This window comes from Apodemus sylvaticus, chromosome 3, assembly GCF_947179515.1.
Source record: "Apodemus sylvaticus chromosome 3, mApoSyl1.1, whole genome shotgun sequence".
Lineage (NCBI taxonomy): Eukaryota > Metazoa > Chordata > Mammalia > Rodentia > Muridae > Apodemus > Apodemus sylvaticus.
The window spans coordinates 66,527,514-66,815,871 of NC_067474.1; the positions used below are offsets into that span (position 1 = coordinate 66,527,514).

The 288,358-nt window shown below is 42.7% G+C and overlaps 4 protein-coding genes, 1 long non-coding RNA gene and 2 other non-coding genes across 8 annotated transcripts; 4 read left to right on the forward strand and 3 right to left on the reverse strand.

Moving 5' to 3' along the window:
* Window positions 1–20,693: 20,693 nt before the first annotated feature.
* Window positions 20,694–21,632, forward strand: LOC127679909 (olfactory receptor 13D1). The gene has a single exon (XM_052175492.1). The coding sequence runs from the start codon at window positions 20,694–20,696 to the stop codon at window positions 21,630–21,632; it is 939 nt and encodes a 312-aa protein (XP_052031452.1).
* A 9,824-nt stretch (window positions 21,633–31,456) lies between these two features.
* On the reverse strand, window positions 31,457–31,582 carry LOC127682002 (U6atac minor spliceosomal RNA). Its single transcript, XR_007977310.1, has one exon. It is a non-coding gene; the product is annotated as a U6atac minor spliceosomal RNA (small nuclear RNA).
* An 11,412-nt stretch (window positions 31,583–42,994) lies between these two features.
* Window positions 42,995–52,030, forward strand: LOC127679910 (protein NipSnap homolog 3A-like). Its single transcript, XM_052175493.1, has 6 exons — window positions 42,995–43,054; window positions 47,331–47,541; window positions 49,161–49,319; window positions 50,292–50,441; window positions 51,739–51,825; window positions 51,914–52,030. Exons 1-6 carry the CDS (start codon window positions 42,995–42,997, stop codon window positions 51,988–51,990), a joined length of 744 nt encoding a protein of 247 aa, XP_052031453.1. The 3' UTR covers window positions 51,991–52,030.
* An 835-nt stretch (window positions 52,031–52,865) lies between these two features.
* Window positions 52,866–71,079, reverse strand: LOC127680800 (uncharacterized). The gene is made up of 3 exons (XR_007977015.1): window positions 70,891–71,079; window positions 65,963–66,025; window positions 52,866–53,518 (listed from the first exon to the last, which is right to left on the reverse strand). It is a non-coding gene; the product is annotated as an uncharacterized LOC127680800 (long non-coding RNA).
* Window positions 62,320–72,333, forward strand: LOC127680799 (protein NipSnap homolog 3B). Its single transcript, XM_052176494.1, has 5 exons — window positions 62,320–62,452; window positions 65,741–65,951; window positions 67,772–67,930; window positions 69,989–70,138; window positions 71,443–72,333. The coding sequence occupies exons 1-5, from the start codon at window positions 62,393–62,395 to the stop codon at window positions 71,604–71,606; spliced, it is 744 nt and encodes a 247-aa protein (XP_052032454.1). The 5' UTR covers window positions 62,320–62,392; the 3' UTR covers window positions 71,607–72,333.
* Window positions 72,334–80,033: 7,700 nt separating this feature from the next.
* Window positions 80,034–203,180, reverse strand: Abca1 (ATP binding cassette subfamily A member 1). Of its 2 annotated transcripts, none has more exons than XM_052176495.1 (50): window positions 202,952–203,180; window positions 185,919–186,082; window positions 175,061–175,154; window positions 171,075–171,216; window positions 169,910–170,028; window positions 151,795–151,916; window positions 149,640–149,816; window positions 138,392–138,484; window positions 135,216–135,456; window positions 132,885–133,024; window positions 132,436–132,552; window positions 128,439–128,636; window positions 127,549–127,754; window positions 126,848–127,024; window positions 126,396–126,618; window positions 124,569–124,790; window positions 123,401–123,605; window positions 122,231–122,344; window positions 120,717–120,888; window positions 119,651–119,782; window positions 118,196–118,338; window positions 117,868–118,005; window positions 117,142–117,362; window positions 115,689–115,767; window positions 114,720–114,922; window positions 112,981–113,029; window positions 112,682–112,795; window positions 111,568–111,716; window positions 109,906–110,030; window positions 108,751–108,849; window positions 105,313–105,502; window positions 104,416–104,510; window positions 103,084–103,116; window positions 101,993–102,098; window positions 100,885–100,959; window positions 100,469–100,638; window positions 98,775–98,952; window positions 95,738–95,853; window positions 95,493–95,637; window positions 93,863–93,986; window positions 92,263–92,392; window positions 91,898–92,018; window positions 90,965–91,027; window positions 89,808–89,914; window positions 87,578–87,719; window positions 87,122–87,256; window positions 85,972–86,075; window positions 85,374–85,466; window positions 84,480–84,723; window positions 80,034–83,291 (listed from the first exon to the last, which is right to left on the reverse strand). In XM_052176495.1, exons 2-50 carry the CDS (start codon window positions 185,982–185,984, stop codon window positions 83,151–83,153), a joined length of 6,792 nt encoding a protein of 2,263 aa, XP_052032455.1. In that variant the 5' UTR covers window positions 185,985–186,082; window positions 202,952–203,180; the 3' UTR covers window positions 80,034–83,150. The 2 variants fall into 2 exon arrangements, with proteins under 2 accessions (XP_052032455.1, XP_052032456.1); XM_052176496.1 differs by lacking the exon at window positions 115,689–115,767 and adding an exon at window positions 115,795–115,867.
* Window positions 203,181–281,667: 78,487 nt separating this feature from the next.
* Window positions 281,668–281,806, forward strand: LOC127681917 (small nucleolar RNA SNORA48). The gene has a single exon (XR_007977257.1). It is a non-coding gene; the product is annotated as a small nucleolar RNA SNORA48 (small nucleolar RNA).
* The last annotated feature ends 6,552 nt before the right edge of the window (window positions 281,807–288,358 follow it).

The following is a 288,358-nucleotide window of genomic DNA, read 5'->3' on the forward strand; positions in this document are numbered from 1 at the left end:
CCAAGGAAGTCAACTATATCCAAGAAAACACCAGACAAACTCCACACCAGCAAAAACAAGAGAAGCACACACACACACACTAATGCTACCAACATCAAAATAACAGGAATTAGCAATCACTGGTTATTAATATCTCTCAACATCAATGGACTCATTCCCCAATAAAACAAGAAAAGCTAACAAAATGGATTTAAAAACAGGATCTATCATTTTGCTGCATACAAGAAACACACCTTAGCAATAAATATAGATATTACCTCAGAGTAAAGGACTGAATAAAAAGTTTTCCAAGCAAACAGAACTAAAAAGCAAATGAGTTAGCCATTCTAATATCTAATAAAATAGAATTTTAACAAAAATTAATCAAATCGACAGGGAAGGGCAATTCATACTCATCAAAGGAAAATATCTACCAAGATGATATCTCAATTCTGAACATCTATGCCCCAAACACAAGGGCACCCACATTTGAAAAAGAAACATTGCTGAAGCTCAACTTACATATCAGACACCACACATTAATAGTATGAGACTTCAACACCCCAGTCTCACCAGTTGACAGATCATCCAGACCAAAAAAAAAAAAAAAAAAAAAAAAACTGAACAGAGAAATAAGGAAACTAACAGGCATGAAGCAAATGGACCTAACAGACATCTATTGAATATTTTGCCAAAACACACACACACACACACACACAAAAAAAAAAAATACCTTTTTTTCAGCTGAACTTCAGTAACAACAGAAACACCAAAGAGTTTACACACTCATGTAAACTGAACAACTCACTACTCAATGATCTCTGGGTCAAGGAAGAAAGAAAGAAAGAAATTAAAGAAATTCAATGAAAATGAAGGCAAAATATAACGAAATTTATGCGACACAATCAAACCAGTGCTAAGAGGAAAGTCCCTAGCAACAAGTGCCTCCATAAAGAAATTAAAATGTTCTCATACAAACCATTTTAAAGCACACCTGAAAACTGTGGGGAGGAAGCAAGTACAGTGAAGAAGAGGAGAAGGCAGGAAACAATAAAAATAAGGGTAGAAGTCAACCAGTTAGAAACAAAGAAAAACAATACAAAGAATCAAGAAACTAAGAGCTGGTTCTTTGAGAAAAATCAACAAAATAGATAAAACCTAAGCCAAACTAACAAAAATTCAGAGTGACAGTATCCAAATGAACAAAATTAGAAATGAAAAGGAAGACATAACAACAGCCTGTACTCCAAAAACCTGGAAAATCTTAATGAAATGGATGATTTTATAGACAGATACCACTTTAAAAAGTTAAATCAAGATTAGGAGAACCATTTAAACAACCTTATAAACACTAATGAAATAGAAACAGTCATCAAAAGTCTCCCAATCAAAAAAAGCCCACAGCCAGATGTTTTAGTGTAGAATTCTACTATGTTTCAAAGAAGAGCTACTACCAATACTGCTCAAACTATCCTATAAAATAGAAACAGATGAAACACTGCTGAACTCATTCTATGAAGCCGCAGTCACCTTCAAACCTAAACCACACAAAGACTCAACAAAAAAAGAGAATTTCAGACTGATTTTTCTTATAAACATTGACGCCAAAATACTCACAAACCAAACCCAGGAAAACATAAAAACACACCATGATCAAGTCGGTTTCATGCCAGGAATGCAGGGATGGTTCAATATACAAAAATCCATCTACATAATGCACCAAATAAACAAATTAAAAGAAAAAACACATGATCATCTTATTAGATGCTGAAAAAGCCTCTGACAAAATACAGCACCCCTTCATGTTAAAATCATTAGCAAGATGAGACATACAAGGCACATAGCTGAACATAATCAAAGCAATATACAGCAAGCCAATAGCCAACACCAAACTAAATGGAGAGAAATTCAAAGCAATTCCACTAAAACCAGGGACAAGACAAGGATGAGTACCCTCTCCCTATCTATTCAGTATACTGCCTGAAGTTATATCCTGCCTGAAGTTAGATCAATAAGAAAACGAATGGAAATCAAGGGGCTACAAATTGGAAAAGAAGAAGTCAAAGTATCCCTATTTACAGATGATATGATAGTATACATAAGTGACCCCCCGAAAAACTACCAGAAGACTCCTACAGCTGATAAACACCTTCAGTAAGGTGACTAAATACAAAATTAACTCAAAGAAATAAGTAGCCCTCCTCTATACAAATGATAACAGGCCAAGAAAGAAATTAGGAAAACACTACCCTTTACAATAATCACAAATAACAAAAAATATCTTGGTGTAACTCTAACCAAGCAAGTGAAAGACCTATATGAACAGAATTTCAAGTTGCTGAGGAAAGAAAGGAACACATCAAAAGATGGAAAGATTGTCCATGCTCATGATCTATAGGACTGACATATTGAAAATAGCCATCTTACCAAAAGCAATTTACAGGTCCATTGAAATTCCCATCAAAATTCCAACACAATTCTTTACAGACCTTCACATAGTAATTCTCACTTTCACATGGAAAAACAAAAAACCTAGGTCAGCCAAATCAATCCTGAACAATAAAAGAACTCCTGGAGGTATCACAATCCCTGACCTAAAGCTATACTACAGAGCAATAGTAATAAAAACTAGATGGTATTAATATTGGAACAGACAGGCTAATTAATGGATTTGAATCAAAGACCCATAAATAAACCCACACGCCTATAGACAGTTGATTTCTAGGAAAACCATACAATGGAAAAAAGAAAGCATTTTCAACAGATGGTGCTAGTCTAACTGGATGTCCACAAGTACAAACTGCAAATAGATCCATATCTATCGACCTGCACAAAACTCAAGTCCAAGTGGCTCAAAGACCTCAACATAAAACCAGTACACTAAATCTAATAGAACAGAAAGTGGAGAATACCTGTGAACTCCTTAGTACAGGAGACAACTTCCTGAACAGAATGTCAATGGCTCAGACTTTAAGATCAACAATTGATAAATGGGACCTCATGAAACTGAAAACATCTGTAAGGCAAAGGACACAATCAACAGGACAAAATGGCAGCCTACAGAGTGGGAAAGGATCTTCGCCAATCCTACATCTGACAGAAAGCTAACATCCAAAATTTTAAAGAACTCAAGAAGTTAGACACTAGCAACCCAAATAACCCAATTTAAACATGGGATGTAGAGCTAAACAGAGAATTTCCAATACAGGAATCTCAAATGTTCCAAGAAGCATTTAAAGAACTGTTCAAAGTCCTTAGTCATCAGAAAAAAAAAAATGTGAATCAAAGCAACTCTGTGACTCCATCTTACATTGATCAGAATGGCTAAGATCAAAAATAGCACATTAGTGAGGTCCTGGAGCAAGAAGAAGACTCCTTCATTGCTGGTTGGTGTGTGCAAACATGTATAACAACTTTGGAAATCAATCTGGGGGTTTCTCAGATAACAGAATAGTTCTACCTTAAGACTCAGCTATACTACTCCTCAGCATATACCCAAAAGATGCTCCACCATCCCACAAAGACACTTGTTCAAATACGTTCTTAGCAGCTTTATTCATAATATCCAGAAACTGAAAACAACCTAAATGTCCCTCAGTTGAAGAAAGGATAAAGAAAGTGTGGCATATCTACACAATGGAGTACTACTCAGCTATCAAAAACATAGACACCATGAATTTTGTAGGCAAATAGATGGAACTTGAGAATATCATCTTTAGTGACGTAACCCAGGGCCAAAAGGACATGTATGGTATATACTCACTTATAGTATATACTATAAAATACAGGATATCCATATTATGAACCACAAACCCAAAAAAAGCTAAATAAGATGGAAGGCTCAAGCAAGGATGCTTGAATCTCACTTAGAAGGGGGAAGAAAATAGTCATAGGAGGCAGATGGAGGGAGGGAACTTGTTGGAAGAGAGGATAGTGAAGAAAATTGGTGACTCAAGATCAAGTGTGGGGAGGGACAGGAGAGATGGCCAGATAGCCATGAGGATAAATGGAAATCAACTGACAGGAGTGGTGATATAAGGGCATCTCAAGCACAAGACAGTGGGATTGGGGAGACTCCTTATCATCAATGGAGGTGGCCATAGTTGTGATTCACAGCACTGGGGATATGGCCTTACATGATTGCTGCATCCTGCTTCCTCTAAAGCATGGCAGGAAAAGCCTCTTCTCCTCCTTTATATCTTCCTTTTCCTCCTGGAACCAGGAAGGAAATAGTCCCACCTATACTTTCTGTCCAGCGATTGGCTCCCAGCCTTCTTTATTGACAAATCAATAACCAATTGAGCGATGGGATTTTAACATTAGGACCTCCCTCTAAACACACACACACACACACACAGAGAGAGAGAGAGAGAGAGAGAGAGAGAGAGAGAGAGAGAGAGAGAGAGAGAGAGAGAGAGAGAGAGATTAGCAAGAATCAAATTAATAAATATTAACAGCAGAGGCAAATTTTGTGGCACTCTATATTTCACAAAGACAATATATTGTGAAGACAATAATGTCCTCACAAAAAAAGTAAACCTTATTTAAAATAAGTGTTCAACAAAATTGAAATTTCATGTAATCCTATACCAGTGTACAATTATGAATACCAGCTCGTGATAATAGGATATCTCAGAGGGTACAGATATCCAGGTAGTGCTCAAATGCCATCACATGTAGAAGAAACATATATGGCTCCTAGTGATGAAGACAAGCATTCACATTCCCCATCTAAAGAAGAAAGAGGGTTTCTTTAGCGCTAGAATCTTCTAAGAAACTGGGAAATAAAGAATCAGTGCAGTAGATTCCTATGACTGGGTTATTGGGGTAGAGGGGTCCATGGGAGTGTGTGATACAAGTCCTAGATATTGAGGGAAGTCCTAGACATTGACTTTTTGCCCACCAGATACAAGCATAGAATCAAGACACAGTAAATGGCCTCAAGCTCTGGGCGTCCAGAAAACCCAGCAGGACATATTCTATGACAGATGACTTTTCCTATGTGATGGCTTACATTGTCAACTTAAAGGGATCCAGAAACACATCTCTGGGCATGTCTATGAATGGTTTCTAGGTTGATTAAACTTAAGAGATAAGACACACCCTAAATGTAGGCAGTGTCATTCAATGAACTAGTGTCTTGGGCTGAAGAAAAACAATATAGTGAGCTAAACATGAGTATTTGTCTTCCTGCTTCCAGACTGCACAGTGTGAGGAACTACATCACTCCCTTGTCACCGTGTCCCACCACCACCACTACCACCATGATGGACTGAACCTTCACACTATGAGCCAATCAAGCTCATTGTTTTTGTTAGGTATTTTGTTACAGCAAGGAAGAAAGTAGCTAAAGCACTGTGTGAGCATTTTCTTTCTGTAACAGGAATTCATCAGTGGTTGTCATGCAAGTGTGTGGCAGTGTCTGTAAAGATCAGTTGCATTCTTAACTGGCTTCCTTTATGGATAAAAAAGATCTATAATTGGATTCATAAATACCGAGAATATGTTCCAGTCCTCTAAGTTAAGATTAGCTAGATTTTCTGATCTCATGAAGGCTACTTTACCTGTAAAATATATGCCCTTGTTGGAGAGCTGATTAAGAATAGATGCTACTGGGTTAGAATTATGTCTCTCATTTGCATTATGAATCTGAAATTATTTTAACACAATGTTGCTACAATATTTCAAGCAAACAATACAGAACAAGCATGAAGTATGAAAAATAATATCAGCTAATAGGTATTTAATCATTCCAAGCATCATATGTATCATAGCCTAATTTTTCTCCTAAACTAATATGCTCTTCTTGACAAATATCACCATTCTTTGGTTGCTAAAACAGAAAGGAGTATACATAAATCCTACAAGAGTGGGAACTTAACCATGGTTTCAAAAGACTTTTATAAAGGATGAATAGCACAGTCACACAGGGTAATGATGTGAAATGGGAGTAAGGAGCACAGATAGAGGTTTTTGAGAATAGAAATATAGGCAGGAAGATTCAAGAGCTAAGGATGAGTGCTTCTCACATCTTGTAAATCCATGTCTTAGTCCCCTTTCTAATGACACTGAAATTTTGAGCTTAATGGGATGTTTTTAATTCACGGTCTCTTTTCATCAATAAATTAATGTCACTAGAAAATAATAAAGGATGAATAGAAAAGATAGATATTTTTAAAGAAAAATATGTTTACTTCCCATATGGGGAGAAATGAATGCAAATGCAATATCATAAGAATAGCAACTACACCACTAGTAGCATTTATAAAGGGAAAAAAAGAGTATTTTGGGTAAAAAAATGTTTTCATCTTTTTCAGTACAATTCAGCAACTATCTCTGGACCACTCTACTGCCCTGCCTGAATGAGAGAAACTATTGCCCAAGTAACTAAGTACAAGAAAGCCACAAACAAAGTTGTGAATCACAAAGTGTCAGCAACTGGACATTTTCATGCATAAAAAAAAGCACATAGAATCTTCCTTTGCACGGACACCAGCTGGCTTCCTTTGCCCTGAGGTTGCTGGTCATTCTCAATGAATACTCTGAAATATCCATGAGAAGGCAAGATAAGTCACTCAGATTTCTTAAATGTAGCAGCAAGTTACAACAATCATTTATTGCAAATGATTTGCACTGAATGCAGGATGTTTTAGTTTTAAAATGCTAGAAGCAGAGATCCTACTTTCTTAAGATATTGGTTATTTCACAGATTTCATCTCCACAATTTCATTAAGATAAGTAAAAGAAATATTCTTCTCAGTTCTCATAAAAATCAAGTAGTTGTCATTGCTGCCAGAAAACAAACAATTATCAGTGACAAAATAAATATGACTTTCAGTTATTGTGAAGGCTGAGATGTTTTTTTTTAACTCCATCAATTTCTTGTAAGGATATCTTTTAAAAGACCAGCCATTAGATTACCAAATAAATGAACTTAAAGTGTCTGTAGTACTTTGAGATTGATGTAATCTCCTAAATAATTTTAAGTTTACAATGTAAACTGATCACAATTTAGAAAATTTTAATAATTGTGGGATGAATGCACCAGAAGCAATTGAAACAAAATTCCTAAAACCATTTAGGTACACAACTCACAAAATTTAGAGCACATTTCCTCTAAATTTGCACTCTAGAAAGAGCAAATGTCAACAATAGAGGCATGGAAATAAACACTATTTCTGATGGAGACCTATAGTGGATTTCTATGACTCTGTTCAAAATGATACTTTTTCCTTAATGTATTAACTAAAAATCACATTTACTTTGATGTCTAATTGTAGGGTGCCAGAGCCCACAGCATCATTTCAGTCTCTTGGCCCCTTCAGTCAATAAAACCCTTTGCACAAATACTCAGCTCTGCTCATGAATGCCTGTGTTCTGCCTCATCTAAAATGTCCTTCAGTTTTTGTTGGGTGTTTCCTAAAAGATATGAAATAAATGTTTGTCTCCAAATCGGAATGACCCAAACACTGACACATACACATTCTCTCTGATGGTGACATATGTTTAACAGGGGCTTTTTTATATATAATAAGCCATATGTTTATTATTTAAATCGTAAATATATTTCTTACTCAGTTTGTTACAAATTATACATGTATCTCATATGCATTTTTGTAACTTCAAATAACTATAGGCGGTCTTGTTTTAACTATCAACAAGGTAATTTCTTTTTTTAATTTATTTATTTTTATTGAATATCATCTTCATTTACATTGCCAATGGTAAAACCTTTCCCAATATCCCCCTCCCCTAAACCTCCAAACCCCTCCCCTTCCTCCTGCCTCTTGCCTCCACAGTATATGCCTCTCCACCCAACACACTCCCTCCTCCCCCCACTTCCTGTTTCCCTTTGTTCAGGCCTCTGTTGAGCCTTTACCTGACCAAGGACCATTCCTCCCACAGATGCCCAACAAGGCCTTCCTCTGCCACATTTTTCGCTGGAACCATGTATGCCCCTTGGTTGATGGTTCAGTCCCTGGGAGTCTTGGGGTGTCTGGTGGCTGAAATTATTGTTCTTCCCATGGGGCTGTAAACCCCTTCAGCTCCTCAGAACCATCCTCCAGCTCCTCCATTGGGGACCCCATGTCCAGTCCAATAGTTGGTTGCTAGCATCTGCCTCTGTATTTGTAATGCTCTGGCAGGGCTCCTCTGGAGACAACCATGGTAGGCTCCTTTTGGTTTATACTTCTTGTCATCCATAGTAGTGTCAGGGTTTGGTGACTGTTTATAGGATGAATCCCCAAGTAGGGCAGTCTCTGGGTGGCCTTTATTTCAGTCTCTGCTCCACACATTGTCTCCCTTATTGCTCCTGTGAGTATTTTGTTCCTTCAGGGGCTTCACATAGACATTAATGGTTCTACTCACTGGACCTCACCAAGGATGCTGCCAGGGCAACCTAAATGCCTCAGGTAAGTCTAAGCAGAAATCCGGACTTAGAGTGCCACCTACTGTCATGAGGTCAGTGACTGCACAACATACGACAGCCAAAAACTACAAGCACACTCCATCTTCCGATTCTTGGGGCTTCTGCTGATCTCAGCAAACACTGACTGTGTGAGGAATGGCTCTATTTTGCTGAAGCCTTACATGTAGAGCACATAAACGGCAGCTTGCTGACAATGGGACTCCTCTGGCCGGGCTCCAGAGGACAGCAGTCACACAAACACTAGCACATCAGAAGTGTCAGATAAGACAACCGCTTTCCTGCCTGGGTAAAGCAGACTTTGCTTTAAGACAGAAAAGCCAATTCTGACTTGAAGTAATTGTTTCAGCATGCGTTGAGACAATCTGTTGAAGTGAATATAAACTCTTAAAAGAATTCTTTTTTTTTGAGATTGTAATATAATTACATCATTTTGCCCCATTTTCAATTCTTTAACATACATGTGATATAGCATCCTTCCAGCTTGCAGACAAGCGCATCAGTAATGACAAGATTAAAAACAAGGAAATACAACTTGGGAGCAGAGCTCATTTTTGTCAGTGCTCAATAATTTTAAGTATCTTTGAGCAAGAGATGCAGAGTAAGAAAGCAATGTATAAATGGAAGGTGGTATTATTTTCTTCAGCAAATCTAACTTGAAAAGCAAGTCTCACTCAGTGAAACAGTATTTGGCAAAACCAGAACGGGGAACTGGGAAGGGGTGGGAGGGAGGACAGGGGAAGAGAAGGGGGCTTACGGGACTTTCGGGGAGTGGGGGGGGGGGGCTAGAAAAGGGGAAATCATTTGAAATGTAAATAAATTATATCGAATAAAAAAAATAAAAAAAAATAAAAAATAATAAAAAAAATAAAAAAAAAAAAAAGAAAAGAAAAGCAAGTCTCAGCTCAACTGTTAACTTGCAATCATGTGATTGCAGATACGGTCTGTTATATTGAGAGGCCAAATCTTTTTTTTTTCTTTTTTTTTTATTCGATATAATTTATTTACATTTCAAATGATTTCCCCTTTTCTAGCCCCCCCACTCCCCGAAAGTCCCGTAAGCCCCCTTCTCTCCCCCTGTCCTCCCACCCACCCCTTCCCACTTCCCCGTTCTGGTTTTGCCGAATACTGTTTCACTGAGTCTTTCCAGAACCAGGGTCCACTCCTCCTTTCTTCTTGTACCTCATTTGATGTGTGGATTATGTTTTGGGTATTCCAGTTTTCTAGGTTAATATCCACTTATTAGTGAGTGCATACCATGATTCACCTTTTGAGTCTGGGTTACCTCACTTAGTATGATGTTCTCTAGCTCCATCCATTTGCCTAAGAATATCATGAATTCATTGTTTCTAATGGCTGAATAGTACTCCATTGTGTAGATATACCACATTTTTTGCATCCACTCTTCTGTTGAGGGATGCCTGGGTTCTTTCCAGCATCTGGCAATTATAAATAGGGCTGCTATGAACATAGTAGAGCATGTATCCTTATTACATGGTGGGGAGTCTTCTGGGTATATGCCCAGGAGTGGTATAGCAGGATCTTCTGGAAGTGAGGTGCCCAGTTTTCAGAGGAACCGCCAGACTGCTTTCCAGAGTGGTTGTACCAATTTGAGAGGCCAAATCTTTTAAGTTCAGACTTCATTTTAGAGAACCCGACATAAGTTTAAATTCAGGTAAATTAACAGGCTGATAACCTAGTATTGGCTTTCAAATTGCCACACACACACCCCCCCAACAAAACATGAGCCTAGCTCTAGCCCCTAGGCTAATCCTCCCAACAAGACCAGCATTTCCAGGTTACACCCTGAACAAGACCAGCATCTCCAGGTAATTCACCCAATAAACCTGCACCCCTACATTACAAGCCCACCCCCTGCTTAATGACCACCAATGCAGAAAGGAGCAGAAATTAATTTTATGATATGACTCCCAGCACCAGCCAATTATGTTAAAGGCTACAGTATCTTTCCAATTAGATGCTTGCAAACTTACCCCCTGCTTGCTGCTTACTATAAAGCCTTGTCCTGATAGATATTTGGGGCTCCCCAACCGCCAAAATTATCCTGCATGAAGGTGGTGCATTGGAGGGGCCCAAGCTAGCTTGAATAGAAAAAAGACCCTGCTGTGAGTTGCATCAGATTGGCTCCTGTTTGTTTTAGGGGAGAATCACTAACATTTCCCTGGCACTACAATATCATGATGCAAATGTTCACTCAACAAAAGCAAGCTGATGTAATCACTCTAGAAACTATATTTCAAGATAAATGAAATATAAAAAAAGAAAGATTTTTATAAGCAATTCTGTAAAAGAAAGACATGCTAAGCAAAATGGAACAAATATAGAAATAAGATAATTCTGATAATTTATTTCAGCCAAATTTACAAGTAATGGGAATTATCTAGAAATGTGAAATAAATAAACTTAATTGAGTACATATGGTATGTGTCTTAGTTACTTCCCTATTGCTGTGATAAGACATGGTAACCAAGACAACTCATAGAAGAAAGAATTTGTTGGGGGCTTATGGTTTCAGAGGCTTAGAGTCCATAACCATCATGGCCAAAAGCATCATGCAGGCATGGCACAGGAGCAGTAGCTGAGAGCTTACATCTTGATCCATGAGCACAGGGTTGGGGGAGGGAACCTAGTGCTTCAGAAACCTCAAAGCATATCCCCAATGACGTACCTCCCTTCTAAATCTTCCCAAACAGTTCCACAAACTGAGGACTGAGTAATGAAACAAATGAGCTGGGGGGGGAGGGGCCTTTCTCCTTCAGGCTATTACAGTATGCTTTAGAGAAACTAGTTACCTTAACGTCCGATTTGCTAAACCATAGCCCTAACCATTAATTTTATGATATGACTCCCAGCACCATCCAATTATGTTAAAGGCTACAGTATCTTTCCAATTAGATGCTTGCAAACTTCATCCCAAGTTTAATTAGTCCTACCCAGATTTCTTAACAGTTCTTGACACTTCCATACACTGGGAGGAATTTGGGGCCTAGGACGTTGGTTAGCACTACTCACAATGACAAAGCCAAACAGTACTTCTTCAGAAACTCCAAATGAGGAAAAGAAAACATTCACTCTCTAGTACACTTGGGCTGCTATAACAAAACACCTAAGATGCTGAGGAGTGTAGAAAAAGCAGAAATTACTTTGTCCAGATTCTAGAGGCTGGAAAAACCAACCTGAAGGTCTCAGCAGATTCAACATCTAATAAAGGCCCACTTCCTCACTACCGCCTCACATGGAAGAAAAGATGAGGGCTCTTCCTGGGCTTTCTCTTATAAAGACACCAATTCCATTCAGAAGGACTCCATCCTCATGATCCAAACACTTCCTAAAACCCCTGCCTCTTCTTTTCAATAACGGGGGGTGGGGGGGGAATATTGTGCAATGATAGATCTCTTCCCACACATCCAGGTAAATGTCTAACTTTGCCTTTAAAAATATTGCTACAGATTCAAAAATCATTAAAGCTGTAGAAGCTTCATGCCTTGAATTTATCACAATAAAAAAAAAGACCTACTCTTTCAACCATCACTCTCTAGTTAAGATTGCAAAGCATGAATTTGGAGGAGACCTGTATGTCTAGCCATCACATAAATATCACCTCCATCTATAATATTACAACCTGCTTGAAAATGACCAGAAGAAATGATTAGGATGACTTTGGCTCATGAGCAAACACAAGCCTTCAGTGTCTCAAGCCCTAATCTACCATCTCATCTTCTCTCTCTGGTTTCATTAACTGAGGCAACAATTTCTGCAGGAACTGTGCCTGTTTCTTCCATAGACCCCAAGATTTATTTTAGCCCCCTGTCAGGTCTTACATCGTACTGTAAAAATAGCAGATCAATGCCTAAGGATTAAGCGTCTGAGACCAATTTTGCCAGTGTCAACTGTCTGTGCAGTAGAGCTTGCCCTGGCTTCTCCGTTTTTTGTCACTCTGCCTCAGGCTGAGCTCTCACACATCAATCCATGGTTTCCCCTTGAGAGAGGTACACACGCTGCTCAAATTTCCTAACTCCTAGGTCCTGCTCCCTCTCTTAAATAAATGTCATTCAAATACCATTTTTTTATCCTTCTACGAGAAAACTGGTGTTCCTGTCCACTTCAATCCTTCTAAAGACAAGCTAACAATGTAGTTAAATACAAGACTCTTAACCTGCTTCAAGCCTCTTCTATTCCCTAAAACTATTTACTATATTTAAACACAGCTCTCTTTACTCCTAATTATTAGTTTTCTGATAAGCCTAGGAAAATTATTTCATCACCTTGAAATCAGATATGGACTTATTATACTTTCATTGGATGGAGATAGAAGCTCATTTGTCTGCTCAGGCTAAAACTTATCAACATGGTCTCTATTGTTACATACTACAGCTGCACCATCATGGTGTCTGTCCATTCTGTTGTCTTATCTCCCACGGTCTCATCAACACTCACTTTCCTGCCTGGAGCCTGTTTCTCTAATAAGCAGGTTTTGTATGGATTAAAGAGACAACAAGCAAATGTGAAATCCATAATGTAATGATTAGAACAGACATGGGAAACTGGTATCAGGCCAGTAAGGTAGCTCCACTGGTAAAGGTGGTTACCACTAAGCCTAATGACATGAGTTCTATCCCTATAAACACAAAAGTTTGGGGGATAGAACTGTTACAAGCTCTTCTCTGACCTCTACAGGTGTTCCGTGGCATGTGCATGGGCACAAATTCCCACAAAATAAATCAATAACAATAAGAAACCTGGGAGCACATAATTAAGATCTAAGTGAGATATTTTTGAAGTTATGAAATGGAAAGAGCAGAGGTGCAATAAAAAAATCAACAACAAAAAGACAGAAATTACAAATCAGTATCTTAATGCTAGGAAGAGACACAAAGTTCAGGGTTTGGGTCTTCCATCCCCCACACCTTCTTCTCTCTGCCCTATATCTTTGGGAAAGAAAGAGAGACTGAGAATTAGATTGATCATCAATAGCCAATCATTTAATCAAGTACTTTTACACAATAAATCCTCCATAAAATCCCAAGGGACAGGCTTCAGAGAACGTCTAAGTGGGAAACATATAGTACATGGCATACACACAAAAGTTCATGGACGTTCCCAAGGTGCCCTCCCTCACACATCCCTCTGTACATCTCTTCTGTCTCGCATATCTGGACTGCACCCTTTTTGTGAATAATTAAGAATAAAAATAGCTACCTTTCAGGACCTGTAAGGCATGGATTCCAAAACGCCAAGCTGAAACCAAAATCTGTTTGGATCAATTATATAAATTTTATAGAAATTGCATAAAACCTGTGCGCATCCTCACATATGATAAAATTACTTCTAAGTTACTTGTATACTTAACACAGTGTAGATGCTATAAATGTTGTCACACTGCATTGTTTATGGAACAGAGACAAGACAAAAGTCAGTACACACTCAGGTCCTATGCAATTTTTTAAATTTAGACTTATTTATTTTATGTATATAAGTATTTTACCTGCATATATGTAGATACACCCTATGCATACCTGGTGTTCATAGGACACAGAAGGCATTGTCTTTCCAGAAGCTGGAATTATGTGTGGTTGTGAGCCACCCTGTGGGTTCTGGGAGACAAACATAGGACCTCTGCAAAAACAATGGGTACTTTTAGCCACTTGACCACCTCTCCTGTCCAGGACCTATTTGGAAATAAAATGTCCCCACAGTCTCCTGTGTTGACATCCTAGTATCTAGCTGATAGGGTTATTGAGATGTGCTTGGCTAATAAGAGTACTAACCTCATCAATATATTGGTGAGTTCTTAGTTGAATAGGCTATAAGAGAAAAAAAGCCTAATTTGAAGGAAATATGTCACCCTCGAGTACCTCTGAAAAGTCTCTGAAGTCTCTCTTTCCCTTTCTCTCTCTCTCTCTGTCTCTGTCTCTTTCTGTATCTCTCTCTGCCTGACTCTGTCTCTCCCTCTGTCTCTCTGTCTCTCTCTCTCTCTCTCTCTCTCTCTCTCTCTCTCTCTCTCTCTCTCTCTCTCTCTCTGTTTCAGCTACTATAAAGTGAGTATCTGTGTTCTGTTATTTGCTTCACACCATGATGCTCAGCCTTACCTCAGGCCAGAAGTAACTGAGCCCAGAGTATGGACTGAAAACCTTCAAAACAATGAGCCCTGATACATCGTCCCTCTTTTAAATTGATTTTTATCTTTATTTTGTCATAGCAATGAGAAGGCATTTACTATATGAAATATACATGAAAAATCTACCAAAATATCAGCATCTTTATCTGAAGTTATAGAACACTTTTATATCCACCATTGTCCTTTCCTGGATGTTGCAATATTTGACAATAAAATATATCATATCTATAATGAGGAGAAAACATTGAAAGAATAAAAATACTATTCAATGAGTTAAATAAATTAGGTCTTGGAGACATTGTCCTTAATATTGTAAAAATTGTTATCTGTGGGAAGATTTAAATGTTCAACTTTAAATTACATGTGGGATTATAGGATCTCTTAGAAGAAAACAAAGTTGTTTTTAAATTGGCTGCTAGAGACACTGTGAGGTCCCCTGGAAATACTTAGTGCCCAGAGGTTAAATAGTGGAGAGATGGCAGGTTGACATATTTGCCCTGACCATACACACACACACACACACACTTACACACACACACACCACCACCACCACCACCACCACCACACCACCACCACCACACCTAGCTGCCATCCAGTCTCTGGGTTAGTCATGTTAGGTACTACCTAATCATAGCTCAGAGAGATTGCTCTAGTTCAAGCTACATGACTCGGAACAGCCACTGTATGCATTTCTATGGAGTCTTCCTTGATTGAAGGTTGTAGTACCAATCAACTATGTAATCTATTAGATGTGGATGACCTGCGAACAGTACATTGATAGTAAAATGAGGTAGATTAGAACAGAGGTATAAACATTTATTTTCAGAAGTAAAGGTTATATAAGAAATCAGAATCCAGAATAATTTATTTTATTGAAAATTTTGTTAATTAAATAGAAAATTATTTCCTTAAGGAAATTCATTGCTCCATGTGAATATAATTTTAAGTTGGCTGCTGCTTACTTTAGAACATGAAAGGATGGTAGCCTAGGAATTGAGCATATTATATACTGTTCACTCTCTCTGGCCAAGATCTTTTGGCTGTTATGACAACCCAATGGTTTAGGCACTGTTATTCTATCTATGTCATGCTTGGGTTAAGTGCTGTGAAGGTTTGGACAGCTGACAGCACCTCTGAATAAAGTCTCTGTTAAATATACTGTTAAAAAGTACTGTTAAAAATAACAGTACTCTGTTAAAAATGCTTTATCAACAGGAGATAAGGATGCTATCTCCTGTTAGTAAGATTAGTAAGGATCCACAGAAGGCTGCTATAGCTGTACCCTAGCAGTAATTGGTGGAATTGTTTGTTCTAATCAATCCTACAAGTAGGCCTTTGCACAGAGGAAGAGTCCAAAAGGTAAGAGAATCAAGCTCCCTTGGTATTATCAGCAATGAAAGCATGTACTCTGTATCCACTTGTTGAGAGTAGTGAGAACAGTGAAAGAAAGAAAGAAAGAAAGAAAGAAAGAAAGAAAGAAAGAAAGAAAGAAAGAAAGAAAGAAAGAAAGGAAGGAAGGAAGGAAGGAAGGAAGGAAGGAAGGAAGGAAGGAAGGAAGAAAGAAAGAAAGAAAGAAAGAAAGAAAGAAAGAAAGAAAGAAAGAAAGAAAGAAAGAAAGAAAGAAAGAAAGAAAGAAAGAAAGAAAAAGAAAGAAAGAATTCTTCCTTCCCTGTGTTTTTAGTATTAGCTCCTTGTAGACCTCCTGGGAACTCATCTGTTTAGACAAATATCTTTCATGTCAAGAACAAAGACACTTTCAACAGCTAGAAAAAGGAATATACAGCTAGGATAAAGGAAGATACAAAACATCCTTGTTAGTGCTGAGTATGTTCTCCTGAAGAAACCTTCCAGGGTGAATTAGTGCTAAACTGCTCAAATGATTCCTTGGGCTGCAGTCAGATCTACGTGAACAACATCCTTTACAAATCGTGTGCTCCTCTTTCCTGTTGGTTAAAAGGGAGAGAGGCATGGGGGAGACATGTAAATGCTTCATGACCCACATTTTGTTTCTTCCTTTGCTGATGCACAATAATAAGTAACAATCTCTGATCAATAGACATACATCAATACAGACACTGTGAAGGAGCAGGAGCCAAAGTGTTACCTACCACAGAAGGAAGAGCAGGAAGAGCAAAGGTAACACTCCCTGGGTGTTTCCCCCTCCTTCCTAATCACAAGGCTCTTTTTCTCCCCTGTGTGTGACACTGCTGAATGGTTACAGTGCCACTTGCTGTACTGCTAAACATAAACACATTCTAAATGCTGAGTTACAGAATTATGTTACCATGATTGAAGCTGTATAGATCTGTCTGTTGATCTAGTATCTGTATGAGTTTTGTGAGATAAAATCAGAACATCAAAAGACATTGAACTCATCCATAGTATAGCCTTTCTCCAGTTTCCTGACCATTTACTGTTTTGTTTCCTATTTGAATTTTAGAAAAAAGCCACATCAATATTCTGGGTTCTCCTCTGAGGAAAATTTGAAAATGGCCTTTCTGATGCTTATAATAATAAAATAAGGTTGATTAAAATTTATTTGGAAAATAAGATTAGATTATTAATAACTTGAGTCCTATTTTATAGATAAAAATCTCAACTTTTCCAGGCATGTATATAAAAACCATCATCATTTATAGTTTCAGGAAATTTTATTTTTCCTGAATTATTGCAAGCATTATCATCCATTGTCTTTAATCCTTCTTTAAGACTACAATTTTCCTAGGTTATGTATGTGACACTGTGTCTTTTTCCTTGTCACACCATGACCTTCACATGAAAGGTCTCTGTTATCCTGAAGGAAAAATTATAGCAATGACTAAAACTTAATTTAAATTAAAATAATAGTAGCATATACTTATTTATTTTTGTTTATTATATTATTAGATGCTTGGGGAAAATAAATTTGTAATGAATTTTCAGGACACACCTCTAGCATCTCATCAATGGGAATTGTGATGATCAATAGTTTGACAAAACTCATCTTTAGCATCTTAATAACTTTCTTCCTAGGTCTAAATTACCAAAAGTTTACATCAAGAAATGATTTTGTGGACCATCAAATACTCCTTGATATCTAGTGAGATAGCTGATAGAAATCAGTTGGATTTTTTTTACCTGTTTGTTCACATATTATACTAAATTTTCAGGCATTAATTTGGAATTCTGTGAATTAATAAAATTAAATGACATCATTTTTAACATATGGTTTGATGTCCCCTATATTCTTTGTATGTGTATCTACAAATTGAATTTATTAGAATTTTATTGTCTGCTCTGATAGATTTAGGTAAAAGTCTATTTCAGTTTAACACATTATAATATTTTTCATATGAATGTATAGTATTAGCATATAAATTACTTTTTTAAAAAGCATAAATACCTACCATAAGCATGCTGAACCCTGTGTCTGTCTTAAAGCAAAATACGAACAAAAAAATACTAACAATAGAACCTGCTGTGAATCCCAGTGTGTGCGGCATAGTTTGTGATTTCAGACTTTCTAATTTCAAGAGAGGTAGGAATAAGCCTGATTGTTTATGGGCTAAGGACCACCTTGAAGTTGCATAATGTAGTACATACATTGTCTTTCCTTACATTTTATTTCTATCGATGCTTTTGAAGAAACTTATAAAAATCACCAGAGAGAAGAACTTCTTGGGTTCCATCACAGTACAATGAAATTGCAGAAATCGGAAGAGGGCGTTGAGGAATCAAGACAGGCTTTGTGTGTGTGTGTGTATGTGTGTGTGTGTGTGTGTGTGTGTGTGTGTGTGTGTGTGTGCTGGATGGGGTTTATTTTGTTTTGTGTGTTTGCTGATTTCCATTTCTCTGCTTCATCCTCTATCTGAAAACAATAGCCTACCTTGACTGGATCCATTTTTAAACAGAGAGAAGATGCCGCAGTCCCTCCACCCCTCTGTCAACAACAGCCCCACTGCCATTCTACACCCGTACTGTTTGCACACTTTCTTTAAATTGTAAGTACTCATTCTTTAATCTTCCCTTCATTTTCCTTTTCTCTGAAATGAAAATTTTAGCCTTCCCTTTTTCCGCTGTGGTAGTCGGTCCTTGTAGCCAGTGCGGCTAGATAGCAAAGTAAAATCTAAGGAGAAGAGAGCATGTCCTAATGTGCTAAGATGCGGTTGCCATCATTTCTGCTTTAACCTTTGCCAGAATCACGGCCTGGGTGATATTCTCTATGAAAAAAAAAAAAGAACTGACTTGGAAAGGAAATGCAAAGAAAACGTTTTTCCTGTTCCGTTCCACATAAGAAGGTGAGAGTGCCCTGACCTGCAACTAGCCAAGCAGTAAACCAGTAATCCAGTCTCAAAGTTCTTTGGATACAGAAGGATGTGATCAGAAGAAAAAATTTCATTCTGGCACAACCTTGGAAACAGAAACTGTGACTGGGATGACAAGCTACAGGGTACAATCCTTTATATAATTAGTTTATCATCATGTTACTAAAAAGTAAATATGGAGGAAACAAAACAAGGTTGGGTCTCTAATGTTATAGGGCTACAATTTTAAATAGACAAAGTGAAGCAGGAAGATACGCCATGTGGAAATGGAAGAAAAAGTACTAGACAACTTAAGACTTTAAAGTGTGTATTGATTGGCAGAGTGAAGACCAAGGCTAGAGGACTCCAGGTGCGTGGTTAGTAGAGGTGAGTCAGATGGGGAGGATCCTCACATCATTGTTCTTGATGATACTAATCCCAGTACCTGTGAAATGGTTACAGGAGGAGGCTGTCATCTAGGCTTCAGAGTTCCTCTATATCACACTTACGACTAAACGTGAAACAAGTGATGCTTGCTATCAAGTTTAACACAGCAAGAAGGAATTTCCTCCTAATAGTCTTTTCTGGCTGAGAAGTCTTGGAGGAGTCTCTGAGATATGATCCGGTCTACTGGTTTCCTTAGCCAGACTTAATGAGCTAAAGCATTCAATCAGCTTGCAACAGTATAATTAGGTTACCAAAAAGAAGTGCTCAAAAATTAACCATCACTTTTATCACATACAAAAGCTTCATAGCACAAACAAAACTAATGTGGAATATCTCAAAAAGTGATATGTGGAATATCACATAAAGCACCAAATACAAAAATTGAAATTAAAATATATATTAGCAATTTTTTATGAAGCTAAACTTATCTGATAAAACAAAATATAAGTCTAAGAGGCATGTGAAAAGAAAAAATAGAGAATTTAGGGCAACTAGGAAGTTTTAAAAAGAAGAAATGTGGTGGTTGCAGTTAAATGACAGTGGATCCCAAGCTGATGAAAACAGCATATGGGAATGACCAAGTATCCCCAGTGCTCAGAAGTTCCTGAGAACCAAGTCCATGGTTCCCAAGTTCCTACTGTTTAGATGCTCCACACAAAAAAAAATGTTCTGGTTATAACTTTGATCCCCTTACTCTAAAATAAGAAAAATTTTGAGACAGGGTCTTCTTAGGTAAACCTGACTGCTCTGGAAATTGCTGTGTAGTCCAGGATGGCCTCAAACTCACAGATATTCATATGCCTCTGCAGTGTGCCTTGGCCTTGGCCAACCAAGTGCTGAGATTAAATGTATACACCACCACATCCAGGCCATCTAAAAATTTTTAATTAAATCATTTTCCATTTCAGTACATTGGACTTAAAATTATAATTTATTGAATATGAACATAAACTTAAAATTGTTATGTTTTATTATGTAATTTATTCTACTATATATTCATCTATTAGTGACATATTGGGAATATCTACTATATCATGTTGTAGATTCCATCTGTTTTAATTCACAAAATATTATTGTTCTCTAGCTGACACCAATCAAGTAACAAAAAAAAAATACCTATATGAATGACCACGCTTGAAAGAAGGTGGACCTGAAATTATATTCAACGAGAAACCTGCCACTTCCCACCACAGTTCCAGGTCTCTGCTGCCATTTAATCCTGAGCAATATTACCTGTCTCTGCATCTCCTTCATAATTAGTGAAAATATAATAGTCCTGCCATTGCTGACATTTGGAACTTTGTCAAAAACGAAAGAAGATAATATATGTGAAAGTTATCCTATGAATCTCTATCAAGAACCTAATTTTCCTTGAGTCACGACCTTGTGTGAATTCTGCAGGTGAGCTGAGTAGGTGAAGATGGGAAATTACTCTGCAGTGACAGAATTCTTTCTCGTGGGACTTTCCCAGTATCCAGAACTCCAGCTTTTCCTGTTTGTGCTCTGCCTCATCATGTACTTGATAATTCTCCTGGGGAACAGTCTGCTCATTATCATTAGTATCCTGGATTCTAGACTCCATACCCCCATGTACTTTTTTCTTGGGAATCTCTCTTTTTTGGACATCTGTTACACATCCTCATCCATTCCTCAAATGCTCATCATGTTTATGTCAGAGAGAAAATCCATCTCCTTCCTTGGTTGTGCTCTACAGATGGTTATCTCCCTTGGCTTGGGCTCTACGGAGTGTGTCCTCCTGGCTGTGATGGCCTATGATAGGTATGCAGCCATTTGCAATCCACTGAGGTACCCTATAATCATGAACAAGGTATTATATGTGCACATGGCTGTGTGGTCCTGGGTCATAGGCTGTCTGAACTCTCTAGTGCAAACAGTCTTGACAATGGTGTTACCTTTCTGTGGCAATAATGTCATTGATCACCTCACCTGTGAGATCCTGGCTCTTCTTAAACTTGTATGCTCAGATATCACCATGAATGTGCTTGTCATGACAGTGGCCAGTATTGTTTTGTTGATACTTCCTCTGCTGTTAATTTTTGTGTCTTATATTTTTATCCTTTCTTCCATCCTGAGAATTAATTCTGCTGAAGGAAGAAAGAAAGCCTTTTCCACCTGTTCAGCCCACCTAACTGTGGTCATCTTATTCTATGGTTCAGCCCTTTTTATGTATATGAAGCCCAAGTCAAAGCACACCAAAGCATCTGATGAAATCATCGGACTGTCTTATGGAGTCGTGACTCCAATGTTGAATCCCATCATCTACAGCTTGAGGAATAAGGAGGTAAAAGAAGCTGTGAAAAAAATTTTGAGCAAACATTTGTATCTGCGGAAAATCTGAAAGGCCTTGCTTGGAGCCTGTGAAACTCAGCCTTGGGATCAGAGGACATGCTGTGTTTTCAAAGTCAGCTTGAGAGACCAAGGATGACGCTACCATTCTCTTCCAGACACATCCTGCAAATCTTCTGAGTAGTGTAGTGTCTGCAGACTCCGAGGTCCTTTGCAGTTCCTCTCAGCAGTCCCTAGAGGTTTTTCATCAAGTCAGTCTTTCTCGTTCCTTCTGTCTCCCTTCTATTCGATTTCTTTTTTCCAGTGTTTGTCTTCATCTTCTCTCTGCCATTTCTTTCTTGTTCTTTCACACTTCATCTACTTTTTTTCTTCCTAATCTATTTTTCATTCATTTTTTTAAGTCAACACCCCTTATATTATGGCCTAGAATCCCCTCTAAGAGTAAGTGTCCTTTCTATTTACAACTTAATAGCCCTTGCTTTGAGTCCTTATGGTGCTGGGAAAGGCTCACCTCACCTCCTAGAAATGGCAGTAAGCAGTGAGCATACACTTAGCTGATTAAGTGACATTCTCTAACCTGGTCAGCCAGGTCAAGTGAGCCACATTCAGTCCCAAATGCTGCTGCAGTTTGAGAAAAGCCTCAGACTTTATAAGCTTGGTGAAGACGCATGATCAGAGGGCCAGTCTTTGACAGAATCCAGAAAAGGTCCAGATGAAGGCAAGTGGGGACTTCAGGGAGCTCTAAGATAGGGTGCCTGCGGCTGCTACTTTTACTCAGTGATCCAGCTGTTATTACTTAATAAACCTCCTTCATACAATGCTCCCCCAATTTTTAGTTGGATTCTTGCTGTTCACAATCATATATCCCTAGCAGAATATCCCCTTGGCAACTCCTTATTCCTATTTTTCCCCATTCTTATTTTTTAGGAAAAGGTTAAAAGACTTAAATGAGTCCCAAGTATCCAGTATCCATGTTTTTAGCACGTGTGTTTATCCATTCTGTGTACACGTATATGTATGTACATGCATGCCGCAGTGCAAGTGCAGAGGTCAGGTGAAAACTTGTACAAGTCAGTTCTCTCTATCCACATGTGACTTTTAGGGATCAAATGCAGGTCCTCAGGCTTGGTAGAAAGAATATTTACCTGCTACCCATCTCACCGTCCCTCCTTTCTTTTAATGACTAAAGTATAATCATCTCATCTCCATTCGCCATGCACACAAATTGCCTACTCACCTCCCAATATTTGCTGAGGGGTGTCTATATTTTCCTGAAATCTAGCTTTCATTTTGCCTCCATCACCAGATTCTGCACCAGCATGCATTTTAAAATATCGAAATCCAGGCCACAAATACCTTGAGTAGTGTGCTGTGTTTGATAATTGCTTCTAACTGTACACTTACAATTTGTGCTCAATACAAATACAAATAAAACAACCCATGGTCTGCCTTTGTTATGAGTACTGGAATTGCCATCACAGCACTGATAAAGCTAGCATTGACATGGCTCCTTCTTACCAAAGAAAGAACCTTGATTGGAATCAACCAAAAGCTCTTTTAACTTGAGTTTCTTTAAAAACTGCCACACCACAGCAATACTTATATAAACACCACTGCATTTTAGCGTACAGCTGCTCGAAAACATCTTTTCCAACATTTCTTATTGCCCAATCATCCCACCATTTCCAACCTCTCCTCTGCTCCTTTTCTTAACCAGGATAATCTTTTTCATACAAAAATCAGCTTTCCTGCTGAGGCATGGAATTTAGAGAAAGATGGAATTTTAAAAAGTTGAGAGATTTGGGCCTGTGATGGGAGAAGAGCTGTTAAAACTCTCAAGTTCAGCACTTTTTGTCTCCTAAGAGATAGGGAGATGGTTCAGCGGGTAAGAGAGCTTGCTGCATACACATAAGGGCCTGAGTTCAGATGCCAGCACCAATTTCAAAGGACAGACAGAGCTTCCTGGAAGCCTTTAACCCCAGTGCTATGGAAACAGTGACAAGAGGTTTGCTGGAGTTTGCAAGCTTCCAGCCTAGTTCTAAGTTCCATGAGACACACCATCTCCAGTGAGTAAGATGGAAAGACATAGAGCAGGAGACCTGATGCTGCCCTACGGCCTCCACGTGTGCACAGGAGAATGCATTCACACACATGCGCACATGCACCACATAGGCTCATGCCCACACACACACACACACATGCACAAGGAATTCTTGTCCTCCAATAATATTTGTCAAAGCAAATCTTAACTTTAAGGTCACCCTACACTATCTGTCACAAAATAAACAAAAGCCAAAAAAAATTAGTATCCACTGAGGGGGAAATCACCTGGGAGCTGAGCCTCTGCGCGTGCTTGTAGAGGAATTTCGTGAATGGGAGACTACCTTTCCCTGGGCTGCAAGTGAACTGAGACTAGGCATTCAACTTTCTGAATGTAGACAGATGCCTTAAGGTGCAGTTGCCGTGACTTCCACATCATGAGCTATGAGCCAAAATAAACCCTCTTTTAAAAAAAAATAGTGTGTGCTGAATGAGTAAATGAACCAATGTGTGGTTGACTGTCTTGTACTGGAAAAAAAATAAGGTTTGTGCCATTGCTTGTGCAATCCTTACAGTTGTCATTCTATCTAATACTCTCTCCCTCTCTCTCTCTCTCTCTCTCTCTCTCTCTCTCTCTCTCTCTAGCCTGTCTCTCAAACTGAGCATGCTTTTCAACATGTCTTCTCTGATGTCAAGCATGGTTACCATTCTACCTTGATTCTCTGCACTTAAGTGCCTACAGCAATGTAGGTAGGCTGAAGTGCTAACTGTGTAAAGATCTCTTTAACTACACACACAGCTCTTGGTTTATTGAATGTGCATTAGGGGAAGAGCTGTGAGTTATCTGGCTTTGTAATCCCACAGATATTAGCAGAGTGGACTTATGTCAGATGTTTCATTGAATTATTTTGTTTTTTTATGGTCTATTTGTCTTTTTAAGAAATAATTTTTTGCACTTATTTATTTGGTGTATGTGTTCGTGTGCATGCGTATGTGTATATGTGTGTGCATGCATGTGTAAGCTGAGCCTGGAGAGAGAGAGAGAGAGAGAGAGAGAGAGATAGAGAGAGAGAGAGAGAGAGAGAGAGAGAGAGAGAGAGAGAGAGAGTATTAGATAGAATGACAACTGTAAGGATTGCACAAGCAATGGCAAGATGTGGTGTGTGTGTGTGTGTGTGTGTATGTGTGTGTGTGTGTGTGTGTGTGTGTCATGAATGTATTTATCAAAAGACAGTTTTCAGGCATCAGTTCTCTCCTTCCCAGGTATGGAACTTGAGTCATCAGTGTTGGTGGCCAGCGTCCTTGCTCACTAAGCCAACTTATTGACCCCTATTTTTCTTTAAAGAGAATTTATTTTTTAGAGATATGTGTATAGTGTCATTTAATGCATGTAACTACTGAAGCAATATCTTGTATTAAAATTATATTCCCTTGATTGTATATATGGTTTTCTTTATTCTGTACATTGGAAGATTAATCTGATGGGCAGAGTTTACCTGGCCCAGCCACACCAAGATGTAATTGCTGAACTAGTTTATTGAACCTGTAATTTGACAATGGCCAACATAAAAGATTAATATGTAGGACAGGGACTTCTGTATGAGCTACCAACCCTGAGGCTTACTCTAATGGCTTCTCAAATACATGTCCAAAAGAGAGCCTTTCATTACCTGTCTTCAAAGAACTTTCTTTTGACATTCTCCCATCTCAGGAAGTGAAGCATCTGCGTCGAACCCACCAGCAAATTTTGTCTATTCTACATCCAAAACCCGCCTATGTGAGAGTACTTCCTTTCCTGATCTCCGATTCCAAACCACATCGTGTCTCCCAGACCATGTAACAGCTTCCCACATAAAAGCCTGGATCCTACCTATGTCCTCTTACAGCCCATACTCTGAACACAGCCAATGTTCTATTCAAAGAGTACATGCTGAAGCTAAAAAACACACAGAATTAAGGGACTGTATTTTTAAAATCAGAACTATGCACCTTTGTTGGGGCAGTCACTGCAGGTATTATGAGACAGGACACGAGAAAATCTTTCTGAAGTTAATGTGCTATATTCTGATAAGGATACAAATAGCACCGGCATGCATTTGTCAAAACTAAATATGACGCTAAAGTTTGTTATTTTACAGCATGTAAATTTCTCTTTTATTAAAAATTCATGCAATATATTCTGACAACAGTTTCCCCTCAGTATAGGCTCCCAGATCCTCCCACCTTCCCTACCTATCCAACTCCACACCTTCTTTAACTCTCTTAGAAAACAAATAGGCAAAAGAGAAAAAAACACCAAAAAAAAGTCACAAAGAAAGACACAGACAGACAGATACACACACAGAGAGAGAGAGAGAGAGAGAGCACACAAATCAGAAACTATAGCATACAAGTAAAGATATAGTAAGATTCAAAAATATTCAAACAAATTAATACTAGACAAAAATAAACTAAAAGAGTTGAGAGTTTGTTTTGTATTAGCCAACTGCTGCTGGGCATAGGTCTATTCTTATGTGTTGCTTGTGAAGAAAAACAAAACTTAAATTTTCTTTTGTTTCAGTGGTTGTCACCTGGAGATGCCGTCCTGATTTGGTTTGAGATGGGAGCTCATGTTCACACCCTGTAAATTTCTAATTGAAAGAAAAGCTATAAATGTTTAAGTAATGAATCACATGATGAGAAAACATTTATGATATCTAGAGCTTCCTTTAAATACATCCAAAACATGACTTGCACTTAAAGAAGAAAGAGAACAGAAGACTCATTGCTCTAAATAAATCTAGTAAAACTGTGAAAGGCAGAAGTTGAACAGCAGGTGCATGGTGTTCAGCATTAGCGTTGCTCTGTTCTCCTCTATGTTTGAAAGTTTTAGAATATACATGGTTTAAAAGGATAAATATACAAAATTGATAAGGCCAATGGTTCTTGGATAAATTTATCTGTGATTAAGTCAGAGGCAGAAATCGAATCCTAAGTGTTACCATTATATATCCTCTTTTTCTATTACTGAAAATAGATTTTCTCATATGATAAATTTTAATTACAGTTTCCCCTCCCCCTCTTCCTCCTCACTTCCTCTTCCATCCAGATCCACACCCTTTCTCGCTCTCCTTATAAAACAAAAGGAAAGCAAATTAGAATTGGACAAATTAACCAAAAGAGAAACAGAGCCCTCCCCCCCCCCAAAAAAATGTGAAAGACATGCATACAGAGGCCAAGCCACACTCGCTCACACTCACAGGAATTCAATAAAAAACACAAAACCAGGAGCCATAATATATACATGTAAGACCTGTAAAATCAAATAAATAAATAAATAAATAAATAAATAAATACATAAATAAATACATAAATAAATACATAAATAAATACATTCCTGACAAAGCACTTCCAAAGATACTGTTGAGTTTGTTTAGTGTTGGCCATCTACTGCTGGGCATGAGCCTACCTTTAGAGTAGTTTGTTTCCCCAGGGAGACCCTCTTGTTTCTGGGTTAGGGATGGGGGATTGTGCCCACTTCTCCTTTCAGTGCTAGGATCTGGTGCAGATCCCAGCGGGTAATGTGTGTGCTGCCAGACTGTGACTTCATACTGCTGCTGTGTTAGCAAGGCCTTGAATCCTTGGTGTCCTCCAACCCCTCTAGCTCTTACACTCTGTCTCTCTTCCACAGAGTTCCCTGAACGCTGAGCAAAGGGATTTGATGGAGAAAACCACTTTAAAGCTAAGTGTTCAAGGGCTCTTACTCTCTGAATATTGTCTGGCTGTGAGTCTCAGTTTGTTTCCATCCATAGGAGAGGGAAATAAAATACTTACAGATGCAAAGGAAAGGGGTTGGAATGGGATGATCAAACAGGGAGAAGGCAGAAAGAAGGAGCTAGGGAGGGAATGGCAGCTGAAACTAAGAACCATTTGAGAAGTTGCATGGAAACCTTACAGTTGAAGCCTCCAAAATATATACATATATGGACACAATCCACACTAAATCACCAAACAACAGGAGAGACAGAGCCCTAGCTGTACATCTCCTGTCATCAAAATGCAGCTGCTGGTACCGGGAATGAGTTATATTTAATCAAGTTCTTGGCCGAAGGTGCCCATGGAACGTCCTAAACATCAATGGTAAAGTTCCATTTATGAAACCAACACATACAAAACTTACTGAACACACAACACTTGAGCTGATGCCTATATAGAGCCTTCACTCCTACTGACTAGTGTTCATGGTTCTGCCCACTACCAAAGGAGAAAGGTAAACACCAACCCAGCTACAGACCTTCAGTCTACAATAGTGACCTGCCTATAAGATATGCTTGGTGAGGTACTGGCACAAGGTTTATGGGAGTAAATATTGTTTTCAATATTCTTTCAAATAGTGTTGGTTACTTCTTATGGGCTACCGATAACAGATTTGAGTTAAGGTCTACTTCATGAGATAGAACCCATACCCAGCGTTGTTTGGCTAGCCAAAACCTGAGTCTAGATAGACCCAGGGACCAAGGGGAAATCCAAAAACCAAATACTTGCTAGAGAAACCTAGCAATAACTCCTAATGATACTATGCTCTACTCATAAACCAGTGTCTTGACCATCTATCATCTGAGAAGCTTCCTCCTGGAGCAGATTACAAATATTCTTAAACTTAGGAAGAAATTCAACTATCTTTCAACAGCCAAAACTTTTTAATTAGGCTATTTACATCCCTTACAAGAGAAAAATCTTAAAATAAATTCAATAGTCCCTGTGAAAACTTTATTAAAAAGTCTCTCGGCTTAGGGGGGAAAAGTTCCATTATTTTTAAAAGCAAAACTTCTTAATAGGTACTTACAACTCTTGCAAGTGAGAAATAAAAAATAAAGTTTAATGGTCCCTGTGAAACTTAATTTACTATGCGCAGCTTTGACAGGGTTTCAGTTGTTATTCCCAGGGGATGAGTACAGGGGAAAAGAAAGCAAAGAAATATATTAGATTTATCAGAATCAAGTTGGCATGATGCTTTGTTTTCAATATTCTTTCAAATAGTGTTGGTTACTTCTTATGGGCTACTATTTTCCCAGGCATGTCACACTGTGTGAATTTTAGCAACGGAAAGATGGTTTTTCTTACCGTTTTTACTCAACAGCTAATAGAATTAAAGCCAGGAAGTTCTTCAATGTACCTATATATCTACCTGACAATTGCCTATTTATTGTATTACACTGCCATTCTTAAAACCATGAAGTATCATAATCACGCACAATTTTCCCAGGGCTTTGCTGATACTGAAACAATAAAAACTAAGTTAAAATTTAATTCAAGCAGAGTTGGTTCTTCCCTGTGTTTTCTCATACCAGATTCAGGACAGAATAAATGTCAGTTACTGTTGGTTTAAGACAATGTAACTGAATAGCAGTTGTGTTACAGGAGTGAATCAGGTGGTTATAACTGCTCATCTGCAAGCCTCATACCATTATACTTATAAAGTTATAAAATTTCAGTTAATATAATGAAATTAATATTAGCCATGCCCTACTCAGTTTAAATTTTATGTTTCTGAACAAAAGTTTTGAAATTCAAGTCATTTTGAAAAAATGCATGTCAGAGACAATAACATCTGAAAGAAATTACTTTAAGTCAGCCAAGTAGATAAAAAGTGTCTTTATATTAAAAAAAATTTGTACTCAAATAAAAGAAAATGTTGGTAAGACTCATAGGAAAATGCCATCTTTGGAGCCTCTTGGAGGGCTAAACCTGTTCAAGATTTTGTCCATTTTTAATTGCTTATGAACTTTTGTTATAGCTGCCTTATGAAGTATTACACTTTGTACCTACATGTAATCATATTTCATTACCTCCCTTTTTATATAGTTCCTTGAGATCATCATGTAGTGATACTCAGTGCTTATTTCTCAGTATACATAATGGACCATAAGATTCCTTTATCTCATAAATTTTGATAGCAATTATCATTAAGTTCATGAATATTTATAATTTCCCCATCATGATATTTGTAACCCAAAAATTATTTAGAAATATATGTATAAGAATCCATGTTTAAACTACATTTTAGGATTTTTTTTTAAATATGGACTTGAAGATTGTGGCATTCTGGCTCTAGAAAGTGATCTAAATTATTTTGAATCGTTGACATTAAAAGATTCGCTTCCTGAGGAGGCAGGAAGACTGTAAGAGTCGACAGAGATAAAGGACACCAGGGGAACAAAGCCCTCTGAATCAGCAAAAGCAAGCCAGATGTGAGCTCGGAGAGCCTGAAGCCCACGCACCGGGCCTACATGTCTGCAGCAGGTCCTTTGTGTATACATTAGCGCAGTTAGCTTAGGATTGTTACGGGGCTCCTGGCCGTGAGAACAAGTGGAGTCTCTGACTCCTGTGTCTCTTCCTGTTGGGTTACCAGGTCCCAACTTGATATGATAGATTTGCTTCCTTTTATTATATGTTATTTTGTCATATTTGGGTGTTACCACTTAGAAGTTTGTTTTTTTTCTAATGAGAGACAGAAAGGGAGTGGATCTGGAGGGAAGAGGAGGGTGGGAAAAACTGGAAGTCGAGGGAGGGAAATCATAACCAGGATATATTGTATGAGAAAAGAATCTATTTTCAATTACAAAAAAAAAAAGAATGGCATCCCTAATAAAGCATATTGTGACTCAAAAAAAAATGTGAAGGCTTGCTTTCTTTCCTAGAAAACAGTCAGGTATTATAAATACCTGAGACAGAAAAGCAGAAGTGTCCTGGGAAATGTGTCAGTCCACAGGCTAAAGTGAAACAGTATTGAACCAAAGATGACACTACAAATCAGCCAGAGGAAGATATAAATGAATGCTCCAAACACGGGAAAGGAAAGATATACATTAAATAAGGCAAGGAGGACATAAAGCATAAAAGACTAGGAATTTTACTTAAAAACTTTTATGAGGAAAAACATTCGGCTGAGACAGTTCAAAATACGACACAGACGTAGTTATCACTTATACATAATTATATAACGTGGATTAGAATCCAGGTTGCCTCTGCCTTTATTTCTGTGCTAGAGATTGAGCCCCCTTCACTGAATGGATACCGTGACCAGGACAACATGACCTGGAGGCAATGATTCCACTAAGAGTGATGTGAGAAGCTGCCTGTAACTTTCCTCTCCAAAGCATAATGTATAGACTAAATGTATAGGAATATTGCAGATGACAGGGGAAAGAATTAGCCACAATACAGGCATGCAGGCACAGGTTACAGAAAATGATGGAATGAACCAGCCTGCTCTAAATTATCTCCTGTGTCCTCTTTGGTGAGTTGATTTCTTTCAAACTCTTTGTATACTGTTTTTTGTTTTAATTAGTTACACTTAAACATCAGCATTACAAAGAAAATCAATATGAGTAAGAATAAAGTAACAAAAAATAAGAACAAAAGAACAACAACAAAAAACAAAACAAAACAGTGTACATGACATTAAGTACCAAATAGGCAAAGTGGAATGTGGTGATGCCCTACCTGTGACAAAGTATTAGCAACATTCCCGAAAGTAAAAGAGAGCAGGGGGAGTTACAGCTGAGGAATATGAGTTAGGTGCTGTTGGAACTTTTCCTAATATAAGGCAGGAATTGTTAAGCCTTTTTTAATTAGAAGGGAAGCTGCGGTGGATATGAGGATTAACCTGTCACATGAGGGTAATATAGAGAAGGCGCTAGCAACATGGGTTGGCAGATAAGCCTCTTCCAAAATGCAGATGCAGAGACAACTGATTCCAACAGAATAGGATATGAGATAGGAATGGTACTGCCATAGTCCCCAACGTTAGAGAAATCAGGAAATACACACACACACACACACACACACACACACACACACACACACCAGATGCCTCAAAGCACAAGGCACTTCCTTAACCACACACATGGTTGTTAAGCACAAGAGTTTCATCCATCTTTGCCAAGGGGAGTGCTATCCTTCTCTCCGTTCATACAACATAGGAATGACATTTTTCAAACAATGAGTTGTCTTTATAGATAAATAAAATAATTTGGAAATTGAAGCCTACTTCTCTCAAGGCGCGCTCCTCTCCAATCTTTTAATGTTGACACCAATTTACTTGCAGTGAGGCTGATTGTGAAAACATACACAAGATGGGAATAAATGATAAGATTAAATCCAGCACTCCCACAATGATGAAATAGTAAAATAGCAGGTGTTTTTAAAACACAGATAGCCAGAGACTTGAATCCTTACAGCAAGAGCTGTTTAGGGTACCAGCTACACAGTGGAATTTGCAAGTGCGCCTTGCATTGTCTATTATTTAATAATAAATTGCATAGTTAAATGGCCTTTATAGGCAACATTTATACACCTAATATAAATAAAGAATTTCCTACAATTGTGTGATTATAAAGTCATTATATTGTTTGGAACAAACCACTGATTTTAATGCAGAAGTCATTTTAATATCAATGTTATTCTTTTGAATCCTAGGTGTTTTAACTGACTTTCAGTTATACTGTTGAAACTACACGTCATGTTAGCATATGAAAATCATAATACTTATAATTAATATACAAAGAAAGTTCGTTTGCCGCCAGGTAGTACATATTCATCTGATATGTTTCACGTGCATACTAACTGACCCTGTAGTTATTACTACAGGTCTGTATGATTTTAGTCTAGTCTTCATTTTACTATGTTAGGATTGTCAGGGCTACAGAACAAACACAAGTGGTGCCCATCTAAGAATACTAGCAGCTCTTTGTAATTGTCACAGTGTACAAAAAATACTCATTACGTATTTAAATAAAGAGCCAATTCTTCATTAAGAGGTGGTAGAGTCTGTCAGATGAACACCTTTCCCCCCTTTTATTGGAAATGTTTTTCCCCTTACAAATATGCATCCAATTGCAATTGTCCCTCCCTCCACCCCTCCCAGCTCTTTCCCACCTCCACTGCCACCTGGATCTACCTCCTGTGTCTCTCATTAGAAAACAAACAGGTTTCTATGGAATAGTTATTAAATAAAATAAAATGTAGTAAGACAAGAACTAACACATCAGAATTAGACAAAACAAACAGAGAGAAGAGAGCCCAAGAGAAGGCACAAGAAAGAGACCCACTCATTCGCACACTCAGGAATAGCAGAAAACACTAACCTGGAAGACATGTGCACAAAGGACCTATGGGGTTAAAAAAAAGAGAGAAGAAAAAAATATATATATAATGAAAAAGAATACGATGATTGTTTAAAAAGGAAGAGTCCTGACACTACATTGAGACGAGGAACCTCACAAAGATTGCATTGAGGTCATTCTCTTTGGCCTTCTACTGCTGGGCAGGCAGTCTATCCTTAAGAGTAGTTTGTTACCCCTTTAAGACTCCCATGGAAGAAACTAAATTTCGCTTTGTAAGAGCTTATCAATTGATTGCCGATTCTGGGCTAGGGATGGGGAAATGTGTCCACTTCGCCTTTCAGTTCTAGGGCCCTGATGGATGCAGGCCCTGTGCATGCTGCCTCAGTCTCTGTGAGTAAATACATTCCTGTCAGTTTAGAAGACCTTGCTTTCTTGGTGTCCTCCATCCCGCTGGCTCTTACACTATTTCTGCCTCCTATTCCACAGAGATTCCCTGATCTCTGAGGGAAAAAAAAGGAATTGATGGCGCCCCTTTAGGGCTGAGTGTTCTAAGATCTCTCACCCTCTGCGTGACATGTGGTTTCAGGTCTCTGTATTTGTTCCCACCTCCTTTAGGTTTAGGGAATTTTCTTCTATGATTTTGTTGAAAATATTCTCTGTGTCTTTCACCTGGGTTTCTTCTCCTGCCTCTACTCCTTTTATTTTACATTTGTGCTTTTCATAGTGTCCAAGATCTTGTAGGGAATTGGGGCCGGGATTTTTTAAGATTTAACATTTTAACTAAGCTATCTATGTCTTCTATTGTCTTCAGTGCCTGGGACTCTCTTTTCCTTCTCTGGTATTCTGTTTATAAGGCTTGCCTCTGAAGTTCCTGTTTAAGTTCTAAATTTTTTATTTCCAGATTTCCATCAGTTTAGGAATAGTTTTATTGACTCAGTTTCTCCTTTCCAGTCTTTAACTGCTTTATTTATTTCCTTCCATTGTTCATGCTTCACTGATTTCTTTAAGGATTTTTTTTTCATTTTTCCTTTAAAAACCTCATCTTATGCCTCAGCTATGTTGCAATATTCTGGGCCTTCTGTGTTATGGTTGCTGGACTCCAGTGGAGACAGTGTCCTGGCTGTAATTGTGTTTCTATGCTTGCATCTAGGCATCTGGGTTTGGGAAGACTGTCTAAGTCTTGTCTTTAGTGGATGGGTGTTCTGTTCCTGGGTCTCTGTTGAGCTCTCTGGTTCTGAGGATACTGTGGTGGTATCCTGATAGCTGCGGCCACTGGGGGTGTTCCAGGTAAAATGTGTTTCTGGGTATTGAGAGCTGACACTTAGGAATGGGGATGGGAAGGGAATGAAAAGGGGATGCTGGGGCTAGAGAGATGGCTCAGAGGTTGAGAATACTGGCTGTTCTTCCAGTGGTCCTGAGTTCAATCCCAACAACTCATAAAGAGAGACACATTTCCCTATACTTAGCCCAAAAGCACTATCCAATTGATAACCACTTGCATAACCACATCCCTGAGTTTAATTTGTATAATCACATGATAACCATCTGTAATGTGATCTAATGGCATGTAGGTGTACATGCAGATAGAACACTCATATATATAAAATAAATCTTTAAAAAATCAATACCAAGGGGTAAGTATCCTAGGCAGAATTACAAAACATCTGACAAGGAGGAGGACAATACGGCCCTCTTGTTTGAACACAGCCTGCAATTTCTCCTGTTAATAATCCAATATTCAACACAATACTGACAATAAACAAAATACAACAAATTGTTTTAAAAAGTGCTTTAAAAGCAGGTGGTGAGATTCAAGCAAAATTAAAATAAGTTAAAAATAAGCTAGGAGGAATCTGGACTCCTGGAGCACTGAATAGGAAATGTACACTTGATATTAATGACAAAAAACGTCAGGACACAGTGAGAATATAACGCTAAGAGGTGTGTCAACTAATAACATGAAACAAAAAAATCTATGTTAAATAATAAAAAAAAAATCCAGAAATATTTTTGATGTAATTCCAGAGAAGTAACTTAACAGGTACCAAACCCATCTTCCCACATAAAGTCTAAGGACAGTGAGCTCCTTTAGGATATCTACAAATGATGTTATATTAACCAATTTTTTATTAATACAATCATTACTTAAGTTATTGCTATAGTTAAATATTGAATTGCTCATGATTTTTCTACATGCGCTAATAAAAATAGCAGCAAATAGGCTAGTATAGAAATGCCAAGAAGCATTAATAAACTCAGGAAATATGCAGTGGTTTTATTTTAATCCCCCTCAGAGCATTTTAAATTCTTTATCCATCCCTAAAGCAATGTTCAACATAATGCACTCAGTCTCTTAACAAATATTCAGTGACATAATTAAGGCTCTTTATAATAAAGTGACATTAAACTTTTCATTTTTAATTCTTACTTTTGATATTTTAATTGTTAATATTGTTGATAATAGTAATAATAACGCAGTCCATAGATATTATAATTCACTTTTTCTCTACTACACAATTCATCACCAAACACACAAGCACAAAACAAATCCAAGACAAAAGTACCCTGAAAGCTAAATCATTCTAAATATCTAGAGTTTATAGTAAACAATCTCAAAATCATACCTCTCTGTCTCTTCTGTCTCTCTCTATATTGTATCTCTCTCTCTCTCTCTCTCTCTCTCTCTCTCTCTCTCTCTCTCTCTCTCTCTCACACACACACACACACACACACACACACACACACACACACCACAAAAGTTTGTTTATATCACCATCTAGTGGCTACAGAAAAGAGCACACCGATACGCAAGAATGCTTGCCTAGGAAAGTAGCTGCAGAATACGTTTGTCCGGAGGTATAGATCCAGAAGACAGACATCTGACCTACAATTGTCCTCCCACGCAGCCGAGGTAGCATCGGGTCAGCTTCACCTGCTTCCTTCTGCACAATCTCATGAGTTTGACAAAATCAAGCAAGAATAACATTAAACTGATTTTTAGCCTGTCTCAATTTCTAACCCCCTGTAACTGGTACCTATTTATTATAAAAGTATTTACATCAGACCGAAAAAAATAGTAAAGAGTAAGAAAATCCCCTTATGCTGCTATGAGGAGTATAAATTTGTAAAGCATTTTGGTACAATTTAGTAAAGATGAGTATGCATATAACTTATGAGCCAACAACTCCATTCCTGGGTAAGAACTCTTTTTATTTTTTTTTTTCTGAGACAAGGTTTCTCTGTATAGCCCTGGCTGTCCTGGAACTCACTCTGTAGACCAGGCTGGCCTCAAACTCAGAAATCTGCCTGTCTCTGCCTCCTAAGCGCTGGGATTAAAGGCGTGTGCCACCACTGCCCGGCTTGGGTAAGAATTCTTGAGAATTCAAAAGAATATACTGATGGTAATCAAAGAGCCGGTGAGGTGGATGGGTAAAGGGTTTATCTTAATTGTAACCGGTCACTAACTAAAATTAAGCATTTCCTTTAGTCACAATGGGAGGCAGTACACAGCATAAGGACTTGTGGCATTCTAGACGATAAATTCACAAATACTATGTTCTAATTACATTTGTTACAGACACAGTAAAACTCTGCATATCCTCCTCAGCACTACGCAAAATGCTTTTACATGCACCATTAAATTTTGTTATTCTGTGCCTGCGTCTACTTTTTTTTGAAGCATTGCTTTTATATTTCCATCACTTAAGTTCAATTCTTTCCCTGTGTTCAATTCTTTATCATTTGTTTTCTTTGCAACTCTGTTTCAGTGATACGTTTAGAAACAAGGATTCTTACATACTAAGAACAATTAGAAATGCCTTGGAGAAAGACTCTGGTGGAGCAATTACCAATTAGCTGGCAGGAATCATCTCGGCTCTGCCCAGACAGAATCATGGGTAGGCAAGACAAAAGGAGCCGGTCTTTGGCCGCTTTCATTTCTCCCTCTGGCAGCGGTCAATGGCAGCAGCTGGCAGGAACAACGGCAAGTAGTAGCCTCCATGTGCCAGTCTTCACAGAAGCTTCCAGAATCAGGACCCTGGGCCCTGCAAGAGCTCCAGCCTGAATAGGCCTAGAAAATGCACGTCCTACCCAGCTGGCTGTGACTACACTGCAGCTTCTAATCAGACCTAGTGTGCTAACTCATCAGCTCCTAATGGCACCCCGTGTTACGGTTTTTATGCAGGCCGAGGTGCCGGGGACCTTCTTGGCATCACAAGTACTGAGGTGGGACACAGAGTTGAATGAAGGCCAAAGACTGATGATCTACGTGGCCTTGTAACTCTCTTACAGTTCTGGGGGCCAGAAACTGATGGTCTCTAGTCTGTGCTAACAAAGGCTAGTTTCTCTCCTCTGTAACTCTCTTACTATTTTGTGCTAATTAACGCTAGTTTCTTTTCTGTTGCTTAAGGACCTCTCCCTGACCAGGCGAGAGACTTGCATTTATTACCTCTTTTTGAACCAGGAGAAAAAGAAAATCTTTTACATAGGCAATATATACAGACACATATACATTCATAGACATGCACATTCTGACCACCTGTCTCATCAGCTCCATAAGTGTTCACACATGCATTCATACATACATACATGCATACATATATACATACATACATACATACACATATACCTACACACACGTATATATACATGCATATAGACATATATATATATATATACATATATATATATATATATATATATATATACACATATGTATATACATTTGGATGGATGGAGCAGAACTGCCCCCTCCCACTGCCTTATGTCTTCTCTCTGGCCTTTTTATACCTTCTTAGACAAAAGTTCTTCAGAAAAATTACCTCATAGATAAAATATTACATAAAAGGGGAATCACAGGAGGATGTTGATAGTAAGTTTAAAGCAGTGTTTCATTATAAGTTCAAATCAACAGTTTCCCAGGGCCTTGCTTTATCACAGGGCACTCCTGTGGCCTCATCCTAGGGCCTGACCTAGAATGAATGCTTTTCCATGATCACCAATTTGTCCCAAGCCTATTTCTCTTTCTGGTATAATTTATGAAAGTTCATTGTATTCCTAATTACGCAGCCTTTACTTACTATTTTCTGAGGAGTTAGTGGACACATTCTTGATTCTAACTTTATTATATCTTTCTGGCAAAACAGCTAAAACCATCTCTTAAAACTTTCTTTCTGGAACTGTTTGAATCAAATCAAGAATTCTATAAAAACATCAATTCATCTGAACAGCATTAACTCATGAAAGATCTTTATGACGAACTGCAGGAAAAGAGTCATTAGACTGTAATGGTGAGGAAAGGTCTATCAGTACTAAACAATCCTGGAATGCAATCGCTGAAGGCCCTGCAATCTATATTTTACCCATTGCAGCCATGAAGAGCAGTGAGCCATCTCTAGGAAACATGCTCACTTGCCTTTACCCTTTCCTAGATGGCTCCTGAAACCTAAGTATCAAGGCTCCTTATTCCTGGTCACCTGCCAGTGACACAGCTCTTAGCCTGAGATCTAAGACCCTCAACCCTAAAATCTCCATGGCTCTCTGGAACTCTTCTGGTTCTAGGGCTATGGCTTCCATTTTCTGGCTCCTTTCATCCTTCATCTGTCCCTGCCTTGACATCCCTCTACTTGGCCACATCTCAAGACACTCAGTTGCTTCTTTGGCCATTAGTTTCCTGGCTATGACATATATCTTGCCTGCTAACCTCTTAGCTTTCGCTGTCTTTGGCCGTCACTGCCACTCTGATGGCTCCTCCGCATCTTTCTTAGTGTGGACCAGTGCAACCCACAAATCTGAAAGCAAACAAGAAGAGGCCTCATGAGAGAAGTCTCTGTTGGTTCTGATCATGCATCACCAAGGGAAGCCACACCATGAAAGAGTGGCTCTCAACTGATTAGCTAAACCTGAGCAGCATGTTTCTACAGCCAGAGATGAGTTTTCTAGACATCATAGCCATAAATTTAGGGCCAATCACAGCCTTACCTTGGCACAGGGACAGCAGCATCACTGCTGAACTACCTTGGGAAGGTGCTTCCCCTCTGACCCAGATAGAAATGGGAACAGGGCCATCTAGAGTTCATCTACACTTGTGAGAGCAAGGAAGCCAGGCTAAAAACTGTTTTAAAAAGTCCAGGTTGAGGCTATACTTTCAGAAACCAAAGCAACCAGCTGTGTGTGGTTTTCTCAAGGTGAAGGCAAAGTGATAAAGATGGCTGGTGCTGGTGTTAGGGTAGTCTGGTTGTCTGTTGACAGTCTTTTTGTCCAAAGTAGCTAGAGTGCTTTAAGGGAGAGCCCAATTTTCTAACAGTAATAATTATAACTTTAACAGATGTGAAAGGGGTGGCTTCCCCTTATCTGTGCCAGAACAAAAGGACATTTACAAAGAAACTCAAGAGCTTTGTCCATAATCATTGAACTGACAATAATAATGTATATCTGTACATTACCGCACATGTGATAGGATGGTATACAACACAGATGTATTCCGGCACCTGCAAGAGTTTTGAAAGCCTAAATAAAGTCTAAGTAAGAGTCACATGACAACAATAAAAAGACCTACTTAGCTTAAAGAACAATCTAGATTGGAAAAATGAGCACAATATGATGGTGAGAGTTACATACAGCATTAGCTTTTAAAGAAAATCAAAGTAATGATAAAATAAAATTTTGGAGCATGTGAGGTCAGAAGAATGTGATAGGAAGGAGCAGATGTGGAGTACACAGGTGACGTCAGTATCCTAGTTCTTAACTCTGGTGATAAAAACGTAGCTACTCAAAGATGGCAGCAAGAGGGCAGCCACTCAAAACAAATGGCTCAGAGAGAAAAGATGCTGAATTCATAACCCAAAAATAGGATAAAAATTCAAAAAGCTGGATAGGAAAAATGGAAAAGACATATTCCAGGAAAGGGAGATAAAAGGGAACTTTTGAAACAAATACTGTAGTATTTAAAATTGAAAATGTTCATGAGTGTGCTAAACAAACAAACAAAAACAAAAAAGACCAACCCAGCTATAAATATAGACTTTTTAATTGCTTTGAGAATGCCATACACAAATGACATCATTCCCACCTCTGTCCCTCGCTCTTCTAACTCCTCCCCTCTCCCTCTCCCTCTCAAATTCATGACCTTTCTTTCTGTGATTACCGCTCCATACATATATGGGCACAGACACACAAAACCTACTTAGTCTGTTTGCTAGTTGCTCGAATGTATGTGAGTTTGGGGCTCACGTACAGTAATGAGAAGTGGTTGACTGACTCTTCCTCTATCTAGCAGCCACTGATTGCTAGTTAGCACATCATACACTGCGGGACATTTCAAGAATTCCCCGTCCACACTGATGTGCTAACTGGTGTTATTGTGTAGGTCTTGTCTTACATTGTGGCTATTTCATGGATACAGCAAGAAGAGGAAAAAGAGAGAGGATCAGGAGAGTCCCAGTGCTGAGCAGCAGAAGCTCTTGAGACAGGGAAGGGAAGCAAGCAGTCTAAGACACAAAATGGAGGCTTTGGAAGTTAGGGTCTCCAGGCCCAAGGGATGAAACTGAGCAGTTAGAGGATTTGCCTACCATGGTTAGCCTCCAAGATGGCAGTTGGACTAACGAATACTGTATTGAGGGACCTATAGGGTAAGGAAGAAGAGGTAAAGGCCTATCCATAAGGAATGTCAATTGTGAGATTTCAGATAACACAGAAGAGAAAAGTGTAAAAGGTTCTGGGGGAAAAAACAAAACAAAACACAAAAAAATAAGCTCCACACAGAGCTAAGCAGATCACATGGGCCTGTCTTTCTGTGCTTGTCAATACAACAGTTTGTCTCAGAAACAAATTAGGCCTTAACACAGAATTTTTAGTCTACCCAAACTAAATTAAGGGAAATGATAAAAGATATTTATAAAAGATATATGTCTTAAAAGTTTAAATTCTATATTCCCTTACCTTAAAGTAGAAGTCTGAAAAAAAAAAAAAAAAACAAAAGCAGACAAACTAGATCTTGGAAAGTGTGTTCAGTGAATTGAGATTTCCCTGGATGACAGTGAAGGAAGATTCCAGATCTGTCTGCACCTGGGAGAGTGCTTAGTCCACACTAGAGGAAAAGAACTGAGGTATAGATCTAGAGAGCATAGCCCTTAAAAATGAGACTGCAGAAGAACCAGTCTTACTGGCTTTAAACCTCTGGACTCTGGTCAGCAATAATGCAGGTAGCCATTCCTCTACTAAGATTAAGGCAAGTGGTGGATGAAACTAGTAGATGATTTCTCACATAGAGGAAGCCCCTGTGAAACGGCAGAGCAGGACTAGTGTGATGTGCCATGGACCCAGACACCCAGCCAGTTCCTTCATCCCACCACATTCAGTCTCTGCCTTCTAACCCAACTAGGTGCTCAAGCCACAGCAGCCTCCAGCTGTCATTCAGACATGGTGAAGAAATAAAAGAAAGAAGCTCGCTTCTCTTCCTCCTTCAGATCTCTTACATTGCTCTACTGACATTTCCCAGGGGTGAAGACTCTCCGTGACCACAGCAAGCTAAACTTTCTAGTATGGATGCTTTTATAAGGCCAAAGGAATTGATACACACACACACACACACACACATACACACACACACAGACTCACACAGCTTTGTTATCTTTCTCCAGCACTTTTAATTCTTTGTGTTCTACTGTATTGTTCACTTTCATATTGTTGACTAATTCCCTCAGAAAGAGAACATCCTAGATCCAGGACCCAGTGAAAAAGTTACCAACATTCACATATTCTCAAGTCCCTTCTATAGTGTTTGCATATAACCTACACTCTACTTCCTGTATCTTTAAATTATCTCTAGGTAGCTTATGTCATGTAAACACTTGTAATATTCCATTGTCTCGGTAATGCAAAAGGAAACATTTGAAAATACCCAGGACAGATTCTTTTCCCCCACCATTTTCTTTTCTCTGGTTAATTCCATAGATGCTGACCTCAGCTACATGAAATTGACTGTATTTTTCTCTTTGTTCATTTTTTTCCTGCAAAGTTTCCCTGTAAGTTCCAACAGGGATAAAAACCTTTTTCCACTTCTATAGTTTCTGGAAAAGTGCCCACAGCATAAAGGAAATGCAATAATCATTAATTGAATAAGCAAATGAACTGTTAACTCAAGGCTGAAAAAACAGTCTAAGTGACAGATTTTAATCAAATAGATTACATAAATAATGCTTCATTTACATTGCTGGTTTAGGGAATAACATCTTCAGGAAAAAAAAGGCTAAATTCTTTCAGAATTACTAATTTTTTAAAACCTCCCTCATCTAATTCAAACCCCTTCCACAAGGAATCCCAATAAAAGCATATCTGATAACCCTATAATTCTTCCCAGTCTCCAACAATATAAGGAATGTCACTTCAATGTACGCAGTATTAGCAAGAATTTCATAAATTATAATGTAGTTTAATGCTGTAATTATTTTAAACTCTAAAGATAGATGTCTGAAGGCAAGTGCTATGAAGTGAGCTAAAGTCTCATCTTTCTAGTAAATGGACATTATTTGTAAATAGAAAACTACAAGACACCATAGTATACCTAACAGGGACATAACCATGGAGGAGGGGGTAAGACAGCTTTAACATGTTAGATGAAGTTCTTCTGGGCACCACCAATCCAACAAGGAGGACAAAAGAGGTCAGCCAGTTAAGTAGCATAAAGGAATTTTCTTTTGATCCTTCTGTGTATGGTTGTAAACATCTCATTTCAGGCCTGTGATTCCCATTGTTCTTAGCATCAGGAAAATTAACCTATCTTTATACGGAGCCTCCCAAGCTATGCTGGGCATCAACAGGGATGCAGAGTAGTCTGTGATGAAGGCTCCTGGGCAGTATCACAAGATCCCTCCCTCAAGATTTTAAAGCATCCACATATATCCACGCCTTAACCAACATTTTGAAGTGTTTGTGCCCTGAGCGAGGTGGTGGGCGGGGTGGGGGGTTGGGGGAGGCATAAAGTGGTACCCCAGAGTGTGGAACTGCACCAAGCTCAGGGTTCTGCTCATTGCAACATCACCTCTGACGTCAGGGCCAGAACCTTACAGAACAAAAGTCAAGCAAGGGATCACAGCTAACACCACAGACAGTACAGGTTGGTCCTCTGCTATCTGGAGAAGGGCGGAGTCGCTCCGCGGATTCCCTCCCGGTCCAACGCGGACCAAACCGAGTAGGAGCAGGCAGCAGAAAATAGGGACAGCACGTGTCCCAGCACCCAACTGTCTTCCTGCGTGCTCTAGGCTGTGTCATGCTTGCACTCCGACGCAGTCTGAGGAGGATTCTGGCCCCGCGGGCTCTGGTGCATCAGGTAGGGACTATTGGGTCACAAGCAGGAAAGTGGGCGGAGCTGTGCGGAGTGTAAAGTAGTATGCAGGCTGTCAGTACTTGTTGAGGCTGTCAGGTCTAGGATGTCTCAGGTACCAGCAGGTTATGGCATGGGAGGACCTTAGGATCTTAGCCAATTAGGGCGGGGCTGGAGCTTCTGGAAACTGGACTAAGCTGCGATGAGACCTTCACCAAAGAAAGCCCACCATTCAGCCCTAGCTGTTGAGCCCTGGCTTATTCAGGGAATAAACTCAGTATTTTGATCCAGACTTCTACTTACTCTAGTGGAGGAAGAAGAATGAGGTTATCCATGTATATCCTAAAAAGGAGACTAAAGGCTACTCATCCAGGGTGGTCAATGCAACATCACCAATTGTTTCCTTACAATATTTTGGTGGCTTTGTTTGGTTTTTGATTTTTAAGTCAACATCCTCTTTAATGAGTCAGTGCTGGCAAGATCAAGTCTTAAATCAGACATAATGAAGTGTATGGCTTTTCCCCAGTGTAATTCTGACTCTACAAGAGAAATCTGGAAAAAAGCGGTTTTATCCAGTCACACACTTCCTCCTCTCTGTATGTTTCCTCCTGTGTATCATGTCCAGGAAATAACAAAAGCTTGTGGCCTTGGCAATTATTGCATTCTCCAAATGCACTCTTTCCTGGCTCACTTCCTGATGTTTTATTCATTTTTAAACTATAGATAATAAGCACTTGTTCTAATAATCTCATTAGTAGATTTTGCTTTAAAGCACACACAAAAAGATGTCCATCAAATGCAGATATGGCTGGAGATTTTTATAGGGAGCTTGCTGGTTTGAGCAGTGTGGGAATTTGGATAAGTATGGCCCTCATAGTCTCACATGTCTGAATGCTTGGCCCATAGGGAGTGGCCTTCTTGGAGCAGGTGTGGCCTTGTTGAAAGAAGTATGTCACTGTGGAGATGGGCTTTGAAGTCTTACATATACTCAAGCTATGCCAAGGGTGGCACATGGTTTGCCTTTGTTGCCTGTGGATCAAAACATAGAACCCTCAGCTCCTTCCTTAGCAGGTCTGTCTGGACGCTGCCATGTTTCCTGTCATAATGACATGAACTAAACGTCTGAAACTGTAAGCCAGCCCCAGTTAAATGTTTTCTGTATAAAGTTTCCATGGTTATGGTGTCTCTTCACAACAATAAAACCCTACCAGTTGGTACCAGAAGTGGGATACTTTCTCTGTTCTTGGGATATTTTGGCGAAGAATTTGGTTACATTTTGCCCTTGTCCAAAAAGATTGCCTAAAGCTAAAGTGAAGAGTTTGGAATTAATTGCCTTAATAAAGGAAAAGTTAAAATAGCCTAGAATAGACTATTGTGTGGTTATTAATGTTCACTCTGATAAAGAGCATGCTGAACAGGGAAAAATACAAAATATATGATCTAGGGGAAAGGGAGCACCAGGAAGTGAAATAGAGCTAAATCCTATCTTCAAGGGGATAAACAGCTTCAAGATTATTAAGTGAATAAAAAGAGTGGAGACCTCAAAGCGAGATCCCACACAGCTAAGTTTCCATCTTGTGAGAAGGAATTAAAAAAAAAAAAAAAACAGTTTAGGTCCAGGCATGGTGGTACATGACCTTAATATCAGGACTCAGGAGACAAAGGCACACAGATCTTTGAGTTCAAGGTCAGTCTACTGAGCAAGTTCCAGGAAATCCAAGCTTAGTCAGTGAAGAAAACCACAGAACCCAGAAAGCTGGTAAAGATGCAATTGAACAAGCGGACCATGCCCCAGCCCTAGCAAGCTGCAGATTTGGCAGCTTTGGCAATGTGGTTCTGGTTTCTGAGTCAAGAATAAAAGAACGAGGTTATGGAATCTCCCTCTGCAACTGATGAAAGCTTCTGAGGCCAAGTGTATGGCAGGGATTTCCCTGCACGGAGGCCAAAAAAGGCCATTGTTTGAAGCTGTAAAGATGGAGCCCAAGATGCTATAGATGCTTGATCCATGGGATAACACTGAGGAAAATGGCTAACAGGAAGTGGAATCAACTCAACAGAAAAAAGTGTGTTACAGTCAACAAAGCTGAAAGGAGTTGGAGATCTGAAGACTGCTTTAACATCAGTCATGGAGATACAGAGTTTGGAGTTTACCCAACTGGTTTTCAGTCTTGCTTTGGTCCAATATTTCCTCAATGTGCTTCCCTGACTATGTTTTAGAGTAGTAATGTACACATTGTGTCATATAGGGAAATGTAGTTTACATTATGCTATGTCTACAAGCCTATGGAAGCCAGGGAGTAGAATGTGGTGGTTTGAATAGGTATGGCCCTCATAGACTCATGTATTTGAATGCTTGCCTCATAGGGAATAGCCTTTCTGGAGTAGGTGTGTCCTTGTTGGAGGACATGTGTCACCATTGGGGTGAGCTTTGAGATATTTTATATGCCCAAGCTACCCCCATTGATGCTCACAGTCTCCTTATGCTGCTTGTGGATCAAGATGTAGAACTCTCGGCTCCTTTCCCAGCATCACGTCTGCCTGAACACTGCCATGCTGCCCACCATGATGACAGTAGACTAAACCTCTGAATCTGTAAGCCAGACCCAGTTAAATGTTTTCTTTATAAGAGTTTCTATAATCATGGTGTCTCTCTACAGTAATAAAATCCTAACTAAGACAAGCAGTAAGACTATAGTTTAGAGTAGAAATCAATGTAATGAACTAAAGGGAGAAAAGTATATTAAGCTTTTAATAAAATAGTGTTTTATAAGCAAAAACCTATCAAGAGGAAAAAGATTTATTCTTCTACTCAGACTAAGTTCTATATTTTTACATTCATTTGATCTGCTTTAGCAGATTTTTCTGATATTATTAACTTCATGAAATGGGTACATAATAACCCAACTTGAAAATAAAATGGGTTTTTAGTTTTTATGGTATGATGTTACACAGTGTATGTACACATATGTGTGTGCATATGTATGGACACATACTCAAGGTAATTTCCAACAAATTATTTCCTAGGGAAAAGTGTTCTCAGAACAAAAAGTAGAAACTTAAATAGTAATTTTTTAAAAGATACTTGAGATGCATTTCTACCACATTGAAATAACTGAATGCATTAAAGCCCATCTTCACTCTATGTTTATCATAACGAACTGATAGTGATTCAGTGAATTCTGGCAATGATTTTTTTTAGCATCCATTCTCTATTTCAGTAGTTCTCAACCTGTGGGTCATGACCCCTTTGGGTCACATATCAGATATCCTCCATATCAGATATTTTTACATTACTATTCATAAAAGTAGCAACATTGCCATTAAGAAGTAGCAACAAAATAATTTTATGGTCCAGGTCACCACAACATGAGGAACTATACTAAAGGGTCATAGTGTTAGTGAGGTTGAGAACTACTGGACTGTTAACAAATCTGTGATGCAGTTGGAAGAATAGCATCCTAGTGCATTACCTACACTCCAGTTCTATTGTTGCCGAATGTAGGAACAATTATTTGACCTGAACAGCAACCTCTCTTTTTTAAGAAAAGTTTTCTTTAAGCTGGGCATGGCAACATATGCCTTTAATCCCAGCAATCAGGAGGCAGAGGCAGGCAGATCTCTGTGAGTTTGAGGCCAGTCTTTCTAGAGAGTTCCAGGACAGACAGGACTGTTACATAGAGAAATTCTATCTCAAAAAAAAAGCAGTTTTTCTTTTGTTAAACATGTTCATTGTATATGCCCAAAGATCTTCAGTCTACAAAGTTCTTTCAGATATGAAGCTCTATTCACATACACTATGGATTAAAAGAATATAAGGAAAAAGAATTTATGGGAATCTTGCCAGGTTACAGTGATGGCACATGCCTTTAATCCCAGCACTTGGAAGGCAGAAGCAAGTGGATTTCTATGAGTTCTCTGCCAGCTTAGACAACAGAGTGAGTTCCAGGACAACCAGGGCTACACAAAGAGACCTGATTTGAAAAAAAACAAAACAAAACAAAACAAAGCAACACCACCAACAACAAATCCTAATTGATTCTCTAGCACAGGAGAATTTCTAAGATAGAACTGCCTTAGTTTGGGGTAACTTTCCATGAAAAGGTGACTTAAGGAGAACTCACATGTTTAATGGTAGATATCTTTGAATCCACTAAAAACACATCTATGGAGAGTTGAAATGAAAAATGGAAACAGGGATTCTGAATCAGCCCCAGATTTGGTTGGAAAGATGTCCACGTTCAGTCATCCTTCAAATACTGAGATTTGGTTTATCTTTCCTCAGGTACACTCATCTTCTACTACTGGCCACAGACAACAAGAAGGAACATTCTATGAGTTTTGTACTTATTACCTTAAGCCCTCAAAAGTGGAAGAGTTTCTGCACAATTTTAAGAAAAATGTTCATCTTCGGACAGCTCACTCTGAATTAGTCGGATATTGGAGTGTAGGATTTGGAGGCAGAATAAACACAGTATTCCACATTTGGAAGTATGGTATGAGTTTCCCAATTCAAGTGTTCAAATAGATATTTACTCTCATAGATGCTACATGAGTCTTAGATGGATATACATTAGTATATATACAGATGAAGGAGAATTCTTTTTAAAGCGAAAAGAACCAAAAAGTAAAATCAGGACGATTCTTCTTGGTCCATCTTTTATAACCCTTTTCCAAAAATCTAACATTATAGCTGGGAAATTATGAGTTTATCAAATCATTAAATTTTAGACTACTATTCTCAAAAACTTAGTGAGTTATTGGAACACTCATTTAATGCAAGACTTAAAACAGTTCACAAAAGCCCATTTTGGTTAAGATCTCAGAATAAGAGAAATATCTGATGCTGGACCTGGTTATCAGCATATTAGTGGAAACAGTGCACACATTCAAGATTTTGAGTAAATGGAGGTTGAGAGAGGATGGCAGTCAACTTTGACCTCCCCTCAGCTCTGATTATTTTTAGCCCATTTCTACATCACAGGGGGGTTACAGAATTCTCTGCCATGCTACTTTAAGAATTAAAAGAATTTTACTTTAACATTACCAGGTGCCCTTCTCCTACTGAAGCTACACTGCCTTGAAAAAGGAAAACAAGTTACAAAATCAGTCAAGAATGTTAGTTAACTTTAAAAATCTGCTGTTAGTAGTCTACATTGGGATTTGAGCATGTTCAGCAAACCTTTAATAATTAATTTCATTTAATGTTTGGTCATCCATGTTCAATTAATGTTCACACAATTCTTTAATGAGAAAAGATTCATTCTGTGGATGACATGGGTATACTTTGGGTTTGGTTGGATTTTGTTTTGTTTTGTTTTTCTGTTTTGAAAGACAGAAAACACCAATAATGCAGTTTACACTTCACTTGTAGTTCGTGTTAAACCAGAACCCAGTGGGAAAAGTCATTAAGTCTCCTTTGCTTCACTTTAGGCTGTAAGGCAGGTGTTATTTCATATCCCTCAAACTATATAAATACTTTACCTTAGTCTCATGAGGTCTTTATAATAAATATAGTACTAGACTCACACATTGGTAAACATGTCTGCCTGTTTCAGTGACTTAGAAAACAGAGAAATGAATGCTACGGAAAAATGATGGTTGACCATAGTAAGGAATCAGCACTAGTTTTTTGGAAGATATTTTCTTTAAAGTAAATAATACCAAGTGCATTCAAGTTTCTCTTAGGTTAACATGCATTCAAGATGTATCTTGACTACCTACCATTACTACCAAAGTAGAATTTGTCTTTCAGTTGACACAGTTAAATAATGAGTCTAGTTCATATGGAAGTGTTAAACACTGTTATAAGCTGCAAACCTGAAAGTTGCCATTATATTATTTACCACATCACAAACTGAGAGACTTAGCTCCTGTCCACAGCTTCCTTCAAAGAACCAGTGAAAGCCATTCAGTGTGCAATTGTAGTTTCCCTTTCTTTCACCCTGAAAATGAGGAGCAGCTTGACATCTCCTCTGATGGCTGTCCCCAGATCCACAACATGGTGTGCTTGCATGCTCCAGATTAATGATCTGGGAGTGACCCAAAGAAGACTAGATGATATTAAATCAATTCTTTAAAAAAAAAAAAAACTCTCCATGTTTTTCTATGTCAGATAATTATGCTCACCGTGCTGCAGTTTACAAAGCCTTGGCCAAGGATAAGGAATGGCAGGAACGATTTCTCATTCCAAATTTGCCTTTCATTGATAAACAAGAGAGTGAAATTACCTACTTGGTACCGTGGTGCAAAATAGGAACGCCTCCGAAGGAAGGTGAGTCTGTCTTAGGCACTATGAGTTTTCATGACTTAAATAGTACATATTTTAAATTCTAATGTGCTTTGGGACTGAGGAAGAATCCCTTTTCCCTGTGGACATAAGAACTGTTGAGATAAAACAAAGTACACCTCTTTGTTTTATCCTTTTTCTTTTTTTCCCTGAAATAGGGTTCTGGCTGTCCTGGAAACTTGCTCTGAAGACCAGGTTAGCCTTGAACTCACAGAGATCCTCCTGCCTCCAAGTGCTGGGATTAAATGTGTGGGCGATCACCCCCAGCTTTCTTTATCCTTAAAAAGTGAGGATGAATGAAGAATTCTTCCCACTTGGGGGTTTTTGGAGTTGTAAACCTTATCTATGTTATAGAAAATGTCACATGGTCAGTAAAGGTTGAAAACTCCACAGAGAGAGCCAGGGACTATATATGGGGCAGTAATCTATATCATATTTGATAGTCTGTCATCATTTCAAAACAATATTAATATTTAAATATAAACTCATTATATAGAGATATAATAAACACATTGAACATATCTACAGATTACAATTCATTTTAGATTTTAAATCACTGTATATGTTTTTCCTACAAAACTGATCATTTGGAGGAATTGATTAAGTGGGATTGCCAAACTTGTTGGCATGGGTGCTGGGAACTGAATGCTGGTCCTCTCCTAGAGCAGAATGTGCTCATAACTGCAGAAGCATCTTTCCAGCTCCCACTGGATCCTCACTTTCTGTCATCTGTGTAATTAGCAGCATAAATAAGTCAAAACATGGACAAGGGATTTCTAATCATAAAATTAATGGTAAATAATGCAAATGTAATTACTGCATCTGTGTACATATGTGTACATGCATATTCCTTCACATATAACCATGCAGAGGAAGCTTCTCCTCAAACCAAGTGAATAGAAGTATGAATAGAAATTCCTTGGCTATATCTTTAAAATTGTTTTTTCCAAAATCTAGGCGTCTATGAACTGGCTACTTTTCTGATGAGACCCGGTGGCCCAGCTCTATGGGGTGATGCATTTGAAAGGGCAGTGAGTGCCCATGCTAATCAAGGCTACGTTAAACTAATTGGTGTGTTCCATGCAGAGTTTGGATTGCTCAACAGAGGTACCGCTGTATATTTCTTTTTAAATTTCCATGTATGTTGGTTACTTACTCATCTTCTAAGATATGTTGGTTACAGTTTATATGTTATCGACAAGACCTTGTATGTTTTAATTTTTAAGAATTGAGAAGTTGGGCTGGAGAGATGGCTCAGCAGTTAAGAGCACTGACTGCTCTTCTGAAGGTCCTGGGTTCAATTCCCAGCAACCACATGGTGGCTCACAACCATCTGTAATGAGATCTGATGTCGTCTTCTGAAGTGTCTGAAGACAGATACAATGTACTCACATATAATAAATAAATAAATCTAAAAAAAACATAAAAAAGAATTGAGAAGTTGTCTCTTTATAATTTAACACTCAGTAAAACTATTTTTGAAATGTTAAACTCTATTTTCTCTGACACACAAAATGAACAAATTTTAGCAATACAAGAGCCTCAAGAAATAGTTTATTCCTTTTATAATATTTTTATTCCTCTAAATACATTCTTTTCAATACTAGGGATTGAGCCTAGGACCTTCTGTATGGTAGGCAAGTGCTCTACTACTGAGCTATATTCCCACCCTAATTATGTTTCTATTTCTGTGATGAAACACCAGACCCAAAAGCAACTTGAGGATGTGAGGGTTTATTTCAGCTTATACTTCCAGTTAATAGTCCACCATGAAGGAAACTCAGGGCAGAAACTCAAGGCAGGAACCTGAAGGCAGAAACTGAAGCAGAAGCTACGGGAAAATGTTGGTTACTGGCTTGTTCCCTGTGGCTTCCTGAATCTGCTTTCTTACCCTACACAGGTTGATCTTTAAGCCAAGAGGGACATCATCCACAGTGGCCTGGTCTTGTCCACACCAGTCTTTAATCAAGAAAAGTGCTCCACAGGCTTGATTGTGGGTCAGCCTGATGGGGCACATTTCCTCAGCTGAGGCTCTCTCTTCTCAGATGTCTCAAACTATGTGTCAAGTTAACAACAATAACAACAACAACAACAACAACAAAACCTAACAAAACTAATTCATTTATGGACTTGACAAGTAACCACACCATGATAACAAACTTTCCTTTCTTGTCTGTCCCTGTCTTAGTCAGGGTTTGTATTCCTGAACATAATAACAATGTGGAATTGAGAGGTAAATAACCCCTTTCCTCCCCAACTTGCTCCTTGGTCATGACATTTGTGCAGGAATAGAAACCCTAACTAAGATGGTATCATTCTTTTAATTTGAAATCATTGGACTTTTTAAATCTGAATTTCTCTGTATTTATGTGCAAATGAAGCCGCTTTTGATTTACGTCTGCAGTGCATGTTCTGTGGTGGACTGAGGATGCGGACATTCGAGCGGCCGGGAGACACCGGGCGCATGAAGACCCCAAAGTCGTGTCTGCTGGTGAGCTGTTTCACGAGGCAAGAATTATTTTTAGAACCAGTTTTGATACATCTGATAACTTTATGTGTTTTGTGAAATGTCTTTCCAGTTCGGGAAAGTGTCAACTACCTAGATACTCAGCAGAATATGTTCCTGATTCCTTGGCCATTTTCACCACTGAGATAGTTTTCTACCGACTGTTTTAGTAGCAAATGTGAGATGTGTCCGTGGCCAGTGCTTCAATTTCTCTAGAGAATTATTTCAACTTTGATTTGAAGGAAGTGGTAAGTTCACTTACTATGCATTTTAAAGCCATTGAAGGCCCTTTTATTAAGCCCATCTCTACATTGCAAGTAGAGTGTGTTTCCCCATACATTAAAAGTAATTAATTTAAAATTAGTTATTTTGTTCCAATGAAAACTTTGAAGACTCTGGTTTGTAAGCTGGAATGCCTTAATGTTTTTACTACTGTCTACTTCAGTCAGGCCCTTTGTAACAAAGATACTTAGTCACTAGATCAAGGTCCTTGTTCTTCATTTGTTTCAGAATACTTCCATAAGACAACCCTTTGTTCAAAGAGATCACATTTCCAAGTTTGTGACCGTATTTTTAAATTATGAATAAATATATGAACTGTTTTAATCTTGTCTTTTTGCCTGAGATTTTTTTTTTGCTTCAGTAGTATCTTTCACAATACCAAATGGGATTCATGAAAATATTTAACTTCTTTCATATGAAAAACTGTATAATAATCTGTGTTGTCTGTATGAATCATCAGTCACTCACTTAGAAAATAATAATTCAGAATACTAAAAGTTGTAACTTCTCAGGTTTATATGCTGAAATGGTATTAATTAACTAATATTTATCTCAAATTTTTACAAAGACCCTTGCATGTAAGTAATAAGGTTATTTCAGACATGGAAACATTTGTCCTAATAAAAATATTGCCAATATATTCTGATGCTTTTTACTAGTTTTTATATTTTCATCACCTTTAGAATTGATGTAATGCATAGAAAGGAATAATTTGTCATCCTTCTTGTGAATATGCCTACATTAAGGAAATACCATGTGACTTGTTATGGGTTAGACCTAGAATGGTGCCCCTCCCCCACCTCATCAGTTGAAGCCTTCATGCACAAGTGGTAGTTTTCCCGAGTGGTGCTGGAAAGTTTAGGAGGTAGGGCCTCGATGGAGAGAATACATCTCTGGTCTTGTGCCCTTGAAAGGCATACTGGAATCTTGGACCCCTTCCTCCATCTCTGTTTCTTGGCTGACACAAAATGAGAGACTTTCTTCCACCATAATGTACTACCTCAGGACAGGCCAAAAAGCAACTGACCTGAGCAACCATAGCCCTAGAAACATAAAGCAAAGTGAGTCTTTCTTCCTCTAAGCTTCTTTTGCCTGGGCATCTTGTCACAGCCAGGCCTTCCCCGTTCCCTCAGGAGTGCAGGCTCACTTCATCACACCAACAAGCATGCGCTCATCCTTCCCCACTTGGAAAGAATCAACAGGAGTCTCACTTTTAGACACAGCATCGCACCTCCTGGGCAGGGAGGACAGGCAGTGTCCTGGTTTTGCTTCTGTTGTACTGGCAAGTATGTGAGGGGATCTCTAGACTTCAATTCCCAACCAGGAGAGGTCCATGGTGTTCTGGAGAGCTAAGGCTGTGGTACATTCATCCTCACCAATCATGCAGGTCACGTGTCTGCAAAAGAAGGACACAGTAGAGTCACCTAGGAGAACCTGGACTGTCGTGACACATCAGGATCATTTGGAAAAGATGACAACAGTCTCATTTGTTCGTCTTTTTTTAGGGGAGGCCTTCAGTTTGTTTTTTGTTTGTTTGCTTTTTTTGAAAAGGGATCTTAGGCAGGCTAGATTAGTCTAGAACTCACTGTGTAGCTAATGATTTCTTCAAGCTCCTATCCTCCTGCTGCTACCTCTGTGCTGGCTAGTTTTATGTCAACTTGACACAATCTATAGTCACCTGAGAGGAGGGAATGTCACTTGAAAAACTGCCTCCATAAAATCTGACTGTAGGTAATTCTGTAGGGCATTTTCTCCATTAGTGACTGAAGGAAAAGGGCCTAGTCCATTGTGGGTAACACCACAATGGACTTGTGGTCTGGGCTGGGGGTCCTGGATTCTATAAGAAAGCAGGCTAAGCAAGCCATGGGGAGCAAGACAGCAGCCCTCCATTGTCTGTACCTCAATTCCCACCTCTAGGTTTCTGCCCTGTTTGAGTTCCTGTCCTGACTTCCTTTGCTGATGGTCTATGATATGTAAGTGTGAACCAAATAAATGCTTCCTACCTCAAGATGGTCATAGTGATTCATCACAGTGATAGTAAACCTAACTAGGACAGCTTGCTAAATGTTGGGATTACAAGCCTGTACCACCATATTTGACTCTCATTTGGTTGTCTGATTCCATAATAGCCTTTAAGCTAATGCATCATTTTATAGATGAAAATATTTTTTTAAAAAATCCCCTAAAGAATGATCTCTCTTCAATCTAATCACAACCAGCATCTAACACACAAAAGATATTCATTGAACTATAAACCAGGCACTACATATGTGAAAGTCCATGGTTAATGAGACAATATATGTGCTTTCATGTAGTCAATATTCCTGAAGAATTAATTATATAAGATACACAGTTAAAGAGCATAATGTTGGCTAAAAAGAGCAAAATAGGAAAACAGTGAGTGGGGCAACAGGGTCTAGTTAGATAGAGGTAATCTCTCTGTGATGATTCTTTATCCAAAGCTAAACAATGAGAAAGGTCAAGCCAGGAAGACTTAAGAGACAAAGAGCACTGCAGGGAAAAGTGCCAGAAGGTGTGCAAACTAAAGTTCTCAGAAGAAATGAGTTTACATGCCCAGCAGCAAGGCAGTAGGCAGGAAAGTAGCGAGCTAAGAGAAAGACAGAAGTGAAGAAAGAAAAGCAGGAGCCAGCGCACATAGAACTGGTAAGTAGTTTGGATTTTCTGTTCAGCATGGTGAAAATTTCTGTGTTGAGTAGCAAAAACATACATAGCTTTATTATCTAAAGATTTACTATTTAAGTGTGTGTATGTGGGGGAGTGTTCATTTATGTGTGTACATGCACATGACTGCAAATATCATTGGAGGCCAGAAGAGGGCCTGGGCACCAGGACTCTGGGATATGAAGGTCCAGATGATCGCAAGCTACCTGGTGTGGCACTGAGAACTGAGCTCAGGTCCTCTTTAAGAACAGCATGTGCTCTTAATCACAGAGCTACTTCTCTAGCCCCAAAATCTTAGTATTCTAAAGAAACAAGCATCTATAATGATTTCCCCCCTGAGGACATTAGGTCCTCTGAATGTTTGCTTCTTCGGATTCTCACTAGGTTACTCTATTAGCTTTTTCAAAATGGCGTGACTCAAAAAGCAAACAATGCTGTGGTAGGGACACTAATCCAGGAAGTTCAAAGAGTACAAAATAACCCCATGTCAATATTACTCAGAATGGTGGGTCCTGACATTCTTTGCCTTGTGGACTAAGAAAGATCACACTAGGCCTAAGTCCAGCTTAGCATAGAAGAAAGATGAGATAAAAAGACCTGGGCCAGGGGCCCCACCTGAATCCTAGTTCTAACTTTACTACAAGTGTATCCATGTGACATCCTTACTCTTTAGCCTTGGTTCTCTTATGTGTAATCTAAGGAAACACCTTCCCAGCAACGACTACAAGCAGAGGCAACAGTAACCATTGTCTCCCATGATCAAATTAGAAAACACAATTATCTAAATCCTGTTTGAAACTTCTCAAACTTTCTACTTACCTTCTCTCAAAATAGTGATGTGTACTTACTTTACAAGTAAAACCAACGCTTTCTATATGTTGATGACCAATGTCTCCCCTAAACACTTGGATATTTAATTGATACCCTTAGTTCCTTTATTCTATAATATCAGTGTAGAAACTTATCAAATGAATATAGTCGCATAGCTATAATGCTTTTGTTAATTGTGGACTACATCGAACACAGGAATCCCATAGAATAAATGGTCTAATGACATAGTAATTTTAGTTTGTAAATATTCTATGATCGTTCAAGTATAAAAATCTCAACATTTCTTAGAATGTCCATCATTAAATGACAGATGATTGTAGGGAAATAAGGTAGTAAAAATTATCTCATTTTATTACCACTATCACCTTAAGTAACAGTATCATTTGGTTGGTAAAAAAACAACAATCAAGATGAAATAACTTGTAATTTATAAGGTCATATAACTACTAAGTTTCAAAACCAGAATTGAAATCTAAGAATGCATACTCTAAAAACACAATTCTTCCCATGACTCATAATTTCTACAAGAAAGACTCTCTGTAGACTGTATCTTTCTGAAATGTATAGGGCAAAATAATATTCTCCCTTCTAAACTCAAGTGAGTTAACAAACAAAAATTGACTTGTGGGTAGTAATATAATAAATCTATTCTGTTGGCCAATTGCTTTCTAATCTTTAACTTAGAGTTAAACTTCAACTTAGAAAAAAAAAATCAGCTTTCCAATAAGTTCCTGTGTCAAGTATATCTGGTATAAGATCATTCATATTGTGAAAGTTTAAAAAGAAACCACAACTCAGCATCAGTTCCCATTATAAACATTTGTATATTTTTCTTATAATAACCCTGTATCATAGAGAGCATAAAACAGTACATCACACACACAATTTCTGTGTGAGTTTCTAGCCCTTCATTCAACATAATCCTCTGCCCTCTGAGTCACTAAATATGGGGATTATACAAGAAGCTAACATTGAAGGTCATTATCTTATTTCTGTTGCCACTGTTTCTCAGTCCAGCATCTATAGTAAATCTTCAAATCAATAAGAAAAACAATAACTGAAAATTGAACAAATGGAATAAACCAGGGCCTTTAAAAATGACATATGATCATGTATATGTATACGTATATGTATTGAAAATAGTACATAGAAAAGAAATAAAGTTTTGAAAAACTCACTGGAAGAGTGGTCAGAAATGAGTCACCAGCGCTCACTTAGAGCTGGCCGGCCCCAGCAATGGCCAAGACCCACAGAGGAGATAAATTATTGAAGGGAGGAGTAAGTCAGACATGGTGAATTTTGAAAATGGGGAATTTTGCAGCCTGACTGACTGATAATCTGAGTGTTTATTTAAACAGAATTCAGTAGGCATGGATAGATTCATGCTCTTCCAAATCATAGATCATATCATTTTTGTCTCTGGACACATGTCTTAACTTCCTCTTGATCATAAGTTTAGTGATCATTGTGCAACAGTGAGGAGGGAGCTATCTTTTATAATCATTTGCCCTCATCAACCCCATAACCCATTATTTAAGAATCTTGTAGTTTCAAGGGCACTAGACAGAAAGAAAATATCCAAGCCTGCCTGCACAAATTGTCATGTCCGGAGCAGCATATTATTAACTCTTAGCGGTCAGAGTGCCAATTGTCATTAAGCCCAAGAAAAAATCTTCAGTCCAAAGTTACTGCTGTTATTATTCTATTTCTGCCATAATACAATACTTATATTTTTGTATCTTTGTAGAATTTATTTATAAGTCCAATTTTGGGATTCTCTTGTTCCTTGGTCATACACCACCACAGTGTCTCTGCATGAGTTAACTTTCCTGATCATTTTACCATACCATTCTTTGTCCATCAGTATGAGCTGCTATGTAGGGTAGAGATAGCTCCAGACAATCTAACGTTGTTGCTAAATCTTTTCCTCAAGGGGCATACCAGTTTTATATGTTCTGTAATCTCCTGTGCATATAGAAGAAAGAGGCTTTTAACCTGATCTGCTGACAACTCCTCTAGTCCACCAAATCTTATTTACCTTTTTAAGTTTACCTTGTTCTAATTATCTTGTTCCTGAGTAAGTACACGGGCAGATGTTCCAAGAGCATCTTGGAGCCAGAGCCTCATAAGGAGATCTCTGGCATCTTTATTTGGGTCACAACCTCCAGGGGACAAGGAAGACCTTCAAGTAGGGCCAGATAAGGATATCTCCCTAAAAGCAGGAAGGGAATTTTGTGGGAAAGCTTAGAAGAAGTATTCCTGAGAGAGAATATAAATGATTCATAGGAAATCTTCCATCAATCCAGTATCCCCAAGTTGTACAAATATCAAAAGCCTCCCAAAGCATGCAGCATGTGAAGATTAAGACCAAAAATGAAAGACAGCACAACAGCGGTTGCATCATGTGGTTCAGCTTTGGGGGATCTTTGGCAAGTAGCTGTGCTGGATTTATGTCATTCCCTGTTCCAATTAGATATGACAGTGCCACTAACTTGCTTAATATCTCTGGAGAATATTTTTTGAATGTCTTGGTGGCTTGACATGCGAAGAAGTCGGTCTGGACTCTGATGGCTATGCCCAGTGGCACTATAGAGCTACACTGCAAACTATAACTGGGAATGTTTTCCAACACCAATTGTAATCTTAAAAGTTCTGATTTCCCATAAACTGTGTCTACCTTCATAGAAGACATAGCAATGTTTGAACTCAGAATGTATGGAGAAATCCTAGGCAGCGTCCTGAAGCTTCTGAGAAATGGAAAAGATGTGATAGCCCTTACCTTAATGCTCTATTCTTCAATATAATACTGAAAATAAACTATAATGAGCTCATTCTGGATACTATAAAAGCAATTAATGAAAGCCATGTAATTCTAAAATAGACTGAAAAAAAGACAAGCTATTACATTTAATAATGATAATAGAAAATTACAAAGGGTCCAGAACCTTTCTCCAAAAGTCCACATGTGGGAAACAGAGTGAAAGAGTAAAGAGGAACCTCTAGGAAATTACTATATTGGTGGCCTTTAGGTCTTAAAATGTCACTGACACTAAAATTCACTTTTAATCCAAATCCCAAAGAAACTCAAAGGGCTATTTTAAACATATATAAAAATACATAGTAAGTATACATGTTAGTATATTTTTGGTAATAAAATATTTCAATAAAAATGAAAAACTTGGTCAGGCAGTGGTGGCGCATGACATTAATCCCAGTACTAGGGAGGCAGAGACAGGTGAACTTCTAAATTCGAGGCCAGCATGGTCTACAGAGTGAGTTCCAGGACAGCCAGGCTACACAGAGAAACCCTGTTTCAAAAGAGAGAGAGAGAGAGAGAGAGAGAGAGAGAGAGAGAGAGAGAGAGAGAGAGAGAGAGAGAGAGAGAGAGAAATGAAAACTTATCCTTCCATTAAATATTTAAGATATTCATACCTCTTTCCTACCACTGATACTAAAAACAAAACAGATAAAGAAATATGAACAACTGCTGGCAGGTCAAGAAGAGAGCCTTAGTCTTTTTCCTTCCACAGTGTTTTATTTAATGTTCAACACACAAAAGATACTTTGGTGATATAAGCAGGACACTATTAATGAAAACTGATTTTTATCTTTACTACAAGATCCTCAAAGGAGTTCATAAACTCGCTAAAAGGTCATTGAATGAAAATTGAGTTTACCTGTATTACAAGCTCCTTTTAAATACAATAAAGCAACTCAAACATTGTGATAGTAATTGAGCTTTACTGAAATTAAGCATCACATACACACATGCACAAATTGACTCCACTCAAAATACTTGTAGTTTAACTTATAAGAACTCAAAAACATAAAAATTAGGAACTGGAAATACAACTCAATTGACAGCACAATTGCCTGGCATTCATTTAAATGGTGGATCCAATCCCCAATTGTGTGCGTAGGGGCAGAGGGGAGGGGGAGGTATTTGGAGCTAATGCCCAGAGAAACAAAACGTTAATCTATGTCACCATCTAGTGGCCTTAGAATATAGTTCTGAAAGGAGAAACTTCTCCAAGGAGTATGGATCCAGAAGGTAAGCATCCGGAGTCCTGCACGTCCTGGCGGATTCCTAGCTGGGCTAGGGGAACAGCCACCTTGCAGGGACCAATATCAGCACAAGACATCCCAAGACCAAGTGCTCAGCACAAAGATTTACTTGCCATAGAGGGCAAAGGGCCAGGGAATAAGAGACAGAGGCAGAAAATAGAGATGAAGGAGTAGGGAGAAAGGAACAAGGGAGTGGGGAAGGGATATTTATCCCAGGGACCAAGGATTGTCTCTGGATAGAGAGGACACAGACATGGCACATAGGAAAATGGCAGTTTATAAAGGAACAGGGGGACACCCTCCCCCCCATGTCTGGATGGGATGCTTAATTTTGATTGGACATGTTAATGGTGAGCCAAAGGGTGCTTTTGATTGCTGGACTTCAATACTTTGAGAGCTGGACCTTAGTAGTCAGCCGCAGGAGGAAGTGGCCAAAATAAGGCGCTAGCTTTAGGAATGAAATCTAATGGCTTTTCAGAGGCAAGAGGGGATGTGTGAGAAGGGCAAGGCCTGCCACAGCCATGTTTGCATGTCCGGCTGGCCAGAGTCCCTTCACACTGCTTCTGTCCACACAGTTGCACAAGTCTGACCTTTGAACCAAATCAAACAGGAATGCCACCAAGGTCATTGTTCTGTTTGCCAGCATCCTAAGTCAACTATCCTGCAACTGGCACCTACTTGTTTTTTGAGGTGTACAAATGTATTTTCACAAAAGTCAGACTAAATGAAAAATAACACGGTCAGAAAAGCGGTACACAAGGGTATATGAAAGTATAAATTTATAACCTATTTTGATAGTATTTAGTCAAGATTAATTGTGACTTAGAAGTCAGCAATTGAATGGATATGTGCTCTAGAGAATGATTTGCACATAATGGTCAGCAGTCAGTCAGTAGGTGTGGTCTCTTTGAAATGAAAATGAGGACAGGACCACTCCTGGTAAGGTCTAGGAGAAAGATTTTATTTTAGGCAGGAGGGAGAAAACAGCCAGAGACATCTGGAAGGGTCTAGATAGGACATGGCCGGCAGAATAGACAAGAGGAGAAGGGAGAAGGGAGAGGGGAGAAGAGAGAGGGGAAGAAATGGGGGGGGGGAGGCAAGGGGACAAAGAGAGAAGCCAAGAGGAGAACCAAGCAAGATAGCATCTAGTCAAGATAGCTGAGGTTCTATAGGAAAGGGAGAAGGGGAGAAGGGAGATGGGGATGGGGGGAGGGGGAAGGGGAAAGTGAAAGAGGGAGAGGGGAGGGGGAAGGGGGAAAGGAAAGGGGGAGGGGGAAAGGGAGGAAGGCGGGAGAGGAGAAGGGGAAGGGAAAGAGAAAGGAGAGGGGAGAAGGCAGAGGGGAAGGAGAGGGAGGGGAAAGGGGAGGGAAGCAAAGTGAAGCCAAAGGAAGCTCAGGGCTGGGAGGTGGGACTGTGGGACAGAAGTGCTAAGGAGCTTTGCCAGTGTCTGCTTTAAAATGTTAATAGATACCTGGTTTGCCATTTGCCCCAGGTTTCTCTGAGACCTTACAGAGGCATGAAGAGCAGGGGTGTGTGAATACTCCAAAATAGTCTATTGCCTGCACCCTAAGCTTCTGGTAACTTGGCTGGGTAAAAGCTGTTATCTCACCTTCATTGTTCATAAAAGAACGGAACAAAGCACAATATTATCAGAACTTGTGGTGTTTTAGTCAATAAAAGGCATAGATTCTACTTACAGTTTAAGTTCTACTTAAAGTCATTACAAATACTACAAATGCACATCACTTTCATGCACACCACTTTTGGAATGTCTTATGTAGGCCTAAAATTGCCATTTAATACCTATATAAAGAAGCACGCCTGATTTTCATAACGTTTATGTTTTGATGATATTTGTTGAATGTAATTTGTTTTTAGAGCTGTATGTATCTGCTAAGCATAAAATCGTTAGGAGTTTAAAGGCTAACAGGATTTCCAGGTTTATGACGCTAAAACGGTTTTAATCCCTGATGACTAGTAAATAATATAGCTAAGTGTACATTAGTTAAAGTGGCCAAGAAGCTATTTTCAGGGAAATGATTGTGATTATTTAGCTATTTAACGTTTGTGAACAATAGACCCAATGAAAGCAGTGTATTTAAAGGTGGTTTCTAAATCCTAATCTTCCAAGCGAATATAGTTGGAAAATTATGAAACCTAGAATATGCTTAACAAAGAACACAGACACGCACTAGGAAAATATAAACTGGAATTGAAGTTTGTCTGAGGGTCAAAAATCGGAGGCTGTCATAGGTCAGCTTTCGCATCACACAAAATTATTTAAGTCTCCATGTGTGACTTTCAGGCCTTCGAGCCCACTCTTCTGGACTCCACGAAAATTAACCCATCTTTGTTCAGAGACTCCCAGGCCATGCTGGGGATGGGGTTTGGGGTTGCATTGGGGACGCAGAATACTCTACCACAGTTTGCAGATGCTTGCTACAAGTTCACCCCACCCTGAGAAGAGAACCGGGCTCGGTGTCCAGCTGTTCACAACCACTACAATGGCCTAGCAAACAAACAGCGGACAGCAGAGACCTCAAGAGCCTGGCGCTTGCGAGAGAGGGCGGAGCCACGCCGCCGAGCCACGCCCAGTCCAGCACAGCCCCAACAGAAGCGGGCGCGCGCACCAGGAAGCGGGAGAGCGCGTGTGCCTGCGCCCGCAGTCGTCTTCCTGAGTCCGGGTCATAACATGCTCGCGCTCCGAAGCGGCCTGAGGACCGCGCTGGCCCCGCGGGCTCTGGCTCCTCAGGTAGGGGCCGCGAGGGCGTGCGAGAGTCGAGCGCAGGGAGGTGGACGTTGTGCTTAGGTTGTGCAGTAACGGGGTTCAGGGAGGTGGGTGCGGTCTGTGGGAGAAGCGAGCTTAGTTTAGGGAGGTGGGCGGGGTGTGTGGCGGGCACGAGCGGCCAGGGGAGGTGGGCGGGGTGTGTGGTGCGCGTGATGACGTCGCTGCGAGGTGGGCGGGTCTGTAGTGCGGGGGAATGTGCCGTATTCGGGAGAACTGGGCGGAGCCTTGCTGTGAGGGGGAGGCACAGGGAGGTGGGCGGAGTCTGTGGGGAGGCGTGTTTGTGGGGCCAGAACCCTCTTGGCTGCGAGGTGGGTGGGGTCTGGGGCGCGTGTACATCCATTTGCTGGGTCTCAAACCCCTGGTCGGTCTAGCCAATGCCCGGTTCAATCGAGACCCAGTATTTCGTGAGTCCAGGACACCCCACACTTGAATAGGTATCTGCTTGTCCAGGTTGCCTCCCTGGACAATGGACAGAGGTCTTTCCCTAGCACGGGGTGTCCCTGAAACCCTTAGCATTGCGTTCTTGCACATATCACCATCGAGACTGCCACTCAGGGTTTACAGTTCCTGGCTGGTTCAAATGCAGGCGTTTTGTGGAGTTCAGGGTCGCCCTGGGAGCATCCTGCCCTGCAACTCAAAGGCCAGGGATCTTAAGCCGACCATGGCCCTGGAGCCTGCTGAAACTGATTGTGCCTGAAATGGGACTTTCGTAAGAAGGAGGAAGCCTACCAACCTCAGCTGTTAACCCTGGGCCATTTGTGACTTGAACCCAGAAGTTCTTGACCTCCTTTGTTTAGGAGACAGATTTTGTGGTAAACATTAAAAAAAAAAAAAAAGGACATACTCTCCATATGGCCTCTGTCCTCGCTGTCTTCCTAGTATGGTTGGCAAAAAGTTCTAATTTGGAGATAGGGACAAGCAGATTTCTACCCTGGCACAGTTTGGCCGAGCCCTGAAACAGAAAACTACCTCACCCCTTAACACACACCTTTCAATACAGATTTCTTTAATGTATATTTTCGGTGTGAAAGATTATAGTAAAAGTATCTTTGATCAGTAATTTCTATTCTACAAATAGAAATTCCTCAAATCACTCTAAAGAATGTTATAAGTTTGCCATGTTTCATTTTTTTGTGATCTGGTATGCTTTTACAAGTTTAGATTTATTGTTATGTCTTTGTGCACCGTATAATTACCTGGTGCTTGAGGAGGTCAGAAAAAGACAATGGCTTCTTGGACTAGAGTAACAACCCATTGAGAGGCACCAAATGGGTGCTGAAGTGGGACCTGGGTTCTCTGCAAGAGCAACGGGTGCTGTTAACCACTGAGCCAACCCTGCAGCTTTTATTATATATTTTAAACTACAAGTCTGAGGCAGTTATTTAGAGTGTGATTACAAACAAGAAAAGCATTCCTGCCATCCTCAGGAGCACCTGCCGTGTTTTTTATAACAGGCTTAGTTATTTGGAAAAATAGACACATAACTCATAATAATCATGAGTGAAATGAGATACTTGGATACACAGAAAATTTTTATCTATTATTATGTTTTATAGCTAAAAATAGAGTTAAGGCCTGTTGCTTTCATTAATCCCAAGGATGAGCAGGATCAGCACTAATTTCATCATAGCTCGACTTACCAAAGTGGTTTTCAATGTTTTTCTCACTTAACCACTTTGAGAAAGTAGATGCATGCTAGAGAGAGTGAGAGAGAGACCATACAGAGGGTAATTAATGGCAAGGTGCTTTCTAGCAGTTATCAAATCACAACATGAAGATTTTCATACTACGCATATTGCTGGTAAAGGATACTTCCATCAGCCTGATATACTTGGGCGCATTAAATGCCCTACTTCATATCGCATCTTTCATTTGAAACTGAAGAGGTCCCTGCAGGTGTCCAGGCACAGCAAAGAGATGTGAATAAGAACTTGGTTCATATTGACATCGTCAACCTGGATCAGACTTTGGGGATTCTAAGTCTTACTGCCAGGCAGTTCATTGTAAGCATAGTTAACACAGTATAATTTGGGAAAAAGTTTTCAGAAGCAGCCATTCCTGTTCTAGGTTTCCAGACAACGATCACCAATTCCAGGTTTGACTTCATAGAAACTCCTTTGCAAAGGACCTTGAGGGTAGGTTCTGTAGTTTAGGGCCTAGAATCTAGTGTGGTGTCTGACCAATAGCACAGAGGTCAGCAGGTGATAAAGTACCTGTGACCTGAGGGTAGGTTCTATAGTCTAGGGGCCTAGAATCTAGTGTGTCTGACCAATAGCATAGAGGTCAGCAGGTGATAGAGTTCATGTGACTTGAGGGTAGGTTCTATAGTCTAGGGGCCTAGAATCTAGTGTGGTGTCTGACCAATAGCATCAAGGTCAGCCGGTGATAAAGTACCTGTGACATCTAGATTTGGGTGAGCTGTAGCAAAAGGTGGGTGAGGTCTGCCACCACTGATAGCAAAAAGGTCACCAGATCTTCAGTAATATCCATTTCTAGCCTTCTGGGCAGGAAAACATAATCCCTCCATTGAGGAGAGGCCCCTGTGTGGCTAACATTCCTGGTCCCCTAATGCTCTGTGGGTATACCACCTGTGAACCCCACCATGAGACTAATGTTTCGGAGCACTTCTGTCTCCCTGAATTCTCCCTTTTCAGCGTTTATACAGCCATCCACTATATTCAGAGCAATTTTAATGGTTCATGGCATCCTTTAAAAAAAAAAACAGTAATTTACTTCACTGAGTACTTAAAAAAAAAGTTTAGATCTAAATAATACTCATTTCTTTTAGGAACCCAAAAAGTCTTCTGCTAATAAAGATTTTCATTGTGTCTGTCAAAAAGATACCCATTACAGAATGTGCAATCTTCTTTTAAATGGGTCGTACTATTGAATACTGGTTCTGACTACATAAGAGAAAACTCCAGTACATAAGAGAGAACTCCAAAGTTATAAGGCTCCCCGGGAAACATGATTACAACCTTGGCGATTGCATATCAGCAACTTTTCGTGAAAATGTACTTAAAAATGGCCTCCAGCCAGGAAAAGTAACTACTCAGCACACTTGGGAGCAGTTACCTTTATTGGTACCTCTACATAAACATGTCTGTCTATAAAGAGTTGACAGGAGAAATAGAAATATGACTATGAATCTACTTTGTGTCTTCTGTTTCCAGTTTCAAATACAAGATTGTAACAGCATGATAAATCTTTTCTAAAATATTTCAATGTCCCGTTTTTTTTTCCCACCCTCAGGTATGTTCGCCTTTTGCTACGGGCCCCAGGCAAAGCGATGGGACATTATATGAATTCCGCACCTATTTTCTCAAGCCCTCAAAGACAAATGAGTTCCTGGAAAATTTTAAGAAAAGTGTTCACCTTCGGACAGCTCACTCTGAAATGATTGGATACTGGACTGTAGAATTTGGAGGCAGAACGAACAGAGTATTCCATATTTGGAAGTATGGTATGACTTACCCAGCCTCTGCTTCATGCAAATGTTGTCAAGTAGTCTGTGAAGCTTGGTTCTTCAGTCTGTTACTGTACATACAGAAGACATTTTGAAAACAATATAGTTACTTAGTGACTACTTTGTATCAACCACTTGCCTAGACTCTCAGGTTAATATGTACAGGAATGTATTATCTCCTGAATCTCTAATAGGATGAACTAACTTTAATTTTCAGTTTTGGAATGGTTTGTTGGAAAAAATATCTTTTGTAAAGTCCAATTCTGTGCTTGCAAAAGTCCAAGTTTGTTCAGAGTACAAAATGAAAGTATCCTATTAATAGAGCTAGGGCTGGGTATCAACATTTTAGTTATTCTTTTAATTATTTTCATATTTAAAGCCTTTGAGAGGATCATCGACTACCAGCTTTAAGTTTCTCAACTCTAAGATGTAATGATTTTGTAATCACTTTTGTTTAAGTTCTTCACAGTTTCAAAGAATTCACTGTTCTTGTTCTATAATAGAGATGAAGGCAGAGGAATTGAGAATGTTCTCATGCCACAGAACAAGTGTGAAGAATCTGTGAACTTTCTTAACTGCCCTGTCTGGTCTTCCGAGCCTATGTCAGAGCCTGAGGGTTCCCAAGGAACCTTTATTCATTTCATTTTGGACTTCTCCATCAGTGTCCAAATTAATGCTCAAAAAATGCTTTACTCTGAAAATTATTCATTCTCTACCTATCATGACACAGTTTGGAATTTTTCCATGTTATACTAGATCAAGTCTCATTAAAATTAATAAAGGCTTCAGATACTATACCAGCTAAAACATGACCCTTTAAGAGTACTAACAAAGTGTGAGAATCAATGCCATTTTGTTCACCCTAAGGAGAGCAGGGCTTGGAGAGTGCATTTTCCTTTTACTTATGTTGAAATTTTCTCAAAGTATATCTTGACCACATACCATCATTACCAAAGTATTTCTTTCTCAACTGAAAATCCTGTCAGGTGGATGCTTCAGTCGAATAAGAAAATTCCACATATATTCAGTTCAAAGTGCTGAAGTCTGTTTTAAACCCTCTTCATGGGCTCCTTTAATCCTTACCGCAAACCTGGTAGTTGATGTTAATCTTATTTCCCCATATCACAGACTGAGAAACATACAGTAATTTAATTCCTGTACACCACTGAGTGGTAGAACCTGTGAAACCTGTTCAGTGAATGTCTTAGTCAGTGTTTGTTTTCCTGCACAAAACATCATGACCAAGAAGCAAGTTGGGGAGAAAGGGTTTATTTAGCTTATACTTCCACATTGCTGTTCATCACCTAAGGAAGTCAGAACAGGAACTCACACAGGGCAGGAACTTGGAGGCAGGAGCTGAGGCAGAGGCCATGGAGGGGTGCTACTTACTGGCTTGCTTCCCCTGGCTTGCTTAGCCTGCTTTCTTACAGAATCCAGTTATGACCAGCCCAGGAATGGCACCACCCACAATGGCCTTTCCACCATTGATCATTAATTGAGAAAATGCCCCACAGCTGGATCTCATGGAAGCATTTCCTCAAGGGAGGCTTTTTTCTCTGTGATAACTCCAACTTGTGTCAAGTTGACACACAAAACCAACCAGTACAGTGGGATTACAATAGTTTACTTTTCTTTTACCCTGAAGACTGTGATTTGATGTAGAGAGCAAATCTTTGCATATAGGTGTTTCCAAAGCCATAAGACAGTGTCTTGTGTACTATTGATAAAATGTTTGCTCATTTGGGTGAAATCCAAGGAGGGGTAGACCATTTTAAATAAAACAGTATAAACTTGTCTCCATTTTTTTTCTACCATAGATAATTTTGCTCATCGAACTGCAGTCCGCAAAGCCTTGGCCGAGGATAAGGAATGGCAGGAACGATTCCTCATTCCAAATTTACCTTTCATTGATAAACAAGAAGTTGAGATTACCTACTTGGTACCATGGTGCAAAATAGGAACACCTCCTAAGGAAGGTAAGTTTGTCTTAGGTAAGTTGTCATGACTGAAATTGTTCAGATGTTAAGTGATTTAGAAAAAGAAAGTGCCCCTGGAAATCAAAAACCAATGAATTAGTTGTTTTTTATAGGAATAATGCTGTGAGTATTGAAATTAAAACTGATCTTAGTTTATTCTTGAATAAATTCAAGGCTCAAGAGAAATGGCAAAACTTTCCTTAGGGCTCATGTATGAATATTTATGAATGATTGATCCTGCATTCCCATAACAACTGCAGCTTCCTCCTCCTGTGTGTTTACAGCCTGAGACTGCTCACCTAGGAGACTTCCTACTAGGCTAGCTAACCCTGCCCCCTGTGCTGCATCTAAAAAAAAAAAAAAAAAAACAAGGGGAGGCTTCAGGTGGTGGTGGTAGCAGCAATGTTATAAAACCTCACCTGACCCAGCATCATTGTCTGTGTGTCTGTATATCTGTCTGTTCTTCCTTCCCTTGCCCCCCTAGCCTGGGTTTTGGGAGCCAAGCCACAAGGTGTGCAGCATTGATCTACTTAGGTCCACCCTGTGCTTTCAGCAAGGTGCAAACATAGTTGCCATCTCTTGCAGTGTCAAGTCTTGGTTAGTCTGCTTTGGTTTGGTTTGGTTTGGTTTGGTTTGGTTTGGTTTGGTTTTTTCACCTTCCACAGTTATTTACTTATGTAGTATATGTGTATGTCAGATCGTGCACACAGGAAGTTCAGAGCACAACTTGGGGGAGTTGGTTCCTTCCTTATATTGTATGTGTTCCAAGGACTGTACTGTCAGGCTTGGCAACAAGCATTTTCACACACTGAGCCCTCTCACTGGACATAAATGTTACTTTCCTCTAAATTTTTCATAATTCTTTTTTGGCCTTGTTCTTTTTCTTCTTCTATCAGATTACTTATTCTCCAGTTTCTTATTTCTGCTTTATATTTCTGACTAGAGGTTAAAAAACAAAAACAATAACAACAAAAAACCTTCTCAAACAATACTTGGATATTCAAGAACAATGAAATCCCATGCTGAAGTCCTTTTCCTAAAAGTCAGAGTTGACTTCAGGCCAACTTTTCTCTTGCTATTCTTGTTAGCAAAAGACTCTCAGAGGGAGAAATTACACAAAGAATGGATCTTCCCTCTCAAAGTTGAAAAGAAGAGGGAAAAGTAGATCAGAAGATGCATATTTCCTTCCTTATAGACTTATATAACTTAAAATCCAATTTTGTGATAAAGTATCAGTAACTGGTACATTGATAAAATTCCCAGATTAAAACTAATATAATTGTTTTTATATAGCTTTTATTTCCCCTTAGTTATTAAGATTAACCTTAAACATAGATAAGAACTTCTCAGCATAAAAACGAGGAAAAATAATGCAAAGAACTAACAAATACATCTACATAAAACTGTATCTGCAGATGACCTTTTTTCAGTAATTTATTTACTTACTCACTTTACCTTCTGACCTCGGCCTCCTTCCTCCTTCATCCCACCCTCCCACCTCCCTTCTTCCATTTTTCCTCCCCTCTCTGAGGAGAAGGGGAGCTCCCCTACACCCTGGTACCAACCCGCCCTGGCTCATCAAGTCACATCAGAACCAAGTGCATCCTCTCCACTCAAGCCAGACAAGGCAGCCCAGCTAGGGGAAAGGGATTCAGAAGCAGGCAACAGAGTCTGTGGCACAGATAGCCCCTGCCCCAGTTGTTGGGGTCCCACTTCCACAAGACTCCCTGAGGTCTTCCTAATGTTTGGCTGTGGGTCTCTGCATCTGTTTCTATCAGCTGTTGCATGAAGCCTCTCAGGAGACAGTTATGTTGGCTTCCTGTCTGCAACCATAGCAGAATATCATGAATAGTGTCAGCTGCAGGCTCTTTCTCATAGCGGGGCCAGTCATTGGCTGACCATTCCCTCAAGTGTGTGTGTGTGTGTGTGTGTGTGTGTGTGTGTGTGTGTGTGTGTGTATGCAGTTACTTCCCTCTCCTAGAGTAAAATAAAGAAAATTGCCTGAATAGTGTCTGTTGAGTAATTTCTTAATTATTTGATTAATTCTATCAATTCTAGGAGTCTATGAACTGGCTACCTTTCAGATGAAGCCTGGCGGCCCAGCTCTGTGGGGTAATGCATTCAAAAGGGCAGTCAATGCCCATGTTGAGCTTGGCTACTCTACCCTAGTTGGTGTTTTCCACACAGAATATGGAGCCCTCAACAGAGGTACAGCTGTCTGTTTCTGTGAGATGGAGATTGCCTATGTTTCTTGGTTTTGTTTTGTTTTTTTAACGTTGATTTTAATTTTGAGAGTTTTTCCCTAATTGTGAAGTATGAAAACACTGATTTGAATCTTATTCTTTATTGATTGCTAATACTCTTTGGAACTATTTTACAGGTTAGCAGTTGTTTAGAAACTGGAAGAGTCTTTAAAAAAATATTAATTATTTTTATCATTTTTCTAAAAGTCTCATGATATATTTCAAAATAATAATATTGGAGTAAAGATATTTCTAAATGAAAATATAAATATATATTTTTATAAATGCAAACATTATGGACAAACACAAACAAAAAAGTTACCTATTTCTGATTATTGAAGTTAACAGTGTTTTATGAATGGCAAAGGAATGCAAAGACCAAAGAAGTGTCCCATATAAAAAGGCTTCCCAGGACCCCAGTACGGATCCTCAGACTGCCCAGGCATGATGGCCTGTCTTTGATCCCTAGCATCCATATCAAAGCTGTCTGCAGTCTCGGCCCTGGGAAGATGAAAGTAGGAGGCTTGCCAGCTAGTCTAGCCTATTGTGAAGTTCCAAGTTCAGTGAGAGACCCTGTATCAAAACAGGAAGAGAGCAGTTGAGGAGGACACCCTACACTGACCTCTAGTTTCACATATGAATGTGCAGCCACAGCATACAGAGCTACATGTACACACTCGGTCAGGGATAGACAGACAGCAGAGGGAGAGTACTTACCCAGCATTCATTCCCATTCTTTCAAAAGACCCCAGACTCCATCCCGGTGCCACACACATTTTTTAAATTACCTGCTACAAGATTATATCTAGAATAGAGTACACATATGCACATGTACTGAAAAGACCCCCGAATCCTGGGAAATCTTCACTCAAGTGTTGGGATAGGACGACGCCCCAAAAATTCACTAGAGACCGTTCTTGATGCAAATACATGAGGTTTAATTCTTCAGTGCACTAGGCCACTCCCATGTCCCGTGTCCAAATGCAAAACAGATGCAGCAGCTGCCACTGGGGTTTTTTAAAGAAACAGACCATAAAGAAAAAAGGGAGGGGATACTTAGGCTGTGTTCTATGTCGTAAGGAATGGGGACATCAGCGGCAATTCATGCCTCAGTGGAAGGTTACAGGTTATCTTGGGCAAACATGGTTACTTTGAGCGAGGATGGGTCCTTGAAGCAAGGGGAGTGCTCATCCTTGCAGCTGGAGGGAGTGCGGAGGGAGTGCCAGTCTTTGAAGAAAATCACAGCTGACTCATGATTCTCCTCTGCAGTCCATGTTCTGTGGTGGACCGAGAGTGCAGACAGCCGAGCAGCAGGGAGACACTGGTCTCATGAGGACCCTAGAGTGGTGGCTGCTGTTCGGGAAAGTGTCAGTTACCTAGAGTCCCAGCAGAATATGTTCCTGGTTCCAACATCGTTTTCACCATTGAAGTAGCTTCCTGCCTATCATCCAGCATCCATCACAGAGGGAGAGGTGTCTACAGGTGTACTTCATCATCCAGCATCCATCACAGAGGGAGAGGTGTCTACTTCATCTCTTCCAGAGCGCCGCCGTCTGTTGTCTGAAGGAAGTACTGAGCTACTTCCTCTGCCCTCTGCGTTTTTAAGGCTGTGTGTGTCGTTTACTGTTCAGGAAATATTTCTGTTCATTTTCATATCCACAGGATGTCAGAAAGCATGGGCCCTGGTACTTCATTGTTTCACAATATCTTGTATTCTGTGATTTTTATGACTTGAGTCTTATATTCAAAAAATGACTTTGAATTTTTTCCCTCAAAATATTTGTAAAGTAAATAAGTACAATATCTGCCTTTTTATCGTGTTCATTTTTCCTGAAATTTAAAACTATTTTTTACCAGTAATCCTTTCTTTGATATCAAATGGGATTGATAAAAATGTTAAATCTAATATTTGTCTTTATGCTTTAGGAAAGTATAATACCATGTCATCTGTACTATTACAGTTTCACATTCATTATTAAGTCAAAATTGGAAAATAATATATTCTTGAGAATTGATGTATAACATGGTTTTAGTGTATTTGTTTTTAATTGCTTTTTACTACTTTTAACTTTACCTTGAATTACTCATAAACTTATTTCAATGAAATCTTTATAATTATAGAAATTTCTTTCCCAATAAAAGCCTTCACATCCATTCTGATTTTTTTTCAAGTGTGTCTTGTATATTTATATCCTCTCTGGAGCTTTTCTTATATTGCATAGAATAATGACATCATATCAGTGTGGCGGCTTCATAGCTATAAGCACACAGTGGGACAGCATGCGCGCTGGCTCTGAAGGCAAACCTCTATACTGCTGCAGTCTCGTCTCTTCTGCTGTCATGCTTGGGAAGGCAAGATGTGTGGCTTCTCCAGGCAGCCTTCAGAACCAATGCTGTAACATTTATATGACATAGCTGGGCCTTGGTATGTGCTTCACATACACATGAGCTGAGAATTTAAAGATAAAATAGCTGCAGGGCTGTGGTGGTGCATGCCTTTAATCCCAGTACTTGGGAGGCAGAGGCAGGCAGATTTCTGAGTTTGAGGCCAGCCTGGTTTACAGAGTGAGTTCCAGGACAGCCAGAGCTACACAGAGAAACCCTGTCTCAGAAAAAAAAAATAAATAAATAAATAAATAAAATCAAGCCAGTCTCAGATTTTCTATGCACATAAAATCACGTATAAAATGAAAGTAAAAACAAAACTTGTCTATGGTAACAGGAAACTGATGGGAGCAGAGACGATAAAATGGGGAGAGAAGTTTGATAGAGAACATAACTCAATGTACAGTGTGTACTTGTGTGAAAATTTCCTTAGATAATACAATACCATATGCAATGAGTGTATACAATGGATTTTTAATATTTAAAAGTCCAAATGCACATAATTAATTTTTTAAATTTAATTAAAAATTTAATGTTCATTTATAAAACGTTTTTTCCAGCATAATGTTTTTGTGATTATTTGGGAATTTCACACAGTGCATCCTGGTCACACTTCCCATTCCTCCCAGGGTCACCCTCCCACTCGTGTGCCCTCCCCAAAGAAAGGAAGAAAAGGAAAACAGAGACATGGAACCCAATTTGTGTTGTCCACTTACTCATGAGAGCATGGTCAAACTAATAGTGGCCAGCCCTGTAAAGAGACCAGAGGCCTCCCTCCACCTCTGCTCTGTGAACTGGGAAGAGCTACACTTCTTCATCCCTATCACAAACTCCAAGGACTGTCTATACTATTTCTTTTCTTTTGAGGGGAAGAGGTAGTGACAGATCATGGGCACCAACATCACGGGCACTAACACAAATCGTGACCATCAGCACGGCCCTGGCAGCAGCGTGGACCATGGACCATGGCCACAGACACCAACATGTTCTCGGTCTCCAGCAGCAGCGCAGACCATGGAGGTCTTTCAAAGAGGCCCAATCCAGAAGATGAACCATTCTGCATCTCAGACATCCTGTCATTACCCAGAGCCAAGGCAGTCATGCTCCTAGGCAGCGCATTCACTCTGTCGGCCCTACTCAGCAATGGCGCGTCCCAGGTCCGCCACACTTGTTACCACAGCCAGTGTCTCCAGCTCCGCTCTCTCCATATCATGCCAACAGTTCAGTCACCCTTCCCACCTCTCCAGGGCATATTTAATCACTGCAGTGTGGCACAATATTTTTTTTTTTTACCCAACCGGCTTTACATGCAAATACTTATTGCAACAAGTCATTAGTCTCCTTCAAGGTTTCAGTTTCTGAAGCACCATAAATTCTGGACTACAGCTGAGACTCCTCTTAGATATCCTGTTGTTATCCAGAGTCTGGGTGACCCTGGCAACTGGGGCAGAGATGAGAGATTCCGGGCCAATGCATGACACTCTGCCCTTGCTGCTGCCTGGTCCACCCGCTCACAGGCTCACCTGCCACACCAACTCCAGTAGATTCTGTGTGACAAGTTCCACAGACTGAGGTGTTAGACTCCAAAGGGAGGAAGTCTCCTGGGACCGGTTGTGGAACTCTCTAGCTAGAGGATAATTCTGAGCCATAGTTCTCAGGGCAGTTCGATTGCTTTCAATTTCCCCTCTTCCTTTTTCACAAGATGATCCTAATAACCCTAGGCACAGTAAGATGGATAAGAATCCATTCTTTGAAGTACAGTCACTTGTCCATAAACTTTTCTAAGAACTGCAATGCTTTGTCTCAGTCATTTACATAATTACAACCTCCCAACAACATGTAAATTTATATGGCTATGCATGTGTAGATGAGGGTGACTCTGACCCTGTGGTATGGAAAGCATTGATTAAGTACAGTTTTAAATTGAATTTCAAGAAGTTTTTACAAGGTGAAAGCTAGAAGTTAGATAAGGATTACTCACAGAAACTCATTAGGATCTAGGGGGTGTGACCAAAAGTTCTTAAGGACCTTTGAACTCTCTTTGAAGGTTTGCTGCTAACTACAAGTGACTCTGTATTCTAATCAGGAAGATTGATATTATCTGTGATTAATCCTCTAAATCTATTACATGGGAAGCATTATACCTGATTGATTTTGCATTTCCTTGTGCCAAATAGTTATGTTAATTGTTCTTTGAGCCTGCTTCACTGGATACATCTTTTGAAATGGTAATACCGACTCCTCTTGTATAAAAGTCCTTGCTTGAGAGCGGCTAAATACATTCAGATTCAAACCGCCTCTGTGTTTGTTTCTGTTAGTCATCCGGAACCCATGCTGTCCTGAGTACCAAAACCCTGCTTCTCTCTTGGTCACCTGTATGGCTGGCAGCACTGCCTCTCCATATCCCCTCCCCATATGAGGACAAGCAGTGCAGACTACAGCACTTGCAGCTCAGCCATGGCATGTTCTTTGTGACCTCGTGCCTGCCCAGATGCTATACTCCACTGGGCAGGGCTCTGCTCTGCCTTCTAACTTCATGAGACCGCATTTTAAAAGCATCTTCCCATATGACCTGCCTTTTTCAAAGTTGTCCTGGCGATACTGCGGGCCCTTCAAACTCCTCTTCTGTCACTGTGTCTCATCAAAGCTTCCCTGAGTCTCAAGCTACAAGGTCCCTCAGGTGCCAGTGGCCGCTGCCTAACTCAGCTCATTATAAAATATTACCAAAAGCATTTTGCTTTGTTAATTTTTTGAGCATCAATCTTCTTTGACCATTACTGTAGCAAAGTAAACGTTAAGTTGACATTTTGATCTTTTTGATGGATATACTAGGCATTATCCTACCTGTTCTCCTTAATGTAAATCACATACTTATTGACTTAGTTTAGATCATATATACCTTATTTGTATTTAGCTCCAACTGCATTTTCATCTTCTACTGAACTTAACAGAGATGTGCCTTGCACTAGGTTTGAAGAAGAATGTAACTTATATGCACAAGTTCACATAGTAGCATTGATTGTTTTGCAACTTGATTTTCTTCTGTTCCTGTAGACTGTCCTCAGGACTTGCTCCTCCTCTTCATTCTCTGTTGTTGATCTTTCTTCTTCACTGGAAACAAGTAAATGAAAGTAATGAGAAGCGAATGTAGATTGACGCTCCCTGGCACTGCCTGCGGGCAGGTCCCCATGCCATACTTTTTCTCCTACTCTGCATCTGGGGAAGACCAGCTTACCCACTCCTACTGAAGGAAATGGCTACAGAAAGTTGTGTCTCCTGAAGCTAGTTTTTCTAGCTCTCAGTTCTTCTCAGCATACAAATATGCTTATTTCATCTTTAAAAGCAAAATCATCCTGCCCTGTCGTAAAAGAACTGGCATATGGTAAGTCATCAGCAAGCACTTACTAATTGTATTAGCATATGAAGTATGCTATATCTTAGATAGAGTTTGCATATGACCCCCCTCTCCAAAAGATTCATGTGCTGAAGTTTGACTCTTACAGTGATGATGGAACCTTTGAGATGTGGGGCCCAATGGGAAAGTAGTTAGTTAGATCATTGGGAATACCAGTTTTAGAAAGGGTTAATGTAATATTCTTGGGTCCCATGTTGGTTCTCTTGAAGTTGAGTTATATTGGTTACTTTGTTCATTGCAACGTCCAGATACCTGACAGAAACAAGCAAGGAAGGGTTTATTTTAGTTCATGGTTTTAAGATGTATAGTCCATCATGGTAGGGAAAACATGACAATTCATGGAGGTGGGAATATACAGCTAGAGTTCCTCATATCTGGGTAGATTATGAAACAGACAGAAAGTGGACCCTCGTTATCATCCTCAAAGGCTTAATGTTGCCCAAACAGTACCACCAGCTAGGGACCATGTATTAAAACATGTGAGTGTGTAGGGAACAATTTACTACATTCAAATGTTAATAGTAAGTTGTTTATAATCCCTGGATATCTTTTGTATTTCTCTTTTTCTGTGTGATCTCTCCATCTTGCACATGCTACCACCATGATGCCATCTTCCATGAGACTTAGATGACACTACCTGCTCTTGGATTTTCAACCTCCAAAGTCGTACAGTTGTGAGCTAAATCAATCTCTCTCCTTTTTCCTTTTCCTTTCCCTTTCCCTCTACCTCTCTCTCCCTCCCCCCTCTCTCTCCACACTATTTTGACAACAGAAAATAGATGAATACAAGAGGTTTTGCATTAAAAGCAATAGCACATCATTTCTCCATACTTCTTCTTGTCCTCTATCATCAGTGAATTATTGAAGGTTCCCCACCGCCTTCTTTGGAAAGTATCTGCAAGACACAGTGAATGACACAGGAGACATTGAGTGCAAGCAAGAACTACAAAAGATACTATCGCCTATTGGCTCTGAGATGCCTTTCTAGATTGTAAAAACCACAGCAATTGTATTTCTAGGAAGAGAAACAGATACACAACCAGTCAAGTCTAATTCCTCCTCCACTAAATAACTTCCAAAGGATAGGAAAATTGTTGCTTGCAGACACACATCCTGGGCTTCATTCCCAGCATCAACTCCTACTGAGCAAAGCCTAGGCATCTAATTACTGTGGAAACTAAAGTTGTAGCACTTTCAGCCATGAAAGGAGTATTAGCCAGCAACATGTCCAAAGAAGCCAAAGACTCACTACAGAGACTTTCTTCATAAATTCCATTACTTGGAAAGATCTTTCTCAACTCATCTTCATAAAAAGAAGCAAGCTGTTCCAGGAGAACGGGTTTGATTTCTTTAGTTTCAACTAATTGGCAAGAGACCCTGAGGTAAGGGAAGAAGTGAGAGCAAGTGTGGTAAGGGAGTTTGGTGGGAAGAAGGCTCCAGGCAGTATACATGGCTAAAGGATTAAAAACAGTCAGAAAGGAAAAGAGGAATCCCGACTGTAGTCTAGAGGCAAGGGGAATCCAGAGGAAAGCTTTGCAATCGGCTCTATTTGTCTGTTTCCCTTCAGAGAACAGTGGCCTGTAGAAGCCTGGTGATCCACTATTCCTCCTCCTCACCTCTCCTTCGTCCTCCTCAGTCCCCTGACTGTAAGAGCTTCTGGGAACCACCATCTTATGAAGTGCAATGGTCATTCACATGGTTACCTCACTCACTGTGGCAGTTTTCAGACAAGTAGAGTTCTGCCTCCCAGACAGCATCCTTCACATTCTAGGGTATGACACACCCCGCGTATGTTTGTTCCTCTTCTCCTTCCTGCTGGTGGCCATTCCCTCCCAGTTTCCTTTGGTAACTTCTAAATCTCAGGCTCAATCTTTCATTCTCTTCAAGCAAGTAAGTTCATCCAGTCCCCTGACTTAAAAAACAAAAACAAAACTTGAGTTTGTGCATGTGTGTATTTGTGTGTGTGTGTGTGTGTGTGTGAGAGAGAGAGAGAGAGAGAGAGAGAGAGAGTGTTTGTGTGTGTGTGTGTGTGTGTGTGTGTGTGTGTTGTACCCTGCTAATGTGGCCATTTTGACTTCCTATCGTTGCCCGTTACCAATGATACCAACTGAATGAATACCAACTGAATGAATACCAACTGCATGATTCAACATAAGCATCTATCTGGTTCACAAACTAGAAGCCATTTTTGTTGGGTCCCCCCCCCCCCCACACACACCTATGGCCTGTGAGTAAGTGCTACTGGCCCTGAATTAGATACTGTCATCCTTCCTCCCTGCCTATTCACTGTCCTCTCACCCTCTTCTGCTGTCCCTTCTTGCCATCAAAGTCCACACTCTCTGAAACAGGGATTAGATCATGCCACTCCTGTAACTCTGTGGAAACCTCGTTTCCTCATTATCCTAAAAATAAAAGACAAATATTCAATGAGGCAGCAAGATCCTGATTCTATCCCCTACTCCCCCATCCCCAGAGACATCTGGTTCTTCTTCCTCCATGGAAGCCTAGATTTTTCCCAATTGTGTTTTTCATACTACATGTTTAAGATGTGTTCTCGAAGCCCACCTTTCACTGCTGCCCCTGCTCATTTTGTTCAGATATGAGCTTAAATGTCTTTCCTCAGATGGGCTGTTTCTGACTCCTCCCCACTGCTAACTCATCACCCACCCATGTTTTCCGTTCTTCAAAGCACTTGCTATGCAAGAACTCTTTGTCCACTGTCATTTGCCCTTCACCAATGCATCATTAAAGATAAATTTGATTTCCCTTAGCATTGTATCCCCAGAATCAGTATGGATGGCCAGCATATAAAGCTCAGTAAATATTTGCCAAATTAATAAATACCAATGCTTAGCGGATTTACCAAGGACAAGTTTTAACTGATACCTAACATCAAAGGGAGAACCATTTGTAGGTTAATTAGCTTTGTATCTTGGAGCAAATTTCTCTGAGGTATCATTCATTCAACATGTAAAATATCTTGACTCGACTCCCTGCATAGGGTAGGTTACCAGTATCTGGCAAGTTGAAAATGGTTGCTAATTCTCTCCCGTGTTTTTTGAAACTTAATACATGTGATTGCACTATCCATATGGCCCAGAGCGGGTCTCTAATCTGGAACTTTAGAGAGGGCTTTGATCAATATTTTGGTCAAGATTTGTAGGTAGCTCCTATTTTCATCTAAGTGAACTAACCTTTCATGATGCATCTTTTTTATAACTCTCTCAATTATGAATTTTCACAGGCATGTATTTATTATTTCATTAAAGTCTTACAGAATCCTAGAAGATAAGGTTGTGTAGCAGATACTGAGCAGACTTCTAGGCCTACTCAAAAACCAAGAACCTGAATACAAAGTTCTGACCTGTGTCTTGGATAAGGACCACTTACTGCACTGCATGCTGGCCCAGCATTTCTGAAGTGGTCACTATAGAACCAGGAGCAATTGATTTTTCAAGTCAAGGTTATGTATCTTTTTCTCTGAGACTGATTCTTAATAAGTCATCATAAATACATCCCCACTATCTCAGCAGAGACATGCTTGTGTGTACACTACTTAGCACTGAAGTCTGGAAGCAGGGAAGTGTGGGAACCAACCCCAGTGCCTCCCAGTATCACTTCTTTTTCCAAAGTTCTACTCCTCGGGCCTGGAGGCCATTGCCATCACCCCCAGCGATGCGTAGGATGCTGTGCCCTTGTAGCTTTGGTTGACTAAGCACCCAAAGTTACCTTTCTGTAGCTTCCACAAAGCTAGTTCTGTTCCCATTAAGGAAGCCTACCTATGCTATTTCCTCTTCAGCTTAAATCATCAGTAAGCAATACTCCATCTTGAAAGCTTCTGACCCCTTATTTATAGCAGCTATTCAGTGTCAAGTGAATCTGAAAGGACACAACAATCTTCTTTTATTTTGAAGTAGCATCCTGAGTTCGTTCTTCAGAACATTTGAACTTTTCCTGAAACTTACAGCAGTGATTAGAACAACTTCCCCTCTATGCTTTATGGCACTTAAACAGCAGGTGGTGCTACGGATGCACAAAAGTAAATTTGTGTAGACCAGCAGGACTGTCACAGCTTTATTTTGTGACTCATAACATAGAAACAGGCTTTTAAAAAACACTTCATATAAAGTTATTCACAATACAATTTTTTTTTCAGTTTTTTTTCTTTGAATGAAAATGATTTAACTTAGAAATCTGCTCTGAAACTTTTGTCTAGTTTTGCAAATCTCCGGTATTCCAGTGCAAAAATAGATCCATTACAGACAGCATAAAGTGCTTGGAATGATGGCCAATGATAAAGAAAAAGCACAAAACCAGCTTCATCCTAGGGTACAAGGGAAAAGAACATACTGAATCCTTATGGAAATATAAATGTTCTACAAAAAGGGGATGCAACAGTTTTGAACCAGAACAGTATTACGGTGGTATTACACTATTAACTAGTAAATAGCAATGAGAGAACAAATTAGTATTTCAGTTATCAAAGTGGTTCCCCATGACGCAACACATGGCTCTTTGGAACAATTTTACCTGATATATACAACCATGAGAAGACAACAGACAATCCCTTTAAGTCAATGCCTACTATACAGAGAGCAAATGATGTACAACACTTAATAGTCACGAGGCATATGCTTGCAGCACAGACACCTAAATACAGTAGTTTGAGGTTTGTTTGTTTCATAATGAATTGTGCTAGGTGTGTCTAGCGAGAGGACTCACTTTCTTTTGTCATTCTCATATTCACAGTTAGTAAGTTTTCCAATATTTTTTTTTTAAAGTAAACCAGAAGTGTTTGCGCTTGAGAATTTCTCAACTCACATAGCACATCTCCACAGGGAATCTAAGAAAATTATATTTGAAGATAAGATTGATTTTTAACTCTCTAAAATAATTACATTCACACAGGAAAATTGAAGATTGCTATTCAGATAGTGTAAAAGGTAACATGATTTCTACAGATTGTCTCTAACTTCAGAAAAGATTTTAAATCTACACTGAATTAATTTTTAAAAAAAAATGGTGCCTTACTTTTGTTGTTTTTGTTTCTTTTTAATGTGGCCTCAGAAATCAGAGTAATTAGAACAAGGATTTTTCTCAGAGCTGTAGTATATTAAAAAGTTAGAACATGATGATAATGGACTGAGAAAGCCAAGGAAAGTTTGTTTTTGAAAACTAACGACTTGCTTCTTTGACTTCTGTATCTTTGATAAGTAAAATACAGTTGTATGCCAATAACTAGTGGAAACACACTTTCCTTTTTTAGAAACCTATGTTGACATTAGTACCAAAATCCACCATTTTCCTTTCAAGCAATGAGTTACATAACATTTTATAAATGTAATTTGAAATAGATCTGAAATCTTCCAAGTTTTTAGAAGAGTTTAAAGAAAATAGCAATAGCAAACGTTCACTTGACCTTTGCCCAATACCGGAATTTATTTATTTTTGTTTTGTATGAGCACTGGTGAAATAACATTTTTTTCACATTTCTTGCAGATGAAAACAAATTAAGTTTGGGTTAGAAAAGTCTGAAAAATATTCCATGTGGGATAGTTTGTTGGTTGTTTTTCATGACTGGTTAATGACTGAAGAGATTGACCCTTTTGAGATTGTCAGAGGTTTAAATGGGTGTCTCACATCCTGCAAAGCCCATTGTTTGCCCATATTTTGAAGGTCCCAAAGGTCACGAGCATAAATTGTATCCAAGAAATTTCAAGCTAGCTGTTTTCTCTGGAAAGAGTTGCTTATTGACCTTTCTTGGCTTTTATATTGATGCTATCAAGGTCAAGGGTGTGGCCATATTCTTTCAGTGGATTTAATAAAACAACCTATACCTGCAAACCAGTCAGCTGAATGAATGGCACAGAAAATCTGCTAGCTCCCCCTCACTCTTACCTATGCATCTACCCAGTGATTATATTCCAAAAAATACTCAATATCTGCAACCTGAAATGAATAGTGTTCTACACGATCTTAAAATACATCCTGAGATGTTGACTACCACATTTGTTTTCTGGTCACTGCACTAGTCAGCCATTCTATCTGCAAATTTACCAAGGAAAATAAGGCATGAGGTGCTGCGGGCACATTCCTGTACGTGACTGACATCACGAGTACAGTTCTAAGCTTCCAGAAGCGTTGATAAAACTTAAAATTCCAAGTAATACTAACAATGCAAACACTTTTGTCAAAATGAAATGCCACGCTTTCATTTTCTAGGCTAATTCAAACAGTTAGAAAAAAACTACATTTCTGTTAAATAATGAAGGATCTCAAGATCCTCGGCACACAGACCCAGCCCTCCCACGTGTAAATGCACAGGCTCTTTCCTGCCACACCCTGAACTCGGCAGCTTGCAGTCCCAGTTATGCTGCTGATCTTTGTTGCTTAGGAGGATCTAATGTGTTTGAAAATGTCTCTGCAAGATGCTCTGACAACCCATGACCCGAGCAACACTGAACAAGGGAACCAAGTACCTGGGTTAGAGAGATGCATATTTTGCACAACACAGCTACAACAGCAGCTCATCAAAGAGAGAGGGAAAATGGGGATTTAGTCACACATGGCACCGTTTTGTCACCTGATATTTAATGATGTCGACAGACAGCGGGGCGGTTTTCACAAAAGTGTTTGTGACACACTCAGTGCTTCAGACTTTCTGAGCAACTTGGCACTAGTAATTCTGGCACACACATTGCCAGCAATGGATGTGTCACCTGGAAACCAGTTTTCTGGTTCAGCATGGCTTAATCGATGAGGATGTGCTGAGGATGTGCATGCCTTTGACTTAGATTATCACTGGCCATGACTATTTTTGATGGATTGTTGCTGCAATCCCAGTAAGAATACACAGGAACAAAAAACAAGTATGAATCCAAACCCAGAGTCTGCTTGGTTCCACACCAGAGTTTCACATCTGTATAAGGTAATGAACTAAACTTCAAGTCATTTTCACTAGAGAGCCGTACAAGACATAGGCTACAAAGGCACTGCCCCTGTAATGGAATTGTGTTCTCGTTGCATTGAAGTGCATTGCATTGAATAGTGTCAGTACAGTATCCAGTTTGTTGTTCTCCACAGAAATGCAGGACGCTTTCCTCTGGAACACGTGACACAGTGCAAAGAAGACTTCTCTCTTCCTTTCCTTTCATTCACCCTGTGTGAACAGGGTTCTTCATACATAACTTTCTTTCACTTTCTCATCTTGCAAAAAGGATGTGAGAACGGCCACATCCACAACTGTCTGGTTTTTGTGTAGTGACAGGTCCTTTAAGTGGTCATCATCACTTTGGTCCTTGGCAAAGTTCACAAATACCTGTCAAAAGGAAAATGGATAATCATGAAGGCCTCTGCACTGGTTCTTTTCTTGTTGCAGCTGCATTTTTATTTATGATCACATTTTTCCTTGTGTTGAAATTAGGAAGTCAGTTAGCAGAATGCAGAATTGAGTAAGTACTGAAGTAGAGAAAGCTCATGTGAAAGGGAGAATTCTTGAAAAGCATGGAAGGCACTGGAATTCTTTTCTACATTCCTCACATCACTAACTACTTAATCCACCCATTGATCAGTCATCCACTTTGGCATATCTAGAATTAATTAAGAGAAAATGAAAAAATATTTGCTGGATACCTACTAACTACCAAACTCTGTTTGGTATATTGTTGGGGATTGATTCTAAATGCTTTGTCTTAATTTGGCTCCCAAAATCACACAGGACTATATATGTCCAGTCACCAAGTGTCCCTGCTCCCTATTAGTTTTTAGTTGGTCAATAGAGTTACTAACAGCCAATGGCTTGGCAGGGAGATGGAGGTGGGACTTTTAGATTTTCCAGACAAGGGACTCAAGGAAGAAGAAGGATCAGAATTACCATGACCATGATGGGGAAGCAGAGAGATCAGACTTAAGAGCTGCAGGAGAGAAACAATCCAGCCATGTAAGAGTCAGGGAAGCAGCCCCAGGGGCCACTCTCCCAATTGTGTCTGGGATAGTAGAGGTAAAATACAGTTTTTAAAAGGTAGAATATCAGAATATCAGAGGGGAAAGTGGTTTAGCCACATGGAGTTAGGGAAAAGCCCAGCCTTGTGCTGTTAGGGCATATTAAAAGTGACATGCGTGTTTGTGTCTTTTATTTCAAGGATCCAGACAACGCTGGTGGGTGGCAAGAAGCGCCAACACCCACTGGGACCTCAGAGTGGTTTCACAGATTACCTATATAGTATATCTTATTATTTAGAAGAGATAAGGAGCTGGCAAAATGTGTGACTCCTGACAGGCAATCAATGGTAGTTACTGTGAGTCTGATACAACAGTTACAATAACTATAGTAGAAAGCATCAACTTTGTGCATGTGCTCAAAGAAATTTTTATAATGTAGGCAGTAATAGCAGGGAAGGAATCAAAGCACAGACAATTTGAACTTCTCTCAAGCTGATGGCGGGGGCGAAAAAGGAGCAGGCATCCAAAAGCCTGTAGCTAAATGCACTTCTGACTGAAAGCTTACTTGGTCAAGCGTTGTCTGAGAGACAGAGTAGTCTTCTATGTGGAGTCGCTTTTTGCTCTGGGAGAGGATGTTGAATATCCTGGCCAGCGAGGACAAGGAGGAGGGAAGCTGGTACTGCAGCATGTTTCGGTGTTTCTCTTTTAGGACACTTCCCGGAAAGGCAAGTCCAAAGAACTCCTGGACAGGCCTCAGGTCGGGGTTGGAGCCCGCTATTCGCACAACGATCGTATAACCATCTCCAAACCTGAAAGCGGAAAACAAATACACACAAATGGGGCATTCGTAGAAAACTACTCAAGAGGATGCTCAACTCTGAAAACCCCAACTTGTACCAGGAAAAATGGCAGACCCACAGAGCCGTTTCTGAGAAAAGGAACCAGTTTTATCTGCCAAATACCTAGTCATGTATGGTACCAAGGCTCAGAGCCTTGAATGCGAGATTCCATTAAAACCCCAATGTGGACCTACAAAGTCTGACACACAGACAAACAGAAGCCCGAGGAATTTAGTCACCTGCCCATGTCCCGGAGTTAACTCCCAGTTACGGAGTGTGAACCTCCACAGTGTGTCCTCATTATCCTAACATCACAAGTGAATTATTAAATTTCACTTTTATAACTAAATTCAGAATGGTCTCAGAAACTGACTCTCAGAGATGCTGAGGAACCTGCCTACAAATCACACAGCCAAGTGCATGGCAAAGTCAGTATTGGAATACTGCCCATTTGGGCTTTAAAGCCTGTGTTCTTTTTCCTACAAGCTTCTGTTTTTATTTTAAGCTACCATGCACATGCTCACCAAAAAAACAAACAAAAAAACAAAAACAAACAAACAACAACAACAACAAACCAGTGCTTTTCATATGTGCTATCCCAAACACATGATCCCGGTTACCTGTTTTTCAGATGCTGGACGCTGCCAAGGCACCTGAACCTCCCATTGACCATGATGGCCATCCTTGTACAAAGAGCTTCACATTCTTCCATACTGTGGGGAAACAGAATGAGGCTCCCATAAGCATCAGAACATCACTGTGACACCTGGCATTTCAACGAAACACATCCCGTTATCCTGGGGCATCCATGCCACGATACAGGAAGGATAACCTTTGCTGTCAGGTGCCATGCAATTGTGAAAAGGTAAAAATAACCCAAATGTTCAATTCACACCAAGAACAGCTGCATAAATTAGAACAGATCTTCATAAACGACAACGCAGCTACAAGACATGACGGCGCAACCTCAATTACATGACTTGAAATTTCGTTTTTGGTACACATGTGATAATTAAATTTTTGTTCGTGAAATACTTAAGTGCTTATAGCTTTGCATGAGAAAAACTCTGGAATATATAAAGACAAATGGTAACGGTTATCTTTAGGTGGAATAATTCCAGGTGATAGCTGTTTCAGTCTTTGTCTTTATTTTTCTACTTTTATAAAATGACCAGATATAAGCCCACCCTGTAGAAGCCAAGACTGTACAGTACAGACCTATGAGATGTAAGCACGACGGATCTCCCCTCCTTGACAATGCTTAGAGCACAATTCCACAAGAATCTCCGGGCTTTGGGGTCCATGCCTGTGGTTGGCTCATCCTATAATTAGAATGAAATAAGTTTAATTATTTGATATTGAAAAATATCAAACACAATTTTTTAAAAATATTTATCTATCTACTGTATATATAAGAGTATACAGTAGAAGAGGCACCAGATCCCATTACAGATGGTTGTGAGTCACGATGTGGTTTCTGGGAATTGAACTCAGGATCTCTGAAAAAGCAGTCAGTGTTCTTATCTGAGACAATTTTTTTTTAAATGCTAAAGATCATGTTGGATTTCCAAGCATGGGGATACGGTTAGACACAGGTGGATTTCTGTGAGTTCAAGGTCAGCATCGTCTGTACAGAAAGTTTTAGGCCATCCAGGGCTACATAGTGAAACCCTATAGCAAAACAACAGCAACAACAACAACAAAACCCAACAATTTTTTTGTCCAAAATCATTTTTGAAGTCAGAGCAGTTTGTGTAAAACTGCTAGTCATCAGAGCAGTTTGTGTAAAACTGATAGTCATATTTTTCTCCTTGTTCATATTCACATGTTCAATAAAAATTAAAGCTTCAACCCAAGGCTTCTTCCACACTCCCAGTGTTCTCTACAAAACGAGGAGCCAGGCCCACTGCCCAGTCTGAGCTGGTTTTTATTCATCTGTACGGGAGCACCTATGATGCAGTGCCTACTGTGCTCATCCGTGGCTACTGTGGTCATCTAGAAGCCATGTCTCACTTCTACCTTTGGAGGATGAACATATTGTCATGAAGAATATTCCCGAGAAAGCTCAAATCGCACATTCAGCTTCAGACATATTTGTAGGGATTATCTAAGGCAAGGGAACACGATGCCTGGAGCTTGTCGACTTGGGAGCCTGTGAAGGTACAGCCAGCCACCCAGTGTGCTTTGTGGAAGAAGCCTCCTTCCCCTTGCTTCTCCAAGCCTGCTCTGGAGTCACCAGCCGATTGACTTGCTATCACCGTCCCAAGTACTCAAAGACCTATACGTGACTCCAGATAAACCGTGCTCTCTATTCAAGACCCGCCAGCAGCTTCCACCCTCTGCTCACTCACAGCCCTCTCACACTCACCAGAAACACCACAGGAGGACCACCAATCAAAGCCATGGCTGTGGAAAGCTTTCGTTTGTTACCACCACTGTAGTTACTGGCATATTTTTCTCCGTACTTTACCAGGCCCAGTTTGCGAATGGCCCATTCACCAACCTAGAGAGAGAAAAAGCATTTTGGTTTGTCTGGCTAAGTCCTCATGCTTTCTTACACATAAAATAGGAAAGTTCTTTCAATGAATGGGACTCAAGTCTCAGCTACCTCTGAGGACCCAAACAAGGGAGAAGGGACTCATGTACTGGGAGAGACCCGCACCCCCTTCCTGCCCCCTAGCCTGTGCATGACTACCCTCCCTTGGAGTCAGTGCAGAGATTTCAGTGTGTGCAAAGAAAGTCTCAGGTTGCTGTCTTGTATGAAGAAGGTATTCAATATAAGGGTGTCAGAAAAGCTAGCCTGGTTTTCTGGTTCCTACAATACCTTGCCAACCTCCTTTTCTGGGACTCCCCTCAAGAGGGCAAAGAACTCCACATGCTCTCTTCCAGTGAGCAGTTCTGTGATGGCATCGAACTGAGGGCAGTAGCCCATGTTCTGATGGACTTCATGGATATTTGATAAGATGCTGTAAAGGAAGACAGAACCAGTCAGGTTTTTAAGTGTTTAGAGATATTCTGAGGAGAGAGTCTGGCTTAACAGTTCTTAAAATATATATGCTTGCATAGAACAAATATACACCTGCTTCTTCTCGGAGGAACAACCTTTCTGTCCCTAGGATATCAACTCTTTTTATCAGTAAGGGTCCTGTCTCAGCCCTGCCTAGGTCTTGTTGACTCACGACTTCAACCTGCAGGCTTGGTCCATTAACAAAATGAGTCTTTACAACTGCAACACAGTCTTTGCCAACAGACTCAGTCACACCCATCTGGAGCTTCAACACTAAGTCTCCATTGCAAATCTGACTCTGTGAGCTGGTCATAAGTAACAAGGGTCCCTCTACACTAGTCTTCTTCAAGACTATGCATTACCATGTAAGTCCCAGAAACACTGGGCATGAGCTCTCTCTCTCTCTGCTTTCTGCTCCTGTTCACTGATTCCAAATATTCTAATTCCACCAAATATATAATGCAGACTCCCACTTATTCCATTATTTGTTTATTTAATTATAGACCTTCTAACATGTTAACAGGAAAAAATACACAGGTAAATAATCTTACTTAAACCTATAGGGGCAACCTCTAGGTTCTATAAAGCCTGTCAAGCTAACAGTTGCTATTACCTGAAAACTTGGACATTCATCCAGTCTGATGGGTGCCTTTCAGTCACCTCCAGATAGCCATGAACTTGACACTTAGGCACAGTCCTTTCTGCTTATTTAGTATTCTTGAGTTAGCCTTCACAAGACTTAAAACTAAGGTACCCATGGAGACTGTGCCTGGCTCGCTCTCCCAGCTACATTGTGTGAGTCAATTATACAATTAGTAGCTGAGATAAACCTTAGGATACTGATTATTGTCTCTCTGAATGTTCCAGGAGCTTGGTACTAGAAAGACTGGGGAGTCATCACTATTCCCAGAATTTCTATTCTTCTAAGTCGCCTTTAGATGGCTACTGAAAAATAAGTCAGTAAGAGACGGGAGGAGATGGATGAGTTCATTATGCTCCTGACTCTACAATACTATTGACTGTATCTCTAGCCAGGGTTTCTGAACTGTGAGCCATCTCCCATTGCTGGGTTGTGAAATAAATTTAGTAGGTCACAGCCAGCAATTTTTATATGGTATGATGCAGACTAGAGTATAGGGTACACTACAAGTAGTAACAGTAGGTGGGTACCATTTTAATTCATCAGGTGTATGTGCACCTATATGCCTGTATATATGTACTACAGTGAAATGTAAAATGCATTTTCTATATGATCATGAACAGAAAAGTTCAAAAGGTACAACTTATATCTTTAGTCATATAAAAAGCCAGGAGAAGCCCCACATCCTTAGAGTACTCAAGGAAAACACCACCTAGCAGGGCTCTGGTATACAGTTTTGTCCACCAAGGTTAGTAAATGTGGCTTTATCAATTGGTACACACCTTAGAGAGGGCAATTTAACAGCTATGTGCCCTTTTACTACGTAGGGAATTTTCTGAGGAAATTAACAGAAATTATCTACAAGGGCATATTTAAACAGTGAATAGAGAAACCAATTAATGCCCAACATTTATACTGAATTGATCAAATAAACATATTTACATGGAGTTTCCAGATTTTAGAATATGTAACCCATTGTAAAATCTTCATTACAAACCTATTTTTAATATAAACTCAAAATCTATATAGAGCTGTGCTCTGTTATGACCCACTTAGGTGCAGAGCAGAACTGAGTGATGGAATAGCTCTAGAACTCAGCTGTGATCGTGTAATTCAGTGAATTTACTAAAAATCACATATCTATTCTCCCAGAACCAGGAAATTATATTTATGTAAATTATAGCTAAATAAAGTTTTAGGATAGAGAAAAACTGAAAGAAAATGTAAAAATAAGGCTTATTTCCAGGTAGTGAAATTGGAGGTGATTTTAGGAGCTTTTGAACTAAAGTCATTAAAATGTTCTTACAAACTATAGTAATAGGTTAGGTAGTCAGAAGATAACTGTATATTTCTTAAAGCTGGAGAAAGCAAATCTCTGCAGCAAGTATAGGCCGCTTCTTCCCGCACCTGTTTTTGTTAAGGAAAGCGTCCCCTCTGGTCACAGCGGTATCTCCAGTCAGCATCTTGAAAGTTGAGGACTTCCCAGCTCCATTAACTCCCAGGAGTCCAAAGCACTGAAAAGCAAGACCAGGTGAGCTGCAGGGACAAATTCCTAAATCTTGGTCTGAATGGCCTGATGAAATAGACCCCGGGCCTGCATCTGCTTCACCATCAATTCCAGAGCATGGCCCTAAGTATCAATGAGTTCAATATTCAGTTATCTCGAGTGGTGTGTGTGTGTGTATGCCTGTGTGTGTGTCTGTGTGAGCATGTGTGTCTGTGTGAGCATGTGTGTCTGTGTGAGCATGTATGTCTGTGTGAGCATGTGTGTCTGTGTGAGCATGTGTGTCTGTGTGAGCATGTGTGTCTGTGTGAACATATATGTCTGTGTGAGCATGTGTGTCTGTGTGAACATGTGTGTCTGTGTGAGCATGTATGTCTATGTGAGCATGTGTGTCTGTGTGAGCATGCATGTCTGTGTGAGCATGTGTGTCTGTGTGAGCATGCATGTCTGTGTGAGCATGCATGTCTGTGTGAGCGTGTGTGTCTGTGTGAGCATGCATGTCTGTGTGAGCATGTGTGTCTGTGTGCACATGTGCTCACTTTGCTCACTCACTTGTGCATGAGAAAGAGGGGAGAGAGTGAGGAGGAAAGAGAGAAGGAGAAAGAGAGTTTATGTAGGGGCCCTGTTGTCTGTGGATATTTTTATAAAGACTGAGTCATCAAGTTGAGACCAAGGTCAATCTGTGAAGAGCAGTAAAAAAAGCCAACTGGTCAAAATTCACACCTACCGCCTACCCCAACTAAGAACATGAAAGAAGTCCAAAAAAATATGTGAAAGGAGAAAAATCTACTTCTTACCCTACTTGAAATTCATCCCTGAATGGATCCCCCAAAGCATAGTCTAGATGTGAATGTTTTCTTACTCTGCCTGAGAGCGGCCAAACCTGTTCTATTCTGACACAAGAGGTTTTCATTCTCTCCATGACTGATTGCTTCTCACAGACACAAATACAGAAGCCTTGAAAAGCCACTTTTCCGTAGTTACAGACATTGTTGTTTGATTTGGTAGATACGGTCTGAATTAATAGAGAGAAAACACAATAGGAGCACAGTGCAGTTACCTCTCCGGGAGGGATGCCAACACAGATCCTGTCAACTGCAGGCTTCCGCTTCCGTCTATAGATCTGCAACCAAGGAAACACAGAAATCATGCACCTCAGTGGCTCTGGGCTCTCCCAGTCAACTGTGGAGGAGGGGGCTTTAAAGCCACATACACCACAGAAAAGAACTGGTCAGACGGCTGCACCATAAGGTGCCAAGAGCCCTTCTCTGTCTCTATGACGAGTAGCCTTGACCTGACTCCAAAACTTGTTATTAATATGTCTTTCTTTCCTTAAAAAATGACAGTGATAAATAAAATTAAATTATGTAGATTGAGGTCTATAATAAAACATTTCAATTATCATAAACTAAAATTTGAGGGTAATGGTATTCAGAAAGGGCTGAAGCACACTGTCTTTCTAAGCAATGGAGGTAGAGTTGCTTTTTTTGTTTTTTGGTTTTTCGAGACAGGGTTTCTCTGTGTACCCCTGGCTGTCCTGGAACTCACTCTGTAGACAGGCTGGCCCTGAACTCAGAAATCCACCTGCCTCTGCCTCCCAAGTGCTGGGGTTAAAGGCATGCGCCACCACAGCCCAGCTAGAGTTACTTTTTGAGTCATGAAATTCAAAATCAACTATTTATTCTCTACACCTTGTTAGACATACAATGTTAGAATGTTTTAATAACTAACACAAATGCAAATATGTTCAATAAATAATTCTAAAGAGTTGGAATTGCATTACGGAAGTATTCTCAGTAGGATTTTGTTTTTTAATTAAGAAGTCTCCGTGGTGTGTTTTACATAGGCTTGGCAAAGTTCACTGTAGAGGCACATTTGGGAAAGAACTGGGTGTGTTTTGTGGTCTTGAATTAAGCAATTCAGCGAAACCCTAGTGAGCACATAAAATGCAGGGAACAGAAGCGAAGCTGTGGGGTCCACAATCGCCACCCACCTTGGTCAGCTCCTTGATCTCCAGGATGTCATTCTGTCCACCACCATCCAGAATCCTCTGTCTCTCCCGCCTCACGTCCTCATCCTCATCATTCAGAGGAGGAAGTTTTGCCTTTACCGGTCTTGGGAGAAACAGTGTTTAAGAAAAATTAATCTTTTCTGTTATTTTCCAAGGCAAAATTCAACTTTTGAAAGAAAGCACTTTTATCACACCCACTTGCCATCATCATTCCTAGGGTGGACAGAGCATGCTCATGGCTGGAAAATCCTTTTACCTGGGTGAGTTCGGCTCAGTGCCATCACCCAGGGCTCAGGAGTCCCCTTGTCACCCTTCCAGATCCTCGAGAGTTCTGAGGTAAAGCTCACCTGGGCCTGATGAAAAATCTGTACTGGATCAGAACAGTAATGAGGAAGAACACCACCCCTTCCACGGCCATGGCAAAAAGGTTCCGACCCACCAAGTCCCAAGAGAGTGGAGAGACGAAGCGGTTCTCCCCTGTGAGACACAAATGGAGACATCTGGTCAGAGGGGAGGCATCAGAAATTATGGCCCTACTCCCTGTTTCTGAGATAAGATTCCCTTTGAGTGTACATAGAATAGCACACAGAGCGGGCACTGGAGCTGTGAGCGGCTTTGTCGTTTATATGCTTTTTCATTTAAATTAGCTAATATTATGCTTATCCTTCAAGGCTAGCTTAATGTAATTTTCATCTTTTTTGTTTTTTTAACACTTGAAATATTAAAGGATTCCCTTTATGCTAAAAAAAAAAGGATGGAAAAAAGAAAAGGAAAGAAGAAAGGAGAGGCAGGAGGAAGGAAGGAAGGAAGGAAGGAAGGAAGGAAGGAAGGAAGGAAGGAAGGAAGGAAGGAGGGAGAAAGAGAGGGAGAAAGGGAGGGAGGGACAGAGGGAGGGAGGGCAACAGGGAGGGAGGGCAACAGGGAGGGAGGGAGGGGAGGAAGAAGGAAGGATGATTTCCTCATCTTTAGGGTCAATGTCACACAATTTTTCTACACCACTCATGACAAGAAGAAAAAGGAGTAACGTGTGTCTACTTTTGAGATTTCATTTGGAGAACTATAATACAACCTGATATCAGGTCAGAATTTCAGCATCAACTAGCATTAGTAATTAGAATCTGTAAGTTCATCAGGATTGCTAAGATTTCCTTTTTAATGAGACATTTCCTCACCCAAACACAAACAAATCAAATCTAATAAGGCCAATAACCCTGGGTAGTTTTAGAGGTCAGATTTTGTTTAGTTTTAAGTTTTAAAAGTAATAGGTATTAGAAAATACTTTCAAAAGATGCCTATGTCTGCAGGATTTAATGAAACCTAGTGACTTAAGCTAGATGGTTTTGGAATGATATCCCTTAATTCTTCATGTCTCCTCTGTATTACTAAACTGAAAACATCTCTCTTCTATGTTTTTAAGTAGCGTGGCCTATCTAACTCAATTAATCAGCAAATGAGTAATAGTTACATAATGGCTGGAGATATGTCAACCATTATACAAGTAGAGGGGAAAAAAAGCTTCAATAAATTATCTCTTTAGAAACTACATAAATCACAATATGTGAGCATATCTGCAGGTCCAGGTATTCTTAGTAGAATCAAAGGGTATGTCTTCCTTTTCAACTACGGCCTTATCTAATTGCCAAAGCTGTGGCTTGATTTTTCCAGTGATTTGACAAACTCACCCAGTGGCATTAGGAAATAATCTCAGACAAATGCCAGGATTTTCCAATCCCCCACCCCTATTTATCTCAGTGCTATCCGAGGCACAGATAAACGCCTATATGGTGGGACTCATGATAGACAGAGCAGCAGCTGTGTTGGTATTGACACATGGCAGTTGGGAGGACAGACGTCCTGTACCTGGTCCCTTTCTAAAGCAACAGACAGAGCTCCAATACCCACAAACACTATCACGCCTCCATTGAAGTCTCCAGCTGCCTTACTCACCAAACCTCTCCAGGGCATCCGCCATAGCCTGGTTTTTCACCATGTCAATGAGCCCGCGCCCCAGGCAAAAATGTGGGAAGATAAGGAACACAGACTTCAGGATGTCATTGATGTCATTGAGCTTCTGAAGATGAGAAGGACAGAGAGAGATACATACGTCACTCACAGTCTGAGCTAAAATGTTATCAAAGGCTAAACTATAGACATGAAGAAAAGCATCTGACTCCCCAGATCTTTGAATGAAAAGACCAATGAAAAGCAGCAGGATTTTCTTCAGGAGCTCTGGAGTGATAGTGTTTGAAAGTAAACTTCTAAGCATGGTGACTTTTAATCAGACACAAATCTACAATGAAACACTGGCTTAGTGTTTTTAAAGCAACTCGTTCATGTCTAGGTCAGTATCTGAGTTTCAGAAATTTGTTGGAATTTCAAAATCATCTTCTCAATTACATTAGAACATAATATGACCCTGTAAGACAAGGTTGGTTAAATATCAAGCCACTGGAGCTAGAGATATGGCTCAGTGCTTGCAGAGGACCAAAGTTTGGTTCCCAGCATCCACAGGAGGGCTCACAACTGGCTATAAGTCTAGCTCCAGAGGAACCAACTCCTTTGTGTGGCCCCGGTGGACACTACAGACATACAATGCACATACATGAAGGCATAGCACCAGTACACATCAAGTAAAAATAGAAAAAAAATTTAGCAAAGTTGTTACTTATGGTTGTGTTAGGACAGTACATGGAGGATGCTTACACTGCCGTGAAGGAAGAACTGAAGGCTCTGACAGTCCAGAGAAAAGGAAGCATATGTCTTACAGGGCAAGTGAGGAAAGCTTTACATTAGACTTAAATCTTAAAGGATGCAGTAGACACTCTCAGGCCATGTGATAAAAGAAGGGCATTTCATGGCAGACCTACAGGCATATGGTTGTTTAAGGGAAAATCAGCTGAAATTTCCACACACTGGGAGGGGATACGGTAGGGTATGGCCAACAAGGCACTGTGTGCTGTGCAGGGGCAACAGAGAGTCTTGCTTATGAGATTTGAAACTGGAAGGATTCACATGAATAATATAATAAACAGCAACACATTTAGGATGGGTCCAAGTGAGATATGAGAAACTGCAGAGATGTCACCAAGTAGACACAGATGGCAAGAGAAATAATCAGTTCTAATGGGAAAGACCACACCGGTGTGTCCAGCATGTGGTACCTATAAATGACTTAAATCTACTAGGCTTTGAGAACTGGAGAACAGAGTTCCAAGGGACAATCAAAGCATCGATCTGAGAGATAAAAATGAAAGGCTGCAATGATGGTAAAGGCCTGAAGATCAAATGGCATTGCCTAGAAATGCTGCCTAACTAGGAGAGCAAAGCCAGAAGAGAATGCAGTCTTTGCCAAACAACACTGAAGGTGAAAGACATGAAAAAATAAAAATAAACGAAGCAGAAAGAGTTGACCAGAGAAATCCAAGGCACAGCAGGAGAGAAATAGAGTTGTATGTACAGGCACAGCTTGCAAAAGCAGAGAGCTCAGTCGTGCTGATGTTAGAGGCAAGCAGAATAAGGTTGGGGGTGGCTAACCACCATCCTCCTGCACCCGGAGGGCTCTGCCCATGACACTTACATTGTTTGTAAAGAGCTCCAGTACGAAAGTGGCCACACTGCCATTGATGCCGATGAAGAGGTTCACACTGGTGAGGACCACATAGGCGGTGCTGGGGATCTTGAACACAAAGGACGCTGGGTACATGAGAGGGGTGATGGACCACCTGGTGAGACACAAACATTAGCATCCACTGGTGTCATCTGCCCCACCTCTAGCATTGGGTACCACAGGCCTCACCCCCTGTGCACGCTGAGTCGCCTTACCCATACAGCAAGAGCAGAAGGGCTAGAACAGGCAGGTTGGTGGAGGACACGTAGGACTTCTGCTGGAAGCAGATGAAGATGATAATGACCAGTGTAGCAGGCACCACATAATTGCACTAAAAGAAAAAAATAAAGTTGACCCCTAAGTCAAATATACAACACACCCCGAGTCTTCACCATCATCCGACAAGAAAGGGCAGATATACATGTTGGAGAATAACTTTGAATTAATGAAGCCACATAAACTATTAATCAAAATCCCGGACAATACCATTTGACAAGCATTTTACCCTTGGCTGATTTTATAAACTGCATGCCCTTTCTGTCTTTCCCAGAGCTCAGCCAAGGTGTCACGCTCAGTAAACTTACTGAAGGATGGATTCTCGGGCAGAGTCATTTCAATTTCACAGGAGGCAAATGAGTTTCCATTATTCTACCCAGAGATGATTGTGTCTGTTTCATCATTAATGCTATCTTATGGTCTGCCAGCGTTCAATCCCACAAGTAATCTACTTGTGAGATAAGCACTCATAACATGAATGTCAAAATTGTTTCATCACACCAGGAATAATTTTACAGTCTGTCCTGACAGTGCTTCAAGCATTAAAATGAAGAAATAAAGACTTGACCCAGGGACAATTATGAAAATTCATAGCTGGCAGAGAGGGGAGGCAGTGGTACATGCATGGAATGGAGGTGATCGTGGATTGGCAGAATGTGAAAGACTGATGGCTTCAGACTGCCTCAGTCCCACCCTGCTTCATGAGTTTATCAATGACTCCAACAGAGACATGCTTGCGGCTGACTGCAGGCTCTTAGGCAGGGAGGGTGAGAAAATACACAGAGTACAAGTGATGTCCCTGAGGTCAAGGGCTTGCTCTTCCTCTCTGAATGACCTCTGCCTGGCACAGCCAGACACCATCAGATATGCAGTTAATGCTCAGTGGATTTTTAATGAATGGATTGCTACATCAAGGTAAAAGAAAGCAAAGAAGTGCTGACAAGATTGTTTTAATAGCAGTTTAAAAAATGATTAGGTTCCAATGAGTTGATTCTGTGAATTATCAGACAATGAACAAGACCCCGATTATCAGTCCACAGGAAATAGGTCTCAAGTTTCATTACCAGGTTGAGATAAAGATTAGCTTTCTCCAGACTCGTAACCATTCAGACCATGACCTGAACTCAGGGTTAATTCTGGGCTTTGTTTTTGGAAAGGAATATTGATAGATGGAGCGATCAGATCAGGAGACTGGCGGGTCTTAGAGGCTTGCTTGATTAGCATATGCTATTTCATTATCCCCATTATCATCACTAAGATCAATACACTGTCTTAGAGAACCTGGGTGCTCACAGATACCATCTTGTCTGCATCTTGGAGAGAAGTTTGCTTATTGAGAGTTGACTTTAAACATCTGAGAGAATGTTTTATTGGGCAAAGAGTCAGATCTGCTTCGGGTAGCTCAGAATTAATGAAAGTCATAAGGGAATATAGTTGAAGCTCATTTGCCAATAATTGGAACTTCAGGGTTCTATGAAGTCATTGATCCATATAAATCTATAAATAAATAAATATTGACCCAAATAAAAACAATGCAGTACAACTGATACAAAACAAAACGGATAAATGGCAATGGACAGACAAGATGCTGACACACGTTATGGAGTTTTCAATGGCAAATGGCTTCCTTAACAAGGCAAAAACAAGCAACAACAACAAAGCCAGGATAACAAACAAACAAAAACCACCCTGACTCTAAGCTAAAACACACCAGAAAAGTCAGAGTTTCTGACTTTGGTTTTTAATGAAGGTCTTTCTATTGTAGTCTATCTTTTAAAGGGAATGCTGCCTAGTCTTTTGTCAGCTTGACACAAGCTAGAATAATCTGTAAAGAGGGAACTTCAATTGAGAAAATGCATCCATAAGGCTGTATGGCATTTTCTTCTAATTTGTTTTTGTTTTTGTTTTTTCGAGACAGGTTTTCTTTGTATAGCCTGGCTGTCTTGGAACTCCCACTGTAGACCAGGCTGGCCTCGAACTCATAAATCTGCCTGCCTCTGCCTTCCAAGTGCTGAGATTAAAGGCATGCGCTTCCACTGCCGGCATTTTCTTAATTAGCAATTGATAGGGGAGGGTCCAGCCCAATTTCCATGGCACCAACCCTAGGTTGGTGGCCTTGGGTTCTATAAAAAGGCTGAGCAAGCCACGGGGCTGGGTCCAACAGGGCCTTGATAGGACCAGAATGAAATGGTTTCTACCCCTGGGACAGGGACAGAGGACTGGCTCCCACCCAGCTAGCTCTCAACCTTTGTGCTTAACAGAGGTAGGCGGATCTCTGAATGTAATGTTAAAAGGACACATGTGGTTGCTGTCTCCTAAGAATCAAAGGGCTGGGTCAATGATTCGTAGGATCAAAAGGGAACCTGGAGCAAATGACTGAATTAATTTATTTAACAAAAAAAGAGTGGGCTTATGATAGCTGTGGAGAGAGAGGGAGAGGGGAACAGCTCAGGGAGAATGAGTGCAGGACAGAGAGAATGCAGCTTGGGAGCTGCCTCCAGCAGAGCTTGGACCTACAACCTGTCTTTGAGTCCTTTGTTTCCCCGTCTCCCAGCCACTCCTTCCTCAGAACCCCTCTCCAAGCCAAGGCTGGTCCTTGGCACCACTAGCAGCAAGCCAGTAGGTACCATGCCACCATGGCCTCTGCAGGAGCTCTGGCCTTCAGGCTCAGCCCTGCTTCACTCCCTGTCCTGACTTCCTTTGACAGTGAACTGTGATGTAGAGGGTAAGGTAATAGTTGGTTATATCTGTAGTCCCAGTGGTCAGATGGCCCCATGATGTGCAATTATTTTTAAGACAGACATTCTGTTTGGTGTCATGGGGGTATTCAGCGGGCTCTCCTTTTCCCTATTTTACACCATTTTAGATTAAGTGGGACACTTCCCGGGGTTAGTGGCAGGCTGTTTATCCTTTAGCCCCATGTCTCCACAGTCCCAACTGAGATTCACACAGAGATAGAAGGTCCTGTGTCCTCACCATATCCCAGACAAAATTGGACAGCCAGTAGATGACGGGCTTCACGCCGCTGATGAACTGAAGGTGTTTGGCTTTGCTCACACGCTCCTGGATCAGGAACACAACGAAGCTGGCTGGGACAAAGGACATCGCAAAGATGACACAGATAGACACGAGGACGTCAACAGAGGTGGTCATCCTAGAAGGGAAGAGACAGTAAACATCAGCTGGAGACATAAATAATCAGCTAGACATAAGAACAACCAAAACATAGCCGAAATAAAGCCACAGTCACCAAACATTTTATCTCGCAGTTCTATCTAATTATTTTCAAGTAACATTAAAACCAACAACAACTCCAATAACCACCACCACAACAACATTGCATAATGTTAAAATTGGGCCCACTCCCATAATGAAACTACAGAACAAAGTATGGGTGTGGCCTAATATCAGGCACTTGTCTCCAGTTTCTGATCTTAGAGTAGTGAGTTGTAAACTCCTATATACTGGCTGGTTTTGTGTCAACTTGACACAGGTTGGAGTTATCACAAAGAAAGTAGCTTCAGGTAAGGAAATGCAGCCATGAAATCCAGCTGTGGGGCATTTTCTCAATTAGTGATGTGGGGGGCGCTTCTGGGTGGTGCCATCCCTGGGCTGGTGCTCTTGGGTTCTATAAGAGAGCGGGCTGAGCAAGCCAGGGGAAGCAAGCCAGTAAAAAACATCCCTCCATGGCCTCTGCATCAGCTCCTGCTTCCTGACCTGCTTGAGTTCCAGTCCTGACCTCCTTTGGTAATGAACAGTAATGTGGAAATGTAAGCTGGATAAACCCTTTCCTCTCCAACTTGTTTCTTGGTCACGATGTGTGTGCAGGAATACAAACCCTGACTATATACAAAACAGGTGTGGCTTGGGAACTATTTCAAATGAAGAAGAAATCTGGAAGCTAGTCATACAAGTTAATGGCTATAAGTAAGTGGAAAGCAACAGGATACATATATCAGGCTAAAACATAAAAAAAAAAAATCACACACACACACATTACATATCAGTCTAACACCATCGAATATGTACAAAAAGCCCATTATATCCTGATGTTCAACATTAATATTCTACAGTAGTTATATAGTAAAGAACCATTCCCTACATATCCAAGAGGGGATATAATATGCTGATTACCAACTCTGTACTGGGGATTGGCTATAGAAATGTATACAAATTACTTCATTTAATATTACAAACCTAGGAAACTTAGATACCAAATTTAAATCTAGATTCTTTCATTCCAAGACTACTGACCCTAAAATTTACAAACATGTACAGGAGCGTACACATGCATGTGTGTGCACGCCACTCACACATACACACGCTTTAAGAAAGAAGCTCTTAAGTGCATGTTTCACTGAATTTAAAAACCTCATTTTCAAGCAAATGAAATATAAATGGTAATTTAATTACTTTTGGATTTCACCAACAATTTTAATTGCTTATATGTGCATTTATCAATGTGATGATTTTTCACAGATCTGGTCTTCCTTTAAGTCAAGAAAGATTGCCGGCCAGTCTGTAAACTGATCATTTTCTGCCCAGAGTATGGATCAACCCAGGCTCATACAAAGTCATTACTGTTAGCTGTTACAACCAGCTTTGTGGCCTTTTCCCCTGGTGCACGGCCACCCTAAGGTCTTCACGCCCACCCATTTGGACACACTCACAGGGCCACCTCTGAGAGCTGCTGCTTGGTGAGGTTCAAGGGATGGTTGAAAGCAGTGATCCCATACTGTCTCGGGTTCTCGCCCTTCTGCAGGTTGGCCCGGAGAATGGCATTGTTGATGACATTCAGGAAGGAACTGATAGCATGCCAGCCCTTGTTATTGAACCACACCTGAAGTAAAACAGACCAGACTCAAGGTAATGCTGCCAAACCGTCCTTCCAGAAGTGAGTGTGGATACACAAAACAAGCATGGAAACTTCAGAAAGGAATCCCACGTAGTGAGGCACCAAACCAAAGCATTATAGAGGCAGGATCCACTGACCACTGACCACCAGACCAGCACTATGTGGAGACTTTTACCCACATAGAGGATTATTGTTTAGCCAGAAGCTGGAAGAACATAGGCGAGGGTGTACCTTGACATTGTTTTTGGTATCCAGTCCTGTCATGAACCTTCCCAAGCTGCTGAGAAACCGATCTGCAGAGCTGTCCTGTAAACAACAGAATCCTGCCTCAGTCCTGTCTGTTCGCACAGATAAGAGGTGATAATAAGCAATGACACAGACAGACCTATGTCAGCCACGACAACTTCCTCTTCATTCCCTGAAATTAAATCTAAAGCCATTACATATGTGGTTCCTGGACACAAATTCACTAGAATACACAGTACTATATTGCCATGATGTCACAAGTCATGAAAAAAATCACACACACACACACACACACACACATAACCTAAATCCCCAAGAATTTGGAGCTAGAGATAGATCAGAGGTGAAGAGTACAGTCTGCTCTTCCAGAGGACCCAGGTTCGATTCCCAGCACCCACATGGGGGCTCACAACCACCTGTAACCCTAGTCTCAAGGGAGCAAATATACGCTCTGGCCTCTGTAGGCACCAGGCGCACACGTGGTATAAAGACATGCATGTAGGCAAGCCAACCATACACATAAGTGAAAATAAAAATTTAAATTTCCAAGATTTTTCAGTCTTTTGGCATTATCCCAAGAACTAAAATCCACAGGACTCGCAGATACATCCTATGATTTAAGCGCTCTTGGTCCAGCACTACTGTCCAAAACCCCAGAGTCCATGTCACCTGACCATTTCAACTTGAGCAACCTGAGACAGAGAGAAATAAATGTGGGCTTAGCTGCTCCTAAAGCCCAGCCGACCAACCTGCAAAGTAAATGAACTTATTTTTTCTGATTTCCTGTCTAGTCAATGGCTGTTTAAGAAAATGAACTGTTTGGAATTTCAATTTATTTTACCCTCTAGCAGCTTGAGATTTTAATCTCTGAGTTCATTTTTGACTTACACTTTCAGAAACGTGTGTGTATGTGTGTATGTGTGTGTGTGTGTGTGTGTGTGTGTGTGTATGTGTGTGTGTGTTGGGCATGAGTTGTCTGGTTTATCTAAATTGCTTTGTATACAAACCTGTTCAGAACACTGACTACCACTACTCCTGTGTCCCAGCAATTCCAGACCCATTTTTCTGACATGTCTTAGGACAGATGCTGTACCTTGGTGAGCTTCAGGAGTTTCTTCATTTTCTTGATAGCATCATTAACTTCTTGGCTTGGAGGAATTGCTTGAGAATTACTGACACCCAGGGAAAACCCGCCATACCTAAAAGAAAGGCTTGCCATTAAAAGCCAGACAGTGTAGCCAAGCCATTACTCACAGCAGCAGACACCGCAGTGAACAAGGTTCTCTGAGAGCCACCTCTTATTCTAGCTAGAACTGATGTTTGGCTAAGATAGTTACATGTTGCCTCCTCTGGTGAAATCTAGCCATCTTAATTTTCAAGATTGCTGCCCTGCAGGGAAGGCCTAGAACTAATGACACGAAGTAAGACATCTGTGTTACAGATGGGAAGACAGGAAGATGGACAATCTTGAAAGCCAGGTAGGGATTACAGACAGGTAATTAAGTGAGCCTATGGCTGCTCGGCTCGGAGCTCCAGGGACTCTGACCCCCGGAGAAAAAGCGGGTTAGAAAACCAAATTTGAGAATGAAGTCTTTGAGGTCTTTTGAAGAGCCACATGAGCCACTCACGACTTCAAGAATGTTTCCTTCCCTACTCTCACCTGTGCCTTCAAAATCCAGAAGGGGAAAATTCAGTGGAAATATAGTGGAAAGAAATGCTTTTGATGCCTTTCCTTTCCTCCAAGACATCACGTCATATGAAAGGCCTAAAAGGCTTTCCTTGAGTCCCTAGGCACCCTTGGGAATCTGTATGGGGAAAATATAGCTAGGATAGGTTTTTCCTTCATGACATTTTACTTTCTTAAGTAAGTCTCTAGAGACCCACGAGAGATTTCTGAAACTCCCCAAGGAAATCACCATATCAAATATTTTAGGGGCCTCCGGAGTGAAGAGTGTGCTATACAAATCCCACAGTGAGTCTAGTGTAACGCTGACAGTGCCCTGGTGTGTTCCACAGATCTGCAGCACCTCAGTCCCCCTCATGGTGAGGTGACACCCAAGAGTGTGCACATGGCAAATAGTCCCCAAACCTATAACTCTGTCTTGATTCAAGATCCCTACATCAAAATCATTCTCCTGAGTCTTGAAGTGACTCAGGGAGAATGGGGAGAAGGGACTGACTTACCGAAATTCATTCACCCAGATCTTATTCTTTAAGCTGTAGAGAGAAAAGACAAACCAAAAATCAGGTCTAGAAAGCAGAGGTCATATTGATGATGCAACGGAAATCATTTACTTGAGGACAAAGCACAGAGACAGGCGATCCTGTAACGAGGCCTATGACCTGTGCTGTAGAGCTGCACCCATGTAAGGAAGGCCACTCTCAGCATATCCTGTCTGCTGTCATAGAAACCTTACTCTTGGCCGGACGGTGGTCGTGTACACCTTTAATCCCAGCACTTGGGAGGCAGAGGCAGGTGAAGTTCTGAGTTTGAGGTTAGCCTGGTCTACAGAGTGAGTTCCAGGACAGCCAGGGCTATACAGAGAAACCCTGGTGGGCGGGGGGGGGGGGGGGGGGGGACGACAAAGGAACCTTACTCTTATGAGAATCACATAGTAAATTAAGCCAATTTAAAATCCACCTTATAAGCAGGCATGATGGTACATGCCTTTAAGCTATGCACTTCACTCAAGACAGAAGCAGATGAATCTCTGTGAGTCTGAGGCCACCCTGATCTATATAGAGAGTTCCAGGCCAGCCAGGACTAATGTAGTGAGACCCTGTCTTAAACAAACAGACAAATAAATAAATGCCTTACAGACCCAGAGACTCTGTCTAAAACAAACTAACAGACACATACATAAATGCATTACAATCCCAGATATTACTGAACTAAAAGCTGTTTATTGTGAATCTCATGTAGAAAGGTTACAGCTCTGAGAAATGCATGGTCTATTCTTATTATAGAATACCCTTATCATTTAAAGTTAGTTCAAACATTATGGACATGACACCTGACCATACTGATGGGGAGGAAACATATTTTCTGCATACAGACTAAACTGGTCACTATATGGCCATGTCCCAGGAATTTACAGCTCTCTTTAAAGGTTTCATATCCAAGAAAGGCTTCTGCGTCTACCTGATCTTTTTATGGACCTATCCACGAGAGAGGCCCTACAGGGCTTTGGTTATGTCATCTCTCTTAGCTCTCACCACAAACTTAAGAGTGCAACACTAACATCAAATGTAAAAAATAAAATAAAATGTACATAAGCAAAGATGTTATGAGAGTAATGGGTCAGAATTCAAATTGGAGTCCACATTTATCACTTATTTTTATTCTAAATCAGGCAGCCTCATCCTCTAAGCTGAACTTTCAAGGCTCACAAGCCCCCATATCATCTTGTCTAACTGATAAAATGTGCTAAATTTCCCACAGAGCCATGATCATCCACCATTTCCCTACCACTCAAGTCTACAAATGTAGTAAGCCAAGTTTCAACAGAAAGATACCTTTTTGCTATGATCTGCACGTATGTCTTCACCAGGTAATCTGAAATATTTCTTCCGGTCAGATTCTGAAGGATGTCTGCGGTTTTCTGTTTTCTCTGTCATCACATAGAAACCAAGCTCACGTGTCTTACAGGTAAGAATCAGGGCAGAAAACAGAAAAAAAACCAATAGGGACCCCAGGGCCCAGGCAAGACCCTCAGCCAGCCACTACCCAGACCGTTGGCACCTGTCCCTCAATCATACCAAGCCAAAATCATTCCTAGGAAAGTGTTCACTGGATATCGAGATGGGATTCTCCACATTGCCAGACTATTTAGGCAACAGCATTATAAACTGACCAATGAATTCTTTTGTACTTTGGAGTTATGTTGGGACTGAACCAGCTGATTTTAAGGTGGCAAGCATGAATTCTTTAAGTTTTTCACATCCACTAAAAATCCCCTGTCCCCACCCTCTAACCTAGATTCTGATAAAATGGCAGAGAGATATCACTACTGTCCTGAAATTTTCAGGGGAAACTAAGAAACAAAAACAAAACAAAACAACAACTCCGATCTCCCTCCAAACCTCAGAGGCCAGAGAAGGTCAGAGTTGAAGAGATACACCTAAGCTTTGTGGCCCATTTATTCTGAAGTGAAAAGGCAGGCCCAAGGAGTTAACACAGCCAGCAGCTCTGCTGTGGCAGAATCCGAGTATGAAGCTGTGCCTACTGATGGGCTGTGACAAGCGGTGACACAATGTAGCTAGCTCACACACCTCTCTCTAGACTCACTGGCTCTCAAGAGAGATCGAGACAGAAATAACTCACATGACATCTCACTCATTCCCAGTGGCACACAGATGCTATACCAGGCCTCACCCTGAGTCAATTTCTCAGTCACACCAACAGGGACTCACCTGAGGAGGTGGCAGCCCCCCTGCCCCGGGGGGACACACGGGTAGCATCTTCTTGATTTTGTCACTGCTACACTGGCAGGCAGGTGAGGGGTTCTTCATTGTCCAGTTCCCATCTTGGAAGAGGTCCACGATGGTCTGGGGCACGGGGCCGATGGTCCAGCCCTCCTCCTCAGTCAAGCAAGGGGTGTCACTGTAAAAGATAGCAAGCATTATAGGCTCTCCTGGAAAGCACAGGTCTGCTCTTGAGTAAGGACCCATGTACCTGAGTCCTACCATTTGAAAAACAGCTTGACTTCATTATGTTTGCTCTCTTAGAAGCCCGTAGAAGCTGGGGAATCACAGAAACCCCAGGAAAATAGGACATGAACAGGATCCAGATGCTTATACTGAGCTCTGTTCAACCCAGCTAACCAAAGTTTGTTGACCTAACACACAGAAGAGTCCGCTATGTGCTGCACAGTGCTCTGCATCTTTGAGAGTCTGGACAAAGCAATACAAACTCTTTGTCTTCATGGATTCCTCGTGGACAACAAGTCAACAAATCCAATTTTACACTACCCCAGATAAAGCAAACAAAACAGGAGAGTACATGGAGAAAGAAGACAGTTGTATCTGCTTCAGCCAAAACATAAACAATAAGCTAGTTAAAGAATTGGGCTAATGGGCTGGAGAGATACCTCGGTAGATAAAGGCATCTATAGCCAAAACTGGAATAAATCTCTGGATCTTGTTATACTCTGACCTCTGCATGTATACCATGATACACACATACACACACACACACACACACACACACACACACACACACACGCAAAAATACATAAGTTACTTTTAAAGTATGAATATGCTGGGCAGCAGCTATGGGCAGTCAGATACAAGGCTCTGAAAAGAAATGAGTGTGTGTGTTTGATGGACACCAGAAGGTCATGTGATGCGCTCTAAGACAATGAGGAGGGAAGAAGGGGAGGAGCCGCATGACAGAGTCGTGGCTAGCAGCTAGTGTTTTAAGGTCAGCACACTGAAAGTCTTGTAGACAATGGTGAGCTCCAAATGATGTTCTATACTGAGCAGAGAACTGAGGAGCTGGGTGGAGTGGGAATGCTCGCTGTAAGAAAGGGAAGGTTATCTACGAGCATCTTCAGAGACAATGCAGGGCAGGGCCCTAATCTCTACCTAGAACCCTGAACTGTTTCATGCACATCCCAAGTCCCTTGTGATCACAGTGTTCATTTATCCCTACTGATGGAATAAGAGTATAAAATGATGTGTCATTTCAAGTCTCTCTTCCCTATTTCCAATCTTTAAGATTCTACAATTTAGAGATACAACCTTTGTATCTCACATCTGAGCACATGTGTGTGTGTTTATAAATATGCATACAAGTGCTTTTTATGTGAATAATTCCTCATTTTCTATTTAAGGCCTCTTTCCTAAAATATTTGCCCTTATGAAACTCACACCTAAGACTTTTAAAAGACAACGGGCTGAGACAAACTAAAGACCACCTGAAAAAGCCACTTACAATTCTCTGTCCTGATGTTCCCCAGGAACCTAAAATCTGAATTTGAGTGTGAGCTGGCGGGCTGAAGCTCCGCCTTTCAGAGCTTCTAGCAGAGCATCCATGGGGCACAGACAGCACACTACCTTCTGATGGCAGGGGCATTTCTTTTATCTCTGCAGGCCAGCTGTCAGCTCAGTTCTCTCTCCTATAGATCTGGCCTTTGCTGGAATCAATCTACGAATCCATGCAGTTCAGCTTACCAACAAAGGACTCAGCTACCCAGATCATCAGCTTACCTCACCCTTCTTGTCTGTAAAACCCTCACATAGAATCTTGACTTTTTGGTGAAATCAAGAAGAATCTGTGTCCTTCTAGTCAGTACTAAGGATATTCAGTAACTATCTGCTATGGTTTGAGTCAGCTAAATGCTGAAGGATTGGTCCCCAGATTGTGATGCTACTGGGTGCTGACAGAGCCTTTAAGTCATAGGACTTAAGAGAAGTAAGTTAGGTCACTGGGGACATAAACTCAAAATCTTGGGACCCCATGCCCTTCTTTATCTTCTTTTGCTCCCTGGCTTGGCTTCTATGATATAAGCAGCTATTATATTGGCCCCCAAACAACATAGCCAATCAACCATGAACCAAAAGCTCCAGCACCACAGGTCACCAATAAATCTCTGCTCCTCATAAGATGGTTTTCTCAGTGACAGAACATTGTCTAATACATCATCTGATACTGTGGTGGTTTGAATGGTTCCACAGGCTGATGTTTGAATACTTGATCCCCAGTTGGTAGAACTGTTTGAGAAGGATCAGGAAGTGTTGCTTTATTAGAGAAGTCACAGGGAGTGTGTCACAGGGAGCAGACTTTGAGATTTGAACAGACTCATGCCATTCGAAAGATTCTGCTTCCTGTTTGCAGATCAGGATGCGAGCTCTCAACTGCTGTCTCAGCACATCCCCCTGCCTCCAGCCATGCTCCTCGTAATGAGGGTCATGGACTCCTGTCCCTCTGGAGCTATAATCCCCAAAAGCCCTTCCCTCTATAAGTTACCTTGGTCATGTTGTTTTATCACAGCAACAGAAAAGTAATTAAGCAAATAATAATCAAGAGCTGATAAATACACAGAAATACTCATCTCCAAATCTACTAGGTCTTATACAGACCTACCAATCATGTTCAGTGCTTTGACAGAAGATTGGCCATCTTCCCCTTTGCTGTTTGGGATTCAAATTTTCCACTCTGTGCTTCTCTATCACCTTGTCAACTCTCCACAGTTCCTTAGCCATCGACCACCTCATGTGCATGTGGACCTCAGGCGCAAATTCTCTCTGAACCTGAAAACCTGCAGCTAAGCCTACTAGCTCCAGCTCTCTCCTCCTCACCTCTCCATTGGTTTTACCACACTGTCCATGACTTGCTTCTTCAGTACATAGAGAGTCAACTGGCCATACCACTGAGTTGTTCATTTACCCACTATTTAAAACTAGACCTGAAGGTGTGACGAAAATATGCAACTGCATAAAAACTAAGTATCTGTTTTTATAAAAAGACAATCAGAATGTCATTGCTGTTGGTTAAAGAAACTGATAAGCAAAGCTACAAACTGCACGCTCTGCCAGTCGACTGTGGCACACAAGTATGGGAGCCGGGAGTCAAGGAGAGAAGGGGAAAGCATTTGGTCAGTAAGGGCACACTGTGATTTAAAATCAATATACAGCAGAGTAAACAAACATCGGTGATGATTTGCTATATACAGGATGTCAGAGGAGTCTATTTGTCCCTAAATTGATTTGGTTATCCCCTGGCTTTTTAAAATAAAAATTGACTGAAAGAAAAAACTGCCAGTGGTCACAATGAAGCAGGCAATACCACCAGAAAGAAACCCCAGCGGGCATCATGAGAAGGCAGCCGATGGCTGAGGTGTTACTCACGGGATTGGGTTTCCTTCCATACAACGGGTCCCGAAGCCTGGATCTTTGGTTAAAGCGTTCAGGAGTTCCTGGGTGCCCATGTCCTCCGGTGCATCATTACTGCAGACACATGAGAGACATCCAGATCAGTAGGTCATCCAAACCAGGACTGAGAGGCAAGAAAAGTTTTCTACAGAAAAATACACTACTAAGCACTTTCTGAAGAAAACTAAAATAAATAATACACAGAAGTCAGCCACAAGGAGCTTCAAACATCTGGCATCAGGGTGACATACAGTACCCCAATGAAGCATGTACAGAGATTATATGTGAAGGCACGTGCATATATACACACACAAATGTATGTGCACTTCATTTGAAATAAAGAATTTCATTAAGGATCAGTACTTCAAAACTTCTTTGACAGTTACCATCTGATACTGTCAGGGAGGACTTTCCAAGAACAGACAGGAGTATTTTATTGGTTATTCGTATGAACAATTAAAAAGTTCAAGAATAATGGGCCTAGATCACAAACAAAAAAAAAATGTCATTATCTATAGCAACGGGCAATACTAGGTCATCAGTTAAGACAGGATCAAACTAACTTTTAACTATAGAAGAGGAAAATGACTAGAGCAAAAGGGGCTAGTAAACTATCTATATATGATATATACATATCCTACGCACACATGCACACACAGAGAGATTATTTTAAACCTTTTAAAACTTCCCTTTATATCACTGACACTTTCTCCCAGCTACAAACCTACCAGTGCAACAGAACTGAAGAAAACCTGTACTAAACAAGTCCCCTATCTTCTGATTTCTAACAGGACCAGTATGGAATAGGAAGCATCCTTGCCTAAAGACCCACACTTACCTAACATCCTAACGTGAAAGATTTAGTGATTACTGAATTAAAGCACATTTGGTCATCCCTGACAACAAGAGCCCAACAATATAAGAGGAGATGCCCAGCAGAGATTCACCTCTATTTTCAAGTATCATTCGATATCGTTCTTTAGTAGCGGCTGGTATAGGAGCCTGAACCATCACAAGACAATCCACCCCACCGCAGAACTGTGGATTCTGACTCCTCGGCTCTCAGTATAACAAACACTGTTGGTCTGGTTCAACCCTCTCTGCCCTGAGGCACAGAGGACAAACACATACCTGACAAATGTATACTGCTCGTTATACATCCAGGGCTGAAGCTCCAGGCTGGGGTACTTGCCAAAGGGTGGCACAATCAGGCTGAAGACCAGGGCAATGCAAACAAAGACAGCTGGCAGGACAATCTAAAAACCGGTATTGGAGAGGGAAGAGACAACAAGACAACTTTTAGAAGTCTGAGGATCAAGCCCCTGACAGTCTAGCCAGCCCCACAGACTAGCAACACAAGAATGAGGGATTCAGGCAAGGCCCGTGGCTGAGCTCTACCAGTGTAGTTCTGGCAGCAGGGAGGCAAAGGACACTGAGAATTACGCCTCTTCCTCACAAGGCATTTCCTGAAGCTGACAGCAAAAAAACAGAGGCACAAGCTGGAAATGTCACAGAGTAAAGAGTCTGAGTGACTAATTCTTTTAGGCCCAACCTTTTTTCCCCCTCTCAAGACTGAGAAAAACCATCCTGAATCATAGACTCAGGTAGAAGGCTGAAGAGCCCTGGACTGGGAGCCAGAAGACTGAACCCTGGTTCTGTCTCCACTTGCAGGGGTCCTATGTGAAGTCAGTGAATCTGAGGACTGAGAACATGACACCAATTCCCCCTCCAAAAGGAGCAGCAGCCAGTGTCCCTTCTATGAGCACCATGAAAAGCATAATTATCTAAATTCTTCCTTGAAATTCCCCAAATTCTTATGTCCCTTCTCTGAAAACAGCATAATGTATGGGTCATCTAAAGAAGCTCTTCATTCCTTTCTATGAGGTTTACCCTTTAAAACTACAATGATTCAACCTGAATGATAACCCTGGCTACAGGTGTGACTTGGTAGTAGAGAGCTGAGTGGATCGCTCCATACCCAGTGCCGTAAGAATTCAAACAATAACTCTGATTTTAATATTCCTGGATTTTAATACAGAAAATTACCACTGGATGAATAATTTCCCTGGAAAGCACTGCAGTGAGAGTCAGCTCCTTTTAATAGCCTATTTCGTGGTTATCGGCGGTGTTAGCATCATTATCACCGTTCACAAACCAGGGCATTATGGATCAGAGGGAAGTCAGCCAGTGATTCACTGAACCAGACTCCAGGTCCAGGTCTGCAGACTTTACACTCCTGCTCTGAATTAGCCCACGTGGGCTGCAGGGAGGACTCGATGGGCATGGTCTCTACAATTCTTCATTTTGTAGAATGGAATAACTTAATAGCAGACTTTAACTGATCAAGTCGGCACGTGAATTGTGGCACGGGGGATCTGTGTGCCAGTTCCATCCCTAGCCTTTCCATCATCAATCAGAGAAAAAAAAAAGCACCATGTTTCTAATAATAAGTGCCAAACACAACTCAGCATGGCAGCCCTTTGACTTGGCCCAACTGTGTACCTTTCATGATCTCCTCTAAATTACACTCCCCTCCCCAAGTAATGCCAAACTCCAATCTAAATCAATTCATTTCATTCTCCTAACAACCATATATATCAGGGCTCATTTTCAGATGAAGAAATTGAAGCTCAGGGAAATCACTGGCCGCCCAATAAACAAATGATAAGAAGCAGAACTATATGGACATACAGCTAATCTGGTCCCAGTATCGACATCTTGACCACAGTCCTATCCTGCCTTCACCAGTCCAGGAGCCTGCAGTTCATGAAAGCAGACACCGGCACATCTCACCTGAGCAAAGAAACCTTTCCTGCTCCGTCTGGCAATCAGCAGCCTTTTCCACAAAAGGGCCACAAACTGTTGCTGGGTGAGTTTCCAGCCCTTCAGCTGGTAGGAGCCTTTGCCGTCCATTCCACTGAGCAGGTCCGTCTCCCTGGATTCTGTAAGCAGCAAATGCGGATGGTCACCTATGATCTCACCCGGATCTGAACAACTCTACTCTTTTCTCTGCTATCTTCAGCAGTCATCTTGGAAGCCTCCAGTACCTCACAGAAGGAAACGGTTTTCTTCAAAAAACCACATTTAAGAAAAGGCTCTAACTCAAGATTCTATTTCTCAACCTGTGTGCTTTCCGTTCCCATCTGATGAGCACAGACAATGAAGAAGCCTTAGGACAAGCAAAGATGTGCTCAAAGATAACAGAAGCAAGCTGTTCCCGGCTCCAAGGACTGGGCCATGCAGGTGGGCACACGACGGCCATTAGACTTCTATCTTTTATATGCATGGTAAAAAGTGGACAAGTTTAAAACATCTAAGTCCTGACAATGAAACATGAAGAAAGAACAAAAAGCCAGACTCTGAAAAGCACATAATTTTCTGTCCTCACCACAAGTTGCCCAGAAATCCTTGTCTGAAACTAATGTCTCCTAACTGAGGCACTTGGACAGTCTACAAATTTGTTTCTGCCCTTCTCTGTCTCAACCACATATGGGCACAGTCATCAAAAATATATGTCAAAAAACACAACTTGCTCTCTTATTCCTTCAAAATCAAACACCCATTCAACAGACTTTCATTCAATGCTTAAGCACATAGGTGTGAGAGAAACTGGGACCCTACAGAGATGGCAATAAATAAACGGGTTCAGAGCACGTGGGTTCAGGTCGTCTTCTCAGGCCCATCTGAGGAAACTTCCTAGTAAATGAAGTGTAAAGGGTGGCTTTCTTTCTTCGGGTTTGACCCGACATGCCACATTGGAAAGGGGGCTCTCTCATTTTTTCCACTTTTCTTTGGAACCTGTTAGGATCTGTGAACTTAGCCAAATGCCATCAAAGAGATAACTAAGAAACACATAAAAGACAAACTCAAGTTCAAACACCAGAACAAAGATCCTGCCCGTGCGAACCTGGGTCTATGTCAGAGTCATTGGGATCAATAGCATCGTCTTCTGTAAAAGGGTGCAGACAGCTCTGCTTGTCCCCGAAGGCCCGTCTGTTTCGTCTTGCTGGCAAAGTACCATCTAAATGGAAAAGGAAGGAATCCCACGGCATATTTATTTGTAATACTACAAACCTTCCTAGAGCAAACCCATACACTAAAAAAATGGGACTGAATCAGACCAAGGCAAAGGGAAAGGTACTATGGGGTTAGCTCCAACAACCTACAGAAAGCCGACCCAGGGTATAGCCCACTCAGCCAGGTTACCTGAGGTCTCAGCATCCACCCCACTCTCTTCAGCCACTTTGAGGAATATCTGAAAAAATAAGGCAGGGTACAATGTAAGTAAGTACTTGTTTTATGAAAGAAGTTATCACTCCCCAGATTAGGTTATGGAATCCCACATTAGGTTCCTAAGATAAAGAAGGTGGAGGCCACATTTATCAACAAGAATTTTATCAGAACCACTTGAGAGAAGCTGTTTGGGGCAGAAAACATTACCTCACGAGTGACAGCTATCAATCAGTCCAGACAACTCTTTCCAAAATAAAACAATACAATATGTCTGTAGAAGAAATGCATTCTGAATCTCCAGAGAATGAGGCAAGTCACTTTTATCAGGTCTATGTTCCCAGACCTTTGAGCAGGACAACATTGTGATCACTTATCTAAGACAAATGGCCACAAGGCAATGAGCTGCTTATCACTAGAAATAAATATTATAGTAGAGGGGAATCTGAACAAAGAAACTGATTTCAAAGAGCATGCGATAGAAGTTGAAAGTCATGTCTCCAGAAATCCCGACTCACAGGCACAAGAGAGGAGTTTTAGAACCTCTATTATCATCATAGATGACTCTACTGCACAATCTCCCCTGGGAATCGGCCAAGCCAGACAACACTTACAATCCCAGGCCTCAAGACTTGTGATGTTGTATCTCTAAAAAGAAGCATTGCTACACAGTAAAGATAACCTGGGCGTTGAAGCCCCAAACCTCTGATTCATAATCTTAAATCAACATCATTATTAATTCTCCCCCTGCTGTGATCATTAAATGAGCTTTCAATGTTTAAAACAAAAGGCCAGCAATGGAGTGACACAGGTACACTGACCACACTCTAAGCCACGCCTCACACCCAAGCAGTCCGCCAACACAAATATATCCCATGAGCTTATTTTATCTTTAAGAGAGAAAATATAAAGTTGGGTAGGTAGAGAGGTGGGGGTGAGGGAGCTGGAAGGAATTTTAAAAAGACCATTAATACGTCTGGAATATACTCTCAAAGAATAAGTAAAAATATTATTTTAAAAAATAAAATACAGGGGCTGGAGAGATAATTCAGACGTTTAAGGGCACAGACAGAGAGCCTGAGTTCAATTCCCAGCAACCACATGGTGGTTCACAACCGTCTGCAATGGAATCAGATGTCCTCTTCTGGTAGATCTGAAGACAGCTATAATGCACTCAAATAAATAATAAATAAATAAATCTTAAATAAATTACAAATAATAATAATCACAGATTAAATAATAAGTAATAATAAATTAAATACATCTTAAAATACAAATACTAATAATACTAATAATACTAATAATAATAATAATAATAAAAGAGGCCAAAATTTGAAGGCGAGCAAGGAGAAGTGTGAGGGAGGATTTGGAGGAATGGAAAGGATGGGAGAAATGCTGTAAGTAAAGTTTCATCTCAAACAAACAAAACGAAAACACCAAAATTATCAAGTTCAGCACCTGGCTCCAATGAACTGTCTATAAGTATCAGTCATTTACTATGCGTGAGTGCTGTCACCTGGCCACAACACTATTCTCACCAAGGAGCAATCCTAACACCTCTATATACTGCTGTCTCCCACTACCGATACTCTTACGCGTTTCATTGGGGCTAACATTACCCAGATGCCAACGCCTTAAACTCTCAGTAACCAACACTATAGCCATCTTGTTGCCAGGCTAGGCTGCCTCCCTGGCCTTGGGGTTGTTGAGCTTACTTCTTCTAGGGTGGTCTCTGAGATGCCGTAACTGGAGATGCCCAGGTCTGAGAGCCGGTCATCAATCTCATGGAAGAGTTCCACAAAGGCTCCCTCCTTAGCAGCTTCATACGGCAGCACATAGGTCAGTTCATGCCCAATGTCCTCCACCAGCCGGGCTTCAGACACGTGCTTCCTGATGAGGTTGGAGATAGCAGAGACATCTGCAGGGACCAGAGTGTGAAGGTGCTTAGTCATCAGAGACTCCACAGAAAGAGCCAGCTTGCTTCTCTCCCTTTCCCAACAGCTCAGAAGCACCGCATATACACCTCATGTGCTAAGATGCCAAAACCCACTGGCTTATTTGACTCAGAGCAAAGAATGTCTCGAACTCACTCTTATATCACGAAACCTAGGCATACTCATAGGCACTAGGTGTCTAATGGATAAGTGCCTTGTGTCTCCAAGACTCTTCAACAGAATGAGTTTAGAAAGCATAAAAGACCCTGCCCTTCTGTAAACTTTCAGATAAGGTTATCATCCATGATTTACCCCAGGAGGTAGCTAATCAAACAGTTTGTGGGAGCAGAAACCTCGCTGGAAAAAGCCAGCTGTTGGGACTGGATAGAGACAGCCAGCTCTATACTGTCAAATGCCACTGGTGGTACTGGTCTCTCCTAGGCACTGCTTGAGTGAAATACAAATGCTCTTCCTTATCTCCTGGACTCTCACCCTTCTTAGATGCTGAGTTCAACTCCCTTCCTACTGGTGCATCTCATCTAGCATCTGCTGAATCCACACCCCGCCCCCTAAGGTATGCTGCAGACTCCCAGTCACATCTGTTCCCTGGAATACTGCCCTCCCAGCCCCAAGACCAAGCCCCATGCTCCCCAGCAAGTGTTAGGCCAAGCCCCCACCAAGCAGCATTCAGTCCTACAGCCACCCAGCCCAGCCCTGCCCAGCCCAGCCCAGCCCAGCCCAGCAGCAAACCTTGAGTGAGCGCCACCAGCCTCTGCACCTCTCCTCCTCTGCCTCCACTCTGCCCAGCTGCGGGGAGCTCAGGCACCACCTGAATAAGAAACCCCAGAATCCTTACCGATGGTCAGCGTGTCACTTTCATGGTCGCTGCCCAGGCCAGCATCAGAACTGCTCTGAGAAACACTGTCCTCCTGATGACAAAGAAGGAGGTGAGAACGGATCAGGGGTCAAACTGGGCATAGCCACCACCACCTCTGACGGACAGAGCATCCAGGAAGTTCTACGGCATAAAACTAGAGCAGAAAGCTTTTCCTGGGAAGTGTGCAGCTGGCTGCCATGGCTTCAGAGGCCACTGCTGCCATGTGTGCTCTTTAAGGACAGCCTCACTGACTAGGGTGAGAGAGGTCAGCACACTGAGTGACTGTCAACAGAACTGTGGCCACAGATCAATGCTGCCGTCCGGTCATTTGCCAACCGTCCCAGCATGGGATTTACCTGACCGCTTAGCTAATTTACTGCTTCCTTGATGTGAATATTCATTCAGTCACTCAGGCATCTTATTAACATGCAGATAATGATTCAGTAGGTCTGAACGGGGCCCAAGTCACCAGGTTTCTAACGAATTCCCAACTGAGTCTGACATGCTCGGCTTCAGACTGTGCTTGAATGACGAGGCTCCAGTTAACAGGAAAATAAATGGATCCAAGTTCAAATCAGGTGGGAGTCGGGGCAGGTAGGTGGTCTGGTGTCACCAACCACACAAACACATTTCAAGCATGTAAAATGAAACAAATCAGATCCAGGATTCTGATTCTAACTTTTATGTCCTTGCTGGGAGACCTTGAATATGTTACAAATTCCAACAAGTCTCACTTCCTTCATCTGAGATTATAAGCATTATACTATCTTCCCTGGGTTGTTCTATACTTGAAGAATATAAAATATATAAACAGAACAATGTGAAATTGAGTTAAAAATGTAAAGTATATAAGCAGAACAAAAAATGTATTATTACCATTATTTTCTAAACCCACAGGTTATATGGGTGTGGGGGCAAATAAAATCAGTATAGAGTAAATATTTGATGTTTCATAGTTTCAAAGTCAAGGTCAATGAGATTTAAGACAACGAAGCAGGAATGTTGGGGCATCTTGTAGCCAGGGCTCCTCTTACCTCTTGGCAAGTTCTCTTTTCTTTGATAGAATAAAGCCCTCAAAAGACTTGTCTCCATAACCCAGGGCACTTCCAGAGGGAATATAAAGGGTCTGCACCAGAACTAGTGTGGTGGGAGAGAGGTCTCTGAGCCTTCCACACAGGGGCTATGATGCACTGCCACACATGCTCAAAGCAAGGCAAATGTTGCCTCAACCTTAGCAGGGCGGGGCACCGGTGTACAAGCCATCTAAGCCAACAGGCCCTGGCTGCCTAGTCCCCAGCCCAGCCCAGCCCCAAGATGGCTGCTCACCTTTTTCAGACAAGACACGGTGCTGCTGCTGTTTCTGCAGGAACTGAGGGACGATTCCACATCTTTCTTGACCAGGGTCAGGTAGTAACCCGTTCCCAACTGGTTTTTCAAAAACAGGGAGGAGCCCACGCAACACAGCTTCCCATGGGAAATGATGGCAATTCTGTCTCCTAGGATGTCCGCTTCATCCATGTGGTGTGTAGACAAAATAATGGTGCGGCCTGCCAGGCACAAACACAAGGACACGGGACGGTGGGACTTGTCAGTTCTCGTAGATCATAGTGGCATGAACGACAGAGATGCCACATATGAGAAAGACATGAGGAGGCCTTTACCCTCTGTAGATGTGACCCCTGGATGGCAAGGCTTGGGGGACAGCAGTTGCAATTGTCACAAAAAAGAGGGCAGTATTTATCTGGAACCCTGCTCCATCAAATGTGCTAAGAAGTTTACAGACATTTCTATCAGTCAGGACCAACACGAACAAGGACACGGTCTAACCACAACATAGATGTGTATGCTTATATCCTTTCTGACCTTCTGGCAGGCCCTTAAACAATGAAATATGTGTTTTAAGAATCTTGCCAAGCAGGACAGAAACCGAGCTTTAAGGAGATGCCAACCTTTTTTTGAGTAACAACTCTTTCACCCTAACAAAACCAGCCACAATTCCCAAGAGCCCTTCTCTACCCCAGGTCATGACTGGAAATAAGTAACAGCCCATACCTTGCCGGTATTTCAGCAGGAGTTCCCATATTCCCCTGCGAGAGTACGGGTCCACGCCTGCTGTGGGCTCGTCCAGAATGACAACCTTGGATCCACCCACGAAGGCTAAGGCCACAGACAGCTTCCTCTGCATTCCACCTACAAGACAGAGCAAGACACATCCTCAAGGGGTGAGTGGGGCTAGAGCTGGTGAGATGACTTGAGGCGCCCATCTAGACACATAAAGAGGGCTAGGCTTCTGTCACCAACCACCCAGACTTGAACTCTGTGGTGTTTGTCTGGAGACGGAAAGAAAGGAAGAAAGGAAAGGAAGGTGCCCTGGGCTCACCTGAGAGCTGACTTGTTTTGCTTTTCAGCTTGCTGGGAGGTAAGCCAACATCCAGGGCCATCTGCTCCATCTCTGCTTTCACGTGCTTCTCTGAGAGCCCCTTTAGGCGAGCATAGAACCAGATGTGCTCCTCTACAGTCAGCCTGGGGGAGGGGGCGAAAAGGAGCAGGTGAGCTGGGGGGGGGGGAGCAGCAGGATGTACGTACTTTGGCACAGTTTTCTCTCTACCACACCACTCTTGCCTTAAAAAAAAAAAAAAAAAAACCACTCGATTTCTTTAAAAAGGTAACCTGAAGGAAGAATTCTCGGTATACAAATCACAAGCCATATAATGGAACATTTATACCCTATAGCCAACAGGCCTGATCACAAGGCACCAGGCCATTAAAACTTTAAATTTCAGGTTCTTGATTCGGTTTTTTAGTGACCATGTTGGCTCAGCATTTACTGGTGTGAATGAACCTCAACAGGTCACAGGTTCTAAGTCTAAGGGAAGGGGAGGCCCAGGAGCTCAAGCCACTGAATTTAGATAAAGAGACCTTAAAACCTACAAGGTGGGAAGGCTTTGCCTGCAGTCAGAGGGCTCAGAACCTTCTTTGTTCCTCTACCAGAGAGCTCGGGACTTCCTCTGTCCTTTAGACAGAGCTCCTTTAGAGTCCTACTTACTGGTGGGACAACCTGGGTGGGAGCAAATGACTGGAGCAGGGAATGCAGGGACATTGTGCCAAGTGTCTTTTGAGGTTCTTGAACCACGCCTTAAGGAATATGCTGGTTATTCTAGTCACAAAATAGAGTCACTCAGAAACAGGGACCCTCAGTTGAGGAACTGCCTCTACCATACCGGCCCATAGGCATGTCTGTGGAGCATTTTCCTGACTAGAAGCTAATGTGGGAGGGACCAGCCCCCTGTGGGTGGTGCCATTCCTAAGCAGGTGGTTCTGGACTGTATAAGAAAGTAAGTTATTTTAACTATGGAGGGCAAGGCTGTAAGCACCGTTCCTCCATGGTCTCTGCTTCAGCTCCTGCCTCCAGATTCCTGCCATGAGTTCCTTCAGTGATGGACTGTGACTGGAGAGTTGTAAAATTAAATAAACCTTTTCTTCCCCAAGTTGCTTTTGGTTATTGGTTTGTTTTTTTTTTTCATAGCAACTGAAAACAAACTTGAGCTAGGAGGCATACATCAGGAAGACGGCTGAGCTAAAATAAAAAATTCCTCTAATCTAGTAATGGAGAGTACAGCTTTCTAAATTCCATTAGCCACCTGTACTGATGATATAGCAACTTCAGCTCTGTTCCCTGAAGTCAAAAGGCAACTTGTCACTGTGTGTCAGGAGAGGTAAGACCTACCACTCCATACCCGAAGAAGGGAAATTCTTTAGTAATACTCTAGTCAGAGCACCAGGGCTCTCGGGTCTCAAACGGGGGAATGTTCCTCTCCGTGCTTCTGTGACTCACATGTCAAACAGGACGTTATGCTGGGGACAGACTCCCAGGTTCTGCCGGATGGAGCTCATCTCCGAGCGAATGTCCTTCCCCAGGATGTAGGCAGTGCCAGAAGTTGGGGGAAACAGCCCAGTGAGTATTGACCTGTGGGCAAGAACAGCAGATTCAAGAGTCAGGAAGACCCAGCCTCACCACCCAGTACTGCAGAGCCAGGACAAGGAGAACAGATTACACCACTTGACACTCTACCCCTTCCTTTCTTATCTAATCTACTCTAATCTAACAGATTCCCACAGAGCAAAGAGGCCATTTGCTTTAATGAGTAGCTAAGCATGAGCCTATGTCTTAGACACTGGAGTTTGCTAGGAGCATCTGACAAAGTGACACTCTTAATTTACAACAGGATGTGCTCCTTAAAACATATTTTGTATGCCTAACATCTTGTACTTGAAAAATGAACAAACAAGAACATACTGTTAAAAGATAGAAATATTTGTGTTGCATAATAGAATTTCTGAGTCTGTCATGTTCATAACATACTGGTTTTATGCTGAAGAAGAAAACCTGTCACCCTTAAAGATCAACCTCTGGAATGGCAGTGGGGCCACACTACAAGCCATAAGCAAACTATGATATTCTATAGCCCTTCCTCTGTCCTCACGGGCCCCTGGGAAAGCAGAGGGAGATAGCTGCCCAGGCCTTCTCTGTTCTGCCTGGAGACTGATTTTCTGGGCATGTCCTTCTTCTTCTAGCTTGTTTGATCTTTCTTTCCAGTCACTTGCTTCAAATCTCTGAACCAACAAGTTCAGAAAACAGACGACCTCAGATTCCAAGAGAGCTGAGGAATTCTGAGCATTTCATGGGAAAGGTCATCAAAAGGCCCCTGCCTGTTTTTGGACTAAAGGAAAAAACACCTAGCAAAATCTAGACCCCAGAAAGTATGCTCATGATTAAGTGACACATTTCTTTCCATCATGTTCCACTCTTAGCCCAGAGACCAAATCAATTTCCTTAGGTCTATGTTTCTAAGTGGGGATTTCCTGTGGCAGATCTTGGGAGAGCCACACCCTCCTCTTACATGGTGGTGGTCTTCCCCGCTCCATTGTGGCCCAGGAAGGAGGTGATCTGGCCCTCATAAAAATTGAGTGCCAAGCCGTCCACGGCAACCTTCATGCCGTCTCGGTAAACCTTCACCAGGTTCTGAATGGACACCCCCAGCCTCAGATGAGTCGGTTCCTCTTCCATGCAGACTGTGACAAAAGAAAGGCAACAGAGATGATCCTACAGGAAACACTGACCTGATCAGTACAGTACACAAACACAAAAGTCTATGCTTAGACTTTTAGAACTAGTTTCTGCCCATGCTCAACCTTTAATATCTCAGACAAACACAGGAGTGCCCCTTGGGACACTCGGGCTGACGGTAGCAATGAACTTATAAAAAGCACATTAGTCTGTTGACGAAGAAAGGCCGCACAATTAAAATACAAGATGCCAACAGACATTTAAAAAAAAACATATCTAAAAGTGTCATGGATGTCTATACTGTGCAATACTACTCATTAAAGAAAAAATAAACTAAATATATCACAATTTGAGTGGATCTCAAAAGAATTATACCAAGAGAAAAGAATCCACCAAAAAACAAAAATCAATTTGGCCTTCACGTGGTATGAGATATGTTCTACTACCTGGGCTGCCTTGTCTGGCCTCATGGGAGAGGAGGCACCTAGCCTCACAGAGACTTGAAGTGCCAGGGTAAGAGGATGCTCAGAGGTGTTCCCATGAGCTCAAAGGAGAAAGGGAGGGGGAGGGAGAGAGGAGGGGGAGGGAGAGAGGAGGGGGCAGTGAGAGTGATGTAAAGTGAATAAAGAAAGAAAATAAAGTTTTAAAAATTGCCTGTTATCCACACTAAAGAGCACCAAAAGCTAACCACTGGTGATCTGAGGAAGGGCAAAGACAGTGTAGACAGGAAGCAGGCCTACTGACAGTGTAGAGAGGAAGCAGATCTCTGACAGCGTAGGAGGTAGCAGACTATGGACCACGTAAGAAGGAAGCCACACTGAGCACAAAGACACAAACAGAAAAACTGGGAAGAACTGGGGTACTTCTACCTGGAGTCAGGAGCTAGGGGGCATTAGCGCCTGTGTGAGGAAGGGTGGGAAGTTACAAAGCCCAGGCTGGGTCTATAGCAGCCACCTGGCATCCACCTACAGAATTGCTGGCATAGACCACCACTGCAGGGCAGGCAGAGAGAGACTAGGTACACAATGATGGCTAATGTAGTTATTCCTCTTGGCTTCATAGAATAACATGATTATCAAAGACGGGAGAAGTAAGGTTATACTGATCAAAATGTACTTTCCTAGTAGTGGGGGTGGGGGGGACAAAAGAACCGCTCCTCGGGAACCGACAGGGTTCCCACTAAGTGCAGGGGACAGCCACGGAATGCGTGCATTTGGAAAGGGTGTGCTGCATGGGGTTTTTCCACCTTGACTGTGGCTTTGGGATCATGGTAAATGTGGAAGGCATGCCCCGCTCTGGAGAGGCAGCAGTACCACGTGTGTGGGAGTGCTGCTCAGAGATACTTACTTTCTGACACTCCCTTCTGGCTGGAACCAGGGTGGCTCTTCTCATCAATTTCCTCCCCAAACCAGTAGGACTTGGTACAAGGAAAATACCAGGGCCTGGGAATTCCATACTGCCCTGAAAGCAAAGCACAGGTAGCACAGGTATGACCCAAGCTGATGCAATCTCAGCATTTCTGACATTTTCTAGCCAGACCTGCTTTCTCCTTGACATAGCCTATGGGGAAGGAATAGTCTGAAGGGACGCTGCTAATTTTTGCTGAAACCTACTGTGCAGATCATATATTCTGCACCTCTCCATGGTTTCCCAACAACTCCCCAGATGGTAATAGCATCCTCACTTTAGAGCTGAGGAAAGTGAAGGGAAAGTACCCTCTCCAAGGTCACTTACCCAAAAAATAAGGATTCGGAATTTGAATCTCAATCTATACACGCAATTTGCATGGTCAGTGGAGGAAGATCAGCTATAGGTTTAAAAAGCATTACAAACGGGCTTCCTTGGAGAAATCAGAGGGTAAACATGACGCTAACTTCACCCTCCCCTAAAATCTGATCTCATACAGAAATGTAACCTAGAGAGGGTTCCTGTTGTACTTGGCAAAAGGGTAGAAAAGCATCAACATGAATTGTTGGTGAATACTAATTTACCTTAAGCCACAGGCAAGGGCTGAGACCCAATATATTATTCAAAACCTGTACTTAAGAGACAGACGTTCTCCTAGGGCCTCCTCTTCTGGGGACATAGACCTTAGAACCCAGTCAGTACTGAGAGAAACCTGCTAGATTCTGATCTAGGTTAGCCCAGCTGAGGTCATCTCCAAGCACTGACACTTAACAGACGCGTGACCTTAGGCAAATCCCTCAAATTCTCAGTTAGATCTCTCTTTCAGAAACTGTTTACCACAGCAAACAGCCCAGAGTAACCTTCTGAACCAGAGTCTGAAGCACCTGGCACACTGGGCTCAAGGGATGAGCAGCACAGGGGTAGTAACACGCGTGCTTTCAGCACGGGTGCCTTTCCTTGGACTATTTGCTTTTCATAAGCTTAAAGCCCCAGCCAATTCCCAGGGAAGTCCTCATCCTTCAGCAACTGCAACACAAAAGAATGAAGGACCTATAGGCAGGAAGTTGCTTCCCCCTCAATTAGCCAAAGCAGTATGGAAGCTTGGGGTACCTGGAAAGACCGCTTCGATGTACCATGTCATCACGCCATAGAGAAAAGTGTCAAAGACCATCATGGACACTGCCGTGGTGAGATTGAAGCCGTCCTCCTCCACCGGACTCTCAAAGAGATTGTCCCATTGGACCCCGACGCCTTGCTCCTCAAAAAGAGCGAAGTACTCACAGCCGAACCCAAAAGCCACAGGAGACAGCAGGCTCTGAGAGAAAGAGGCAAAAGGAACTCTCTCTCTCTCATCCTTGCCCCTCTCATTTTTTTTTTCTCTTCTGAAGTAAATTCCACCTTGAGAAGTCTGACTTTGCAAATTACATCAATTATAAGGTACGGAAGCATTCTCCTAGAGTCCCTTCGGAGAAGCGGACTCTCTTGCAGCATATAAAATGATTTCATTTATAAGCACTCATCATGCAGACACGTACCAGAAATGATTGCTCGAGTGCAGGTGAGATTTTAGAACTGTGTGCTTCCCAAGATATTACAAGGCTCAACGATCCTGTCCTCCGTCCAGCCTCATACTGACATTCATCAAGGACTTTTTTTTTTCACTGATCAGTCACTGAATATTCAGGATCAGAGAAGACACTTTAAGGCTTCACTTCTAAGAGACTCAAGCCTTGGAGCATGCCATGAGCCTACTAATATCTTATCAGTGACCCAGCAGGGCAGCTAGTGAGTGGCTCCTACTGGTATTCTCACATGCTTAAAGACTACACCTACATTTCACAAAAGACTAAAATGTCCTGGTTAGGGATTTGTGGGAGGGTAAGTCACGTTTGGTTTTGTTCAGTATGGAAAATATTACCCAAGTCAAACAACACAATGGATACAAGAAAGACAAGGGACAAGAATGAACCATTTGTGGCCTCAAGCTGTCCGTGGACATGACCTTGCTGTGAGCTTATGATGGCCAAAGAGCCAGAAGGTAGGGGTGGACATGGTATCTACTGTCTAAATTACATCCATCCCCCAAAGTCATTTATCTCCAACCAGTTCAAGGCACAATCTGATGATCTCTGACAAAAGTCAAATCCAACCAGTATTCATTCTAAGGGCAAAGGAGAAACAACTTAGCAAGAGGGGAGAACAGAAGGATTATTCAGCACCCTGGGGAGGTGGGGTGGGTCAGGACTACAACTTCTGCAGAGAGATCAGAGTTACTTACAGCAAAGATCTTGATGGAGAAGCCCACATAGTCCTGCCAGGCTACACACAGCACATAAGGCAGGTACAGCGTGAAGTAGATGATGCCCCCACAGGCTGCTGCCAGGTTGGCACGGGAGAAGAGTGTGCTAATGAGGAAGCACTGTAGAATGGTCACCATGGCAAACACAGACAGGAAGACGAACACCACGCTGGGGTCACTATAGGGCAGCAGGTTTCCTAACTGGAGAGGAAGAGTCTGGATAAATGTGTTGCCTTGGCAAACCCGGCCACTCACTTACATGATCTTAATGCTGGTTTCTACACATAATTCTTTCAGAGATAATGGGGGCAGGGAGGGGGGAACCATGCTGCTTGGTTTTCTGATGAGGAAATAGAGCCCATGAGAAATAACTTACTGGAGAGACTACACATGAAAAATCACAGCAGAATTATGGGTAAGGACAACGTCCAGGACTTTCTATTTGTCTTAGTGGATAATTTTGTCCTCTGCCTCTCAGAGATAAAGGAATTTGGCTTCTCCTTGTCTAAGAACAACTATTGCCTCTAAGAAAAAAAAGTCTTGTGAGACAACAGCCCACACATCCTTTCTCTCCAAAAGCCTAGGAAAAAGGCCAGGCAACCTGAACTTTTCCCTGGTAAATACAAAGCCTTCATTCACACTCTCATCTAAAGTTTTTGTGAATATTCTGAGCTGTGAGCTAGCTCATCGATAGTCACTGTGGACACTAAACCAGGCCCTGTCAACACACAGCTGACGAAATCAGTTCCCACACACTGGCCACAGGATCACTATCCTTGTCACAAGACTTAGGTCCTTGCCCTCAGATACCAGAGCATGAGAAAAGAGTTTGTTTCAGAACAACATGCAAATAAATCTTGGTTCTGTCATCCTTGGGTGCTTTAGGGAGGCTCTGACTTTCCCTGAGCACTCAATGGGTTATTGTAGGGAGGATACGCTGGGGCAGTTCACAGCATGTCCTCTGACCAGTGCCTGGCATCATTGAGTGCTCATACGTAATAGACAGTAGCTGGTATTAAGACAAATGTTACATTCTCTTGCTTTGTTCTCTTGTTTTTTTTAGAAAACACTAACTTTTATTAGAGGAAACTTTGTATGAAATAACTGTTGAACCAAAAATGCATAAGAGTAGATTTGTGTATGAGGCAAAACCTCACTGCCCAGACTCAACTTTGGGGAGGGGGGGGGGGGATTTACTTACTATAGGTAAAAGACATCCAGATGTTAGCAACCTCTTTTGTCATAGCTCGGAGAGCCAACAGGCCCTGGAACACGCCCCTTTCCCTGGGGAGTCCCATGAGCCCCCATCCAGTGACTGGCTCATTGAGGGAAACTCTTGGACAAGCTATATGTTCTCCATGACATCCCACTGGGCTGTTGAATCACGGCTCAACTCCTCCCTGAGCATGACCCAGCATGTGCTTCACCCCGCCCCCAGATACTAATCCCTAATACACATCCATAGTCCAAAGTCTGCCTCAGCCTCTTCCTCCAGAGAGCCAGACCTTTAACAGCATCTGACTTTCTGACTGTTGCGTTTACAAACTTGGCACTAAGTTTGGCTCTAAGGACAAAGAGCGTGGAACATAAAGCTGTCCTTCTCCAGAAGCGTGAGCCCTGGGTTCTAGCTACTTGGCTGCTAACTACCCACGTGGGTTGTTTAGAGCAAGCACTTACCCCTCTCTGGCTTTCCTCAATTCTGAACAGAGGGAAGCACACACAACACAGAAATCCCTTTACCTCTTAGCTATATTATTAGGCTAGTCAAGAGTTCCTTGTCAAGAAGAGTGAGTGAGTCCACCTTACCTTCAAGATGACCACCAGCAGGCCAGCGCTCACAAGCAGAGGGATGAGACTGCTAATGAACCAGCTAAACCAGAGGATGCCATTGTCCAGGCCCATGATCCGCATGGTCTCCTTCAAGCGAGCCTCCTTCTCATAGACAATGCCCTTGATGATCACAGCCACAGAGTAGATCCAGGCCAGAGTCATGAAGAGGGGCATTGACCGGCTCATGACCCGCAGAAAGCTGTAGGCATGGGAACAATGAAAGGGTAAGCCCGGCACCGATCCGAGGCCTAGCATACTGGAGGGAAAAACCCACATGCCCAGGGTTGCTAAAGAAAGGCCCACTAAAGTAGACAGAGATGAGACCTTGACCTGCTTTCACTCTCACACCGTGAAAAACATGCACATACCCACACTCTCTACAAGGGCCTGGTTATCTAAGGAAGATGTTGGCCTGTGGGTACACTCACATGTCATCAACATAACAGGGGTAGGGCATCTGTTGCACATAGACACCCGTTTTCTTCTCACTTCCTGTCAGCACTCTGATGACTGCTTGCTCTACCACATCCTGCAAGTAGGCAAAGCCGCCCCAGACATAGCGCATGTCTTCAAAGGGGTCAGCCCGGGGACCAGGGTCCCAGTACCTGAAACCAAACGGCAGGTGATGAAACACTCCCAACAAAGCACATTTGAAAAATCCCATTACCCAGGGTTCCCCCACACTTCTTCCTTCTTCCTATTTTCCTATCTTCTGTTCTTATCACAGTTGACAAGTACATAAATTCTTGGATAGAAATAATCACAACGGACACACTCCTTATGGGTATATTTTTCTTTTCCCTTTCCTGGTGACTAACATTGCATCATATGAGCGTACTGGAATTTCCTTATGGACTGTCTGCCTCTTCTTATAAAAATATGTACGGCTAGCATGAAGACCTTTGCTTTCCTTTCTTTCTCTTGACTTTTAAGCCCTTTAGGTGAGTCTTTTGAAGAGGAATGCGGAAACAGAAAGACTAACAATTTATAACCTTTGAATAACAGTCGCCATCAATGGAGTTTTACCGAAGTCATGCCACGGCTGATTTGTTGCTGACATTCCCCTAATAAAGTGCCACCAGTCGTAAGTCATCGTTCTTGAGCTTTGCAAGACTGCGTTTCAACTTACCCATCCTTGATCTTATTGGTTCTCTCGACGTTGTCGATGTCCATCCGGATCTTGTACTTTACGTGATGGGGCAGCTCCACACTCTCCGGGGTGATGCCTGTGAACACGATACCAGCCCAGAACTTCCTCTCATCCAGCAGCTCCATGGACTTGTTGATGAGCCTGACTTCTGTGGGGATGGGCTCCAGCTTGTTCAGGTTGACACACTGACAGATGGAAGGAAGCCTCATTAGAACACTGGAGACCAGAAAGACAAGTGGTAGCCAGAGGCGGGAACTAGCTGCCCGAAATCTTCATCTGCACCCACTACCCATCTCTAAAGTAGTTTTCCAGATCTCAGCCAAGCTGAGAACTGAGATGCGAGTGAAATACCGAATATTAGTTGTATTGCTTTGTGTGAGGGAATTATTCTCTTAGCAAGTTTTATTCTCTTAGCAACATGTCTTAGCCATGTTGAGTCACAGCAACTAAGCAACTAAAAATCAGATACGGGAAAAAAAAATCTAGTCAGCCCCTTTCCTTTCCATCATTTTTAGGATTAAGGATTTAAAATTTTATCAGTCCCAGATTAGATTAGATAAGTTTTATAAATAATGCCTTTATAATAGTGTGGTTTATTATCACTAGGATCTAGAATATCAAAACAGAAAAAGCTAGAAGATAACGGATAGAAACATGGGAGTCAATCTGAAGCAAAGCTAGAAGTAAGCTTATTCGCTCGTTAAGCTATTCACCTGCGGTTTATCTTGCTCACCAGGCCTACAGGATATAGCTGAACGTGACACTACACATTCATTCTACGCTCTCCTTCTGCCTCTGACTTTATTGCAACTGCTCAGAGGAAAAAAGCACCTAGACTTTGCTAAAGAGCATGCACAGCAGATCCTCACCTCCATGAATCGAGATATCGTCTGGATTGCCTGGTCGGTCTCATTGAACGCTTCTCTCCAAGTATACACAGAGCCATTTGGGGACTGAACATCCTCTGGGTTCTTGGCCAGAAATGCCATGATGTCTTGGGCAGTCCAATCTAATCCATCCAACTTCTGTTCCCAAAACTGGTCATTGCCCCTGCTGTCCAACAGCGTCTGTCATTCCAGGAAGAACATGTGAACCATGATCACCAAGTTCATGGTAATAAGCACATTTAACAAAGAAGATTGAAGTTGGAAACATGTGACTGACGTCAGTCGAGACACAAAGTCAGACATCTGACTTTGAAGTTCACAGGCTTCCTACTGTACCAGATAGCTCAGGTTAATTGTTTTAACTCTTAACAACAGTGATTGTAGGGTGCTGAGGGATCTATAAGCATCGGAACTTACACAACTGAGCAAGGGTGTGGCTTTGATACTGCCCATCTCACAAAGCGGAAAATGGAACTTCAGGGATGTTAAGCTAGCTAAGGAGCAGGAAAGCAAGACTGGAAAACAGGCATTGATTCCAGCCTACCCACTGCATTGTACCACCCTCTCCTTTGAGATATGGTTTGATGATGCCAGACAAAAACCCTGCCTCTAGATTGAGCCCACTTTTAATGCTTAGTTCGGGGAAGTTACACTGCTGTTTAATCCAAATAAAAGATGGCCTTTCCTAACTCCGGGACATGGGGTTCATGATGAAGAAAAGAAGGCCTTCTCCCATCACTTGTCAGTGTGAAAGGATAAGCTATTCTGGTCCTCAACCAGCCAGTCTGGGGGACTGGGACAAAAGTCTACACAGATGAACTGCCAGGAAAACGAGGCCACTGCTGATTGGGCAAAATGGAAACACAGCTGCGATGCTCGATGCTCCATGACCAGTTTCCATGGGGGAGGGGGAGGGCCTACTGAGCAGTCTCTCCAAAAACCTGAGCTCCACTTCCTTAATCAGTCTTCTTTTCACTAACCTTGCAGCAACCCCCCCCATGGCTTCCTCTTTGTTATTTTAATGGTAACATAATGATATTACAGAGTGTTTCTCCTATAATTTCATTAACTACCTTTACTGTATAGCATGTAGCCTATTTCCAATTACTTACAGTAACAATAACACTTTTCTCTCCCACAGTGACTTCTTTAAAATTATTGCTGGAGGGTGCATCCCTGGGGATGTGTATGAAACAAAGGTAACAGCAAATGACACATTCTAAGTGGGTTTTGAAACTTCCATTTCAAATTGCTTTCCATGAGGGGATAACAAAGACCGCTGTCACCAGTGAGGTTCCAGTACAATTTTTTTTTGTCAACAGATGCCAAAATTGTACCTCACAAGAGTCCACAGAGGCATGGGCTACCAATTCCAAAACGACTTTATTTGGATCCTTGGAAGTAAAAGAACAAGTAAGATCAGAGAAGAGGGGTGGTGCCATTGAGCCCAGCCCTGCCTGGCATGGCTTCTAAGAGGTGAGGAAAGAGGACTGCCAAACCAAGAGAACGTACCCAGTGAGATCACTGGCATACAGCATCTCTAGAAAAGGGTAAGTCATTCTGGTCCTCAACCAGCCAGCCCAGGGGGACGGAGGCAAAAGTCTACATGGATGCACTGCCAGGAAATGAGCCTAAAGGAATGGAAGACCTAGCATTCTTTTTGTTGTTGTTGTTGTTGGTTGGTTTTTGGTTTTTGGTAGCAAACTTTTATTTAAATCTTACATAACTCAAGCTTTATACAAAAAATTGAAATAATTGAAAATTTGGGTTCTCCCTCTAAAGCCTGCAGTATCCAAAGCTTGAACAGTTAATTTAAAAATAAGCAAAACAAAACAACAGAATCCTGCAGCAGATCCTGCTGCAAGACCTAACATTCTACATAAAATCCTAGATGTGGGGAAAGCAAGGCCTGGAGATAAAGGACCAGGTGCAGTTCAGAGGCGTGTGCGCGCACACATACAAACACACACACACACACAGCTGATAAAACTAGAAGTAACAGGGAAATGAGAGCATAAGGCAGAAATAGAAGGCCCAGGCATCACCTGTGTACCAGGCACCAAAATGCTGAACACTGAGAAACCCAAGGTGGTGGGTTAAAGTAATACTCCTTAGGTCAGGGAAGAACGGGCTAGGATAAAGCTTCTCTGGTTCCCACTGACAAGGTGGCAATTCCTTACCATTGTCACCAGGTCAATCAGCCTCTGTATTATAGACCCCAAGAGCCATCATTCTGTTGGTCTCTTGCTACCCTCTGCCTGTCTAGGGAAAAATCAAGAATCTCCTTGTACCCTCCTCTTCGTGCCTTTCTCCCATAAGCTGCTGCCACGCCTCCTCTTCTGCACTCAACCCTTGCTACTCGCCCATTCAATCTCTGTTGTGGTCTGTCTCTGCCTTGCACCATCTTTCTTCTAGGATAATGCATCTACATCTCCACTTGCTTAAAACTATCTGCTCTCCCGCTCTAATCATGAGGATCCTTATAGCCTCCCAGGTCTTTCCTTCCAGGTTACTTGACTTCTACTACGCTCTCAAGATTCCCCTACATATAAATCCCTAGTGAACACCACCACAGGCTTGTAAGGACTCGTCCCTTAAGAACCAAGAGTGGATGAGCAGCTGCAGCCTCCAAAGTAAACCCTTGATGGAAAAGCAGGGAAGGCCAGGCATGGTGGTTGGTGTCTGGAATTCCAGCTCTGGGGAAAGCTGAAGCAGGAGGATGGCTGTGAGTTTGAGGTCATCTGGAGCATATAGTGAGTTGCAGACAAGTCTGAACTACAATGTGAAATCCTGGTTTTTATTTTTGTTGTTGTTGTTTTGTTTTTAAAAAGTGTAGGGAGACATCTACATAAGCCCAATTCAATTAAAATTCTCTTAAATCCCTTTACTGTCAGACACAGAACAATCCCAAGAGGTAGATAATATGGATGCCAAGGAAACAAGGAAACACACTGCAGTGTGTCCTGTGGGAGGACCCCGCATGAATCCCTCAGAAGAGAAAGACTGAAAGACTGGAGCTCACGGGAGAACAATGCCCCACCAGTGTCGGCTCGCGCCATGACACAGTGTGAATGCATAAGACTGTTGCTCTTGATTGTCTCACCCAAGTCCCGTGTGTACAAAGGCTCCAAGTGAAGCATTCTGCATGGGTGTAACAGCACTGGTGTATCAAAGGAGGCTCTGGCTCCTTCGTCTCCAGATGCTCTTTGATCAGTAACCTGTCCCCCAAGAGGACCCAGAGCACCAAGTACAGCCTCTAAAACCCCAGCAACCCCCAGGGCACAAAGGTTCAATTCCAGAAACCGGGCAAAAGTCTTCCCTTGCTTCTGTAATGGCAGAAGAAATAAAAGGGAATGGTCTTCCTCGCCATGGCAACAGGAAGTTGTCTAGTGATCCTGACTGAGGCTGAGGCGGTTAAATGGCTCTCCAGGTGACACAAAGGAGACACTGCATTCGCAGGCTGCTCTCCCTTTGAACCTGGTTATGTGTGGAGCATGCAGCCCCTTCAAGTGTCCCCCACATGTGAAGGACAATTCCCTCCACTCCCCGGCAGTGCCTGAGGTGCTGTATTCTCTCTGTGCCTGGAGAACCAGTATCCCTGACCTGTCTGCATGCCAGATCACACTCCTGTTCCCATACCTCCTTGAGACACGGCAGGCTAAAGAAGATATACTGTGCCTACCTTAGTGACTGGAGCCCAAATGAAAATACTCGTGTCCTGCAAGGACCAAACTCTACTCCAATTTCTGATCTTTGCTGAGTTTTCTGCAAAGCTGCTACTGGACCATGAGGGATGGCGATGCTGGCATAGCCAGGCTCTCACTGCACTGAGGTCTTTGCTTCGATAGAAGTGGTGGCTGTGTGGCTTCAGCTAATCTCAATTGCTTTCACTTACAGACCTGTTTATCGCAGGGATTTCTGGGAAGATGTCCAGAAACCTTTTCTAGCTCAAGCAAGCAAAGCAAGTAGAGTCGCTCACCCGGACAAGGTCCATCTCTTGGCTGTTCTCCATGAAGGTCCAAATTTGGGGGCTGAGTTCTTCCCACATGCCCTCTAGGTCATGGAACACCGCCAGCTCCTGAAAAGTCTTGTTCACCTAGAGCCAGGTAAGGAACCAGGATTCAAATACAAGAGAGGCAGAGGCAACAGACATTCCAAGATTCCCTAAAAAACACCACCCATTACAGAAACCTCTGCCCAGTCCTTCCCTTCCTCAGGAAATCCCTCCTATAGCTGTAATTCAAACACTCAAGGCTGGGGAGATGGCTCCCAAGATACATGTGGATTTGTTTTATTTTGGTTTTGACCATTTAAAAGCCCATTATAGCCAAGAGTATATTCAGCATACTCTATCTGAAGCCACCTTCACTTCCTACCCCTAATTCTGGAGAGATTCTGGGAACAAAGTCCTGAGCCTGGACAGCTTACCTCAGCCATGACCTGCCTTGTAGCCGGTGTGTCTGGCGTATAGAGAATCTTTCCAACAAGCAGTGGCTTGAGTGCCTTCCAAATGATTCGAGAAAGAGGACTAGACTCCAAGTTCTTCATCAAATCATTGCAATAAGGCGCTAAAAAGAAGACGGAGGACAGGCATTCACTTCTATATCCTGGCCAGTTGCCAACAGGAACTTAGAAGGTTTGGGAGGCACACAGGCAGTCCAGGGGGCAAACCCCCTCCCTCCATCACTTAACAGTCATGCACAGGATCACTCCCTTATCTGACCCTCAGTTTGCTCCGCTATAAAACGAAAGTTCGAAACATCCACTTGGCAGAGCTGTGGAGAGGATTGGATGAGCTATTTCCAGTGAGGTCTTTATGTGGTGCTTGAAATAATCAGGCCTCTGAGTCTCACATCTGAGCTGATATAAAGGAAGGTCCTGACTATGCACATGCCGTCCCAGCTCTAGTGCCACACCCTGATGCCCCTGCCCTCACAGCACTCTTCACTGAACAGAAGCAGGGTTCTTCATTGAGAAGCCGGAGGGCTGCATTTAGACTGTAGTTTCAAGAAAAAAGCCAAGTATTTCCTTAGTAACTAATAGATTCTATCACAAATAATATTTATATTTAACAAAAATTCAAAACTAAAATATCCAAAGTTCAAATGGACAAAATGGGCTTTGCTTAGATACCACGCAACTTCTCTGAGCTGCTTGAGAGATAAGTGATAAAAATAATAATAAAGATAATGAATTAGGGGCATAATAGAAATGGCCCACGGCCTCACTCATGGCATGCAAGCACTCTATCGCTGTGTTCTATCTCCAAAGCTAGAATTTTTCCCTAAGGAAACAAGCCCTCAATCATATCTGCTGTATAAACAAGAGATGCCCTTGCATTGATCTGCAGGCTGGGGAAGAAGAGACGGCTTCATAAAACTGCCTACTCTACCACCTTCTTCAGGCTTAGAAAGAAAGTTCTAGACTGCTGTGCTCCAGAAGGCACAGGCTGTGTTACAGCCACACATGAAGCTGCCTCACTTCTTGCCTGTGGTTGCAAATAGGGAATGTCTCAGCTGTGTGGTGTATTCAAGGCAAAGATGCCATTGTTAGAATTGTATCACTGGACATATACTACATACGACCAGGCACAGGGCACACCTCCACACAAAGCTGCCCAAGCGTCACCACTGGGTATAGAGTTACAGCCTTCCTTAACACCCAGGATGCTAAACAAACAGGTGACCGAGTGTCTGAGTGTGACGTGTGTACATGCCACCATTAATGAGATAGTTCACCGTAAAAAGCCAGGCGGGCCTGGTCTTGAATCCCAGCTCTTGGGAATTACCTAGGAATGCAGCTTTAACCAAGACAGTTAACCTCTAGAGGGCCTATGAAATTTGAGGTTCCAGAACCTTCCTTTCAGGGTTACTGTGAGAATCAAATAGGTACTTTAAACAGAATGCATTATGCATAGGAAGTTTTGCTTTAATGTTAGGCTTTCTTGTAGTTGTTGTAATTGCTATTATTCCCATTACCCACTTTTAGGTGTTTATTGTAAAGCTTACCTCACAGTAATAGAATAATAATTACAATTATGGTAACAATTATAATGATTATACTATTTTAAACTTATTCTGTTTTATAATAATATACTATTATATAAAATTATTATAATTAAAATATAATAACTAAAATAATATAAAATTTAAAAAATTTCATCATTTTTAGAAAGTTTTCTGGCTTTACTCAGGTATTAACAAACAACAAAAGTGATATGTATTTTAAGTATACAACCTGATGTTCTGATATGCGTATCCGCGATGATGTGATTAACATAACCCAGTCAAGCTAATTAATATCTCCATCACTTCATGTAGATGCCCAATGAAGCTGTGCAGTAACATCAAGATGAACTCCCTTACTAAGTTTAAAGATATAATAACGGTGTCACTCCACCCTCACTACGCTATCCACTTCCTCTTCAGCGGGCTACGCATTTTACCCCCAGCAACCTCTTCTCTTACCTGCTTTGGGTAGCATATTTTTTTCCTTTTAGAGTCTACATATGAAAAGAACTTGGAGGCTGGCTACCAATTCACCTTTTTGGTATCGTTACTAACCGCCTGAGTGAGACCAGACCTCTCCAGTCAAGGAAGTGAGAGTGATTCACGTATCAAGGACTCTATAGTTGAGGGGCAGTGTCATGGGAGCAAGCAGAGAGGACAACCTTTGCGACTACACCGAATGAGAGCAAGCATGAGGACCGGGTGACATAGGCTAGGCATGAGGACACGGCTTTGGTCTACAGTCACTCACTCGTAGAATTGTCGTAGAAGGTGTCCATGTCTTCCTCAGTGCCATTCCCGCCAAAGAGGGCTTTGTAGTTGTTATCCTCGTACCAGTTGAGGGACTTGATCTTCAGCCCCCCGCCCTCTGGGTGACCACAGACGATGCGGGACACAGCCTGGTAAATCTGGGTGGAGGAGCTGGAGCTGTTCACGTTGGTCAGAAACATCACCTCCCGCCGCATGTCGCTCCAGCTCCTTGTGCTGAACAGCTGGTTTCAGGGTGGGAAGAGGAAGGAGTGGGGACGACGGGAAAGGGAGGGTTGGGACAAGAGAGAAACAAACACTTTTATTTTCTTAACCTAAAAGCAATGTTGCAGAACATACTGTGTGGAACATCACCTTAAAGCCCTGTGGTGACTAGCCAGGGCCTTCTTTCCTCCACCTGTGGTGCTTGGACTTTGGCGGTGTCTTAGTATGGAGTTATCCCCAAATGGCGGCTCCCCCTAGCACCTGCCTGAGGAGAGAATTCCTGCCCATTCTCCTTCACCATAGTTCGCACTGTACACATTCTCTGTGACTGACCTCACAGGGGAGGGTAACCGCTCATCTTCCAGACTAAGAAGAGAGGCTGTACTCCAGGCCATCGCAGTGAACAAATGGACCAGTGTGGTGTGGTCTCCATCTGTTGCAACACACCCCCCTCCCTTTTTTCCCCCCTCACTTCAGCCTCTTCATTAGTCCAGCAGTGAGAGTGTAGGCATTTGCAAACACAGAGCCACACTAAATACACTCTTTCTAACTCCTCTGGCTTCCTTCGTAGACCTTAGCGGATGTTCTCAAGCACGCCCGTTCCCCTGCTTTCTATCTGCTGCCCTTGCTGTGCAGAGTGTCCCAACTTCTCTAGGAACACAGCAGCTCTGTCTTTGGAACCCACTCACCACACACTCTCTTGAAAATGGCATCTCATCCCTCTTTCTACCACCCTTACATGGTTTTATTTTTATTTCACTACACAGATGCCTGTCGTCACATCATCAGCTGATCTCTTTACTTCTGACTGCCACCCTTCTGTGCTTTAACTGATGGCAGTGAGGTGACTGTGCTCACTGGAGAGTTGCAATAGCCAGCAAGGCCAAACCCCTGGGCTGGGCTGGGGGAGTCTGTGAAACCGCCTCCATTCTGCCTCTCAGTCTTGTCTTGTATGCCTTCTCTCTCACCCACATACGACATCAATGCCAGCTCCCACTCATGCACACAGTCCCACTGTCAGGTTAGCTAATGCACACACTCTCTGAGGCTCTCTGATCTATTGCAGTCATCACAGGAGTGGGTGAGGAATTCTTGGAAGAAGCAAACCAGAACATAAACTTCAGAGTTGAGAAGGCCCCAATTTCAAGCTCCACTGCAATCAATTAACTCTCTAGAAGACTACGGGCAAAGTATCTGACTTTTCTGCACCCAAGTGCCATCTGTGAAATGGGCACAATAAGAGGTGCCTCCCTGGACCATGAGGATAAGCCAGGCATATGAAATCAAAGAGTCGCAATCCATCTGTGATACCTCGACTTTTCCTGCCAACGGTTGGGCTTTGAACATAGCAACTAACTTTCTTTCTAAACATGGACCAAGCAAATGCATTTCTTTATTGTTACTCAGAGAGAGCATCGCGTGACAGGTGACCAAAGTGGCTTGAGGGTGATCTGTGAGAAGAAGGGGCTCATCACTGATGTTGGAGAGGAAGGAAGCAGGTTCCAAGAGACAGTAGAGAAAAGTGTACCCAGTACACAGCCCGAGGTTTTCCACCCATTCAGCCACAGAGCACAGCAAGTGCTTTGGAATTATTTTTGTTTTAGCCCAGAATAAAGCAGGTACAATGACAGAAGAGAAAGTTGCTGGAACAACCTTGAATTTACAGGTGCCACCCCCTACCACCCACCCACCCAGCCACTACTACACCCACCCACCTTACTGTCTCCAGGAATGCGCAGCAGAGAATGAGACAAGGAGGGGACCCTTCAGAGCAGTGTCAACTCACAAGGCCTTATGGAAACAGACAGGGATGTGTACAGCACTTTCTTTCTCTTTCTGCCCTTTGGCAGAACCCCAACTGATCCAGTTTCTTGACCTATCCAAAGGTCACTCACAGAGGAACAAGTATCAGACTGACAAAGTCTGCTCCTAAGGGGGGTGGGGCATGAGAGCAAAGCCCTCTGTCAAAGATGGCTGAGGAGAGTTACAATAAATGGAAGGAAGGAAGGGAGGGAGGGAGGGAGGGAGGGAGGGAGGGAGGGAGGGAAGGAGGGAGGGAGGGAGGAAGATGAAAAGTATTTCAATGATGAAATACTTTTACTCTCGGGACACAAGGTAATTTTTTGATATTTAGAAGGGGAAAAAAGATGATACATGCATAGAAAATGAGTTAAAGGATCAATTAAATATCAGGCTAGGCCAAGTCTGAGAAACTTTCCCCCCATGAATTAATGTATTCCGGTGTCCTGAACATTGCAGCCGGCCTTGAGTGAGTTCCATCCGTGACCCATGGAACAGACAGTGGCGTGGTGGGAGCCACAGGCAAAGTGAACTGTGAGGTCAGGACAATGGCCACTCTGTCACGTGTGACAACATGTAGACCGGAAGGCCAAATCAGCTCAGCGCTCACTAGGAACCACCTTCCTGAGGCTGCGCCTCAGAGGCCAGATTTCCCAAGGCACAAAGCAAGGTGAGGAAAGCCACAGCATTGCTGTCGGCTAGCAAAGGTGTATTCGGATGTAATGGCTGGCTGGCTGGCCTGACAAGAAGTTGCTGTCAGACAAAGTCAGTGCACAGGGTAGGAGGTGGTGTGTGTGTGTGTGTGTGTGTGTGTGTGTGTGTGTGTGAGAGAGAGAGAGAGAGAGAGAGAGAGAGAGAGAGACAGAGAGAGCTTCACAAATGTGCATAGGAGCAGAAGGAGCTCACAAGAGGAAGGTCTAGACTAAACATGGGGTCCTGGGACACTAATTGTCTCTACCACACTGATGGATTTTAGTTTCTCCTTCTCTAATGGAGATCAAACCTGATACATTTTTAAATTACTTGTGCTTCAAAAATTTTAATTTGGCACAGCAGGTGATATTCAAAGTACAAGGATCCTGTTGGCAGACCTCAGAACTAAAAGAAAGCAATAGTGGTTAGTCTGTCCACAGTGGCTTACAAAATACAACTTACCTCTTGGGCCAGCCCCCCTAAGCTGTCCAGCAGCGTTGTGGTGGCTTCAGCCAGATGCTGGGTCGGGAGAGGAGATGTGGAGTTTAGTTTTGTCTAGGGAGAGAGGGGAAAAAAACCTTAGTGTCTGGGCTCAAATACAGGCTTGAAATCTCTACATAGAAAATAAACAAATAAAAACATTCCCAATGAAGATTAAATTTAAGAAACAAGAAACCAACTTCTAGCCAAAATAAAGAGTACTGGACAATCACTCTAACGGCATGCCTGTGTGGCTATGTTTTTTCAGATAAAGATTTCTTTTTCATGATGGTTGTAGGAGTACAAATTCAAGGCTAGTGAATAGAAAACATAAACAAATCTTATGTGGTACACATAGGTAGGTACAGGCGTGTGTGTGTGTGTGTGTGTGTGTGTGTGTGTGTGTGTATGTGTGTCCATGCATGTGTGTGCATGTATGTTCAATAAAATTCTGACCAGAAAGTCCCAACTCTATCTACAGTTCTACAAAATACATGTGTATAGGCATGGCCTTAGAAAAGAGTCTGTGATGGTTCACAATCAATCAATCAATAAAGTAAGTTAAGTAGATAAGAAAAGATAAAATTTAATGATAATCAAAGCAAGAGAACAATTCTCCTTTTGTTCTATTGAGTCAGCAGATTTTCACAGTTTTTTTTAAACCCTGGAGATGTAACACAGAACACTGCCTTTGTGTCTAGTGTTAGTTATCACCCTGTATTTACTAATTAACATATTTAGTTGTTATGATACATAACCTAGCTGCACAGTAAACAAGAGAAAATAACTAATTAGACCCAAAGGACAGATAAATTAAAATAGAGAGTCTAAGAGGGGGGCTGGACCAAAACCCCCACAGGCTCTGTAACCAGAATTACTGTAGAAGGAATTTCAACCTCAGTTCCACGATTAGGAAGGATGAGGAAGAAAATCTCCCAGGGGGAAAGGCAGCTTTTCTTAGTGTTTTCACGGGTTCTGTTTTGTTTCATTTAATAGTGTATGGAACACCTTGAGAATTTTAGAGCGTTTTGGCAGCATTTATCATGTCAAAAATTGCTGTGAGATTGTAACAGACAGTGCTAAACATGGACAGGGCTACACAAGGAGCAGCCTCAGAAATGTTCTTCTATCTGCATTCTTGAACGTGTTCTTTAAAGTGAGTTCCAAATGCAGAATGCTCAGTTATGGACATCACGATCTCTGGCTGGCACAGTCCTGCATGCTCATTTCTAAGAACATCTGCCTATGAAAGAGCTGCTGGACACATGGGTCCTCCCGGGAAAGCCTGTGAGTAACAGTCCCGACCCCGAGCTCCCACACTCACAGTCCTCCAAGGGACCTCTGGCCCACCCATCAATACTATACTCAGGGACGCCTGTGCTATGACCCACAGATTGTGGCAAGGCTATTCCTTCCAGAGGGAATAGGTGAGCAGGAGCAGCAGGCTACTCTGCTTTCAAGTTCTCTCTCCCAGTTCACTTCATAACTGAAGATGGATCAGTACAGTCAAAGCTAAGCCTGTGATTTCCCTCAGTCAGGGAAATGCTCACAAACGGAGAGGGTCCAATCAGAAGGGGCAGGAGGTAAACTGGTTTTGTGTTAAGCATGGCCCACCGCTATTAACTTTGAATTAATTTATGATTTGAGATTATAAAGCAAAAATAAATGAGGACAAAACAAAATTCCCAGAATCACCTTACAGGCATTTCTAAAATCTGAAAGGTAGATGGATTCATTTCTTTTATGAAGCCTGCAGTACCAAAGGCAAGACCCTCACCATGCCTCCATGACCTCAGCTGTTCTGCTGCAGAGCAGAAATGCTTGGTGCATCACAGAGTTTCATAAATACTGGACTGCAAGACGCCTACGCAGTGCTTTGAGCAGAGCCTGTCACCCGGTAAGCTTCAGGAGCAAAAGGCCTTCCCATCCCACCTCTTCCTTTCCTTAAAAGTAGCTTCCCAGTGCTCGGGACAATTATCCTGCCTCGTGCCTTGCCCTGTGCCAAGGTCTATAAGACACCAAGTGCCTGAGGTAGTCTACCCTTTACAATATGGTGAGCCGTCAGTCCTCGGCAGCTTCTCCATCGGAATAAAGCTGCATCTTCCTAAGTAGTGACTGTCCTTCAATCTGGTTTTTAATTTAGACAGTTTAAAATAAGCTTATTCTCTTTGTTTTTCCATAATTCAGAAACCAAACCTCGCACCTGCCTGCTTAACCCTTGAGTGTAACTAGCCTTACATGCAAACACAAGAATCTAGTGACCTCTATCATGAGTATTGGAGCTTTGCTAAGCAATGTCTTATGAGATGATTTGACTGTCAATGGTCAAAAGTCTAAGATTGTTGGCTTAATTGAGGTATTTGGAGTCTCAGACCCTTATTGGCTAAACCATCCATATGTACGGTAGGGTCAGGGTCGCCATGAAGATCTTTTTCATGTCAGTAAAAACAACTCAGGGCTGGTGAGATGAATAAGGTGCTTCCTGCCATGTGTATGTGACCCGATCTGACCACCAGGACCTCTATGGTGGAAGGAAAGAACTGATGCCCACAAAGTGACCTCTGACCTCCACACATGTGCCACAGCACGGGAGTACCACACACAAACAAATGAGATGTAATTTAAAAATAACTTGTAAACAGATGTTCGGTATACTTTAACAATATCAGTGACCTGCAGTTAATGACACAGACTGACGTAAAGTTAAGATTCATGAGCACAATTCAAATTCAGCATCAGTCTCCAGCTTGGATTATGGAGATATTTTTTGTTCCAGGCCTCATTGCATTTTGGGGGGAGGGGCTTGGATCTTAAAGGATCCAGAGATGCCGCTGGTGGCATCCAGAATGAAATGCTTTAAACTGACAGTCAAAAGGTAAGCCGTTCAAAACTACTCCTGGCTCGGTTAGATAGTCATGTTTTCCATCTCACCTAATTATTTACAAATAAATTCCTGGTAGATTAAAGAGCTGAAAGAAATATGAAAGTTTAAAACAAATTGGAGAGAATATTAGAAAATATATTTATGAACTTGAGCTCAGGAAGTATAAAACAAAAAGTGGATTCAACCGAAAATGAGAAAGTGGTTGTATATTTTAAATGTAAAAACGGTGTATCAAATGAAACCATAAATGACAAAGACTAGAATAATGGAATTTTTTACATCTTTAGTATAAAATGGAATGTAAGCTAGCACTCAGTGGAAACCAGTTATACGTGCATCGACATTGATTAATCTCCAAAAACGTGGAGCTTCCTGAGACAGACCAGGGGCAGCTCAGCACACACATGTGAACCCATGCAACCCGTACCAAGGGCTGCTGTTGACGGTATTTAAATATATATGGTATAATGTTTACAATCTGAAGTCAAAGTAGCTGAGGGAGGACAGTGGCCCACCGGTGTGGTTTCTGTCATTCGGCCTTTCTTTATACACATTTGAAATGTTTTTCAATTTTCTCTTTAACGCAATACAACTGTGATAAAGGGGGAAGGGTGGCTGAGTGGGTGTGAAGGAGAGAATGCATATCAGGTCTTAAAGGCAGCTCATGCCTTTGAAGATTGCTGGGATCTTACTGGAAACAGAGATGTTGTCAAGCGGGGGTGGCGCATGCCTTTAATCCCAGCACTTGCGAGGCAGAGGCAGGCGGATTTCTGAGTTCGAGGCTAGTCTGGTCTACAGAGTGAGAGTTCCAGGACAGCCAGAGCAATACAGAGAAACCTTGTCTTGAAAAAAGCAACAACAAAACAACAACAACAACAACAACAACAGAGATGTTGTGGGTGGTGTCATAACTCAGGAATAACATAAGCCGTGAAACTTGAACACAGAATGCAACCACACTGGCCACTCACTGTGGCTTCCTGCTCACACCTCCTCCGCGAAGGCAGAACTTGCCACAGCCCTGCTCCACAAAGCTCTACCGAGGCACTTAACATGGCTCGGAATTCCTGTTTTTCTCCTGACAGAAAACATTCTCTTGACTATGAATTTGAATTAAGTCCCTATTGTCCACAGGAAGAAAGGTATTTTTTCCTGCATGGAGTAAAGAAAGGAGTATAGAGGAAAAAAAAATACTTAGTTAAGGACTGTACTTTCTGTATTTAGCTCGACAGGAATCCGTGCATTGTCTGATATATTTAGATCATAACGAAGTCCTGTGATATCATAGAATACAAATTCTTACCTTATTACTCAAAGGCTTCCACCCATTTTCTGTAACATGTGTACATTATATAAAAGCCCCCCCAAATGACAAAGGCTATTCTGTCCCCATCCTCTCAGAGTGTAGAAGGTGACTTCATCGCAGAGATCACTTGGCTTTCACTTCTGAACTCAATTAGGGCCTTGCACATTTGTTAGCATACCCCTGTAGATGTTTCCAGAAGTAAACGCATAAAGGGAGGGAGACACATCTCAGAGGGAAGAAATGAGCCAGTATGATCCTGCCACAAAAGCTATGCAAATCCCTGAAGTGCTCTGACTTACAGTCCTCAAGTCACAAACCACTGGAAGCTGCCACGGCTGCCCTCCGTCTACAAATGACGTTCAGTGCTCTGACATGAATCACACGTGTCTGCCTGTGACAGACTCTGTCCCCGGCATCACATCTCATCCCTGCCCCTTCTGTCAGTGTCCCCTGTCAGTCCACGTAACCCACCTGGTTCCCCGAAACATGTGTTCCCTGGTACATGGCTGACTTCTCTTTAAAGTTGTGCGTTGTAGCCGTGGTCTATAAGCCCAACATTCGGGCCTGAAACATGAGGGTGACAAGATGAAGGCTGACCTGGACTCTCTAGAAAGATGCTGTCCTAAGAACAACAAAACCACCTTCCCCTAAATGACTACCCAAAGCAGGAATATCTCTAACTCCCCACTTACATCCCCTAGATGAAGGATTAATAAACTTTAAACCTGAGGCTGGAGCGGTAATGCAGAGCGCTCACTGCTCATCCAGAGGACCCCATGCTGGGTTTGGGTCCTAGGACCTACATGGCAACTCACAACCACATGTAACACCAGTCCCAGGGGACTCAATGCCCTTTTCTGGCCTCTGTAACACCAAACATGCACTCAGTACACATGAAGACATAAAGGCAAAATGCCCATACACACAAAATAAAATAAAATAAAATAAAATAAAAAATTTGAAAAAAAAATTCAGCTTTAAACTGAAAACAAGTCGGCTATGTACCATGGGCAAGGATTATCTTAGCCAGTCAGTCTCTAATACTTCCATGACATTTCCAGTCATCCCACTCGGAATGTGCCCAACCTAGTACAGTCTAATATTTCCATGACAACAAAGCTTTCCTTTGAGGGACATTTTAGTATTTTTATTAAAACAGGAAATGATTGACCTCATGTCCAAAGAAGGTATTAACATATTAAAAATAACTTCACAAGCTAAATATTAAGTTTTGTATTAAATGTGTTAAAATGTTCCATGTTTATGGTGCTTCTAAATACAGTTCAATACACTTGTTAGCATAATTTAGGGGAAAACATGCCTTTACCTTAAAAAGCACAGCACTTCTCCGGAGCAAATGTCGTATAATTAAGGCACACATGTTTGGGCAAACAGAGTTGAGCAGTCATACTGGCAAAATACTATTATATTCACCAATTTAGCCCTCAGCTTGCACAGATGAGACCACAGTCTGAGAGCAAAGCCTCACAGCGTGTCGCTGCACCAAATACCAAATGATAAGGGCCTCGGTTGCTTGGAGACAAAGGCACACCGTGCAAACAGCTAGACAGTAAAGCCAAATGAAGTTCATGAAATCTAATACTTTCCACAAATGTTTGAGTCTTGCAGGCAAAAGGAAAGGAAAAGTAAAATCTCTTCCCTACAAAAACCTACATAAAAATTCTCCTCTACAAAAACCTACATAAATGCTGTAAGCCAAGGTCAACACAGAAGACATGCTGAAGCACTGAGGCCTTAAAAATCATAAGCAGGGCTGAGGAGATGGCTCAGTGGTTAAAGTCCTCATGACAGAAGCATGAAAACCAGAGTTCAAATCCCAGAACTCACACAAATATCAGGTAGGCATGGCAGCCTACCTGTAACCCCAGCCTTGGAAGGGAGAGACGAGGGGCGAAGGGCCCCCTAAAACAAGCTGTCTAATGAGATGTGTCATACCAACATACCCTTCTTCACTGAATAAAGTGTGAAAGAATGATTCCCAGCATCTATTTCTAATCTCCATTAACACATATACACTGTATCCACCTACATACAAACATGCATGTACACACACACACACACACTGCAAACGGGAATAAGGTCACCAAACAGAAGATATCATGTCCCATGTGTCCCCTGAGTCTTTGTCTACTGAAATTAAGAACAAGTCCAGATCTTCAAGATAAAGCAGCCCTCCTCACACATTACTCATTTGCACCCTGGAAAGCAGACAGCCCAGCTGTGAGGTCACTGCTCTTCCAGAACCCCAGGCACTCTAATATAAGAACCAAGTTCTGCCCTGGTAGGAACACATAGCATGAATCACAAGACATTTGAAGGGTTCTTCGCTCCATTGAAACAGAATTCTCCCTTTGAGGCAGACAGAATTCTTAGAGGTCAAGATGACCTAACCACAGTCATGTGAGCAATATCCAAGGTATTGTTGACATGAGATAAATCTGTGCTCCAACCTCAAGAATCAGACACCATTCCCACATTACTGAGAGGATAGTGAGCTGGGGGCAGAGCCCTAATCTATCTAGAGCAAGCCTCACTTCCCCTCAGAACCTAGAAAGAAATCCTTAAATATACTGCCTTGGTCTTTTATTTTTTCCTTCAATTTATTTATTTAGTTATTTATTCACTTTATATCTCGATCACTGCCCCTCCCTCACATACCCCCTCCTCCCATCTCCTCTTCTCATCTCCTCCGAGGTCTCCCTGGGTATCCCCTGACCCTGGCATAGCAAGTCTCTGCAGCGCTAGGTGCATCCTCTCCCACTGAGGCCAGACTAGGCAGGGGAACAGAATCCACAGACAGCCTTTAAAGTTGGTCTTTAGAGCCCACTAGAATGAAAACTCCACAGGCATCTGCCTTGCCCATGAGTGAACTTCTGAGGCTAAACCAAGTACAATGTAGAGAGCAGACATCCAGTAAATAGTTGGGATTTGTAGGATGGATGTTTCAAAAAGAGATGCTCCACCTCCCCCACTGTTCTCATGTACTCTGTGCATGAGAACCCTGGATAGGTACTGTTTATCATGCAACAGAATCACTCTCAGAGCATGGGCGAGAGAAAAGCAGAGAGCTCCAGAGGGATCAATAAAAGCCTACGGCACTTAGAGAGCATTTCAAAGAAATAACGAAAGATACTCCCCAATCCAAAGGTAGTCGTGGCAGATGAAGTACTCCTAATGATGGTCTCACACTAATCTCCGGAATCTATGAATACATCAACAGTGGGGCAAACATGCTTTTTAGAGGTAATTTGGTACATGGACCTCAAAATAAGGAGACCATCTTGAGTTATTTGGATGGGCATTAATGACCTCAGCCATTAAAAGCACAGAACTTTCTCTGCCTGCTTATAGTGGCAAAAGTCAGAGATTTAAACCAGTCCGGGTGCTCAACAGAGATGTGTGTAAAAAGAATGAGGGACGCAAAATTGCCTCTGAAAGCAAAGACCCATGGCCCTGGCTGAAGCCAAGAGAGGGACTTCAGGCCTACAAAATGAAGGAACTGAACTCAGCCAAAATCCCAAACGAGCTCAAAGGCATATGTATATGTATATATACATATATACATATATACATATATACATATATATATGTCTTCAGAATCACAAACAAACAAACCCAAACGTTCGAACACCGAACACCTTGATTTCAGCCTAGATGCACGCCTCGCAAGGTATCCAGACTCCTAAGTTTCAGGACTCTTGAGTAGCTAATAATTGCATTTCATGTTAAACTCCTGTGCAAAAGCAAAAGAAAAAAAAAACCAAAGCACCTCAATATCAAGAACCCTGACTACTGAAGCAAACAGCTGGCTCTGGCCAACTAACTCTTCTCCTCCTTATTGTGGCCTTTTCCTACAGTGCAAGGGGAAGTGGAGCCTACAGTGGGGGGGCAGACAAACATCCTCACATAGACTTCCGTCATGTTCTCTCTCTGGGAAAGATGCAGAAAGGACCCAGAGAATAGTTCAGAGAAGGCAAAGGAAAGATTACCTGCTCCACGTAGCGTGGATAGCCAAATCCACCCTGCTGAGTGGTGACATAACCCAAGTTGTTGCCAGTGGCCCAAAGCTCCCTGTAAGGGTTATATCTTAACAATACTCTATGAGCACTTGAGATTATCAGCATGGCCATGACCTCTGCTATATTTATCCTAGAGACAGGGTTCCATAAATCAATCTGACCTTGTATTTGCTGGAAAGCCACTTTTTTGAGAATCTCAACCAAGTAATGTTCCTTGAACAATTCTGACGTACAGCACTGTTCAGCAAGTGAGTTAGTCTGGAGGTTGGTGTGTAGTTGGTGAGTTTTGTTTGGGGTTTATGGCCATATGTGGACCAAAAAAAAATATCATTATGCAATGACATATTCTCCAGGATTGCTTTGTTTATTCTGCTTCTCATTCTTAACACTGAGCTACAAAAGGAAACATCTGCCCTACCAACAACTGTTTTCAGCATGCAATTCATATTACTCATATCAATTAAGTGATCAGCTTCCATTTGTTAAGCAACTAGTACACATCAACCTCTTGATATATCTATATAGAAATATTTAGAACAAATAATCATAATAAACTATATTATGTCCAAATAAAATAAAAGGAAACAGAACCTTGTAGAGTCTAAGATATTTTTTCCAAAGTCAATGATATCTATAAAAAGCTGAATCAATATTTGAGCCCAGATCTCACTGACCTCAAATCAGGTCTTGAACTCTGTCATGCTGCCCCATGTTATCCAAATGCCATTACCCTAACCACCTGGAGGAAACCCAGGGGAAAGTCACAATATTTTCAGCTGAAAAAAAATGGGGAAATTCTCACACTCAAAATTATAACAATATAAAGGGAAAATATTTCAAACCATGTTTCTTATGATGAGTCATATTTGGTACAGAAATGGCGTATTAACAGAACAGTCTTCTGCCATGACACTGGGTCATCATCTGGCTGTTGTCCTCAAAATCCTTGTTGCAATTAACTGTCCATTGGCAAGATTAAGAGCGCAGAACACACACACACACACACATACACACACACACTGACCATCACAAATTAAAATTTCAAAGAAGTAGTAAGAGAAAAAGTGTGCTTATTATAAGCCAAGCATCAGTCCCAGTATTCCGATTAAAGCACTGCTTAATTCAGTAACATCACAGAATGTCTGAAAGACATTCCATCCCAGTGGCAGCTTCCAAAACATTTTCACACAGCACAATCCTGATCACCCACTATCATCTTCTTCAAGAGCCCTCGTGGTTTGATATTATGAGAGACAGTTCCCAGCAGAGGCAAAGGGGCAGAAACAGAATTCCACTCTCTACACCCAGGAGACGGACAGGGGTACACTGAATTGATTAATACTTGTTCATGGACCTACTAATCTACAAGGCCATAACAGCACAGGATGACACGTGGCTGACAGGTCTGAAGGTATATTTCCATGCTGTTGGAAACTGTCCCAAAGGGGAGGAATTTCAAGCCGAAATCTGAGCTGTTAATGGACAGACGATGATGAGGGTCATGGTGGCATTCTATTTTGAAAGCAGTTCAGATAGTCTGTGGGAGGAGGGTCTTACTGGGCTGTAAACACTACAGGTGTTCAACGAGTAAAGGGAAATGGAATTGAACAAATGGGCTCCAGAATCAATTACTGTCTCCTCTTCTTAAATAATTCATATTTCCTAAAATTGAAGGACAAGGGTTTACCTGTGAATCTTACAGTGAAGTAAAACAGCCCGCAAGCACTATTTCACACCACACCTTCTACACCATTTGTAATGACCCTGACCCTGTGTGTGTCACAAAATGTCAACAGTCTGCATAGATCTGCAGCGGTACATTTATCCGACTATGTGGTGCTGTTGCTCAGAGCACTACAAATGTCTCCAAAAAAGAAACACATCTCACTTGAAATTACAGCGAAAAAGGCAATAACCAATGGACTCACAGTCCACCGAAGCAAGCACTGGGTACTTTAAAAAACCTTTAACAGAATTAACTATCTTAGGAGTAAGAAAACATTGAGGCGGGCACATAAGTTGGCACACATGCACTCCACAGAAGCACCTAGAAGAAACTCATCATTTTGCTGCAACCTATTTTTCATACAACAGCTGCAGAGTTGAGACACGTGCAAGAACTTCTTTATGGTCAGAGAGTCTACTCTGAGATGTTTCTAAAACCTACATGATCTAGGCTCAGAATGCTGATGGAAATCGACCATCTTAGGACCCCATAGGAATGCATGGCTCCCTGTGCTGAAAGCCAGCTTCACGGAGTTCAACATGATTACAGCATCATCTTGGTATAATGAAGAACACATGTCTTCAGACAACCTATTGAAACAACAGCTCTCCCTGATACACAGAAAAGCAGAGTGCTGGGTACTGCAGGATGCTGCTACTAGAGTCATTTTGACAAAGATCTCAGAAAATTCACAGCTATATTGTAGAATTTCTGAAACTGACCCTGATGATCAATATACCAAGGCTAACTTGCATTCCTCAGTTATTGGGTTTTTTGTGAGTATATCTTTCTAATACATTTCTGTCATTGTATGAGCTAATTATTTTTATGTGGTCTTACCCAAGCCCAATGTTTTACTGCCTAACACAATCTCCTTCTTCTACTGGTTTTAAAAACACTAATAAGTAGCCATCTCCCCATTAATCATTTCAAGACTTTTTCTTAAATCTGGCATGGGAGGAATCTCTTCAAATGGACTCTTCCTCAGAAATATATTTTTAAAAAAAAAATGAAAGGTGGGTCCTCTCTATTTGAAACCAGCACCAGAGACATTGGGGTTGGCCTCAGCCACACCCAGAACATTCTTCTCCAAGTCACCCTTGGGAAATGGACTGAAATGTGAAAGAACACCCAGAGTATGACTGGGCTTAATTATATCACCAAGTTCCAGCCAGCCCCAAGTTTCTACAAAAACAAGACATGTTGTTCAAGGAAAGTGTACACATTCTAAAAGCTTCAGGACTTGAAGTGCCTTCCGGTGCATGCCCACTCACCACAATTGGCTTCAGGATGTCCATGTTATAGCGCAGCACTCGCTCTGCTGCGTCTAGCTTCTCCCTAGGTAGGGCGCAGAGGGCAGAAGCTTCCGCATCACCGAGCCGAATGATTTCTTCTAATTTTGATCCATTACACAGACCGGCCAAATGTAACTGGTAGCCTTGCAAAAATACCTGGAAGGGTTGCATGTAAACAGAGACAAGAAAAAAGAAATTATCGGGATGGAAAGCTGGGTCCCAGATGCTTTGGGGGGAATGTAATATCAATAGAGTTCGGCAGAGCTGAAGCCAAGCACATTGCAGTCTCCCCATGAGGGAAAGGCCCTTGGAATGAACCAGACAGTCAGCCATGGTCCAACACTGCAGGCTAACTCAATCCATCCCACTCTCTCGTCCCTCTGGCACAGGGAAATCCCTAACACAAGTCTTTTCCTCAACGTGACTGGAACACATGACTCAGCTAATGAAAACCCAGAGTATAAATCCCTGGACCCATTAGAGGAAGGTTATGCTAACTATTCTGGAATGTATTGACATTGGACACTGAAATTAGGCTGCTTCATGAAAACATACTGTGACTCTGTAGGTATAGATACTTGACATATGCATAAAGCTCTGCTTAAGGAACATCAGAATTGGGAATACTTTGTTTTACTTGCCCCCAAGAAGAATATGGAAAAGCGGGCGGCTACCAACTCATCCATAAAGCACTTCTACGCCATCCTTACCCACTCTTCATAGGAGACCCACCCAGAAACCTCTCTTTGACCATACACTCCTACCTAGCTATCCTTCCTAGGTTTAAATAAACAATACTTTTTCATACCTGAGGGTCAGTGTCCAGCAGAGAGAAATCTCTGTAATCATAAGGGGCTGCCTGTGTTTATGAGGGCTCCTACTTGTATCTGTAGCCTTAGAACAGTATTTGTTGAATGGATGGATTATTACAGTATCACCAACCCCTCTCTAGGCTTAACTGAACACAGTCCACTCTGGTCACAGAGCAACCCTGTAGAGCAACGCAAGTGACGAAAGCCTTTCAGCACTCACGCAGTTTCATAAACACTGACGAGAATCTGCCCCGCCATGTCGTCCACCTGATCATCAGCATCTGCCAGGCACTCAAGCACGCTCCAAGCTACTCCTCCCTTAAGTCCTTGTTACCGTGCTGTGGTGAAGAACCCCCAAGACACTGAAACTCTAATCACCATGCAAAGACCTTCCCAGGATGCTTTTCAGTTTAAATCGAGGGCATGAAACAGATATGAAATTGGCGCGGGGGGAGGGGGGAATGGAAATTATGCTAAACGCAATGATTTCAAAAGTCTGCTGCCTCTGGCCCACCTCCCAACCACACAATTGGTAAACACGAGGCATATTTTCCCAGTTTCATAAGAGCATGCAGTAAGCACATTTTTTTTTCTAACTTGGAAAATTCCCAGCCATGTGAAGCAAAGAGCTCCGTGAGCACAAGCCTTCCCACGGCTTCTGCTTACTGTAAAGTCAAGGCAGGATAGAGCCAGAAGGCCATGTGTGCGGTCAAGCCTCCTTTCTGCCAGAGAATAAAGCTTTGGGGACAAAAACCAAAAATGTATAGCCATGCACTCTGCCCAGGAGTGGTATAAAAATAAATGGTGCCAGCCAAGTTCTCTAGGACCCTAAGATGCAAAGCTTACGTGCACACTAATATTACACTTAAAAATTGAACAAAGTCTTTTCCTGCAGCTTCCCCAACTTAAAAAAAAAAACAGTATTTTGTTTAATCTTTTGTGATAGATTCCAGTTTAAGAATCCACACCTCTGGGTCTTATTTCAGAACAACATAAAAAAAAAAAAAAAGAGCTTAATTTACCTTAACATAAAATATAACCCCTATAAGAGGAAGAAGTCATTACAATGCCAAAGGACAGACACAGAAATCAACTTCCCTTTCAGCATACTGGTCCTGATGCTGGGTCACACATCCCACTCACTGGAGGGTTTTTGTCTATGGCAACCAGACCCTCGAGTAAAATGAAATGAAACTAAACTTCTGAGGCCTGACCATTTCCTTCACAGCTTTTTCCTACACAGCGGGGTCTTCTTTCTTTCCAGGGTCTCCAACAGGGTAATAGTGAGGACCCCACTGATTGAGCTGAAGGTAGTAGCTTACCTTCTGGAGACCGACATCCGCCTGCAACAGACTGTCCACAGTAGGCCTTGGAAGGGACAAATTGTGCTGTAGGAATCCGGAGAATGTTTCATTGTCCACCAGGAAATCCTGGAGCTTCAAATCTATCGGAAAAAATTGTGTTTTGTTTACAGTTAATAACTCAAAAAAAAAAAAAAAAGAAAGAAAGAAAAAGAAAGAAAAGACTCAACCGCTATGGGGCAGGTAGAGAATAGAATATTGATTGCTTCATTTTAAACGGATGGGTGACCACAGGCTTCTGGCTAACATACACCGAGAAGTGAGTTTGGGGAGCTCTGTCTCACTGGGAAAGACATGAAAAGATTGCTTTCTGATGACATGTTGAGCCACACTCAGTGTGGGCTCCCACAGTCCAACAGCACAGTGGTGTCGTGACACACATGGTCTTTCCTTGTTTCCAATTGAAAAACCAACCCTTTTAAATGATCTCATCCATCCTACCTGAGGTTTGTGACATGAGCCCTGCTGCTCCTGGCTCCTCGTGTAGTTACAACTGAAAATACTGAGAGCCTTATTTCCACAAGCCACAGGCGCTAATCTCCCAGAGCAGCAGGCAACGGCTCTCTAACATTTCTGTGGACCACAATCCCTTGCTGGGTTGCTTCAACCAGATGGCTGGACAGCAGCCTCAGAGCGTCTGTTCAGGTAGTGATGGCTGCAGCAGCTGCATGCCTAACAAGCTCCCAGGTGGTGCTGATGCTGCCAGCCTGGGACCACACTTGCAAGAATCAGAGGGGAGACCTATGAGTGTATCCAGGAGGTCAAACAAACATGGTTTCTTCTTGATTTCAGAACAAAACACGGGATACAGAACTGTGAAGTCCAGCTCCTCCAACCACTGAGAAAAATATGTAAACGTATGTTTGAAAACCCTCCCTTTACTAAATGCAGTGCCTGCTAAAGGCTCTCACGCTGACTCCCATCAAACAAGAAGCTCTCTGAATACATCGAGAAAAGGCTTCAGTCCAATGGCATGAGACAGAAACAGCGCCGGCCAAGAACTCAGAACGTTAGTCTCTGGCTGGAGGCTATATATGACAGTACCACTTGAAGAGTTCTCAGCACCTTTCTGAGCCTTGGGCCCCACCACCAGCAAAGCAAGAGGATTCTGAGCAGCTGCTGAGTGGGAGCCTGCTACTCTGAAACACCATTCCCCTGCCTTATTTTGTTGGTTATCTCATCTTTCTTCTCTCTTACCCCTTTAAACTTCTAATAACCAAAAATCTTTTTTTGAAATTAAAACAAGCCAAAGACACCTCTCCCAAAATAAAGAAATAAATAACAAATAAAAAAATAAACGAAAACCGAGCTCATCTGTGACCAAATGGCTGGCCACTAGAGGGCAAACTTTACAAACTCAAATCAATTACCGGGAGAGGGGTTCCACTGTAAACAAGACTGCAGTGTGCACAAATGAAACAGTTTTTCCTAGGATCTAAAAGGGTCTCCCTTCGTGGAGACAAACAGCCCAAGCAGATTCTCAATAGATACGAATGATCCAGGCATCTTTAGCATTGAGAGAACTTCAGTAGTTTTGAATGGAGCAAATAAAAAGTGATTCTCCCCAACTCCTCTGTAGTTTGATCCTAGGGTTCCTCATAATATCCCAAAGTTGATCTGAGGCCTGTCAATGTCCCTCCTTGAAATCAGCACTCAGCGCACTGTCACCTGCCTGGTGTTTCCATTGTACAGGACCCCATACTGGTTGGTACCACTGAACTCAATTCTTTAGTTGCCATGCCCACAGAACACGTAAGACTCACTTAGGAGGCACACAATAACTCGTCTCTGGGTGTCTATCCCTTCAGATTAGAACCAGGGGTTCTGAGGTAGAGTACCCACAAAATCTTCATTTTAATAAGCAACCTCCACATGTCCAATACAGCAGGTCTGGGAGCCATATATTATGAAATGTTATTTTACTTAAATATAGCCTGCATTCAACTCTACTTATAAAAATAGAGAATGTGTCTTTTGTCTTAGTGTTCCAAATACCTAGGGCAAAGCCTGGCACAGAATTACTGCTCGGGCAATGACACCTGACTACACCTGACTAAATGCTAGATGAGATGGTCAGAAAGATGACAGAAGGATCTTTCCGATTAGTGGGGCCGGGAAGAGACCAAGGATGTCAAGACTATCTATCCCTAAGCTACAGCCCAGGAGTAAATAAGAACCCTGATCACTACGGTGTCTTTTCAAAGACAACAATATCTACAGCATCCTAACATTCCCATGGTAGGGATGGGGAGAAGGAAGAAAGGCAGAGAGGCTTCAGCTGAAGCTTAAGGTAAAAAGGCAGGCATGCTTATAAGTAAGTTATGTATGTGCTGTGTATAGGAATATATATATATATATATGGATACACACACACACACACATATATATGTATATGTATGTATTGATGTGTATATATGTATGTATATATGTATGTACATATATGTGCATATGTATATATATCTCAAAAGGAGAGCTGGGGAATAGATCATTCAATAGAGCACCTTTTCAGCATGTGTAATGCCCTGTAAAACAAACAAACACACACACACACACACACACACACACACCCCTCATACCAGGAATCCAAATTCTGGACTCTGTATCCATGTATTACAAGTTTATTTGACCTACTTAAACTTCCATGGTCTTACCTGTAAAATGAGGGTGAAAGATATCTCTGTGAGCCCTTGATAGAACAGAATAAACCTATGACCTAATACTTGGATCAACTAATTGAACACAAATTCCTCCTAAGCAAAGCCAGAGCAGTACACAACATCCTACTTAGGAACTTCAGAACAGCTCCTTCCTTCGGGGCAGCAGCAGTGTGGGAGGTTGACCCAGGCTGCACTCTGAATGGGCCTAGGTCACCCAGCAACACTCTGGAGACCAGCAAATGTACTTAGCATGTTTATACGATGCTCCTGTTATGTCAACAGACTCCGCAGATAAAAACAGCTGGATGTGATCAAAAACCAACTGCCTGTGCCCTGGATGGGACACAGAAACCAAAGAAGCTGGTTAAAGAGGCGACAGCCCTTGGCACTGCATGAGCATGGTGTGGCAAACGCTGGGTGGGGACAATGTAGGGGAGGCCAAAGATCCTTGGCTACAAACAACTTACAGTTTGGTCACCTGGATACACACACTGTATCTTCTGCTGTCCTATCACTGCTGACAGCTGCAACTCATACACACACAGGAAGGTAAAACTGTGTGATAAGATGGTTCTCAACTTTGGATGCTGCTAAGCCCACTTGGGAAATTTAAAAAGTCCCAAAGCCCAAGCCACACCCCAGAACAATGAACCAGAGCTGCTAAGGGCAGGAATTGGGTCTTGGGAATTAAAAAAGAAAAAAGAACTCCAACCAAGTGTGATGTGGATATGGTGGTGCATACCTGTAATCTGCAGAGGCAGGAGACTGCAAATTAGAGGCCAGCTTGTGCTACACAGGGAGATCAAGACTCAAAACAAAATCATACAGGCAAAAAGAAGTTTGAGACCATAAAACCCAAAATGTAATACTGTATCTTGCTATAAACTAGCTGTGTGGCCATAAGATGCCACTATACCTTAAAGTCCTGGGGATGAGAGATGTGTTCATAAACTTGAGCAATGAGCAGCTAGCTAGGGACAAGTGCTTATTACATGGCAATATATTAATTGTCACTAAAATGGCCATTTTATTGCATTATATAGAAATGTGCAGGCAAAAAATGAGAACAAGGGGTTCTTCCCTCAAGGGGTTTTCTTGGTTATCATGAAGAGACAAACCAAGTACAGAAAGCAGAAGAAAGGATAAGAAAGCCAGAGGAAGACAGAAGCAGTTAGAAGAGGATGAAATTTATCTGCAAGAACATCATGAGGGAAATCAGACTCCAGAAAAGACTACAAATCAACCCCACCTAGTATTTAGTGGGATGAAGACAATCCCTCTCATGATGGAAGGCACCCAGAAATCCTGTACTCATGGGGCTATATACATAATAATTCTCAACATATGGCCATGAGCAAAGAAATAGGACAAATTCCGCAAAACCCCAGATTTGAAGTATAGGAGGGGAAAGAGGGAAGAGGAAAAGGAAGTGATACAAAGAAAAACCACAGTGGCTTTGTCCTTGCCTGCCCCTGTCTTCAGTATGCAGCTATCTGTAGGAGTGTACAAACAATGAACCAAGCCAGATAACTGATACAGCTGTTAAACTTGGATGAAGATACTGGATGGACAGATGGATGGATGGATGGATGGATGGATGGATGGATGGATGGATGGATGGGTGGATGGATGGATAGATGGATGGATGGATGGATGGATGGATAGATGATAGATGGATGGATAGATGGATGGATAGATGATAGATGGATACAAATACATGAATGTAAAATGAGCTAATGCGACCTGAGAAATGACCAATTTTGAAGAGGTAAATTCATCTGGCAGTGGTAAGGGGAAAGACCAATCAGGACATGAATGTGAAACAGACTGGGTCAAGATGGCTATGGTGTCCCTAAGCCTACTTGGTTTCATCAGCCCAAGTGAAGAGAAGCATCTGGTGAACAGCAGCCGGAAGCATAGCAGGAATAAGGTAGAGGAAAGCTGAGTTAATTAAATGATGACACAGAGATTGACACAGTGGTCCACACTCGTAATCTCAGCTATTCGGGAAGCTGAAACAGGAGGATCACAAAGCCAAGGTCTTCTTGGTCCACAATAAGAGGTCAAGGCAAGCCTGGGTAACTTAGTGAGAGAAAGGCTGTGGGTGTGTCTCAGTGGTTTGAGCATTTACCCACTAGGCATGAAGCTCTGAGTTCCATTCCCAGTACCAGAAAGAAATTAGTAAACAAACAAACCCAAAGGAAATGACAAGAGCATCCACCTTTCTGCACTGACTGAGAGCCTTAGGTGAGAACTGTACATGCTAGCCAGGGGGCTAGTGCTGTGCTGAGTGACATGCTCAATACAGAACTTCTAACCTGATCCTATTGAGAGACAGCTTCCCTCATCAGCTGAGCTTCTGTGTTCAAAATAGATAAGAAGAGAGATGCTAAGAACACTGAGATGCCAAATTCGTGGCCCCATAAGATGTGTCTGTCCGTGGACATGTGTGAACACACATATTTGTGTGTGGATTATGTATTTGCCTGGGTAAGATAAAACTATTTTTGCTTTTATATTTCCATCTGCTACAAGGTGAAGGAAACGTCAAAGCTCACTCAAGTGCCTATTCAGAACTTCATGGAAAAATGATTAAAGGTCAGGCCTAATAGCACAGGTCTGTTATATTCCAGCTATCTGGGGCTCTGAGGCAGGAGGATTACAGTACAAAGCCAGTTGCAGCAACTTAACAACTCGTCTCACCAAAAAATGGGGTTGGGGAGACAGGTGGGGACATTGCTCAAGGGTAGAGTATTTTTTCTAACATGTAGAAGCGCCGGATTCAATCCTCAGTACTGCAAAAGAAGGGAGAGAGAGGAAAAAGGAATATGGAGACATAGGGAAAAGAAAAAATAAATAAACCTAACATTTTATAGAATTTTATATGAAAGGATCATATCTTCTGGCAACTGTGAGAATAGAGCGGTAACAGACAAGTCATTCTAGGTAAGACAGAGAATGCTTCGTGGGAAAGACAGTCACTCAAGTAAACACTAACCAAATGAGTTGACGTGGACCTGGGTTTTATTATCTGTGGATTGTGTGGTTGGGGAAAATGTTCTCTGTAAAACTCTTTTCCGTGTTTCTGAGAGGAACACAGGGCCCAATTGATCCAACACCAGAGACTCCTATCAGAAAGGCTGAACTCAAAGACTTCCCATCTGTGTAACTGTGAACTTCATTTGGCTCCTTTGTTCTCTCTTGACCTCAGTTTCTCAGACTTCTAGGGCTAACAAGAAGATGTAGCAAGGACAGCACCTGCCACCAAACCTGGCACCCCAACCCCATGAGACCCACATGGGATGACTTCCACAAATTGTCCTGTCCCTTCACACCCCTCCCACAAAATAAAGTGTAATAATGTTTTTAAAAGAAAATGGGAATAGTAACACTGATAAGTTGATGTAGAAAGCACTGATCAAGAAAGTGAACGAGAGAGCGGAGCTAGGAAGATGGCTCACTCAATAAAACACCTACTGCGCAAGTGCAAGGACCTGAGTTCCCACCCCCAACATCAATGTCAAAAGTCATGAATCAAGGAACATGCCCGCAGTGCTAGTGAGGCGGACGGAGGCGGACAAAGGCTCGAGGCTTGCTGGCCAGTTGGTGTATCCAAATCAGTGAGCCGCATGTTCAGTGAGAGACCCTAAATTCAATACTGATGCCTGCCCTCTAAAATGAGTACACATACACACTCGCTCACTGAAGATCAAGAGCTGACCAGCTGGAAGTATTTACATGAGAAGGTGTGGTCACAGTCAGAATGTGAACATCAGGGAAGACAGAAAGCTGTCTTCAATGAAAGGCCAAAGGAGTTCTCTCATTGCTGAACCAAAGAATCTGATCTGCCCAACCCAGCTTCCTGATTGGCCTGAGAGGCAGCCACGCCTGCCAGGTCCCTGGAGCTTTGGGCACAGTGAAGCAGGGCAAAGGGGAGGAGAAAGAGAAAACAAAATAAAAGGCTGGCGTCTAAAAGGAGCAAACAGATGAGATGCATCTGTGGGCTGGGACAGAGTGAGACACAATCCTGGGTTTCTTGCTATTCATCTGGGTCAAGCCTCTACAGTTAAGCTAAGGAAACACACCACATGCAGATAGAGGCTAAAGAGAAGCCTTAACTCTGGGGGGTGGGTCTTCCTGGCCAAGAAGGGTTCATTCCCTGCTTTCTCTCCCACCTGCCTGCTGGAACCCAGGAGAGGAAGAGGAGGAAGAGAAGGAGGGAGAGGGGGAGGAAGAGAGGGAAGAAGAGGGGGAGGGAGAACAGGAGGAGGGGGAGAAGAGGAAGAGGAGGGGGAGGAAGAGGAGTGGGAGAAGGGGGAGGAGGGGAAGAGGAGGGAGACAGAGAAACAACAGAGGAAGGCAGCGGAGGAAAGCCCTGGCAGCCGCAGGGGTTACTCCCGGTCAGTGCCCTCTCCAAGCCCCAGCTTAAGTTTCAAGTTCTCTGCAGTCTTGTGCTCTATACAAAAGGAACCGCAGCCATCAGCAGCCTGAGAAGTGGGTGGAGGAGACAAACGGAAAAAGGAGAAGTAGAGAAAAGAAGCCCTGCCAGCAGCCCTGGCCTGCACGCCCTGCAGAAATGGACCCCCTGGGTGGTGGCAGGGTGGGGCAGAGGTGGGGGAGAGGGGTGTGTAGAGGTCTCCTAGCCCTGGTTCAGTCAAATGAGCCAAGGCTTGGGGGTGGGGGGTGGGGGCTGGATGACAGTCTTGTTTTCATGGAAGCACTTTTCAAAAAGATTGAAGACACACACACACACACCACACACACACACAAGCATACACACAGAGATAGATAAACAAACAATATAAATCTGTTTTTAAAGACCTTGAGGGGTGAGCTCATTCTTCTGTCTCTTCTACCAGATTAGAGTCAAAGCTCTTCCCCTCCAGGGCAGGTTAGCCCACAACAGGTATCGATGCTGCAAGCTCTGACCTTGGATGTCCCAGCTCCTTAGAATCAATTTCTATCGGGTAAAATTACTAAGTCTTGGGAATTTTCTTATGGAAGCTAGAATGGATTAAACAAATAAGCATGCCTTCCTATCAAGAAGGAAGTAGGAGAGGCTGCTAGAAGCCCCTGGGATGGGAACTGGGGTCATCTAGCAAGAGTCTGAATGGTAAGGAGGAGCCAGTGAAGGCTGTGGCTCTCCCTGGCCAGCAGGTGGGGACACATGCAGGCTGGCTGAGACAGCTGGAGTCAAATGAGAGGGAATACTGAGGTGCTAACCCTGCGTTCTGAACCTAAGGAGAAACAAGAATCAGGAAGCCAATAGGAAAAGCAAGAAGGCAGCTGATAAACAAAAGACCCACACACACACACACACACACACACACTTTGTAGAGAACCTTTTGTGAATACTGCAGGGGTGCAAAGCACAGAGAGGAAGCTCTGAGGTACAAGGAGAAATGAAGGAAAGGACAAAAATAGAAAGAGACTAGTTAGACACAGGAAAAACTGAATCCAAGCGAAGGTGTCCTGAGGGGAGGTGAGAGTTTAAGCCACCCAGTTCTAAGCTATGACTCTGTCTCTGACTGACTGAGACCAGACACAGCAAGATGAAGGACTAAAATCAGTTCCTGGGAACTTGGGAAAACCCAGGGAGCAGGAGCTGGTGAAAGAGTTCAGGAAAAAAATGAGGGGGGTGGGGGGGGCGGGATCCCTAGAGCATGCTGGGTAACTGTTAGCCAAACAGCTGAGTAGAGACCCCTGTCAGCAACTCAATTTCTGGTGTCCTGAGTAAGAGGGGGGAGGGGCAGAGAGAGAGACAGAGATAGAAACAGAGACACGGAGCCGCAGAGACAAACAGAGACACAGAGGCAGACAACCAGGGAACAGGAGAAGGAAAGGAAGACGAACGTGAAAGTAAGGTACCGAGGTGGGACTCTTCCCAGGCATCCTGTCCACATCTCCTTATTTCTTCTGATGTCTAAAATTAATAATCTTAGCAGGACGTGGTGGCACTTTGAGGCAGGAAATGCGACTCATATTTACAAAGCCTCAGACACATTACACAGATCAATTTCCACAATCTCTAAAGCCAGCTTCCGAGAAAGGTATGGCTGTTATCCACATTTTTCCAAACCGGGAAAGAGATCGGAAGGGAGCAGCTGACTCAAGGTCACAAAACAAACCTGAGGCAGATGTTGACCCACCAAACTCTAGGTCTTTCCACTCCATCAGCATACTAAGTGAATTGTGTTACTCCCTAAGATCAAAAGCTGGTGATGTCAACCCTGCTTCCCCACCCTGAAGGGAGGCACGTGGGCAAATAGTGAGGTGGAAAGTTGTGGAACTTCAAGTCACACAGACATGGACCCAAGTCACAACTCCATAGCACTGAACAATGAATACAACCTTCTCAGACTCAAGTCTTCTCATCAATAAAATGAGGATAGTAACTGATCTGCTAATGCTGCTTCAAAGGACCAAATTCAGCAGTCTACTAAAAATATAAAATTCCACTCAGAAACACAAGCGCACCAATGTTCACCGACGCTCTCTTCATAACAGCTAAGTTAGAGAAGCGACCTAGGTGTCCAACAACAGAGAAAGGGGTGGAATAGTTTTCAGCCACAGAGAACAAAGCTAGTGGCTTTTTTGAGATAAAACACAGTCAGAGATAATCCTACTAATCAAATTAAGTTAGTCTCGGAAAGACAGAAATTCTACGATTTTCTCCCACTTGTGGGTCCTAGGTTTTACATAAATACATAGAACAGAAAGCAGAAGCAAACTGTCTAGGAAAACAGAAGGAATAATGCCGGAGAAGGTTTGAGCAAAAGGAGAGGAGACGGTAGGAGAGGAACATCTTCAACATGTAGAACATACCTATGTAAGTATGGCCTTACATGACACAGAACCAAACCTATAATGCATACATACCTATGTTGAGTATATATGACATGGGACCAAACATGAAATACTTATTTATATGAATACACCCTTATATGACACAGACCAAACATATAGAGCACACATATGTAACAACATCCTTATATGACATGAAACGATGTGCACTGAATATATACTATTGGGGGAATATCTTTTAATGTAAAATGTCATCGTTACCCTGCCTAACCTTGTCTGCAGAGTCTGAACACTGTCTTTTGGTACTTGTGTGCCACTGAGGTGGGTGGGCTTGAAGCACAAAGCTTTCAAGGAGAACCAAACTCTACGCCCAAGCTGCTCTCTGCCACCCACAGGGTAAACGAATCTCATAGAGGAAAGGCAGGAGACATGTGACACTGTTGTCTGATGGTCACAAATCAAGCTTTTTGAAAAGCAACCTGATATTACAGTGTAGCATGGCTTTCTGTAATTGAATGCAATTGTGTTTTCCATGCTTGTCTGGGTAAAGTTGACCTTTGGTTTGATTTAGCTCAAGCAATATTTCATCAGTACACTGGAGCTCTGAGTCCCCTGACTACTGCTCTGCTGAAGCCAGGCCTCTGCCCTGGATGGCAACCAACAGCCCAGGCTCTGGGGCACAGCCTGGCTTTGACAGGTCTGGGGAAATACTCATGGAGGTAGAAAGGTTTCAAACAATAAAACCCTAAAATCTCAAGCGAAAACTTTTGACAAGCACACACAGGACATGAATTACAATCACCCAAAGATTTTACAGGCTTTCAATTTTGATGACGCGCTGACACGAGTCATCAGATGTCACAATAAGATGACACATGGGTGTCAGGTACGAGGACAGAAGACCAGACGTTCCTGGCTGTCAACCCAACTGAAGCAACTGCCCCAATGAAACAAAGGGCAGAATTTCAGGCAAAAAGGAGAAGTAGCTGTGAGTCTCGAGATGGTCTTTAAAGATAGGCCTGGGGGGGAAGCCCCCTGGCCCCTGCTACATAGGAAGCCTGGACATGAAGCCTGGAAGGGAAGGGAAGCTGTCAGACTCTCATCCTTCCTCATCCCAGACTGTCTGTATGTGCGCGGGGACCTCGCAGGTGTCAAGGGCAGCTCTCTCTAGGACGTAACAGCGACAAAGTATGAAAGACTGAAAGTCTAGTCTTGCCATCTGTTGTCAACTGTGGGTTCTCAGGCCAGGTACTTTACCTCTCTGAATTTCATGTGCACAAAGAGAAATGCCTACCTCCTATAACTGTGCAAACATGGCGAAGGAAGGAAGAGATCTGACACTGACTGGGTATGAGGTGGGTATGGGAAGGCCTTGTTCCTATTGGCTCGTTGCATTGCTGTCCCATCCCTGAGGAGGTGCTAGTATTATCACCTCTTGAGGAAAGTGAAGCAAAGGAGTGTTACATGGTTAGGCATGGGGACAACTGATCAACTACAGAAGCAGGACTCAAACCCAGCCATTCTGACTGTCCAGTTCAGGGGATATTTAAAAGTTGTTCATTGTTCATCAACACCTGTTCTCGAATCCCTGCCTCAGCCAAGTTCCTTCCTATTCACAACCGCCCTGCCTCCTGGAGCTCATGTCTTTGTGACTTGCCAAGATTACTGCAGAATCAAAGACCCAACAGGCAGGCAAAACGGCACGGTCATTTTTCCTCATTGAAAACCCGCACGACTTGCAGGTGGAAACTCTCAGGTACCCGGGTCCGAGTCACAATGCAAAGGCCAAACACAACCAGCTTTGTATTTTGAATATGTGACAATGGCAGCCACACCACTGCCTCAACATGACAACTGGCTAAAGAGACAGAGACAAGCAGACGCATGCCCAGCACCGCCCTGGATCTCCTCCAGTCTCAGCCTCAACAGCCTGTGGACCAATCCAGTCCAGGGCCCAAGATTCACCCTGGTTCTTCAGGAGCTTCAGGGCTTCTGCATCCTGGAGAGAAAACATCTGAAAAGCCACTGAAGCAGAGATGGGGCAGGGGGAGGGGCTGTGAACCGTCACCGCAGTCTGCACTGGTAGAAGCCAAAGAGGACATAGGCAGCAGCAGACAACACCGCGCGGTGGACAGTGCCCGACGTGAAAGCGCACAGCTGTCATGGAGAGTGCCACCCCCATGGGCTGTGGAGCTCATGCACACACGGGGACAGCTCCAAGGCCTTCCCTCAGGTGCCCCAGCTGCCTTTCCTTACCCAAACACAAAGGACCAGAAAACAGTCTTCTGTGTCCCCAAAGAACCTTCTGGACTTCCGTACCTAAAGCATCCCAGTGCGGATGTCACTTGGGACAGAGCCAGACACCTAGAGAGCTAAGAGCTAGGAGCCAGGCTCTCCTAGGCTCCCAGGCATACAAGAGACCAGCTATCTGGCATCCAGCCACACCACAGAACCGATAGCCCTAGCCACACCGCTCGGGTCATGCCACAGCTGTAAAGAATGCAGAACTTCTACAGGACCCACACAAACCAAACAGAAGGCTTGTCCCTAGATCAGCATTAAGTAATGGTGAGCCTCCAGGAGCCCCTGGGGGACTCACTGGACAAAGGCTTAGCTAATTGTTAAGATGTGGGATGTGTGTGTGTGTGTGTGTGTGTGTATCTGTCTGTCTGTCTGTCTGTGGGGTGTGTGTGTCTGTCTGTCTGTGGGGTGTGTGTGAGAGAGAGAGAGACAAAGACAGAGACAGAGACAGAGACAGAGAGACAGAGAGAGAGAAGGGGGTGAAGGAAGGGGAAAGGGAGAGGAAGAGGGCAGAGGAGAAGGAGAGGGAGAGAATGTCTTAGACTGTGAGGATGTTCCACCCTGGAGAAGCCAGAATCCTCAGCCCCAGTATAAACCAGCACTTCCCAACTTCACGCCCAGTAGAAAGCCCTGAAGACACAGCATCTTGCACCCACGGTGGATGGGACAATGAGCAGACACTGGAGAAGGCAGATCCCGAGCAGACAAGCTCAGCAGGGAGCAGCCCCGAGCATGCTCACCGCTCATCGCTCATCGCTAAGAAGCAGTGAGGGCAGAGCCAACAGCAAAGGCCAGTCACCATGTTCTCCGGCTGTGGGCGGCAAGCCACTGAGAAGGACAAGCCACTGAGAAGGACTGCTTTGAGGATCCTCCTCTCCCTGTCCCTGGAGAAAAGGCCAGAGTCACCAACACCTGGGCCCCGAGAAGCAGAGGGATGTGCTAAGCCGAAAGACAGGGACAGAGAGGAGGCTGTGGAGGTGGGCGTGGCCCTCCCTAGTGGACAGGAACACCCAACACACACACACACACACACACACAGCCCTCATGCCAGGAATTCATGCAGTGCTTGCTGTCTTTAAGAACAATTGTTTAAAAAAGAACCTAACCTTTTCAGATTTTAAAAAGACATACCGGTGAGTAAACGCAACTCAGGGGCCCTCAAAGAGGGCCAGAGAGGGACTATCGATCGACCTTTGCAGAACATGTTATTCCTCTGAACTCAGGTTAGCATATCCAGTGAAATTGCGGGAGGTAAGTTTTGTGAAGGAGACTTGAGACTGACTTAGTGTGAATTTGGAGCCTTTAGGGCCTGGTCTACACAGGGAAGTGCTTCTGCAGTGACCTGCACTTGCTCTGCTGCTGCCCAGAGCTTTCACTTGACAATATTACCTGAGGAGAAAGGGCAGGTATTAGACTTGCCTTCACTGCATTCTCTAAAGATGCTCTCAGGGTTACCACACACAACTACCATGCTGCTGCTCAGAGCACAACCACCATCATGGCCTCTTCATGCCCTAAACAGGCTACACGTATGGCCTCATGGGTAACACAAACCACCACTGTATCACAGGTGTCCCCACCCAAGGACCAAACCAGACTCTAAAGACGAAGCACCATCAAGTCGCTTAACTGGATCTCAGAAGTTAGACAGTGAAACCTAAGGCCCAGAAAAACATGAACAACTTGTCAAAGGCCAAACACCCAGGAACATGAGGTGAGCACTGTATTTATGACTTACTGTGTGTCACCCACGTGTTCATGCTTACTGCTGGAAACCATAGGAAGCACCTCACTGAATGCTTAATGACCCACTAGGTAGTTCCTGTCCAAATTTCTTATAAGCAGAGGGCCAGGAGGAATCAAGAGTTCACCAAAGGTCACAGTTAATGAGAGGAAGAACCTAAATCTGTTTGTTGCCAAATCAGTCTTGACACAGCTTCAAGTCTCTCCTACACCAGTGTTTGCCAACCCTCAGCCACTGACCAGCTACTCTCCAGAATTTCACCACAGCCACATGAAACAACAATACTTTCTTTAACTTCATCTCTTCCTTCTCAATATCCATTTAAGCAATAAGACACATTCGGATGTGAGTCAGAGTTAAACGTTGTCATTTGTATCCTGTCAGAAATCACCTCCTATATCACGCAAAACTCAAAGTCCCAGCCTTGGAAGTTTATATGTCACAGGGCCACAGTCTAGACATGTCACCTTTTCTGCAGTATCTGAGAATTTAGCCGATGCTTGCACTCACTGCCTTTGAGCTGTGAGTGTGGTAGGAAAAGGGGAGATGCTTTCTTACACTAACTCCCCAAACTGGCTTAGCCGCCACTCAACCTATCAGTAACACTCAGGCTTAGAGGGGAAAAATAAAAACCAATCAAGAGACCAAAAAAGTTCCAGCGACATGAAAACTGGGTGAGACACATGTGTAAGGCTTCACCCTTGACTGTCCCCTCAGGATGATTCAATTGTAAAGAGTGGAGTTATTATCCATGACTTAATCTTTGAAGCTGGACTATTACTGAAACAGTACGATATGGGTCTTTCTAGAAACTTGAATTGGGAAGCCAGGATGAGCAGTGCTTCATTCCTAGGATGTCACTCCCATGACAGTATAAACTGAACTTGGAGGTGACTCCACTTTCAGTATCAGATTCCCTCTAGGAAGAACCCCTCACCCCTCGTCTCAGCACCCGGGAGAACACGGTTGGCACATGCCTGATTAACTCAAGCAGTCAGTGCATGAATCTACACACACAGACTAAACAGTTTCTGAACAAAGCAATGCTGTAGCCCGGGAAACCTTGAGCTAATACGGGAGTGTTTGGGTAGATTCCTGTGTCTACCAAGTTCCTGTGGCCCGTCCAACAGCATTGGGTGAGGTAAAGAGCAAGATGACTTCTCCAAATGGGACTCAAAGCAGGACCCAGAGGTTCCAGCCATGACCACATAGGCAAGTAGCTTTCTAAGAAACATCCAAAAGAGTGGGTAGCTAATACCAGTCTCAAACTTTGTTCACATGGTAATCAACATCTGGAGTAGCAAGAACGTCAATCACTGAACCCCTCGGTGACGGGAAGCAACACGTAGCAGCTGAAGACTCACAGCAGAATCAGAATCTGGATGGGCTGAAGTGGGCTAAGATGGTAGAGGGGATTTAATGATATAAGTTAGAAGAGACAGATAAAGTTCGCTTAGCTCAAAGAGCCAGCGGTACACTTATGGAAAAGAGAAGAAGTCACTTGAAGTTCTGCGTAGTCACAAGATCTGCAGTTTGAGTTGGTTACACATGAGCTATGAGTCAACAGGATGACAGGAACGTCAGAAGCCCCTGCAATCTCAAATGTGTGAACAGAAATACAGCACGCAGACAGGCAAAAGTCCCTTTTTTCCTCTCTGCTAGAATGCTTTTGTAATTTCTGGTAAACTTCTGGCTGACCTAAACACACCGAGAGGCAGGAGTTAGGAGGGAAAGCATTGCGCAAGAGGAGAGGGGGACATTTAGACAGGAAAAAGGAAAAGACTCCAGAAACAGTCACAAAAATTAATCCTGGATTTTTGACAGACATGGGATTAGACTAGAAGGTGGTGGCAAACACTACCTGCCTGACAGTTTGGGCTATCGACCCCCAACATGAGCTACCTCATGGGAGGATGGTACAGGGATCAACAATGACAATGACACCTCCAGCCTCCAAGTCAGACTTATGGAATGTTGTTCAAAATCAGCCTAAGGTTGCCACTTCCTAGAGAAGGAGGCAGCATTTTTTCTCCTGCTTCCTCCGCAACTGTGGCAAGATAAACAAAGAAAAATGATAGAAATTAGAAGAGCAGCTGGGCCTGGAGATGCAGCCCAGTGGTTACTAGGCAGGACAGAAAAGCAAGCTGAAACTGAACAGAACTAGCTGCAGAGCAAAGGGGACCCTGAAACTGAGAGAGGGCTCCCTTCTGCAGAGCTGGGCACACCCTGACATTTCTTTCCTCCATCCTACTTCACAACTCCAGCTGCTCAGAGCAGTTAAAAGCACCCTGCTCTCTAAGGCAGCCTCCACGAAGAACTGGAAATTTCACCGGTCTATTTTGTCAGCCCCACAAATTACACAACAAGGTCAGATGGTCAGAAATGAAGCAAAGTTATGAAGATAGCAGTGGCTTCTGTTAATAAAGCATCTACTATGTGCCAACCCCATGTCGTACTTTGCACCTTAGGAATTATCATGTTAATGATATAATAATATCTCATTATACTGTATGTAATAATATAATATTATTATAATTAATTCAGGATATTAGGTCTCAGAAACATTGAATGTTTTGTCTGAGATATCTAGGCTTGAAAATAATCCTATCTAGGCTATGGGCAGCACTGGATGCTCTTAGAGAGGGCCCAGATTCTATTCCCAACACCTACGTGGCAATTCCCCACGACCTCGAACTCCAGTTCCAGGGATTCTGATGCCCTCTTCTGGCCTCACGCACACGAGGAACAAACATACTGTATGCACAAACGTGCAGGCAAAACATTCATACACACAAAACAAATTAGATGGCCGGGCGGTGGTGGCGCACGCCTGTAATCCCAGCACTCTGGGAGGCAGAGGCAGGTGGATTTCTGTGTTCGAGGCCAGCCTGGTCTACAGAGTGAGTTCCAGGACAGCCAGGGCTATACAGAGAAACCCTGTCTCAAAAAAACCAAATCCAAAAAAAACAAAACAAAATAGATAAATCAAAAAGGAATCTTTTAGAAAATTATCATGGATCATATTTATTAAATGTTACTTAGGTGTCAGATACTGTTTTAACCCCAGTTGGGTTTCTTAACTGTAACCATTTTCAATAGGAAGAGATAACTCCTAAGGGACCAGGTAATTTATTCACAAAGTCACGTGTTTGTGATACCCTGTTCCTGGCTGTAGAAGAAATAACTCAGTTCTTCTGCATGACAACCTAATAGGGACCTTCCATGACAGAAAAGCCTGGCTTTGACCAGAGTCCTCCAGGTAAGGAAACAGCACCAGACAATCTGGTCACACAACCAGCAACAGTCCAGCTTCGAAGTCCGGGGACCAGAGCATGGCCACACCTCTGTACTGAAGCCACAACTCATCTGTCATGGAGTCTACCACTGCAATGTCTCTTATTAAAATGTGTGTGTGTGTGTGTGTGTGTGTGTGTGAGAGAGAGAGAGAGAGAGAGAGAGAGGCTTACGTATGTGAGTGCAGCACCCTTGGAAGCCAGAAGAGGATGCCAGACTCCCTGGAACTGGAGTTGCAGGCTGTTGTGAGTCACCCCAGGTGGGTGCTGGGAACTGAACTTGGGTCCTTCGGGAAAGCACCAAGCGCTGGTTATTTCTCACCTCTCCGGTCCCCTGAAATGCCTCTTCTCCCGCCCAAGCAAAGCAAGTTCTCACCTAGCCACATAAACACTAGCACTTTACACCATTTCTTCGCTCACAAACTGGGAGTGAGGCTGTTCAGCAAAGGCTAGACCAACCAGTCCATTCCCTCCTTAAATGTCAGACTGGGTAAAAAGACTTTTCTGGATCAGTGGCCACTGTTGGCCCATAACAAGAGGAGTACTTCACCACTGGCGTAACCTGAACAGCAGCACGTTCTGAAGGCTGGTTGATCACTTCTCGATCACCACTCTGCGTACTGATCTTGCCTGTACCAGTGAATATCAAACACTTCCCCGCCACACCCCTCCCCCTGTCAGGCTACTGCCCAGGGGACTGCTGCAATCTCTGCAGCCAAAGTCTCGGTCAGCAAATTATATGTTCCCCAGACACTTCCTCAGTGGCACGCCAGGAACTAACTGCCTAGCTACTTAGCAAATCTGAGGTAAAAATTTTCCTGTTTCAAGATCAGAATTCAAATGCCTGTCCAGTTTATCCAAATGGCTAGTTCCAAGGAAGAAGAATGAGTTTCTTTTTACAAATAAAGTGCCTAACTTTTATTTATCCATATCAAGTTAAAATTCTAACTGCTCTCATATGCACAGAAGCATCTCATCTATAAATCTGTCTATCCGTGGAAATCCTACGAGCAGCTCAAAAAAGCCCTCGGCAGCAACTTCTGCTCCAGCTGGCCTTAATGGCAAAGCAAGCCTGTCCACTCCGGCTGGGGTCTGCATCCCCAGTCACTGTCTGGGGTAACCTCTCTAGCTTTGCTTCCAACACTTCCTACAGAGGAGACCCATCATCCAGCCACTGACGAAGAAACACACTCAGGGACAAGCTAGAGTGCGAGCCCTAAACCACACGGGCAGGGAAATGTCCACTCCGGACGCATGAGTGGAAGGGTTTTGCTTACTTGAGTTGGGATGCTTGATCTGCCGTAATGTTCTCAGGACCTTGTGCATGTCCTTAATGCTGGTGTCTTTGTGGCTGTACAAAAGAAGCCTCTGAGCGTCTGAGAACAAGCGAGACACACTGTAAAGAGAACAAGAAGTAGAAACGGCCTAGGTTAGGCCAGCTGTCCCTCCCCAGCCTGGCCTCCCCTACAACCTAGTCATCACTCCATCCTCCAGGGTGAGCTCGGAAGTAGACGCACAAACCAGTAAGAGCGAGCATGTGTGTGTGTGTGTGTGTGTGTGTGTGTGCTCAAGCGTGCAGGGGGGGGAGGGAGGGGAGGTGGCATGTACACACACACACACACACACACACACAAGGCTATTGGCTGTAATAAGCCTGATGCCTATATTCAAAGACATGCTTAATGATTCATAAAACAAGTTCATTTATTAAAAACATGCATCAGAAACATATAGAATAGGAATGCACATGCAGTAATGAACTTGGCCTTGATCATATGCATCTTCATACTAATAGTTTGATATGTTTTAATATTTTTGTTGTGCAATGTGGCCCTGACTGTCCCAACCGCGGCAGCATCTCCAGCCGGCAGCACATCCTACAGTCCCTGGTCCACTCTTAACTCTGTGACTCTGCACATCTCAGGGATCTTCAGCGTCTCATCCGGAAGATGCATCTTATATTTAGCATCCCAGCATCTGAGCCAGGAGCCAGGAACACAGACACTAAGAAAGCACCATCATTCTCTCAGGCAGCTCGCACTCAGGGGCAGAAAGACCTGTCAACAGCAATGACACTGCAGTCACTGCAGGGGTCAGAGCAATGACCTGAGAGCAGAGGGCAGGACGCTCCTGCCCTGGGCTCTGAGCTGCTGGAGAACTCAGACACTTCCTGCGCAATGGCCCTGGATCCTAGAAGTGGCCACTTCAGAAGCCACAGTAGACGGTCTGAGTAGATCGGATGGAGCTCGCTGGGTCTTCCAGAGGCTTTGACTCTGAGTAGACAGCTTTTGATCATATAATCACAGTGACTCTTAAATCCCACAGTCTGGTGGCAATTCCCCCTCCATTCATTCTGCAGACTTCTCATGCAAACCTCCCCAAGAAGGAAAGGATAAGTATTAACTGGCAAGTTTGGGACAGAAAACCTGATCTGGTACTTACATGGACTTGTTAAAGTTTCCAACAACACCGGGAGCCTCGCCTGGAGTCGGATAACGGAAGCAGGGGTTATTGGCATTACAGATAATCCCCTGTACCCAGGGGAGGGTTCCTGCAGATGGCATGGCTTTATTCGGAAAGTGGCCTGTTGAAATCGAGAAGAAAACACAGAAAAAACCATCAGACCTTTGATGTGATTGTGACACAAGCCTCTCACATCAGTCTGTCTCATGTTCTCTATTTATTAAAGTTAATTTTATGAGTGTTCTGCCTGATACATAGATGTGCATCTTGTGCATGCCTGGTATCCATGGAGGCCAAAAGAGGTCTGTGACTGCCCTGGAACTGAAGTCACAGACAGTTGTGAGCCACTTTGTGGATGCTGGGAACTGAACTCAGGTCCTCTGGAAGATCATGCAGCCAGTGCTCTTAACTGCTGAGCCATCTCTCCAGCCCCTCACCATGTCCTAGAAGACCTGCTTCCTCTGAAACAGCTGGGAATCTGACATCAAGTATAGGTGGCTATGGTTCTGTGTGGCATCATCTATAGATGGGGATTCATGATACTAACCTCGGGAATGTAATAAATGGGGTCTATCAGACCACAGACACCAAGTACTCGGCAAGCAGGAAATGCTGGGCCCCTATTTGCTCAATCCCTACCACGAGCTCATCTCTGAGAGACACAAGAAGGACCTGGGCAGTGACGTAATGCAGCTCCCCCACGCTGCAGCTGATGAAGAACTCAGAGATGCACACGGCTGGGGGTAAACACTTCATCTCCAGGATCCCAGCCCATGCCTCTCCCTTCCAGCTGTAGCCTTCCGCATCACCTCCCTCTTCACAGGTTCCTCCTGTACCTTCCTTCCTCTGGCAAATATCTGTCAGTTTCACTTTCTCCAACAGCCCAAAGGGTCACCAACAAGTACCTCCAAAGAAGTCAACCGCCAAACTATCTCAGGTTTCCTGTTCCTTTCTCACTCATTGATAAAATGAGGCCCCCCTCCCCCAGGCCACTGCTCACCCCTTTCCCTACATTGAATAGTTTCTTAAAAACACTGACTGGCATGTCTGGGTGAGGTCAGAGCCTTCAAAAGCATAGGTAGGTTTGTAGCAAGGATCTACAAATATTGCCTACAGGAATCAAGATAAATGTGCACTGTGTCAGGGGTTGTCATCCCAGGGCCCTGTTCATGTTGAGGCAAAAAGGAATTGGCTTAGGCTCTCATCGTGTGCTCAGTGTTATCTGAAGATCCGGCAAGCATTAAGAACCATGGCTCCAGGTACTGACTTGCTGGTGTCCTCACAGAGTTTGGAGACAACCCAATGGAGACTGACACCTCTGTCCCTGCCACAGGCACAGCCCAGTGGAGCCAATCTCCAAGCCAACCTCCAGAGCCTTGTTTTCTCGCCTGTAAAATGCTGACTGCCATGCGAGTGCTGTTACATGAACTCTTTGCACTAAAGCAGCTTGTGGCTCTATTTGTATTTTTATGAGACAAAGTTTCACTCTGTAGCCCAGGCTGGCTTAGAAGGCTGAGCACAGAGGGCCCAGCACAAGGTAAATACTCATGAATCGACCAATTAGAACTTCTAAGGCATCGTGTAGTATGGCATGGTGTAGGTCGACCTTGTGTAGTGTGGCATTGTATAGTGTGCCATTGAGTAGTGTGGCACTGTATAGTGTACCATTATGTACTGTGGTATTGTGTAGTGTACTATTGGGTAGTACCATTGTGAAGTGTGTTATTGTGTACTGTGGCATTGTATGGTGTACTATTGTGTAGTGTGGTATTGTGCAGTGTGCCATTGTGTAGTGTGGTATTGTGTAGTGTGCCACAGTATAGTGTGGTATTGTGTAGTGTGCTCCCCCTGTCCATAGGAAACAGAACGCTCTTTCCATCTCAAACTCCCACCTTCCTTTAAAGATAGTTTCTCTTCATTCTTTTGTTTTCAAGTAAATATGCTAATAGAGACTCCCCGAAACTAAACCAACAGCTGAGATGCACCTCATTTTATATATGAGTACTGGAAACCTTTCACTCTTTTAAAACTTCTATCCCTATGCCAACCAGAGGCAACATGGAAGAGTATGACAAGCCCTGGTCCCCATGGGCAGTGTCTGTAGGGACTCTGGCCTGGTGAATGTTTACTCAGCTAATCTCTTTATCTTCGTGTTAACAGTTCAAGGAAAACCAAACAAGGCCCTTTGCTGAATGGACTGCTACTCGCCATTCAGTGGAGATTTATATAACCCAACCAAGTACACCAAGGACCACAGGATTCTCCTCTTTCAAACTGCAGAGATACTAGCCCTAAGGACAGGAGAGTGTAGGTCAAAGGCAGAGGTGGTAAAGACATTTCAACCTTTCCTTCCACTTGGCAAGCAAAGACCCTTCCTTGGATGCTGCACCCCATCCTATGGGCAAATAGAAACAGCATGAAGGATGGTTAGACACTGGGTGTCCAGGACGCCAGTCAAAGAATGTAATAAACATCAAAGAGTCAGAGGACTCATGAGGACCTTGAGGACTCTGACCTGAACTACAAAGATTTACAGAGAAGAATTTCACACTAGTTCTTTCTTCCCAGAGTAGAGGCATATATCAGCAACATCACCTTAGCTTTCTGCTCTGCTGTTCTAACTGACCAAATCAGAAAGTCATGTCCAAGAGAATGTATCTGAGGCATCTGAGAGTAACTTAAATATAGAGGCTGTCTATTAGCATGCCATTACATGCTGTGTAAGAGATGGGAAGGTGACCAAGAAACGTAATCAAAAGGTAACTGGCCTCAGTGCTGTCTTGGAAGAATACAATCCTCTAAGCCCGTGGGCCTGTTGGAGCTGGTGAGTGGGAAGAAAACTGTGTGGGACAGAAAGTTTTGGTCCCAGCAAAAACTCCTACACAAATGCTAATTCTTTGGGCCTTTCCAAACGGTTGCTACATCCATCCAAGGAGCACAGCCAGACTGTAAAATGGTCATTGTGGCAACAACGGTGCAAAGTGGGTTTTGCTGCTCTCTTTTATAGAGAAGCTAAAATCACTTGCTCACGGTGACACACCATGTGTCACCATGTGTCACCGAGAGCAAGTAGAGAATGCGGAAGAAGCCAGGAGTTAAACCATGTAGCTGTCTGTTTCCAGCCACTACTGTACTTCAGTGTTCACTCTCAAGACTGCCTTCAAAACACATGAGTGAGAGAGGTGGGCGGCCCAAACTTTCTTCCACCTCTATTAGATATGTAAGTTTGGGCAAGTCAGTATAGGCAAGTGAGCCCCAATTTAGCTACCAGGAAATTAAAACAAGTGATAATAAAAGTTACTATACAAGACTGTCGAGAACAAAATGAAATGTTACAGCAGTCAAACCGAGATGCTCTACACAAAGGCTGCATATGCTCTCAGAGCTGGGCAGGTGGCTCAGTGGTTAAGCCCACACAGTGCTCTTGCAGAGGACCTGAGCTGGGTCCCCAGAACTCACATCAGATAGCTCACAACTACCTGTAATTCCACCTCCGGGGGCTCTGACACCTCTGGTCTTCTTGGGTACCTACTCATGTGCATACACCCCCACGCAGACATACATGCATACTTTCTTTAGAAAGTATGTGTTCCGATACCTGTTCCGTGATTTTCAACCATGGGATTAAAAGACAATGCAAGTAAAAAGGCCACAAAGGGGAACCAGACACTGGCATTTGAAACATTACTGTAGGGCAATTTTTAACCATCACTTTCTGACTCTAAGGCTATTTTATTAACATTAAAAATGGTTACAATTATTATCATTACTGTCTTCTTCATTTAACTGGGACTACAATACCTCCAGAGTTCATGCCCTAACCAAACAAAAGGCCATATTTTCCATCCAAGCTATTTGTGGTGTTTTCCTGAAGACAGCATCTTTGAAAAGGTTCAGTTGAGAGCATATTCACTCTGCATTTCGCCGGCCATCACTGGTCTCAGGCGTGGTCCACAGATACTCACACTCATGCTGTTCGTAGGGTGGGTAGCTCAGGCGGACAGAGATCAGGATCAGGAAGATAAAGAGAGGCCAGGCCACTTCCAGTAACAGCTGACACTGAACAGAAAATAAGACACAATAGCGTGAATTTTAAAAGATAACATGGTAACAAATTTTAAAAGATAACATGGTAACAAATTTTAAAGGAACATGGTAACCAATTGCTACTGGGCTCTGAGAAACCCACAGAGAAATTCAGCAGTTGACTGACTTCTAGCACTTCTGACCTCCTTCACTCTCCAAACTTAAGTTGCATTGAACTGTGTGTGGTATCCTGTAACATCCCATTTGGCACCTGTGTCTTTAAGGCAGGAGAAATGATTTTTGCCCACCTCTTCAGGTTCCATTAGACCCAGGCTTCAAGACTCAACCACGATACTCTCTGCCTAAGCCTGTACGCCCTTTTCCTGTACCCACACCTCCACGAACCTGAAGAGTTCCTCTGTCACATCTCCCCAAGCCCTAAACATGATCTGCTTGATCACTGGTTCCCACATAGCACCCTTTACATCTATCTCGATAGGCACACATTTCATTATAGAATACAATCTTATAAACTATGGTTTGTCAGGGTCTCTTGATATTCCTTTCTATGAAGAGATCAGAAGGAAGCCCTCTCCAGGTAACTGATGCTTTGGAGTATTAGGGGCATTATTGAGTTTTTTGTTTTGTTTTCTTTGTGTGTTTTTAAACCTTGTTTGTTTTGCCTAGTTTAAATAAGTAACTTTAAATTTTCTAAGAACTTTGGTATGGCTTCACATCAAACTTATTTTTCAATTTTCAGGAAGGAACTGAAACAAGATGGGTAGCTGTGAATGTTCCAGAACAAAACCAGGAAGTTTTTATGCTTCCTTGTGTTCTTTTAACTTTTTCATAATGAACCCTTATTACCACAAACTAGAAAGAACACATTAAGATAGAAAATGGCAAGGACCATGGGAAAAAAAAAACAAATCTTATTAAAGGTGTCAGTAATAATCCCAAAGAAGCAGCAAAACCTCTATATTTGCAAACAACATCCAGCCTTTTTTCTTTCATCAAAAATGCATTTCCTACTCCTTTGGGAGAGGGTGACGGACACAGATTGCAAATAATGATATCATACAACTCTTATTGTCCATTACACCTCTGCACACTGGGCAGGGGTGCGGGTGAGGGAGGACTTTCTACCAGAGAACTCAGCCTGGATTCCCTGAACACTGAAAATAACTTCTCTACAAAGCAAAGCTGGAGCCCTTCCTCTGAGATCCAGGCATGCTGTGCCTCTATCAGCCCGTGGCAAGAGATCTGTGTTTACATATGAGCTTCTCCCCTCTGTGACCATGTTCTCAGTAAGTGTGCAACATGGTTCAGGGCTAAACAGGACATGGTAAGCATGTACTGGGTAAGAGAGTGAACTGAAGCTTTCAAAATCAGAAAGATAGAAACAGAAATCAGCTGATCCCTCTGGGAAAGAAGTTTGGTAATATGCATTCAAAAGGCACATTCACCCCTTTGACCAAGTATAATCTTCCTGGGAATTCATCTGAAGGAGCAAAGTTTAAAAAAAAAAAGCTGTATACATGATTTGAAATGCTATAACTGTAAAGTGTTGTAAACAAATAACTTAATCATACAGCAAAGGAAAACCGGTTACATTAGCGTATATCTAGTGGGCAATGGTATATTACTTGGTCATAGCAACACAGCTTTCACTAACCAAGAATGCAGGACACAGAACTCAATACATTCTAAAGACCTTTCTAAAACCACTCACACATATTACAAAGCAATCACAGAAATAAAGCTTTTTATAATGGCATGGCTGTGATGAATTAAAGAATAATGAACCCTGAAAAGTGTAAAATTAAATGGAGAATATTCAAGAAATCATTTGTCTTGAGGCTCTGAAGCCACGATTTCAACTAACAGGATAAATAGGAGCTGCCGTTTATGGGGAGCCCAACGCGCTCTGGGCTCATTTCACACGATTAACTTCCTTTAATCCTCAGAGCATCATTGTGGGCATGGAACCATCATTCTTCCCATTTTACACTGAAAAGTCTACTGCTTAAGGACTAGCACAAATCAGAAGCACTAGTCAGAAGGAGAACCGAGATCAGCCGCCAGTTGTACTTGATTCCTGAGGTCGCATGATATTCTGTTTGACACTGACAGGCATCTCCAGTAGGAAACAATAAAATCTCCCTATGCAGGATGGACTGAAAATGTCTACAGGTTCCACAGACGAACAGCAAGACGAACAGAACTAACACCCTGTAGACGGGTAACAGCAAGACGAACAGAACCAACACCCTGTAGACGGGTAACAGCAAGATGAACAGAACCAACACCCTGTAGACGGGTAACAGCAAGACGAACAGAACTAACACCCTGTAGACGGGTAACAGCAAGACGAACAGAACTAACACCCTGTAGACGGGTAACAGCAAGACGAACAGAACTAACACCCTGTAGACGGGTAACAGTTATAGCTAATACGGAACATCTACTGTCCACTTAGGGATCTTTGTGCCTCTCATCCCCAACAGTTAGTTCATGAAGGCTGCAATAATACTATTTTATAAGTGACGAATGGAGGTTCAGAGGAATTATGAGCCATGGAAACCCAAATCTTCATGCCTAAATCTGTGCAGTACCCACCAGGCTGCCTCCCACAGTGCTACACTAGACACGCATACCTTCTACCACATCACATATCAGACCCAGTAAAGCAAGCCTTGTGTTCGGGACACCTCGGTAGCCCCACACTTCAGACTACAAAGCAGCACGCGGTTAGAATATGTTCATCCACTGAAAGAATGAATGGATAGAACCCACAGTTCTGGCTGCAAAGCACCCGAAGAAAATCTTACACATCATTTTCAGGAGGAGGTGAAGGCAGAATTTGTAACTAGATCAGGGAAAAAGAGATACGAAGTAAACGGACAGTGACAATCATGACAGCCAATTCACACCACACACACACACACACACACACACTTCATAGATGTCGTTTATAGTCAGACATCCAAATTAGGATTATTACTGTACTACTCACTTTACATATGGGGAAGCTGGGGCTGATTAATAAACACACAAGGATAGTGGCATATGAAAGAGCTTAGAGTCAAAGCCAATCTAACTGAAGGACGACTTCTCTTAGGCACTAAGCACACCAATTTCCTTTAGCCCCTTTCCGTCACCATGTAGAACATGTACACGCCTGACCTTTCAAAGCTTCTACTGAGCTGAGTACTAATATGTATGTATGTATGAACGAATGAATGAATGAAGCCTCTGCACACACCACCACCATCACAGAGCTCATGGGCGACAGGATGGTGTCAAACCCTCTCCCAAGCTCAGAACATTCTATGCCCCATTCCCTACCCCTCTAGAAACTAGACTTCTCCAGGAACGCTACTCCAGATCTACTCATCGAAGTCTGGCTTCTCCTCCTCCCTAACCTCACCATTTGTCCTAAACATAAGGCACGAATAAAGCAGCCGAGGGGCAAAGATGGTGCTTGTACCGTTAGACGCTCCTACTGAAAACTCCTGAAAGTCCTTCATGGCTACACTGTGTCTTCCCGCCAAGTGGTGGCAACGGTAGGAAATGTCAGTTTCAGGAAGTGATTGTCATCAAAGGTATGGCTGCCCTAGGGAACCCCAGAGCATAGGAGTATTCCCTTCTCCTTACTCTTCACCTCTAACCTGGGGATCAGGACCAAGCAGCCCTGCAGGAGGACTGCCCAGCAAGACACCTTTGGCTTGGGGGACTCTTTGCGACTCTATGACAGACTCTGCTGTGCTTATAGCAGCAGCACCCCTGCCCTCTACCTCTAGGTCCCAGGAGCACAGGCACACTCAAGTTTGGGATCATGCCAACGAAATGTCCCGGGATGGGGGAGGGGCATGTGGGGGAGGGGCAGGGTGGGGGAGGGGCCGTGCCCTCAGTTGAGAGAGCTACTGCTGCGAAATTCTAAGGAGCAAACGTTGCTTCCTGTAAATGATGCAGAATAAAACCTAGCTTAGCAGCTCTGCAGCCACTGTTTTCGAATTTTCATTTGGGGCGGTGCCGAACCACACACACTACACTACAGATGTTCGCTGTCCCCGTAGCTATCCACATTTCACTTTTGTTCCTGGTTGCAGAAGCTAATACACCACATCCCAGTCACTGCATAAGTGCACTTAGCTACCTAGCCTAAGGATACAGCAGTGGTGGTCATACCTTCAAGATTTATCCTTATTATTTCAAGGTTGGGGTGGTTCAATGGCTGTGTTTAAGAACACAGAAAGATCAATGGGATAAAATTTGGCCCCGGGAAAAGATCTTCTGAATAACAGTAGTCAAAAAAAATATTGTATGTTTGAAAGATGAAGTTGATTGTTTCTTACACTGAGCTAAGGATGCTGAAGTTTGATGGAGCATAGACAAAGAATCAGAGAGGACAGACACCAAGAACAAAGAGAAGGAAATATGCTTTCTGTCTAAGACACTAATCTAAGACACACGGCAGAACTAAGCAAAATGCATTGAAAATGTGGTTCATTAATCAGAACCAACAGAAAGTCGTCTAGTAACACTGGTGTACACACCTTTAATAATTAGCTAAGTCAGTACAATGCGGAACAAATAAAAACCATTAATGACAGCGAGAACACTCGTTTAACAAACAAACAAAAACCTTAGATAAGGGTTGAATATTTTCAAAAGCTAAAGGGAGGTTGAACAACCCGTTCCCCAGACATCAGACTGCTCACCAAAGGAAGACTTGTGTGCTCTGGCAATAGCAGGTAACTAACTCTATGGTTACTACCTACTGCCAACTTGACTAGATTAAGATACGTGGAGGAGCTGGGAGATAGTAGCATAGGTGTTTAATCACAGCACTTAGGAGGCAGAAGCAGGGGAATCTCTATGAGTCCGAAACCCTATCTTGAAACCCCCTCCAAAAAAAGGGGAGGAAATTAATGAAGCGCACCTTTGAGTGTACCTGAGAGGATATTTCTAAAAGTTTTGATTGAGCAAGGAAGAGACCCACTCTAAATATGGGTGGTGCCAAATTGAACACAAAGGGGAGAGACATTTATCCCTCGCAGCTCCCTGATGCAGACGTTAGTTATGTGACTAGCCATCTCATGCTCCCACTCTGATAGCTTCCTTGCTGTGACAGGCTGTCCCTTCAAACTGCGAGCCCAAATAAGTCACTCCTTCTGTCAGCCACTTCTTGTCAGGTGTTTGAGGACTACTCAGCAATGAGAAAAGTTATACAGCAACCAACACTTGTCAAATCACCAAATGAAAGACCCCAGAATATTACCCTATATGGACAAGGTTTTATAAAGGTCCCAAAAATAAGTAGGGAAAGAATTACTGTTTTACAAAGTGTACAGGCATGGAATGATATGAAAATACAGATTTATCTTGGTCTGTCCCTAATGTTGCAGACTTCGTCATATGTGCAAAACCCAAAGTGAAATCTTAAAACCAAATCAGTTCAAAGCCAGAGGGAAGGCCAATTTATAAACCAGGCCTATCTCCTGGAACTCTACAGGAGTTCCACTGGTACAAAACCACTCAGAACCCTCATAATGACTGTTTAAACTGGTACCATCTTTTGAAAGGACATCTGGTCACACACTTCAAGCATCACGTAACTTTGACCCAGTATTCCTACTCTGAGATCCTGGACTAAGGAACCAACACTACAAGATAAGAAATGGACGTATGCATAAACCCTCAGAAGATTTCATTTGAAACAGCAAACACTAGCTGCAAACTAAGTGTTGTCGACAGGGTTTGAGCTTACAGCCCTGCACTGCCGGCGACACGTACAGCTCTCTGGGATGCCACTGACATTATTCCACAATAGACTGACACCCAGAAGATCCCACACCTCTTTTACTAACTCACCAATGGCGCGTTCTTTATCTGTGAAACAGATTTCACAGAATTATTGTGAAAATGAAGGCATAGTAGACATAAAAATGCTTTTGAAGCACTCAAGTGCAGCCTCGCGTCAGAACTCATCACTATAAAGATTATTTACAAAGATGAGAACGTGCAAGGCAAGCACTGCTAAGGAGCACAGGACATCAGTTGGTGTGTGTGTGTGTGTGTGTGTGCAGAATGACAAACGCTTCCTGGTGTTCCCACCCCTCCAGTTACCTCAGCATCAAGACCCAGAGGATGAGCCGTATTAGCCATGCTGTGCCCACCCGAAGGGCTCCTTTCAGACATAAAATTAAACTCAGCTATTCATCCTTAACTGGATGATTTATCCTTCCAACTCATCTCCAGCCACTCTCCATTCAGTGAGCCAGAACCCTGGCTTCTGTTCTCTCAGCCCAAAATGCAGTGCCTCTGAGGTCTGAGCCCCTGATCTTTGCATGCTAACACCATTGCTACCATTCTGGGGCTCTAGGCTTGAATGGCATGGAGTACCTACTGGAGCCTGACTGCCACAGTTCACTGCTTTATTCCTAACACTTCCGGATGTTGTAATGATATTTTTACTTGTGTGCTGATAACATTTCACATCCTCTTCCCTCGATAAACTCTACGCTCCACTGAGGACAGACACTGAGCCTGTCTGGTTTATCCCTACACACCCGGCACAATCTCCCACAATTAATGGATGCTCAGCAAACATTTATCTAAGTGAAACAACAAACGGGGGCTTGTCCGAGCTTTCTTCATCTCTAGAAGAGGAAACCAATGCTCTGGACAACACCGAGGCACAGGGCTGGCCAGGCTGGGATGACCATGACCAAGGTTACTGAGTGGGGACTAAGGACAGGAAGAAATGTCCCAGGAATTGGAAACAGGAAAGGAAAGTGGAGTTCCCACGCACTGTGACTGTCTCCACTCAGGAAGCAAGAGTTCTAATTGTTTTTCACATTCATTCCAGACTGTCCTAACAGTAGTCCTTCAAGTTATTTAAGAGTTAGAATCTGCTGTTTCTCTTAAAGGCAAAGAAGAAAGAGTCCATTTGGCCACTTCACGTTGTCCCTTCTGTTTCATGGAGACCTTGGCCTCTGGATCAAGCCCAAAGCCAGAGGAAGATCCTGATAGCCTGAAGTCCACCCCCTTTCCTGTCCCAAACTGTTTGCATAGAATAACTGCTGCCCACACACAAGTTGACTGGTACTTTGGACCCAAACTGAGCTTTGGACCCTTTTGCAACTCAACTCAATTCAATGTATTCTTTGCCCAAGAGACACACTGGAAAACTAACTCTGATTGATGGACCCCATGAGTCTGCACAATGAAAGCAGAGAGAGAGTCCATAACAGTCATCTGCAAACAGGGACAAGAGCAATGTTGGCTTTAGCTGGGGTTGTGTTGGCATTCCTCAGCTCCGAGCTTTTGCATATTCTTTCTAGTTCTCCTAGACGCTCCAAGACCTTCAAATAAAAGACCAGCAACACATTCATCACTCATCAGGCCTATTACACATGTTGTAAGTACCAGGTTCTGTCCCTAGACTCTGGGCATGGATAGAGATGCTCTCAGGACCAAGGGATCATGCAATGAATGTCCAAGCACTGGGGCTCTCAGGGGGCTTCAGACTTTTCCTCCTTCATAATGGGTTTACCCTGTGAGTTAAGAAAGTGTCACCAAAGGCTCACACAAGTTCCCATCCCTAAAAGAACATAACTGGATGGATTAGACAGTAGTGACACCTTCTCAGCAGTTGCTGAGGATAAAGTAAGGTCAACTTTTAAAGGCCAGGACTATAAGGATGTCAGTAGATAGGTTCTGATGTTTCTTCAGGAGTGAATCTGTGTCCATCAGAGCCCCAGCTCCAACAACTGTACAAGAGGCAGACCAGATCTTGGCAGCTCTGCTCATGAAGCATCTGTGACTGGAAATCAACTGCGTTTCTTTCTGATTTCCGAACATGGATTTACTTTTGCAATCAGGAAGGGAGATGACTCCGACAAGCTGGTAAGCAGTGATGTATCTTACAAAGGCCACTTGTGTCAAGGGACTGTGTTCTACTTCCCCACTTCAACAAGAACTCTTCAGTAATTCGAGTTTGACTAAATCTGCCTACCTTTCTAACCCTAATAATTTTAAACTCGTAAACATAATGAAAATACAGCCCTGAGCAAGAAGCAGCAAGATCAAATCCAATGAAGACTAGCTCAGGAGATAACCCTAGCCCTCATCTTGTGTCCCTGGACAGTGTGCTCCCGACTCCTTGCCTGGGCACAGGAAGCCAAACCCTAGAGCTTCCTCCTCCATCAAGCTTGGCGCTATGATGTGGCTGCAAAAGATAGGGAAAGGAACAGACACTGAGTAAGAAAGGCTCAGCCTCTGGCCCCAGATCAGCTTCTTCTTGACTGACCTAGGGATCTCATCTACCCTTTGTGCCTCAGTTTGCCCATCTGTAAAATCTGGTATTTGGAGCAGGCTCTCTGGAGACCCACTTTTCGCTGCTAAAGAGATGTTTCTTTCTGTGACTCACGAATGCACCCATCAAAGCAGAGATTTTCCCACCAGGGAGAAAACTGGCATGGGGAGGACAGACAGGGACTATTGACCAAAGCATAAAAGCAAATGTAACAGACTGAGGACCATCAGGACCTAGGAACGATTGTGAGGTGCAGGAGGTAGGTACGAGAAAAGTCAGAAATGTGAATATTTGTTGACAGAGAATTTTTTAAAATTATACCATTAAGAGTGATGTAGGTGGTACACACCTGTAATCCCAGCACTGGGAAGGGAAAGTAAAAGAATTAGGAGTACAAAGGCAGACTTAGCTATACGGTGAGTTCCAGGTCAGCTAGGATACCTGACACCTGGTCTCAAAAAGACCAGTAACAAAATGGCAGTCTAACACGGTCGTTATTCATTTAACATAGTCTAACATGCTACTGGGGTGTCAGACTATCAGCAGTCAAACGCTAGCAGTGCAGACCTCTGGAAAACTCCTTAACCTCTCTGTACATCACATCTGTTATCTGTACCATAAGGAGAAACTACCTCATAGGGCCTAAGAACAACCAGTACAAGAACCCACTTTGTTGGTAGAGTTCTGGTCTAGCATGTGCAAGGCCCTGAAGTCAAACTACAGCAATTATAAAACAAATATATAAATAACACATTAGTGCCTAGCTCACAGAAGCACATTCTAATTATCCTCTTTTATTATAACATAGCAATGTGCATTGTATTTTGTCATTATTACTTATGACAATGGACACATAGATTCTAGTTCTTGCTCTCACTGGGGACCTTGAATTCAAGAATTCAAGTTCCTCATTTGTAACATTAAAAGCTAATCAAAAACTCTTGTAAAACTGGAATCAATCTCTCTCCATCTCCACCCCTGTCGTGTGTGTTTGTGTGTGTGTGTGTGTGTGTGTGTGTGTGTGTGTGTGTGTGTGTGTGTGAATGTATGCATTCTCATAAACACTCAAAGTACCTGGGTTCTCCATGAAGATTTTAAACTTTTTGTGTTTCCATTTCAATGATCATCTGAACAAATTCTGGCACACCTACCTGAATTTACTTTAGCATAAATTGTACCACTAGCCGTCAAAGCTCAGGTTTATTAGTGTATTCAACTGTATGACCGTGACAGCATACAGATGAGATTGGATAAAAGGAAAACCAAATGGTATTAATGAATGTTGTCCAAGAAGAAACATGGGTGAAGAACTAAATCATCAGCACAGAGTAACACAGACTAGCCAAATTCAAAATGGCTAGCACTGTATCATCTACCACCATATTTCAAGTGGCAACTTACAATTTGTATTTCAGCTAAACAAAGCCAGTTCTCTTACTGCACTTAAGGTAATAATTTGAATTGCAATGTTTTTCTTCATTTTTGTTTGCCTTGATTTGTAAATCAGTATGGGACCTACGGTTTTATCATCAGGGCTTAAATCTATTTTTTACTTACATACTTAAGTCATTTTATAATAAAAACATCGGTGAACAAGAGTACCTCAGTATGTTTGTTCTCTTATAGAAGATCTTTAAGTACTGTTCTACTTTGAGAAACACTAAATTAACCTCTCTTCAGGGTTCACCAAAGATCTTTGACTTTCAAAATATTAGTTTGATAACAGACAGGTGGAACATCATTAAGGTAGCCTAGCGAAGATGCAGGTTTGGGATCCAAGAAAAAGGTCAGGACAGGGAACAAGTTTAGAAGTGAGCTTCAGAGACTCGGAGCTAAGCTGAGAGGGCAGGATGAGAAGACAGAAGGGTCAAAGAGAAAGGCACCACATGGAAGACCAGCCTAAGCCTCAGGGAGCTCACCTTGCCCTAGAGCCTTCGCTGTCTTCCACAGAAAAACAGCATTCACCTACGAAGTACAGGTGGGCCTGTGGGAGTACTCGGAGACAGGCTGGTCCACATAGGAAGTGGGTGGCTGAGATACTGCCACAGAAATGACAAGTCTTAGCTACTATAATCTTCCAGGTAATGCTGAGATTGAAGCACATCTTCTGCTTTAGCACTTTGCTTTATAGAAACACTGGAGCCTCCAGAGAGTGCTTGTGGTAGCTCCAAATACCAGAAATTCAGTGAAAGGAGAGAGTGGGGGTTATTAGGGGCTTTTTTCCTGCCAGGTTGCAGAGGTCAGGAACTAGCACAAACCCAGGCTCTTATTTCTGCCTGACTGATCACCTTCCCTCCATGTTAAGCCGTGGGATCACATCAGAGCCACACGGTCCTGCATCCACAAGTGCCAGACTCATTCAATAACCACCATGTGAAAACCAAGAGCACAGCCTTCCTTCCCTCCCTCTCCGATCTCCAGCCCAGCCTCATGGAGAGAGTAAGCAAGAACCCCACAGAGAAACCCAGGCTTACTGTTTGTCTTCTTCGAAATGTCAGGTTCTTCCACAGCAGCAGCCTTAACTGAGGCCAACAAGCCATGTTACCTCTGCCAGCACCCACTGCGACCTGCGTGTGTGGCTTGAGGGCCCGGGAGGAAGCAGCCAGAGTGCGGAGCTGTGACTGTGGCTGGTCATTAACTGAAAGATAAAACAAGGAGAGAGAGAAAGCTGTCAATCACTGTTTCAAAGCCCTATGCCAGAGAAGAGTCGTGGCTCCAGCCCTCTCACCAGACACCTCAAACACCCTGGTGGCTTGTCAAAAGGTCATGAGTCCTGGACTGCCAACCCCCAGAATCTCTAGCAGACAGAGCTTCCGGGAGGCTTGCTGGCCATAGGCTGGCAACTCCTCAGCACAATCAATGCTCCTCACCATGTGAGCCCCACTGAGGAGATCACTTAAGAATGAAAAATATGTCTATGACAACAGGTTTACGAGAGTAACTTTCCCTGGCCAAAACATGTCAGACATGGCGTCTTAGAGTCCCAGAGGCCTGCCTGCCTTCCCTATGAATATATGTATCCTACACCAGGAACCGTGAGCAGCATTTATAAATTCTCCCTTATCCCTGGAGTGACCAGTAATATCCTCTAGCATTTGCTACAAACAATGTTTTTATCCGCCCACAAGGCTGGTCCCTTCAAGTGATAAATGGCACCATTAGCCAGACCGTCTTAGATGTCCGTGAGTTAGCAGTGAAGCAATACCACGGACACCTGGCTCCCATGTGATAGGGACAAAGCTTGTGTTGTATCTCTGTGGAAAGAAAACAGTATCCCACAGAGAAGAGAATCTGCCAAGGCCCGACCCCAGCAGGACATCTGCGAACACGGCAGGCTCCTACAGTTGGGACATATGGAGCACACGTCTGGACTTGCTCTACATACACCTGAACACATGGCCACTTCACTCCTACGCGGATGTCGCAAAGGTCTCCCTGGGGGGACCATCCACCATCCTAGGGATTTTCACAAAGAGGTCATACAGCAGTCTGTGTCCTCCTTACCCAGTGACCTTGTTACCCACTCCCCTGCTGTATTGATTCAATCCTGGAAAACTTCCAAAGACTTCAGCTAAAGGGAGCTAAGGAATGAGGGGGTTGGTTGTGAAAAGTACAGTAGGAAGAGAGACACACGGGTTATTAAAGCCGGGACCGGGCAATGGTTGCTGGTCACAAACCCTAGGCAGAAATCACTGCTATGAATAACTCCTAATGACTGTGGCATCTTGAAACCTTCTATTGTAGATAGGTGGGATATCAGGGTGAAATGCTAAGAGACAAAACCAAAAACTACACCCAAAACCCATAATCTCGATCAATGCACGGGAGGTTTCTGATAGGATTTTAGGTCCCTGTGATACCCTTTTGTTCCCTAATACAAGAGGACTAGATTAACGATTTCTAGGAAAGAAGGAAGAAGAAAACCAATATGTCCAGAAAAATGGATGCCCTATATTAGAGCCTAATTCTAGCTCATTTATTGGTGATGTAATAAATCGGAGATTCTATGATAGTCAAACCCTAAAGTCCTCTTCTTTATTGTTGCCCAGCAAACCTAGAAAGGGCACAGACAATCCACAGTTCCTTACTGCAAAAATAAGATGACTTAGGCCAATAGCAAGAGGAAGACCTAGCCAGTACCATTTGGCTTGCAGTTCCCTGTTGAGAGATGCCAACTGAACTCAGCACTGACAGGGAGGTGATCAGAATGTTTTTTTTTTTAATATGTATTTTTATTCCATGCGCATTGCTATGTTTTTTATTTTGTTTGTTTGTTTGTTGACTGCAAGTATGTCTGTGTGAGGTTGTCAGATCTTGGAGTTACAGACAGTTGTGAGCCGCCATGTGGTTGCTGGGATTTGAACTCAGGACCTCTGGAAGAGCAGTCAGTACTCCTAACCACTGAGCCATCTCTCCAGTCCGATCAGAATGTTTTTAAGTGACAATTATTAACCAGAATTTTCTCCAGTTAAAGCCACTCTCCAGAAATCACTTAGCTGATTTATAAGGTATAGAAATTTCCTCAGAGCCCATTGTAAAATGGGAGAAAGGTTGGAATACAATAAATGCACTGTAACAAAAGGGAAAGGAAGCCTCAGAACGAACTCTGGTGGGCACTAGCCTCCAGATGCCCAACTGTGATTCCAGGACAAGATTTATGGTCTCAGGACAGCAAGTTCCTCCTTCCGACAGGGGGCAGTGACATCTGCCTTGTAATGATATTCTACAGTATTAAATGAAGTGATAAAATATATTCAGAATGTAGGGCAAGGCATAATGCAGATGCCTTGCATATACCACTCCTGGGCATATACCCAGAGGATTCCCCAGCATGTAATAAGGATACATGTTCCACTATGTTCATAGCAGCCCTATCTATAATAGCCAGAAGCTGGAAAGAACCCAGGTGTCCCTCAAAGGAGGAATGGATACAAAAAATGTGGTATATTTACACAATGGAGTACTATTCAGCCATTAGAAACAATGAATTCATGAAATTCTTAGACAAATGGATGGAGCTGGAGAACATCATACTAAGTGAGGTAACCCAGTCTCAAAAGACCAATCATAGTATGCACTCACTAATAAGTGGATATTAACCTAGAAAACTGGAATACCCAAAACATAATCCACACATCAAATGATGTCCAAGAAGAACTGAAGAGTAGCCCCTGGTTCTGGAAAGGCTCAGTGCAGCAGTATAGGGCAATACCAGAACAGGGAAGTGGGAAGGGTTGGATGGGGGAACAGGGGGAGGGAAGAGGGCTTATGGGACTTTCGGGAGTGGGGAGCCAGAAAAGGGGAAATCACTTGAAATGTAAATAAAAAAATATATCGAATAAAAAAAAAGAAACCCAGGTCCCCATCTCCCACTGCACTCTTAGCTGTAAGGTCTCCTCGGGGAGAGAAATGTCTGCTTATCTAAAGAGGGCATTCTGTTATTTCTCATTTCTGGAAAGTGGGGGGGGGGTGTAAAGTAGGAAGGACAAGCCCTGAACAGCTTAGGGTTGCTCTCTGGGGCCAAATCCATATCTGGAATTGTTTCCTGACTCATGAGCAGAGATGTTTGGGGAAATAAAGACAGAGCCCCCCCACACGGCGCTCATGAGATGAGAGAAGAGAATTCATCCCTGCAGAGGGCCCTTGGGGTGAGAAAGACAAGCTGAGTTTTCTTAGAGGACACTTTCCTAGCAGTTGATGACTTTCTGAGTCTCTGAAACCAGTTTTGGACTCCAGGTTCCCCTGGGGACAAAGCAGGGATGTCCTGAGGCTAGAGGAAAAGTTTTTCTCTGGATGTGAAAAGGCAAACCGGTGGCACCTCAGCCCATCTCTCCTGGACACCTGATGATTCTCACCCATACCTCCATCTCTGAACACTGGGATCCGTGCTGCGAACAACTTTACCCAAAGTGAGGGGAAACGCCTGAGTCCTTCTACCCAGGTAACAGAAGCCAATGGGACATTTCCACATCAACTTTCCAAGGAAGTGAACAAACAAACCTCAAACGGCACAGGGGGAAAGGCAGTCCTGGGCATTGGATTTCTCAATGTTTTTAAGCGTAATACACTTGTTCCTGCCCCTACATGAATTTCCAGGCACTGGCTGGAAGCGATCACACTTTAGAATCTTCGCCAATCAAGAGCTGTTTCTCTTGATCCTACATGACTGGAGTAGCGACTCCGTGGCTCTAGGCTCTCTCCAGTCTCCTCCCTATGGCACAAGAGCACCTGAACTCTTTGACTAAAGCCAACTACCTTCACGTGGTACTTACGTACCCTTCACCAGCTTCCCACCACCCTGGATGGAGTCCTCACTAAAGTTTACTCAACTTCCCTGGTGGGTCTCCAGGAACTATGGCCTCCTCTCACCTACTTGGCCATGGCCTGGAAGACTCACACGCTAGGGACACACTGCACTCAGGCTCTCTTATGCCTAGGACTACACTGTCCTGTTCCTTTGCCCAGAACAACACTTTCCCCAGAACTGTGAGCCTGCCTAATTCCTCCACAATTCTGGGCCTCCACAGAGCTGCTACTCGCTCAGGACTCCTTCCTGGTCACCTCTCTCCACCAACATCTGAATGAACAGATCGTCTGCAGTACTTTCCCTGCACGGTCTGTCCTCTTCTGGGTTGACAGCAGTGTTCCTGATCCCCCCTCCCCCATCTCTTGTTATCCCCAGTGAACAAATAAATCAGTACGGGCTTGCTGGGAGTACTTAGGGGATATGGCCTCAATTAAGTTTCTAAAAGATAGCCATGAAAAACAGGGTCTCGGAACTCATGGGTGATGGCATTCTTGGGCCTGTGGTAAGTGATTTCTCAAGCTTGATTAACTGATTCAGGCAATTTGTCCCCAGGGAGGGAGCCCTGTGTTCAGTTGCTTCTACATCAAGCTCAAGAGAGTCACAAAGGACTGCAAAGCTTCCCTGGTGACTCCGCAGGCATCCTGGGAAGCTTAAGTGAATCTAAGGCTACTTTACATAAACATCAGGTTTAGCCAAGGACCACATAGACCTCCCCAAACCACTGGGGTCATGGAACTGGCTCTCTGCCAAGCTTCATGTTCAAGTCCTTGGAGGCATCTCTCTGATTCTCAGCATTAGTCTGACTTATCAATCTGGTAATTTCCACATCCTGACCTTGATTTGTGGGAGACGGATCAGGATGAAGTGACTGCTCTAATCTTCCACCAATTTGTTTAGCAATTTTTACTTCAAACGCCACCACTGGCATTTGGAAGTTTTTAAGAGTCTACAGAAAACAAAAGTCTGCTAAAACATTACCATCCTGAATATGCAAAGATGCTTGCTTATACCAGTACTTATAGGGAAATGCAAATTAAAAACACAATGAGATATCATTACACACACACACACACACACACACACACACACACACATACACACACACACACACACACACACACACACACATTGAACCTAAACTTAAAAGCACGAGCAAGTGTGTGGAGTAATCAAACTCAATACACTGACTTCAGGAACATAAGTTACAAGAGCCAGTTTGGAACAATGTGGTAGCTTCTTATCAAGTTATACATTCAGTGATGAAATGATTGAATCATCCCATCCCATTTTATCCAAAAGAAGAGACAGCAAAAGCCCACAAAAGACATGTGAAAGTATTTACAGAAAAGCCATTGAAAACAACCGGACGTCCACCAACAAGTGAATAAACAGAAACGGGGTATTACTGAACAGTAAAAAGGTACCCAGAATTGACACACGCAACAACACACACAAGTTGTTTAGAGAAATAAACAGCTGTATGCTTAGAGGAAAAAAGCGGACACAGGAGGCAACTATCTCATAGCTGAGTTGTACTAAGCACTATGTAAAAAATGCAATGAGAAAGACTGGCACCGGGCCACTGGTTGTCAAAGGTTATAGGTGAGAGAAGAAAAGTCCACAAAAGAGCATGTGCAACTCGACATTGGGAAAGTGGTTGGAGTTACACCATCTACACCTTTGCAGACATCTATGAAAAGCCCAACCACATGCTGCAGAAGGGTAAGTTTTACAGACTGTACATCATACATCAACAAACCTAACACCAGCCTCTTTTTATTATAATACCTAACATACCCCAAGAGTCCAACTGTGCTTTAGACCTAAGGATTATATACTATAAGGCCTGATTATGGTAGGATTCCCCGAGAGGGCATAAATACGAAATCATTACTTAGTAATTCGGCCAAACAACCTCATCAACTCTGCCAGCCTCCCATTAAGCACAACAGATATTTAGTGGACACTATCACAAATGATGTGCTGCTCCAGACCCTTACGACTCAGTGGAGAATAAGAAAGGCTTAGATCCTATTCTGGGGGAGCTCATTTTAGCAGAGAAAAGTGGGAAATGTCCACATGAGAGGAGGTTTCTCTCACCAAACATCTCTAGAAAGGAGAAGGGAGAAGCTTGGTCAGCCACGTGCTGCCCACCAGACAGCATTATAAATTCTTTTCACACATCCCTAAAACAAACTAGAAAGCCAGGCAGACAGACTATGACACTAGCAAAAGAAAACACACACACACACACACACACACGGGGGGGGGGGGGAGGCGTCAGGGGAAGGAAGGAGGGAGAGAGAGATGGGGGAGGAAAGGAGAGAGAGGTCAGGAAGAACAGAGAGAGAGGGAGAGAGAAGTTCATAGGAAACTTGCTGGGAAGGGAAATGATGGTCTAGTGACTTAGTGCTCTGCTTACCACTGTCTTCCTGACCAGGTCATTTGGACATTTTGAACTTGACAGATGTATCTCAAAGAGAGATGAGGGATGAGACAAGAAACCTACTTAAAACAGAAGGAAGAAACACAATAAAGGTAAAGTCGAAGAATTTATCCCCCTCAGCTAGCTTAGTAGAAGAAACAAAAACACAAAAACCAAAAACCAAGCACTTCTTCCCCAGACTACCTCAACACTGTAGCATTTAGTCTGCTGACAGAAATGTAGGACAGGGCCCAGCAGTGGTAGCATCACCTTTATTTCCAGCACTCAGGAGGCAGAGGCAGGCAGACCTCTGAGTTCAAGGTTAGCCTGGTCTACAGTGCAAGTTCCAGGACAGCCAAGGATACACAGAGAGACTGTGTGTGTGTGTGTGTGTGTGTGTGTGTGTGTGTGTGTGTGTGAGAGAGAGAGAGAGAGGGGGGGGGAGAAGAAGAGGGAGATATGCAGGAGACGAAGTATGTACATGGCCACCGTTACTAGAAACTGTTGCTGTATGAAAACAAAAGGGTAGATCTGTAATGTTCCTTCCTGAAAGAATACAACCATGATTCCAGTGCTAGGCTCCATGAGAGAGTCATTCAACCCATGACTGGCAAGACCTTAGACAGTGCCTGTTTCCCAAAAACAAAAGTCCCCAAGCAGTGACCATATAAGTGTCATGTCACACTGGAACTGAGAAGTTGGTCTTTCTGGACAGGAAAGGGGTGGGAGCCCCAAGTCTGGGTTCAATGTGATAGCTGTACTGGAAGACCGAGTGCCTGGGGGCTTAGGAAATAGCTCCCATCCCACCACACTCTCCTGCAGTCTTACAGGCTGAGGCGGCACCTTTCTTGAGAGTAGCCACATGCCTCTTCCTAGTCAGCCTAGTAAGAGCCTCTTTTGACTTCTCTTACTCTTCTAAATGCATTTCTCTTCTTGGTTCCATCTAAATAGTTCAGAAACTTTGCATGTGCACCCAACAACTAATTTTCATTTTCAAACAGCAATGGTTATATGACAGCCATCCTTGAAGAATTTCAGTAAATAAATATATGCATTTCTCTACGCATGTGTGTAAGCTCTGCTTTCTTAAGACAACAGATTTTCAGTTAGAAACCAGATGCAAGGTGAAATTTCTAAGAATAGCTGCAGGCATGTCTTATAATACAACTGTCGGTAGATTTCCTTTTCTTAGGAAATAAAAACTGTGGTGTTTCATACCGCTAAATGGCGAGGCAGTAAACTACAAGGGGGTAGGATAGGTCCAACTGCAGCAGATTTGCAAAGGTGCTGAGCTCAACTGATTGCATATGCATGAGATACTGATGCAAAAACAAGAAGAACAGATGAGGCTCCTGCCCCATCCCCAGAGGGTTGTGCAAGGTCCTGAAACATCAGGGATGAAACCTGTAAGCTCAACAGAGTTTGCTTGCTATAGAAAAGGCCTGTTCTCTAATAGCCTCTTGGGAGCCTCTGTCTCTTGATCAGTAGCCATGTTCAGGAAGAAGCCTAGTGAGGTTTACTAAAGGCCAGGAGACCTGGCTGGTACAGGCTCACTGCACCCATGATTTCGGACCAGATGGGCTGCGGTGGGGTGGGAAGGATTGTGAGACATCCTATAATTTCTCCAAGGCTGACCCACCAGCTTAATGCATGCCTGGAGCTAAGCTGACAGCCTTGAGGTAGCTTTCCTGGCCTCCAGACACAGGCTCACTGCCCTGAACCCAGAATTGTTAGTGGTCCCTTAACTGTGCCCTTACTGAAACCAACAAACAGGCACCCCAGAAATGATGTAACCACCTGATGGCGATATTCTTAACACTGAATCTCTTAACGCTGAAATTTGGAAACATCAAAGAAAGCAAGAGGTCTTCAAGACAAACATCAACCTCAAATGAATTAATTGATCCTGAAGAGCATCACTATTTCAGAAGAGGCTGAGCTAAGAACTACCCAATTAAAACTACAAAAGCTGCGGACAGCTGCATGCATTTTTTTCCCCAACCTGGAACACATAGCCAACTTCCAAGACAAAATTCTTTGCTCATAGCTTCATTTTCAAAACAAGAGCTATGAAATTAAAAAATAAAAAGAATAACCAAAAGTGGAAGTAAGAAAGGCATGAAGGTTGTGCTGATCTGTAACTAGCCTTTGAGAAGCAATTCCTCACGTTAAGCAATCCCCCCTGTTGTTGACAGTTCTGTTCTACAAGAGTTCCCAAAAGTCAAAGGCTACTCCCATCAAGTCACTGATAGACAGCTAGTTACCACCCTCAGAGTTCCGGTGTTACTATTAGCTAAACAAACAGCCTCAGGACTTTTAGGGGGGGACTTTTTTAAAAAATGCTTAAAAGCCAGGCTTTTCTGAAAGCAGATCTGTCCCTCTGTAGTAAAATTAGGGGAAAATCCTAACAAAATGTTAGAGATTACCCCTCACCTCTCACTGATTTCCACTAAATAAAACTGCAGAGCGGACTTCAAATGAAGGATTGAGCAAAGACTACCAGCATTTGCTTTTTCCCTGGTCAGGGGGTTGTAGCACACAAAGAAATGAACCTTCTCTTACTATAGAGACCAACTTATCCTCATGACTGACTTGTCATAGGGAGAAATATAAGAAATCTCCAACTGTGGACAAAATGCTAGAGTAAGAGGTACTTTGGCAAGGGCCTAGTGCATTCCTTTACCCTGATCTACAAGCGACCTGTAAGCCCTGATTTGCAGACAAACTTGTCTGGATAATATTCCCTGTTGTTCTAAGATGGTTTTCCAAGAACATCTTGGGAGCTGTGGCTCAATGGTGTATTAGCAACAATCATCACATCTGGCTCACACCCCTGAGGGATGCTAAGCTACAGCCCAGAGAAAGGTATTGGAATCAGAGAATATCCACTTACTCTGGAACCCTAAAGATTCTGACTGCATCCACTGCATCAAACAGGGCTAACCGTGGATATAAAACATTCATCTAGTTCCTGGAACAAAGAAGCACGGGTCCATTGTTATTGGAATGAGTGCTACCCACTTCACAGAGGGAGGCTTTCATCCAGGGCAGGGCTGAGTGGGCAGACAATTAAAGGAATCTCTCTCCTGTCTTGGTCCACAGAGAGAATACCATTTCCTCCCAAGGCCTTTCCAGTGCATGGAGCTCTCGCCAGTGCCCAGACCACAGAGAGAAGTGAAACTTACCTGGGTATCCCTGGTAGCAAGCACTTCAAGATGCCAAGGTTGTGCCATAAAATCCCCTTCTGGGGTCTCTATTATCTCCACACTGTCCCTACATCCAGCTGTTTTCTGTAGCCCAGAGCTGCTTTCCAGCAAGTCTTGCTTGGGTCCTGCCTAAGGTTTCCTCTGTCCCATTCCATCCAACTTCTAAATCAATTATCTCAGAAGTCTGGGCTTCAATCCTGCGCCTCTTTTCAGATCTACCTCTGCTCTTCCCAGTCACTGGCTTAGCAAGTGCACCCTGCTGAAGAAGTTGTTTCAATGACCCTAAGCCAAGGCACCATTTCCAGCCTTGCTAAAAAACAAGTGACAGAACTCATGTGAACATGCCAGCAGGAAAGGACACCTTCCCTGGGGGGCTCATCCCAGGGTATAAAACATTCAGCCCTGCTCAGGAGCCCCAGCTCTCAGCCCACAGGTTCAAGTAAAGGACTTTAAGAACCCTTTCAATATCTGCACACAGCTTTTCTACCTCAGCACTTTACTGCTTTCAGTTTTACCAAATGGAGCTCTTACCCAGCGCCAGCTTAGAGACCAGGTGACTGACACCAGGACCCTTCTCCAGAAAGCCCTTTCACCAGTCAGCTCTTGGAGCAGGGCAAGCAGAGGCCCTGTTTCCCAAACACATCAGTTTTGCAGCACAGCAAGTGCCAACTAACTAGATAAGTGAGAATTTCATTAGGCTGCCAGCTGAGGCACAGGCAGGAGTCCTTCCTTCCCTCCAGTCTGACACCTTCTCCACAAAATGACAAACAAGCCACGTTGCTGGCTGCCTAACTAGAGGAGGGGAAGAAAGCGGGGTAAGACCACAATTGGTTCTGAAAACAAAACAAAACCTTAAGGGTGTGCCCACTTTTTTTTTTTTTTTTTTTTTTTTAGTGTTGACAATTCGAACACTGTTATTTGGGGTTTGGGAGGATCCTGCAAAAATAAAATTCATCTCAGATGAGTCCAGTGTTATCAAAATTCTATACGTTCTTTTCTTTAAAACTGACTCTGTTATTAAGATTCCACAAGTCAAATAATAGAGTGTAGCAAAGGAAAAGTATTCAGAGGAAAATGAGACTCAACTACTGGGTGGGACTTTGGTAGCCTCATTTAAAAAAAAAAAAAGACAGATTTTTATGGTGCCATTTAAAAAGTCACACACTCCAGTCTCCAAGTAGCAATGTACTAAGTGGTTACATCAGGTGAGAGCCAGTGTCCCCAAATGGAGCTCTATTTGAGGACAGAGAGCCCCACTGGTCTCTGTAGGCCCAGCTAGCTCTCCTTACAGAAAGCCACTGAAACCGCTCCTCAGCAGGGGAGGGCTCCCTCTGATCAGCACTGCAAAGGAGGAAAGGCAGCATTTAGGTTAAATTTGCAAATCCCCAGAAGACTGATAACTGAATAAACACAAGGCCACCAAAGGCTGGCTTTATTTTAAATTCAAGGTCCCACTACAACTAACACCGTCATTAACAAGTTTATAAAAAAAGAAATACACCTGCCTCGAATCACAATTAACACCAACCAAAATTAGTATCAGGATTTTATACTTTTGCATAAAGAAAACATCACCTCTGAAACCCTCAACATCCAAGAGTTCTGTAAAAATTTCCTTCTCCTTTGAACTCAAAGCTAAAGGACACTTTGTCTTTGGGAGAGCAAGAAGAGTTCCAGTTGAAAAACCCCTTGCGATTCAAACTAGCTAAACAGAGACAATAAATAAATGAGACCAGGCCAATATTTAAGAATTCCGTGTCTATTTAATGTACACAATTTCCCTTTACTCTTCTTAAGGGCATTATAACTCTACATTCTGGAAGAAGAGAAACCGTCCAGGATCAAGGAAGCAAAAGAGTAAGAATTTAATCTCCAACTAATGACTGCTTAGGGAGTGGATTGAGGCAAGGCATCTTCCTGCTTTGGGACACAAACCAAAGGCAGGGTCTTAATTATAAATAGACTAGAATAGATGGTGTTAAAGATAACTAGAGGCTGGACAGTGGGCTCTGTGCATATTGGGCACTGGCTGCTCTTGCCGATTACACATGGCGGCTCACCGCCATCCCCAATTCCAAATCCACAGGATCCAAGGTCCTCTTCTGACCTCTGCAGGGACCAGGCAGGTACATGTTACACACAAGTACACGCAGGCATAAATGAAAAAATAAATAAAATAATAAATAAAATAAATAAATCTAATATTTAAAAGTTAAAGATTTAAAAAAAAAAAACCTGCCTGGACCTAATGTACCCAGAAACCATAGAAATGCAACCCAGTCAGCACAAGAAACAATAGGCCTGTCCCTACTCTCAGGACAAAAAACTGAGCATCCACTTCCTCATCCTGGGACGGGAAGGGTAAACAGCATTCACTTTGGGAATCAGTATCAAAGTGTTTACAGGAGTGCAGAGGAGTGAGTTTTCCTAACACTTTCAAAGAAAAGTGTCCGGGAGGAGGTAGCAAGAGAAAGTTTGCCGAACTGGGCATCTTGAATGTCTTTTCAAGGCCCACGTGTTGAAGGTGTGGTCAGAGTGTTGTAATGAGGAGGCAGTGGGACCTTCAGGAGTAGAGCCTGGCCTAATAGGTTTGTAGTTCCTCAAAGAGGACAAAAGCATCCTTTCAGCATCTCTTTACCTCCTGATGGACACCTGGAGCATTCCTTACTCCAGGGCGGCCTCGAATTCTTAGAAATGACACACAGAACACTTTAGATTTTAGAACACATGCCTAAAAAGTGTGAAAACCAGAAATAATGCAGAAGAGGCTATTGTACTTTTTACAGTGTTTAAACCTCTAAATCACCTAATGAGTTATCTCATGCTTATCCATAAGAGCCTATTAATGAATAACTCAAAAGATTTAAACAGAGCATCACAGACTATTGTCTCAAACCGAGGCTGCCTCAAAAAGGGGAACTGGACCTGGGGGAGTGGAACTGTTTGTTCTCCTCAGTCATCTAGCCTAAATAATTTAGACACGCATCGAGATTCATCAATGGACCACAATGACATCCGTGGTCATATCATTTTCTAACACTTCTCTGAGAATGTCACTTTTGTTGGCGGAGTTTTAAAACACAGGAAGTAAGCAGCACCCAGCCCCTTAGCAGACTGGTTCAGGTTAGTATTTGTTAATTTCTGTATTGGAGAGACGGATTACGTGCAGGCTCAAAGACCTCTCTTTAGAGAGGCATGCACGCCCCAGAAAGACAAACGGTGATTATAATTTTGAAACTTAAGTACAGGACATAAATGAGTATGGTGATCAGAGCCCTCTGAAGTGTAGAATGGGAAGGATCTGTGGGCCCAGGAGACAGGTAACATTCTTTCTGTCAGGTCTTCATGTTTGCAGTATCGCTGTTTCTAGAAAACAGATGTGATGTTCCCCCACAGTCACCAATAACATCAACATGCTGATTTTGTGCAGCTCATGTCTGACAGAGTATGGTGTAGCTTTAGACTCGCCTGCAGAAACCATTTCATGTCTGAGACTTTCACTGACTTCTTATATGATTAAAGTATACCACCTGGCCCCACTATCTGTAGGAAACTCCTCTGAGGTCACACACTAGTTACAATTAATTAACCGAGGCTAGAGTATCGAATTCATTTAAAACCAAGTTTTGCTTTTGTTTTTAGGGTCTCTTCTAGAAGAGAATTTGACTGACTACCCCAGAGCAAAAGTGGGAACATGAACGGATCATAGTTTCCGATAAGAATGATAGCAAATGAATACACAGCAAATTCCCTTTCACGGCATCTGAAATTGTAGCAGCGTCTCACTTAATGTGGACAGTTAAAAGACTTCTGGAGGGGCTGGAGAGATGGCTCAGCGGTTAAGAGCACTGACTGCTTTTCCGAAGGTCCTGAGTTCAAAACCCAGCAACCACATGGTGGCTCACAACCATCCGTAAGGAGACCTGATGCCCTCTTCTGGGGTGTCTGAAGACAGCTACAGTGTACTTACATATAATAATAAATAAATCTTTAAAAAAAAAAAAGACTTCTGGAATTGAATTCAAATCTCAAATCAGCCCCTTGGAAAATGGGGAGCCGGGGACCTGTTAGCCTCCCCACCTTCTTAATCTGTAGTGCAATCACCAAGCTTGGTTTGAACATTGATTCAGGGTCTGAGAAACACTGGGAACAGCACCAGGTAAGCCTATTAAGACACAAATGCGTCTTAATTGGTATTCCAGGTGTTCTCTTCTGTGTATAAAGGCTGTCTCCAATATACATATGTGTGTGTGTGTGTGTGTCTGTCTGTGTGTGTGTGTGTCTGTGTGTATACACACACATATATATGTATTTGTATTGAATATTTTTTATTTACATTTCAAATATTTTCCCCTTTCCAGGTCTCCCCTTAGAAAACTCCTTATCCCCTCCCCCCTCCCCGTCTTCCCTACCCACCCACTCCCGTCCTCCCACCCTGGTGTTCTCCTACACTGGGGCATCGAACCCCCTCAGGCCCAAGGGCTGCTCCTCCCACTGATGTCCAACAAGGCCATCCTCTGCCACATATGCAGCCAGCGCCATGGGTCCCTCCATGTGAACTCTTTGGTTGGTGGTCCAGTCCCCAGGAGCTCCAGGGGGTCTGGCCTGTTGACACTGTTGCTCCCCCCATGGGGCTGCAAACGCCCTCAGCTCCTTCAGTCCCTTCTCCATCTCCTCCACCGAAGACCCCTGAGCTCAGTCCAATGGTTGGCTGTGAGCTTCCCCCTCTGTCTTTGCCAGGCTCTGGCAGAGCCTCTGAGGTGTCTCCAACACTTTCAATGCAGGCACTCTCCCAGTACAAGTAAGTCAAGGATTAAGACTGATCTTTTAAAATTTAATGTCAGAATAATTGACCATAGGTACATTATAATTCCATTATTTATTTAACATCTAGACCATATATAAAAATGTATTTATACTTGAATGTTTAAGAAATGCCAAAGCTATGCACATATGTATTTTGTAAAAATCCAGAAAGTTCCTAATTTAAGAGTTTAACTAACTCAGAAACTAAAAATAATCTTAAAAAAAAAGCAAAGATCTAACCATTTTCAGTCACTACAAATGCAGCCCACATACGCATACTGGATTATGAGGTAGAAAACAATGCCAAAGAGAACAAAACTTAAATGTAAAAAGGTTCCAGCTCCTCTCCACATAGGTAAGGTAACTTAGCACACAGTTGAGTTGCTAAGTTTCATTCATTTTTTTTTAATAGTGTTTGCATTGGGGTTTCCATAAACAGAGGTAGAAAACCAACAGAGCCCCAGTTATCCTTTCCAATTCCAGACTAATTCATGATCTCCCATAAACCACGAACACATTCTAAATCAAGATGCATCTAAGGTCCAAAACAGGCCCGCCTTTAGGTACATTAGCAAATACTTTAAATACTCATCTTTGGGAAGACACACATCGTAGATACCCAAGTCATCACCAGTGAATCGTCCAGAACACCAGGGACTTTTACAAGGAGACACAAGACTCATTCTATGGTAGCAATTTTTGCCCCCAAAATGCTTGTTCTATGAGCATTTTGTTGCTTCTAATTTTCTTCCTTCACTCCTCAGATTCAACTTGTTCTCACATAGATAATGATCAACTCTGTGCATCACACGTTAAAAAAAATCCCTATTTTAATGACTTGTGACGGCGCTGAGGAAAAGACATGCTTAGTATAGAAACTGCAATTTATCTTTATTATTTTATTATTATACTATCCACTCGAATATTTTTTAGACTGTCTACAGCTCCTTTGATGTGGGGGAAATTTTTTGCAATGATAGGAACAACAATACGTTGTCCTTATGTCTGTATTAGAATATTAAAAATGAGCTGAAAGGAAAGAGGAGAGGATAAACAAGTACTTCTTAATTGGCATGTATGTCTTATTAAGTATCAATATTTAGGGCTGGATTCCAAGCTATGACTAAGCCATAATGGTGTTGCTTTCCAGCCTACAGACATGTGTCAGGTGTGTGTTGTCGGAGGTGAGGATTGAGCCACAGAAAGAAAGTGGTATACCAATTCTCTTCAAGGAAGTTTTGTGTTGTTTTGCTTTTGTGGTTGGTGGTGCTAGAACCCAAGGTCTTGTACAAGGTACACTCTACCACTGACCTGCATCTTAAGTCAGGAAACGTTCCTTTGGTTTAACTATCTGTCCTTTATTATACATCTATTCTGTCCACTTCTTTTGAGGGATGTCATAGTAAGTTGCTGTTTTGTTTTTTAATGATGATACCATAGTGGCAAATGGGGTAAAACAATTATTTCTAGTGACAGATACTTAGTTTTCCCAAACAAATAAACACACAAAATCAACAAAACAAACGGAAACTGTTTAATAAGTATTTCTCTCCTTTCCAGAGGTAAGGAAAACAAAACAGGCACCCATCCACAAACCTGTCATCAGCGAACATCCGAACATCTGCTGGAACCGCAAAAGTCTGGGAATCAGGAAACGCAAAAACAAAAACAAAAACAAAACAAAAAAAAAAAAAAAAAGAAAAAAGAAAACACCGTAGACTGGCTTTCCTGGCCCTCAGGATTCCTCCCAGTTTGGAAACACCAGTTTTGACCAAATTGACAGTAAAGCAGAAGGACTAGTCTCTCACTTTGCACCGGGCCATACCTAGGCTACCCGGCCAGGAGGCGCTGCGGGCCAGTCTCCAGGGGCCACCCGCAGGCCGCCCAGCCCCCACCCCCTGGCGGCGGAGCCGGGCCCAGCACCCGAGCTGCGAGTTCTGCGCTGCCCGCCGGGGTTACTTGCGGTCATTCGGCTGCACAACCTAGCCCCAGCTTCTCAATCGGTGCTCGGCCCTAAGTCTCCCCAAGGGACGACTAGCACAAAGCAGGAAGATGGACCAGGGGGTGAGGATGAATTGGGCGCCCCAGCTTCGGGTTTCTACCGACTCTCCTAAGTTTTCTGTCTTTAGAAGGAACAAGAGTGGTCTCCCACTTTGCGCCAGGGGCTGCAGCGCTCCAGAGCGCAGGAAGCCTTTGGGCAGGACCCCGGAGTCGAACAAAGCCCGAGAACTCAAGCACGTAATAACACAAAAGATCCCGTTTAGGACACTTCCTACTAGAGTTCTTTGGAAACAAGGACACGCCGCTCCAGTCCCGGGAAGAGGACCTCCAAGTCAGAGGCCAACACAAACCAGTTAAATAATGGAATGAGGACTCAGATGTGACACTTGTGGGCGACGGCCTACCCGGTGCCAGACAAAAGGAGACTGTAGAGGATCCCCATCTCCCTACCCCATGCTGCGCCCCTAAGACGCCCGGGAACCTTGGCGATCACTGCGCCCGAGAGGCGAGTCTCCGACCCCAGAGATGCTCTCCCTGGTCTCCCGATTCGGGGAGACCTTAGTGCTGAAGTTCTGCGTCCCAGGGTCGCCACAGCCCGTCCCAGAACATTCTTTCCCCATTTATGCCTCCCCTGTTCTATTTGCATCTCCAGAAGTAAGGGATATGGTAGTTCGAATCCCCCCAAAGTTCCCAAAACGGAGAGCTTCCCAAAGCTTCCTTGGCCGCGAAACAAAATGCCCAAGTGTCTGAAGAACCTCTTACCTGTTTTCCACTTTGCTGTTTGCGTCTGTTTCCCCACCCCAGCACAAACCCTTCCAGAAAGGGGGAGGGAAAAAGTGGGGAGGGGAAGCAGGGGGCAGAGCAACTCCCCAAGCCGGCTGTGGCTGCGCCGGTCCCGCGGCGCCCCCTGCCCAGCTTTGCGCTGCGCCGCGGAGAGAAGTGGGCTCTGCCGGTCCCGGACCGCTCGCTCGCCCTCGGAATTACTGGTTTTTGCCGCGACTAGTTCCTTTTATAGATTCGGTTGTGCCGAGAGCCGGGGTTACTACCGGTCAAACGCTGTTCTCTCCCTCTTTCCCCCGCCCCCTTCCCGGCCTCTGTTTATGTAGTTCAGTCACTCAGCAGAAAGCACGTGGAGACTTGGCCCGCCCCTTAAACCGGCGACAGAGCGCGGCGGCGGGCACCGGGGGCGCACGGTGCAAGCTCTGTGGGGTCCATTTTCTCGTAGCCCCGGACATGACCTGGTAGCCTGGGGGGGGGGGGGGGGGCAGGAAACTCTGGGCTTCAGTTGAGCCAGGGACTTCCTTCTGCATTCCTGGCAAAGGAGAGAAAGGGAAAAAAGCCTCTCTAAACTCTTCTTTCTGCAATTGTTTGGATTTTTGTGGGTGTTGCTTTTTGAGGTGTTTTTGTTTCTTCGCTTTGTGTGTGTGTGTTTGTGTGTGTGTGTTGTGTGTGTTTTGTTCTCCCTCCCTCTTTCTCCCTCCCGCTTCCCCTTACTCCCTCTCCGCCCCCCCCCCTTCTGTTAGTTTCCTCAGCCCCCAGCCTGGGAAGGAAAGCTGACCCACCCACCCTCCACCCAGCCAGATGCCAATCATTTTCTGACTCTTTGGTCTCTTCCTTTAAAAGTCCTAGATTGGAGGAAGGGGTGTGGGAAAGACAGAGTGAATATCAGCCTATTTTGGTGTCTGCCTCAAACCTTTACTTTGGTTTTTAAAAGAAGATCTGCTACCTTCCAGAGTCCTAGTCTGCACCTCCTATATACTCAACACACACACACACACACACACACACACACACACACCCTCCACTGGTAATAGGTACCTGTAAGCCACAAGGGGCAGCTGTGGTCACAAGAGTGGGTTTTGATGATGTCAAACGACCAAAGTTAGATGAAGTTTTTCTGCCTCTATTTTGTTTTAATTGAGACAGTCTCATGAAGTCTGCTCATAAACTCAATAACTTTGAATTCCTGATCCGCTTGCCTCCCAAGGCCTAAAATTACAGGAACAGAGTACCACACCCAAATTGGTACAGTACGGAAAAATGAAACCCAGACTCTTGCACGGCAGGCAGACAAGCATTCAGACAGCTGAACTACATCCTTGGCCCTGGATGCCAGTCCTTCGAGAGAGAACGGTCTCTTTGTCTCTGAGTTTTCTGAAAATGAATTTTGTTGGAATTTTTGAAGTCCTCAAGAGAAGAGCACCAAAACCAGAATCTTACTGACAACATCAGTGCCGATCTTAAGTGACATCCATACCCTATAAACTAGTTCTTGTGTCAGACTTTTAAAAGACCAGTACTAGCAAAGAATTTAAAATAATGTCTGTGGCCATCTGTGTACAAAGGAAAATGCCCAAGGGGAAAGGATTGTTCTCTGCGTGATCTTAGGAGGAGATTAAGCCTTTACACAGCACCCTTCATTTCCTCCATATCCCATAGCACTTAAAACACACACACACACACATACACACATACACACACACACACACACACACACATACACACATACACACACACACACACATTCTTTTTGTAGTTTGAAGGGTGTGATTCCCAAGAGTACTCCTATTAAATTCCGTTCTTAGCATCCTCTTGATGCCCGACAACCATCTGTAACTCCAGTTACAAGGAGAGGTAACACCATCCTCTGGCCTCCACAGGCACCAGGCTTGTATGTGGTGCACACACGTGTAAACAAACAAAACACTTATGTACATAAATAAATCTTTCTTTTTTTTTTTCTTAAAAATAAAAGCTAACTTCTTGGGTTTCTCTAAAAGAGCGTAGGCAACATTTAAGTGCTACACAAATCAGGTAGTTAGGAGGCAGAGGCAGAAGGAAGAGTAGGAAGAAAGAAGCCCCGGGCAGAGCATCCTGGGAACTCTATACGAAGGCAGTGACCCTGAAACCCAACTTGATCTGTCTAACTAAGAACCTCTTTAGGATTGGAAATCTTCCCCTACTCAACTCTCATTGCAATAAATGCACAAACACACTGCAGTGTTGGGAGTGTGTGTATGCATTTTGTAAATCTCCACCCTTAAACCCCTACAGAGGCCAAATGCTTCACCCTTCCAAGTTACACCCGACATTAGTCTGTTGACACAGAGTGACATGACCTGTCAGGAGGACAGCATCTTATGACACAACTGCTGGATTCCAACAGTTAGAACTTAGATGAGATCACACTTAAGAAAGAAAGAAGTTTCACAGTACTTCATCCTTTGAGTACTTCTGGTTAGTTTGTTCTTGAGCATGTTTCAAAGAGCTTCCCCTACCATGTCTTCTGATGTATAACACCTTCATCAAAACTCCAACCTTATCCTAGGAAGCCCTTTCTACCTAAGTGAGAAGGCCTCTTTTTGTTACTGTTGCTTTGAAGTAGTGGAGTCCATAAACCTGCCCTGGATGGCTTGAGGTTCTATTCTGAGATGACCCTGGAATCTTCTACTTACAGACTTGACCTTTAGGCAGCTGTGTCCGTACTGACCTTGCAAGAGAGGTCACAAAGATACAAGAAGCTCCATTTTATCATCCCATGAAGGCCTCTAAATCAAGACTCCCTGAAAGGCAGTGCTTGGAGGATATTTTTAATACATATCTGGAAGCCAGTCTATAGTCTACAAACTCCTTATTTAAAATAGAGATGCTTATTTTTTTAACAAAAGATTTTCACTACATGTGTGTTTCTTGGCTGAGATACCTATTCTTTGGCCCCCTGCAGCTGGAAAAATAGGACACTGCAGAAAGGCAATGAAAGTTTTCTAAAAATAAATAAAATAAAATAAAATAAAATAAAATAAAATAAAATGATTTTCAAAATAAATTTGTAGTGATCGAGAAAACCTACTGGGGGGGGGGGCTGGAGAGATGGCTGAGCTATTAAAGGCTAGGTTCACAACCAAATCATAAGAAAACCTACTGTTCAAAACATTAGAGAATGAAACATAATAAAGTAATTATCATACAAGCATGAATGCCTGAGTTTACATTCCAGAACCCATGTGAAGAGCCAGATGTGGTATACCAGTAATCCCAGCACTGGAGAAGTAGAGACAGGAGATGGATGGAGCTAGGTGGCCAGCCAGTCTAGCAGAATCAATGAAAGATGGTGACTCAAGAAATAAGTAAATAATAAGTAAATAAATAAAGTGAAGAGAAATTGAAGACTCCTGGTGTTGATCTCCAATTTTGAAATGCACATACTCACATACATTCGCACACAAACATGCATGCACACACACACATGCATGCACACACATGCACACACATAGGAAAGCATACACACATGCATACACACACACATGTGCACACACACATGCACACACACACACACACACACACACACATACACAGGCACATATCTCCCTCCCCTAATAGGTAAATCATCTTTAATGAAGAGAGATGAAAAGACTTACAGTTCAAATTTAAATCAGCTTCGTTCCAATACAACTTTAGACATAGAGGAAAAAAATCTTCAAGCCATCAGTGATCAAATGAGAAAAATCCAAGGTGCCACCTTTATAGGTGGAATAGGCTCCAAGCCATGTCAACTCCGAATGCAGTGTGATTTCTTTTGAGGGGATTTCTGTGTTAATGTAAATTCTATTAACACCCAAGTAAGATACAACACTGTTTCTATTCTGCCCTTAAGAAACATATATTTGCAGGGTTTTGTTATGGTCAAGCAGTTAGTCCAATTTGTAAATAGATGTATTCCCTGAGCATCAGGAAAAAAGCGAGTTATATATATATTTTTTTAAAGCTGCAGTCCCAATCTTCCCTCCTCCAATTTACCCTACCTTTAACATTGCAGGGAAGTTTTAATTACCTCTTTCTTGTCTTTCATTAAATTCTTCTTAGTGCCCAGGCTGTTCTGTCCAAGTTAGTGGCACAGAAGATTGAGAATCTCTTTTTTAAGTGTAAAAATATTATTGCAGAAAATATACACACAAAAATACCTCACTTGCAGTGTAAGGTTGAAGTGAAGCTTCAACTGGTAAAGTTGAAGGCCTCTTTGAGGTCCTTAGGCTATTTGGTTTCTGATATTTGACACTGGTAGCCACACCTGCCTCCCTGAAACTAGTTCTAAGTTTCATGAATCTCGTTCTTTTCTGGCTATTCTGACTTTTTTTCCTAATTCAATTTAATTTTTTTTTCTTTTTTAATTTTTTTTTTACTTATTCACTTTACACCCCACTCACTGCCCCTTCTGGTCATGCCTTCCCACAATCCTTCCCCCACCCTCCCTCCCCTTCTCTGAGCGGGTGAAGTTCCTCTGAGTATCCCTCTACCCAGACACTTCAAGTCTCTGAGGCTGGATGCTTCCTCTCCCACTGAGTGATCTAACTCCTCTCTCCCCCTCCCCTTCCCCCTGCCCCTCCCCTTCCCTCTCCTCTTCCCTTTTCCCTCCCTTCCCCTTCCCCTCCCCCCCCAACACACACACACACCAGCAACTGAGCACTTGGCATCCACAGGGCTAACTTGAAATTGTCAGTGTTAAGAAGATTTACACCACTAGAAATAATAAATCAGAGCTTGCTCGCTTGGTATTTTTATTTTTCACTCTTCAGAGCTTTGACTTTGTTTGGTCTTGTTACACTCTTGTTTTCCTTAAGGAAGCCACTTCTTAACATTTATCAACACAAACTGATGAAGACATTCTGCAAGTTACAATCTCCCTCAAAAAAGAAAACCCCAAATTTATCATCTTCCCCCTTAAATATCCCTCTTTTGCCTTCTTAGAGGCATCGTCATCCAGTCATCTACTCTGGGAAATCACAGTCTTGCTTAACACTTTTATCTCTGTCTTCATCTTTCTCTTCTCATTTGAAAGAACATCATGGTCAGGCCAGGGGTACCGCCTACAAACCTTTTAAAGGTTTTGGTTCTTCTCCATCCCCAGTGTCTATTTAAAGCCTGAAATGTGGCCTTCTTCTGTATTGAAAGGCTGCTCCTTCCTCTTCCTATTTATCCTCCCTAGAGGAAAATTGTTCACTTGAGGGGGGGACAGGAGGTAACTAAATCACATACAACTATAATAATTACCCTGCCAAGTGCCCCCACCTCACCCTAGACACTCACTTTCATATGTACTCAGCTTGCAAAAAAAAACAAACAAAAAACAAAAGAAACAAAAGAATTACACTCCAAGTCCCTCGGAAGACCTAGGAAGGGTTTGGTACCCCACACTCAAATCTACCAACATGGCTCCCGATAGACAGATTCACAAATGGCACATAAGCAGCCTTATGTGTGAAGACAACAATTTGGGATTAAAGGAAGCCCAACCTTTATCACAGTAGAAGCTGTGGATCTACATTTTCCCTTATTCAGAATCCTTCCCTGACCCTGAGGAATCCACATTCCTGGCAGTGAGCTAGGGCTAGGGGGGTGGTTTTATGCCTTTGCCAAGGGCTGTCCTTCTCTGTAACACACACACACACACACACACACACACACACACACACACTATAGTCATTGAAAGATAAATACTACGAAATTTTCCAGATCCCATCAGAGGAAAGAGGAAAGTGATATAATTATGCCGTGATACATGAGGCTACAGTGCAAGGTGATCATCCATCTAACATCATGGACTCTGACCCACTAATTTACTGGAAGAAATTTGTCATTAAAAAAACATAAAAAGTCCAAGGAAGGGGCTGGAGAGATGGGTCAAATATTTGCTGTTCTTTCTTGAGAATCTAAGTTTACTTCCCAGCACCTATGTAGAAAACTAGGAGTGGCCGGGTTAGGGGTGGGTGGAGAGGGGAGGGTAGGTAGAGCTTATCTCCAGGTTCAGTAACAGACCTTATCTCAAAAACAAACAAACAAACAACAACAACAACAAAAGTGATAGAGCATAATGGAGTAAGACACCCACCAGACACCCACCATTCCCCCCTGGCTTCTGCACATGTGCACACCAAGAGAAATAATTAATGAATTAAAAAAATTAGATATGGCTCAGGTCGTGCTCAAAGATATTTTTCTTTATTGCTTTTAAGAGTGAACATTTCAAAACCATTTAACCACCTAACTGCATAAAGATCATAAGTAGCCTCTCCTAAAGTTCACATGATAGAATAGTGCATAGCCATGAGACATTAAAATTATGCTTTCAAAGACTACTCAAACAGGGAATTGCTCATGGTAAAAGTTAGTTTAAAAGATAAAGCTATGCATATGTGATTCATGTTTAGAAGGTTTTTGATATATATTTATAGTTTTTTCATTGAACACATTTGCATAGAAAATACCATAAAAAAGCCCTATCTAGACGTTACCAGCAGTTTTCTGTGGGTGGTAAGACTGAGTAATATTTTCACACATATCTATCGTTTTCAGTCTTTCTGGGATAAGCGTGTAAAATTTTTAGCTTGGAAAAAAACACCATGAAAAGCCGTTTGTCAGTAGGTAGTAGGAAGAGAGAGTTTATAACTGAATAAATAAAAACTGCAACTTATCACCTGAAAACAGTTATCCTAACATATTTTATAAGCATGTACGTGCATTGACAAAGAACAGAAGAATCTGAAGAGACAAAGATAGTTAAGGCAGCTAGACATCTTCGGTGGGTAGGTTTATGGGTTGTCAGAGTATATCGAAATTTTGAGCTAATCCTAGGCCTCTACTGGCTAAATGAAAATCCCAGTGGCTACAGAGATGATTGCAGGGTTAAGAGTAGCTGCTTTTCCAGAGAAGCCAGGTTCAATTCCTAGAACCAACAGGGCAGCTCACAACTGGATCCAGTTCCAGAGGCTCCAGTACCCTCACACATGCAGGCAAAACACCAACACAACAATCATTTTGAAAAAGAAAGCCCAGTATATTTAAGCCTTTTTTTCTTAATCTGGTCTTCTGATATTTTCCCCTCATATTCGTAGAATATGTCTTACTTATCCACTCTGAGTATTTATGAGTTGGTTATGGAAGTGGTGGGGACCGCTTGGAATGCATCCTGTTCAAAAGACAGCAGCCGTCATCACTATTTCCACTGAGCTCCTTTTACATTGTTATCATCTTAAAATATAATGTAAGTGTTCCTATTGAGGAATATATAGGATATTACATCCATAAGGATGTATTAAATGTGGGTCTTTCTAACATTTCTATGTATGGATTTTTTTAATGATATTTACAATGAAATGAGTCAATATGAGAGTAAGTGTGATTGTTATGATTTTGTTAGTCACCCACATACTTATCTGTCAGCAGGAAGGCCAGCATCTCTCCCTTTGAGATGTGCCCCACCCCCATCAATGTCAACCCTGTTGGGGTTTTGTCTAAGCTCCACCCCACACCTACCTGGCAATGGCCAGGTATGCCCCGCCCCAGAGATCTGGCCTACTATAAGAGGGGCTACTTGCTCCTCCTCTCCCTCTTTGCTCTCCGCTCTCCCACACTCTCCCACCTCTCTGCCCCTGGGGCTCTTCCCCCCTCCACATGGTCATGGCTGGCCTCCACTCCACTCTCTCTATTCTCTCTCTCTCTCTCTCTCTCTCTCCCTCTCTCTACCACTAACTCCCATCCCCTACTCTGAATAAACTCTATTCTATACCATGTCTCTGTGTGTGTGGCCCCTCAGGGGCAGAGGTGCCCAGGCAAGGGCCCCCCTGGACACCTTCCCCCACGCTGCCTAGCCACACTCCCCTAACCCCCTATACTCCCCCCTTTTAAGCCCTTTCATCTTGGCGCTGAAAGTCCTTTCAAACCCTGCCTGTATAAAGTTTTGGGGAGCTAGAGATTCAGAGAGGTTAGTCAGTTGGCCATATTTTTAATGACTTGTCTTATAGCTTTTACAAAGCAATATGGCTAAAGACTGATCCCCCACCAAACCCCACATACCCTGTCACTCTTAGGAACAACCTCCGTACTGACCCTGATGGCAGACTATCTTTATGGTGTCTCCCGACAATACAACAGTGTAATTTCAGTCAGAAGTTGAATGCTAAAGGTTCCCTGACTGCATCCAGCTTCTTTAGCACAGGGTTTGGGCTAAAGAGTGTTGAGATTTTATTTGAAATAATCAACACTTGAAAAAATTGAAAAAAAAAAATAAATAGTAAACACAAATGGAAATGTCACCCAAAGGTCTCTATCATTTCTGTAGATAAGGTAGAAAATCTGATAGTACAGTCAACAAGGCCAGAACTGACAAGAGCTCTCTTGATGGAGATGCTCTTTCTACATTCCCCAGAGGTCTGTAAATCAGTGCTTAATGCACGTGACCCGCATATCTGACCTATACAGTCTTCTTCATTGGCAGTCCCTTAGACCAGAAGCTCTGCGGGGTACAAGAGGGGGTGGTAACAAGATGGTGGTCAGCAGAGTATTTTCTACTCTGAGAACATCCTGGGAGCTTCTGAGTATGGTAGATAGCGAATTAACCTAAATTTTGGTACAGTAAAATCTAGCTGAGAATCCTTCATTACAAGTCAATTTTGATTACTGCATTAATGATCAGGTGCTCATCTTTCCTTGGAGATCCCACAGAGCCCTAGATTTCTAGAGATGCCAGCTTGAGATTTAGAGGCCCATGCTTATGCTCGGTATTGGACCCAACTTGAGTCACAAAGCAGCAAAGGGCAGATCTTCCAAAGTCTCCATCTTCACCAGCATCAAAGGTCTAGTAAAATCAGCAGAGGGCAGTCAGAGAGTCAGCAGCAACCCTCTTTATCAGGGACTAAAAATAAGACCAAAGAAACATCCAAACCTTTAAGAGCTCAAAGTTTGATCTAAGACACTTTGTTTATTGGCCTGAACCCTAAAGACAAACAAAAGATGCAGGATGAAAAACAGCCCTGTGCTGCTTGGGGGGGGGGGGGGTGGAGGCGGAATGGAGTAGGAGAGGCAATAATCAGGAAACCCTGCAGGCAGCTGGGAAGCCAAAGCATCCCTGAGTGACCCCTCAGAGTAACACAATGAGAGCATTCTCAGTGACTGGAGAATCCATGCTATATGCTAATCATTGTTCTGCAGAGAATTTGTCATCTGGTGTTCTGAGAAATAACCGGTGTGTCATAAAGATACAGTAACTCCAGAGTCATAGTAATTTAATTTTTAAAGTGGATGCTTGAAAATAAGTTGTTTTTAAGTCACTCATCAATTTATCCAGGTATAATTTCCAAATTGGGTAAGAAATAGGCTTGTCACGTGATTCTCCCAGTCACTCTATACAGAAAATTCTGCTTTGTACTTAACAAGGGTACAATATTTGATTTGCTACTACACAAGCATTTTGTAGCTATTTTTCCCAACCCAAGAATTTGTATCTTGTATATCAAAGGTAAATACTTAAAAATATGCTTATAATGGTTTTATAACCCACACATATTAAAAGGCACAAAGTTAGCTAAACAGAAACAATAAAGTTTGACTCAGTAGTATTGGAGTGTGTAGCTACAGTGATGTTTTGTAGTATTCAGGCAAAACATTTTTAGATGGTGTGACATTTAATAAATCTATTTTGACTTGGGAAATTTTTAACATAGTCTAAAACTCAAGACTTCAAAGTACATGAGTCTTACAAGACTGAAAACAAAACTTTGTGGCTTTCTTTGCAAATTTTCTTATTTCATTATTTACATGGGAAGGGCCATGTAGATACCGTGTGTGTGTGTGTGTGTGTGTGTGTGTGTGTGTGTGTGTGTGTGCCTGTGTGTCTGTGTGTGACCTCAGAGAACAATTCTGGAAGTCAGTTCTCTCCTTCCACTATATGAGTTCCAAGGCTCAAACTCACACCATCAGGCTTGCAGTAAGTACTGTTATCCACTGAGTCATCTTACCAACCAGAATTAAAATTTAAATATGTGTAGTACTAGTGTTCATAGTCAAATGTTCAGACTATAACAAAGGGGTAAAATAAAAGGATTAATAGAAGAAGGGGAGAAGGAGGGGGAAGGGAGAAGAAGAAGGGAGGAGGAGGGGGAGGAGGGGGAGGAGGGGAAGTAGTGGGAGGAGGGGGAGCTAACCATCATCTCTAGGCCCCTATTCAGAGAGGACTTCTGTTAGTCTCTGGTGTTCGTTTCTTCAGAGATTTCCCTAGAATAAAATATATATACTTGGGAACATGCTCATTTTAAAACCCATGCTATATATATGCTCCCGGGTAAGCTAATTTTTTTCTGTATAATATATCATAGATTTTTTTCTATGCAAACAAATGCAATTTTCTATTCCTCTTTTAAATAGGCATCACACCTTGAGGGCACACCCTGATACTTGTGTCTCTTTTCATATATTCATGAGAATGCAAACACAGTCTAACCTTGGCACACATACTCAAAACATTACTTAAAATATTTTTGAAAAATAGGATTGCTAGGCAGTTCAATAGACAGATTTAAGATTTTTCCTACTCCAGTACTCTTATGTTTTTTATTGAATATAATTTTTTTCATACATAGTCTGAATATGGCTTCCCCACAATCTACTCCTCCCAGATCTTCTCTACCTCCCCACCAGACAGCTAAGGAAGGAAGAAAGGAAGGAAGGAAGGGAAGGACAGAAGGAGGGAAGAGGATGATAAAAAAAGAGGAAACACACCCAAATAGGACATAACAGAAGGAAAAAGGCCTAAGAAACAAATACAGACACAGAGACCCACTTGTTTGTGCATTCAGCAATTCCATAAAAACGCCAAACTGGAAGTCATAATATATACCCAGCAGTATATAGGGAGATATATACCGTTTTAACGGTATATAAAAAGAGAGAAAAGAATAAAAATAAATAAAGATTAAAAATGAAAAAAGGCCTGACATTATGGGGCAAGAACCCCTAGCAATGCTGTTGTGTTAGTTCTCTGTCCGAGTCTGCTGCTGGGCACGAGCCGACCTTTAAGGGCAGTTTGTCTCCTCACTGAGACTCCCTTGGAGAAAACTTAATTTTCATTGGCTGGGGGTCACCATTTGGAGATTGCTTCTGGGTTAGGGAGTGGGGGCTTGTGTCCCTTTCCCTTGTCACCTCTAGGATCTCATCTGGTATAGACTCATACTCCTGCATATACTGTCTGAGTCTCTGTGAGACTTTAATCCTGTCAATTTGGAGATTCTTGTTTTCTTGGTGTCTCCTGTGCCCTCTGGCTCTTCCGTTCCTTCTGCCAGCTCTTCTCTAGGGTTCCCTGGGCCCTGAGGGGAGGGATTTGATAGAGACGTGAAGAATAGGACTGTGTGTTCCAGAGTCTCTCACTCTGCCCGTTGTCTGACGGTGGCTCTCTGTACGTGTCCCCGTCTGCTGCAGAAGGAAGCTTCTCTGGCGATGACTGAGCAAGGCACTGACCTATGAGAATAGCGGAATGTCCTTGGGAGCTTTTCATTGCTGTAGTTTATTGTTACTGTTGTTTTTAGAACTGCACTGTTTGGTTTTACCACAGGTCCCTGGGCTATCTAGTTTCAGCCTCTTGGTCACTCAAACAGTACAGGTATGGATGAATTCCATCTCAAAGACCCATAGACACCCACAGCTAGACAGCTGAGAGACCAAAGCAGATACTGGTTGGTTAGTCCCACAAACGTTGTGCCACCATTGAACTAGCAATCTTGCAGGCAGGCCATCATTGTAGACCACAGGATTAGGATTTGCCGCTGGACTGGTATTTACCTTTCTCCATTGAGTGCCTTCCTTTACCAAAGACTACCGAAACTCTACATTTTATGCCTACCTCTAAATTATCCTCCACAAAAGTTAGCATCAGTGTGTCCTCCCAAGCAGAGTGTGGGGATGGCTGCATTTAGGGTGAGGCACATAGAGGAGGGTTTCAATCGTCCTAGAATCAATACACTTCTTCTCCAGTGGCACTCAGTTCTGTGCGTGTTAACACATAGATATGTGCTATCGTCACCAAAAGAATCAAGATACAGGCCATGACCAGCCAGGAGAGTCTCCCCAGGGTGGACCACTGGGTTATATGGGAGGTGCATGTTTAACTCTACAAGCAACTACCATACAATGGCAATTGCTCCTTTGTGTAATCTCGCTGGCAGCAGAGAAGTCAAATGCTGTGCATCCCCTCTGCACTCACATCTTCATTCTTTTCCTATTTGGTCATTTTAGTAGACAGAGAGGTGTACGCCTTGCTTCTCACGCCTCTATCGATATTCTCATTAGTCTTTAACTATGTCCAACATAATTATGCTCATTTTGGTCTATCTTTCTTCCACTTCTGGTAGGACAGAGCCTCTTCTTGCATATGCTGCTTTTAACCCAGTGTTCATTCTTTGTTGTTTAAAGCTCTTGTCAAGTGAAGCATTTTAATTCTTCACTTTTACATACCGTGCAAATCATTTGCCCAGATTGTCATTTTTTTTAAATTAATCTTAAAATCCCTTCCTTCAGGGTTATTGGCGTTGATGTTAACAGATTCCATCTACATTTCAAGATTATAAAAATATTTGAGCAAATTTCTTCAAGAGCTTAAAAAGATGATTCAAAATTCTACATTATTATTACCAGTCACCTGCCCTCTTTGCTGCTAGCATTGGGGTACTTGGTTCTGTTCACTGCTGGCATAAACTTTTTCAAACCATGTTTCCCTACAATAGGTATTGTTTCACATACTACATCAAAACAGCATCCAAAATGAGCTGCAGAGATGTGAAGGAAATGAAGATGCATCATGGCTAGGGAGACCAATCCTGTGCATCATGGGAAAGATTGGGGATAGTGGTGAGAAATACTATCCCCACCCCAGGGAGGAAGAAAATGGTCCTTCCACAAAAAAATGACATCATAGATCCCAAAATCAATTTCAATGAGTAAATAGTAAATATACAGAACTAAGCAGAGAGACTGGACCCAAAGTGATCTTAGGACAAAGGGGTAGACAGAGATGCTCCCCACAGGAGTCAGTGTTGGGAAGAAGCAAGGAAATTAACGACAAATCAAAAGGGATAAAATACTAACATGCAAGTTAGGGGACAACTCAGGAAGATCCCAGGAAGGAGACATTGGGAGCTGGGGAAGCAGCTCAGTTGGCATCGTGAGTGCTGAGCAAGCAGGAAGACCTGACTTTGCCCCTAGGTAGCATGTATAAAACCATGCTGTGGTAGCTGGTTGACAGACAGCTCCCTATGGACGCCTAAGGGCTGTGGGTCTAATCAGGCAAGTTCTGGGTCAATAAGACAGTGTCTCAAATGACAACACAGAAGTTTCCTGAGGAACCCCATTCAAGGTTGACCTCTGGCCTCCATACTTACATTCACATGTTAAGAGTAAGAATTTCTATAAAGAACATGCCTAGATCTTAATGCAGTAGGATGAACACACATGACAAAGGAGGAGGAAGGAAAAGAAGTCAATATCTTTAGGAGATTAGCTTTTAAAAGAGAGATTAGGCTGTAGCAAATGTGCTTCGTAATTGTAACTCTTTAGTAAAATCAGCCAGTTGACTGTCTATATGTTAAAACCCATTCCAATTTTAAAGATTTTAAAAGCTTCCCCCAAGAATATTTCCAAACTCCTGTCATAACCCTGATAAGAATGAGAGCCACACTCGTTCACAGGCTCCATCTGCACCCAGCTTGCCAGGAGAAGTGCCAGGGAAGAATCCATGGTCAGTCTTGAAAATAAAAGCACAGCCTGGAACTTATCAGCATCATTATCCTAATAATGGTTGCTCAATTCATATGCGATTGCTATTGCCATCAGTGAAACTATTTATTAAATACTGACAAGTTTTGAAATTGCCAAGATAAGCAAAAGGATTAAGAAAATTACCAGGAAAATGCCAGCCTAAAGTCAAGTTATTTATATAAATTTGGAGTTAGAATCTATAATGTTTATAATTGTCTAATGGATATTTCTTTTTCCAGAAAACATTTGTAGTGCCCCACTAACGGGCTGAGCGCAGTACTACATCTATTATATGATCTGAGGCAGCTCACAGCTTGATGTGGGAGAAAGACGACAAGGTAGACCAGAGTCATGCTGCTATGGAGCCTGCGCATGTATGCAGGAAGCAACGGCGTAGCCTGGATGGTCTGAGAACATTCCAAAAAGAAGCTGACAAGGAGCTCCGGCTAGGCAACTGAGCATTTTTCCAGACTCACGTGCTTTCCAGGAAGTAGGAAGGCAGACAAGCAAAGAGTCGAGTAGAACAGGACGGACACAGGCCCTGCTGTGTACTGAGGCTCTAGCTCAGGAGGGTCACTCAGTGGGAAGTGGAGACAGATGAAATCCAGCTCAGGAATGCTGCAGAGTGTGGTGGAGAGCTCAGATCCTGCTGAAACCCCTCCACTTCCCCTTAGCTGCAGTATGCCTGGACTCTGAGAGACCTGTCTTTCTCCTCATGAGTTTGTTAGCCGGGAGATGGTGGCACACACCTGTAATCCCAGCACTCTGGGAGGCAGAGGCAGGCGGATTTCTGAGTTCGAGGCCAGCCTGGTCTACAGAGTGACTTCCAGGACAGCCAGGACTACACAGAGAAACCCTGTCTTGAAAAAAACCAAATCAAAAAGAAAAAAAAGAAATACTTTGTTTATGAGGCAGGAGCAAAGCTAAGTGTGAGCATTCTGAATCGCCATGGTCTTGTTTCTAATCCCAACCTTGATCTTTGAGCTGAATGACTCTGGACAATCTACTTACTATCTCTCTGACTCAGTTTTCCCATTCATAAAGCCAAGATAATAATAGCACCTTCTCCATAGTTTTATGTTAAGGATTATCAAGCTAATCTGTGTAGAAAGACTTAACACACACATGTCTGACAAGTACTTGGTAATCAATTAAGTATAGATATGACTATAAAGTACTAGAATATTCCAAAATTAATTATATAATTTTTAAAGTTTCCATATAAGATAGGGGAGGTGGTTCAGAAGCCAAAGGTGTCTGCTGCCTAACCTGATGACAGGAGTTCAATACCCAGGACCAGGAGATACAAGGAAAGAAATGGCTCCTGCTAGTTATATGCTGACCTCCGTACTTGGGTCGCACATAGTGATGCAAAGAGAAAACCAAGTCCTTCAAGTTGTTCTCTCACCTCCATATGTTGGTCATGACACAATGCACATGTGTGTGTGTGTGTGTGTGTGTGTGTGTGTATGTGTGTGTGTATAAATGCACACACTTCAAAATGTAATCATTTAGTTTTTTGATAGCTTCTTTTTCACCATGTGTAACTTTAATCTTCTCAAACCTTTCAACTTTCAAACATTTTAACTTCCCTTGTAGCCCACCAACCATCAGAGGTAGTAGAAAAGAAAGACGATGGTGGGGAAATAGACCTGTTTAGAAAGGTTCTTTGGAGCAACTCCCATCTGTGTTGTCTGGAAATCAGCATTTCAGTTCACAGGTTAACATCGGCAGCTCGATCCACTCACAAACACTTCATGGATACACCAGTGGTCCAGGTCGGTAGAGTCAGGTTAGCAACAGTGGTGACGTGACCTAGCAGAGACAGCCAGGGCTCAACCTCTGCTCAAGTCAGCAGGAAGGACCAACAGAACACCAGGAGAAGTTCTAGGCTGCGCCTCTCTCAGGGTAGAGAAGATCAGAGACCCACAAGCGTTGCAGAGACCCACAAGCTAGCTGCACCAGCAAGCCAAGCCCTGACTTCATCACTCAGTGGAGTCCTATTTCTACCCTCCAAACATCATGTGTCCTCCATGTGCTTTACCTCAGCCTGTGCATCCAATCAGCCCGAGTCCTTGGAGGCTGCAAGAAACTGCAGCACATCACCAGAAGTTTTTTTTTTTTGGTGCATTTCTCTCTAGGGTGTCCCAACAAATGTAGCTCAACCATGTAATGTAAGGAGGGCCAAAACGTGTGTCATTAGCAAAGAATCCTTAACCATGTGTCCTTTCACAAGCTTGCTTAGGCAGAATATCCTTTCTGTGTCTGCTTCAGCAAAACGTTCCTTCACGTGTTTGCCCCAGCAAAATACCATCCAACCAACTTTCCAAAGAACCCTTCCGTTTCCACTTCAACCATGTTCTTTTCTCACTGGCTCTCTGATTTGGACACATGAGATTTTTGTTTTTCCTTCTCAGTTCTGCCTGCCCCTGGAACAAAACATCCTTCCTTAGGAACCATTTCAAAACCAGGGACGCATTGTCTGGTTGGTCTGGAGTGATCTGCATCCAGGCTGGCCGGTAATCAGAAACAAGCAAATAGATCATAGCCAGTTCAGCTGGGCTACCCAGAGCATGGCCTGCATAGCAGAAGTCACCATCTAGGACTCCCAGATAGTGCCAGCCCAGAGGCAGCCTATCTGACTCTAGAAAGCTGGCCATTCTAATATCACACCTGCCCCGGGGGCAGTCTGTTAAACCGTCTGATGCAGCAACCTGCCAACTCTTGTGTGGAGTACAAATAATAAGAAGATGCCAGTCATAAATCCTGGGAGAGAAACCAGAGACCAGGCAGGAAGTAAGCAAACAGCTGCAAGGGGCACTTTTAAGATCCTCCCAAACTAACCACAGATGGGCGTGGTAAGCTGCCAATTTGGCAAACTGTTACATAGTCAAATGTATGACTTAAAGTGAACCTGATAAAGGCCTAGTGGCTCTAGGACAACAGAACAGCACGTTCAGAGCTATCATGTGCCTATTTAAGGTAAAGTCCTTAGGCTAGCATTTATGCAGTAGCTGTCACTAATGCTTCTCTCAGAATTCCAGTGTCTAGCCATCACTGAATATTTCACCCTAGAGCATACCACGGGATGACAATGGGAACAGTCCCTGGCTCAGTGTCCCCCTAAAGCATTTGCTGGCGAAATGACTCGGATAAATGTGGCATTGAAAAGAGCCTTGACTGTCACCGTCCCACAATGAGAACATAATTAAGGTGAAGGAAACTGAGGCACTGAGGAGCCAAGCAACAGGTCCAAGATTATTGTCAGTGACAAGCAGAGCCCAGAGCACTTGCCTGCCAAGCCTTCTGTCCAACCCAGTTGTCAAGTTATGCACATGCCTACCAGCTTATAGCAAACAGCCCCTTGCGAAGTAGCCCAGGCTCAAAGGCCCAAGGCTACCGATTATGAAAAGTCAGGTCTGTGTCTCTACCTCCGCAGGAAATTCCATTACTAAGGAATTTCTCTGCTCTTAAAGACTTCCTTCCCTGTGCCCTCCTATTTTGTCCTGTTCAGAGACATCTGCAGCCAGGAGCTCTGACACAGGTAAGATGCTTCAGCAAAGCTGCCCTTGCTGCCCAGCAGATAGTGCAGCCCTGCTGAGGCTTCCGAGGCCCAGCCGTGTCTGCATGCCCCTGCCCCAGGCTCAGAGCTGGACGAGCACTCTGGCCTATGGGTCAGGGGGGAGGGGGGGTAAGGCTGGGATAGGATAGGAGGCCACAGAGCACTTGCCAGTCACTGAGTGCTGCCTTTGGCCGTATTGATCTTGAAGCAGGGCTTTCTAATATGCCTTAGTTTTCCCGACCACCACACCTTTACTACCAGACCCTGAGCCTAGGAACTGCAGGAAATTTGAGAAGTTTGGAGCAACTCTCTGTGTGAGCCTTGCCTACCTGTCCTCCCATAATCTTTATTTCCTCTATATCACTCCAGATGTACACACACACACCAGTAGCACTTCATATCTTAGCCCTTGGTCAAACACCCCACCCCGCAAATATCCACATATATGTCTTAATTCTCAAAAAGATGTCTGTTGGAGTATTTTTGGTCCATTTTATTGTGCTCTATCACCTACCATCCTTCCAACCTTCATTCCTCCCTAATCCCTTCCAAACTTCCAACACTAGGTAGGAAAGCAAGAAGGTTAGAGGGGGGAAAAGGGACATAGACCTGTATAGGCTGCTTCCTGCTGATTAGGGGCATAGAGTTACTTGAGGCAGATTCAGTCTTTGTCCTCAGAATATCCCACAGTCCAACAGACCAGCAAGCCAGCAAACCAACAATCCAGCAATAGCAAATGCAACAGCAAATACAGCAGCAAGACAAACCAGCAACAAGGAGAGGGGAGCAGTAGCTCCCTCTTCAGAGTGCTTCCCGCCCCTTCCAGGGCTCGGTCATTTATTCCCTCTCCAGAGTCCCCAGAATTACACTGTCTGCAGCTAGCAAAGATCATGCCGCTGTTAGACCAGGAGACAATCACAGGTAACCGCCGTGGACAAACTGAAGCAGTCTCATATCGCATACCTGGGATTAAAACAAAAACCATAGTCACATAATGTAACTGGGCTTTTTAAGAAACCAAAACTTTCCTGACAGATGTCTTGGAGAAAAAAAAAATGAATAAAACTGAGCACAGGGTGGGTGGGGGATCAAAGTTCAAATCTTCACCAAGATTTAAACTGTGGTGTGGGTGTGACAGGCATATGCAAATCACGGCCCTGTGCAGGGTGGGGCTATGTCATCTCAAAGCAGTACCTGCTTTATTTTGGAGCCTCCCAGAAGCAGGAGCTGAGAAGGAAGAGGTGTGAAGACTACAATGAAAGATGGCTCCTAAATGCTCCTGGGAAGGAGGTGGGAAGAGGGGGAAGACCAGTAAAAGCCATCATTGTGGTTGGAATGCGTCCCCAGATGCATGTGTTGGAAACTTCATCCCGAGTGTGTCAGAGTTGTGAAGTCAGGACTTCTGGGGGTGTGTAAGTAGTGAAGGCTCTGCCATCACACAGGGGTTAACACCAGCATGAATGCAAGAAGAAGCTGGTCCCTTGCATTTTTTATGTTCCTTTGACACGGGAAGGAGAAAAAGAACAAGAATTACTGTCACCTGAATGAAGCTGCTAAGTAACCTGTGCACACCTCCAGGAAGCACAAATGATTACAACGTAGCCTGGATGGTCTGAGAACATTCTAAGAAGCAGCTGACAAGGAGCTCCGTCTAGACAGCTGAGCATTTTTCCAGACTTAGACGTGCTTTCCAGGGAGTAGAAAGGCAGAGAAGCAAAGAGTTGGGTAGAACAGTGTGGTCACAGGCCCTGCTGTGTACTGAGGCTCTAGGTCAGGAGGGTCACTCAGTGGGATGTGGAGACAGATGAAGTCCAGCTCAGGAATGCTGCAGAGTGCGGTGGAGAGCTCAGATCCCGCTGAAACCCCTCCACTTCCTCCTTAGCTGCAGTATGCCTGGACCCCGAGAGACCTGTCTTCCTCTCTCCACATGACGGGATGGGGTGCGGGGAACCCTTGCTTTTGAGAAAGTAGGAGCAGAGAAGTCCCATAGCCAGTTACTTTTCTGTTGAGAGTTCCTCCTTGCTCCCAAGATGGCGCCTTGCTGTCGCATCCTTCAGTGGGATGAACAGCATCTGATTCATGGGACATTCATGGGAGAGGACATACATGTCAACTTTTTCTTCATGTCCTTATCTACCTGATTCAGTTGCCCACCATGGAAATAATCACAGACTTCCCTTTACACTTGTGGTGTCAGCATGGACAGACCTGCATCTGAGAACCGCCTTGTAAATGTTTTCCTTTCACAATTTGCCCTAGCTAAGGGGAGAGCAGGAGGCTGATAACTACAGTTTGTTAATGAAAGGCAAGATCCCTAATCTTTCTGACAGCTCTCTGGGCCCTTGCTTTGCTTTGAGTTAATTTATAATTTTCTCTTGCCAACTCCTTTCCAAGAACATTACCAATCACCTGCTGTGGTGTATGAAATATTGTCTTCGCTTCTTTACCAAAGGCTGTTTCTCATGATTATGTCAGGGGTTGTTTGTGTATGTGTTCTGGTGGAATATTTACAAGGCAATACTGTCAGTAAGACTAGAAATCACACACACGTTTTGGTGCAGTATATATTTCTATTGTCTTCATCACACAAACAAAGACATCATCTCTAGGGAGAATCACAATGTCTGCTTTTCAGTGGGGTCAGACCCAATCCAAACAGTTGTGAACTGGATACTGAAGTATAATGGGGTGGACATAGGGTCTGTGCTTCCTTCCATACCTAGAAATGGCCAGCAAAGGAATCTGAGAGCTAGAGCTTTGTCTGACAGACTAAGAGGTGAGAAAACAACAACAACAGAAAACCAAAATGTTGCTAATTGGAAGTCATTTGGGAAGCAGTTGGGTGAGTCAGCGCTTAACAGGAAGAGGGGGGTTGTGTATCCATCCTCTGAGAAATATCTTCGGCAGAATTCTATCATCATTTATGACTCAGATTTCAGGATCACTGAGGAGGGATGGGAGACTTGAACGTTTGTGCACGAAAGAAATAACACTGCACCAACGCCAAGCGCTCAGCTCTTCAGCACCAATCCACATATAATTATAATTTGATGACTATTGTTAGTGCTTGTGAAGAACAGTTCCCACTTAGAGGAAGGGGAACAGCAGCGCACAAGGCATTGATCATATATTTGTGGTGATCATGTCATATCTACTGTGCTACCAGTGATACAGAATCACAGCACATGTGATCATGTGCAGATCATGTATAGACATAAGATTTGATGAAGACCAAAATAATGACTGATATTGGCTAATTCATTTACTATTGTTTGTTTGTTTTAACGAATGGCCCCATAGGCGTATATATTTGAAGGCTTTATCACAAGTTAGTGAACTGTTTGGGAAAGATTAGAAGGTATGGTCTTGTTGGAGGAGGTGTGTCGCTGGGGACTGGCTTTGAGGTTCCAAAAGCCCATTCAAGGCCCAGGCCCTCTCTATCTATTGCCTGCAGATGAAGATGTAAGCTCTCAGCTATTTCTCCAGCACCATGCCTGGCTGCCTACCTATCTGTCTGTCTGTCTGCCTGCCTGCCTGCCTGCCTGCCACACATATGATATAGTTACAGGCTAGCACTCTGAAACTATAAGCAAGCCCTCAACTAAAAGCTTTCTTCTAAAAGTTGCCTCAGTCATGATGGTTCATCACAGCAATAGAACAGTAACTAAGACAACTGAACTATACATTGCATAATTATTTTAGTGCTTGCACTGGCTAGTTATATGTTGATACAAGCTAGAGTCATCAGAGAGGAGGGAGCCTCAGTTGAGAAATGTCTCCATAAGACATTTTCTTAATTACTTATTGATGGGGGAAATACCCAGCCAATTGTAGGTGGTGCCATCCCTGGGCTGGTGGTCCTGGGTTCTATAAGAAATCAGTCTGAGCAAGCCATGAGGATCAAGACAGTAAGCAGCACTCGTCCATGGCCTCTACATCAGCTTCTGTGTCCAGGTTCCTGTCTTGTTTGAGTTCCTGTCTGGACTTCTTTTCTATGACAAACAGCTTAATAAACACTTTTATCCTCAAGTTTCTTTGGTCATGGTGTTTCATTGCAGCAATAGTAACCCTAACTAAGGCAGCGTTACCACCTGCTTTATTTAAAAATGAGTATGCCAAATTCTGTATTCCAGGTGAAGTCAACAGTGGCCTTATACATTTTTATATTTAGCACATGTCTCAGTTACCTCAAGAGGCCATTTCTATACCTACACCACCCATGGACCCTCTAAGATAGTCACATAATGTCCAAATTGTCCATCGAGGCATGTTTTAAAATGCATCCTCATCAGTAAGCGGCACACAGCTGTGCATTGGTATCTAGAAGCTCTACATTCAGTTTCCCAGGTCAGTAAGGTTATTTGGTTTTCCATAATCAATCAGAAGATGTGTCCTGGGTCAGTTGGTTTTGCTTCTCCTTCATTCTTCACACTCTCTGCAAGCATTTGAAATATGGCTAACTTTCATAATTGTAACTAATAAAGAACAAGTCAGACAGGGAGAGGCAGAGCTCCTCTGCTTGGGGCATGAGGAGAAAGGGACTTTTGATTTGATCTGCACCATAAACCACATAGCACTCTGCAAGGAAGCTTTGCAATACCCCGGGTTTGCACAAGGTAAGTACTATTAGAAAGCCATGTACTGAATAGCCTTCAAAATTGGCATCGTAGGGCATGGCAGAGGAGGGAATTCAAGGAGGGATAAATAGGCTGTTACTTGCCCAGAAGCTCAGTTTTCATAGGACTGGGAAGTGCCATGCAGGATACCAGAGGACAAAAGTTACCCCAAGTCTTACCCAGCCGTGACATCTGAGATCTGAAGCAATGACCTGCCTGGTAAGTGATGGACATTTGGTGCAATAGTGGTGCACATGTCATGGGAATAACCAACGACCTTCTGCTTCAGCTTAAGGCTTTCTCCACAAGATGAAATCTATACCAGGCATGGCAACTGGTCCAAAAACCTGTAGTTAGATAGGTCATGGGCCTTCAGGGAGACTCTGCTATTGTTATTCTGCTGAATAGACATGGTATTAAAAAATAACTCCTAACGGCTTCTAGTTATTTTCATAGATTAATGCATCTCTGAAATTTTGATGATTAGCACAGAATCCTACAACTGGTCAAGGTGCAAACTGTGGAATGTCCAGCCATAAAGAAGACATCTGTAGGTACCACACCCCTTTCCCCAAAGCTTAGGGCTCATTGTGGAAGAGGGAGAAGGAATATTCTAAGAGCCAAGATGGTGGATGACAAGCATAGTGCTTTTCAGATATAATAAGGCATCTGCACATATAACTCACAGCAGTTGTGTAGCATGCACAAAACCTGCACATGCCCAAGCCAGACAAGATTCCAGCATGGAACCTGGGTATGGGCATGAAGTCCTGCCCTGAGCTGAAGAGTTATCAGCAATTGATTGCTATTGGAAAAGAGATGAAGTCTGTTTTCTTTCATAATGTGACCACTGTTAGGTCACACATCCAAGAACACATAAACAGCACAAATTCGAGTTGTTGAGTTGAAAAAATAAAAGAACAGGATATAAAGTTAGGTGAGTAGGGAAGGTGGTGGATCTGGGAGGAATTAAGGGAGGGGTAAAAATGATCAGAACACATTTTATGAAATTTTTAAGGAACTAATAAAATGAAAATAAATTAATCTCTGTAAAAGTAATTCCCTCCCACTCTAAGAGTAGACATGTCACTTCACTGATGTTGGAGTAACTTCATAACTCAGAGGACTAGCCTGTACCACAATGTTTGCTTCCTGTATCTAGAATGTGAGCTGGTTTTAAGTTTAGATTTATTCAACATTGTGTCTCCAATTCTGGTCACAAGGACTGGTCCAAAGCAGGCAACAAGACTTGAAATGAGAACATAGATTTCTTTCTTCCTCAGGAGAAGTTACTCTGATTAGTGAAACGGGAACATGCACAGTGACCAGCTTCTTACTACATTCTTTTCTGGACACACATACAAGTGCATGTGTGTGAAAGCATGCACACACACACACACACACACACACACACACTACACACACACACACACACACACACACACACACCTTACCCTTATTTTGGGAAGGGCCATAACTAGTATAGAAGACTGTACCCTTCATATCTTGAGTCCTCAGGCTCCTTCTAGATAAACCTGTTTGTACCGCCAGGAAGCTGTTTATTCATCCTCCCTCCTATTCCCAGCCTTTTTTCCTCTCTCATGTTCAACGTGGGTATGAAGCTGTCTTGGTCAGTGTTCTATTGCTGTGAAGAGACACTGTGACCATGACAACTCATAGAAAAGAAAACATCAGTTGAGGCTTACTCACAGTTTCAGAGGTTTAGTCTACTGTCATGGCAGCAAGTATGATGGTAGGCAGGCAGAAACAGTGCCAGAGTAGCTGAGAGGTTTACACCCATACCTGCATGCAGCAGGAGAAGTGAGGAAGACACTGACTGGCTTGAGCTTTTGAAACCCCAAAGCCCACCCCCAGTGATACACTTCCTCCAGCAAGGCCACACCTCTTAATCCCCGTCAAGTAGTACCACTCCCTGATAACCAACCATTCAAAGGTATGAGCCTAGAGGAGCCATATTTAGGCCACTATATACCCATAGTTGTCTTTCCCATTTTTCACTCAGTACACTTCTTACATCATCACTAACTTGATCTGCTCCAGTTTGCTAATGTCTTTCCTAGAGTCAGACCTGTGATATCAAAAATAGGATTACTGAGAGTTTGAGTACTGAAAGCGCATTGGTGAGGACAGTGAGCTGGAATATCCATCTGATAAGAATAATAGTCTGCTATTCAGTATCTGTGTTAGCATAGGTGGCTCGCATTACAGATGAAACTGATCAAAATGTCTTCATCTTCTTCTATGAACTAACATGAAATGAATTTTCCCTCATACTAGACTTGCACATTTAAAATAAAAAAAAAGACATATAAGCTTAATGTTGTACAGTTGTCATCACCAAAAATCAATGGTGCTCTGGCTTGATATTATTTTCTCTTCTTCAGAAAAATGTTGCTTCAGGGTTGGTGAGACGGCTCAGTGGGTTAAGGCACTTGCCAGCAAGCCTGAAAACCTGAGTTCGATCCCCCGTTCCCACATTGTAGAAGGAAAGAACTGACCCCAGCTGGTTGTCCTTTGACTTCCACATGTGAGCTGTGATACTCATACCATACACACACACACACACACACACACACACACACACATATGCACATACACACACATGCACACACGCACATGAATTAATTAAAATATTGGCTGTAGTCTGGGGAGACAACTCTGGGCTAGCACTCGTGTTCTCCCAGCATGTGTATAAAAAGTTGAGCAGAGCTGTATGTCCTCTAGCCTCAGCACTGAGAGCTGGAAAAGGGCCAGGCAGCGGTGGTGCACGTCTTTAATCTTAGCATTTGGGAGGCAGAGGCAGGCAAATTTCTGAGTTTGAGGCCAGCCTGGTCTAGAGAGTGCAGTGTGTTCCAGGACAGCCAGGGCTACACAGAGAAACACTGTCTCGAAAAAAATAAAAAAATAAAAAAAAAAAAACAAAAAAGAAGAAGAAGAAGAAGAAGGAGAAGGAGAAGGAGAAGGGGAAGGGGAAGGGGAAGGGGAAGGGGGAGGGGGAGGGGGAGGGGAAGGGGAAGGGGAAGGGGAAGGGGAAGGGGAAGGGGGAGGGGAAGGGGAAGGAGAAGAAGGGAAGGAAGGAAGGAAGAAGGAAAGAAAGAAAGAAAGAAAGAAAGAAAGAAAGAAAGAAAGAAAGAAAGAAAGAAAGAAAGAAAGAAAGAAAGAAGGAAAAATTGGAAACAGATTCCCCACAGCTTGTTGACCATTTAGCCTTGCTGAAGCAGCCAACTCTCTCTATTCAGTGAGAGACTCTGTCTCAAGGCAATAATGTGGAGAGTGAGAGATGAAGAAACCCAACATCTAGCTATGACCTCTGCATAGGAATGTACAGGAAGAGCACTCGAATACTTGTCTGCACACATCTCTCTCTCTCTCTCTCTCTCTCTCTCTCTCTCTCTCACACACACACACACACACACACACACACACACACATCAATTTGGGCAACTGGAGACATGGCTCATGGAGTAAAGTACTTGCTACACAAATCTGAGAACCTTCATTTTGATTCTTACCACCACCACAATAAAAAAGGGATCTGTGGCATACCTGTGACCCCAGCACTGGAGAAGTGGAGACAGGAGGATCCCTGGCGCTTGCTGGCTAGTCACCCTAACCAAATTAGCAAGCTCCAGCTTCAGCCAGAAGGTAAGGTGGACCAGCAATTGAAGAGGACGTCAGCGCAGTCTCTGGCCTTCTCGGGCCTGCATGCACTGACCACTTGTTCAAACAGCAGAGTATCTGTCATTCCGTTGTGGTTTCTCCATCTTGTCCCCAAGGAAACACTTTAAACAGTCTGAAATCAAGACACAGTGAAAGAATTCCCTTCCCCGTCTGTGTCATCCCTGTCTGTGTCATCCCTGTCTGTGTCATCCCTGTCAGAAAGGAAACCAGGTTAGCTCACCATTGCTCGCTGTCAGCAAAGTCTCTCTGTTTTCCTTGTGCAGTGTTTTCAAACCATCTGCTCATCTTCTGACGCCAAGGCTAAAACAACAGTCCCACTGAGTTTGAGAATATACTTTTTACCTTTGAACAAGTCAGTTTTATTTCATGGGAAAGTGAAATTTCTTTTATTTTTGTTAATAATGCATGATAGACTTGGGCAAATATTTGAGAATGGATACATTAATAAGGCAAGACAAAGTGTCACATATACTCTGGTAACGATCCCAGTACTTGGCAAGTAGAGGCAAGAGAATGGGGAGTTCAAGTTCATCCTCAAATAACTACCAAGCTTTAGCCCCGCCTAAGCTACATAAAACCCTATCTACAACAACAACAACAACAACAACAACCAAATGTACAAACATTTGCCAGAACTCTGGTTGTATCATAACTTGAGACGTATCATTACCCCCAAGCCACTGTGCCATGTGTCCATCGCTGTATTTGATGCCATTTCCCTTGGCACCCTTACCACTAATGCTGGTGATGAGCACAGGGGCAGAGAGTCCAAACCGTCAGCCACACTAGGTGGTTTGTGCAAGTGAGTTACACACTGGAAGGAAAAGCTAGATGAGTGATACAGTTTGAATATTGCTTGAGACATCCCTAAGTCTGTGTGTTTAACCCTTAATCCCCAGTGCAGAAGGTCTGCAAAGGCGGAACTACTAAGAGGTGAGGACTCTGGTCTCATGAACGGATGAGACCGGCTATGACCCGGCTATCTGGTCCTGATAAAATGATAACTTTGCTCAATTTCCTCCCTCTGTGTTTCTATGCACTTGCTTGCCCTTCCGCTGCCTTAGGACATTGCACCGAGGGCCTTGCTGGGTTTTAGTGCCACACTCTTGTGGTTTCTAGCCTCCAGAGTCACATGAGATATTCCTCATAAATTATTCAATTATATTATATTCAATTATTATATGGGAGCAGCAACAAAACAAACTAAGATGGTGACATTCCAGAGAGAAAATACATCCAGACAACAGCTATCCCAGCCTGGCATGGGTGAGTAAGGACCATCTGGAGGAAGATATAGAGCCAGGTGCAGCCTATATTCCAGCCCACACATCTGTAAGCCCAGCTACTAGGAATGGAGGCAAGAGGGCCAGGAACATGCTTCAGGTCCTGAAGACAAAAACAAGAAGCAAGTTGCAAGACTCCGTGACTCACTCACGTTGTTCCTAGGACAGGTCTGTTGGCCTCCCAGAAGCCAGTGCGAGAGTCTGCAGGTCCCAACACTTTCACAGCCTCGCCTTTTCTCTTGCAGACCTTGTGATTTTTCTTGCAGACCTTGTGATTTTGTGTTTCAGGAATTTTCGATTCCTGTCCGCAGGAAGCTGACCTTCTAATGTGAGATCATTTTTAGTTTTGTGATTTATATGCTGTCTTCAGACAAATCCTAATTGAACCCCAGGGAAGGCTTTTTCCTTTTTGGTTGAGATTATGTTTACAAAAATTGCTAGGAAAACACCACAGTGGCTCTCTTCGCAGACGGCATACTGCAAAGCGATATCCTCAGTGCAGACTTGCTTTGAGGCCACACAGGAAGCAGCTGCAATTGCAGTCAGTCTTTTAAGAAATCTGGGGAGAGCACCAGCAAAGGCAAGGGCAAAGCCAAAGACACCTTAGTCAGGAAACAGAAGCACTAGGAAGCTGTGAAGTATCTGACATGGGGAATTTCACTTCTCTAGAATTTTAGGAAATGAAGCTCTGCCTTTTGTTTCCCTTTGCTTGCTTTTGTTTTGAATTCCTTAACTAAAGCATTCCTGTGTGGCTGTGTGATTCCATTTTTATATTACTGGAAAAACATGACCAAGCTGGAGAGGCAGACAATAGCCGTGTCCAGGGGCTGAGGGCGACATGCAGAGTTGAGTACCAAGTGTCAGGCTTTGCTTTGGTTTGGTTTTTGGTTGATAGAACTATTAAGCAACTGAATTTTTGATGATGATTATGTCAATGGAACTTTACACTACAAAGAGTAATTTTCCCATAGTAGATTTTAAATAAGTAGGTTGTAGTTTAACATCTGAGGATGGTGTTCTGGTGATCAGACTACCTTTCCTGCCAACTCCATTCTCCTTCCTAGCTGGTAACAATTAACCATTAGCTTTGCTTTTATTCCCATTATCAGACATCTTTTAAAAATGACTTTTAGATGTGTAGTTGCCTTAAAATTTAGGACATGTATGGGAGGAGCAGATATCATTATGTTTAAATATCCTTGAGATCTCAATAGAACATTCTAGAACTCAGAACGATCAGCCAGCCAAATACTTTTTTTTTTTTAGCTTGCCCTGGTACTTTGCCCATATTCAAAATGCTGTACTTTTAATAAATATTGCTAATGTCTTAGTGCATTTACTTATTTATATAATTCATGATAAGGTAAATTTAACAATCGTATTCTCAGATACACTTAATAAATGCAATAATCAAGATCTTGAGAAAGCGGCAGATGATTCTACAATGCAATTCTGCGACCCAGAGATGTCTATGGTGAGTTGTGCTCCTGTACATACCACCCCCAGCCCTCCACTCTGCCCCTGTAAGACCCAAAAAATGAGGGTGCCCCAGCGCCCCATGCCTTGGAAGGTGACACCCATATCACTTGCAAGAAACGGTCTCGATGCAATAAGCAAGAGGATTTTTATTCCAGAGCTCTGGGGTCCACAGTCATACACCATGCAGGGGTAGAGGACTGTGGGACCCCGAGTACAGAATTGGGACAGCTTTTATAAGTTTACAACAAAGTCCATGAATCACAAACCAATCATTCCTTAGCATCAAGAGCCCGCAAATCACAAACCAATCATTCTGTAGCATTGAGAGCTTTCGTAGTGAAAGCCAATCGATTTGTACCATTCCATAGTTTTTAGGCCAATCAGTTTAAATTATCAGAGCCCGCGCTCTGTGGACCAATTAGTTTCTTATTTTCTTGGAGGTCTATAGCTGTGTGAACTCCTGGGTGGGGGTAATGGCGTAAGCAGTTTACAGAAGCAAGATAAGCAGATAATTAGCTCATTTCCAGTTACCTTGTGGGGCCAGGATCACCTATTCAAGGCCTTTTTGCCTAGCTCTTAACAAAGGGTGTGCTCTGGAATGCAACCTTTTACCTAGTTTCTAACAAAGAACCGGCTCTGGAATATGAAGTGTTTGGGGCTCCTTAGAAGACTGGAGTTAGAGCTTCTTTGGAGCGAGATAGCATTTTAAACTTCTGACTTCTTGGGGTCATTAGAGAGTTAGGCTGTATTTTCTATCCTTTCACCCCTACAAACAGCCTATGTGAAGGAAGAGATGCTTCCAGCAGAGCATTCTCATCATATACCAGATGATTCAATTTTGTGTTGGTTAGTTTTTGTCAACTTGACACTGTTAGAGTCACCTGGAAAGAGGGATCTTCAATTCAAGAATTGTCTCTATCAGATTGACATCTTGGAGTATGTCTCTGAGGCTTTTTCTTAATTAAGGGTTGATGTGGGAGGGGCCAATCCCCTTGGGGTATGCCGCTCTGGGCAGGTTATCTGGGATTGTATAAGAAAGCAAACTGAGCAACCCGGAGGAAACAAACTAAGAGGCAGCATTCCTCTGCCTCAGTTCCTGCCTCTAGGTTCCTGCTTGAAGTCCCTGCCCTGACTTCCCTCAGAGATAAAGTGTGACCTGAGAGTTGTAAGATGAAATAAATGCTTTCCTCCCCTTGGTTTTGGCTAGTGTTTTATCACAGAAAGAGAGAAACCTAATTATTACATTCTGCTTTTTATTTATTACGTAGCCTCAACTTTCGTATCTGATTAGGAACGGGGTGTTTCTAATCATGCCCGCCCCCCCCCCCATTCTTCTTCATCACTGTTTTCCCATGTATTCATGGGCAATTCTTGTGGACTGTCTGGTTCTTCTACACTTTTTATGTTTCCTATGTAATTTTAGGTTCTTTTGTATAGTTAAGTTAGTGTAGGCTTTCTAAATTTGAGTATGAAAACTGGTGACTATTACTGGATAGTGGCGTTTGACTGGCTACAATTATCCAATATGGGTCTGAATGTTTTTCTTCATTTTGTTGGGACTCAAGTTTCAAAGTTTCTGGCAAAGACTGTAGACCTCTACAAGCTCAAGACAAAAAGGCTTTGGTGCAAAAAGTATGCCATGGCTCCTCTGTCTCAATGCACCTCATGCCCTACTGAAGACAGACACTCTGCTGACTCTGTGCTTGTCCCTGTTCCCACCCTTGATGTCCCTGTGGACAAACCTCTACCCTCTTGTTCTGTTCTCCTTTTCCATTGCCAAGGGAATTCTTCACAGACATGTCCAAAGGCTAAGCTAACCTTGACAATTCCTTAATTGACATCTCTTCCTAGCTGACTCTTGGTTTTGTCAAGTTGAAAATAAAACTAACCAGGACACCTCTCCACCCATGGACTACAGACAGTAACCCTAAGAATTTGGCCATGAAAACTACTCAGCAAACAAACAAAACCAAAAGAAAACTGCTCAGTAAATACTGAGAGAATGGGTAGATGGATGGATGGATGAATGATGGATGGATGATGGGTGGGTGGATGGATGGATAGAAAGGAAGCTGGAAAGAGAAGAAAGAAGAGAATGGGAATAAGAAAGAAAAGAAACAATGGTGTAGTTATTTTTAATAACACGTGGAACAGTGGAGCGTGCCAGGGAACTTATTATGGTAGAGCTGGTTTGAGACGCCGGCACTCAGGTCCCCACCTGGGACGGTAGCCCCTCCTTGCTCCCTGCCAGAGTCCTGGCCTGGAACATGTGTCCATCCTCCCCACATCTGGGTCATGTAGCCCAGAACAGAGTTCACCATGAGATACCAAGAGGCCCTGAGCCAACAAGCATTCCTTCCTGGACATTCCTTCCTGCCAAATGTATTTAATCTCTGGTTCACCTGGAGGAATGGGTTTGCATTCATTTTCCACAATGAACAGTCAATAAATGGACTATCTATTTCATCTAGAACTGCCGTGGGGAGCACGGAGAAGGCCTTTGCCTACAGAGCCTCAGCCTAAGTCTCCTGTAGAAGGCCTCTTTGCACTTCCAGACAACTGCTGCTAAGCTAAGGAAAATCACAAAGGAACTAAGCTGGAGTTCCCCATTTCCCCGGCCCTGGTCCAGTGGTCCCACAACTCTATTCCTAGCTCTTCACTACCCAGTGGTGTCTAGATGTCCAGGAATTTGGAAGCACCCCGCCCTGACTTCATCATGGGCCTGTGGACCCCCACCCTTTGTTCTCAACTCCTCTGTGCAGCACCCCAGCAGTAACTGGATGTCTGGGAGTCAGGGAACCCCAGTGTTGCCCAGCTCCCATCTTAGACTGTTTTCTTACCCTCTGAGCAGTGCTTGGCGCTTCCCTAAAGCCCAGCTCCAGAAGGCAGGGGCATGGGAAACACAGTCAAACACCCAGTGTTTTGCCTCCCCAGCAACCCTGCCCAGAGCCCAGTGGCAGAGTGGAACGCAGACCCACAAACACAAGGGCAGAGCATTTATAAATCAGAAATGTCACCTTCTGAAGCATTTAAATATGGACTCTGGGTAAGAGAGTGAATCTGAACACTAAATCTCCCCCCCCCACCCACCCCTGCCAGTCACCCCCCCCCATTAAGCATTTCACTATCAATAAGGATAGTTGATATTTGATCATTAGCAGTATTTACTATCTCTCTGGACAGGAACAATGGCTTAGCAGTTAAGAGGACTTAGTTCTTTTGCAAAGGACCTCAGTTTGGTTCCCAGCATCCCCATAGCAGCTCACCACCATCTGTAACTCCATTTTTGGGGGATCTGACACCCTCTTTTGGGCTTCATGGGCATCAGGCATGCATGTGATATCCATACAGGCACACAGATAAAAATAGTTATGCGTATATGCATTAACAGATAAATAAATCTGAACAAAAATATCCTCCAACCAAAGGTAGAGAGACAAAACGAATTATCTCATGATCCTCTGGTAAAGTAGAGAGACACCAGGTGCCTTTTATTGAGAAACACATCTCATTCCTCACGTGAGAGCCTTTCTATAAACCCTCACATATATAATCACCATGACCCACAGGAGCAAAGACTCAACTTCCAGATCACTTAAACTAGAAATCCTCCTAGATCATTTCTTCCAGAGACTACATGTTCACTTGCCTAGAGTCTGAAACCCTTAAAAATCATGCTGAGAGAGAGAGAGAGAGAGAGAGAGAGAGAGGCGAGAGGCAGCCTAGCTCTTAAATGACTACATAAACTAAAACATCAAGTTTCAAAAGAGGGAAACACAATTGTAAAATCCCTGCTTTTCATAGAAATAAAACTGGATTGTGTTCACATTAACCTCTGTTGATCATAGTTCTTTTGACCAATACTTCGTTGTTTTTTTTTCTCACCTGTTACTGTTTCTTACCGTCGATGTGATAATAGACCTTTATCATGTTTACACAGGTGAGTGTTTTTGGCTTTACTGATGGGAGTGGATCCCATAAAACAGATTCCAGCATGCATCTGTGTGTGTGTGGGTGTGTGTGTGTGTGATTAACTACTGGCACTGCCTTGGTGAGTTTGCATGTGGGAGCTATACACTGTGGTCTGAACTTGGCCTTCTCAGCCTTCCCTAGGTGCAGCCAAGCGAAGCACCCTCTATCTGTCTTTGCCTTGTGGAAAACAACACATTAAAGCTAGGTAAGACGCCAATTCCCCATGGTAACAGCTTCATGGATACTCTGTAGGGACAGAGAAACCCTTTCCCATCATCTATGACAAGGCATGTGGTGAATGCTCATAGCACAGGGGACAACTGTCCTCTCATCCTCTGAGGGTTAGAAGGAAGGACAACTGATGACAGTGTAGCCGCAGACTGCAGTGCTCACATGGCGGTATTAATGCTCTATCGACCAAAGATGGAGTCTTTTTTTAAAAAACGTCTTTGTTAGATAATCAGTGTGCCATCGTACTTGCCCAATTAATCAGCTCTGCAGATAAACAGAAAAACATTCCAAGGCCATAGACACACTGGGAAATCCAGCGGGACCTGTGAGTCAAGGTATAAAGTTTACAGTGGTAAAGAGTAAATAACCCTATGTGCCTTTATTACAGAAAAAACAAACAAACAAACAAACCACATACATTCTTTTTTCAATAGCTGGTTATAATAGTGATTGCATGTTACAAAATAATAGTGAAACAAATTTGAAGAATATTTTTTTAGCAGAATTTGTGTATTTTGCACAACTATTGTACTTATTTTGTTTCATGAGTTGGTTTCTCCGCATGTAACCGAGCTGACTTCAAATTACCAATCCCCCTGCCTCAGATTTCTCTAGTGGTACAATGACAAGCTTGTACCATCATGCTGGGATTCAATTAGGTATTCTTAATAAAGCAAAATGTGTTCCCTGCAGGTGAATTTCTTACTGTGCGATGCTTAAACGAAATGTATTTTCTAACATGAATCTGACTGCACAAGCAGCAGAAGACCCATATTCAAGAATTTGTAGCACCTGCCAACCCACTGGCAGGTGGAGCTCTGATTGGATAACTAAGTCATAAGGAAAGGCATTTAAACATGTAAGTGTATCTTCAGTTCCACAGTCAGCCAATCATTCTTTGTTTTCTCTCTTTTCATATCCTCCCCCTTCCCTTGTCCACCTTCCCTTCCTTCCTTCCCCTTCTCTTTCCTCTCTTCCCCTTCTCCTGTTCTCTTCCCTCCCCTTCCCTTCCCCCTCCCTTCCCCTTCCCTGCCCCCTTCCCTTCCTCCCTCCCCTCCCCCTCCCCTCCCTCCCCTCCTTTCCCTCCCATCCTCTCCTACCCTCCCCTTCCCTCCCCTCCTCTCCCTCCCTCCCCCTCCTCCCTCTGTTCCCCTCCCTTCCCCTTCCCTTTCTTCCCCTTTCCTTCCCTTCCCCTCCTTCCCCTCTTCTCTGCTCCCCTCCCCCTCCCTTTCCTTCCCACCCCCTCCCCTCCCTTCCCTCCCCTCCTCCTCTCTCCCATGTCCCTGTCCCCACTCTCTGAGACTGGCTCCACACACTTGCCTTTCTCTCCCCCCCGCCCCCCCCAGCAGCTAGCACACTCACCACAATGGACGCCTGCAAGACATTGAGTTAAACGTTATAAGCACACTTGGACCTCTCTCAATTTCCCCCCTTTATTCTCCCTGAATTTGGGATTTCTTGGTACCGTAAGTGTGTTTTGGATGCTTCCTCCACATGGGGAAGTCAGTAACAGTGTGGGTTTACAGACTTCAAACTTTAAGCAGTACCACATTGGCAGCGACACGTCAGTTTCTAACTTAAACTTGTACAGCCTGCTTTTGAGATTTATACAAGTGACAGCCTTGTTGATTGCAACTGTTTTGTAGTGTTCCACTGAATGGGTCAATCAGCTATCCACACTTTGGAGGGACCCTGTCGTTCTTTTCCATTTTAGGCTAGGATTGTTGCTGTCACGTGGGCTCTGACCCATCCCTGTCTGCATACATATGAGAGAGTCTCCGGGTGGAGTGTCCAGGGCGGGTTTGCTTCATAATCTGTGTTTTCATCATGGCCTTGCCCAGCTGACCGGCTTTCACCCACCTGAGCAGTATATGACAATCTCACACCACTGACTACTATGGGCCTTTAAAAATATTCCAAAATCAGGAAAGTGAGAAACAGTGTCTCTTTGTTGTTTTGATTGACATTTCCCTGATTATCCATGAGACTGAATTTTTTTCTTATTAACCTTCAGTTTTCATCTTCTGGGAATTACCATATCAAATCTGGTGTATTTTATTTATTACATTGCATCTGTATGTATTTTATTTTTTCCATTGCATCATTTATTATTATTTTACTGGCTAGTAAATTAAGTGTGCTAAGAAATGACTATCAATGCTTTGTCTCTCTTGTGTCGCCCATGCCTCTCCATCCTGGGCCTTGAATTGGACTCCTGTGTTTCAAAGCCTATGTTATTTGTTTAAATACTCGCTCTTCGTCAGGAAGGTCAGGTTCACTTCTCTTTTCCTTCATAATTTGAACCTTATATGGCTTTTTCACAAACGCTTTCAAGGCTAGAAGTATTGTTCGGTGGTCAAAACAAAATGAACCTCACCAGCCAGGCATGGTGGGACTGTAGTCCCAAGATTCCTGAGGCTCAAGCTGGATGACTGTGAGTTCTAGGCTGGCCTGGACTCAGCAAATTCAAAGAGTGCCTGGACTATAAAGAAAGATCCTGTCTCAAAAAGAAACAAGAAAGGACAGGAACAAGGAAAGGGAAGCCCCCAAAGATCAAGCTCAGAGATCCACAAACCTGTAAGTTCTGCCTTTCATATCAATGGTCTAGTTTAAATAGAATTATTATCAACTTACTTTATGTGACATTTTAAAGTGTTTAAAGTTGTTCTCACACCCTTGACTGAGTAGTCTACCTCTTCCAGAGGATCTACCCCATGTAAGTTCCCACAGCGCACAGCCCGACTCTGTCCTCTCCTTCCTCTCCAGGAACAATACCATGTGTCTGACTGCTAGCTATCTCAGAGGACCCCTAGCTCACTCTTTTCAAAATGTGCCTCTTGAGATATCAGTCTGCATGTTGCAAGAGAGGCCTTATGGGGGCACACACAAGTGTCACGGTTACCACTTGAGACAGGTTACAGGGGATGGGCAGATGTCAGAGTATAAAGTCGTGTCAAACGCAGCAACTTCATCCAGGAACATAATGTACTCTTAAATTTGTTTAAATTATTTCTTAATGGTTTTCAATAAAGCTTTATGCTGCCTTCCATAAAGGTGTTTTTTTGTTTTTTGTTTTTTTTTTGGTTTTTTTTTTTTTTGAGACAGGGTTTCTCTGTATAGCCCTGGCTGTCCTGGAACTCACTCTGTAGACCAGACTGGCCTAATGATTTTTTTGCTCCACTCTAAGTTGTACCTCTTGGCCAGTTAATGTATGTCTTTGGCTGTTGGCGATAAAGCTAAAATTAAGAGTTGCACTTTCACTCCCTCTCCAGCTGTCTTCTCCTCAGAGTGTAAACTGGTATATAAGTTTCTTCGCAGCTTTCTCATTCATACCTACTTTTTCTTTTATCTTGCATTCTTATTTTGCTGTAGCAGCTGGGATTGGATAAAACGAAAGTTTAATAGAAAAGTTGATGGCCAGAAAACTGGCTTTGTCTGGAACCATAAAGTGAATATTTAAGAATTTTCTGAAAGTCTAAGTGTTTGCAAATAGCATGAGTCTTGCTGTCTCCTGATTCAGAATGTATGGACGGTTTGTTTTGAGCACAATAGCCATTCTAGTCATCTCCAAAATCACTATACATCAACTGTTATTTCCATTTTCCAGAGTGCCTATTGCTGGGCTGCTGCACAAAAGGAATAAATAATAAATTATACATCATTAATTTTGGGCACAGTTGGCCAATTTCATATTATTCACAAAGGTCACATTGAACAAAACAAATGCACACCAAGTGCAGAAGCAAGGAGGGGAAACCCAATTCTAAAACTATTCTGCATTCAAGTCCTAAATTGGTTCCCTTGGAGGTCCTTAACATTCTATTTGTTTGCAAAATTAAAAAAAAAAAAAGGCAAAGTTGGCATCGTGGAGGAGTTGTTTATTAGTGGCAATAAGAACTCAGGGTTAGTTAGGTGCTGGGATGGGAAGAGAGTTGGGGATGTCTTCAGTTTTAGTGCCTTGAACCAATAAAATGCCAAGAAGACTGTGATCACAGTAGCTACCCAGCTCAAGGAAACCACTATCCTTGCTTTGTTAGAATCAATGCCACCTTTTAGAACCGCGGTTTTCAACCTTCCTGGTGCTGTGACCCCTTAATCTAGCTGCTCATGTAATAGTGACACCCAACCACAAAATTACTTCATTGCCACTTCGTAACTGTAATGTTGCTACTGTTACGAATAGTATTGTAAATATGCAGGATATCTGATATTCGGCCTCTATCAAAGGGTGGGGGTGTTGTGACCCCCTCCCCCGGGTTGAGAATCAATTTTCTAGACTATGCTACCAGAGAACAATTTTGTTGTCTTCCTGTAACAAAAAGCAAAGCAGTAGTTTAATGCATTCTACTTGAAGGGTATGTCACAATTTAAATCACTTTTTTAAAATATGCACTTTAAAGGCAGTTTCAAGTATGTTATGTTTAAAAGATACTCCATTAAAAGAAGTAGAAAAACTACAGCAAAAATTTTAAACCAAGTTTTTACTTTATCCTTCGGGTCTCTTTAAATAATTCCTGTGGGTCACGCTGAGTCTTAATAAGGGACACTAAGTACTGCCTATGGGTACCAGTAACAGAAAAACAACTGTTTTGACACAATAGGTTTTACAGACGGTATTTTCTAGGTTTTCATTTGTGGGATGGTCAAGTTAGGATTTGTGGAGCTAGAGAAGGAACTGATGACTTCAAAACAGGCCTGGAATGTTTAAATGGTGTCCTGTATAATGCACTGACTGCTGGTTCATTGACAACAGTAGATCTAGAAGGATTCTGCTTGCAGGCCTCCTGTGGCTGGAACACCAGCAATCCAGCTGCCAAGCTCTGCAGAATCCAGCGCAGGAGATCTCGCCGCTTTAAGCGTCCCAGGCCTTGGACCCGCCCACAAAAAAGCCAAACCGCGCGGTGTCTGCTGGAAATTGTAGTTCCAGGCCCCGGTACTTCTTGACTCATTCCCCTTTCCCCTTTCATTGCGCTTAGCAGACCACAGACTCTGAAACCACTTCACATTGAGCATTGATCCCTTTAAGGTATAAAATGAGAGGAATTTTCTTTAATCACTGGATGTGGGTGCCGATGATGATGCTTAGAAGGTGTTTAGAAGGCACGCTAGAGATGCGCATGCGCGTGAAGGTTGCCAACACAACCTCTGACTCTCCTAGAGGTGGGGTGAAGGGAACTTAGGCTCTATATGCCTTATACATTTGTGATAGTATGGCTTGCAGGTTGTGATGGAAACCGAGGAAGGCAGACGGTGGTTAGGAATTTTGCTCACACCCCATCCTGACTTCTAGGATACTAACACATTCTAGTTGTTCCCAATTTGCAGAATTGCACTTTTTTTTTCCATACCCCACCCCTTCATCTCTTCATGGGAAGGCTTTCCCTGCAGTGTTGTGAAATCCTCTAGAGCTCCTCAGCCAAGGCCTTTTAGCCTGCCTGGAATTCAAACTGTCCCTCCTTGCCAGCTTCAGGTCATTCCAGGCAGCAAAACGCAGGCTGTACAGGAGGTGCTGCTGCTGATAGCCCTCCTCTTGCAAATCTGGAACCAGACAGATAAAAGCTTGGATACCTGATGCTTAGAAAGTGTTTGTAAGGCTCAAAAGCAATGTGCATACATGATAGATAATTAGATGTATAGATTAGATGTCTTTAATCCATAAAGGGCCTTTCTTTGTTTCTTGTGTTGTTTGAGGTGGCATCATTATAAAAAAGAACGGGTGAGAATCTATGACTGAAGTTAGTGGCAGAACCCCTCTCCAAACTGAACATTGTAGGAGTTATTAATCTGCTTTCCCATCATGTCAAAGTAGACAGAGCTAAAAGGGGACCAGTCTGCGCCTGATGTTAGCTGCCTTTCTGAATAGCCAGTCCAGACCGCAGTAGTGAGCCGTTGCCTTTCAGCGAGTGAATCTCCTTCCAGCAAACACAGAGAACGCTGCTTGGAGACCTGCTTAAGGTTGAGCCAATCCATTGTGCTGCACTCTGGAAAGGTAAGCATTAGATTTTAGCTAAGGGAGTGACCAGTTTATGCTATAAAGTGCCCTTCATTTCTCAGAGGGAAGCCACATGGTGCTGTGTGCTTACAATCTCTCAATCTTCAGCAACTGCAGCGCTGTTCTTCCTTGTATCAGCAATGCTAGCACAAATGCCAAATAGCCATATAAGTGATGAAATCCCCTGGCCTTGTTGCCCATGTCTTTAACTTCAGCACGGGGAAGGCAGGCAAATAGATCTCTGTGAGTTCTAAGTTAGTTAGCCTGGGCTCCATATAGTGAGTTCCAGGCCAGCCAGGGCTACATAGTGAGAATCTGTCCCAAACAACAACAAAAACAAAGTGCAAGAATCCTCTATCTGCTCTTCGGGTTGCACCCTGTGTGAGTCAGGAAAAGGAGAGATGGAAACAGAGGGGTAGATCATACAAAACTGAGGGCAAGGCATACAGAGCTGTCTGGAACGGGGCAGTCTCAAAAACCTGCTTAGAAAATCAGTATTTTCTATAATGGGTTCTCTGATGAGCTTTGGAATTGTGTTTCCTTTAATTAACCAATAAGTTATCACCCCAAAGCTCCCACATGGGCTCTGTCTGAGAGGAAAGGGGGTGGTTATTTGATCTGCTGGCATGGGCACAAAATGCTCCTATCTCCCTGGCACTCACCTGGTGAAATCACAGGATGCAGAGCCCCTGGCTCTCCTGAAATGTCTCTGGAATGCTCTCTGTGCAAATGCCTTTTGAGTGCACGGCACATTCTCTTGGACCTCTTCGGCACTGGAACATCTTGTTCCTTCAGGGATTTGGTATTTGGAAACAGCCAGAAATCACTTGGATGCACATGTGGAAGGTGAGGGAAACTATCGTGCTACAGAACTGCTACCTGTGAAATCTGGGAGATGGTTTTGGACGTGAACCAAAGGCAGGGATTCTCACCTTTAAACATGGAAATTTTGAGTATAATTTTTTTGTGGGGGTGGGGGAGTAGGGGGTGGGGGGGTAGGGGGTGGGGGAGTAGGGGGTGGAGGTAATGTTTTTACCTAATCAATTCCAATGATGCAAGCAAGTTAATGATCTTAAGGTCATCTCTCTGTGGGCTGTGGAGACCAGAGGGCTACAGCTTTACCTGCAATTTGATGTGTGGTCATAGTGGTTTCCAGAACTCCCAAAACCATCACATGGGATGAGTTGTGCCTATAGCACTGAGTTGCTTGGTGCCTTAGTTAGGGTTTCTATTGCTGTGATGAAACACCATGACCAAAAATCAAGTAGGTGAGGAAAGGGTTTACACTTCCACATTGTAGCCCATCACCGAGGGAAGCCAGGACAGGAACTCAAGCAGGAGAGGAACTTGGAAGCAAGAGGCCATTGTGGGGAGCTGCTTGTTCACCCTGCTTTCTTGTAGAACCCAGGACCACCAGCCCATAGTTGGCACCACCCACCGTGGCCTGCGCTCTCCCCCCATTTATCAATTAAGAATTAAGAAAACGCCCTATAGGCTCACCTGAAGCCTTATTCTATGAAGACATTTTCCTAGTTGAGGTTCCTTCCTCTCAGAGGACTTTAGCTTGTGCTGAGTTGACATAAAGGTATCTAACACACTCTGTAAATCCATAAAAACCCAAGCAGAGAAGTTTCAAGAAAAACAACAAAATAAAACAAAAACAAAACAAACTCTTGGTTTTGAAAATCAAACATCCCTGTCCAAATGGGTAATTCAACCTTCTCAAATAACTTGCTCAAATGTCAGTCTCTTGGATGATTTAGGACTAATGCTCCTGACCACAGAATCTAGAGAATCTGGGAATCTAGAGACCTCAAATAGGCCTAATCAGACAGGGAAGGCAGAGGACCCATTCAGGATTGTTCCTTGTGCTCAGAGATAAGCCCTAGGAAAACCCAAAATGTTAGCACATAGGGCTGTTCCTTCAAGGCAAGGAATGCAATACGTGTCATCTGCCCAGAAGGCTGGGAGCAGACGTGCGTCTTCTAGCCCAGTGACCTTTGCACTGTTTGTGTGACCACACCATACCCTCTCCCAGACCCTTATCATAACCTTGCTCTTCTCAGTCAATCTGTAGGCCTTATATGGCTAGACAGTGTCACAGGTAGTCAATCTATAAGACCTACTTTATTTATGTCTTCCGCATATGTGTGATCCTCTTTCATCTGTCTTTAGCTTATTTTGTTCCTCAAAGAGATTTAGCTGTGCTTTATTGCGCACATGTGATTGAGTTAAGTATCGCCAGAAAAGTCTTCAAATTATGCCATGCTTGCGTATGCCAAAAATAAATGATCTGGGGTCAGAATCTTGACGTTGGAACCAATGACGTGATATTTAGCAATGTTGAACCAAGCTGCCTCCTTGCCCTCCAGGGATTGGGAACTTTTCAGACTCTCCAGGCCACGAAAGTTGCAAAGGCACCCCCTCATCTCCCATACACAGCATGTTACAAAGGGGTAGGGAATGAGAGGGAACCCAGAAGGTGCCACAGAGCCCACAGAACACTGCTGGGGTCAGGAAGCACCAGCAGAGGCAGGTAGCATAGGCCTGTCTTGAGGGAAGGTTCTGAGAAGAGGGGATGTAGTCTAACACTAGAGCACTTGGCAAGGAAAGAGGATTTGGTCACCAGGGGTTAATCCAGGGTGGAGTATGGTGCCAGAACTCAGGCCAGAAAATGATTTGTCTGGGTGGGACTGAAACCCCCATGGCAGGATCTCAATGCAGGAAGTAGAGTTCAGGGTAACTTGAGACTAGCCCAGAGCCATTCCTTCGAGATTAGTTCCAGAGGCTACGCTAAAGACTGCCTCTAGCTATAGAGGAAGGGACTCTAGTGGACTTCTGGAGTCAGAGAATAGCTTAGGAGCGACCCAATAGCTGTGGGTTGCCCCTACACTCTTCTTCCTTAAAGGTTAAACAATTTTTTTCTTATGATAAATGTTTGTTGGTATAGATGATCCATGGATAAATATAGTTTTTTTTAGAATTATATTTTAGCATGTTTAGAAAGCATGGTCCCATGGGTTCTTCGTTACAGTTAAACAGGAGCAGGGTGGATGCTGGTGCCCACCATGACCAGTGAAGGTAGTGGTTCTTAGAAGAGATCTGGGCATCATGGCGCACACCTACAATCCTGGCACTTTCGGGTCTGAGGGAGGAAGATTGCTGTGAATTCAAGGTCACCCTGGGCTCTATAGTGAGCTCCACGCCAGCCTAGACTACAGACTAAGACAGGTCTCAACAAGATCAATCTCAAAGAAGAGCTTATGAAAGTTAGTGGCTTAAAAAATGGCAAATGTGTGAGGAAATATGTTTAATCTGATTAAAGCATTATGCAGAGCTGGAGAGATGGCTCAACAGTCAAGGGCAGGCGCTTCTCTTGCAGAGGATCCAGTCACATGGTAGTTTGCAACTGTCCTTACCTCCAGTTTCTAGGATCCAATGCCCCTTTTCAGGCTTCTGAGGGTACCAGGTACACACGGTACACATAAATACACACAAAATAAAATAAATTATAAAATAGTATGTAAACATTAGGCAGGTTTTTTTTTATTTTTTTTTGTTTGTTTTTATTTTTTGAGACAGGGTTTCTCTGTGTGGTCCTGGCTGTCCTGGAACTCACTCTGTAGACCAGGCTGGCCTCGAACTCAGAAATCCGCCTGCCTCTGCCTCCCAGAGTGCTGGGATTACAGGCGTGCGCCACCACCGCCCGGCTTAACAGTTTTATGTCTTTAATAGATTTTAAAACTCACGCTTTGGGTATTATTCAGATTCCAGTTTATATGCATGTGTTTTAGTTGGTAATTGTCGAAAAAGTAGAGCAAAGGTCAAACCATTTCTCAGCCCTTTTTAGTATCAGCCTTTGTGTTTGGAGGCATAAAGGCATTCATATTATGACACAGTCTTTGTGTGTGTGTGTGTGTTTGTGTGTGTTAATCTGTGAAAAGTAGTGGACACCACCCAATCCTGGGCTCTGTTTCCCTGTCCAAGTCTGCCACCCTGGACCTAGGTGAACAGTAAAGTTTTGATGTTTCAGGTCTGCTGAAGTGGACTCTTCCTCCCCCTCCCGCCCCTCCCTTTCCTTCTTTTTCCATTCCTTGACTGGGAGAGGTGAGAGAGCAGAAAAAGATAACAGAAAGGTGCTCTTCGAGCGAGATAAAGATTTCCCACTTAAGGAAGTAAATGACTGAGTGCTTAGACAATTGCTAAAAATACAAAAACTAGCAAGGCAAAGAAGCAGTGAGTGGGGTAGGGTGGGGTGGGGTGGGGTGGAGAGGGGTGGAGAGCTAGTCCACAGAGAGAGGGAATCTCCACTCTCCTGAAGGGCAAAAGCACGGTGCTTCTCCTGCTGCTGCAGAGGCCTGACTAGAGAGCTAGGCCTTGTCCTTCTTCTCTGTGTCATTTATGGGGTCACCTGGCATTGTTTCTGCCCCATAATGAATGACCAAGAAGCCATTGTTTTACATAAGGAAGCCAGAGGTTTTGCAGGGTAATCAAAGTTTGAGAAGGGCTCTCAGAAAATCTCTTTGGCTCCAGATGAAGCCACAGCGTCCAGGTCAGCTTCATCAATAAGTAAAACTGAGATGTTGGATCTTTATGGGCCTACCTCCTGGCTTCTCTTCTCAGCAAATTTGAAACTCTGAAAGAGAAAACAGACTGGTTTTGTCTTGTTTTGTTTTGTTCTGTTTTGTGTTGTATTTTGGTTTGGTTTTTGCCTCTTCACTCCACCTCACACCAGGGTCAAGAAAGTCTTGAGGTGGGTCAGTCTAGAAGAAGCAGCTAGGCCTAGGGTCACCAATAAATGGACGCCTGTACCGATTAGGTTTTTTGTCATCTTGACACAAGCTGATCTCATCTGGGAAGAGGGAACCTCAACTGAGAAAATACCCAACAGCTTGGTGTGTGTGGAAGCCTACAGTTACTTTCTTAATTGACACTGATGGAGGAGGGTTCAGCCCACTGTGGATGGTGCTACCCCTGGACAGGGGGTAAGAAAGCAGGCTGAACAAGCCAGAGGAATAAATCAGTAAGAAGTATTCCTCTAGGGTCTCTGCTTCAGTTCCTGCTTCTAGGTTCCTTACTTCCCTCAGTGATGTGAAAACCAAATAAACCCTTTCCTCCCAGAGTTCCTTGGTGTTTATCACAGCAGTAGAAAGCAAAGCAGAACAGAGCCCCCAGGATGTTTTTGTACCAGGGCCCAAAGCAGCCACTACTGTTTTAGAGGCTTGAAAATAACTGTGGTCTCTCAGACTCCCAAAGGTCTGTTGCCCTGGAGCCAGCCGCAAAGAGGAGAAAGGGCCGTCTGAAAAACACCTCTCTTACCCTGTCCTGTGGCTGGAGTTTGCTGAGTTAGACACAAGAGTTCCAGAACTACCTCCCCGACTAGCTGGGTGTGAGCTGGCCGCCTCTGACTCCAGCTGGTTTCTCTTCCTGGAATTCCTTCTGTCCATTGTTTTCACTTACTGGGTGCTAGGAGAGGGTCATTGTCCCAGAGGAATGCTGCTGCTTCTGGGTTAAAGGCTGTTTTATCTTCTTGATAATTCCTCTCCGTCATTCCAGACTCTTAGACACCCGCTCCCTAGGGGCCTCTGCTTACCTTGCCTCTGTGTCCTGTGGTGTTGGGATGTTCATGAGCCTCTCCTCAGCGTGGCCTCAGCATCTTTACAAACTCTGCTGGCCTCCAGTACGTGTCTACCACCCTTGCTTCTTTCTTATTCCAGCTCCGCCAAGCTATGCCGTGCAGCCTACCTCCAACAGATCTTTCACCTCTTCGTGGTATCTGAAAAGCTCCTACATCTTTTTTTGTGTATCCCCTTCAGAAGCCTCGTGGACCTCAGAGAGAGTTGATGGCCCTTTTACTCTCCACCTTGTGACTCTGAAAATGCACCGCTCACCCACCTTGACATCTAAGACATTCTATTCAAAGGTTTGTTTATTCAATGATCCCTTGAAGCTGTGGTTCTTCAACAAGGTGTTTTCTCCCTTCTTTCTTTCCTTGATACCCTTTACCTTGGAACCTGATACCCAAGAAACACTGAATGAGTGGATTGCATTGTTCGTTTGCACATATGTCCCTTCTTGCTTCTTTATTAAGTAAGTCTTTGAAGTTAGGAGCGAGGCTCGTTTGTATCTTATTCCCACCTGCTGCTGTAGTACCTGATAAAGAAATGAGCATTCACATCCCCTGCGACGCTTCCAATCTGCTCTATCATTTATGACTTTGAAACACCAAGCTCTTCCTCATTGTTCTCTCTGTCCTATCTCCAGGTTGTACTTACCTCATTGACAGACTCTCCAGACCTGACAAGAGGCCCCCCTGAGGGCAGGACCAGGGCTTCCTGTCCTTTGTGTGCCCCAGGGTGTGCTACAGTGGCCAGCTTCCCAGTGAGGATTCAAAAGTTAAACTTCTCTTAGCTTAAACTATTCCTCACCCAGGTGCCTTCCTCCCTCTAGGATGGGATGTCCACTCATGGGAACTCCCGCATGCACTGTTTCATAGCAACAGGACTGCGTCATGTATGCCTAGTGTTACTAGCTCCCAGACTTGAAAATATCCTGGTGTTTCGTATTTATGTTAGCTGTTATGCACTAGTAGATGCCAGTAAATATTTTCAAACTAATAAAGTGGATTCAACCCACCAAGGGTAGTGAGCCCAAGGCAGTATGAAGCAGTAGAGAGATGAAAAGCCAAATCAGCCCAGGAGATGAGTAGAAAAGCAGCCCTGGTCTCTCCCTCCAGGCACCAAGAAACATTCAGTGTCAGAAAGTGAAGGCCCTTCCAACTCTGCTCTTCATTTCGGGGTCTCTAACAGTTGTGGAGATGTTCTGTTTGCTTTGTTGCATGAGAGTCATTCACTCCTCTTTATTCTCCTTCTTCTTCCCCTTCTCCCTTCCATTCCTCACGTCTTTTGTGAGCACTGATTGTGTGCTTAGTACGGTTTCCTAAGCTATTCTTCAATTCTCCTAACTCTTGGAACAACTCTGAGACCGAGATATTATACTTTCACTTAATATGGTGCAACCCTGTATTTGGAGGCCAAGGCAAGAGGAACGGGTGTTCAAAGCTAATCTAGGCCACATAATGAGACCCCCATCTCAAAGAATAGAAGAGTAACAATCCATAGACTTGAGAAATTGCCCAAGGCCACAGAACTAATAACTGGCGTCACCTTTGACCCTAGGTCTCACAGATGTCAAAGCTCATTTGTCACTGTTCCATTTCTACGTCCTAGTGTTCACTATAAAGTTTTTCTCTGACAGAGTCTATACACAGGAGAAAGTGAGCTTCGTGGTTTCACAAAGCAAACACTGACATAGAAATGGTCCTCTGTGTCACTGAGCGTCAGTCATAGCTTCTCAGAGAAAGAGTCACTGGAATTAAGATCTGAAGGATAGATGGGAGTTTGCTGGATCAGGACAAAAGCCTTATCTGGCTAGCTCACTGAATAATTGTCTTCACTTTTGTCCAAATATACTAATGTACAAACGCAAAATGTTATTGAAGTAAGTTCATATTTTCTTTTTGATTTGAGAGGTGTGGTCATTCTGACAGACACATACCATTAGTAGAGTGGCCATCCCTGCATCCCTGCTACCCACTAGACCCAGGGAGCTATGGAAGTATACTCAGATCCTTCAAGGACCCGAGAATCCAAATTGTGTTGTCTCGTCGAATGTTTTTTATTTGAAAAGTTGGATTGTCATGAGTTACTTCCATAGTATCTGCCAAATACAAACCATTTTTATTATGATACCAGTCACAAAATCTGAAGTCAACTTAAAAACTCGATTCCATGAGCCACTCTACATTCCCCAATTACATTATGAGCCAAGGTGGTGGGTCCACAGAGATCTATATTTCCCTTAATTCTGATTAAGTTCCGAATTTCACATACTTTTTTTAAAAAATTACTAACCTGATTTTATGTTTCAAGTAACTTTAGATTCCTCGAAAAACTGAACAGAAAGTACAGAGCCTCTTGTAAGTCCTCAACCCTCCCCGCCCTGCCCATCCCCCACCCCCACCCCCTGCTCCCCACATACTCTAGCCCTCCATCCCACACCGGCAACATCCAATACCATAGGTTTCTTTTATGAACTAGTCTTCAAATCAGGTGTAGGCTGTATGTGTTTGGTTTAGCAAATAGTATAGTATTTCACAACATTTCTGGGTCTTAGGGTTGTACCACTGAACAAAATATCATTGTTCCTTCCTTTGCTGTGAACTGTAATGACAGACTGTAGAAGGGGATTTACAGTACTCAACACAGTCCTGTAGTATGAGTGGTCCAGGAAGGTTTCCCCAGAGAAAAGCAACAGGTAAACAGATTTGAACGGTAAGCAGGAATTAACAAGGTGAAGATGTCAGGAGACTGTCAGGTAAATGAAATGGTTCATGCTGGGATGAGAAGGAGTCTGGGATAGGTGCTTCATTCACAGTAGAGGCCGAGACTCAAGCATCAGGTAGAGATAGAACCTATGTTTGATGTCAGCTGTGTTAGAGAGTTCTTTTTGTCTAGAGTAATGTGTCACAGTGGATGGATTTCACACAGGGAGTGACATAAATAAATTTGGTTTTTAAAACCATGAGCATGACTGCATGATGGCAGCTACACGGGAGCTGGAACTGGGATGACTGGTATATTGGGATAAAGCCTAGATGTGATAATAGTGTGGTAAAGTGGTGGTGCTCAGAGAAGCAGAAAAATGAGTAACGCCATCAGTACTCGAGGGATAGGATAACAAGATGTAAGTATTGGCCTCAAAAGGGGGAGAGAGTGCTGAATTTCAAAGTTTGCAAAGTTGAATGGAGTAGAGCCTGTTCATTGAGATAGGGGTAGGGATGGTAGACATAAATTACAAGGGCTTAAGAGCTATTTTTTTTCCATTTCAATTAATAGCCAGGAGTTAGGTAGCATTCTGTATCATGCACATCTGTATCAGAGATGGTACTCCTGGGATGCACCAGACATTGGCAGCAAGTTCAGACCACCCAAGCAAAGTTAACGAACTTCAAAAGATTGCACTTTCTGCTAGGGTTATGGGACCATGGCGGAATGCTTCCCAGCACGCAAAAAGCCCAAGGTTCCTTCCCCAAGACAGAAGAGATCATAAAGAAAGCATTGCCCTTTCTGCCTTCTGATTTGATTTCATATGTTCATTGTTTTTATGTAGAGCACAACGCATTGGCATAGGAACACCCGAGGTTTTAAGTCTCTAGCTCCTCCCCTGCTTGTTATTTTTATTCTAATGACTCACTGGCAATTACTAGGACAAGTTACTTCTTTCTGCTCTCCACTTACTCCATAATAGCAGGTTGAACAGGTTTTCCTAAGCAGCTTCCCCCATTTCTTCTCCAGGAATTTCTAGTGCTTGTGATTAGGTCAGTATCTCATGGGACAAATGGGTTCTCCAGTGACTGATGGTAGAGGTTCACCCTTCTGATCCATTATGCCAGATTTGGCATGTCCTCGAATGTGGTTTCTGTATTTCTTCCTGGCTTCACTCACCTTCCTAAGGGACTGCAATAATTTATAGGCATCAGTATCCAAGTGCCCATGCCCCATTTCATGGCCCACATCAAGACAGACTGGCATTACTTTTGTCTGCCCCTCACCATAGCTGCCTCTTCTGTTTCTCCAAGGCCTGTCCGTCATTGATTCTCTCCAACAGGAAGCACCAGGGAACTGTTGCACGCCTGTGCCACTTACCCTCTTCCTCTTCCTCTTCCTTTTCTTTTGCCTTTCATATGCAGCCATCCAAATATCTCTGAGCTCCTCAGTGAGCCGGAGAGCAAAGGCTAGCAACAGACTCTTTGTTTTAAGAGAGATAAAGCACTAAGGTTTATTTTTTTTAAGTTTTCATAAATAAAATTATTCATAATAATTTGGAGATGAACTGTTAACTCTAACAGAATAGTTGGTTCTTTGTGGGAGGCTGTACTGTTAAGCATAAACCTGACATTCTCGAGTGAATTATTGCTTCAGTATAAACAACATTATACCAAACCAATTGAAAAAGTAATATTAAAAAATGAAAAGTTAGAATTATTATGCCATGCGGCTGCCTCTGATACACAGATCCAGAGTCTTCGCTCTGGCTGCCTCTGACTGTTATCTGGCTGTTTTCTGTAACCCCTCAGCTCCTCTTCTGGAGTTGCATAGGACAGCATTATTTTAGCCTCTGATGTACCGTATTACTATTGCATTAGACATTTTGGTAGTACTTCAGATTTGCAAAACACATGACTATCATACTCATTAGTATTTCTGTAAAGCCCTCCAATAAGGTGGTTCAGCATTATTGAAGCCAAACTTAAAAATAAGTATGCACTTATCAGGAAGATGCTGATAGGATCCAGATGAAATGCCAATAAGCAATAAGGCACAGCATGCAGAATGCTGGGTTCCCTAGATGAACCACAGCAGAACTGTCAAAACTCCCTTTCATCTAATTTGAATCACCAGCCTCAGAAAATAATTATTTTATGAGTTCTTCCTTACAAAGTTAGGGCTTATGCTGCTATTTGAAACTTGTGTACACAGATACTTAAATTTATGATGACAATTTTAAAACTCAAATAATTTAAAACTTAAGTAATTCATTCTCTTGTGTTCCTTTATGTCAAGGAAATAGTCAATTAAGTGGATTTGGGATGGCCTCAAATTGTCCAGACCTTGCTTTTATCTGTCTGTCTGTCTGTCTATTTGCTTATTTGTTTGTTTTTCTTTTTTCTTTTCCTGAGACAGGGCATCACTGTATAGCTCATTCTGTCCTGGAACTCACTCTGTAGACCAGGATGGCTCTGAACTCCAGAGACCCACCTGCCTCTGCCTCCCAAGGGCAAGGAATAAAGGCATTCACCCATAAGCCCAGCCAGAACTTGTTTTTTAAGATTATATTTTAGCTAGCCCAAATTATATAGCTATTATCAACAATAGATACACCAGTTCAGTCGCATAACTTCTTTTACTGGAAGAGAGAACTCCATTCCTTACAAGATCCAAAGGCAATGCACAGGAGCAGCTGAAGTGAGATGCTACGCATCAGTTAGGAAATACAGCTGTTACCTGGATGAGAGGTGCCTGGGCACAGAGCTTAGTGAGATGCAGGCATCTGTCTCGTGTTAAGTGGAGCCTAGGAGGGTGCTGGGAATGTATAGAGAGGTGCCATAAAGCCACCAAGACTCCCATCATGTGGACACCTCCATCTTGAAACTTGGACCTCCTAAACATTGAGGAAGTAGGTTCTGTTGTTTAGATTTCCACATCACAGTGTTTCTTATGACAGTCCTCACAAAGAAATGCTCAGGTGTCCTTGACTAAGGGCTGTTTTGTACCCCTTTCTTCTAAATTCATGTTTCTAAATTCATGTTTCTAAATTCATATTAGCCTCCCAACTGCTAGTACTTAAGAAAGTGCTTGTATTGGAGGACTGCCCTTTAAAGTGGTAATTAAGGGTACTACTGGGTGTGTGGCTCCCTGATAGAGCACTCACCTAGCGTACATAAGGTCCCTGCCTGATCCTTAGGAAAATAAGAAAATAAAAGTGAAAAGATAATGTAGTTATAATGGGTCTACTAGGGTCCCTAAGTCATCCTTAGTTGGTGCCCTTATGAGAAAAAATAAACATTGACTCCAAGAGGCATGGGGAAGAAAAACATATGAAGTGGAAGGAGCTTGGGTGGACACAGACAGAGGGTGACTGTTTGCAAACCTGGAGAAAAGGACTCCCATCATGTGGAGACCACCATCTTGAATCTTGGACCTCCCAAATGTTGAGGAAGTGGGTTCTGTTGTTTAGGTTTCCACACCCCAGTGTTTCTTATGACAGTCCTCACAAGGAAATGCTCCAAGGTTGTGCTCCAACAGATTGCTCCTCTCGTGGCCTTAGAAAACTGTGAGTGAGCAGGTTATGAAAAAAGAAAACATGAGCTCCTTCCCAGCAGAGTTCCATGTAGTTATACCAGCAGATCTGGGTTACAGAGTCTCCTCACGGCATTCAGTTTATCACCATAATGGGAAGTATGGCAGTGTGCAGGAAGACTTGGTGCTGGAGGAGCTAAGACTTCTACATCTCGATCTGAAGGCAGTGAAAGTGGACTGTCTTCCTCACTGGGCAGAGCTTGAGCATAGCAGACCTGAAAACCTGCCTCCACGGGGATGCAATTCCTCTAATAAGGCCACACCCACTCCAACAAGGCCAGACCTCCTAATAGTGCCACTCGTTATGGGCCAAGCATTCAAACACCCAAGTCTGTGGGGGCCATTCCTATTCAAACCACCACAGCTAGCTAGTGGGAAGATGGGGAAAAATCAGTTTCTATAGCAGGTAGCTGTTTACCCAGGAAAGAATTGAAGTATTTCTATTGCCACGGTGAAAGGGATAGATTTTAGCATCAAACAGTGGCTTATGCCACTGGACCTGTGAAAAAGACCTAGGATCTTATATGAAGACACAGGATTGGAGTGGCACTGCCTAGGTGACTTCCAGTGTAGCACAGAAGTTAATGTTGTCACTTTTCAAAGAGTGGCCTATGAATGCTAGTCCTGAGAGGCTCTTTCAGAGCCTGGCAAATACAGAGGCAGATACTCTCAGCCAACCATTGGACTGAGTGTGGGGTCCCCAATGGAGGAGTTAAAGGACTGAAGGAGCTGAAGGGGTTTGCAACCCCATATGAAGAACAATGATATCAACCAACCAGACCCCCCCCCCTGAGCTCCCAGGAACTAAACCACCAACCAAAGAGTTCACATGGTTCCAGCTACATATGTAGCAGAGGGACATCAATGGGAGGAGAGGCCCTTGGTCCTGGGCAGGCTCCGTGCCCCAATGTAGGGGGATGCCAGGGCGGGGAGGCAGGAGTGGGTGGATGGGTGTTTGAGCACCCTCATAGAAGCAGGGGGAGGGAGGACGGGGATAGGGGGTTTCCGGGGGGAAACCAGGAAAGGGGATAACATTTGAAATGTAAATAAATAAAATATCGAATTTTTAAAAAAAGAAATGCAAAATTGGTCCTGCATTCCAGAAGTTGCATTTTAGTAAGAATAACTGGCATAGGCTAGATTGATGATCCCACACAGAGGAAAATGGAAATTATAGCTTAAATTGGAGGTGTGGTAGCACTGGGGGGGGGGGGGGTACAGGATGAGCCCTGTGACCTTGCTACAGAAGTGGTACAAAAGTGCACCAGATAGCTGAGGGCTCCCACTTGACTCAAGGATGAGAAGATGAGAAACATGAGGAGGGATGGGGAAGAGGTACTTGAAAAACTTGGAATGAAACGCAGCCTTGCAAACAAACTTTAAATGAATATCAGAGAAATTCAAATGCAACCACCCAGTATGAAGACCCAAGCTGCCGTAACCCTCACAATACCCTTGAGTCAGAGCTCTCCGGGTGCTAAAACCGAACTTCAGAACTGTTGACTTGTCGAGATCACATGGTACATGCTGACATGGCTCAAATCTCTGCAGAGCTCTGGTGATTCCCAAAACTCTCTTCTGAGCCTTGTCTCAATCCTCGCAGTGACTCTGGAGGACACAAAGCAGCTGTTATTTTAATCTTGCATGTTAGGGGCCCAAAGGCTTGCCTCGATCCCAGTGGATGTCTCTCTTCATCCTTCCATTTTTGGTCCCTAATTCCCTGACACAGGATGAGGAAGAAAATGTATGGTTTGTCAGGATGGCAGTTTAACTGTGTGAGAGGCCAGCCGGGGAGGGGCACACATGGGAGGGAGCTTCCAACAGGACGGATATTTTTATCATTACAAAGTGCTGGTTTTGTTCAAGAATGTAATATTTATAGAAGTAATTGTTAGAGTAAGGAGTACAGACACCAAACAAGGAGAGGATACTTGAAGATGTTATATCAGAAACAGGGAAGGAAGGCCTCAGCCAGCTAGCTTCAGGACAGGGACTGCAGGGTCAGGCCACTGGCTCTGCCTCACAGAATGACAGTGCTGGAGAAAGCCATTACCACTGGCTTGCTCCCCTTCAGCCTCAAGGGCCATACATCACTGAGTACGATTAGTAGTACTAGATGGGAAAAAGTATACAAGATACTAGTCTAGTTCTCAGAACAGAACACAGTCCCAGTAATTTCATCTCTTACTAAATCTAATTGTAGATGGGAACGTACTGTTGGTGATGCTCTAAGCAGCAACAAGCACAGGAAGGAATTAGCCTACACGGACAGTTGTGAGTCCTTATCAGAGGACGGACTTTGAGTGACGTCATCTTCAAGAAGAGAAAGCCCCCTTCCTCGGCACACACTGATTAAGATGATTATGACTTCTGATGATGCTTTCTTCCTCAGTGATGTGCTCAAGTTATGGACTTCTAAATTCTCTGTTTCTCATAAATGTATTTAGTAACTCTGCCTCTAGCACACAAGTGGAAAACAAACAGTCATCAGTCTTACCTTTAATTCTTAAAGTGGAGAATGAGCTCACAGGCAGAACTCCATTTATGAGAAGCTTTGGCACAATCTATGGAGGTGATAGATGTCCCACCTCCTAGAACCTTCTCGTTCCACCCTGAAAACAAAAATCTATATTTTCCTTTAGTATATTGATTTCTTGTTACAGAACAAGAATGGCTATTAAATAACTTTATTTGGTAGCTTGGGGTTACCAATTGTGAGAGAGAGAGAAAATATCAGTACTTAAAGGAGAGTTGGTAGGGTGGATAGAAGGGGCCCAAGAGAAGGTAATCTGTATCAGTGAATGATTTATAGTTGACTGAAGGGCCCAGAGATGCACCAGAGCAAGAAGCAGGAGCAAATGAGAAAAACATCCAGTCCTGGGAAACCCTGTGATGTATGAGCAAGATTCTCTAACAAATGAGAAAGCACCTTCCCCAGTAGCCAGCTGGCTCCTCTCAGCTCGCTTTTTTGGCTTGTAATGCAGTGGAAATATCCAGCATAAGAACTTACAGAATATATGAACCAGCTGACGCACACTAATAATAAATTAAAGGGCTCTGGTTTTGTGCTTTGCTTTGATGAGAGGACATTGATTTCTCTTTAGGGATGGGTTTGGATCTTCATTATCAAAATGTAGTTGGAAATTGTGTGGATTGATGATGAAGAATGCTCTAAACGCTGTTTCCCCTCAGCAATGCAAATAACACTTGCATAATATATTTCTGCTTCGAAAGTGTGCTCACCCAAATTGTCTCATTTCATCTTATAAATAACCCAGCGAGATAGGTGTCATTATTTACATTTTATATTCAAGAAAACCAAGGCTCCTGGAAGTTCATTTACGGCAGCATTCAAATGCTTTTCTATGCTGTCTTCATTGGCACTTCCAATTAATGTCATCCTGTGGTCACAATTCCCACACGGGGCCTGACAGTACACAATAACACCAATTCCAGTTAGAGAAACTGTAAGAGCCACTAGTTTGAATGCATGCTTGCCTGTTTGACTCCTGATATACCACTTGCCACCTGTGGTGTCTTCTTTGAGACTTGCATCTTTAAAGTGTGGTACCATATAGAATGTATAATGTAATGGCAATTTAAAATTCTGAGGGTTCTAGGGCTCAGGAAATGGCTCAGTTGGCAAAGGACTTGCTCAATCAGGGGAACCTGAATTCAGATTCCCAGCACACGCATGAAAATGATGGTGGCACAAGTCTGTAAGTCCCAATGCTGGGTGCTCTAGATAGGAAGATCTCTGCAGTTCATCGGCAGCCAGCCTAGCAGAATTGAAGAATTCCAGGCTCAGTAAAAGCCTCTGACTCAGAAAGCAAAGAGAACAATCAAGAAAGACACTCAATGCCAATTTCTGGTTTATACATACACACATGTGTACATACAAACACACACACATATACCTTGAAGAACATGTACAGACATACACATGAACAGTGTATATGTCATACACTATAAATTCTACTTATTAAACACCTTGAACACTCTTGGAATAGATTTCATTTCGAAGAGCTATATAAGAATTGGATAAATTGGGCTGGAGAGATGGCTGAGAGGGTAAGAGCACCAACTACTCTTGTGAAGGTCCTGAGTTGAAATCTCAGCACCCACACGGTGGCTCACAACCATCCATAAAGAGACCTAATGACCTGATGCCCTCTTCTGGTGTCTGAAGACAGCTACAGTGTACTCATATATAATACATAAATAAATCTTTTTAAAAAAAGAATTGAATATTTTTTAGTTATCTATTTTTAAAGGACCTGTTCTGTTTTAGGTTCTTTATCTCTGAACTCAGGGTGTTAGCTAGAATTATCTTGATTCCTCAGATGGGTGATTCCCTTTCATGGACTACGGAAAACATAGCATCTCCCCAGGAAGTCTTTGAATCCCAAAGAGTGCCTTCTATTTCTTAACCAGCTCATGAGCCAAATGTCACCTCTTTCAGATCTATTCTGTTCTGGGACTTTTTGTTGTTCTCCATGGTGTCTCACAGAGGTTTAACTGAAATGAATATTTACACAAATTATATCAAGACATTTGCATGGAGCTGGAGCTGGCAGAGTATTTGCCTAGCAAGTACGAATCTCTGAGATTAATCCTCATCACCACATAATGCTCTCGGGAGGTGGAGGTAAAGTACTAAAAATTCAAGATTATCCTCAATTGCATGGGCCAGGGCTATATGAGACACTGACTCTCCCTCTCAGCAACAATAGCGTGGCAATAGACCTTCAGCGAGGGATGGGACTTCATGCTCATCCTTGTTCCCTACTGGGGTTTTGCCTGGCTTGATCTTATGTAGATCTTGTGCTTGTGCTGTTCCAATATCTGTGAGTTCATTTGTGCCTCTCACCTGTTGTATCCGGAAAACATTGTTTCTTTGAAGTCATTCATCATATCTGGCTCTTAGAATCTTCCTGCTTCCTCTTCTATATAGATCGCCGAGTCTTCAGGGGAGAGACGTGGTATGGGTATCCCATTGATGGCTAAGCATTCTGAAATCTTTTATTCCCTGTACCCTGCCCATTTGGAGGTCTCTGTGTTAATTCCAGGCTACTGCCAGAAGACACTTCTCTAATGAGAGTTGAAAAATTCACTAATCTATAGGCACAGCAATAAGTCATTAGAAGTCATATCATTGTTACTTCCATTTAGCAGAATAATAGTAAGATTTTACCTACTACTACTACTACAACTGCTACTACATGATATACTTAGCTCCAGGTTCTTAGCCTCATTGATAGTGTCAGGTATGGGTTCCATCTTATGGAACAATCAAAGAGTGATTGGTGACTCTCACAGCATTTGTACCAGTATTGCACCAGAGAGCATATCCTGCTAAGCAGATAATTATTGTAGCTTGAAACATTCATCTTATGTTTTTATTAGTATATATTCATTGTACATCACAATGGGCTTCATAGAGACAGTTTCATTAAAAGAAATATATCACATGTTTTGAATATGCTCACCTCTTATTAACATTTCCATCACCTTGTATGTAGTTCCATTTTGTTCCCCCAAATAGTCCCCTTAGAGAGACAGACAGAAGAAAGACAGACAGAGAGATAGACAGAAAGAGACAGAAAGAGTCCCTTTAGACAGACAGAGTGATTTTATACAAAACATGATGTTTGTCTTTATATGTCTACTTACTTTGGTTTAAAATCATTCTCCCTCCATGTATTTATTTGGGTAGGACTCAGTGGGGAGGACTATTAAACATAGGTTATCTCTGTTAGGTCCCACTTTGTAACCAGGAAAAATTAGGTCCAGAAAAGTTAACATACACCCAAGTCATCTAGTTTGGAACGGATGGGGAGTTTTCTTGATTTTACAAAAAGACACAATGGCACTTACCTTGGCAGGCTGTTAGAATTAAGCAAATTGCAAGTAAGGCACTAACTTAGCATCTGGAACACTGTAAAAAATACTCTCCGTAGTAATGATAACAACGCCTATTCTCTCCATTACCTTCAGATGACTCTAATCTCTCTCCAACCCCATCCTAACTCCCCTGCTCCCATATGGATTACAGAAAAGCACTCTCTTGAAGCAGAAGGCCTGGCATTTGAAATCCTGGAACCAGGGCTGGAGAGGTAGTCCTGTGCTCTTCAGCACTTGCTGTTCTTGCAGAGGACCCAGGTTCAGTTCCCAGCACCCACATGGTTGCCCATAACCATCCATAATTCCAGTTCTAAGGGATCTGTTGCCCTCTTTGGAACAGTAAGGCACACATATACATTCATATATACTCAAGATACATAAAATAAGTAAAACAAAACAAAACACAATCCAGAAATCAGTTCTCTCACGTTAGCTCTGTCACCTTGGACAAATGCTCACCTTGCCTTAGCCACAGTGTGCTCATCGTGAAACAGAAATCAGAAATATGTATGGGATTAGCTCATATCATCATCATGATTGTGTAATGTAGAATTGTAAAGAAACTCTGTTCTGGTACCTGTGACAACTCCTGTTTTCAAGTTGGCATAATTTATAATCACCTGGGGGACAGAACCTTGGGTTTGCATGTGGGGGATTATATTGATCCCATTAAATGAGTGGAAAGACCCAACCACTATGGGCGGCACCCTCTCTTGGCTCCCAGATGCTTCTTCACATTGGATGCAACGTGACCAGGTACCTCAAATTCCTGCTGCTGTAACTGTCCCATCCTGGTGGACTGCCACCTGGAACTGGAGCCGAACAAACCCTTGTCCTCTTGAGTTGCATCTGTCAGAGTGCCTTATCAGAACAACAGGAAAAGAAACTAAGAGAGTACCTTGTTTCCAACCCCGTATTAGAATGGTCAGTGGATTTAGTTTTTCATGCAGGATGTTTGCTAATCTGCGCTAAAAACCAATGGACTCTCCTTTGGGGAATAGTAGTATCAGGCTGCCAGTGTTCCGATTAGGTTCCTTGTGTTCAACCTTTGCGTTTTGGTTTGGTTTTCATGCCACACCCATACTTTCAAGAGTTTCTTAAAAATCTATTCATATTCAAGAGAAAGCATAAGACCCTTATCCCCACCAACCATAAGTTTTCTTTTATTATGTGAGAATGAATCTATATCAACTGACTGAATTGCTGTGCGGAGGCTATGGCAGAGTAAAAAAAGAGAAGGTGTGCGCCCGTGAATCTGTCAGTTCTTTGGGGGGAATGAACTACATGCTTTGCCTCAATGTAACGTCCCGACAAAGTTAAGTCATCTTTCAAAAAAACCTAGCAGACCTCAAAATATCCACTCACACAACACATGCCTCACTTTGAAGGGGATTAATTCAGTTCAGCACTGTTCCCTGGAGGTCTTGTCTGACATAGAGGCAACACGACACAACCGACAGACGGGCTGAAAATTGTAAAGTTGGCCACCTTCAATGCTGAAAAGTCCAGAGACCATTAGATGAACTTCCCCAAGCTCTACTGTTAATGATTCTTATCCCAGAGATGTAAGGGCGGGGCATATTCCCTTCGCCTCACCTAGTGACAAGCCTGGTCAAACCTAGGTATTCTGTTTGCACCTGTTGGGGATCATTGTCCAATTTCAGAGACCAGTGGTAGGTAGGTAGGGGCTTGAACTCCTGCAGGAAAGAGTGTTTTTGAAAATCGCTTTCCCTTTGACTCTCCCCAGATTCTTGGGATGCCAGGAAAGAGGGCACTCTCTAAACCAGAAGGACCACCACAGACTCCTTTAGACTATCTATCATCGAGGCTGGTGTGTTGAGAGCCTCAGACCTCTCCAAAAGGCTATGAGTGTTTCCACAATAGTGATTCCTAAGGCCAAGGATGTGCCCCTCCTAGTACCCGCCCCGCCCGCGCGATGCCCGACAGTAACCCCAAGGCGTGCGCGGCAGCAGAGACGCCTTCAACCTCTGGTTTGCAACCTAGTTGTTAGATCCGGCTCCTCCCGGGCAGAAACCGGAGTGCTAAATTTGCACCCACGTAGTTTCTCACTCGAATGTGCTGCTCTCTAGCTCCAGAGTCAGCCTGGCTCTCTTCCGGGGGCAGTGATCAGGGCGGGGTGGGGTGGGGTAGGAGATGGGCCGCCCCCAGCTGTGAGAGAGAGTGGAGCGGGAAACCTAGCAATGGGGGAAGGGAAGGATGGGAGCCTGTGTCAGAGGTAGGTGACTGCTTTGGGAAAAGGTTCAGGTTGCCCTCTCCGGGCTGCGAACGTGCCCACACAGAAATCAAAGCACGTCCGCAAGGCCCACAGCCTTCATTTCCGAGAGGAACAGAAACCACTAAAAAAAAAAAAAAAAAAAAAAAAAAAACCTTCGGGCCGCAGCGGGCAGCCAACTCTGCGCAGGCGCACGGAGATCCGCGTCTGACCTGGAGTTACCTCGCTGGGCTGTCGCTGCTGAAGTAGGTGAAAGGTAACTAGCGGCGGCTGGGCCAAGGCCCACAGACAAGCCTGTGCAGGGCCTGTCCTGTGCCTTTCCAGACTCTCTGGCAAGTTTCTCTAAGCAAGCACTTCCTTCTGTGGATGGTGCCTGAGCTAATGCAAAGATGCCCGAATGGAGGAGATCTGGAGATCTTGGCAGTCATCTTTCTGTAAACAAATGAGGACCTGGAACTGTGCAAAGGGTGGAGAAAACTAGTTATGGCATACCAGTTATGTGGCTACCACGATGTGGAAAGTATCACTTGCGATTTTTAAATTTGGAGATCCATTGGAAAGAAGTGATGTGATGGCTCGTTTATGAGCGAGGAAACTGAGGCCGGGGAGTTCTGGTACTCTGCCTAAGGTTCTATCTGTAAGGGTAGTTTCCATTAATGGTCCCTGATTCAGTGTAGAGAGTTCTGCTCTACAGTAAATAGCACATAGAGTGCCTGCTACTAGACCTCCTTGTAGACATTACTCCATCCATTCTGAGGAAGGTACCTACTCCCATTTGGGTGCTTCGTTTACTGGGGGGGGGGGGGGGGCAGAGACACGGCTCACACTTACTACATTTGCTGTTTATTGGAGTGTGCTCATAAAAGAACAGCTAGATTTTTTTTTTCCCAACTCCCGGCTTCTTCAAGAGAGGCTGTTCCTGTGTCTGGCAGGCTGAAGTGACTGCTTGTTAGTGAAGTTTCCCCCCAACACGAGGGCTTTTATATCCATTCAGCAGCCATAACTGGCACCCAGTCTGGAATGTGTCCATAGCTGAAAACAGGTGGTAAGCAGTGGAGGCAGAGAATGCCTTGTTTCCCCCTGGAAATCCTGTACTGGGACTGGCACAGTCTGCTAAAACTGCAGTGCCACAGTACCAGTAATTTCCCACTGATCTGGAGCCTGGAAAACCAAGATCAAAAGACTGGCTGGCCCACAGACTGGCATCTCACCTTCTGCTCAGAGAACAAAGAAAGAAAAGGAGGAGAGGGGGTGGGGAAAAGGTCCTAACAGTGGCTTTTCTTGTAAGGCCAAAGCAGTCACAGACATCTGGGAGTCTCCCGTCTTCAGTCTTCAGGCTTGGTCGAAGCCATTAGCATCCTTCCCATTACAGTTGCCTATGTAGCTAGAAGCATATCAGAGGGGAGGGGAGGGGAGGGCAGGGACCTGATCCTACTCTTCTTACTTCTGTCTACCCTTCTGTGCACAGCTATTCCTCAGAATTACAAAGAGCTGGAGAGAGAAACAGGTGCCCTCCCCTCCTGAAGGGGCCTTGGAGACAGAGGAAAGGAAATAGAAGGCAAAGAGAAGTGGGCCAGCCTCCTCCCACTCTCATCTCTTTCCAAGAATCTGCTCCCTTGAGAGTCTCAGGGAATTGGAATGTCACTGCCTCATGGGCCCTCCACTGAGCTGCTTTTCGTGGCTGATTAAAACAAAGCCTGCAATTGGCCTACCCTTGCCCGAAAGTAACCCGGTCTCCATGCCTTGCTGAGGTGACCAGGGGAGACGTGGAGGCTGTGGGAGGCCTCTGTTGCCATTGGCAAAAAGATGGCTGCTTGGAACTTAAATCATTACCCTGTTGAGAGCCCCACATACTGAGAGCTTTGAACATCCTTGAGCTCTGAGCTGAACAGTTATAATTGAATTCTCGTGTGACCCACTCGAGTCTTGTGCAATAATTGGTGTGATCGCCAGGGTTTTGGAGGATAAGACTGAGGCACTAAGAGAGTGATTCTCAACATCACAACCGGTGAAAGAAAAGCTGAGACTCGGCTCCCCCCACGGCTCTGGGTCTTCAGATCCAGCACACATTGGGCGTCAGTAGAGCTGGTTGGGAAAACTATCTGTAGATTTTTCTCCCTTGTTTGGCACGGGAAGTTTTAAATGAGAAGGTCAAGCAAGCGACGCCCTCCTTCTAGATGAGTGACGTTGTGTAGGGGTTCACATAGAAGAGGGCTGAGAGTGCGGTTGGTTGCAGCGCCTGCAACTGTGCTTGGCACATGGTTTGTGTTCATAAAAGCATTTCCGAAGTGATTGACTAAAGGAGGAGGGATTGAGGGAAGTAGGAACGAGGCATTTCCGCCCGATAAACCAATATGTCTGTTAGTGGCAGGTTTACTAGCCTTAGAAGACCATTGGTAAATATACTGAACGTGGAGGAAACAAAGCCCTGGTCTGCACCTCATTTACTCTCACTGAGCCTCTCCTCGTGATTTCTGTGGCTGTTTTCTCACTAGGAAATGCCTTTCACTCCATTCTGTCAGAAGCTACTGCTTTTGAAGAAGAGGAAGAAGAGAAGGAGGGCGAAGAGGAGGATATCCACGTATACCAGGCTGGCCTTGATCGTCCTATCCCCTCTAAGAATTCAGGTCTAGCCTGTGCCACCATACACAGCTAGAAGTTAATGCTCTCTATGAGGTTTTTGGATAAGAACTTTGTCCCAAAGAGGAGAAAACAGGAAATTTGGAGTTCTTCTCAGGGGTCATCTTTCAGCACACGACTGAATCTCTGATCCGGATTCCTTATATATAAAATGGGCTAAAAAAACAAACAATAAGTTTCTAAGGGCAGTTTTAAGGATGGCAGGGGAATTGTGGAGGGAGGCATTTCCAGGCAGTGTGGCAGATAGTGTAGAGAGGCTCTGAGCAGGATATTTACTCTACAAGCACGTCCCCTGATTTGTGGGTCTGGACTTTGGGCTTGTCTGCCTCTTCCACACTGAGATGTAGATGTGCCTTTTGATTCTGACGGCCGTGGGAGGAAGAAAGGGTTCTGAGCCACGGAGTGCAACTAGACTCTAATGTCTGCCTGTGCTCACTCTGCAACTGCCTAGCTGAGTCTGCTGGATTCACAGCAGTCAGCACTTAGTAAGTGTTTATTGGATGCCAGATCCTAAAGTTTCAGAGTGAGTCTGATACGGAGAATTTTAAAACAGAATGATTTGTTAGCTTCAGCTTAGAGAAACTCATCACACTGGAATGAGAAATTCCCTGAAGAGATTCAAAAGCTCAGTAGCTACAGTACTTGCCTGGCATGGATGAAGCTGAGGGTCTGCTCCCCAGCACAGCATAAGGCAGGCATGGTGGAGGGCTTTCATAACACTAACGCTCCAGAGGTACAGTAAGGAGGACCAAACTCAAGATTCCATAGCATACATATAGCAAGTTCCAAGCCGGTGTCTGCTAGAGGTACTAAAGGGGAGAGGGAGGGAGGAATGGAAGGAGAGAGACAGAGAGACAGAGAGACAGAGACAGAGACAGACAGACAGACAGATGGAAGGGGGGGTGGCTCAAGTGAGCACACCTAAGTCTTCTGGTTTGGAGTTTAATACCTTTTGGCAAACAAACTGAGTAAAAAATCCCTCTTTGGTCAAACCAAGCATTTTTGTTGTTTCCCCAGACACTTGGGTAACAACTAGGAGTATCCCTAGGTCATCTTAATGCACAGTGAGAGGCAGAGCCCAGGGCTTGATTGTTTGCCAGCTGTGTGGGTGTGGCTCCTCACCAGAAAAGCAAGGACTATCTGACTTCCTCACAGCACTTTGTGGGGGCCAGACAGATGAGGGTAAAGACACCAACATAGCTCCAGAACTTCTTCCCCATTCCCAGCTGTGCCATTGCCAAGTCAGAGGGCAAACTTCAACTGGGCTGGCTCATATATTCCCAGTTAGCCCTAAATAAAGAGGTCTTTGGGGCCTCCTGCTAGTTTTGGAAATGTCTGCATTCCCCCTTTTTATCCACCGAAAGACTCGCACAAGTGTGAGCCCCTTGGGGAAGGGGGGAGGGGAACTTCATTAATTAAACCTAACCCCATTCTGTGTGCAAGCTATAATTACCCTCCCAGGTTGATGTCTTCTTGTCTTGAGACTTCCCTTGGTCCTGGGGGGTGGGGGAGCATGTTGGAGCTCAGCCTCCTGTGGGTAAAGATGCAGAAAGACTGAGATCTTAAAACCTGCTCAGGGAGGAAGCCTTGGGTCCCCAGATAAGTTTCTGTAAATAATTAGCATGAGCAATGTAGTATCTTTGAGCCAGGTGACAATGCCAAGGACAATTCCACAGAGGAAAGCCAGGCCTCTGAGGCATTTCCCCAACCATGTAAAATGCAGATGTGTCAAGGGAGCCCGGAGTCTAACCCTGACTGTTTTCTGTCACCCCACCACTACACACACACACACAGACACAGACACACACACCACCACCATGTTCCAATACACCCTACTGAGTGTATGGGAAACTTTAATTCCCAGAGAGCTGTTCTCTATTGCAGAGTTAATTGTCCCTGGGAAACTTTGTTGGGGTTTTGAAAACCATAAGTTAGAGTCTAAACTAAGACTATATTAGTAGTTCGATGTTCCTCTGGGAGACACAGGAGAGAGTGTGTGAAGTGGGTAAATCACATTGCATCTGTCATCCTTTGATTCTCTATCTTAGCTATGGTATCTGCCCCTGAAAGGGGCTTTTAAAACCAGAAACTGATATTTCAGGAAACTTCCAATAAGACTTGCAAAACCCTGATTTGCATTAAAATTGCATCCCAAGGATCCACAAAGGGCAATCGAAAGTCAGTAGCTTAGTGGACTGAGGAAAATCTGTACTTGACAACAGTGAAAATATCCCTTAGTTCTTTGCCAACAGGTAAACTTGTATTAGTTGAGGTGACAAATTTCTTTGTTTACCTTGCTTTGTGTGTGTGTATAATGAGGAGCTTTAAATCAAAGGCTGGGAAGGACAATGAATACAGCTCAATACTTTTCTACTTTGACACAAGAAGGAACTAGTTGGGTTGATCTAGTGGATGTCTTTGGTGCCCTGCCCAGGTTCTCTGTAGTCTAGGATCCTGTCTATCCTTAGCTGCTTCAGACATTCTCTATTAGTGACAGCATGGCTTCCTTTTCCAGGAATTGTCCCCTAGGAGTTTATGTTCCGCATACCTGCAACCAAAGTTGGACAGATAGGAAGTTAAAATTCAAGACTTCTTTTCTGGAGCATGGGTCTAGCCCTGCCGTTTGACCATGTTCCCACTGGGGCAGGCTGGGGCGACACTTGACCTGAAGCAATGATGTGTTTCCTTCCCTCCTTCCTTACAGTATTCTTTGGTGGCATTTCCCCTACAAATCAGTGTCAACCTTCCAACTGCTGTGACCTTTTAATACAGTTCCTCATGTGGTGGTGATGGATCGTGATGTAAACATTTGTGGTTTCCAATGGTCTTAGGTAACTCTGGTGAAAAGGCTGATAGTGACCCAGAGGTTGAGATCCACTGCCTTAAATGCTCTTAGGTTTGTCTCACTCTGCTTCTAGAAAACCTGACCAACCACAACGATGCACCATTCTTAGCTGGGCATGTGGCTCGGTGGGAGAGCTAGGGTTTGGTTTGTTGTTCTTTGAGACAAAGTTCTACTGGGCAGTCCTGGCTGACTTGGAACTTGCTATGTAGACCAGGCTGGCCTCAAACTCACAGAGATCCATCTGCTTCCCTAGTGCTGCATTTAAAGTCCTGTACTGTCATGCCCAGCTACAAACTAAGTAGTATTATAATTAGGGTTTTAAAACAAAACTGTTGTTTCAAGGTCACAAACTGTTATTAAATAAACTTTTAAAATTCATGTATGCATGTATTTTTCCTGCTCTGTAATATATTTTTTGTTTATTTTGTTTTGTTTTTTGAGCCAGAATTCACTCTGTACCCTCTGTTTACCACTTCACTGTGAAGTCTAGACAGATCTCCAACTTGTGGCCAGTCCTCCTATCTCAACCTCCTGACTGCTGGGATGATGGGCATACACCTCCCAGCCATGACATAAGCCCTTGACCCATTAGTTTTATAACAAGAAGTTAGTTCAGATTGATGTTCTATACACATCCCTAATCTCCCCCCACTCCCACTCTCCCTCCCTCTCCCTCTCTCTCTTTCCCTCTCCATCTCTGACTCTGTCTTTCTCTCTCTCACATACACACACATAGTTCATTATAACATTGTTTATATTAGCAAAAGTTGTAGAACAACCTAAATGTCTATTAATAGGGGACAGAGTAAACAAATAACTTTATGATCACATAAGAGAATACCATGTAGCTGTTAGAAACAATGAGATAATGCATTGTCTATGTAACAAACCCGTAAATGGTACCCTGTTAATATGTGCAATTTTATTTTTATAAATTATTTTTAAACAATTTAATTTCAATTAAAAACAAATAAAAATAATGGTCTTAATGGTCTAGCTGTGCCTTTTCTTATGTGGAATGACTTTCAGGATGTATTGTTAAATAAAAAAATAAAGTTTTGTATTTATTTTTCATTTGTGAAAAGATCAATGTTAACATGCACATATGAATAATTCCTATAACACAGATTCCTTAAAATGATCTACTAGAAACTATGAAGTGTTTCTGTGAAAAGGAACTAGATGTTTGGGTTTCTTTGTAACATTGTAAACATGCCCATATATTGCTAATAAAATCAGTTCATTTTAAAAGTATCATATAATGTAGAAACTATATAACATATGGAAAAATAAAAACCCCTTAGAATCCTACTTGATTACTCCTTAGCCTTTTGACTAAGGTCAAGAATATAATTCTATTTTTAGATGTACCACTGCTCACATTTGACTTAATCTCATTGTTACCTTCTATCTGAAGACAGAATATTTCTTAAAATATGCCTACAAGGCACATGCATAGATTTTATTTTAATTTTTAATATGTGTAGCCCAGGTGGGCCTCAGCTCCTGAATGCTGAGATTATAGGTGTACACCATTACTCCTGGTTATTACTCGGACTTTTTAACTTGGTATTAGATCCTAAGTATTTTCTTATATCAGTGAATTCTCAGAATAAATTGAGAATTTATATAAATTTATATAAATATATAAATATGAATTCATATAAATATATAAATTCAGAATTTATAACAACTATTTTGTTTTCTACTGTATACACATATATTTCTAGCCACTGTCCTGTTTTTAACTGTGAAGTTATTTCCTATATTTTGAAATTATATAGTACTGTTCAACAGTTGTAGATATCTCTTTGATATATGTTTATTATTCTCCTCTTAAAATAGATTTCTACTTATGAATCACTAGTCAAAGAAAATAAGTAGTTTTAAAAACTTTGTGTTATTAATAGCCTTCCCCATAGTTTGTATGTTGTGTTAACAATCCCAACAGCAATAGAAATGAGTGTTGAAGAGTCCTCACTGTCACTGAGCACACTTGACAGCTGGCATTTGGAGACTTACATTTCCAAGTTTGTACAGCTATGAAGTTACTCATCAGGCCTCTGGTATGTGTATTCAATAACTGATTGCAATAGTACTGGGGAACTGTAAAGACTGGTCTGAGAGGTTTGCTTATCACCTTGTCCGGAGTCTGAAGTCACAGCAGGGTCTTGGAGCAAGGGATTGCTGAATATTCACACACACACACACACATATATATATACGCACACATATACATACATACATATATATACACACATATATTCACACACACACACACACACACATATATACACACACACACACACATATATAAAACAGCAGTGTTCTAATATGATAACTATTTCTGGGTCATAATTTACGTTAAAACTTATTTTTACTTTAATGTTTTTATATTTATGAAGGGTCTTATTCGTTGCTTACTTCATGAACTCACAGCCCTTTTGTCTCCCTAGTGCTAGGATTACAAGCATGGGCCACCATGCCCAGCTTCTGTTATTTTCTGGAGGATGTTATGTGCAATGATCTTTAATTATTTGTCATTTCCGTATTCTAAAGAGATGTCCAGAGATTTCATTTCTTCCATGGGAAATCAATGAGTGATTTCTGCATACAGAGTCTCCAACAATGAGCTGGTGACACCTTTGTTTTATAGTCACGATCTAGGCACATTTGAGACTTTTACAGGCAGACTTTGAACTAGTTTAGTAAGTGTCTAGTCCTTTTATATGTAGGTTCTGGGTTCTAGTGCAGGCTAGCCATTACGAGCTGATAGTCTTCCGGAAGCTCATTCCTCTGGCTTTCGAGTTTCTTATCTTTAAAGGAGAATTGGGCCTGGGATTCTAGAACCTTGGAGTCTTGTGACATAAGAATGAGTGTCCCCAGGTTAATAAGCTTTTGGAAACCTTAATATAAATACAACTTGTCCTACTTTGGGTCTGACAGGAACATAAGGCAGTTGTAGCAAAACAAAACTCCTTACAAACCTATGTGGTGGTTGCTGGTGTTGGCTCTATTCCACGGATGAGGAAACCAAGGCATAGCAAGGCACACAATGTGCTCAAGGTTGTATAGCTAGTAGTTGTCATAGGGAGGATTCAACTTTAGATAATCAACTCTGAAATCAACGGCCACGCTGCCTACTGCTAAATTCCTATTAGGTCACAATAGTCACATTCTTGGTTTGGTGGAGAATGTCTTTAATGAAAATGAGAAAGTGAAATGTTAGGAACTAATAAGAGAATGTATTTGGTAAAAATGTTGCAAAACCTCCACCATATAAAAAAAATAAATAAAACTCCTCCAGAAGTTATAAAAAGAAAGAAACTGTTCGACCAGGTTGAGTCAGAAGATACATATGGGGATGCTTTCCCCATCCTCTTGTGCTGTGAGACTGAGGAGGAGATGTGGAAGTTTAAGAGGAAAAATGACTTCTATGTAGTGCCATGCTGGGCAGCACACTATATTCCAAGAATAACCAAAATACCCTCTCTTTCTTAAATGGTACAACAGTGCAAACAAGTTTTAAGTTCAAACACCAATAATCAAATGAGTTCCAGAGGACTTGGATATATGAAATATAAAAGTCAAAAGCAAGAAGTCCTAAATGCAAACTCATGGTTGATTTTTAGCACGTTAATATTAAGATGGCAAATAGTCACATAGGTATTACATAACGCCCTTCAAACATCAGAACTGCTTCAGGAACATTCCCTTCATTCCTTGTAAGCAATTGGCATGTTTGGCCATTGGTGTGACTGAAACAAATATGGCTAATGAGAAGTATTTAATAACAAGAAAGAAAAAAGTGAGGGCAATGCCCACAGTGTTTACCTAGCAGCCATTTCTAGCACAGTGCTGGCATGTGCTAGAAGCTCAACAGACATTGTTTGAATAAATGAAAAATTCGCCAAGGTGCGACTGGACTCAGAAAATCTCCACTCAGCTCTTCTCCATCTGTAAGGTAACTTTAATGTAACATAATAGCAACAGTGCAATTCATCTTAAGTAGCCACATATGCTAGGTCAATTTAATTGCTGTTAAGGTGAGACTTTGTTTAAAAGTCTGTGTCTGTGGGAACAATGCATTAGCACTGCCACATTCCAATCTTCATGTTTTCATAATCTCTGTTGATCAACAGCCTGCTCAGGGTTTGTATTCTATGGTAGACATAGGTGACTTTGAGTTTTTGTTTTGTTTTTTCCTAACATTTAAGTGAAATAGAAACGCCCAGATTTTAAAAATGTGTCATAAATTAATAGTTTGGAACTGTCTTTTATCTAGAGAAGGTGGATAACTTCTAATAACTCTGACTGATTTTAGCATGGCCAACAGCCCTGCCCTCCCTATTTGTTGTGCAACAGGGATGTGGTTTGCTGAGCAGGCCTGTGCAAAAAGGTCAAAGCTGTATTGTTCCTTGTATGAGTGAGTCACATCCCTTGCTCTTTGCTCAAGAACAATTGGATCTTGAATGATGGAAGGCACTGCTGGGAGCTTTGAGATGAAAGATTCAATTCCAGCCGCCATGTGACTTCATGAGGGAAGGGGGGGGAGGGTAGTGGTTGGAGAGGTACGAAGGCTAAAATAAAGGAAAAGAGAGAAAAACACTTGCAAATGACTATGATTCAAGGAAGAATGTGATCAGAATACTCAGTTCCTACCAGAGGGCTAAATTAGTTGTAGTCAGAGGATGATGTAGTCACCAGAAAGCTGCGCATGGTGGCAACATCTGTAATCCCAGAACTTGGAGGTGGAAGCAGAGGAGGGATCTGGGCTCAGGCTCACCCTTGGCCTATGTAGCAAGTTGAGTGAGTCTGCACAGATAGGATTCTCTCTAAATTTCAATACTCTGCCAGGCACTGGGGATTCAGAGAGGAAAGTGGCACATTTGTGTTCAGGGAAAAGCTCTTAACCTAGCACATTTGTGTTCAGGGAAAAGCTCTCAACCTAGCTAGGAAAGAGACACTTATTTTTTAAAAATAAAAATCTCAACACGCCTCTGCAAATACTGCTTTAGGTTGAAGAAGAAAACATTCCAGGAGCCAGAGAGTAGAGCAACTAGTGCTGCCTGAGACCCTGTGAAGATTTCTCAAAAAGGGGGGTAAATCAAGTTTGCCAGAGACGGACATGTGGCATGGGACAGCTAAGCGGGTCTCTGCAGGGCACCCACGCACAGGCTGGCTACTTGACTCACATAACAACCCCAGGGGACACTTCCTATTTTTCCCCAGTTTGCTGATGGGAAAACAGCTCATAAGTTCAATAACTTGAAAATGGCCCAAAGCATGGCTCTAGTGAACAAAGAAGAAATGGGAGCTGAGCTCTGGTTTCTGTTGATGACCTCCAGCTGCCCAGAGGGAAAAGAGAAAACTCCAAGAATGAAGTTTGGAAGCTCAGAGACACAGCTCACTGCCTTAGCTCTTCTTAAGACCCGGTTTGATCTCCAGCAAGAAGAGAAAGAGAAGGCTGGAAGCTGAGAAAGATGGAGAAAAGGAAGGAAGGAAGGAAGGGAGGGAGGGAAGGGAGAGAGCAAGGGACGGAGGGGCAAGAGAGCAGGCGTGAGTCTAGTGATTTAATCACAGACTAGGAATCAGGCCAGCCAAGCTGAGGTGCTACGGGGTAGATAGGATTGTTATAGCCCTCCAAAGGCTGCTGTACTGGATGCTTGGTTCCCAGAGAGGCTTGGGCAGGAGGTGGTTGAACCTTTGAGAGTTAGGAGTTGACTACAGGGACTTTATGGTGATGTTGCGTGGTGTTCTTGTGGGACTCTTAACAGTGGGACTAGGGGGCCTTCTCTGACTCTGTTGCCTCCTCTCGGGACTTCCTCCTACTGGGTCGCCTCATCCAGCCTTGATATGAGCGTTTGTGCTCAGTCTTATTGCGTCTTGTTAGGCCATTTTCGGTGGACATTCCTGGGAAACCTGCTCTGACTGTTGTTTGAAGGGAAACAGAAGAGTAGGTCTGGGGAGAGAGAAGGGGAGGTGGGAGGGAGGGGCTGGGAGAAGAGGAGGGAGGGGAAACTTCAGTCAGGATATAAGGCATGAGAGAATGAAAGTTAAAACAACAAAAGAAGAGTTGAGTCTTTCTTCAAGGGCTAGTCTTTCTACAGCTTCTTGGATTTGCACCAGGGTTGTAACTAAAGGAGCAACTCTGGCGCCTCCCATTCTGTGTTCTTGATTCTAGACACAATCAGTTGTCACCCCCAGCATATAGTGCTACCACAGCTATGCTCATGAGGGAATGCAGACACCCAGGGCTGCTGCCCCAACCTCTTTTACTGTAAGCTAAATAAACTGCTTCTTTATAAGAATTTCCTGTCAAGTATTTCATTATAGTGATGAAAAGCAGGCCAGTATGCAGAATAGACTGTCTAGCTTGTAGATTGCCTAATAATTCTGAATACAGTGGAATAATTGTGTGTATAGTATGTATATAAGTATATATTATATACAAACACAATATTTTTTATCAAATATATAGTATGTATACCATTATATACCAATGTCTTTGAGCTGGAAGGGTTCTCAAAGTAGTTTTAATTTGTGTTTCCCTGACAGCCAATGATAGTGGCCACTTTTCTGTGGAGGGTGGTGTGCAGATTTTGATTGGGCTTGCATTGAATATGTAAATTAATTGCTTTTGGTAGGATGGCCATTTTTCACAATATTAATTCTACCAATCTATCTTTCTGCCTTCTATCATCTTCCTTGACTTTTTTTCTTCAGAGTCTTAAAGTGTTTATTGTAGACTCTTACGTCTTTGGCTAAGCTTGCTCTCAATTTTTAGGCTTGCTGGTTGTTATTCCAAAGTATGGATGCATTGTAATTTATTTCTGCGGTTCTTTATCATTACATAGTTTTCATTAGAAACAGTGTTAGATGAATATCATATTAATACTAATTAAGAGGAATATAATATTACTGTGTAAACTATAATTCTGCAATCATTCTTTTCCTAAAAGAGATGTTTTAGGGCCAACAAGATGGTTCAGTAGATGAGGGCAGGCACTTGCTGTTGAGCCTGATGACCTCAGTTCAAGTCCCAGGACCCGTATGGTAAAACAGAAATGCTCCCTTAGGGTGACATCTGACCTGTACATATTTCAATGGTTTCTATGACCACACACACACGCACACACACACACACACACACACATACACTTCAAACACACACACTAAAATAAATCTAATAAAAAAAATTTCAAGATATTTTATTGATGGAATAAATACTACTCTCAAGATTTTGACGATATTCCTGCTATTATACCTATAATTAAGTTGATTCTGGACACTAATTTCCTAGGACCACTATAACAACATTCAATGTAGGTGTCTTAACATACTAGAAGTGTGTTCAAGAGTGCGGAAGTCTGAACTCAGTGTCAGCTTAGTTAACTCTTTCTGGAGATGCTGGGGGAACTCCCCCCATGCCTCCTAGAATCTTGTGACTGCTGACTGCTGCTACTTCACCCTTTCTGACCCCATTGTCACATGGCTTCCTCCAGTTTGTCCTTCCTCATCAGGGCACCACGTCTTTGAATTCAGGACTCACTGTGCTCCAATATGACATCATTTTAATTAAGTAATTATACTTGCACGGAGCCTATTTCCACGTAAAAGGTCACATGCTGAGGTCATTCAATCTAGTTATTCAGTAAATGCAGGATCTCTTTGCAATCCCAAAATCCCTTCTCTGAACTCTTAGGGGAAAATTAGATTTAGATTTTCAAATGCAAAATCATATATATCATGTGCCGCATAGTAGTATAGAAAGGTCAGAAACAATGTTCTATAATAAAAGAAAAACATTGTTTCTGATGTAAAATATATGCAAATCTATACTGAGTAAGATGAAGACAATAGATAGCTTTGTTATTTTATGCCCAAGCTTACTGACAACAAGAAAGACAGAAATTTTCAATTTTCAGAACTTTGGAGATTTGAGCATTGGAGATCCTGTGGTTTTTAATGTGGCTTCTTTTCAAGTATCTGTGTTAAAATCCCAAGTCAAAAAGACATTTGAAGTGCTGGGAAGAAGCATCAGCGAAGTACTTTCCTCCCTAACATGAGGACCTGGGTTTTGATTCCTAGAACCTATGTTGTAAAAGCAGATAAAAAAGGTGGATTTGTAACATTGTCATTAGGAAGACAGAGACAGGTGGGTCTCTGGGACACACTGACCAGTCAGTCTACTATAGCTGAATTTTGGGCCAATGAGAAACCCTGTCTCAGTACTCAGGGCTAACCTGTGGCTTCACACACATGTTCTAGTACATATTCACCTACATGGACACACACCCACATGTGTTTACATATACAAAATAAACAAATACAATACAATACAAACAAGCAAACAAACCAACTGTCATAGCCACATAGTGCAAATAGTCCACGTATTGCCAACCTATAATTACACATTTAAGGCAAAGTAGATGTTCAAACTCAACTCCAAAGCCATTTCTACTCAAGCAAGATTTGCAGCAAAACTCCTCAGATCTTCTAGAAATCCCCAGGGTAGGCCATATCTTATATGTATCCACTAAGCCTTCACAAACACTTTCTGATACAGGAAACTCAGGCACTACTCTTCAGCAGAGGGTCAGCGGAAAGCAGAATTGCCCTCAGGTGGCCATCTACTTCCTGAATTGCACTTGCCCTGTGTTCCTGGGGCCAGACAGAGCCCACTGCCGCCTGATCATTTCCCATGGGTCCTTGACAGTCATCCCTTTCATGAAATAAGAAGGAAATGTAACCCCTGGCTGTTATAAGTTCAATTAGAGGATGCTGTTTGTACTTGTGGTTACAAAAATATTAAAATTTATTGGCAAAAGTCATCTAGATTGTTCCTATATTATAGTCACAATTGAGGGTGGAGTTATTTAATATTCAAATGCTCTGCCTCTGAGGAAGGGATTTCATCCCCCTCAAACCCACTGTTAATTGAAAATAACACAAAGGAAAAGTGCTTAGTATCGTCCATGTTTGGACAAGCAATTCTTGGGCAGACATCTTTGCAGAGTATTTTCCTTGGAAGGTTGTGATGGTCTTTGTGCAAATTTACCACAGCGGCAAAATATTAAGACAGTTTTTGCATCAGGCATATTTACACAAGAGCACACTCCACACTCTCCTAGATTTATTTATTTAGTTTTAGTTTAGGACTTTGATGCAAGTGACTTCACTTTGATTTTGACTCTTCACATTTTAGTGCCCTGCCCCCGCCTACCAAACATCATGGATTAACCTCACCTACCTTAAATCTACTCAGAACCTTATTATTAGCCGATGTTTGGACCAAATGTTTTAACAAAAATCCCATTTTGCAGCAGTGTTGACTAGCCTATATGAGGCGCTGGCTGCAGCAGAATGGTTACATCGGCCTAAAGTCAAAGGAAGGTGAAGCTGGAGAGTCCTCGGCACATGTCTGTTAGTGTCCCATTACTACTGTGGCAAATCAACTGCACTTGAAGGTGTAGAATAACATAAGGTTGTCACCTCACAGTTACGGAGGTGACAAGCTTAATATGGGAGGAACCATGTTGTTGAGGGGGCTTTCCTTGCTGCAGGCTAGTGTGGAGAGCCTGCTTCTCTGTTTTTTCTACCCTCTGGAAGTGGCTGTGCTCCTTGACTTGGGGTTCCTTCCTTTGTCTTCAGGGCATGTCAGTCCACTCAAGACTGAAGCCTTAAGTGTCTTGATAAAAGTCTTGTCATTAATTAAAAAAAAAAAAAAAAACCAAAGGAAATATTCACAAGTCACATTATGGAGCCATACAGGGATGTAAATGACAAGTCATGTTTATCAGCCGTAAACCGTAGTAAGTTTATTCATTCTACATGGAACACACTTAGAACAGCCTTCAGGCAATTGTGAGCACGCAGTAGCGTGTCCTCAGGCTCTCCCAGTTTGTCCGTCTGCTTCCTCCTAGTTCTTTGGCCCTGGCTTCTTGCCTAACCTTGCCCTTTGGCTACTGAGAACCAGTCTAGGCTAGTTCTGTCCAGTGGTGATAAGTGAGTTGTGGGGGTTTGCATGAGAATGTCACCCAGAGGCTCGGGGTCTGTGCTTGGCGGCACTGTTTGGGGAGACTTAGGAGGTATGGCCTAGTGGAGTAGGTGTGCCATTGGGAAGGAGGATCTAAGAGTTTAAGGCCTCTCCCTAGGTCTAGTTTGTCTTCTCTGTGTCATGCTTGTGTTTAAGGACGTGTGCTTCTGCTGCCATGCCTGCTTCTCTGCCACAAGAGACTTCTATCCATTTAGAACTGTTAACCAAAATAAGCCTCTGCTTCTGTAAGCTGCCTTGTTCATGGTGTCTTATCACAGCAGTAAAATAATAACTAATATATGATGTATGTGATTTAAAAGTTTGAAATCCTATACCTCAAAATGTAAAACACACAAAAGAGGTAAAATTCATCTTAATATATTTATTTGACCCAATGCATACAATGCAATCAATATAAAAAATTGCTAATGAAATAGTTCCATCTTTATTTCTTTTTACATTTTTTTTATTCAAAATTCAATGTATATTGGCCATGAATGCTACAATGCCAACCTGTAAGCCAGATGTGCCCACCAATTCAGAAGTGGCATAAATGTTACTAGGTAGCCAACCACTTCCTGATTGGATCTAAGGCCCACTCCACAGGAGAGAATTCATGCTTGGTAAAAAACCCAAGGCTAGGGATGACATAAGCCCTGGGGAACCTACGATTTTATTTCACTAAATGGTCATTTTGGGCCACGCATGGTGGCGCATGCCTGTAATCCCAGCACTTGGGAGGCAGAGGCAGGCGGATTTCTGAGTTCGAGGCCAGCCTGGTCTACAGAGTGAGTTCCAGGATAGCCAGGGCTACAGAGAAACCCTGTCTCAAAAAAACCAAAAAATAAAAAAAAGGTCATTTTGTCAACCACCTTTTAAAGATCAATGTTTGTACCCACCCGTCAGAGCTTCTCCCAACCTTGGTGAGAGAAGCTTCCTTTTCCAGTGAGTGGCAGTCAATGCACAGACTCATGACTGTTCACAATGCTGAGATGAAGTGACTGTGGATACGCACCCCTAATGTGACTCTTTATTATAGCACTTCCACCAAGGTTCTAGGAAAGGAAGAGGCAGTTGGTGAAATGTAAGAGGAAGAGAGAAGGGAAGAATACGTTAGATGCTACCTTTGCACACAATGTGGCTGTTGGATGCTACCATTGTGGTTATTACACTCATAAACTCTTAACAGCTGACAGGACCCCGGTAAGACTAAGCTGGCAAAACCTGTGAGGTTTCCAGTAGTCAGCACTAAGTGAATTCAGTGGATTATAGCAAGGTAGGACAGGACATAATGGTCGTAGGGGAACATATTGGACCAAGTTGGAGGTGGGAGATAAGGGAGAAGACTTGGGGGTGGATAGGATTGAGAACCATTGTGTATGAAATTGCCAAAGGATATGTATAACACACTCTTTTAAAAAGGCAATTATCAGTGGTTCTGCATGTTGATAAATATGAATTTATAATGTCTTTGCCTAACAAAATCTGTTTCTCACTTACTTACTCCTTTGAAACAAAGTCTTATTCTGTAGCTCAGGCTAGCCTAGAACTCACTCTATCATCTACTCTGACAGAACACTTGCAGTGATCCTCCTGCCTTAGCCTCTTCAGTGCTGGGAATACATGTATGAGCCACTATGCCTGCTTAGAATCTCTGTGTTTGAAACAATCAAACAAACAAACAAACAAAAAACCCTTTCTACTTAGTTTCTACTTGGTTCAAATCAGAAATACATGTATTTTAATATCTTTTAAAGCTAGGGTATCATGTATCATGTATGTTTTAAAGCTAGGGTATCCAGTCTGGCTTCAAACTTGCTATGTAGCCCAGGATTGCTTTGAGTTCCTGATCATCCTGCTTAAAGTTTCCAAATGCTAGGGTCCAGATATGAACCACTGTGCACAACCAGAATCTGTATTCCTGCCCACTTTGTTTCTCACTGTTTCTTGGCTGAGCCATAGGGTACAGAAATACAATGAAGAAACAGAAATATAGCAAGTTATCTATTCGAATTACTAGAGAATTTTGAAGGGGTAGCACAGGATCCAAAAAATGGACCTTGAGGACATTGTGTTAAACATAACACAGCAGCCCCAACCCAACCCATCTCAAGCAGGCATCTCAGGCAAGCAACTTTGGAGAGAGAGAGCTGGGGGCAGCGGAGGGAAGGGGAAGTTGTGTATAAAGTTTATAAGGTGGGAAGCCCTTATAGATCTGTGCAACTGTGTGCTTCTAGTTAATAATGCAGCTTACATATGAATATTGAAGTGTTTAGTTGTCACATTACAAATGTGCTGCTTGTTTTTATTTTAGATGTGGGACGAGGCGGGAGGAGGGGTGGGGGATAAGGAACAGGAAAACAGAAGAAAGTAAAAGGGACTCTGATAGTTAAAAAGGGGTGGTTTCAAGCTTGCCTGTGAGAGGCTCCAGACCTCTGTCAAGGTATGAAAGGACTAGGGTGTCGAAGGACATTGCACAGTCCTGGGCTAGAAATTAGATCGCCATCCATATTCTCTGAGAGACCTGAATTAAAAATGGAATTTGTCTTAATACCAGGGAAAGATGAGTCTTATTTCTTCTTTAACTGTGGCCACTGATACAATAAGCTACAAATCATCAGGGATTTAAGTTGCATAAAACATGTTTTATTATGTACTCCCTAGAATTAACATGATACAGAAAGGAAAAAGAGCAAACTCTCAGTTGAGTGGTGCAGGCTGTGAATGTCTCTTAACTACGCCCAAGACTTTGGGCAGATTCTTGGGACTCTATTTGTCAACTATGACACAGAGGCCATAATATCTACTATATAAGCTCTTCAGCATACTGCTTATGAATGAGATTATATGCACGCATATAATTGCACCTATCGGTAATCCATATACTAATCATGATTCTTTTTAGAATGCACATACACCATGGCATCTGTTAGGGTTGCAAGATGCCAGACCTCAGAAATCATTGTGCTTAAAAGAAAGTTAATATAGTCATATTAACTGCTTTTCAAATATGGAATCAGTAGATGGCTCAAAAGCTCTAAAAGTTCCTGTGCAAATTAAAATTCCAATCAGATCACTAAAAACTGAAAAAAGAAGAAAAAAGCTAGCAATACCCAGTTACTAGTTCCAGGAATATGGAAAAATACTACCTCCATAGATGGCTAAAGGTGGAGCATCAAACATCAAAGCTCATGGAAAGAATTTGACAAGATCTATCAGAATTTTAAATGAACATTTCCTTTTGCTGATGAGTTCAGCTCTAGTAATTGAGCTCCTGAATATTCTGCCGCATGCAGAAGTGATGCATGCATAAAAGAATGTATTACATCACAGTTTCTAAGATCAAAAACCTGTAAACAATATTCCAGTCAAAATGAAACTGTCCAAATAATAAAGGACTCATCCACACGGCGGGCTCTGCAGCCCTGGGTAGGCTGCGGTAGAAAATATCTCCAAAAACAGTCGAGATGCTGTGTGGGCACTAAGTTAGCATTTGTTGGAAGGTTAAGGTGTATAGTGCACGTTCATGTGTCTGAAAAGGCAAAGGTGGTCTCTTCAAGGATTCAATAAATAATAAATAAATAATAAAATAAATAAATAATAAAATAAATAAGTAAAGTGGGCAAATGGGAAGCCAGGGTAGCAGCACATGGAATCTGTATACTAATCTATATACTATAGGTATACACTCTTCCTCACGATCCTGGGTTTGCTTCCGTTGCTGTGTTAAAATACCCTAACAAAAAGCTACTTGGGGGGAGAAAGGGTTTATTTTAGCGAACAGTTCCAGATTACAGTCTGTCTTTGTGGGGAAGTAAAGGGGACAAGAACTTAACACAGTCACATCAGTTAAGAGCAGAGAGAATGAGTGCATCCACATTTGCCTTTGCTTAGTTACCTCTCTATACGTGCACAGCCCAAGAAGCTACACAGAGAATGGTGCTGCCCACAGTGGGCTGGTTCTCCCCATTTCTAGAGAATCAAGACAATTGCACACAGGTATGCCCACAAGCCAACCTGGTCTCAACAGTTCCTCACTGAGACTCTCGACCCAGGTAATGTGACATTGTGTCAAGTTGACAATTAAAACTAGCCATAAAACTCACTGTCATTTTACATTTTGTACCCAGAATATGAATATATATTCAATATAATAATATTTTAAAGAAGAAAATTTAATGAAGGAGAAATAAAATTGTAGTCAGAAACATGGGTTCACTGCCTGGATGCTCTCAAGTGAGTGCATTTTCATCTCTGGTTTGTTTCCTTGCAGAAAGGGGAGCTGTATAATAACACTGGAACAACCATTAAGATATTAGGACGCGATGCTTACAGGGAGCAAAAACGATTTTTCATGTCTGTCTGTCTAAGCAGAAAGTATTGGGAAATTCAGATGCTCTTATATCAAGGGCATTGCCTGGCTAGGATACTTTTGGGATTGATATCACAAAGGGCCTTAAACATTTAAAAACCCCGTGCCTCTGATCTGACAGTGGGCAAAGAGACACCTTGATGGTGATGTTCTTATATCAGTCGGAGCAGAGCAGACAGCAGTCCGGTGTTTGTCCTACCTTGATGCCTGGCTTGGTGGCCAAAGCTGTTTTATGCCTAGGACTCATAAAAATCAAATCAAACCCAGGCAGCACAGCGCGTGAGAAGACAGACAGACCTGCAGACCATTATGCCACCCACTGCCTTGCTCTACTGCCCATGGCACACCTACTTGTTGTTGTCACCTGCTTGCTGCCATGCCAAGCAGTCTGGACAGAGGGTGTCACGCAGGGGCCTGCCAGCAGGCATGACCAGCTTGCAGCAGGAGCCACTGCAATGTATGAGGGCGTGGTGGACAGATGGAAGAGAAAGACAGCTGGAGCAGCCTGGGTATCGTCATGAGGAGTGGGACTGGAGACTCAAGGGTGGGGAGGAGTGGCCTGCTGTGAGTAGGCAGACCCACCACCTGGGGCCATGGTGAAGGCCCAGCTCGAGCTGCCATTGAGGGCCATGTCTGGGTCCATGACTACGCAGCAGCAGGGGTTGCTGTTGATGTCTGAGACTCATATTACAACTAAAGAACATGAGGGGACCTTAGTGGGGGCAGTCTCTGGGGACCATATGAATGACCAGGGTGGGGACAGTTTTACACAGTCCCTCACTGGCTACAGAGCTCTGGAGAGCTGGCTCTACCTCTCACCAGGGCCCTGCCTGAGGTGGCATGGGCAGCGGGGATGATCCCCTACCCTCCTTGCTCCTCACCGCCTGTGAGAGTTGAAATAGCCAGCCCTGGGTTCATTAAAGCAGGTAAGCTGGCTTTGTCCTCCCCCACCACCACCGGTGGTCTAAGCAGTGGAGTGAAGGGAGATGATGCCTTCTGTCCTTTTGCCCCATGTCCCTGGGGTCACGAGAGGGGGTGAGTTGGCCTTGCCCCTCATTGAGTTGGGAGAGCACTTGGAGAAGACTTGGGAGAGCAGGCCCTGCACCTCGCCTGGGCAGCCTCAAGGGTGAGCGCATGGGAGAGCTGGCCCTGAAGTGGCTGCAGCGGTGATGCCCTCCACCACCTTGCCCTTCACCACCGGCAGGAATTGGGAGAGCTAGCTCTGGGGTGGGAGCTAGCTGTCCCTGCCCCTCACTGGTGGGAGATTAGGCCCCTCACTGTGCCTAGTCAGCACAGCAGAGCTGGGGCCCTGATGGCGAAGCCTCTATTGAGCCTGCCCTGATAGTGTGAAAGAGGAAGAGCAAGCCCAACCCTGGCCAGCTGCAGCGCTTGGGAGAACGAGCCCCAGGGTTTGACTGGGCAGCACAGTGGAGCTGGCTCTGGAGGTGTGAGCATAGGTGAGCTGCCCCAAAGGCATGAGAGTAGCCCTGGAAAGGGAATTAGTCATACAGATATACAATAGTTCAAATCTTTCATTCAGAAATTAGATATAATAAAAAAGCGGTAAACTAAGTCAGCAGGAAGGAAAGATGAGAACCATCCCACACACATCATCTAACCTATGTAGTTCTCAGGACAAGCTTGTCAATCAACAGTGTTTTTACTTCATATAGTGAACATCTTATGATTAGGAATTCTGCCACATTGTAGCCAACACAGATGACTGTTTTCTGGTATAAAGTGATTTAAAAGTTATGAGGAAAACTCATAAACAGAGTCAATAATGTAAAAATAGTAATAGTACTATTAGTTACTAAATTAATAGATAGTATGGAACTGATTATATAAAATACACATTAAAAATACTTAAATGTTAAAAACGTTATGATGATGATTTTTTCCCTCATTTATACAGGGCCTAAGCTATCAAAAATAAACAGGGTTGATTTTTAATGTTAGTGAAAATTAAGCCGGGCGGTGGTGGCGCACGCCTTTAATCCCAGCACTTGGGAGGCAGAGGCAGGCAGATTTCTGAGTTTGAGGCCAGCCTAGTCTACAGAGTGAGTTCCAGGACAGCCAGGGCTACACAGAGAAACCCTGTCTTGAAAAAGTCAAGCAATAAATAAATAAATAAATAAATAAATAAATAAATAAAAGAAAATCAAACCAATTGTTTAAAGTTACAGTCATAAATATAGTAGAACATTACAGGGAATATATCCAGATAAGTGGAATTGTGGGTTTTGTTCTTTGTAGTTTCTTATTGTCCATTAGTAAGGAGTCATAGTTTTGAGAAAAGAAAGAAAACTATTAAAAATGCATTCTGTAAAGAAATGTCACTTTGGAGCACATAAAGGCAATGAATGATTTGTCTTGCTTCCCTAATTCTCTGCCAGCCCAAGTCTTTTATCTTAAAATAATAGACCATTATCAGATTTTGCCATCCTTGCAGCGTTGGAAGCCACAAACAACAGGAAGTTACAACCTCTGAGCTGTGCATTTGCAAAATGCATGAAGTCAGGAGTCGGCGTGGGCAATGTTCCCCTAAGACAGAACAATGTGCTTGGCCCCCATCTGCAGAATGCTTTGCCGGTGAGCCACACATGTGCTGATGCCCAGGAAGGCAAAGGGAATCTGCAGGTCCTCTGAAGGAGGAGTGTCCAGAAGCCAACATCAGCCAGAGGGCTCAAAGAGTCCAGAATTGAATTTTCTATAGAATGTTCCCATTTTCAAACAGTGAGATAGACTTTGTATGACTCAGGAAGAGAGCTAGATCCTGGAATAACACTGAGATTTCATTTATACCAACATGTGATAAGCAGAGAACCAACAGGAAGAGGACAGGATGGGAGAGACAGGACATAGGGAAGAAGAGAGAGAGGGAGTAAGGAAAGGAGGGAGGGAGAGATGGAGGGAAGATGGAAGGAAGGAAAGAGGGAGGGGAGAGAGACAGAAGGAGGGAGGGAGGAAGGGAAAAGGGAGAAAAGGAGGGAGGGAGATCTCCTCCTCAATATGGCCACCTTAATCTGGACCCTGGTCATCTCTCACCAGATATTGAAATGTTCAGCTAGCCAGTCTCGACACTCCTCCCATTCATTTCACCAACTCTATGGAAGGTCGAAATGACTGTTTAAATGCACACATAAGAACATGCCTGGATTCCTAACACCCAGGAGGTTGAGTGGAGAATCAAAAGTTCTATACTAGCCATCTGAAGGATGCCCCGCTGTGTGGCAAATACAGTCTGTGTCCCTCTCCATGGCCAGGACTGCTGCAGGGGCACGGCTGTCTTCTCAGACCCTCAGCAGACACCTCTGTTTTAGCAGTTTCACCGCAGGCACACTGGCATCCATGCTTGCTCTCGTGTGTCAAGCCTTTCCCTCCCAGAGCCTTCTAACGGCTGTGGACTGTGCTTGTGAGAAGTGGCCCTCTCTCCTCGCGGTGTTCGCTGGATGTCAGCTCCTTTGAGCAGCCTGTCAGGTTAGGCTATTCTCTTCCCAACTAAGCTCTTTCTACTCTCCAGCATTGCCCTTAACAAATTTCTTTACAGCACTTGTCACAATACATATTTGTGTGTGTATATGTGTGTGTGTGTCATTTTTCTGTTTACTTATGCCTCCAGTAAGAAGTATAGGACTCATATCTGGTTAAATCACCACTGTACGACTTCTGAATGTAGCTATGGAATAATAATGACCAACACTTAGTAGGTACTAAGAAAAAAATAACTCAGGGGCTGGAGAGATGGCTCAGCGGTTAAGAGCAGTGGCTGTTCTTCCAGAGGTCCTGAGTTCAATTCCCAGCAACCACATGGCGGTTCACAATCTTCTGTAATGGGATCTGGTGCCCTCTTCTGGCTGTGCAGGCAGAATACTGTATACATAATAAATAAACCTTTACCAAAAAAAAAAAAAAAAAGAAAAAAACCCTTTGGGAATGAATGAATGAATGAATGAATGAATGAAGTTTCATGGCTTGTCTCTGCACAGATCACTTAGCCATCTAAGACTCAGTTGCTTTATTTGTACATTGATAAAACTAGTTCCCCGTTTATGGACAAGTGCTTGTAGATGCTCTGCAGAGTCGCTGTCTTTCTCACAACCTGAAACAATAGTTTTCATGATGAAGTAAACTATAGGCTGGAAAGTTCCTGCATCGTAGACAGACAGAGCTTACTCGTGTACTGGGTCATGTTGAGAAGGGCACAGGGATGGGCCTGTAACAGATGCTGGATAAATGTCAGGTCAGCGGACAGTGCCAGCCAGAAACTCGTCAAGTCTAACCTTTAAAACCATTCCTCATGTACACTGTTGATAATTTTAAAAGATAGAACAAAATTTAAATGTCAGTTAACAAGGTCGGTAAGTAACCCTGGCATATCCACACCCTACATAGATTAGGATATAAAATGGATTGGCTTGTCACATCTGTAGATGAAATCACCATGGGAAACCATGACAACTGCTACAATCAGAGTGTACAATCAACTGCTACCTCCAAAGGGTCATGTGTCAGAGAATTGATCCCAGTGGTGGCACTGCAGTGGTTAAAACTTGAAGAAATGGATCCCCTGGGGAAGCAGTGACAACACTGGAGTACAGCTCTCCGAAGATTGATGCTGGTCTCAAGGAGTTAATGAGGTCTCACAAGAATGAGCCATCAAACAAGTCTGGCTACCCCAACTATCTTCTCCTTCCCTTCCTCCTCCCCGCTCCCCTTTTCCCCTCCACCGCTGTGATGCCTTCTACCACTAAGCTATACACCAGCATCATGTTCTTCACTCTCTATGAGCTAGGGGTTAGAATATCAATAAGGTATGCTCCCTATAGGCCTGAGAAGTAGCACTATAAACAACAGACAAACAAAAAACAACTAAGCAAAACATGGCACACACTTCCATGCACGTGTATGTGTATGTGTGTATGTGACTCACATACATGCACAGAGCATAAAAGATGATATGAACAGACATTAAAAATATACGATAGGAGTATCAACTCCTGCCTAAATGTTTGGAAAAGGCCTCATGGAAGAATGGCCACTAAACTGCTTTTCTGTGTTACAAATACTAACTCACTACTTAGAGAAGAAATTGCTAAGCAGAGACATCATGTTCTCAGGGCCACAAAAGCTCTGATGACTAAACCAGCTGTAGACAACAGCAGGCAGGGAGGTGGTGTGTGGCAGTTCATCCTATATTTAAAACAATTGCTGTAGAGACAAAGGAATAGACTAGAATATGGAGGTATCTCACCAGAAAATAGCACTTTCCCAGACCAGCCAGAGTCTGAGCCGAAGCACTGGAGAGGGTAAGTGCATCGCAGACCCAGGGGGACACACCCCAGACACAACACAGAGGCCTCCTTTCTGGGATCTTTGTGGCTGCTGGTTTGCTTTGTTGTCTGAACTGAGCTACGTATATTCCAGGTCGTGTTCTAGCATCTTCGTCTTTCTTGATGGCACAGTATCTTACAGTGGTACAGTGAATGTTAAATCAGTGTTTCTGAGTGGATAAATGCAGGGTGAGGGCGGGGCAACTGCTGAATATGACCACAGACTTTGTAGCTTTGGTACCAGGATGGTTGGTTGAATTAAGTGATAAGTGATGAAGGGCAGTTTTGGGTAAACGGAAAGCACTTGAGGCACATTTTCAGACGTGCTGAGTGTTAAGAGTCTATGGGAGGACCCAGTAGTTGTTGGGTATCTAGTAGAACTCTGGGGAGAAGTATGGGCCAGAAAATAGAGAGTAACAGAAAAAGGGTGTGCTCTGGAAAATGAGTTGGAAAAATTACATCTCACTTGTATTCGTGGAAACTTGGATCTCATCATAGATATTATCTAATATATATGATATATATATATCATATATATCATTGCTTTATTAATCTATCATCTGTCTATATCACATATCAATCAATAAATCTATCATCTATCTATCCCCATTCTCTCTATCACCTAACAATTTATCACCTATGTATTTATCATCTATCATCTATATATCATGTATCAATCTACCTACCTATCTATAATCTATTATCTATCTGTATATCAATCTATCATCTATCTGTCCATCATCTATCAATTTATCTATCACCTATCTATCTATCTATCTATCTATCTATCTATCTATCTATCTATCATCTATCCATTTCTCCTCACTTTTCCTTTATCTCTATCTACCTCTGCATTTCTTTCTCACCTACCTGTGTTCTTCACCCTGTTTTGACCTAAATACTAGTTCAACTTGAATTCCTCGTTCCTTTGGTAAGTCTTCTATAATTTGTTCTTCCTGTTCAGACTCTAGAAGACTTACAGTCAGTCATTCCTCCTCCAATTACTCTGATCTTTGAACTTCTTGTCTTCTAATTGGTTAAGAAACCCACACTGGGGATGTTGAAGAAATGGCTCAGTGGTTAAGAGCACTGGCTGCTCTTCCAGAGGTCACAGGTTCAATTCCCAGCCCCACATGGCAGCTCACAACTGTCTCTAATTTTAGGTGATCCAACACCCTTACACAGATATGCATGCAGTACACCAGTGCATATAAAATATAAATAGATAAATAAATACCCACACAAAGTGATACAAGAACTGTGTCCATGTCATAAGGGTTAAAAATAATGACATGTCTAGAGAAGTAAAACACAAATTCTGAGATTTGTGTACAGAATCAAAAAGACCAATGCTTCATAGGATATTTCCCTGTTGTCTCAAACAGGTAAAAAAAATTAGCCCCCCTTCAAATACCCACAAAGATCTCAGAGTTGATAGACAAATGATGTGACCTAATCTTGTCAGTTA

Bases quoted from the DNA above. Each gene is read 5' to 3' on its own strand.
- LOC127679909 (XM_052175492.1), top strand. From the start codon at position 20,694: ATGGGAAATTACTCTGCAGTGACAGAATTCTTTCTCGTGGGACTTTCC.
- LOC127679910 (XM_052175493.1), top strand. From the start codon at position 42,995: ATGCTTGCACTCCGACGCAGTCTGAGGAGGATTCTGGCCCCGCGGGCT. The intron at 43,055-47,330 runs GTAGGGACTATT...ATCTTTCCTCAG, and splicing joins CGCGGGCTCTGGTGCATCAG to GTACACTCATCTTCTACTAC. The intron at 51,826-51,913 runs GTGAGCTGTTTC...ATGTCTTTCCAG, and splicing joins CCCCAAAGTCGTGTCTGCTG to TTCGGGAAAGTGTCAACTAC.
- LOC127680799 (XM_052176494.1), top strand. From the start codon at position 62,393: ATGCTCGCGCTCCGAAGCGGCCTGAGGACCGCGCTGGCCCCGCGGGCT. The intron at 65,952-67,771 runs GTATGACTTACC...TTTCTACCATAG, and splicing joins ATTCCATATTTGGAAGTATG to ATAATTTTGCTCATCGAACT. The intron at 67,931-69,988 runs GTAAGTTTGTCT...TATCAATTCTAG, and splicing joins AGGAACACCTCCTAAGGAAG to GAGTCTATGAACTGGCTACC.
- Abca1 (XM_052176495.1), bottom strand. From the start codon at position 185,984: ATGGCTTGTTGGCCTCAGTTAAGGCTGCTGCTGTGGAAGAACCTGACA. The intron at 111,717-112,681 runs GTTCGCACGGGC...TGCTGCTTACAG, and splicing joins TGACTCTGACATAGACCCAG to AATCCAGGGAGACGGACCTG. The intron at 84,724-85,373 runs GTAACCGGGATC...TTCCGCTTTCAG, and splicing joins GTCCAGCATCTGAAAAACAG to GTTTGGAGATGGTTATACGA.